Genomic DNA, 243,793 nt, shown 5'->3' with positions numbered 1-243,793 from the left:
TTTAAGAAAATGCGTTTGTGTGAAGAGATTTGCAAAGTGCCTGGCAAATAGTGCTAAAATGTTATGTTGTTATTAATTACACAACCTCATAAATACAGATAATCATTTTGCGGATGGAGAAGTTGAAAATTACAGAAATTAACTACAATTTCCAAGATCCATTAGTGAAGGAACAGGGAAAATAGGCTGGGAACTGGGAATTTTGACATTACTATTTCTTTAATATGTTAATGTTAAGTACCTTAACATTCTTTCAGTTATTGAGGTTATTATTTTACAGGAATTTGGACTTGCTGTGAACCTAGAAAGACTGGGTAGAAACAGAAGAGGAAAGTATTTTATGCAGAAGTAAGCCATGTGGGTGAAGGAACAAATAAATTAATTTTATCTGCTGTCTTTGCCAGGAGGCCGCTTTTCTGATAGGAAGTAGGATGAGGAGGTAGGGAGAAAGAGTGGAAATCCTTGAATGCCAAGCTATGGAGTCTGAGAGCCTTAGCAAGGTACTTGATCAGAGTGGTGGCCTAATATTATCAGTATTTTATTTCGTATCTGGTTGTGGACTACTGAATCGATTGGGGAAGTGGGGCTGGAGTTCAGGAAACCAGATAGATGCTGTTGCTAGAGTCTAGTACGAGATGAGGGCATCTAGTGTGTCAAGGAAACGAGACTTGGTGGAAAAGTGTTCGTTTCTTACTCAACAGACAACATTCAGGGACTATGTAAACTCGTTATCGAAAAAAGAAAAGGGCTTATGAGTTGTTTTGTTTTAAGCGGCTACTGTTGAGTCCTGGGAGGCCAAAAGAGTGCATTCGGAATTAAAACCAGCGTTAAATTCCTCCTGGCTTTGTCATCCTCTAATTATATAATACAGAGGAAGTCACCTACCCTCTCTTGAGCTTCGGTTTCGTTTCCCCTAAATTAAGGGCGACAGTACCTACTTGGTAGAGATTTGCGTACAGAAAATTAGTATTTTAAGGCACCTAGCAATGGCGCTCAATATTGGTTCCCGCCTTCCCCCAGGTGTCTCTCGAGCTGATCCTGAGCAGTCAAGGACGGTCGAGGCCGGGAAAGCGGTTCTACCTGGAGACCGCGGCCGGGCACTGCTCCCGAAACAGGCTGACCTCCCAACGCCGGCTCCACCCGGGAGCACACGTCCCGCGGGATGACTGAGCATCCCCCTGTCAGAGGGGCCCTGCAGCGCGTGGCAGCCACCGCCAGCCAAGGATGCGGAAGGGAGGCGCGGAGAGCCGAGCGGAGAGGCGGCGGCGCCCGAGGCTGCGGCGACCACCCCCACGCCGCCCGCCCGCGAACTCGCCGCGGGTGCTGGGCCGCGCTGGCCGCGTTTGAAGTCTCCGGCGCCGCTGCTGGTTGGCCGGCTCGGGTCACGTGCACCCAGGCAGGAGTTTCCCCGACAGCTGGAGGCTGCGTGGGATCCGGCGGCGGCTCCGGAGCTCGGCGGTGCGGCCTTCCCCGCCCCCTCCTCCCTCCTCCCCCGCCCGCTTCCGCCCGGCTTATTATCCTCCTTATTGACAAACAGAGCGGCCGCGGCGGCGACTCTCCGCGTGCATCTGTAGCCAAACCATGGGAGACAAGAAGAGCCCCACCAGGTAACAGCGCCCGGGCCCCCGGGCCCGGACTGTGCAGGCGGCGGGGCCCTCGCGCCGGGCTTCGGGCGGCCGTCTCGCTCGCCGCCCGGGCAGCGGGGCCAGAACGGGGGCGGCGCTGGCGCCGCTGCTGCGCGAGCACTGCCGCGTGAGGGGCCGGCGCCGGCCGCCCCACAATGGAGCCGCGATGGCGGCGGCCGGAGCGGCAGCCCGGGGTGTCAGAGAGGCGGCGGCGACGACGACTGCGGCCGCGCCCGCGCCCTCCCCCTTCCTGACTCCCCTCCCACTCCTAGCTGGAGCGCGGCGCGCCGGGGGCCCGCGGGGCGGGGGTCGCGGAATTGGGGCGGGGGGCGGGGCGGGGGCGGCCGCGGGGCCCGGGCGCCGGGCGCGGCCTGCTGGTGACCCCGCGCCGCGTCGTGTCCGGGTTGTGTCCTGCAGGCCGAAGCGGCAGCCGAAGCCGTCCTCGGATGAGGGTTACTGGGACTGTAGCGTCTGCACCTTCCGGAACAGCGCCGAGGCCTTCAAGTGCATGATGTGCGATGTGCGGAAGGGCACCTCCACCCGGTGAGTCCCGGGCCTGCCCCGCGCGCCGTGGGGCGCCCGGGTTGCGGCGCAGAGGACGCCCCTGCGGCTGCCGCCCCCTCCCGTGACACTCGCAGACCCCGCGGGAGGAGGCGAGACTGAGGTGGTGGCCGCTATAGGAATTGGGTCAGATTGATTGCGACCCTTGCTATGGTTTGCGGTGAGGGGTAATTGAAGAGGCTGTAACGTTATATGCTGCCAAGAGAGAATAAATTATTTAAGGGAGGCATTAGCAACTGCGATTTAATTCGTATCGCTGGGTGTAATGCCCCCACCCCCCCCCACCCCCACCCCCCGCCTAGTCTGGGTATATTAATGTTGGCTGCATTGTTGTGTTAGTGTGTTGGAATCAAAGAAAAGCCATGAAATCCTCTGTAGGAGCAAAAGATGGAATTTAATTTCATTCCTCAAAAAAAAAAAAAAAAGTATCTGATTATAGAATACACAATAGGTTAAACTTCCTTTTTTATTTAGAGTCTGGAAAGGTTAGATCAAGGTTTTGTTTAGTATGTTTATTCTAATTCTCTAATATTTTATAAATAGTTGGAGGTGAGCCCAGTTACAGGGACACATTTTTACTGAAAGTATCTGAATATTTTTAGTTTGATTAAATGGCAATCTATTAGACTCTACAAATGAGATAAAATGATCTCTGCCTATTTTCAGTCTTTATTTTATTGTAGTCTTACAGTATAATAACTCAGTCTTTCAAAAAACCACTTAAGTGAATTAAGTGGATAAAGAAAGTCATACAGGAAATTCAAAGTCTGACATTGTTGATCTGCCAACACTTAGAGTTCCTTTGCCTTTGTAGCAAGATAGTCTTTGAATTATTATAATCATGTGAGTTATAGCCTAATATTTAGATACCATGTATTTTGATATTACAAAGTCTGTTAGAAACTAAATTATCACAAGAGTATAAGTATACTAATGTGATATACTGTTGTTTTAAAGAAGACCTCTATAGTGACATTAGATTTATGTATTCTGTAGAAGTTAAATTTCTGAAAATTAGATACTAGATTTTTGAATGCCATTTATAACAACTTACTAAAATTTTAAAATGTAGAGACAGAGATAGTTGGCAATAACTTAAAAGTTTATGATTTGGTTTGTGAAGCTAGCTGCTTCTGACATGTCTTTCTGTGAATCATAATACGCGTTTTGTATATTGTCATTTACATTGGATAAAATGTATTGAGCATTTTTCATGATATCCTTTAAAAAGCAAACTTTCAAACATCTAAATTCAAGGGGATATAACAGACCATTCTGAAAAGTAAAAAAGCACTTACTTGCTAAAGTAAATGTGGCAACAATTTTTGGACCCGTGATTTTAGTATTTGAAAAGCAGAGTATCTTTATGTCTTTGTATCAGGTTGGATTTGGTTTAGAATATATATTTGTATATCTGTGTTAATGCTTTGTACTTCTTAAAACACTCAAGCAGTTTTTAGAAAACGTGGTTTTTGGAGGCAGGAACTTTAAAGTGGAGACATTTACTATAATCTTAATCTCTGGTACGATATTGTTGCTTTTTGTTGTTCCCTCTCTATTTTCTTGTAGCCATTAGAAAAAATACTGAAACTAGAAGAGCCTATATGTTTATTTGCAGGGACAGCAAGGAAGGGGGGAAGCTGTTGTCCTACTCCACAGCCAGTCTTGGGGTTAGAGGAACCCTGAGAAATAGAGTAGGTGGTGGCAGCTCAGAAGAGAAGAAACAGGCTGAATACCTGGCACCTGGAAGAAGAAGGAATATAGTGCACAGGGGAGTTGGCCCAGGACAGAGAAGTGGGCCTAGTTTAAAAGAGGCTTGAGGCCCACAAGGGGGCCCCTGATATTTTTTACCAGTACATCTGAGCTCTTGTAGATCCAATTTTTAGTGGTGGAAACATTACTTGAGGAGGACTCAGAGAAGCATTGTCATTTGGATTGAAACTGAAGAGGCTCTGGGCAACTCACCAGAAGTCTAAGGGACACTCTGTTCCTAAAAGTAAGTGTTCTACACTACGACCCTCTCAGCTTCTTCCTTCCTCTCTCTGAATTGTATCTTCTCTTTTGATTTTGGCCCTAAATTAAATCTAAGAGCTCTAATTTCTCTGTTACCTGTTATTTTCCAACCACTTTCTGAAATTCAGAGTGGAATCCCTGTTTGGATAGAACAGTGGAACAGGGAATTGTTAATAGGGCAGATATTGATTGCACCACAAAATACTTCCCTCTCTGGTAATGTTAGAAAAACAGGATTAAAGGGTTGCAGAACACTAGAGAGAAGCAGAAGTTTCAGGAGTTGGAAGAAATAATTCTCTACAACTGACATGTTAATTAGCACTTAGGGTAATTTCAGGGGTAAGGTTGGCGATTATCAAAGCAGGGACTGGATAGCAGCAGAGCTGAAGATGCAGTTTGCTAATGACTTGTCTGCGTGACTGACCTACGGGACTTGAATTGCTTGGGTCAGACTGACCTTTGAACTGATTCTGTCTCGAAGTCGCCAAATGTGAGGCCAAGTCTAAGGCATTCCAGACATTTGAAAAGTCTTTTTTTTTTTAAACCTCCAGAGAAGGCGGAGCCCATGGTCTCCCTCCAGAGTCTTTACTGACAATTTTATCTTTTAAGATTCTGAGTTCAAATCTTTTATATTTCAACAGAAGACCCAATGTCTTTGGCTATATCCTTGGTAGGTCACGTTTTTCTGCAGAATAACTATGCAGTGAAATGAGGTTATAATCATAGTAGTATTTTAAAATGAAACATGATATGAAGTAGCTTTAGTTCCTAAATTTTGATCAGTTATAGTCTTTAAATTTATGCCATTTCTGTGTTTGGATTTCGGTTTTGTGCTTGCTGACCTTAATTAGTTTAAATTTGATAAATCTCTTTTTTTTATCCAGAATCTAAATAACTAGATAGTTCAAGCACTTGAAGTTTTCTGCATTGTACTTTTGTGAGAGAAGCAGTGATAAATGTCAAACTGACAGGAAACATTTAAAAAAGAAAAAGTTGTGGTGACAAATTACTATGAAAGGCACTAAACAGTCTCCTTCATCTTTATATCTTCATCATCAAGTACTTATAAGGCAATAAGTGTCTCACATATAAACCTAAGAAACTTTAAGAAATTGAGAACCAATCTAAAGCATCAGAGAAAGTGAAATATTTAGTATAGTGTGTTAAGGGTAGTGCAGTCAGTGTATGATGATTGAGTTAGAGTAGTATCTTCTTGCCACTTCATATAGGAATGGAAATCACTGCCTACCTCAGGTGGCACATACTAAAAAATGAGAATGATAGAGCTATTTGTTTTGATTTTGAAGCGTGACCTAAATGAAAGCATATAAAACACCCAAGTCCATAGCAAACTTTTAGGTAGAATTTAAAGTATAACAGGTAATGTTATATTTTCTCAGGATAAGTTGTAATAGCTCTCAACGTTTGTGAGAGATGTTATCTTATGGAACAATGAAAAAGATTTTAGAAAGAAGAAAGAGTTGTACTAGGTTTCTGGTGACCTGTGTTCTTAACTCATTTCAACTACTTTGATGTTCAGCAGTGTTTACTGAGCGTCTCATTTTATACAAGGGCTGCGCTAGGTATTTCTGAACGCAGTAATATGGTCAGGATCTGACTGTTAAAAAGATTAATTATTTCAGCTTCTATAAAATGGAAGTAAATTGCTATGATTTATATTCTGAAGAAATCTAAAATAAACCCCAATTATCTGATAAAAATCTTTTCAGTATTATTGTTGTCATATTTGCTTTCTGTCTTCTAATTTGAAATTTGTCACAGATTCTACTACTCTTGGTGTAGGAATGGGAGAAAAAAATTGGGGACCATAAAAGTCAGTTCATTTTTCAGAAATTCAGAGTTCCCAAGCCTCCCTACCTGTCTGAGGAGCCTTTCCAGCTACCACTGAGTTCTTGTTCAGAGAGACTCCTTATTCTAGGAGGTTGGTTGGTTGGTTTTCCTCCTTATATCTTGGGTTAGAGTACTCAAGGGGCTTCATTGTTTACAAGGAAATTCTTAAAGTGATTAGTGTTTGGATAATTTAGAGTAGTGGTTTTCAGAGTGTGATCTGAATAACCCTGGGGGGGGGGGGTCCCTGAGACCCTTTAAGGGACTCTGTGAGGTCCAAACTATTTTCACAGTCATATTAAGATGTTATTTGTCTTTTTTGCTGTATTAACCCTTGCGGTGGTGGTACAGAGGCAAGGATGGGTAAAACTGCTGGACTCTTAGCATGAATCAAAGCAGTGGCACCAAGTTGCTATCTGTATTCATCGTAATCTTCACTACCATGCGTGTGAAGTAAAAACAATGCCAGTTTCACTTAAGCATATATTCCCTTGATGAAGCAGTAAAAGTTACGAATTTTAGGAAGTCTCATGTCTTTTTTAACGTATTTGATGAACTGGGAAGTAAAGTAAAGCCCTTCTGGTGCATACTTAGAGTACATTGGTTGATTCAAGGGAAAGCATTTGTGTAGTTATTTAATTTGCAAGCAGAACTAGCTGCTTTTTTCATGGAGGATCGTTTTTACTTGAAAGAATGCTTGGCAAACTGTGGTTATTCAGACTTGGATATGTAGCATCTATTTTCTCGAAAATGAACACAGTGAGTTTGTCACTTCAAGGAAGACAATTGATAGTGTTTGTTGCCAATGATAAAAATTGAGCTTTCAAGTGAAAATTAGAATTTTTGAAAACATGTAACCACTGTTGATCCCAGTACTTTAAGGATGAAATCAGGTGGTGATACTAACGAATGTAACTTCTGATAATTTATCATGAAATTTGTTGATGTTTGGAAGATCTGTGGAAGTCAGTGAACTAGTATATTCAGATAACCAATGTGTGGTGTTACAAAACCATGCATAGATAATCCATTTAAAGTACAAAAGAAACCAATGGATTTTAAAGGACTACTCTGAAAACTTTGTTGATATAGTTTTAGATATCACATGCAACTAACCTTTGAGAAATAACTACTTGTGTTTTTATGTAGTATCAAAGAAGAATATAATTATCTGAAAAGGCTATTAATATTAAACTACTCCTCCCTTTTCAACTATATATTTGTGGAAGTCCACATTTCCTTCATATTCTTGAACTAAACCAACATACTGCAACAAATTGAATGCAGAAGTAGATATGACGATCCAGATGTCTTCTGTTAAGCCAGATATTAGAGGTTTTGCAAAAATATGCAAGTGCTACTCTTCACACAAAATTACTTTTGATTTGAAAAATACAGGTTTTAAAAGTATTTATATGAAAATGTGATCTTTATTTTTTAAATAAACTAACATACATTTAAATTTTAGCTGTTTTTATTTCTAATATAGCAATTTATTTCTTGCTAGGTAAGACTTACATAAACAAAAGCTCTTTTAACTTTGAGAGGATAAGAGAGCCAGAGACCAAAAAGTTTATGAACTGCTGGTGTAAGGTTTTACTAGCATGGGTTTCCACATCCTACAGATTTACTTCAGCAGGCATTCTTTTCCTTTCATTTATCCTTTGTTGAGTAAGATCTCTCTGATAACCTAGTGACCTACTTGTTAAACTCAGTGGCCTAATCTTTTCTTTCCATGTCACCTCCATAGTATTTGATGTTGGTAGCCTTTTTTTTTTTTTTTAATTGAAATTCTCCCTTTTTGATGTCTCTAACACATTTTTTCTCTGGTTTTTCTTGTACATCTTTGAAATCAATTTCTGCCTACTGAAACCTGGCTTCTTCTCTATATATTTTACTTTGTATGTGGCATGCCCTTTCTGGAATCTAAGCCAGAAACTATCATTGTCTCAACTTTGATCTAACTCCTCGTTGTTCTTCATGTCCAGTCTTTGAATTGTCTCTAAAATCTGTCCTTTTTCCAGTTTATGTCACTATAGTTTAGAAGCCCATGTCTTTTCTCTCATGAATTATGACAAATTGGTCTGTTCTCCCTAATGCTGCTAACATTATTTCAGTATGTTTTTTAAAACATAAAAATTAAGACCTCTCCAGTGAATAAAGTCCTGTTTATTGAATAAAGGTTGAGCTCCCGAGCATGGTATACAAGGTTGTAATATCTGTCATTGATGCGCTTTTCTAGCTTCATTTCCTGCTGCGTATCCCAACCAATCTTATGCTGCATCAGCACTTAAGTATTTTCATCAGATGGTGCTTCTTAAAAGAAACCCTCTGGGAGAAATCCTCTGGGATTGTAACCTCCTCATCCCAACTATTTTATTGTTCAGTCTATCTATGTAAATGCATATGTAATTATCTCTAGAAAATCATCATATTGTGGTAGTATTGTCTACGTGTTTATCTACCCTTCTGGGCAGTCATACCCTTTGTTGTATCCTCCAAAGCCAGTAAAGTATTTGGAACATTTTAGGCATTTAAACTTTTTCAGCTAACATTCCTTTAAATTTTACTATTGCTGTTTAACAACTGGCATCACTTTTCCAATAATTTTTTAAAAAATTTAAGTTTTTTTATTTTGGAGGGGGGGAGAGAGACAGAGAGAGAGAGAGAAAGAGAGAAAGAGAAAGAGAAAGAGAGAAAGAGAGAAAGAGAAAGAGAATGAATCCCAAGCAGACTCCTCAGTACAGGCCTGTTGCAGGGCTCAATCTCATGACCATAAGATCAGGGCCTGAGCCGATATCAAGAGTTGGATGCTTAATTGACTGAGCCACCCAGGTGCCCTTAATAACTCTTTTTAAGTTTCTTTTTTTATTTTAAGTAACTTCTACACCCAAACATGGGGCTTGAACTTATGACCCAGAGATCAAGAGTCGTATGTAGAACAAGTGTGCATTCAGGGGAGGGGCAGAGAGAGAGGGAGAGAGAAAGAATCCCAAGCAGGCTTGGCACTGTCAGCACAGAGTCTGATGTGGGGGGTTCAAACTCATGAACCGTGAGATCATGACCTGAGCTAAAGTCAGACGCTTAACTGACTGAGCCACCCAGGCATCCCATCCCCCAAAACTTTTAAGCCTATGCTTGTAAAAATATTATCAGACTATTTTGTCCATAATTTGTAGGTACATATTTTAGCATTAATTTTTAAAAATTTTTTCACAGTTTTGTATTTTGAAGCTCTTACTTGATTAAAAGCACAGTTATTACAGTTAGATTAGTAACTGAGATAAGTGACCCCTGAGTCTTCGTACCTTTCTTTGTCTTTAAACACGGAAATAATATTTTTATAATATAGTAATGTTATAACAAAATATGTAGTTATTTTGAAAATTAAGAACATAAAGAATTTTGTGCATCTCATATTTTTTATTATGTTTTTTCTTGTCTTATACTTAAAAACATGTATGTGTGCAAGTAAAATTATAATTTGCCCCTCAATTTTGAAGCATTTTTAGCTTTGTCATTTTTAATTGACATGTAACAATATATTAGTTTCATATTTCAAGAATGATAATGTACCTTACATTATATTATACCTTGGCATTTTTACAGTACAACTTTGGAGGGTTGTTTGTTATCTCACTACCACTTATTTAGGTCTTGTTATTCAGATTATTGAAATTTGCATGGTATAACTAAAAATGAGAATTACTTCTTTTAAAAAAAATTTTTTTTTGTTTAACATTTGTTTTTGAAAGACAGAGAGAGACAGAGCATGAGCAGGAGAGGGGCAGAGAGAGAGTGAGACACAGAATCCAAAGCAGGCTCCAGGCTCTGAGCTGTCAGCACAGAGCCTGACGCTGGGCTCGAACTCACAGACTCAGAGATTATGACTTGAGCTGAAGTTGGACACCTAACTGACTGAGCCACCCAGGTGCCCCAAATGAGAATTATTTCTTGACTAAAGTAAACTAAAATCAAGAAAAAGTACAGCATATAATGAAATATATTTAAGTTCTCTTTTGAGTGGTTTTTAAAGTTAGTTGACATTGAGGGTCTATCAAAAACTAGAATATACTAAACATAGATTTGTGGTATTTGAGATTGTTTAATTGAAAAATAGTTTAGAATTCAGATTTTGCATTCATTTGAATTTACTGGTACAATTAATGGAACAAATTAAATTTAATTATAATTAATATGGAGCTAATTTTTACTTTATGGTTGAGATAGTATTGTTTTGTCTATGAACTTGTTACTTTATTTTTAAAAAAAAATTTTTTTTTCAACATTTTTTATTTATTTTGGGACAGAGAGAGACAGAGCATGAACGGGGGAGGGGCAGAGAGAGAGGGAGACACAGAATCGGAAACAGGATCCAGGCTCCGAGCCATCAGCCCCAAGCCCGAGGCGGGGCTCGAACTCACGGAGCGCAAGATCGTGACCTGGCTGAAGTCGGACGCTTAACCGACTGCGCCACCCAGGTGCCCCTGAACTTGTTACTTTAAAGATAGATCAATTATATGCATTATTAGACACCTATACAACTATAGAAATTAGGCAGACATTAAAGAAATAATGGAATTTTCCCTCATCTTGTGCTTCCAGTTGTCTATTTCCAGTTGTTCGGAGTCAGACTAACAGGGGTAGTTGCTGATATTTTTCTACAATTCTGTTATCATTTCGCCTACCTGGTTAACTGCTTATTCTTCCAAACCTAGTTTGTGTATCTGTTGGCTGTGACATTCTCCTTGACCAATCTCAAACATGCCTTCCTTCGTGTGTCTTTTGTGCACACCTCTGATTGTGATCTTCATCTAGCTTCAGCATTTCCTCATAAAACCGGGGTTGATTTGTGTCTTTTTCATGAAGCTGAGTATTCTTTCTCAGAGGATGAATATTCCAGAGGATGAATAACTGGTTAAAATCGTGAGAGTAGCTGTTTTCTGGTTTTAGAATCTAAATGGTGCCTCAGTTTGTGATGCTTACCTGTTATATCATTTAGCATATGGTAATTCTGCGACCTGTATGCATTTACTCTCTTGTTATCAAGAAACTCCCTTGAGTTTCTTAAGGGAAATGGGAGCTTTTCATTACCTTTTTCAAAGATGCTTGACAAAGTGCCTGGGAAGTAATGGGTGTCCAATGAAAGTTTGTTGAAAGAGGAATATACATATTAGAAAGGAAAAGTTATTGGTTTGTTTTTTTTAAACTCTATAAGCTTTGAAGAAGTTGGAATTTTGATACAGGTTGTAGAAGTCATTATTTGGAGAAGAACCCACATGTGTACATGTTTGAAGTATCAGAAATAAATGGTAGTGAACAAAATTCTAGAATTCGGTATATGCTTAATGAACACATACCATATGCCAGGAATTATGCTAGGACTGTAGAATTATAGATGAGACCCAATTCCAGCTTGTGAGGGTTTGAATTCTAGCAAAAATAGATAAATGATATTTGCTAATGAGTAAACAGAAGAAGGAATGTACAATTAATTTTCCAGTATAGTCCTACTTTTTGGAGAAGTCCTATGCTTACATCAAGAATGAAATCAGTTATTGGTGTAGTCATTACTAGTCAAGCACTTTTGGTAAAGTGTGGTCTAACATCATGGCCAATTTCCAGTTTGGTTAGTTTTCTCAAGAAATTTCAGCCAAATGAAACTGCCATGTCACTGCTAAGTAAAACCCTCCCCTTTTCTCTGTGTATATGTCTATGTGTATGCGTGTATAAATAATGTATATTTTTAAAAGAAACTGCTGTTTTTCAGACGATAGTTGTTATATAATTGAAGTAAGGTTTCAGAGGACTAAAATTATTTGCCTTTGAGAAGTTTACATAGGATGGTACAGATTATTAAATTTATATATATGTAATAATACCAGAAACAATTTTTTTGAGAATAAAACAATTTTATAATGGGACTGCATTACTGAATTTAACATCTGTTTATTCAACTATATTACTGATTATATTGGCAGTGATCTTCAGTATGCTACTTGGGTATTTTTTTTTTTAAAGCATTGTTGAGAAGATTAAATGAGTTAATTTTTGTAAAGCCTTATCACAGTGGCTTACACATAGTAAATGATCATTGCATGGTGGCCATTACTGTTAAAGTGTATGTTTGAAAGAATATTTATAACATATTGCTACAAAATTAATTTTGTTATTATTGGTGGTTTCAGTAAAAGCAGTATCTTTGAATTATTTATCATTCATATACTAATTTTCTGTGTTCAGAATGCTTTCCTATATATCTTTACATTTGTTCATCAAACCACCCTACATGCGGAGGCCAAGATGGTCATCCAATCACAGATTTAGTGTTAGAGCCTAGATGGAAATCCAGGTTGACTGCTGGTTGATCTTTTCATTCTTTTGTCTCTGATAAAGAAGTTTATAAAACTGTACTATTTGAGTGAAAGATTTCTTATTCTTCTTTTCTTCTGAGGTGTTAGAGAGCCAATATATTTTGGTAGAAAGATTAGCATTTTGTGGGATATCAAGTTTTCATTCAAGGATTTAATGAAACAGGTGTTGGAGATTTTTTTAAGACACATTTTCCTTTATCTTTGATAGTTTGTAATTTTAGGGTATTGCAAGTATGTAAAATACATTGTGATTTGATTTAACGAATATTTACTAAATATCTACAATGCTTTGTTTATTGGCTTTCATGCATGTTAACATCTCTACCGTTTGTTATATGATCTGTGATTGATAATCTGTTTCAGAAGATTGAGTAGGCACTCCATTTTGCAGTATTGTTTATTATGGGAAATTACAGAATTACCTGGAATTTTAGAGTTGGAAGGAACCTTTCAAGAGCTTCCATGAGGTTTAGTAATTTCCTGAGACTGGTGAGTTTTTATTACTTGAAACCTTGATAATAGAGGGATAAGATTGTCTTCATAGGAAAGGTCTTAAGAGGTTTGGGGTAGAAATATTGGTATTAAAACTTTCGAAATAGGTTGAGGGCACCATTGTTTGCAAATCCTTCTTGTTTGGGATTTTCAGCTCAGTTCTTGTTGCTATACTGAGAACTGCCAGGTAAAACAGAGCAATCTGCTAGGTGAGATCTTTTCTATTTGTTGGAACTCATGGCTCTAGCCTAGTATCCTCCTGACAGGTAAGAAAACAGGCCTGGAAAGATTGTGACTTGTTTAAAGTCAGTAGCTGGTTCATTTAATGTCAGATTCAGATACTTGGATTTCCAGTCCCTTTTATTACCTTGCTGTGGTAACATTTAAATTTGCTACCGAGTATGGAAACCAATTTGACAATAAATTTCATATATTAAAAAAAAAATAAATTTGCTACCACGTAACTTCTTAAGGATTTCTTCTTGTAAATTTGGTATACATAGATCTAGCGCTGTACATCTTGATAATTTCTAACGTTAAACCTACTACTTATAACTAATATAAGAATTTTTTTAATTAAGTAATTTTTTTGATGTTTGTTTTTGAAGGAGAGAGAGACAGAGCGTGAGGGGATAGGGGCAGAGAGAGAGAGGGAGACACAGGATCTAAAGCCGACTCCAGGCTCTGAGCTGTCAGCACAGAGCCTGATGCGGGGCTTGAACCTGTAAACCACGAGATCATGACCTGAGCCGAAGCTGGAGGCCTAACCAACTGAGCCACCGAGGCACCCCACTAATATAAGAATTTTATGTTAAAACTGGGCTAGAAGTGTAATGCATGAAGAACAAAATGACAGTCAATTATTTCCCCCATGTTAACTCTGTTATTTTTGACACGTAATTGTTAACAAACTTCATATTGATATATTTTTTAATATTTGTTTATTTTGACAAAGAGAGAGTGTAAGCAAGGGAGGGACGGGGGGGGGGGGGGGGGGAGAATCCCAAGCAGGCCCTCCACTGTCAGTGCAGCGCCAGAAGCGTGGCTTGAACTCCAAACCTTGAGATCATGACCTGAGCTGAAATTAAGTTTGGACACTTAACCAATTGAGCCACCTAGCTGCCCCTTGATATCTCTTATAGTAACATTTTTTTGTGCTTTATATTCTGACTTTGATATCATAATATTTCTTAGAGGAAAAATCCCAGTAAATATTATTTCCCTTTTTGGGGGGGACACAAATATTAAGAATTATTAATAGTATAATTAATAACCAATTTGTATGTGTGTATATTACTATATGTGTATGATAAAAAGTTAATGCAGCTCACTGGTAATTTTTAGACGTGAGTTAAACCACTTCATTTTTACATGTTTTGTGGTCCAGTCAGGGTTCGTTTGCACACTATCATACTTTATAGGATGATCTGGGACGATCAACTTAACAAAAGCAGCAGGTAGGTAATATTAGATGCCAAAGAAGTATTTGTTTAAGAAGTAGAACTCTAAGGGGATGCCTGGGTGGCTCAGTTAGGTAAGTGGTCGACTCTTGATTTCAGCTCAGGTCATGATCTCAGTTTGTGAGATCTAGCCCCAAGTGGGACTCAGCACTGTCAAGGCAGAGCCTACTTGGGATTTGCTCTCTGCCCCTCTCTTGCTCATGCTGTCTCTCCGTCTCCCTCTCCCTCTCCCTCTCCCTCTCCCTCTCCCTCTCCCTCTCCCTCTCCCTCTCCCTCTCCCTCTCCCTCTCCCTCTCCCTCTCCCTCTCCCTCTCCCTCTCCCTCTCCCTCTCCCTCTCCCTCTCCCTCTCCCTCTCCCTCTCCCTCTCCCTCTCCCTCTCCCTCTCCCTCTCCCTCTCCCTCTCCCTCTCCCTCTCCCTCTCCCTCTCCCTCTCCCTCTCCCCCCTCTCCCTCTCCCTCTCCCCCCTCCCCCTCCCCCTCCCCCTCCCCCTCTCCCTCTCCCTCTCCCTCTCCCTCTCCCTCTCCCTCTCCCTCTCCCTCTCCCTCTCCCTCTCCCAAGATAGATAAATATACTTAAAAAAAAAAAAAAGAAGTAGAGCTCTAGGTATATTGACAGAGAAGGCAAAATTGTTTTGGTCTTCTTTGATCTTTTTCCATCCTTTTTTGTTGTTTATCTTTGATCTCCCCAGGGCCCAACGTCTCTTAATACTCATTTCTAGCTTGCCTTTTTTCCTTTTCCCCTAGCTTGCCTTCTTTCTCATCCTTTATTTTCTTCACTCCACCAGCAGTTCTTCCTCTACTAGAAAATCTTTATTGTTTTCTCTGTTCTGTAAATCTAAATAAAGTAATTGTTTCAAGTGTTAATAAATATGGTGGGGGCGGGGGTGGGTGGGTAGAGTTAGTTTTTTCTTAAGGAAGTAATTGGTGATAAAAATATTACATGTTCATGGAAGATACTGAAGAAATGAAAAGAGGAAAATAGGAATGCTCATCACAACATCTCTCCAGCCAGAGATCGCTGTTTCTAACGTGTGTTTCCTTTCTGTTTTTTACAAGTGGATATTAGCATTAAAAGGGGGAAGTTGAGGTGTCTCTCTCTGGAAGAATGGGAGAAAGGAGGAGACTTCTAAATCAGGAGTGTTTCTCTGACTTCCCAAGACAGCTCTCATCTTGCCTTCTGTCTGTACTCCAGTAGGCCTCACAAACACTGGTGGTAGGGAATGCTTTTGAAAACAAGCCAAGAAAGTTGGTAAAATACTGTGTATCATTATCTTCTTAGAGTTTAATAAATTGAAAGTCCTGAGAATCCTCCAAAAGAATTTGTTTTAGCTTATATAGTTGTGCAGTTCTCAGTTTTACCTGAGTGGATTTTGTTTTTTCTCTATTATAATACAGAACTCATTGGGACATTCTGTAGGCCCTTGCTATTGAAATGTGGTCCAAAGACCAGTGGCAGAGACACCTCCTGGGAACTTGTTAGAAATGCAGAATCTGTAGGCTTCTGGCTGGCTCAGTTGGAGGAACCTGGGACTCTTGATCTCGCTTGTGAGGTCAAGCCCCATGCTGGGTGTAGGGATGACTTAATCAATAAAACTTAAAAAAAAAATGCAGAATCTCTAGTCCCACCAAGGATTTACTGAGTCAGAATCTGCATTTTATAGATTATTCATGTGCACATTAAAATTCAAGAAGCACTGCTCTGGTTTTTTTCAAGATAAGACAGTGAGGTGGGCAAGGCTCTGAGGTATTCATTCTACTTGAACTGCTTATTCCAAAGGGCTTTCCCCTTTCTTTTGGGGGTGCACGTGTGTGTGAGGCAGCATTGCATGTACGAGTGTGTATATGAGCATGCATTTGTGTACAACATGTGAGCGTGGGTATGTCTCTGTTAATGGTGCCCCCTCTGGCCAACACTTCCCTCATGAATTCTTATGTCAAAAAATGCCGCCTCTGTTAACACATCCTCCCTCTTATTCCTGTTTCTGATATCCATACACAGCCATACATTCCTTCACCCATACAGCTCACTCAGAGCTGGCTTTGGGAAACCTGTGAGAGAGCAAGTTGCAGGGAGTAAGGGAGTAAGAAAATGTTTTTGCTGGTTAGAATCAAGTAACAGGTTTCTTGGGGTAGAAATGAGCTAGCCTTCCCTCAGAAGAACACAGGGGTTTTGAATTGTGTTGGTTGGAGCCCTGAAATCTCATGAAATTATCTCAGTGACTGCCAGCAGGAACAACCAAGTGGGGCTCCATGCTCCCACACTCCACTTCAGCTACGATATCTATGCTCTTATATACTTTATTCACTAGGGTTTCTTTTAATTTATTTCCTAAAGGTGCTTTGCTATTGGAACAGTTTTTTTTTGAAACCACTGCCCTGTTCCTTCCATTTAGCTTTCCACCACTTAAATTTGTCTGTTCAGCGTAGGCTGGGTTAATTGTGACTGGACTTCTTAGCCACACGTTTCAAAAGCAAGAGCTAATAATGAATTTTGTGTAGTGATGCGTAGATTAAAAAGTTTGTCCCTTGAAAAGCCTTTTCTTCCTCCCTCCTTCCCTTTATCTTTCCTTTGTTCTCACCCATCTTGTTAGACACTTTGCTCTTTTTAAAAAATTTTAAGATTTTTAAAAAAGTTTTTTTATGTTTATCCCTTTATTTTTGAAAGAGACAGAGAGAGAGGCAGAGAGAGATGAAGAGAGGGAATCCTAAGTAGGCTCTGCACTGTCAGTGCAGAGCCTGACATGGGGCTCAATGTGGGGCTCGAACCCATGAACCATGAGATCATGACCTGAGCCGAAGTCGGATGTTTAACTGACTGAGCCACCCAGGTGCCCCCTTTCCTCTGTTTTCAAAGACCAAGGCTGGTAAAACCTAGAGCTATATAATCATTAATTAGTTGAGTGATGACCAGTATAATTTATAACAAGAAATATATTAAATTCATTATGTCATCAAATTATACTTTTTGGTGACATGGATAAGGCTATTCCATTATCTATATGAATGTGGTTATCACATTTGGGTAGTATTCCCTCGCCAATTTTCCATAAACTTAATGCCTCTGATCACATGGCATTTTCCTGTAATATTCCTTGGTAATTGACAGTTTAATTGTGATCTTTCCATCTTCCACTTGTGTAGGACTTCATTATACATATTTTTGGTGCAGGAAAATTTATCTAGTTTTATTTTTTTTGCCTATATGTTTTTTTTATTTTATTCTAAAAAATACTTATTTTGAGAAAGAGCGTGTACGCATGTGGGAGGGATGGAGAGAGAGACGGAGAATCCCAGGCAGGTTCCATGCTGTAGCACAGAGTCCAATGTGGAGCTCCATCCCACAACGATGGTGAGATCATGACCTGAGCCGAACCTAGAGTTGGATGCTTAAGTGACTGAGCCGCCCAGGCGCTCCTACATGTTTGTTTTAAATTTTTAGGTGTATTCAGTATAATGGAAAGAAAAAAAAATTTTTTTTTTTTTTCAGTATTTCAGAGTCCCCTACAGTAGTTCCCTGTCGTATAGTGATGAAGGGTTTGGACTCTGGAGCTTGATTGTTTCGGCTTAAATATTGACCTCACCACTTACTAGCTGTGTGACCTTGTGAAAGTTAATCAACTTTTGAGTCTCAGTTTTTACATTTATAAAATGGACTTGATAATAACACCTACCTCACAGAGTTGTTGTGAGGATTAAATGAGATAAGTCTTGCAAAATACTTGACAGTACCTGGCATATAGTAAGTCCTCAGAAAATGTTAGCTAAAACCATCAAATACATGAGTGGTGATATAATACTTGATATCCGTTAGGGGTGTAACAGTCCCTGTCGTCAAGCATGTGGGTTCAAATGTGGTAGCTGACAAAACCAGAACATAAGAATAAGGGTCTTCTATTAAAGGATAACATTTCCACAAATTATTTCAGGGATAATTTTACAATTTCATGTACCCGCCCTTTCCCCCTCCCTCCCTCTTCTCTTTCCTCTCTTCCCCTCCTTGCGTGCTGTTGGGGGTGGGGTGTGTCCCCTAGTAACCAGATGTGACTTGTCACATAAACATTTGGGGATTACCAGTGAAAGTTTTAACTTCTAAAAAGCACTTTGGTAGTGTAATAGTGGTAAGCAGTATTTATAGACTTAAGAGTTGAACAGTTAAAAACATTTTTTACTGTTTGCCATAGTTAAAAAGTAAGTCTGTTTCCAGGGTTGGATTGTCAGAAAGCATGGTCATGATCTTTTTTAGGCCACTCTGTCATCTTGTATATTATGTTGTTTTTTCTGCCTCATACTGTTCCATCCTCCAAAATTTTCTTTTTTGGTCTTTATGATTACTCAAGCATCATCTCTCAAGAAGCATATCTTTATCTCTAGGCCAGAATGAATGTCCTTTGAATTATTCTTGAAGCATTCTATCCAAAAATCTGGTGGTTGTAATTACATAGTGTATTGAAATCATTTTGTTTCTGTTTCTTTCTCCTTCTTAGGAGAAACCACTGTAATCGCCTTACCATTTGTCCTGGAATCCTATTTCAGCTTAAATCCCCACCTTGCCATTTACAGCCATATAACCATACAACTTTATGGTGATGATTCAATGTGATAAATGATGTAAGGAACTTAGCATAGTTCTTAGTTAATTAATTATGATAATTATAAATAGTAATAAAAATTCCTAGTGCCTGTCACTGTGTCTTGCATAGGTATTGGTAATCCTTAACTGCAAAGACTCTTTATCATGTATCTGATTGCCGCTTTAAGCTGTTTTCCATTTCTTGTTTTTTTAAGCAATGTTTATATAATACTTCATTTTATCAGTCTGTGAGTTGGATGTATTATGTTTAATTATGCCCGTTTAACCAAAGTTACCTTCATGTGCAGCTTTTTCAGCAGTTTAAAAATGTTTTCTTTTGCCATCAGTATAATGTAGACTTTAAACCACAACTAATAGCATTTTATTTTGTCATAATGTCATGCTTGTTTGTTAAATCTGAACTAGAGGCAGGGAAACCATTTAGTGGAAGCCATTACAATAGGTCTAGGCAAGATACAGTAGTGGCCAGAACAAGGATAATGTCAGTGGGAGACAGAAATGAATGGATTCTAGATACATTTAGGAGCAAATTGATAGGACTTGATGGATGGCCGGAGGTGGTTATGGGAGATAGGAAGTTGGGTTATAGAGAGGGAAGAATCAAGGATGAATCCCAGGATTCTGGCTCAGGTAAGCAGCTGGGTAAATGTGCTTTACACTGACAAAGGGAACAGGAAGAGGGACAGTTTTGGGGAAAGGTAGTAGTTCACTTTTAGATTTGTTGAATTTCAGGTATCTGAGGGAAATCTGAGAGGGGAGATCTGTGAGGCAGTTGGATATGTGGGGCGTGAGCTTACAAAGGAGGACAGGGCTATGAATATATACTTGATAGTCATCAAGCATACATGATTGAGTTGAAGTTATGGAAGTAGGTAAGACAGATCAGGGAGGGAATAGACTGCATAGCATGAGAAAAGAGAACCCAGGACAGAAACTTGAGAAACATTACGACCTTTTTGTGTCCACCAAGATGAAGAAATGGAGGAGAAAGAGAAATAGGCAGTAAGAAACTGGCAGAATGTAATGTTACAGAAACTGGGAAGAGATTGTTTTCAAAACGAGGGGATGTAGTGAGCCATGTTAAATGGCCGTTCTTCAGATAGAATCTTAATTTTCTCTTGCATTCTGTGTAATGTTTATTTTAACGACTGTAAAAATTTATATTTTAGGTTATAACAAGATAATCCTGCAAAGTGCTTGTACTGAGCTTTTCATGGTAGTTACAGTAGTTCTAAATTGTATCTACAGGTTAAATAAAGGAAGTTAATATTTGTAGGTCAGGAGATGAGTAAAATTATGTTAGTAACTGACTTTCTCAAGAATGCTCTAATTATCCAGTAAAATCTATCATTAAGCCTGTGCTTTTACAGGTAGCTCCTGATTGTAGCTATAACAGTTAGTAGAATTAATATAAAAAATTGGGTCCACCTTGGTATCAAGAATTTTTTTAAGTGGTAAGTAAATGTAATAGTATAATTGTGGGGGAGCATGTATGGTTTGAATAATCCTTTATGTTCTGTTTTTAGAAGGAATGAATCATAGCAATCTTTATTGATCATCTAACCAGGCAAATCACAGCACTTTTCATAAAACTGTTTGGTTCATAAAGTAATAGTCATCTGTGGAGTAAATTGGATTTGATGTGATTCATGATTCAGGTTTTATGACTGCTGAATAACAAAGTTATTATTTAGAATATAGGCAGTAGTTTGAAAACTGTCAGTGTTAACTTCAGACTATATTGGAATTTGTTAGAAAAATTTGCCATTGTTTTATAAAATCAGACTATACAGAAAATATGCACTTACACATTTTAGAGATGGTTATTAAGAATTGATTTGGAAACTAATGCAGGGCTTAGAGTCTGGTCAGGTTAATTTTAATATAAAAGTTGAGAAAAAGGACATAATTACAGTAAAATAAAAGTTAGACTTCATTTTCATGCTGGCATAATTGTTAGCATTGAGAGTACCATTAGCTGTTATTTTTGTATGTTAACTTGGATACTAACTATAGTTGGTGAATAAAGGATTACATATAATGCACCTGACGTTTTGGACTAGGATCAGGAAAATGTTTCCTTGTGCTAGAAGCTATAAAGAGTAGATGATACTGACTGTCTATGGAAGTATCCCATTTTAAGACATGGTTTATAAAATGTGGTGCATAATTAAGGGACCTGGGGTATCTGTTAAATTAGGAAGATCACAATATTGTTGAAGATTAATTAATATGATTAAGGTATTCTTAGGAAGAATGAGTAGATATAAAATGTTGTGAAAGAAAAAGTACACAGCATTATGTCATTGGACAATTGGTTAATATTTAGCATAGTAGAAGAGGTGGTAGGAAGTGAGGGATGCTATTTGACAGCCAGTAGAGTAATATTTTATTCTGGGGGTTGTGGTAATGTAGACTTCTTTATATATAAATTAATTAGTTCTTAACATCATTCAGTTAAAAAAAAAAAAAAGCTTGCAGACACAGCAACCAGTTTCAGGGCTGCTGCGCACTTAGACAAATTGTAATTTTGTATAACAAATTACCTCAAAATTTACTGTCTGAAAATAATAAACATTTATTACCTTATCCTCCTTTCTGAGTCAAGAATTTAGAAGCAGCTTATCAGATGATTCGGGCTGCTCAGGGTCTCAGGCTCAAATGAGGGAGGATCCATTTTCAGGTTCACTCATGTGGTTGTCAGCAGGCCTTAGAATACCTGCTACCAAGTACTCACGTGGCTGTCGACAGGCCTCAGGACTCTGGCTGTTGGCCAGAGACATCAGTTTCTTGGCCACATGGGCCCCTCCATGGGGCTGCTCACAATATGGCACCTTGTTTACTCCAAAACAAGGTATCAGAGAGAGCCCCCAAAAGAAGCCAGTCTTTTTATAACCTAATATTGGGAGTGATATCCCATTACTCTGCCACATTCTCTTCCTGAGAAACCAGTCACTAAATCCAGCCTATATTCTGGGGGAGGAGATTACAGAAGGGCTTGCATACCAGGAGGTTGGTTGGATCATTGTGGGCAGTCTTAGAGGTTACCCACCACGCTATCCTTTAAAGTTTAAACTTTCTGTTGTTGTTGCAGAATTCTTTCTTGGAAGGAAAAGATAGGGGGGAAATTCAAAATATAAGATAAATAAATGAGAAATTATTTTGTCCAAAGCAGGGGTTCTAGGGAGATAGATCTTACCTGCTACCATCCTTCCCCTTTAGCTTCCAAACAATTTGAATATTAGTATTTTCACCATCAAATGTCAGTCAATAACATGAATATATGCTGTTTTTCTCATGTTTTCATTTTAGAATTTGTCAACAGTTGTAAAATTCTAGCTTATAAAAATCAGGTATTGGGACATGGAAAACAATTTGTGTAAATGTTTCTGGCAACTTGTAAAGTTGAGGAACTTCCTTTACTAAAATAAATCTAATGTAAAGCCTGGTTTTATAGTATTAGCAGATATAGTTTTTAAGTTAATCTGATAGTGATAGTGATTTATTTACTAATTGCTGCCTGGAATGTTTTATTAACTATTTCCAAATTATATGCATTTTTAAAAAATCGCAAGTGTATAGTGGTATTTGGAATTGAGTTTTGATATTAACATGTTCTTACGGCTTTTATGTTGTAATTGGTGATTCCTAATCAGTAACATAAATTACTTATTTTCTTTATCTTGCAGTATAAACAATCTAGTTCAGGGGCGCCTGCGTGGCTCAGTCAGTTAACTGTCCGACTTTGGCTCAGATCATGATCTCATGGTTTGTGAGTTTGAGCCCCGCGTTGGGCTCTCTGCTGATAGCTCAGAGCCTGGAGCCTGCTTCGGATTCTGTGGCTTCTTCTCTTTCTCTCTCTTATTCTCTATCTCTCAAAAATAAACATTAAAAAATATATATAGTTTCAAAATAATAGTACTGAAATTATTATAAACAAATCTCTAAGTTTAGAATTTATGTAGTTCTTTTATGTAGTTTTCTTATGTAGACTATATCCCTCTAAAGGTGTATAAAATCACTTGAAAACCATTTCTGGATGATTATGTCAACAGTTTGATGTATAGAGTTAGATTCTGGGCATTGGGTCTAAATGCTTTATTTACATTAACTTAATTCCCAATACTGCCTTGTGAACTAGGTTTTGTTGTTATCCTTACTTTGCAGGTGACTAGAGTTCTTGCCATTTTGATTTTAAATTAATTACATTAATGAGAAAATAGTATTGTTTTTGTTTCTCTGTGGATTAGTGGGAAATGGTGGATTAAATGAGGGAAAGGACACTATATGTTTACTAACTTGGATATAAACTAAAAAAAATAAAAACGAAAGTTAAGAACTGAGGAAAAGGAAATTTTGATTAGGAAATGGGTGGTATTTATAATTTGGGGACCCTGAGGAGAGTGTATCATGGACTGAAAAGGGAGAAAAGTCATAATGGACTCAATTCAAATATAAACACATATGACCCAATGTTTGTTTACATATGAAACATCAGTAGTGTCACTTAAATATGCATGAATATGTGTATAATGTTAAATTTCATTATGCTATTATAGGATTCCAAGTCCAGGATTTATGGTAAATAACTTCCCACAACCATAATAATTTCCGTAAGAATTTTAAATCTTAATTGAAAATTAGAAAATAAGGTACATGGAATCATCAAAACCAGTTGTAATTTAAATTGCTTCTAGCTAAAATATAATGTCCGAACCAGGGGGTAGTAGTGGAACTGAAAGTTAGCTACCATATTTTTTTCTAAGCAGTTTTTTCACAAGTTTAGATTGATTTTATGGAGTAGATTTTTCATTACTGAAATACTTGATTTGATTCTTAATTACTAAGGAGTACCTTTTTGTGAATGAGTGTTGTAATTATTAGGGCTTACACAAGATAGTTTTGAATAGAGCATCCTAATTTCTGGAAGTACTTTTCTAAGCTATTCTGATAAAATCTGTCTTAGTTGAGGTAATGGCATGATAACAACAAATAGCTTTCAGTGCTGGTCTCTAAGTGACCCTTTTGGTTACTTTAAAATATTTTCAAGATATTTTAATTCTCTTAAATTAGTTTAAAAATGCAGTTGGTTCTATTTTAAATTCATGAGTCTAAATTTGTTATAAATAAAAACTGGGAATTATTATTTAGTTCTTAGTGATACTTTTTATCCTAGATGATGCCAAAAGTTTGAAATATTTGGATTATTGCACCTGTATCTACTTTATTAATCCAAACATGTAGGACCTTTATGCCAGGCACTCTTCAGGTACTAGAAGTTAACTAGGAATCTGGAAAACTTAAGTAGAGGGCCCTTTTGGTATTCATCTCTGTATTACAGTTAGAAATGGAGGTCTGTGTAGTGCCCTGTTTGTATGAATGGGTCATTTAAAAACAAATGCATTAAACTATTTTTTAAAACTCAGATTTATTTTAAAAAGTATATAATTTATATACAAGACAATTTGTATCTTCAAATTAAGTAACAATCTAGCAAAAATCTTGACGTGTGCTGTTGACTTATACCAAATGCAAACATTCCATCATAACAAGAGTGAGATGTAAGATTTTCATCAGAATTACGTGTTCAACTTATTTTTGTTGAATGATGAGCTTATACACCATTTTATCCTATTTTATTTTGTTATGGGGGGGGGGGGCAAAGGGAGAGGGGGATAGAGAATCCCAAGCAGGCTCCATGCCCAGCCCAGAGCCTGATATGGGGCTCCATCTCACGACCATGAGATCATGACCTGAGCCGAAATCAAGAGTTGGATGCTTAACCACTGAGCCACCCAGGCGCCTCTTAATCCTATTCACTTTTAAAACAGAGAAAAACTATACATTATCTTTGTTTCTATAGAATTAAGAAACATAAAAACTTTTTCTTGAGGGCAGAAGACAATTATTTAGCAGCATAATGGTAAGAGGGAGGAGTATTACTAAAATATATCTCTATCTTCAACAGAAACTAGTGTTTACCTGATTAATATGTATTGAATTAAAGGTAATAGAATATTTTCATGTGAACTTCAAAATAAAGTTCTGTTGAGAAGACCTTTTTTTAGAAGTCAGTTTTTTGTTGGTTTTTGTTTTTAATGACAGGACCATTTTTAGACAATTATTTTAAAAGTATAACAGTTAAAACTATGATTTCTACTTTGTGCACATATTTAAATGAAAATCAGCATTCTTATCAGTGGTCTGGCATACTTCTATATGTGTGTGTGGCTGGTTTCTTATTGGTGGTAAGTGGCTATTTTAAAGACTTAGTGAGAAAAGGGAATTTTATTGATGCTTTTTATCTGAAGTCTTACAGATTGTAGTTCACTGTGGCTGCTACACCAAAATTTGGTGAAGGCTAATGACAATGACTAGTTAAGAAATGGCAGATTTTGATCAACTAATTATACTTTTACTAATATTAAAGAGTGATGGTGTTGTTTCAGTGAAATGGAATAGTCTGATAGCTGATATTTTTGTATATTAAGATATAGCTGCCGTTATAATGGGAATTTAAAAATGAAACCATTCAAATCGTATTTTCTTTTCTTTCTCTTTCTGATAATGCCAGGAATGCATTTTGTTTCTGTGTTTATTTTGGTGCATTCATATACAGTTACTTGGTAAATTTACACTCCTTTCCCCTATAGTTCTATGGGTATTAATAATCTCAAATAAAATTAATCTTCTTATTCTGATAGAGAAGAAAAAGCTGGATCACTTACCAGTAACTGGAGTTCTCCTATTGGGTAATCTCCACAGATCCACATTCTTTGAAGTTATTGTGAATGCCTCGAGGACCAAGGAACCGTTGAAATTTCCAATTTCAGGAAGGTAAGCAAGTGCACTGAAGCATGTCTCTAGCATCTCCCAAATCCCCTCCCCCCAACTTTCTTACATATACGTCTGTACTGCATGCCCCCTCAGTTCCAGTGGATGCCCATCAGGAAGATTCTCATGCTGGACAGAAGGGCAAGAGAGGTGGATCTGTGAGGGAAAAGACCCAATAGGATAACTCAAGTTACTGGTGAGTAATCTAGTTTTTGCAAATTTGAGATTTTTTTTCTCACATTTCTTCTCTTTAGAAGGAATTTAATTACCAAGAGGAAAGTTGTTTGAGATAGCTTCTTTTTGTAAATTTGATGTAGATTTGTGGAATTTATTATATGAGTGATAAATACCTAGTTCTTGATGGGTGTATGAATAAGTGTGACGTTAAATTTAAAGAGTATCATTTACATAATAGTTGTTTTTTTATAAAAATTATGTGTCTATTATCTTTTGGTAAATAGTGTAATACTTCTAAAGCAATTTAAGGAAGCTGTGTGTTGAATTATTTTATAAATTCCTTTATTTGTGATGTTGCATTTATATGAAGTAAATACTTATACTGTAAAAGTTATGCTTATGCCAAATTTGGCCAAATTCTTTTGGCATAGTACTGAGCAGCAAAAGTAATTTTATGTTAATTATGTAGCATTTCTAACTGACATAGTTTTCAGTGTACCTTTTAACTTCACTGTAGGTATATTTGGAAAATAATTCAGGGTGTGTTCAGCTCTGTTTACTACTTCCTTGTTCATAATAGATGGCCTTATTTTTTTTTTTTTTTAATTTTTTTTCAACGTTTTTTATTTATTTTTGGGACAGAGAGAGACAGAGCATGAACGGGGGAGGGGCAGAGAGAGAGGGAGACACAGAATCGGAAACAGGCTCCAGGCTCCGAGCCATCAGCCCAGAGCCCGATGCGGGGCTCGAACTCACGGAGCGCGAGATCGTGACCTGGCTGAAGTCGGACGTTTAACCGACTGCGCCACCCAGGCGCCCCATAGATGGCCTTATTGATGTGATGGGTGGCCCAGTTGGTTCACTGTGGACTCTCAGGTTCCATAGGTATCAGACAATTTATTGCACTGGCATGTAAATGTTAGAATTGGACAGAATACCTTGCTTCTCATTTCTCTCATTCTGTATTGTACCAGGTTGTCTTTTTTAAAAGGGCACTTTTAACACATAAAGAGCCTGTAGTGGTGCTCTATTCAAGCTGTTTTATAAAATTTTCATCCATTTGCTAGGTATGTAAGACCTTTTATAATCCCATCCTATTTATCCAGCCTTAATTTCTCCACTTTGAAACTTTTCTTTTGGTCTTACTTGGATACTTGTTATATTTATGCTTTAGGGCTTGTGCTTTTCCAATTTTTTGAAATGACCTCATTCTACTTTTCTGTACTCTAAGGTTGAAGTCAAGTCCTATCCCTTACATAATTCCTTTTGTGCTAGCATCTCTCTGTGACCTATGTTTCCTCAGTGGAGAAATGCGATTGCTATGAGGATTGAATTAATTGAATCGTGGGATATACTTAGTGCCTAGCAGCACATAGTAAACACTCCTGTTAACTATTATTTGATTGTAGATTGATCCTAAACATCTTTTTATCTTAAACATTTCTGTGATTATGGATATAATTTTCATCTGTATGACAGTTTCACCTTTAAACATTATTAGCTTTAGGTTGTATTGCTGTTCCTTCCAGTGTGAAACACTTAAGCTGATTTGTATGGTCATTGAAAACAAGGATAGGATTTTATTGTTTTTAGTCTTATTTAGTTCCTAACGTCAGAGATTGAGTTTAAGTTGTACCCATTAAATAACTAGTTTTTCATGTAGTTGATAGAAGAAAATGAGTTGTTCATGAATATATTCATTAGTTTTCTTATTTGTAGAGCAGGTTCATTTGGCTTATCAGTCCTGTTTGTAAGTTCTTAAGAACACAGTTTTTTTCCTTTTAAAACTGGAAGAGTGAAATTATGATTGTTTAGCACACTATAAACTTCTGTGGGACATTAAAATAGTGTATAGTTTTAAGAGAGTTAACTAGTTTGTCTCAATTTAAGACTCATTTACTGTTAGTAAACAAACCGGAAATTCAGTGTACTTGATTTTTGAGGTTTGAATAACTTTGAAGATTATTGCTTGATTTTCAGAAATGCTTGGATTTAAGAATACCTATCTGAAGAAGCAGTAAATGAAATTTAATTCAGGGTTACTGAAGGAAGGAAATGACAGATTGAGTGTGAATCTCACCAGAGAACCAGTTCTGCTCCATTTAGACAAAACAAGATAAAGAACATGAAGTGAGATAACTTAAATGCTTGTTTTGAATTTGCTTCTGCACATCCATGTAAGAAGCTATTCAATTTTAATCATTTCTTTGGTATGATAGTAGTATGGGATATTAAGACTATCCTTGTTCTTTATTCTTTAGAGATAACATGCTGAAAAATTTTGAAGTGAAATATTGCGATGGGTTCACAAATGGATTCAGAAAAAAATGTGTGGTATATTTGTATGTAGAGAGGGAGAAAAGGAGAAATAAAGCAAATGTGACATATGTTAACAATTTTGAATCTAGGTGAAAGGTATGCAGGACATTGTACTTTTCAACTTTTTTTGTGGTTTTGATATTTTTCAAAAAAAAAGTTGAGAAAGTATTTTAAAAAGAACCATATTGTGCTTCAATTTCTCTCATTCTAAAATGGGAATAATAGAGCTTGTTTTTTCCATGCCTTGATACAGGTAGGCACAGTGGGGTACATTTGGTAGAATAGCAGTCAAGAGAACTTTTAAGAAGTGAATTTTTTTTTTTCTTTAAAGAAGAGTTTTGTAGTGGATAACATTCAAAGAACATTTCACATAAAAGTGTATTAGCTTAAAATATATCCCCTTTTCTCATTCAGAGCATATTGCATTATATTTGAATAAGAAGAACAGTCAAGAAGCAATAAATATGTTGAGATATATGGAGTAACTAATTGAAATAAAAAAATATAGCTAGTTATAAAAATAACTCAATAAATGGGCAAAAAAAATGATTAGACTCAGCTGAAGAGAGAAGTTACTAATTTCAGGCTAAAACTGATAAATCTTCCAGGAACCAACCAGGAAAATAAAAAGATGAAAAATATGAAAGAAAAGCTAAGCCACTGTAGAGGTGGATTGAAAAGCTCTAGTATAGATCTGATTGGAGTTTTGGAATGGAAGATACAGGGAATAAAGGAGAAGCGGTATTGAAGAAAAAATGACCAAGCATTTTCAAGAATTAAAAAAAAAAATTAAACTGTCAAATAATTAAAGCTGAATTGTGACAAAAGCATTGTATCAGAACTTGAAGGATACAAGAAAAGTGGTCCTCAGGAGTAAATTTGCAACTTTAAATGCATGTATCAGGTTGAAAGAAAATAAATGAGCCAGATACTCAACTCAAAAACTAAAAAAAAAACAAAACAAAAAACAAAAGCTAAGAAAGAAGGAGGGAAGGAAATAAAAACACAAGTAGAATTTGGTGAAATAGAAGATAATCAACAATAAAAATGAGAGCAATGTTTACTCAAATCAACACTGGTTCTTTTTAGTTGATTAAGTTCTGGATGTACTCATCAAAAACCATGATGGAAATAATAAAATTTAAAATGAGATATAAAAAAAAATAAAATGAGATGTAATGACAACTGCAATTATAATTTTGGAATCACAAGACATCACTTATATATATATGTATGTGTATGTATATGTATGTATATAAACTTTTAAAAACCAGGTGAAATGGATTATTTTCCAGGAAAAAAATCATTCCAAACTTGTAAAGAAAATCATTAAAGAAATTAAAGTTGCAGTAAATTTCCCTGAGAGGAATAGGTTTTTAAAAATAGCAAATTTATTGAGCTATAATCCACAAATTCTGTCAGTTATCCATTTTAAACGTGTAATTCAGTGGTTTTTAGCATTTTTAGTGTTCTGTAGACATTAACACAATGTTTTAAAATATTTTCATCACCCCAAAAAGAACTGTACCTATTAGCAGTCATTCCCATTTTTCCCCAAACCCTCCATCCTTGTGCAACCACTGATTTACTCTCCTTCTATAAATTTGCCTACTCTGACATTTCGCATAAATGAAATTGTTCAATATGTGTGTGGCCATTTGTGATTCACGTCTTTTGCTTAGCATAATATTTTTAAGGTCCAACTATGTTGTAGCATGTATCGGTGCACTTTATTCTTTTTATAGCCAAATAATATCTCATTGTATGGATATACCACATTTTGGTTATCCTTTAATCAGGTGATAGATATTTGGACTGGTTTGCATTTTTTGGCTATTATGAAAGCCCTGCTGTCAACATTTGTGTACAAATTTTTGTGTGGACATACATTTTCATTTCTCTTGGATTATGTACCTAGGAGCAGAATTGCTAGATTATATGATAACTATGTTTCACCTTTTGAAGAACTGCCAGACTGTTTCCCCAAAGTGGCTGTGCCTTTTTACTTTCCCACCAGCAGCAAATGAGGGTTCCAATTTTTCCATACCTTCACCGCCAACACTTTCATTGTCTGTCTTTTTTGTTCTAGCCATTCTCATTGGTGGGAAGGCGTATCAGAGAAATAGTTTTAATTGTGATATTTATAATCATATTTCACGTATACTTTGGGGAACAGATAATTCAGTTTTTTGCAAAATGGCCCAAATAGTAGCAATCTTATGAATAGATAAATAAAAATTTTAATTAGGATATGGTAGGGGTAATTCTTTATTTGAAAATTATATCAGTGTAACTTACAAGATTTAGGGGAACCGTCTTGAAAGATGTAGTAAAAGTTTATGATAAAAGTCAGCACTCATTAATGTTTTTTTAAAAACCCCTCACACCATGACAAGTGAACTTTTTCTTTCAGTAAAGATTGTCTTTCAAACTTTCTTTCAAGCAGCAACATTCCCATTAAAGTCAAGAATAAGCAAATATGTCTTTACTAATAAGAAAAAAGAGAAAGAAATCCAAAAAATTGAAAAAGGAAAAATGAGATGAACATATCCTTAGAACATTTTTTAAAAATCAACACTATTTTTAAAATTTTAGAGAGAAAGCATGCAAGCAAGGGAGAGGGGCAGAGGGAGAGAATATTAAGAGAATGTTAAGCAGGCTTCATGTTCAGCACAGAGCCTGATGTGGGGCTGGATCCCACAACCTTGGGAAGCATGACCTGAGCTGAAATCAAGAGTTGGATTGCTCAGCCAACTGAGCCATCCAGGAGCCCCCGAAGCTAACACTATTAATAGAATTTAATTTTACTGGATATAAAATCAACATTCAAATTGGCACTAGCCAGTTATATAATAAAAACTTTCTCCTTTACAGCCAATTCTGTAAAGTGCCCAAAGTTTATTTAAGGACATAAAATTAGACATGAGTAAAAGGCAGGATATACTATATGGGAAGTATATTACTAAAAAAGTTACTCCTCTGTGATTGATTGTGTATAGTTTCAGACAAAAATCCCAATAGGATTTTTTTTTTTTTTTTGTAGAAAATGACCTTCATATACAAAAGTAAAGCCACAAGAATAACCAAGACAGGTCCGAAAGAAGAAAAAGAACAATGAGGAGGGGATTGCGCCATTGGATAGCAAGACTGATTTTAAACTTGGCAGTGTTTAGAATGGATGGCAATGACAATAAATTGCTACACACAACATGGGATGAATCTCCCATGCTTAACGTTGAGCAAAAGAAATGAGAAAATATTACGTATTGTATGATTTCATTCACAGGAAGTTCAAAAACAAGTAGAAGGAAGGCTGCATGGCCGGCTCAGTCAGTGGTGTAGCATGCAGCTCTTGATCTTGTGGGCTCAGGCTCCACATTGGGCGTGGAGCCTACTTAATTACAAAAAAAGCACAACTAATCTATGGTGATAGAGGTCAGCGTAGTGATTTTCTTGGAAATATGGTACTGATTGGGAGGGAGCATTCTAGAGCATGAGAAATGTTAATATTTTGATCTGGGTTGGGTCACATTGAGGGTGTATAATACTTAAAAAATCAAACTGTATACTTTATGTAAATTATACCTCAAAAAAGTAAAATATATATTTATGATATTTAAAGTAGTATAGTCTTGGGGCGCCTGGGCAGCTCTGTCAGTTAAGCATCTGACTTCAGCTCAGGTCATGATCTCACGGTTCGAAGAGTTTGAGCCCCGTGTCCGGCTCTGTGCTGATAGTTCAGAGCCTGGAGCCTGCCTTGGATTCTGTGTCTCCCTCTCTCTGCCCCTCCCCTGCTCATGCTTTGTCTCTGTCTTGCAAAAATAAATAAAATGTTAAAAAAAAAATTTAAAGTAGTATAGTCTTAATACAGGAAAAGGCAGATTAATAGAATAGAGAGTTCAGAAATCGATTCATACATATTTGAAAAGTTGGTAAGTGCTAGAGATGGCATTTTCTATCAGGGAAACAGAGTGAACTCTTTAATTGGTTTTCCATATGGGAGGGAAGACAGGTCTCTACTTCAAACCATATGCAGAAAACAGTTCTGTTTCAACTTTACACTAAGAACGAACAACTGTTTAATAAGGAAGAAAATACAGAAGAATGTAGGTCTTTACAGGGCGCCTCAGTGGCTCAGGTGGTTAAGTATCTGACCCTTGATTTTGGCTTGGGTCATGATCTCATGGTCATGTCAAGTCCCACATTGGGCCCCGCCTGGAGCATGGAGCCTGCTTGGAATTCTTTCCCTCTCTCTCCCCCTTCCATACTTGTGTGCATATTCTCTCTCTCTCTCTCTCTCTCTCTCTCTCTCTCTCTCTCTCTGTCTCTCCCCCTCCCTCCCTCCCTTTCCCTCTCTCTCTCTCTGTCTCTCCCCCTCCCTCCCTCCCTTTCCCCCTCCCTCCCTCCCTTTCCCTCTCCCTCCCTCTCCCTCCCTCTCCCTCCCTCTCCCTCCCTCTCCCTCCCTCTCCCTCCCTCTCCCTCCCTCTCCCTCTCTCCCTCTCTCTCCCTCTCTCTCCCTCCCTCTCCCTCTCTGTCTCTCTCTCTCTCCCTCCCTCTCTCTCTCTCCCTCCCTCTGTCTCTCTCTCTCTCTCTCTTTCTTTCTCTCTCTCTATCAAAAAAATAAAAAGAATATGTGTCTTTACGATGTGTGAGGCTTTAACAAGTCAAGAAAAGAATGAACCTTTGAAGATAAAGACATCAGGGATAAAGGATCCAACTACCTCAGAAAGAAAACCTTAAGTTTAATAAAATACATCACAAATTAACTCATATATAAGTGGCATGACTGGGAGTTAGGTGCAATGTGTACAATATTCAGTGGATTCGTGCCCAGAATATATGAAGATGAAAATAATAGGACAGATGATACAAATGCAAATAAAGTGAACAATGGATATTAAGGCAATTCACAACAGAGGAAAGGAAATTGGAATGGCTAATGAACTGGAAAGATGCTTAGTCTCATTTGCAGTGAAATGCAATTAAAAACTTATGAGCCATCAATTTTCACCCATTAGCTCAGGATCGGGTAAGTGTTACACAGTTGAAAATGTGCATATCCTCGTATCCAGAAGGTATTCAAGATATTACTAGTTTAGAGAAAGTGGCACATTTGCCCAGGGAGATTTCTACAGGGATGTTCATTTGGAAAAAAATCTAAATGTCTGTCTATAGGAGGCATGGATAAATAAGAAATAAAATAGTTATATTAACAGAGAATTACCAAATCTGCTTAGATTATCATCATTTGTGACTTTTTTATATTTCAAGAAAAAAAGTTACACTGTCTATGCCCAGGAATTCTTTTAAGCATGTATAAACATGAATTATTTTAGTCCTCATAAGAACTCAGAAATTGGTACAATCATTATATCCATTTTACATATGGGAATACTGAAGCATAGAGAAGTAAATAACTTACCACTTTCAAAGGTGGTAAATAGCAGAGCTGTGATTGAAAGCTAGGATTTGAATCTCACTTGACTGGATCCATAGTCCACTATGCCATGCTGCCTTCTGATATAGTTAAATAAGGAGACCTCAGAAATGTAATGTGAGGTCAAAGCAGAACGTTGTGTACAGTGTGATCTCATTTACATCAAATTCATGATGGTAGTCACTTCTGGATAGGGTTGGTAGGAGAGGAAGATCTTAGTGATAGTGGTAAAAGGAAGCTGTATGGAACTACATGTTTTTCCTTAAAGGATATGTATATTTATAGCTTTTAAACACCTAGATTTAATGTATGTATATTTTTACAAAAGTAAAAACTGGAAGGATTGACCTAATTGTTTTAATCTGCATTTATTCTTGATATTGGTTTGTAGTAGAAAAAGAAAGCAGTGGCCCTAGCACAAGAACCGTGATTTAGTTTAGTTCTGAGATAGCAGATGAGTGCCGGACACTGGGTTAGGTCCCAACAATAGGGAGGTGGTGAATAGGTTTCATCTTCTCTCTTTAAGGAAATTAAAGTTTTACAGGGAAAGAGATAAATAATTATAATTTACTGTGTTACGTACAGATCTGTTTTCTTTTTGTTTTCCCTATTCCCACCTTCCCTCTAAATACAAATAGGAGAAAGGGGAAACATTCTGATTTGGGGCATGGGAAACAGGCAGTGAAATGTCAGTGGTGATCCTGTTCCCTGTTCTTTTACAAAACTCCGGAGAGTAAACTCTAATGGTCAGAGATCGTAGCTTGTTCATGAATTTAGGATAATCTGGGTGCTTAACTGGTGAATAACTGGTATATTTCACTCTCAAATTAACTAGCACCTGAACCCAAATTTCTCCTTAGCCATCTGGATGTCTTCCATTGGTTCTGTTTCTGCAGTTGGTTACCAGAAGTCTATGGTAGTTTGACTAAGAACACTGTATGAAGCCTTAAATTGTTTTGTGCTAAAGAACTTTGACTTGAGAAATATTTTAATTTGTAGGAAATTTTGGATCTCTAAAATCCAATTTTCTTTTCATTTTTAATAATTTTAAGTCTTTTTTTTTTTTTAAGTTTATTTTGAGAGAGAGAGCACCCATGAGCATGTAAGAGCAAGGGAAGGGCAGAGAGTGGGAGAGAATCCTAAGCAGGCTCCACACTGCCAGTGCAGAGACTGACCCAGGGCTCCATCTCATGAACCGTGAGATCATGACCTGAGCCAAAATCAAGAGTTGGACTCCTTTTTTCTTTCCCCCCACTTTTTAAAAATGTTTGTTTAGTTTTGAGAGAGACACAGAGAGAGCGTGAGCAGGGAAGGGGCAGAGAAAGAGAGGGAGGCAGAATCTGAAGCAGGCTCCAGGCTCTGAGCTGTCAGCACAGTTCAGACGTGGGGCTCAAACCCATGGACCGCGAGATTGTGACCTGAGCCAAAGTAAGTTGCTTAATCGACTGAGCCATCCAGGTACCCCAAGACTCTGACTTTAACTAACTGAGCCACCCAGGCACCCCCAATTTTATTTTCATTGTGCGGAGTCCAATACATTTTTTAAAAACTAGTAGTCTTCTAATACTGGGATAGTACAATTGTTTTTCTGTATTCTCTTTGAGTCAGTGCTGTCTTGTACAAGTGTTTATGTTCTTATTTATGAAATTCTTAATTTCCTAAAACCATATTGTCTTCAAATTTCTAGATGGACCATGGACTGTGAAATGGTATTAGTGTTTATAGTATGACAATCCCAGTGTCTTCTAAAGTCTGTCATAGTATCTCATAAAAAATAGTTACTGTTATTTGCTTTCACCCTAGTGAGAGAGGTGTATTTTCCTTGATAGCAAATTAGAATCTGTGTTAGGTGAGAATCTTTTCCAAAAGGGCAAATGTGAATATCTTTTTTTTCTTAAGGTTATTTATTTATTTTGAGAGAGAGCAGGGGAGGGGGAGAGAGAGAGAGGGAGAGAAAGAGAGGATCCCAAGCAGGCTCCACGCTGTCAGTGCAGAGCCTGACATGGGGCTCGAACTCATAAAACCATGAGATCATCACAGAAGGTGAAACCAGTAGTCAGATGCTTAACCAACTGAGCCACCCAGGTGCCCTGCAAAGGTGAATATCTTAAAAATTGCTGAGAATGGGTAAATTTGAATAAATCATAATGAAAAGTGTTTATTTTACTTTGTAAATTTAACACTTGGATTGTAATTGAGAATATTCCTAAAAACAAAGCATGTTGTGGTGGATGGAGTTAGTTAAACTATTGGTCAAATCTTGTTCTATGTGTACATAGGGCTGCTTTCTTTCTATTTAACCCTCTTGCCAGAGATAACGTGAAGAGCCTGGTTACCATTTGGTGGAACAATCCTGCTGGCTCAAGCCTCTGCCCAGAAATTTGATTCAGTCTCTTTTCTGGACAGTCTGGTAAGCTGTCATTGTTCTTTATGTTAAAATCATCTTATTTAGAATGTACCCAAGAGGAATTTAATACTAGAGGAACAAACAATATTAAGTTCAGTGAAAATGTTAAAAGTTACATTAATTTAAGGCTTCACATTAAGCATGACTAAATTTTAATAGCACTTTCCGATAGAAATATAATGCAAGCCACAAAAGGGAGCCATATATGTAATAAAAATTTCTCATGGCTAAACTGAAAAAGTGTAACAGGTGAAATTACTTTTAATGTTGTATCTTATTTAACCTAACACATCTAAAAATTACCCTTTCAAATTATTATTGAGATATTCTACAATTTTTTCATAGGAGTCTTTGAACTGTGGTTTATATTTTATTTTCATACCACATCGCGATTTGGACCAGTGCAATTTTTTTTTAACGTTTATCTATTTTTGAAGGAGAGAGACACAGAATGTGAGTGGGGGGAGGGACAAAGAGAGGGAGACATACAATCTGAAGCAGGCTTCAGGCTCTGAGCTGTCAGCACAGAGCCTGATGTGGGGCTCGAACTCATGAACCGCAAGATCATGACCTGAGCCAAAGTCTGATGCTCAACTGACTGAGCCACCCGGGCGCCCCCCCAGTGCAATTTTAACAAGTGCATAGTACTCACATGTGGCTTCTATATTATATAGCACAGACTTAGAGCATCTGAAAAAACATTTGGTTTTATATAATTCTCCTTCTGTTACTTTTCATTAAAGATGCTTTAAGTTTCTTTTCTTCTTTTATTACTTCACCTGTTTGTGGGTGTTCAGCTTTACTGTTGATCATTGGTAACCTGAAACCCTACTATCCATTCCTACATTTGACAATTTCTGTAGTTCTGTACTGTTCTGTGATACCTGGGTCTACTTAATTTCTTTATATAAAGTGTAAAGTTTCCTTCCTGTAAACGTTTCATCAGAATATTGGTTCCTGCTTTTTATTGGAATATCAGACTTAGACCTTCTGCATGGGCTACTGTAGGTAGGATTATACATTATTGTCATTGTCATCTCTCCCACCCCATTAGGGTAACAGACCTCTCCTTTCTGGTTTAAAGTCATTCCTCTGAGCCACAAGGATTTCTTACATGATGACTTTTTTATATGGGGAAGTCTCACATCTTACTTTATGGGGATTGGGTGTCCATTCTCTAAGATGCCTATTTGCATAAAGATTTCCAAATCCATCAATTTTTCTCTACTTTTCCCCAGTAGATACTATTTGAGAATGAACATATTGCAAAATAAAGCCATATCTAAGGTACAACACATAAAACTTGACATCCTGACTTCATATCCTGTTGGTTTCACCTTTCCTAGATAAGGGACATTTATGAAGATTATTCTGAGTAAATAAATTTATAACCTTTAATACTGGTTATGTCTATGTCCCAATACCTGCAGAAGAATCTTCTACATTTTATTTTAAACACTGCTAGACTTTGCTCTTGTAATGAGATTATTTGAACTCTGAATATATAAATGCTCAGGGTGTCTGGGTGGTTCATCTTTTTAAGCATCTGACTCCTGATCTAGGCTTAGGTCATGATCTAATGGTTCATGAGATCGAGCCCCATGTTGGTCTGTGTGCTGACAGTGTGGAGCCTACTTGGGATCCTCTCCCTTTCTCTGCCCTTTCCCCCACTTTGTTCGCGTGCCTCGTGCACCCGCCCTGTCTCTCTCTTTCTCTCTCTCTCTCTCTCTCTCTCTCTCTCTCTCTCTAATAAATATTTTTTTGTAAAAGTGCTCAGATTCAGGGGTTTCCTGGGCTACCTGTTTTCTTGTCTTAATTATTTAACTTTCATACCTGTTTTGAATTTCCAGTCTTTCTTAGCCTACCTCTTTGTTATTTCATCTCCCTTCTAGCAGAATCTCAATCCCATTCTGTTTTCTTCCCAGCTCTACTATCTAGGCATACCCATTGTTGTTAGTAGGCATTGCCCAGCACATTGAACACAGCATTTGTTTAGGTAGTAGTTTTAGCACCAGTCGACAGCCTTAGGATAGGGCGTGGAATTAGCATTGGAGGGCCTGGTAGGGTGTTTAAGTGAAGCAGAGAATATTCTCATTCTCACATACACTGTGACCATTCATCCTGTTTAAGTTCATTGCCTGTACCCAGGTGGGAGTCGATAGTTGCTTATTGTGGTCACTGGTGTTTGGCCAGATCTCTGAGTTAGAGGCAGTTATAGCCAATGAACACTAGGCAGCATGTGGTAGCAGATGACTGTGAACGAAACTAAACACTGGTACAAGAGTGTTTTAAGATTAGAGCCAAGGAACACTGGATTCGTTTTTTCTTTTATTTTCCTTCCTATGATTAGATAGTTCTGTTAACTGCCTTGACACTGATGTTCAAAAATGTTTAACTTCATCTTTAAGTATTTACTGAGACCAGCAAAGTGCCAGGTACTTTCTCCACAGTGACCAACAGACACTGTGCCTTTTCAAGCAGTGGTTACTTGTCATTCCTCTTTATGTATTTTTTTAAAATTTTTATTTATTTTTTTAATGTTTATTTTTGAGGGAGAGAGAGAGTGATAGCGAGCAAGCAGGGGAGGGACAGAGAGAGAGAGGGGAGACAGAATCTGAAGCAGGCTCCAGGCTCTGAGCTGTCAGCACAGAGCCTGATAAGGGGCTCGAACCCATGAACTATGAGATCATGACCTGAGCTGAAGTCGGACGCTCAACCGACTGAGCCACTCAGGCACCCCTTGTTATTCCTCTTTAAATGTCCAGGAGCTTACTGCTGCCTTCAGGTCCAGTCAGAGACCTCAGCTTAGTAGTTTTTGAGGTTCTGCAGTAGAGACTGGAAACTGATGACTAGTGGTACCAGTTTGACTTGTTTTGTTTGGTCCCTTCAGTGTTAGTCTGTAGCATGTTTCAAAGAAATGGAATTGCCATTAATCGTTCAGAAGATTTTACTTGAAATTTTAAATGTAAGCTTTTTTTTTTTTTTTTTCAAATTAGAAGATCTATCAACTGTGAGCCACATTGTTCATTGCCACAGTTCGACCCATGTAGAGGGGACTTTGGCTCTTACAGTTCTCACCACTCCCTGTTGTCTCCTGGGATTTTGTTATAACAGGTCCTCCTTACTCATTTTTATTAACTATCCAGTCTCTAGATAATTGAACTTGCAACCACTCTTCTAGGTAGTCTGGTATCTCACTACTCCAAACTTTATTTCTTTTCTATGATATGAACCTTTTAGTACAGCCAAGAAGACATCCTTAGGTAAAGTCTGTACTTATTAACATGGCTTACAAATCATTTCATGGCTTGGTTCATGTTTATTTCTTCAGCCTTAGCTCTTGCCATTCATTCACTCCAGTAATGTTACACCCCAGTCTTATCCACCACCACCCCTACCAGTGTTGTGCTCTGTTGTTTCTGGTCTTTGCACACGCTCTAATCTCTGGATGCTGTTTTGATTTTCCTCTCATTCTCTGTCCCCACTGCTTCTCACCTCTCACCCCTTGTTTGGTTAATTCCTGTTAATTTCATGTTTTAGTTTAGATGTCACATCCTTCAGAAAGCCTTCCCTGTTCCCATAGGCTCTGCCTAGGTAATCGTCCTGTGTATTTCTGTAACTGCCTGAATTTAACCTAGTCTTAGCACTTGCAACTGCTTTTGGTAGTCTGCTTTCCAAACCTTCTATAGGCTTTTTAAGAGGGTGTCTTCTTCACCTTTGATTCCTAGGGCCTGTCATAAAATAGGTGTGTAGTAAATATTTCTTGAATGGATGACTTCTTTTTCTAAGTTCTTTAAAACATTTTTTTTATGTTTATTTTTGAGAGAGAGTGCGAGCAGGGGAGAAGCAGAGAGTGACTGCTTAGATCTAAAGCAGGCTCTGTGCTGACAGCAGAGAGCCCAAAACAGGGCTCAAACTCACAAGATTATGACCTGAGCCAAAGTCCAACGTTCAGCCGACAGAGCCACCCAGGCACCCCTTTCTCTAAGTTCTTTTAATAATTTTTTTTTCACAGACATAGTTTTTTTTTTAGTGTATTTTTTTTGAGAGAGAGCGCGCGAGTGAACACGAGTGGGGGAGGGGCATAGAGAGGGAGAGAGAGAATCCCAGGCAGGTTCCACACTATCAGTTCAGAGCCCAATGTGGAGCTCAAACTCATGAGATCATGAGTTCATGAGATCATGACCTAAGCCAAAGTCAGACACTTAGCTGACTGAGCCACCCAGGTGCCCCTCTTTTAATAATTACTAATTCTGAGTCTTTGCTTATGTGATTTCTGTGGTATAGAATATTCTTTTTACTCTTCCAATTCTGTTCATCCACCAGTTTCAACTTGGGTGGACTCTCCTGAGAGATTTTTTTTTTTTGGTCGAATTTCAGTATCTACTTACTTTTTACTTCTCTAGGTTCTGTTAAAACTTTTTACTTTTGATTTTATTTTTTTAAAGTTTATTTATTTATTTTGAGAGAGAGAGAGAGTGAGTGGGGGAGGGACAGAGAGAGACAGGGAGAGACAGAATCCCAAGCAGGCTCCACTGTCAGCGCGGAGCCTGATGTGAGACTTGAACTCATGAACCATGATACCCTGACCTGAGCTGAAACCAAGAATCAGATGCGTAACCAGTTGAGCCACCCAGGTTCCCCCTGGTAACACTTTTTAGAAACCTCTCATTTTAGGGCAACGTGGTTTCACATGTATTACTTTATATCGAAGTTATATTTAATGTATAATACCATTCTTAAAGTGTTACTTGCTAGTAAGTTGTGCATATAAATAACTAGTTAAAATAATTTATCTAGTGATTATATTAATTTATGAGTCAAGCCTGTACTGCTTTCCTGAATATTCTCCCTTATTTACTGAGAACTCTGACATCTAGCCAGAAGTTTTTGTCTCTACCTAAATTTCTTATGTTTTGGACTTTTCCCATACTAACAATGCGTATATTTTAAGTGCTTGGTTATCTTTCTGTTTCTTGCACTAAACTGTAAACTAGGGGTTGAAACCATGTTTGTCTTGATGTAAACACCTGTTGGTATAATATCTTAACTAATGTTGGAGTTTAGAAGATATTGATATTCCCCATATGCATGTTTAAGGTCTGACTGCAAAACAGTGAGTGTTTTCAATAAGTTGGGCGTGAACATCACATTTTTTTACGTGATAATTATTAGGCAATTATTTAGATAACTTCATTTTGTCTTCTAGGAATTTCAAACTTAATATGTGCAAAATTGAACTTACAGTTCTCTCCCCAGATTCCCCCTCTCTTGATGACACACACACGTTCTCTCCTCACTCTCTCTCTTACCCTCTACATCCTCCTATTCATTTATAAATCCTATATGCTGTACCTCCAAAAATACATTTAGAATTCCACCTCTTTCACCCTCTACTGTTGCCATCCTGTTACAGGCCACCACTGTCTCCTGCTTGCCTATCACAGTAAATTCCTAATTGGTTTCTGTGAGTACAGTCTGCTCTCCTACCATCTGTTCTCTAAATAGCAGCCAGGTAGTTTTTGTTTGTTTTAAATTTCCAAAGCTATTTAAATTTGAACCTCACAAACCCCTTTGTAGAATGACTATTATCATTGTAATTATTTTACCAAGAAAGTAGAGTCCAGACAGGTTAAATGACTTACATGAGAACAGAAGCTATTCAGTAGTAGAGCCAAAATTTAATTATGGATTTTCTTGTCTCAAAGCTTTGTCTTGTGGACCACAAATTCTAAATGTGATGGCTTAAGAACTCATAACAGGAACATTACTTTAAAATCTCCCCTAGGCAGTTTTCCAAAGGGATATGTCATTCATACTATTTATAGTCACTTTTTAAGAGCAGTTTTAAATTCACAGTTAAATTGAGCAGAAGGTGCAGAGATTTTGCATACACCTCTTGCCCCCCACACTTGGCAGGCACAGTGCACCCCCCCCCCATTATCATCATCCTTACTAGAGTGGTATATTTGTTACAACTGATAAACCTCTGTTGATACCTCATTATCCCCCAAAGTCCTTTGTTTATATTCGGGTTCATTCTTGGTGTTGTGCATTCTGTGAGTTCAGATAAATAGGTAATGATGTGTATCCACCATTATAGTGTCGTATAGAATAATTTCGCTGTCCTAAACATCTTTGATGCTCTGCTTTTTTATCTCTCCCTCCCCCCAGCCCTTGGCAGCCACTGATCTTTTTACTGTCTATACTTTTGTCTTTTCTAGAATGTCATATAGTTGGAATGATACAGTATGTAACCTTTTCAGATTGGCTTCTTTCACTTAGTAATATCCATTTAAGGTTTATCCGTGTCTTTTGATGGCTTGATAGCCCATTTCTTTTTAGACTGAGTAATCTTGTGTTCTGGATGTTCAACGTTTTATGTATCCATTCACCTTTTAAAAACCATCTTGGGGGGCGCCTCGGTGGCTCAGTCAGTTGAGCGTCAGACTTCGGCTCTGGTCATGATCTCACGGTCTGTGAGTTCGAGCCCCGCGTCAGGCTCTGTGCTACCAGCTCAGAGCCTGGAGCCTGCTTCAGATTCTGTGTCTCTCTGTCTCTCTGACCCTCCCCTGTTCATGCTCTGTCTCTCTCTGTCTCAAAAATAAACAAACATTAAAAAAAATTGAAAAAAACCATCTTGGTTGCTTCCAAGTTTTGACATTTATGGATAAACCTGCTATATAAACATCCATGTACACGTTTTTATGTGGACATAAGTTTTCAGCTCCTTTGGGTAAATACCAACGAGAATAATTGCTGGATTATATGGTTAAGTATGTTTAGTTTTGTAAGAAACTGCCAAACTGTCTTCCAGAGTTGCTCTTCCTTTGCACATTCCCACCAGTAGTGAGGGAGACTTCCTGTTGCTCCACCTCCTCTCCAGGATTTGTTGTTGACAGTGTTTTGGAATTTGACTATTCGAAAAGGGCAACCAGGCAATTTTTATTTTAGTCAGATCATATTATTCTCTTTTTCAGAACATTTGCATTCTACTTAGTTTCCCATTCTACTTGGAATAATATTCCAAGTTCTTTTCATTGTATGAAAGGAAGGCCTTACATGACCTGGTGCTTGGGACCTCTTCATACCTATTTTATCATTTCCTCTCTCGCTCATTGCAATTGAGACATTTTGGTCACCTTCATGTTCTTCGAACCTGCCAGCCTTCTACCACAGGGCCTTTGCAAGTTGGTCTTGTCTTTGCTGGAATTTTTCACATCTGGGTATCTCCATGGTTTACTCCTTCATTTCGTTCAGGACTCTGCTTAAGTATAACCTTACTAGAGGTGCTTTTCTGATTTTCCCTGTAGAAAAATAGCACTGCTGTGTAGCTCTCTTCTTCTATACCCTGCTTAAGTTTTCTTCTGCTACTACCTAATAATATTCGTAATACAATAATATAAAAATAATATGTGTGTGTGTATATGCACGTATGTGTATATGTATATGTATATACACACACATGTATATAAATAAAATGTATATGTTTGTCTGCCTTTACTAGAATGTAGGTATGCTCCATGAGGGGTATTTCTGTATACCTGTAGAATAGGACCTGGTATATAGATGTTATTTCGTAAATGTTGAGTGAATGAATGAATTACACCAAAAAAATGTTTTAACGTTACTGATTTTGAATATAATGGTAGGACACAATCATATACATAAGGAAGGCTTAGTTTTATTTTTTTTTTTTTTCCACAACTTGTAAGCTTTGTGAGGATAAGAATTTTCTTCTTTGCTGTAGTCTCATGTCTAGAATGTTGCCTGGTGGCAATATATATTTAATAAATAATTACTGAACAGGGATGTCTTTATTATGAAAACAACCAAATTATACTATATGTGAAAGTAATGTTGAATAGAACTAAAAGTAGACTGTAAAACTCCGAAGTTGGGGGAAAGGAGAAGAGGAAGAGTGATAGTACTACCTTGATTAAAATTTCTGGGTGTCATTACTTCTATTTATCTCCACCATTTGCCAACTACTCCAAGCCACCATCATCACTTGTCTGGACCACTCTAATAGTGTACCACTCCATCTCTCTAATTCCAAATATATTATGCTTTAGTTCATTCTCTACAGTTTAAATTTTTTTTTAATGTTTATTTATTTTTGAGAGAAAAAGAGAGCACAAGCAGGGCAGGGACAGAGGGAGAGGAAGGAGCAGAATCCGAAGCCGGCTCCAGGCTTTGAGCTGTCAGCAGAGTCCAGTGTGGGGCTCACCCTCGAGAACTGCAAGACTGTGACCTGACCTGAAGTCGGACGCTCAACCCACTGGGCCACCCAGGCGCCCCATCATTCTCTAGTTTTAAAATGGAAATATGATGGAAATCACTTCTCTCCTTAAACGTATTTCAAGATACCTATTGAATCGTAGAATAAAATTCAGATTCTTTCACTTGGCCTATTTATAAACTGCGTCCGGCCTGCCTACCTGTTGATCTCAGGCAGTTCTTCAGTATTTTCCAAGTGTTACAAACTTTCAGTTTTTATAAGGCAACAAGTTCTTTGCTGCCTTTGTACACTCAGTGTTTACTTTCTACCACATACCGTCTTTCTCCCAGTCTTTTACTGGGGCGACTCCTTTGCATTATTTAAATAAGAGCATGTTGGATCGTGTGAGCAGTCATCTTTGAAGGCCTTACCTACCCTCACTCCTGTTGCAGTTGCTCATGGTGTTCAAGTGGGACAGGCAAGAACAAAACCCCAGTTTGTAATTGTATATGTAGCTAACTTTTTTGTTTGCCATTACACTTTTTTGTTTGCCATAACACCAAGCATGGCACTTGGTGCCTAGTAGGTGCTTGGTAAACATTAGTTTAATGTGTGAAATAACTGTATAACAAAAAATGGAAAACAAAAAAATAAACATGGAAAGAAAAAAACCCCAGAAAACAAAAAGAAGACCACATGTGCTTATTAAAGCAATAAATGCCCACAACATAAGCTCAGTTATTAAGCAAGACTCAGATTAGGTGGAATACAACACTCAACTATACAATGAATATTATTAGAAACACATCTGGAACAAAATTACTAAGAAGGTTGGGAGCAAATGGATATAGTGAAAACAAGATATTAGGCAAATATAAACAAATTAATCAGTGGATGGTATTGCTAGACAAAGCTAATTAAAAGTAGTAAACACCAGGTGAGAAAGAGAAGCACTTTGTAATAGTCAAAGATATAGTTACTAATATAAAGACAGCTACAAATCTTTATTTTTTAAAAATGAAGCATTGGAATATGCAAAGTGAAAATTAAATCCAAGGAGGGAGAGAAATACAGCAGTAATGGGAGACTTTAAAATGTGTTTTAGGGGCGCCTGGGTGACTCAGTCGGATAAGCATCTGACTTCGGCTTAGGTCATGATTTCGCGGTTTGTGAGTTTGAGCCCTGCGTTGGGCTCTGTGCTGACAGCTCAGAGCCTGGAGCCTGGAGCCTGTAGCCTGCTTCGGATTCCGTGTCTCCCTCTCTCTCTGCCCCTCCCCTGCTTATGTTCTGTCTCTCTCTGTCTCAAAAATAAATAAAGCATTAAAAAAAATTTTTTAATGTCTTTTAGTCCTTGTCATGTCAGAGATAAATAAGTAGACAATATGAATCATATAATCAATAAATCTGAAATAATAAATATACTCTTATTGTAAAAAGAAAAAGCACCGTTTCAATTTCCCATGGAACATTTAAAAAAATAAGTACTAGAGGTGTGTCTGGGGCACTCGGTTATGCATCTGACTTTGGGTCAGGTCATGATCTCACAGCTCATGAGTTTGAGCCCTGCGTTGGGCTCTGTGCTGACAGCTCAGAGTGCTTTGGATTCTGTGCCTCCCTCTCTGCCCCTCCCCTGCTCCTGCTCTGTCTCTCTTTTTCTCTCAAAAATAAACATTGAAAAAATTTTTTTTAATTTATTTAAAAAAATAAGTACTAGAAAGAAAACTGGAAAAAAATAAGTAGAAACATTATCAACCACATACTCTACAATGAAATTGTAAGTTAATAACAAAAGCAGGACCCAGAAACCAAATCACAAAACCTTCTCAAACCTCAAAACAAAAACCTCAGGGTGCCTGGGTGGTTGAGTTGGTTGAATGTCTGACCTTTGGTTTTGGCTCAGGTTGTGATCTCCCAGTTGTGGGATCGAGCTCCATGTCAGGCCCTTTGCTGAGCATGGAACCTGTTTGGGATTCTCTCTCTCCCTCTCTCTCTGCCCCTTCCCCACTTGCTCATATGCACTTTCTCTCTCTCAGAATAAATAAACTGTAAAAAAAAAATAAAAAGATAAATAAAAATTACAACTTTATTCTGTTTTATGCAGTTTTCTATGTTGTCCTTTACAGTGATACAAAACAATTATTTTATAAAATACAACCACTGGGGCGCCTGGGTGGCTCAGTCAGTTAAACATCCGACATTGGCTCAGGACTTTGGCTCAGATCATGATCTCACGGTTCATGAGTTGAGACCTGCATCGTGCTCTGTGCTGACAGCTCAGAGCCTGGACCCTGCTTTGGATTCTGTGTCTCCCTCTCTCTTTGCCCCTTCCCTGCTTGCTTTGTCTCTCTCTCTCTCTCTCTCTCTCTCTCTCTCTCAAAAATAAATGTTAAAAAAAATAAAGTAAAATAAAACATGACCACAAATTTGAGAGGATCTTCTTGGCAACTTTTGATTCTTCTTTGGTTGTGGTAAATATTAAATTAGAAGCAGCTTGGGATTGGGAGTTGTGAATGTGATCATTTAAGGTTGCCAAAAGCAGATATACCAAGCAGTGGTAACTGATAACAAGATAGGAGACAAAAGAGTTACCAGTTAGAATGGCACAGCATCCTGGAACTGCCCTTTCATGTAAGAGGAGATGACCAAAACATCTTAATGGCCCCCCGTTGGTGAGACATGTTGTATGAAGTTCTGAATGGTGGCTCATGATTTATCACAACTGCACAGCATTGTGACATGTAGAAAGCATGGCTGTAAAAAGACAAATACTGCATAATCTCATGTACGTGTGGAATCTAAAAAAGATGAACTCAGAGTGCCTGGGTGGCTCAGTCACTTAAGCATCTGACTTCAGCTCAGGTCATGACCTCACGGCTAGTTAGTTCGAGCCCCGTCAGGTTCTGTGCTGACAACTCAGAGCCTGGAGCCTGTTTAGGATTCTGTGTCTGCCTGTCTCTACCGTTCCTCCACTCATGCTCTTTCTCTGGCTCTCTCAAATAAAAATAAACATTAAAAAAAAAACAAAACCTCAAAAGAAGCAGAACAGAGTGGTGGCTCCTGAGGAGTGGGAGAAACTGGGAAATGTTGGTCAAAAGGTACAGAGTTTGTTATGCAGGATGAGTAAGTTCTAGAGAATCTAATGTGCAACATGGTGATTATAGTTAACAATATTGATTGTATACTTAAAATCTGCTAAAAGAATAAATCTTCAGTGGTCTCACCACCACAACAAAAAAAGCTGATGGATATGTTAATTAGCTTGGGTATGGTAGCCATTTTACAGTATACTCATGTATCAAAACAACGTTGTACACTTTAACTGTATACAATTTTTGTTTGTCAAATGCATCTTAATAAGGCTGAAAAAAAAAATAAAAGTATGGACTTTAGAATCAGGCAGACGAGGGTTGAATGTGACTTGGAATATGATCATGGCAGGTTTCTTGAGCATTTTGAGCTTTAGTTTCCTCATCATGTGAAAAGGAATTTGTAATGAAATAGTGGATGTAGAGCTTAGATTGATCTTTGGCACACGTAAGACACCTTTCATAACTTTTATACATTATACTATTTACTAAGACAGTGAAGCATGTAACAAATTATAGGAACAGAATTTAAACATTTGGAATTTTTAAATGTATTCTTTAGTCAGCTGGAATATAAATTTTATATAAGCCCTTCATTCTCAGTTACTCATAACTAAGATCTTGCTACATTTCATTTTTTTAATAAAGTATAATCAACATACAATAAAATGCACAGGTCTTATATTTTCCGTTTGACTGCATATAACTTTGAATATTAAAGTGGTGGTATCTTTTCATTTGCATTGAATTACATACCAGTAATTGCTAGATATATTTGATAACTCTGATAATTTAGTAAATTCTATGTTAAGAAAATCCTTTTTTTAGGAATTTCAAGTTATTCAAAGAACTGTGCTAATTTGTGGTCATTGTTGGTCTGTATTAACTCAGTAGTACTGTTTTTTTAGTAAATTATATTTGTGACCTGTCAAACAAAAATTTCTGCACATAGCTTCCATTTAGCACATATTTTATATGAGATTAAAAAGGTAGTCTTGTCAAGTTTCTTTTTATTTACCCCCTTTGGGGAGCCTAATACACTTCTGTTCTTTTTTTCATTTTATTGGTTAACACAAAGTGTTACATTAGTTTCAGGTATACATCATAGTGCTTCCACAAGTCTATGCTATCCACAAGTCTGTATTTATGCTGTGCTCACCACAAATACAGCTACTATTCTGTCACCATACAAGGCTGTATTCCCTATGCTGTACCTTCTATCCCTGTGATTTACTCACTCCGTTAGTGGAAACCTGTATCTCCCACTCCCCTTCACCTACTTTGCCCAACCCCCTATCCTCATTCCCTAAGAGAAGCTGGGAGTTCACTTGTGTTTGGCTGAGATATAATGAGAATAGATGATATTTGTCCTTCCTAAATTAGGACATTCTGTTCAGAAGCAGAAATCTCTTCTGGAGTTTTTTCCTCTCTTCTTTAGGTGAGCCTCTTTTTGTTGCATGTTTCTTTATATTTCCTGTTAAACCTTAACTTCCCCTTTTCAGTTATTTTGGAATATGTCATTATGACCTATTCTAAAGTAATTCAGCTCACTTGTGTACAAACCAAGTTGTTTACTTACTGGTTTGTGATATAATTTAACTGATTAGAGCTAAGTCTGTCTTAGCAAACATGAATGTTTATTCAGAATGTGGTTTTTCTAAGAAATATGGTATTATGTCATAAATTTCAGTAGTCATCGATCCAAATTTTGGAGAACTTAACGCAGGCTGAATTAAATCATCTACTAGCAGATAAAAGATAGTCATTTGTTGATTATGACTCTTAATTGTGAAAATGTAATAGTAATATGTAATATACATATACATACATAGAAAATATAATATATAATATGATCATAAAGAAGTAGGCTAGCAGTGATTGGTGTTATTAGGTTTAAATTTTAAAATATTTCAAACTATAAGAATAGCTATCTTTAAAAGGACATTTTTAGGGGGACATGGATGGCTCAGCCGGTTAAGTGTCCGACTTCAGCTCAGGTCATGATCTCATGGTTTGTGAGTTCGAGCCCTGCATTGGGCTCTGTGCTCACAGCTCAAAGCCTAGAGCCTGCTTCAGATTCTGTGTCTCCATCTCCCTCTGCCTCTCCCCTGCTTGTGCTCACGTGTGCTCTCTCACTCTCCAAAAAAAAAAAAAAAAAATTTTTTTTAAATTAGAATGAAATTTGTGATTACAGGCATCTTAAGTAGAAAAAATCTAAAGAAAATGACAAAAGTAAATTAAAACAGGCAGTTTTGCTCAAGATTTGTGTTCTAACACTTTCAAAGTTAAATGTAACTAATTTTATTTTGAAAGAATGTGCTACTGTTATATATTCATTATTGATCCTGTTGTTTGTTTTGGACTGATTATTGGTATATGAATTATCGACAAAAGGTGTTTATACTAGGTTAATTTTCCTCTGATACTTAGTGTGGGTTTGCTTACCTTCCCTATCTGTAGCATATATGCTCAGTTAATATTCATGACATTCCATTTGATATTAATAGTAGCCTGAGAAACATAACCAGGAAAGTAAAATTTTTAAGGACTTTATATCTGCTACAAATACATTATATATAATGTTTATAGTATATAATGTGTATAACATTTAACAGATTACAGATAATATGTATATATGTATATGTGTACATATGTGCACATATACACGCACTCAAATATATACATACACGAGGCTAAATAGCAGACTTTAAATATGTTTCTGCTATTGTGGCATCATCATGCCTCTAAATCATCCAGCCTTAAACCTTGATGTCTCAAAGCCTCCTCCTCTGTGTCTCAAGAGCCCCAGATCCAATTAGACTCCTGAGTGGTTTTCTTCACATTCTCTCACATAGCCCATTTAAACCCCAGAGCCCTACTTTAGACACTTATCGTCTCTCTCTCTCTCAAATATGGTAATAATATCATATTGGTTTCCTTATTTCAAGTCTGACCACCTTTCATTATCAGCAGCGAGGATTCAAAAATGGATTCTGTTTTTTAAACTTTTTATTTATTAAATAACATTTCAAACACATGCAAAAACAGAATACCTTATGGATTGAACTTGTGATAGCTCCCTATTCCTTCAAAAGAAATCCAGACTTCAGGCAACTTAATATATAAGTCACACCTTTCCATATCCTGGTTCCAGCTTGCCTTTCCAGCTTTGTTCCCATTATAATATCCGTATTCTAGCAATGCTAGCTTATTTACTAATTATGGGTTTCTGAAAATGCCCTGGAAATTCCACGCATCCTCTTGACATTGTGGCTGCTCATAGTGCTCCCTCTTTTTTATTTTTTTTTAATGTTTTATTTTTGAGACAGGCAGAGTGTGAGCAAGGGAGGGGCGAAGAAGGAGGGAGACACAGACTCTGAAACAGGCTCTGAGCTGTCAGCACAGAACCTGATGTGGGGCTCGAACCCATGAATTGTGAGATCGTGACCTCAGCTGAAGTCAGACGCTCAACCGACTGAGCTATCCAGGTGCCCCTTTGCGCCCTCTGTCTTAATTGCCCTTCTTTTCAGTCCCATGTATTGAAATTCTGCAACTTAATGTGCAATTTAAGTATAAGCTCTTCAGGAAGGCTTCTCTAACATTTTTCTTTTCCACTCTGACTTTCCCAGTTGTAGGTGTGCTCTTTTAGTGTGTCCTACCTTTCATATTTATTCAACAAATATTTACTGAGAGTATACTATGTTCTAGGCCATTATTGGATCCCTCACGTCTGTTTCTCCCACTAAAACAGAGAGGCTCCCTGATGTTAGGAACCATATTGTCTTCATTTTTTTAGCCCCTTCTTGGATTTAGCACAGTATCTTGCATATAGGTGAAGCTTTGAAGTGAATAGTGATCTTAACAATTGACCTTCAGTTATTTTCAAGTAAAGTATTATGTAATAAAATTATACATATGAATACTTTGAAAGTTTCTGTTTTTATTTCAAAAAGTAAAACATTTTTTAAAGGTGTAGAAAATAGAGATAGGACAAAGAAGAAAATTAAAATCATCTTAGAAACTGGGGCGCCTGGGTGGCTCAGTCAGTTAAGTGTCTGACTCTTGATCTCAGCTCAGGTCATGATCTGAAGGTTCATGAGTTCAAGCCCGCATGAGGCTCTGTGCTTACATCGCGGAGCCTGCTTGGGATTCTGTCTCTCCTTCTCTCTGCCTCTCCCCTGCTGTGCTCTCTGTCTCTCTCAAAATAAATAAACTAAAAAAAAGTTAAAATAATCTTAGAAACCTAGAAATAGAGGCACCTGGGTGGCTCAGTTGGTTAAGCGGCTGACTCTGGATTTCAGCTCAGGTCATGATCTCATGGTTCGTGAGTTTCAGCCCCACGTCAGGCTCTGTGCTGACAGTGCAGAGCCTGTTTGGGATTCTCTCTCTCTTCTCTCCCTCTCTCTGACCTCCCCTGCTGTCTCACTCTCTCAAAATACAAAACAAAAAGAAACCTAGAAATGATAGCCAAAAACACTTTGAACACTTTGCATTGATATATTACTTTTTTTTTTTTTCTTTTTAATGTTTATTTGAGAGAGAGACAGAGCACAAGCAGGGCAGGGTTAGAGAGAGAGAAGACATAGAGTCTGAAGCAAGGTCCAGGCTCTGAGCTGTCAGCACAAGAACCTGATGCAGAGCTTGAACTCAAGAACTGCAAGATCATGACCTGAGCTGAAGTTCGAGGCTTAACTGACAGAGCCACCCAGGTGTCCCTATTCTATTCACTTTTTAATTACCTGTACTCCTATTCTGCTCCCTCTTTGTCTCATCTGTGCTCCTCCTTCCCATACCAGAAACCACTCTTTTCACATGGATTTTTGGCAAACAGATTTATTATATATTTCTGTTTAACAAACCATCCCAAAAGATTTGCTCACAGTTTCTGTGAGTCAAGAATTTGGAGCAGCTTAGCTTAATAGTTCTGGCTCAGGATTTATCATGAGGTTGCAATTAAGATGTCAAATGAGGCTGCTGCATCTGAAGGCTTGACTCAGCTGCAGCATCTGCTTCCAAGATGGCGTAGTCACACTGGCTGTTGTTGGCAGAAAGCCTTAGTTCCTTGCTATTTGCACTTCCCCGTAGGCCTGCTTTAGTGTCCTGATGACATAACAGTTGGCTTCTCCCACACTGAGTGATCCAAGAGTGAACAAGATGGAAGTCACTGTGAATTTTATGACCTACCCTCAAAAATCCCAGTTAGTGATTTCTGCAGTATTCTTCTGGATACACACATCAGCACTGTTGAGTGTGGGAGGAGACTCTACAAGGGGTGAATGCCAAGAGATAACGAGGCTCATCAGGGCCATCTTCAAGGCTAGTGCTAGTTGTCTATCTCTACTCTAGAATTGAGCAAAACAAAGGTGAAATAAGCCAAGTAGCTTTTAGTTTTTAACAAATTGGGACTTCAGAGTCCCATTTTATTTCAAAATGACAATATGGGGCACCTTGGTGGCTCAGTTGGTTAAGCATCTGACGTTGGCCCAGGTCATGATCTTGTGGTTTGTGAGATCAAGCCCAGCATCACACAGCTGACAGCTGCTGACAGCTCAGAGCCTGGAGCCTGCTTCAGATTCTGTGTCTCCCTCTCTTTCTGCCCCTCCCCCCCCCCACACTCTTGTCGCTCTCTTTCTCTCTCTCTCTCTCTCTCTCTCTCTCTCTCAAAAATAAACATTAAAAAAATAGATGCTACATGGGAGTGCAAGCTGGAAAACAGTATGATGCAGCCACTCTGGAAGACAGTATGGAGACTCCTCAAAAAACTAAAAATAGAATTACCCTACGACCCAGCAATTGTGCTATTAGGTATTTATCCAAGGGATATAGGTGTGCTGTTTCAAAGGCACACATGCACCCCCATGTTTATAGCAGCACTATCAACAATAGCCAAAGTATGGAAAGAGCCCAAATGTCCATCGATACAGGAATGGATAAAGATGTGGTGTGCGTATATGTATATATATACACATACACACACAATGGAGTATTACTTGGCAATCAAAAAGAATGAAATCTTGCCATTTGCAACTATATGGATGGAACTGGAGGGTATTTTGCTAAGTGAAATTAGAGAAAAATACCATATGACTTCACTCATATGAGGACTTTAAGAGACAAAACAGATGAACATAAGGGAAGGGAAACAAAAATAATATAAAAACAGGGAAGGGGACAAAACATAGGAGACTCATAAATATAGAGAACAAACTGAGGGTTACTGGAGGGGGTTTGGGGGGGATGGGCTAAATGGGTAAGGGGCACTAAGGAATCTACTCCTACAATCATTGTTGGACTATATGCTGACTAATTTGGGTGTCAATTTAAAAAAATAAAATTGTGAAAAAAAATAGCAAAAGTAAGGATGGGACTATCATAATACTTGGTGAATCCTAGCTGAAATAGTTTACATACATCAGAATCCCTTTGTAAGGGGTTTATGTATAATTTCAATAATACAAGAAAATACCATCCTCTTTAATCATGACTGGCTAAGCTAGACTCTGTCAATTAAATGACATTGATTTCCCTTAGTAAATTTGCTGCTTTCTTTATAAAATGCAGATTGTGAAGAGGAATGAACAACCACAGGAAGCTCAATTCAAGTTTGTTGTGTCAATTCATTTCAATTCAACAAATGTTTATTGAACACCCACTGGGTATCAAACTTGGTGCTGGAGTAATTGATTCATAATGGTTTGGGTGCTTATTAATTAACAGCATTTGCAATGCTTTCATTATTATATATGTGATTGGGTGGGGTTCTGAGATAATTAACATTAAAATCCTGTGAATTTCTAAAGGAAGTATACAGAAAGATAAACAAATGTTATTCTCTTTACTCATAACTCTCATTTCTTTTATAACAATTTTTTGTAACAATTTCTTTTGTAACGAATTTTCTATTCATTAGAAAACTGTGCCTTAAAACTAAAGGTGGCACATTCATACTTGATAATAAATGTATATGAAAATCAAGTTTGCAAATTATTTTGAGATTTTACAAAAATCTTGACAAATCAACATCTTCTAGAAAGTTTCTCAGACATGCTAATAAAAAAAAAAGATAAAGTTATATGTAAAACCATGAGGCTAAAAAAAATAGATATTACAGAATGACAGAGACAGACTTATAAGAATGCCTTTCTAAATCAAATTTTAGTGTTATCTTCACAAATTAGTAGCTTTCAGCTTTTTCATATATTAAATTATCTGAAAAACTTCAAAAATAAATAATAGTTTATTATTAATCTTTAATGCTTATTATGTATAACACAATGTGTTAAGATCTTTTCGTGTTCACAACTTTCACTCCTCACAATATTGCTTCTCACTGACAAATGAGATTTTAAGTATCAGAGCAGGATTGCACTCCAGGCAGACTTATTTCAGAACCAGGCTCTTAAACATTATGCCATTGAATCTCAATTTTAAAGTATCCTTGGAACACAGAGGATATATAAGCATACCACAACTTCATGTAAATTAAAAAAAACTTAAGGGTACTGGGTGTCATCTGGTTGAGCATTCGATTCTTGATTTCGGCTCGGGTCATGATCCCAGGGTCATGGGATCGAGCCCCATGTTAGACTCTGTGCTGAGCATGGAGCCTGCTTAAGATTCTCTGTCTCTGTCTCTCTCTCTCTCTCTTTGCCCCTCTCCCCTGCTCCTGCTCTCTCTGAAAATAAGACATAAAAATAAGGTGTGCTGGGTGGCTCAGTTGGTTAAGGGTCCTTCCTTTGATTTTGGCTGAGGTCATGATCTTGGGGTTCATGAGACTGAGCCCCTGTAGGGCTCTGCAGAGCCTGCTTGGGACTCTCTTTTTCCCTCTCTCTTTGCCACTCCGTCTCATAACAAATGAGTAAAACATTAAAAAAAATAAAGTGATTAAAAGTAGTATTTTAAAAAATATTTATAATAAGTCACATCTATGAAAGATATTGTTTACTAAGTTTTTATAGAGCTCATGGACTTGAGCTATAAATCAGGTTCTCCAAATTTTATGGTTATTTTCCTGCCCTTAAGTTCTGCTAACTTAAAATTATAATTTGCTGAAATGGTAACAAGTAATGGCTTATTCAGATAATTCTAGATATTCAGATTGAATATGACCCTAAATTATAGATAATTTCTTAGGCTGTTTCTTTTACTCTCAGATTCTTGATGAACGTTGACTCCCTACAATGTTGAGAGTTTGAATATTTCAGATTGAGGCAGTGACAAATGTAATATTAATTAGTTTTCTGGTTAATCTTAGTGGGAAAGTCAATCTCTTGGCTATCTGGCTTTTTCTTAAACTAAAATTAACTTTTTTTATATTGCACCCTAAGTCAGCATACTCATGCTATTCAAGATGCTAAACGTACTGCTCAGATATGCATACTACTTGAGCAAGTGTTAGAAATCGCAGAAATGATCATTTCAGATGTTATTAGTGTCTTGAAGAAATGTAAAAACTTTTTCCTGCAACAGCTTATATTAAGGTAGAAAATATATTCAGTATTTTCTTTGTGTAGAAAAGATATTATGACCATTCTGATAATAATCAAAGTTGGGAGGTGTATTTTTGATTGCTAGCTATATACATTGAGGTCTAAAGCAATATATGGATTAGGCAAGTAATTCTAACCTCTTTTATAAAAACTGCATACCTACACAAATAGCTGGTATTCTGTCAGTACTGATCCCAGCCCACCTTGTGCATAGTTCACAGTTTTTAATATAGTTTCACTCTACTGGCGGTACCTTTTCTGTAGGTTGGGATATCAGTGATAAATCATTGATCACTTCTCTATCAGATAGATTGTCTGTGATATAACAAGAACTGATATTTTTTCATATTTGTGGTTCTAACTGTAAAGCAAAAAATCTAGTGTGAACATGTAATAGTATTAACTCTTCTACATTATACGTTATTAATACTATACATTGCCCAGCTCTACCATTTATTAAAAGGATTTTGTGCCTTATGCTTTCTCTTCAAACATGTCATCAACTTTGTGAATGTGTTTTTTAAAGCTTCTCTTTATAATGTTTTTGCTATTATAAGTACAACTATGAATGATGCCTTTGTGGTTTTAGACTTCTCTGTTTTTAGTGACAGAATGAATCAGTTTTACACTGAAGACTGTATTTTGTTTTTGTTTTGTAAAAACTTATTTGGTTTGCCAATAATTCTGAAAATTATTCAAAAGCTTTGGTACTTCGTGGCACTTTTTGACAAAGGATTATATTGTCACTAGAGGCAAAAGAATGCTGGTTTATTAAAACCAGTTTTTAGATATTTATCAGTACACTTTAATTTTCCAGGTACTAGTGCACACATTAACACTTGCAGATTCACCTGCCCTAATCACTGATTGACATTCTGTGTTCTGTTGAAATCTCTCGCTCAGTGTTTACATCATTATTCTGAATTTTGGCATTTCTGGAATTATTTTCATCTCTACTTTTATGAGTTTGGATTTTTACAAAATAACAGAATTTCTGTGAAAAATCATAATTGATGTTTTTAAATTTGTGATTATACCAGAGTGATTTTACTTGATTGACTGATAGGGCCCACTAGTGGTACACAGACCATACTTTGGGAATGTTGTGCTAAGCTGTTCTAAGAACACAGGAAGTAACAGGTCTGGGTGGTAAAAGTAAAGGAGAGGTAAAATGAAAGGAACAATACTACCATCTGATGATGACTTTGAAAATCAGTGTCTTAACCCACACTGGACCAAGAAGCAGAGGAAAGGCAGTAGGGCAAAGGAATAAGGAGAGACAAGACACAGTAAACTGCAACAGGAGTAAGTGACAGCACAAAATAAAGGTGAACACTACAGAGGAGCAAAGAAATACCAACTAGAACAGCTGTATGAGGACATTAAGTGAAGGACATATCAAGCATTTACTTCAGTAACTTGAAGCCTGGGACAGCTTGTCCCACACTAAAGGCAGTGGTGAGCTAAGTCAGTACCATAACTTCTTTGTAATATGTAAAGTTTCAGTGGTGTATCAAAGAAACCTTCCTCCAGGATAGACACTAGATTTTCTGTAACATATGGCATCTTGTTACTTGGAATGTTAGTAGGTGTCAATACATATATTAGTTATCTGTTGGAACATAACAAATTCCCTCAAAACTTAGCTGCTTAAAACAACAAGTATTAATTACCTCACAGTTTCTGCCGTTCAGGAATCTGGGTGTAACTCATGTGGGTCCTCTGATTCAGGGTCCCTCACAGGCTGCAGGCATCTCAAAGCATGCTTGGGGGAGGAATTACTTCCAGCCTGTTGGCAGGCCTCATTTCCTCTGTTGACCAGAGGCTTCCACTGTTCTTTGTCATGTGAGCCACTCTGTAGAGAGTCCACAACATGGCAAGAGAGTGTGAGCAAGATGGAAGCTAGAGTCTTCTAGTAACCTGATTTTGGAAGTAGCATCAATTAATTTTGCTATCTCTGTTTGTTAGAAGCGCTTTATTAGATCCAGCCTACTGACAGCGAGGGGATTAGACAAGAGCATGAATACCAGGAGGTAGGGTTTATTGGGAACCAACTCAGAAGACTGCCTGACACAATAATTGCCTGCCATTTTCATGAATGAGCAAATGAATGAAGGAAAAGAGAGAAACTTAGGAAAAATAGCTTGTACCAATAAGTGCTCCATAAATATAGGTTGCAAGAATGGAAAGTCAACCATAAATAAAAGAAAATTAATTTCCAGGTAAGATTTGTTTTAGCTAAAAATAGACCTATTTTGATCAATAAGTGTGCTATCCATATCATATCATATATGGACATATAAGTTCATATCATAAAAGAAAGGCTTGGAAAATATGAGTGATGTTTTCTACAGACTTTAAAATCAAATAACATCTTTTAATATTGCCAGTGTCTTTATTTAGAAAAAGAAGAGCATCTAGATTTGATGTTTTTTAGTCATTGGTTTTCAACCTTTCCTACACGTTGGCATCACCTTGGAAACTGGAAAAATGAGCCAAAAAAGGATACCTGGGCTCTTACCCAGGCGAAATAAATCAGAGCCCCTAAAAGTCAGGCCCCAACAGGGATATATTGCTTTAAGAGCTCATCAGGAGATTACAATGTGTGGTCAGGGTTAAGAACCCTGCTGATTGTTTTAAAAAATTGTTTTTAATTGATAAATAGTTGACATTAGTGTCTGGTTTACAACATAGTGATTCAGCAATTATGTACATTAGGAAATGCTAACCACCCTAAGTGTAGTTACCATCTGTCACGTAGTTATTAGGATATTATTGACTATATTCCCTATGCTATGCTTTTCATCCCTGTGACTTACTTATTTTATAACTGGTAATTTAAGTGGTTTTTTTTTTTTTTTTAAACATTTATTCATTTTTGAGAGAGAAAGAGACAGACCATGAACGGGGGAGGAGCAGAGAGAGAGGGAGACACAGAATCCAAAGCAAGCCCTAGGCTCTGAGCTGTCAAGCACAGAAGTCATGAAGCCATGACTTAGAAACCGTGAAGTCATGATCTAAGCTGAAGTCAGACACTTAACCGACCAAGCCACCCAGGAGCCCCTAAGTGGTTCTTAACAGGAGGGTTTGAGTATGTACCCTTTCTCTGGTTTCATATAAATTGAAAAGGAGATAATTTTATGAAGAAACTGTCTTCATTCAGCATCTGTTCAGTATGTCCATGGCACTTGTGGGGGCTAAAAAAATGTAAGAGGTTTAAAAATGGGAATAAATTATATTTCATTATATAGTTATATGTGTATTTAATATGATAATCTGACATAGTCTACATGTGCTATCGGGTTTCAGAGAGGGGAGAGATGTATATAGACCAGAGTAGTTAAGGCTATTTGGAAAAGATGGGATCCAAGATGCATTAGGAAAGTACAATTCGAAATGTAGTAACTTGCTTTACTGGACAGATCCAAATCCTGGAGTCTGATTTGGAGAGATCTGACAACGTAGCCAGCCAGCACTTTGATCTTATTCTGTAGGCCAGTGACAGTATGAGCAACTCAGAAGCTTTGAAAAATACCAGGTTTAACTCCTGAGGGTGTTAATTCCATTGGTCTGGGTGGGGCCCAAGTATTGTAATTTTTATTAGACTCCTTGTGATGCTAATGTATAGCCAGGCTTGTAAAAACTGCCTTAGGATCACTTAGGGTCCCTGGAAATTTTTTAGTAGGAGGATTTAACATTCACCTATCCATTAAAAACACATTGGATTTTTCTTTCTTTTCTTTTCTTTTCTTTTCTTTTCTTTTCTTTTCTTTTCTTTTCTTTTCTTTTCTTTTCTTTTCTTTTCTTTCTTTCTTTTTTAATTCTGCAGGCACAGGGCAAACAGCAGTGAACCAGATGAAACAGGAAAATGTCCCCGTTTATAATTATGGGGGTGATAGCGAGCTTATATTCCTTTCTGGTAGAGGAAGACAGGCAATAAGCTAATAATATATAACATGGTAAGTAGAAACAAGTGCTTTGAAGAAAAGAAAGCATACGGAGAGAGACAGAGTAATGGGCAGAGTGGGGAGCAGAGTTGGAGGGGAGAGTGTTATTTTATTTCAGGTTAGGAAAGACTTAACTGACAGCTGGCATTTGAGTAGAGACCTGGAAGAACTGAGGGAGTGAATAGGCAGAGGGGAATAATAAGTAGGGGAAATCCTCAGGCAGGAGTAGAAGGCCATTGAGGTTGGATATTATGGACTAAATTGTGTCCCCTCCCCCTAAATTTATATGTTGAAGTCTTAATCCCCAGTATGCTATATTTGGAGATAGGGCTTTTAGGAGGTAAATCAGGTTAAATGAGGTCATAAAGATTGGTGAAAGGTGTGATAGAATTAGTGGCTTTTTATAAGAAGAGGAAAAGGGTGATCTCTGTCTTTCTCTACTATGTGAGGATACAGTGAGAAAGAGGCTCTCTGGGAACCAGAAGGAAAGCACTCACCAGAAGCCATACCCTGCTGGACCTTGATTTTGGACTTTGTAGCCTCCAGAACTGTGAGAAGATAAATTTCTGTTGTTTAAGCCACATGGTCTACAATATTTGTTGTGGCACCCCAAGCCAACTGAGACACAGGAATAGAGGTTTCCGGAGGGGAGATTAAAGAAGATGAGGTGGACAGAAAGACTGAATCATGTAGGGTTTCAGACTAGAGCAAGAATTTTGGATTTTATTTTCAATTGCCATATACTCTGGTTGCCAGAGTGTAACAAGGGGGAAGGGGTTTAGATGGGGAAGAGGAACCCAATGAATGGTTTTAAGCAGAGGAGTGATATAATTTGAGTGATATAATTTGATTTATATCTGGAATGATCACCTGGCTGCTTTGTGAGAGAATAGTCTATAGCAAAGCAGTTGAAGAATCAGGGGCAAGTGGCAATACAAGGGTGGCATCAGTGGGGTTGGTGAGAAATCCAATTCTCGATCTATTTTGAAGGTAGAGTGGAAAGCATTTGCTGGTAAATTAGATGTGAGTGTGAGAGAAAGTGGAGAATGAAGACTGCTACCATGTGTTTGGTCTGAGCAACTGGAAAAATGGAGTTTATTTACCAAGATAGGAAGAGTGGAAGAGTGGAAGAAGGAACGAATCAGAAGTAGTTTTGAATAAGCTAAGTTATTTTGAGTTGCTACTAGACATTGAAGTGAAGATGTTAAATAGGCAGTTGGTTATGTAAGTCTAGGGTTTAGGGGAGACATTGGGGTTGGTGATACAAATTTTGGAGTTGTATAGATCAGTTCTCAACCTTGGATGCATTGATTTATCTCAGGATTGGGGCATTTTTTAATTTGATTACCAGTTAGGTTAAACATTTTTAAAAACCGCTTTTATTGAGGTATAACTGACATACAGTATACTGCACACAATTAAAGTGTACGATATGATAAGTTTTGACATACGAATATACTTGTGAAACCATCACCACAGTTAAGATAGTGAACATATCCATCATCACCAGAAATTTCTTTGTACCCCTTTTTAATTCTTCCCTCCTGTGCCTACCTCTTTCCCATCCTCAGTTGCTAGGCAACTATTGATTTGCTTTCTCTATAGATTAGTTTGCATATTCTAGAATTTCATAGATGGAATCATAACAGTGTATATAGTCTTCTATGGCCTCTTTAAGCATAATTGTTTTGATATTCAGCTGTGTTGTTGAGTGTGTCAGTTCATTCCTTTCTGTTGTTGAGCAGTATTTCATTATATGAATGTACCGTAATTTCTTTATTCATCTCTTGGTGGACATTTGGTTTGTTTTCAGTTTTTGGCCATTACAAATAAAGCTGCTGTGAACATTCATAAAGAAGTCTTTGTATGGATATATATTTCCTTCTCTGGTTAAATATCTTAGGGTGGAATGGATCACAATTTTTTCATGTTTCAACATGAGGGGTTTTGTGTGTGTGTGCACGTGTGTGTGTGTGTGTGTGTGTGTGTGTGTCCTTGGGGAAAGCTCTTATGCCCAGAAAAGATTATTCAGGGACTACTTTGATTATTAAAATTAATGTTCAATGTAGTAGTTTCAGTTAAAAAAAATTAGTTTTTTCTTAAGTTATCTGTTCATTTTTACAAATCTTATTCTACTTATAAAATTTAACAATATTTAACTTCCCCCCCCCCCAGGCATAGTTATTTTTAAAAAGTATTGTAAATTAATTCTAATGTGGAGGCTGGGCTGAGAACTATTGTACGGATGATATTTAAGGCAAGGACTGAATGAGGTCACCCTGAATAGCACTTCTTGAGTTTTGTGTGCATAAAAAATATCTGTAGTTCTTGGGCAAGGTCTGCAAATCTGCATCTGTACTAGTCTCCTCAGTGCTGATACCTTGGTTTGGTTAGTGGACCACACCATGAGTAGCACTGTCATTGAGGGTTAACGTAAATAGAAGAGATACCTGAAGACTGAGTCCTGATGCACTCCAAATTTTAGAAATTGTAAAAGAAGGAAAAGAACCAATAATTGAGACTGGGAAGCAGTAGCCAGTGATGCAGGAGAAAAATTGTGTGGCATTCTGGACGCTTGTGAAGAAAGTTTTACCCGAAATAAAGGAGTGATAAACTCAGTCAAATGCAGCTTTTGAAAAGACTGATCAAGGAATGAACTACAGTTGACCAGTGGATATGGTAAAGTGATTGTTGGTGATCTTGAAAGTAATGGTGTTAGTAAAATGGTAGGGACAAGAACCTGATGGAGGTGAGCACGTTCAGAGAATGGAGGAAAGAGGTGTTGAAAGTGACTATAGACAAACCATTTGATGCTTATAGTAGAAAGGAGAACAGAGAAATGGGGCAGTAGCTAAAAAGGTATGTGGACTTAGGGGAAGAGTTGTTTTTCCTTTCTTTTTTTTAAGGTAAGAGCTACTGTTTTGTGTTTGTATGTTGACAGGGATAATCTATTTACAGAAGGAAGTATCACTGAAGCAGGAAAGAAAGGAGGTCAGTAGCAGGAATGGTGTCCTGGAGAAGGGATAAGGGATAGAGGCATGGCTGTGATTGGTAATACGGATAGGGAAGTTAGAGGATATGGGCACAGATAGGAGATTGTGGAGATTTCATCAAATAGCTTCTGTTCTCTCTGAAATAAGAATCAAGGTCACCCCGTGATAACATGGCACACAGTAAAAGTAAATTCAGTGCTCGGAACAGTGATTTGAACAGTTTAATAAAAATTTGTTAAATAAATGAATGTAAGGAAGAGTAATCTTGGATTGCAGGGGAGAAGACAAAAGTCCATCAAGTAGATAATATAGAAGGCTGCGGTTGGGTTGGGTGAGAGTGGTAGTCATGAGAATGGTAAGGGGAAGCCATTCCAATAATGTGAAAGAAAAATGGAAAAGACTTGATATTTGTTTGCCTGAGGAGAAGGAAAAGTGAGGAGGACCTGTTTGAACTCTAGAGAGTGTCTTTAGTCTTTCAGATTAAGGGAACTGTGGTGGTGGTTATTGATTTGAGGGGTTTGTCAGATTTAATTGTTTGAACACTCTAACCTAGTTTTTCTAAAAGCTGATGTAGTCATTTATTTTGTCTCTCCTTACCAAGACCTTCTTAGTAGCTGCCAAAGAATCAAGTCTCCCCTGCTGCTACTTCCCAGGAGTTTAGTAGGGAAAAATGTGTTCAGGGTTTTTGCAGAAGTGTTTGATGTTGAAAATTAAATACAGACCTTAAAGTAAAAACTCTTCAGAATACTCAGATTCTTGAAATGATGAAGACTATTGTTCCTTGCATTTTGTAAGCACACTGAGGCAAGTGACAAGAAGAAAGAGTATGTAGAACCTGAGGTGTAAATTTAAGTGGTATAGTGTGAATACCTTGTACCAGTGGTTTTTGACTAGTATTTCTCACAGCCATACTTCAGGGATAACTGGGAGGTTGGAGGATGAGCACTCAGCAGATGTGGGTTCAGGAGTCTCCACAGAAATTTCAAATAGAAGTTAGGTTTGTTTTTGTTTTAGTTTAATATATTGACATTCCTTGTAAAATTTTGTTAGCATAATGATTCTTCTGGAAAAACAATAACAAAGAATTTGAGTATCATTACTATCAGTAATATTTGAATTTTGCTGGTAAGTCAAATAGTGCTAGTATTAGCAGAGTAGATTATTTCATATTTTGAAGGTGGAGAAAACCACTTAGTAAGAACTTTTATTTTTTGATTTAGTAATAAATTTTTATAGAAAGCAGACATGCACATTAAACCCTTCATTCCATTTTCATGAAAAAGAAGTAAATTGCTCAGAAGATGACAACAGCAAATTTTTCAAGAAAGTGAATTCTCAAAAGTTGGCACCTCATCAAATCAGTGTCCATATGATTGTTTAATAGTTGTATTTATTATGCATCATGTTTAACTGGTATTTTTAATGATCATTAATATCGAGATACAAGATCTGTACTAGTGCTGGGGATACAAAAATAAGTGAGATTACTGATCTCTTCTCGTGTAGGGATAAGAATCCAGTTGCTGGGGAGATAGAACACAGCCATGGAAGGATCAACAGCATTACAGAGGAGTGTAGAAGACCAGGATTCTGCAGAAGTGCTGCAGGGGCTCCACAAATACTTGATGCACATTTCTTTTAAAAATATTTTATCATTAAAAAAATCTAAAATAACATGTTACATAAATGGGTTCTGTGCAACAAATAGACCATGCATGGAAGGAAAACCACTAAAGCTAATTATTTTGCAGATTAGCTCATTCTTTTTTTTGTTTGTTTGTTTTTTTACAATTGTAAAATAAAGTAGCAAATCCTTTATTTGTGTTTCTTGAAACTGTGAAAAGAGAGCCCTAGCAACATTTTTTTAGTTATCGTTTTCCCTCTTCCACCTCTGTCCTCACATAATAGTTTTGCTCCCAACCTACAGTTCTCAAAACCTCTTCAACCCCCACAACCCAACAAAACAAAACCTCTCTCATTAGTGTCTTTCTAATTTCCTTCTTATTCTCCATCACAAAATCTCAAAAACGGATTTATTTAAAAAAAAAAGACAAAAAAAGATCTACTTCAGAAAGCCTGGGAGAGAAAGAGTCTTTGAGCAGGCTGCAGAATGCTCCCCTAGACTACAGGAGAAATCTGAGAAATCCAGGGAGTTCACACTGAGTGATTTATATCCTTTTGTGCTTGTTAACCCTTTATAGGCTACATGGTGCTAGAGCTCTCTGATAAGTCTTCAAATGATAATATACTAGATTAATTTTTCCACAAACCCAAGAAACAGTACAGAACGTTATATTTTTAAGGACAAAAAGGAAACAGGGTTTCTCACGTGAGTAGTTATTCAACAGAAAGGATTTTATAATGCAGTATTTTGCAACAATGAACCTGAGCCATCTTGTTTTGCTGTAAGACATGTGATTGTATTCTTTCATCTTCTCTGATATTTGGCATCAAAATTTACGTGATATGATTCATAAGTAGATTCTGAAGGATAGGCACGTATACCTAGTCTAAAAATGAAACCATAATTTTGGAGCAAAGAAAATGGTTGTCCTCTCTTCAAAAAATTACGAGCCATCACGGTTTTCAAAGTAAAATGTTCTGATAATGCCAGTGCAAGAAGTGGAAGCAAAGATAAGCCAAAATCTAGTAGAGGTGTGTTTGAAATCATGAAATCAGTATTACAAGGTAACTATAGTCCTAAGATTAGGCCTAGTAGCTGATGAGGAGTTAGTCAAATTAAAAAAAAACTTTATCTATGGATATGAGGGAGATCTGGCTGTGACATCTGTCACCCCATTGATCGCTAGGGTTGATTTGGCTGATCTGGCTGGCTAGGTGGGTGTCCCCTTCCTCCCTCACCGCTCCATATGCGTCCCTCCCGAAGCTGCGCGCTTCTTTGAAGAGGACGACCTTCCGGATAGAGGAGGACCGTTTGGTCAAGGGTATACAAGTAGCTGCACTCCCCTGCTAGAACCTCCAAACAAGCTTTCAAGGTCCATTTGTAGGAGAACGTAGGGTAGTCAAGCTTCCAAAACTCCAGAAACATCCAAATGAGGCACTGCACATGGCAGTCTGCTTTTCTTTAATAAATAATAAATAAATAAATAAATAAATAAATAAATAAATAAATAAATCTTTACCTATTTCATGTCTATATACCTTTAAAACCACATTATTACAGAATAGAAATTTGGGTTTAGTATGTTTTTCAAGTCTTAGTAAAATTTTTAACATTGAATTTTATTACTTTTTCTTCTGTACATTATTCATGAAATGACTTAAAGTATTTTTTATTTTTATTTTTTTAACTATTTATTTATTTTGAGAGAGAGACAGAGCAAGTGCTCATGAATGGGGCAAGGCAGAAAGGGAGGGAGTGGAGAGAGAATCCTAGCCAGGCTCCACACTGTCAGCCCAGAGCCAACTGCGGGAATCGATCTCACGAACTGTAAGATCATGGCCTGAGCCAAAATCAAGAGTCAGACACTCGATCACCTTTAAGGTGCCCCTTAAAGGATGTTTTTTAAAAAGACCCATGTTGGGGCTCCTGGGTAGCTCAGTCGGTTAAAGCGTCCAACTTGGGTTCAGGTCATGGTCTCTCAATTGGTGAGTTTGAGCCTCGAGTAGGGAACTGTGCTGACAGCTCAGAGGATACTAAAGCAGCCTGGAGCTGCTTCGGATTCTGTGTCTCCCTCTTTCTCTGCCCCTTCCCCACTCGCGTGCTCTCTCTCTCTCTCTCTCTCTCTCTCTCTCTCTCTCTCAAAAATAAACATTAAAAAAATTAGGGGTGCCTGGGTGGCTTAGTAGGTTAAGTGTCGGGGTCATGATCTCATGGTTTGTGAGTTCAAGCCCCAAATGGAGCTCTGCGCTGACAGGGCAGACTGCTTGGGATTCTCTCTCTTGCCTTCTCTCTGCCCCTCCTCCTTCCCTTCGTATCCCTCTCTCTCTCTCTCTCTGTCTCTCAAAAAATAAAATAAAAACTTAAAAAAAGAACATTAAAAAAAAAAGGCCCATGCTGATGGCTCTTTTTCCCGGTGTACTGACAGTTTAAACATAAACTAAAGTTCTTTTCACCCTGTTTATAATAAATTCACTTTCTGTTTTCTCTATTACAACACTTTTTTTTTCTTCTTGGTACTTTTGACAAAACTTACCTTTTTTTTAGTTTACTTTTTTATATGGTTTCTATCTGATCGGCTAAGTAAACTCTGTGAGCGCACAGACTATGTTTGTCTTACCCATTGTGAACCTCCAGCATCTTACCTATACCTGACTCATGTAAGTGTGCAATACATTTAAAAAAAATTTTTTTTTCAACGTTTATTTATTTTTGGGACAGAGAGAGACAGAGCATGAACGGGGGAGGGGCAGAGAGAGAGGGAGACACAGAATCAGAAACAGGCTCCAGGCTCCGAGCCATCAGCCCAGAGCCTGACGCGGGGCTCGAACTCACGGACCGTGAGATCGTGACCTGGCTGAAGTCGGACGCTTAACCGACTGCGCCACCCAGGCGCCCCAACATTTTTTAAACAAAACAAGGTAGCTGCTTATAAAATCTACTTTGGTTAGTTTTTTTGGTTTTTGTTAGCAGTGTATTGACAGACTTACAAGTTTCAGCTGTTTTTACTCATTGAAATTGATTATATTGCTTCACTTTATCATATATTTTAGTGTCCTGAAGACTGTTTCTTTTGGATCTATGAGTTACGCTGCTTCTCTTAGAAAATAACCAGTAAATGTTTTATATCTTAATTTGTTTTGCTTGTCCAACTTGACAAAGTAAATTGTGATGAGGTTGATCAAACTTGAAACATTTTTTTCTTAAAGTATTTAGCACATAGAATTTTTGTTATGGAGTAGTGGGGATAGAAAGCAGACACATAGTTAGAAATGGCGTATACCAAGCAACAGGTACCGGTCTTCTACACACATGGAAGATCAAGAAGCTCCGAAAAATACTTCATTCTCATGGTAGATTATTATTGTTGTTGAAATTTCACCTTTTTCTATGTTACAGGAAATCAACATACCTGTAAAATATTACACAGTGTATTTGGGCTATTTATGAAGGATACGTAGAGACATGTGGAGATCCCCCAATTTTTGAATATCATATTTCACAAGTTACAGCATAGTCATGGCATTATGTAAATAAGATGACAATAGAATGCAGTTGAGATATGGTAATTTACTAACGAGGACTTTGTCCCCCTTTTTACAGAATCTTTGGCATTATAGGTGTATTGTCAAAACCATGAATGAATGATAAATCCCTGTATATAAAAAGGCATATCTAAAAAATGTCACCCTGCTCCTTATTTTCTGAGTTACCAATCTGCTACCTCTAAAATTTCCTAGTATCCTCTAGATTTTTCTCATTAAGTAGAAAATGGATCATAGTTTAAACCTACTTATTTATTGAAAAATTTTTTAATGTTTATTTTTGAGGGAGAGAGAGAGAGAGCAGAGGAGGGGCAGAGAGTGATGGAGACACAGAATCCAAAGCAGGCTCCAGGCTCCAAGCTGGCAGCACAGAACTTGACATGGGCCTCGAACTCACGAACTGAGAGATCATGACCTGAGCTGAAGTCAGATGCTTAACCAACTCAGCCACCCAGGTGTGGGCCCCCAGCTTTCTTAATATCCCTGGAGATATGAGGGCTTTCTTTTCATTAGGGCATGGTGAGGGTGAACTTTATGATATGTTGAAAAGGTAAGCTGTGTTCCCCCTACCTTCAGGGAAAGATCTTTAAAGCACATTCAGCCTCTAGAGAGCAGCAGAGAATTTCATTTCAGTAATTAACCTATATGTATACTTGTGTATTTATATTTTGTGCTGCTTTTCTCCCGAAGTTGAACCAGATCAAATAACCCTAGAACAATGGAGTTTTAGGTAAATCATAATCTTTAAGTAACAATCAGCCATCATTAAAATAAGAATAAAGGAATGGAGCATTACACATTTAGGAAAGTCTAAGATGAAAAGAGAGAGAAACAGGTATAACTACTCAAGAACAGAAATAACATTTTTCTTAAGGGAAAAGGGAACCACTATAGATTTGTTGGTGATTGAAAGATAACAAAATCAATAACAACATTAGTTACAGAGATTACATGGTGGTTTATTACACCACTAGTCTTGCATTCACACTTGCCCAAAGGACTGCCTTGCTTATATTTTATTAAATCTTTTATAAATTTTTATTTAAATTCTAGTTAGTTAACATAGAATACAATATTGGTTTCAGGAGTAGAATTCAATGATTCATCACTAACATATATTTTATTAAATCTATAAATCCAACATAATTAACACCAAGCATGTCAGTACCCGCTATTTAGAGTAGACCTGTTCTTGGCTTTCCTGCAACTGTCTTAGCCCATTTGAGCTGCTATATCAAAATACCATAAATGAGGTGGCTTATGAGCAACGAACATTAATTTCTCACAGTTCTGGAGGCTGCAAGTTTAGGATCATGGCCCTGGCAGATTAGCTGCCTGATAAGGAGCCACTTCCTCATTGACAGCCATTTTCTTACATGGCAGAAGAGGCAAGGGATCTCTCTGGGGTCTCTTATAAGAGCACTAATCATGAGGGCTATACCCACATGACCCAGTCACCTCTCAAAGACCCCCCCCCTCCCCCAACCTAATACTATCACCTTGGAGAGGTGGGATTTTAATAAATGAATTTTGCAAGGGACACGAACATTCAGTACACAGCACCGCCCTTAGAAATTCCCCCCATTTCTTTCAGTTTTATTCCCATTTGGGGGAGAGTTCATTATCCCTCTTACTCAGGTATGCATCCGATTGGGTTATCCTTATGAAATGTCGTCGAGTTCACTGCTTCAATGCCGTTCTCCTGACTATCCACAGAATAGACCCTTATTACTATTACTTCACTTCCAGTTTGATGTAGTCTTGTAGCTTGTTTTTCGGTCCAGCCCCTCACCTGACCAGTTTAACTAATTGTTCTTTCTGTGTGCATTTATTAAGTAGTTTGTTCTTAACACTGAGAGTATAACACGAATTTTAAATTCATAACTCATTTAAAAATAAATTATAAATTAACTCAACCATGAGGTTATGAAGCAAATCATGCTCTAATATTTTCAGATTGATGGTCCATATAAAAAAGGGAAATGATTCTAGAAAGATTCTGGAGAGATAACACTTCTTAAATATGAAAAAGACTTGGCAACAGTTACAAGAGACCAGAGTTGGGAAATTAGGATTGTTCCTTTCTCACATAAAAGCAGGAGGGAGGGGGCGCCTGGGTGGCTCAGTTGGTTAACCGTCGGACTCTTGATTTTGGCTCAGGTCATGATCTCACAGTTTGTAAGATCAAGCCCTGAAAGAGGCTCTGCACAGCTCCAGACCCTGCTTGGGATACTCTCTCTCTCCCCCTCTCTGTCCCTCCCCCAATGGTGCATGTGCTGTCTCTCTCTCACACACACAGAAAATAAATAAACTTAAAAAAAATGGGAGTGAGATGTTGAGGAACAGTGTCACATAGTAGATGGATACTCACTTGGGAGACAAATGCTGGAGGTTTGAGGGAGTGATTGATCATGTCATAAAAATATTCTGTACTTAATCACAGCACAAGAATCATGTTCCTGAAAATCTTGATCAGAGAATCCATGATTGAGATATTCAGATCTTACGGGAAAACAGCATTGGGGTTCGCTCATTAACGAATACAGGAAAACCTAGAAAAATATGCTATTTTACTTATAGGCAGTACTAAATAAAGATAATATAAATAAAATGTATATATCTTGTTAGTAATAATGGCCACTACTCAATAACTAACATCAGTTTATTGATAGAAATGTCGGGATTTCTCCTCTGGTTCAAAAAGCATGTAAATTTATTTCAGCGTTTGTAATTTTATTTTAGTTCAATTTAATCACTAAAATTTTTGTTAACTTATTTTGCACTAAATTTTAAGATGGAGGGAGTGACAGTACAATATATATACCATATAATAATATATACTATATACATGTAATAATGTGTGGTGTGTGTGTGTATATATATATGTACATATATGTGTATATATATATGTATATATATGTATATATATACATATATATACATATATATATATATACACACACACACAATATATAATGAAGGAAGTTGTTAAACCTTCATTTATTATGGAAGGAAGAGATTCAGAGATCCATATTACCTTGGGAGACCAAATGATGACTATACCTCCATTGCATTTTATATCTTGGAATGACTCAATTTTAGGTGATTCACTATTCACTAGGTACTAGTTTAAACAAATATTTTCTCAAAGCTGCCACACCTTTGAGTTTTTTTTCTTAAAAAAAATTTTTTTTTAATGTTTTATTTATTTTTGGGACAGAGAGAGACAGAGCATGAGCAGGGGAGGGGCAGAGAGAGGGAGAGACACAGAATCCGAAGCAGGCTCCAGGCTCTGAGCTGTCAGCACAGAGCCCGACCCGGGGCCCAAACCCACGAACTGTGAGATCGTGACCTGAGCTGAAGTCGGATGCCCAACCCACTGAGCCACCCATGCGCCCCTGAGCTTTTTTTTCTTTTTCCACTTTACAACATAATTAAAAGATAAATTATTTCTTCCTGCTCTTACTTTACTACTTGTTTACCTCTGAGTAGTGAGTGGTTGATCCTGTCTAGTGAGTAACCTTAGAGACAGTACTCTTGTTTCTTTTTAATTTGAGAGTATATGTATGTATGCAAGAGAGAGAGACCATGAATCCCAAGCACGCTTCACGCTCCACATGGAGCCCAATACAGGGCTTGATCCCACCACCGTGGAATCATGACCTGAGCCAAAACCAAGAGTCGGATGCTCAACTGAATGAGCCACCCAGGTGCCTGTACAGTACTCCTTTTCTTAAAAAACAAAAACCAAAAAACAAAAAAACATCTTTCTTCCTTGTTAAACTTGATTTTATCGTTCAACAACAAATACTAAGTATCTAGTATTTTTTCAGAACTGTGCTAGGTACTAAGTTATACAGTGGTGCATAAAGCTGATATCATCCCTTTCCTTGTGGAGATTTACATGCTAGAAAAGGAAACATAGTAAAAAACTGCAACTCTTCCAATAATCTCTATGTTCCTCATTTTTTTCCCATAGCATTTAAATGAACGTTTAAGACTGTTTATTTTTTGATTCCACCCACATATTGGCTGCATGAGGACAAGGATTTCTGTGTTTTTCTAGAGGAATATTTGTTGGTTAAGAAAGGTATACATAATTAGTTACCAGGTCTTTGATTCTACTTCTTCAGCCTGTCTTAAATAACCCCTCTGCTGCTTCCTTAGTTCAAGCCCTTTTTATTTTTGCCTCATCTATTAAAGTAGCTTTCCTAACAGTTTCCCTGCCACTCTGAGGTACCTTTCCCCTTTGTACTGCTGCCAGTAATTTTTGTAAAATTAAATTCTGAATTTCTTCAGTGATTTCCCATCTTTTAAGGGTAAGTCAGACTCCTTAGCTTTTTACTATTGGATTCCTTCCTATCTGTTTAGCCTTGTTTTTTTTCTTCATTGCCTTGCCATTCCCTGCTCTCCATCTCAATCTTTATTCGGCACTAGTAACAATATATTGCAGCTCTTCAAGCTTCTTTTTGGCCTAGATCAGAGGCATCAACTAACTCAGAAACCAGTTAGAAATGCAGATTATTAGGCCTACTGAATTGGAAACTCTGGGAGTAGGGCCAAGCAAGCCATAAACAGGCCTTCCTGGTGATCCTGATGTACCTTAAATTTAAGAACCATTGTGTGTGTTTTTAAATGTTTATTTTGAGAGAGAGAGTGTATGCGCAGGAGAGAGGCAGAGAGAGAGAGGGAGAGAGAATCCCAAGCAGGCCCCAAGCTGTCAGTGCAGAGCCTGATGCAGAGATGACCGGAGCTGCAAGCTTAACCAGCTAAACCACCCAGGTGCTCCAAAAAACATTGTTTTAATCCATTTTTTAAAAATTTTACTTCCTTACAAGCTCAGCCATTAATCACCATGCTTTCTATATCACTTTCATTTGTATAACTCTTAATCTACATAATTAACCCTGATATCTGTGTCAACCCTACTTCTTAAATTGTGTTGTACATCTTTCCTGGATATGCTTTCTGTACTTCAGACTCTGTAGGCTCTGAACAAAATTCATTATCCATCTACTGATACCTGTTTACATACTGCGTTTCCTATTTACTCCTTAAAAGGATTCCTCCTTAAAGTTTTGAATTGTAGATAGTGCAGTATTTTCTCATTGGTTTCTATTTTGTCATGGCTTTAGAGGAACAACAACAAAAGATTCTTTAATAACTCTACTGACCAAAATGGGTTCAGGATTTTCCATGCAATAAAATTACTATTGTTTTGTAGACCAGCTGCTAAAATTTATGTTTATCTTATTCTCCCTTCTCTCACTTTTTCACTCCTCCCATTTTCATTCCCCTCCTCACTCTTCTGTCTCTCATTTTAAGAACTTAGAGATTGTTTACTTCGAATCTTGACCACAGTTGCCCAAGTTCTACCATAAAGCTGGAGGGATCCTTGACAAGTGACAGTTAGTACTGTCACTAAAGCGTGAAGTGAAGCAACATTTCAGATATCATGGTGCAATTTTTGCAATAGTTTCTCAATTAATGTTTTTTAAGTGAATAAATGAGTGAATAGGCAAGTCTCAAAGGACTAGACAGATTGCCAAGGTCAAAAAAGCACACTGAGATTGTGGCTAGAGATAAAAGGAACCTTAAAGATTTTAGCAATAAAGAGTGAGAAAATTTGACACTCAAATACTTATTAAATTAAGTGAAAGATTTTAGAGGAAAGAACAAATAGCCATTGTCACAGATGGTTAGGTTAGCTATTTCCTTCTATGAAGGAGAAGGGATATATTTAAATGTTATTTCAGTATAAATTTTCAAGTTTAAATTTTTGAAATTCATGTTTATTTATATGTGTGCTTCCCTATGAGCATTCAGTTTGATATACTTTTTTAAATAATTTTCACATTGACTTATGTAACAGTTATATTCTCATGGTTTGACCATATATCTTGGGCTATAACTTTTAACTGTTATTATAGTTTTGTTTTTGTTGGATAGGAAAGACAGTAATTTGTTTGTGTGTGTGTATGTGTGTAAAATCTGTTAAATTGCACATTAAATTATCTCACATACAAGGATTTTTTGTACTTGAAAATAATGTCGTGTACCTGTATTCTTATAATCAGAGCTAGTCTCATAAAGAATGTATTTTCTTAAGTTATAATAAAAAAACTTTCTTTTTAACATGCACACAGGAAACCTCGACCTGTCTCCCAGTTGGTTGCACAGCAGGTTACCCAGCAGTTTGTGCCCCCTACACAGTCAAAGAAAGAGAAAAAAGATAAAGTAGAAAAAGAAAAGAGTGAAAAGGAAACAACTAGCAAAAAGAACAGTCATAAGAAAACCAGGTAAATTTGAAGAGTGTTTTATGGCACTTTTGAAATAATAAAACAAACCATTAATTTAATATTCTTTTGAAATTAATCTATTCATATACAGAGTAGAAGAGATTTTATCTCCTTTATTATAAAATATCATGAAAGTGTTTTTCTGAGTTTAAGAAGTATATTAGAAATTAAACACAGAAGCCACCAATATAAGCTTAAATGTAAGGTTTCCTTTCTCTTTCCTTTTCCCTCCCTCCCTTCCTTCCTTCCTTCCTTCCTTCCTTCCTTCCTTCCTTCCTCCCTCCCTCCCTCCCTCCCTCCCTCCCTCCCTCCCTCCCTCCCTTCCTTCCTTCCTTCCTTCCTTCCTTCCTTCCTTCCTTCCTTTTTTAGATTAAAAGACATTTGTGCTTGAGCTATTTCTTTTTTAGTCATAAAGCCAGGAGTGATATTCACAATACTGAACAGATACTTGCATGGGCTTTGACCAGTTAAAATCTTCTTGGGTACAGGCAGAATAGATAATCATGATGCCTTATCAGGGCACATCTGTGGAATAACAGCCTTACGTATAACTGAGCCTTAATAGTTATCAGCTTACTCTGTGATACAACTATGTCATTACTGTCTTAAAACATTTATTTTAGTAAAACTTATAAGCTATCTGCAAAATTATGATAAAGCTATAAAAGCACAATTAGGAGACCATTGCTTCCAGAGTATCAGTTTGTCATGTTGAAGAAGATTCATCAATGATTGGTTTGATTAATGTTAATGATTTAAAACATTTAATTATACCTTTTTTTTTTGGCTAGTTAAACATGAATCTAGAGCCTTAAATATAGATGCATTCATTTGATTATTTTTACCTGATTTATTCAGTATATGTTCAGAAAGTTGGTAGAAAGAGAAGCTAGTTTAAAATATAATCATTTTTTGTGTTTAGGCCAAGATTGAAAAATGTGGATCGGAGTAGTGCTCAGCATTTGGAAGTTACCGTTGGAGATCTGACAGTCATTATTACAGACTTTAAGGAGAAAACGAAGTCACCGCCTGCATCTAGTGCTGCTTCTGCAGATCAACACAGTCAGAGTGGGTCTAGCTCTGATAACACAGAGAGGGGAATGTCCAGGTCATCTTCACCCAGAGGAGAAGCCTCATCACTGAATGGAGAATCTCATTAAAGTTTATTTTCTCCAGTTTCTTAGTCACTTCTGTCATAACATGCAAATACACAGATTATGCCAAGAGGTACCACATTTTCATGACAAACATATTCATGCACAATCCATAATTTGCGTTTTACATAAGATAGAAATTTGTTAGAATTTATTGCAATCTATGCTTACCAAAAATTTCCAAACTTAACATTTTGGTCTCCACAGTTAAAGGTGCCATGAAAATGTGGTTGAATTATTCATTATGCAGTGTTATTGGTAAGTCTATTTTCACTTTTAGTTTAGTGAATTCTAACACATAATTCTCTACTATTGGCATGTATGAATTTCAATTTTTATAACATAGTGCAAGCTGCCTAAATATGTATTATTTGAGAATTGTGAAACAAATAGTTATATGTATACAAGTCAAAGATCAACTTAATCAACTATTGCTGCAACAGGATTTTCTTAATGGTTATCCTCTTAAATACACCTGCTGGTACTTGGTGTGGTTAAATAGGAAAATTGTTATTAAATAAAGAATTTGTATGAACCGTTGCCAATGTTTTTGACACATTTTACTAAATTATTGTTTCTGAATTATGTTTCTGGTTTTATCTTTGTTTTTGTTTGTTTATCTTTTAAAACATTCATTATTGTAATGTTTTACTAGCAGAGTAGTAAACAATAAAACATTGATTATTTAGCTTTATAATTCAGGTTTAGTCCTCTTGTCATTGAACACTGGTATGTTTTCTGTATGAAATAAAACATTACAGTTCAAATAATTATAAACATTTGGCAAAAACAGAAAAGAAACCTGACATATTTTAAAAGCTGCAATTTTGGAAAAGCTTTAACTTAATAATAGTTTTAACTATCACTGTTGTCTTGCCCCAAACTTGTGCAGGGTCATAGAAGTATGAATCTAATTAATACAGAAATGGGAACTGTTGCACAGACCTGGGAAATAACTAATCTTAAATCAGTTTAATTGGCCTCTTATTAAATATAATGATTTTTATGAAAATCATAGTATCCTATTTTCAGACACAACTGCCAGTTTATGCATTTATCAATATCCTGAAATTTAAAAAATATTTACAGCCCCACTTACTATTATGTAAAATTACCAATAAAATATTTTTATGACTACAGATTTTGCATTTTTGTTTACAAGAAATAATGTGTTTCATGTTGTATTTAAACTCCAGCCTAGAAACCACACAGTACTTCTTAAATTCTCATAGGGTCTCCTGCTTCTTTTAGCCATTTGCTTAATATGTATCCACCTCTAGGAGACTTCTGGAATATAAATTAACTTAAAAACATAACCTGGATACAAAATACCACTTAAAAACACTATGATTGCATTTGAAGAACAGAAAAAAAACAAAAAACAAACAAACAAAAAACTTGTAGACCCTGACAGTTGTGTATTTGGTGGTTTCTTGTGGTAATGTAATTTTCCGTTTAATTGCAGTACTTTTTCCAGGCACAATGGGACTGTCTTTTTTGTAAGATGCTAGTTGTGAAGTACAGTTAATTGCATACAGTAAAAGTCTGTGATTAAAACATTTATATACCTCATTCTTTAGTGTTGTTAAATGAAAAATTAAAATTTGTTTTTATTATAAGATACTTTCAATGGAGCCCCAGCTAACTGGTTATGTTCTTTTAAAACATGAAAATTTTTTGTCATATATTATTGTTTTTCAACATGTTTCAAATGTTTCAAATTTTAGACACAGTAAAAATTACAAGTAATAAATTGTAATAGGGAAAATCTTCTAATTTTTAAATCAAAACTATGCTCTGGAGGCACTGGGTCTTATGATGATCAAAAACTTTGAGGATGTATTTTAAATGGACTGTAAGACAGAAAAATCTGACAGAAATGGGATTTTACCAGAATGGAGTATAGGCATCTCTTTATATAAGTGGGGAGTATATAGTATGGAAATTTAGAGTGCTAACTGGTGTCTGATGCTTTGAATCTCTGTTATACAGCCTAAGTGAGCTTGAGTAAATTACTCAAGGTCTCTTCCCATCTATTAAACAGGGATAATGGTAATCAATTCTAACTCATCAAGTTGTTGTGACGATTAAATATCAATCCATATAAAATTCTTATTAATTACATGACACACACTGGTTGCTCAGTAAATGAGCCTTTACTATCTTTATAGGTAAAATCCCATTACGAAAATGCAAAAATACTCTTTGTAACAAAAATTATTTGCACACCCTCTTGGGTGACCAAAAGGATTGTGTTCTGTGGGTTACACTGAATTTTCCACATCAGATGTTTGCTCTGATCCCAGATCAGCCAACTTTCTGTTGGTATGCACTTGGAGCTAGGACAAATGAACTGAGTTGGCTAGTTTGAAATTTTGTTTTCCTCTCATTAATCACAATTATCTTCACTTGCTTTAATTTCACCCTACCTCAAATACACTTCCAAACCAGGAAACAGACCCAAATTCCACAAATATACCTAATGTTAAAATATGCAAAAAGATTCAGAGCCTGGGCTTAGTGTACATTTTAAACTCTTTCATTGGTTTACCCTGTAGTTTTAGCAGTGGGTTCTTTTAACCAAGTTCCATACAAAAAGAATTTGAATGTTTTTCAGAGTTTATTGCCTTATTTTAATATAATTAAGAGTGAAGATATAATTTGAGGCATACCAGAAATACATATTCTTAAAACCTTTTGTATTACACAGTAGAAATAGTTGACTTAAAGGTTTTATTTTTGTTACATGCTTTCCTAAAATTATAGTGATAGTAGACAAAGTGAAAACATTAAAAAGGAAGAGAACTTCAGCTTGTCTAAGTTGATAGCATATTTATTATCTTTCTTATAGGCAAAAATCCTTATTGCCTAAAAATGTAGTTTCTGCATGTTCTATGCATTGATGCTAAATGGTCTAGAAGTTTTCGTTTCCACTGAGGCACTTATTTTACTTATATGCTTGGTCTGCAAATTACCTCTTCTGGAATCTTTTAAAGACCTGATACAGGAATTGGGCAATTGATAGGAACATCTGTACTGTACTTTGAAAATTAACTGAAAACAGAAAAGTGAATGTATAAGGAAAAGGGTAAACATAAAATGATACTTTGACTTATTGGCACTGCCCTCCCCTGCCTTCAACCACAGGCACCTTCCGTTGTCTGGAACAATGAATGTAGAAAAAATTGAAGTGTAGAAAAGTCATCAGTGACAAAAATAGCTGAGCAGAATCAAAAGACACTGAAGGTTACAAAATACAGGATGTGACCGATCATTTTGTGAAAGCAGAAGGAGAAGAATGCCCTCACTGGCTATTGAGGGTAATATAAAATACGCCTCAGCAATATCAAAGGCAAGGAAGGATAGGAACGGGAAAAAAATGAGGGAAGGGGTAGGAGAAAAACAAACAGCAAAAATAGGAATTAGGCCATGGGGTGCTGGGATACAATCTGGGTGGTCATAGAGAAGAATCTCTAGGAAGGCAGAACAAATAGTAGCATGTCTGTCTCTGAGAACGTTTAAAAAACATGCTGTGATCTTCATAATGAATCTGTAAAGTTTCAGCTATGTTTACTCGGGTAGCAATATATGTGTAGTAACTTTAAAACCATTTTCTTCAAAACCAGTTGATTTTAAGAAGCTGTCATAGAGAAGTTTTACCTTGAATTATATGAACACTTTACTTTCCTGAGTGTACATTCCCACTAGCCCAGATAATTTAAAGGTTTTTAATGTGGCCTTTATATTTAGCCAGTGCAGATATTCCTGTCTTTATGGAATGGGCCAGTTCTGAAGTGCATGAAATGCCCTTAAAAGACCAGGTACTTTTATGGAAAAGTCAAGCAGAGCTCTGAAATGTTTCAGTGCTCTGGGACATGTTTCATGTTCTGAATCATTTTTCATTTTTGTTTTTTTTTTCTTCCACATTAGTTGTTGCAGAGTGTAGTAACTATTTTACTATTGTAATACTTTAAGTATTTTCCTGATCTAGGTTGTCTTTATATCCGTATTCAGTGAACATTTATAGGGTATATTTTGTGTGCCCAGCACTGGGCCAGGGGGTGGTTATGAAGAGGACACAGATGTGGAGCTCACATCTTAGGATCTGTAAATAAGTAATTACAAAGCCATTACTGCAACAATAAAAATATGTAAGATACAGAAGTAGCAGAGGGAGTGCTTGCCAGTTTTTTGGTTTTTGTTTGTTGTTTTTTTTTTCCCTGGAAACTCAGTTTGGCCTAAGTATCCACTGCGAGTCCACACTAAGATGTTTGGATCTCCTCTTGACAGTTGCAGCTGATAATGTTGGGTGTCAATAGTATTTTTCAAGCTCCCATTTCATTACTCCAACTTGGATTTTCAAAGTTTAAGACTTTAAACCATGTTAAGATTATCATTTTTTTCTATACTCATTTTTATTTTTTATTTTTTTTTTAATTTTTTTTTAACGTTTATTTATTTTTGGGACAGAGAGAGACAGAGCATGAACGGGGGAGGGGCAGAGAGAGAGGGAGACACAGAATCGGAAACAGGCTCCAGGCTCCGAGCCATCAGCCCAGAGCCCCACGTGGGGCTCGAACTCACGGACCGCGAGATCGTGACCTGGCTGAAGTCAGACGCTTAACCGACTGCGCCACCCAGGCGCCCCTATACTCATTTTTAAAAATCAGTAATCAGCTGAATGAGGTCTGCTGTTCCTTTTTGCGAAGATGATGAAACATAACCCAGAATCTGAATGAAAAATTTTATTCGGACCTATTTCGGGAAAAGCTTTAATTTACGTGAGGAAATTTGCCTTTTTCTTATGGATAATGCGGATAATTTATTGATTGCCTTCCATTTCTGAGAAAAATCTCAAATTAGGCTTACTTTTAATCGAATGTAGGACTAATCGCCTGCCATGTCACTCTTGATCCAGATTTTCTAGATTCTGACCTTAGTGTTTTTCCTTGTGTTCGTATAAAGTTCCTCACATCTCTTCTGTATATAAGGCTAAACAGTAATACTTTTTTTTTAAAGTTAAAGAATTGCTTCATTTCAATATGTGAAGATAAGCCCCAATGAGAACTTTTTGGGGTGAGGTCCCAGTGAAATGGATGCTTCTGCGATTGGAATTCCTGAGGAGTGGCAGGTCTTGAGCTTACATCTGGGTTTAGATCTGCTGGTCTACCTGGAAGTTTGGAGTTTGAGTGAAAGCTACCATCTCATCCTCATGTTTCCATAACTCTTTTAGCAAGAGAATTCAGAAACTAAGGTGAGTTCCAAGATTTACTAATTTAGACTTTTTAATGTATATTGTTTTCCCTATCCTCTTAATTTATAATAATAGCAACAATGAAATGAGACTGTGTTTACTTTCGGAGTCAGCAAGATTGAGAAGAGTTGGGATACTGTGTAAAACCAATTTGGGAGAAGACTCCTACAGGACAAAATGGCAATGAAAGCATTTTTTTAAAAAAAGGAAAGTAGGCTGAGTTCTCAGAAGAACAAAATGATCTTGCCTTAGGACCAAGAGGTAGTTCTTTCGTAAAAGATTAAAAAGCGTAGGTTTCCAGTACAGGATAAGATAAATAAGGGACAGTTTAACTTAATTAGAGCAAAAAAGAATCTTTTTTTTTTTTTACTTTATTAAGAATACATAAAAGTAAAAAAGAAACCAAATGTAACAGGGCTGTCTAGTGATGCAATTACTTTATAGAAAGGAATATGGGTAACAAGAATTCTGATTTTATTTTTCAACTAAGCACTGGACTTCTGAATTGTGATGGTATCAGAATTCTTAATTATTTTCAGCCTTCAACTTTTGATGACCTGGGTCAGGAAAAAGATGTTGCTATTGTTGTAATTATAACCTTGATTGATGGCAGCTTCTCAGTGAACTTGTGCATGTGTGTTTTAATTCCAATTTTCCTCATGACTAAATTTCCCTACAAATCTAGCTTTTAATTTTGCTGATACCATTTTAAAAAGTAGTAGATTATAATCTATTGTATTAATGGGAATGGAAGGTTCCTGAAGACTGAATGAGGGAGAATTACAGGGATGGTCCATAGGATATTCCTTACTCCCCTCCCTACTCTAGCCCCTCCATATTCTCCCTTCCTTGTGGATGGAAATGCCAGCCAATTCAGGGATCATATAGGAGCTAAGGTGTCCCCATTTATTGGTCTTCCACTGCCATGTTTTTGAATCATGCGGCCTATGAGTTTTTTGAGAATGAAGAGAAATGCTTGACACTTGCATCCTACTCAGTTCTACCTTTTCCTTACATTTACTGGTCTGAATGGATACCTAAACTGAAATACTTTCTGTTCAAACTGACAGTACTGTTTTCCAACTTCTTCCTCCAGTCCAACAAGGTTTCTAGGAAATGGACTGTGGAAAATGAGATTTCACTAGGGGCCTACCGGAAGAGAGAGTAGTTTTCACTTTTAGTTTGAGTTTCTGATTCTTTGTGCCCTGCACCTAATCTGACTTGAGTTTCACAGATTGTAAATTTTGTTTTAATCTCAATGAAGACCAGTCTAAGGGGTTTTCATATAACATGGATTTTTTTTTCTTTTTCCTTTTACTTCTAATTTGCATCACTCAGATTAGCATTTATTTGTTCATAGTGAGACAGCATGGTATAATGGAAAAAACAAACGTGTGTTGGATCCTTAAAGATTTCCATTTGAATTATGGATCTTCATTATTAGTGATGGGGTCAACAAACTTCTCTAAGTTTCAGGTTCCTTGTTTCTTAAAAGAAAATAACATCTAATTCATATAAGTGTTATAAGGATTAAATCAGATTTTGCATAGATCATTATAAAGTAAAGTTATATAGAAAAGTTTTTGAAGTTTACTCTGAAAGGATATAGAGTTTACCTTTTCCCCAGGAAAATGATTTAAAAAAAAATACTAAAAGGTAGACAGAAATGGGACGGGAATGCTGAACAGAACCCTACATTTGCTATAGAGTGACTTTGAGAATATTTATGAAAAAAATAAAAACATTAAATATCAGTTATATATTCAAAATATACTAGGAGCTGTAGGAATAATCAAGATTGATCTTTTGAATATAAAATTCTTGAAATTTGTATTATCCTGTATCTGAGAGTTTTCTAGATCATGGAAGAGGTCTCTATCTCCATAATTTAAACAACAAATATTGCTACTTTTAAATTTCTTTTTGCCCACCTAAATTAAATTTTTGATAGAATGAAGGGAAGATGAATATCGATTAAAAATTTGTATATAGTCAGCCTTTCACTAGAGAATTAAGAGTGTGGTCTAGAGATGAAAAAGTAGACTCGGAAGTACATACATACAGTAAATGAAAAATACGTAACTGTTATGACCTCAAAAATATTTAAGTCATTTTCAATATTTAAAATTAATTTAAGAATATAAAAATATGCAGGTGTGCCTGGGTGGCTCAGTCAGTTAAGTGTCTGCCTTCCTTTGGCTCAAGTCATGATCTCTTGGTTTGTTGAGTTTGAGCCCCGCATCTGTGCTGACAGCTCAGAGCCTGGAGCCTGCTTCAGATTCTTTGTCTCCCTCTCTGTCTCTGCCCCTCCCCTGCTTACATTCTGTCTGTCTCTCTTTCTCAAAAATAAACATACATTTAAAAATATATACAAAAATGTGTGAATCCTGGAAATGATCAGAAGGGCATGCACACAGCTCCTTATACTCCAAGACAGCCAGTTAAGACCGTGGGTAATACAAAAATATTTACTAATTTTGGAATGCGTTATATATTTTTTCAACAGAATTTCCTTTTTAGTTACAGAATTAAAAGGAACCTAAGGGGTGTGATATGGTCCAGAACCCTGATGTCAAGTAAACGGATGATTATTCTTCCAGATATGCTCTTCCCATAAATTGTTGAAGAATGAAAATTGCCATTTCAGTATTTTAACAATCTGTGGGTCATTAAATTATTCTTTATTTTTACTACATTTAGTTTCTTTGTTGAAATAGAGAACAGTTGTGGTAGGCATCTCTTTAAACATCCTTGATCTATTTGAGTACTAGCTCTTACTCTAGTTTCTTGGTAATATAACCTTTAGTTTTCTCTCTCAAAATCTATTTTCCATTCTTACAAATGCTTTTGCGATCCATCTTTGTACTTTGTTGAGTTTATCTTTATTTCTCTAAGAATTGTAAGGTGTAGTAGAAGGATTAATTTATTATTGTCATCATTTTTACTTGCCTGTCATCCCTTCGAGGGCAGTACATTTTAGCCCCTTGTCTGGCATGTAGAATATATTCAATAAATGTTTACTGAATGAATAAGTGTATGTTTTAATTCTACTTACACATCTTGATAGCATGCTAGTTTTCATTTTTTTGTCAGGTAAGGCAAGAAATTTCATCTTTATAGAGGAAACTGAGGCTTAAATTTCTTTAGTGCCTTTCCATGGTCACAGAGCCAGCAGTGTTTTGTGTAGGGATTCCAAATGGAGAACTAGTGTTAAATTACACAGCATTTCCCCACTTTGATTCTCATGGCCAAACTCTTCAAAGCTCCAAATGCAATTTGAACAGTTTAACAGCATGATTTTTCTCCACGAGGTGTGTAAGTGTGTGTGTGTGTGTGTGTGTGTGTGTGTGTGTGTGTGTGTGTGTGTTTAAAGCCAGCTTCCTTTCCCTCACTTTTTGGCACTGCTTTCTGGCTCCAATCTCAATTTCTGTCCCAGCCTCCACACTGAGGCCAGAACCTGCTCTCTAAAAGGCAAATGTGATCATGTTACTTCCTAATTTAAAAACCCTTCTGTGGTTCACCCACTCTGCTAGATTAAGTTCAAACTTCTTGGCATACTAAACAAGGCACTCAAATATCCGGTCCCTTCAACAGTCTTATCACTCATCATAGCCTCCTTTGCATTCACTTAGCTGGTGGTATCGAACTTCTCAGCTTCCCAGACACAAGAACCTGTTTCATTGATACCTCAGCCTGCAATTCCTTCCCTTACCCCATCCAAGACTCTGGGTCCATTTTTACTATGAAGTGTCTTTTGAGCATGCCCTCAGTAGAACTGATGGCTTCTTTCTGTGTTTGCCCACACCTTTACAGGCTTACATCCTAATGTCTGTATTCTAGTAGTACACATATTTATAAGTCCCACATATTTACTCATTGTCCCTTATTGACACTTAAGTCCCACTTACTTACGAACTTATTTACTGTCCCACCCTATGCCCAGCTAGGTGTCTTTATACCTTTATACCCCAAGGCATAGCGCTTGGCACATAGTGATGCTTTATAAATGTTCAACAAATGAATGGAGTGTTTATATGGCTGAAGAAGAGGGAGAAGAAATGGAAAGCTAAAGAGAAAGCCCTTTAGGGAGAATATTAATTGCTTCGAACATGCAAATGATGAGTTGTAAAGAAGGTGAAAAAAAGATGCAATAGAGAGCACCTCAGCCGAACATGCCCGTAACAAGTTCACTGGGAGGCAGGATATGCATTCTCAACAGCATTACGACGTAATTAAATATCTGGATGAAAATGGCTCGTACAGTATTAAACTTAGAGGCTGGGGAAGTCCCTGCTGAGGAAGATGGAACTGAAAAATGGCTTAATCAAATAAATGCCTTCCAGGTGCAAGGCGTTTTTCGTGCGTTAAGCAGTTTAATCTTTGCCACCACCCTATCATGAGGATATGATCTCCGTTTTAGAGATGAAGAAACATGCTCAAGAGACTTTAAGTTGCTCAACGTCACAAACTACTATGTGTTAGAACCATAATCTGAATTTGGGTCAGCTGTCTCCAGCGCCTCGTTTATTTTGCCACACCTCTCCTCTTCGGTTTGGAGCCACCAGGGGCAGGATTTACCTGCTCTGCATTTCTTGTGTTCCCCTCGGACTCCAGAGCGCCAAGGTCTCGCCCACTCATTGCGCCTGCGCGTCCCGCAGCTACCAGCTCCCCACCACCCCCTGGGAGGGGCCCACGGCGGCGGAGGCGGGGTCAGGCTAGCGGCGGGTTGTCAGCCCGCCGACGAAGGTGGTTGGGCGGGGCGAGAGGGGGGAAAAGAAGGAAGGAGGGGCGGGCGCGAGGCCGCGGCGGAGGAGGAACTTGTGGCCGCGGCTGCGCCGTGCTGTTCCCTTCGCTCCAGTTCGCCGGGCGGGCGCGGTGCGGCGCGGCGGCTGCGGCGGCTGCGGCGGCTGAGGCGGCTGAGGCGCGGGTCCGGAGCGATGCGGCGCTACCTGCGCATCGTGGTGCTGTGCCTGGCCTGCGGCTTCTGCTCGCTCCTCTACGCCTTCAGCCAGCTCGCCGTGTCCCTGGAGGAAGGAGCGGGCGGCGGTGGCGGGAAGCCGCAGGCCGCAGCGGCTTCCTGGCTCGCGGGCGGCGGACGCGGCGGCGCGAGAGGGGTGGGCAGCGCGGGCCCCGCAGCGCATCCCGGCCGGTCAGACAGGTACGGGCTGTTCCCGGTCTGGGGGCCGAGGCCGGGAAGGGAGGAGCGGCGGGAGCGGGGACGCGGGGCTTGGCCTGGCCCGGACAGCTCCCCGGTCAGTCCCGCGCCACCCGTCCCCGGGCCCGCGCCTCCCGCTTTGCCGCCGTCCGTGACCCCGTCTCTCATTTCCCTCCTTCCCCTCCATCCGGGGGTAGCTCCGCCGGAGAGCACCCCATGCTCTTTGTGTTTGCCCTCTGACCCATTCCTTATGCGCCTTTAAAGCAGATAGAAATTAATTTTCAACTTTTAATTGACAGTTGCTTTTTTTTTTTTCCTTAAAGAATTCTTTGAAAGTAAAAGGTGCCCCACAAAAGCCTTCTTGCTGTTTGGCTAGTGGGAATTCCCTCTTGTTTCCATGGAGTTCAAGTTGAGATATTTAAACATCAGGCTGGCGCCCTAGTTCAATTTTTTCCCCTTCTCTTGAATGGGGCGTCCAATTTTTGTGTGTTAACGCCTACATTTTCATTATTAGTTAGTGAAATCTGGACAGAGCTTTTATGCGTAGCTTGAATTTTTCTTTAGGAAGCAATCGGTCTGTTCTGAAACTTACAGCCAGTTAAGAAAAATCAGCGATGCTTAACATGCTCACGTGTTTTGTGGGATGGGATATCTTTCTCTAAAAATCGGTGTTTAAAAAGAAGCATAGTGACTTACGTGGATTTGCACAAATCACTGCCAGAGTTGGAATCACCGTGAGATTTAAAGGAAGAAAGAATGCGACGCACTATGAATGCTTAACAAAATCTGAGCGTTTGCACTTCCTTGAAAAATAGGCTTCTTTATTTGTGAGCACCTCTCTGGGAATCTGGGAAGGACTCAGTGCTCCCTTAATAAGAGGCAAAGGCTGCTTTGATACGGGAAAGCACAGGGTTGGTGAGACGAAGGAGTGCAGGTCTGCTGCAGGCTGTTTAACATTCTTCTGAGAGTTGATGGCCCCTTTCAAAATGAAAGGACGTTTGGGCAGAGGAGCCGCATGGGAAAGCAGGATTGTCATGTTTTGTACCCAATGATTTGATTACAGTCTGGCTAATTCCTGACTATTCATAAAAGCAGAACTGCTTCCAGTCAGGTGTGGGAGAGGCAGTGAGTGACGACCTGAGTGAGCTCATGAAAAATGAGGCTCATGAAAAGCTGTTCATGGTCTATTATGTGATTGTGAAGCACTTAAAATTATTTCTGTATTGGGTAGAATTGTAAAGAAGCAACATTTTAATCAAAACACTGTATGAAATTGGACAGTCTCTACACCCAACGTGAGGCTGGAGAATTCTTAGATCCGGGTTCTTCATTTTAGATATTACTTATCTAAAAAAATATTTTTTTTCAACGTTTATTTATTTTTGGGACAGAGAGAGACAGAGCATGAATGGGGGAGGGGTAGAGAGAGAGGGAGACACAGAATCAGAAGCAGGCTCCAGGCTCCGAGCCATCAGCCCAGAGCCCGACGCGGGCTTGAACTCACGGACCGTGAGATCGCGACCTGGCTGAAGTCGGGCGCTTAACCGACTGCGCCACCCAGGCGCCCCTAAAAAAATTTTTTTTTAATGTTTATTTATTTTTGAGAGAGACACTGCACAGAGCAAAAGTGGGAGAGGGGCAGAGAGAGAGAGAGAGAGAGAGAGGGAGACACAGAATCGGAAGCAGGCTCCAGGTTCTGAGCCGTCGGCACAGAGCTGGATGCGGGGCTTGAACCCATGAAGCACGAGATCAGGACCTGAGCCACCCAGGCCCTCCTACATTTTTAAGATTTCTCATAGAGTTTGGCCAACTTTTTGACTACCACAGGATAAAGAGTAAGTGTCTATCTTTAACCTCTTTTCTTGTGTATAAATCATTTGACCAAGGTCCAGAAGGCATCAGTAATTGGACCAGAATTGTATTCTTTGATCCTTCAGTGCTCTTTCTGTAAAGTTTCTGTCTGTGGTAAGAATCTAGTCTGAATAGTCTTTCATCAGTGGAAAATGGGGTGTGAGGCAAGCAACATTTGTATTTGGTAGGACTCGATTGTCATTGCAGTCTTACTGTTTTGAAGCAGTCTTACCTGCAAGACTGAAACTATTAATTTCCCTCATTCATTTAAAATACGGGATTTAGGGGCGCCTGGATGGCTTAGTAGGTTGAGCGTCTGACTTAGGCTCAGGTCCTGATCTCATGGTTCGTGAGTTCCAGCCCTGAATCGTGCTCTCTGCTGTCAGTACAGAGCCTGCTTTGGATCCTCTGTCCCCCTGTCTCTCTGCCCCTCCACTGCTTGCGTTCTCTTTCAAAAATAAACAAACATTAAAACAACAAACATGGGGTCTAGGTTATATCCAGTAGGTTTTACTGCTCAGATCTTATGGAGAGTATTCATTGCACAAATTCCATGACAATAAAGTACTTGGAAGGGTCCTTCCAAGTTCTCCAAGTAAAATTTCTGAAATGATAAGAACAGGTTTTCAGTGAAATCTATTAATTAATGTATCTGGTTTGAATCCATTATTTTGGTATTTAGAAAATGTGCAGGTCTTAGAGTCAGACAAACCTGTGTTCATACTCTGCTGTGAAACCTTGACCACCTCTCTATTTCAGTTTTCTCACCTGTAAAATGTAGGTAATAACTTACCTTAATTTGTAATAGAATCCTTAGTTGTCAGTGATTAAAATCCAGTACAACCAACTTAAGCAAAACAGTTATTTATTGGCTTACGTGGGTTGCTGGCAGGAGGAAAAATGAAAGGAAATGCCCGGGCAGCTCCAGGGACCTTAAGGACTAGGACTCTTATTTTCTTCACTGTAGAAAGGCTTTATTCATGAGCTCTTTCTTTGGGGTGTTTCTTCTCAAATCTCAAAAATTTCTAGGAAAAGGCTCCGGATTTTCTAGGAAATTTCAAAATTCTAGGAATTTCAAACATTTCCAGGAAGAGGCTTTAGATTTTCTGGCGATTTCTAGGAAAAGGCTCTGGATTTGTTTGTATCACATGTCCATCCAGGGACAAGTCAGTGTTGTCTAGGATGGGGATCTCGGATTCTCAGGGTCTGTGTCATTTGCACATCCTTGTGGTGGACAGGATAACGTGAGTGGTGTTGGAGATGAGTGGTGTCTTACAAGAGGGGAATGCTGGCTAGGCAGAGGCTCTGCCACATAGAGAAACTCTCTCAAGCTGTTTGATACTGACGGACTCTTGCTAAGGTATTCAATGTAAAGCCGTTATTATTATCAGACATCAGGACTTCCGTAGAGGGGATTAGTCTATTTTGTGACTTTACTCAGAGTGATTAAATTCTCACATTTCACTGATAAGTCTTGAGGGTGATCATCAAGATCTCATCTTATTATGGCTGTGTGGTGGTGTGAAGGGGGGGGGGGAAATCAAAAAACTAGTAAACATTTGAGTGAGAATCATTTCTGGACCCGTCATTCTGTTGGTATATAGTCCCCTCACTCTTTCAGATCTGGTTAGGCCATCGAGTTCTCATTTTTGCTGGGTCTTGTGAATACTAGTAGGATATACTAAGCATCTTTAGGGCTTTGGAGCCAGACTCCAGCATTGCCACATGCTTAGCTGTATGAACCTTGAATACATTTCCTCATCAGTTAGATTAGAGATAAGAGAATCTGTGATACTGGATGGCTTGTGAGAATTGAAATGAAGTAGTTGGAATAGGTTACTGAGTATGGTACCTGGCACAGTAAAACCGTACCTAATATGCTGATGGTTTCAGTCATTTAAAATTTTTTTTAAGAATAGAATCCATTTTCCTTTTTAATGTTTATTAATTTATTTTGAGAGAGAAGGGACAGGGAAGGGACAGAGAGAGGAAGAGAGAGAATCCAGGCAAGCTCCATGCTCAGCTCAGAGCCTGACACAGGGCTCGATTGCAGCGACATCATGACCTGAGCCAAAACCAAGTCAGATGCTTAACTGACTGAGCCACCCAGGTGCCCCTCAATCATTTAAATTTTAATCATTAAAAAATTTTTTTTTTCTGACTTCTGGGAAAAATCCTGTCCTCAGGCCCCAGTCCAGACCTGTTTAAACCAGAATACCCGTTAGTGGGGTCTGGGAATCTGTATTTTAGATATGTGCCCCAGGTTATTGTTACAAAACCAAATATTAAGAACCACTAATTTAGCTGAGAATGGTTTGACCCTCTATTTTTAGTACAGAATTTTTTTCCTTCTTTTCTGCAGTCATTTTTGAAGAGAGGAGTCCAGACAGTGAATAGTGAAACAAATTACTTACTAAAGCCACCTTCATCTTCTATAAAAGCAGTACGTTGCACTTGTGTTTTAGTTCATTGGCGATCGTACTTCACATGGCTGTGAAGTGCTTAGCACAAACCTGACTAGTAATTAATTAAAATAATGGTCTGTGCTTTTGGAGGGGACACTGATTAGGCTAACAACAAAAAATGTGTACTTTTTGATTTAGGAATCCTGTTTTAACACATTAAGGTTATTATCTGTGTTGTTCCTGTTGGAAATACTTCCCCCCACATATTGACTTAACCTGTTTTTCAGTGTATTGGCATTTCTGTGTATTCAAATTGGCAGTTCTTTATCATTTTCATTTTTGTCATGCATAGAAAAACTTTCTACTAGGGAGTTTCCCCCCCTTTTTTTAACATTTAAATTTGTTAAAATGTTTATTTTTGAGAGAGAGGGAGGGAGCATGAGCAGGGGAGGGGCAGAGAGAGAAGGAGAGGGAGAATCCGAAGCAGGCTCTGTGCTGTCAGTGCAAAGCCAGACATGGGTCTCGAACCCATGAACTGTGAGATCATGACCTCAGCTGAAGTCTGATGCTCAACCGACTAAGCCACCCAGTGCCCTATAACAATTAAATCTTTTAATCCAGGGGTGGATTAAAATGCTCAGTTGATCGTCTAACTCTTCATTTCAGTTTAGATCATGATCCCAGCACTGTGGGACTGAGCCCTGCGTGGGGCTCCACACTAAGCGTGGAGCCTGTTTAAAATTCTCTTTCTCTCTCTCTCTCTCTCTCTCTCTCTCTCTCTCTCTCTCTTCCCCCCACCCCACCCCTCTGAGAGCTCATGTGCTCTCGTGCACTCTCTCTCTCTCAAATAAATTAAAAAAAATTTTAAATCCTTAACCCATTCCCCCCCCCCCCCGCCCCAGGAGGGGGTTGGGTACAATGGGAAGCTAACCTACTTTTGAAATGGATAAGTAATTGTTCATTGCCATTTGTATATAAGCAGTCCTTTTCACATTGAGTGTTCATGAAGTTAGAGATTTGAGATAAAGACCTGACGTAGCTAGACATTGTTGTCTGGAGGCAATTTTTAGTTGAAAATGAGTGACCCAGGCACTGATCTTCAAGTAATGTTGATTTGTCAGTATCATGGGAATGGTCTCCTCTAATATGGTCACGAGCATCTCTGTTTCTCTTGCCACAGTCCCAGAGCAGGTATCTGTACCTTGAAATTTCATGGGTGGCTCACAGCATTTCATTCAGACTTCCACATTCTTTTGCTGGATATGCCCAAACTTATCCCTGACTGTAAGGTGTACATGGTTTTCACTAAAGCCTCAAGACTATCATGGACATTTTGAAATGAAAAATACCTTTTCCAGTTTAAAATTATAGAAGACCTTCTCTTACTAGATTTAAGGAAACTTCAAGTTTGAGAACTGTTACTGTGGAGAGTATTATATAATTAATTAAATGCTCTGCTTTATCCCAAGCATGAAATGTCTCAGCTCTTCAAGTACTGAAATTTTGGGGAATTTTGTTTTTGATCTTTTTTATTAAAAAAAATTTTTTTTAATGTTTTTATTTATTTTTGAAGGAGAGAGAGAGACAGAGCATGAGCAGGGGAGGAGCAGAGAGAGACACAGAATTTGAAACAGGCTTCAGGCTCTAAGCTGTCAGCACAGAGCCTGATGCGGGGCTTGAACCCACAAATTGTGAGATCATGACCTGAGCTGAAGCCAGACACTCAACCGACTGATCCACCCAGGCGCCTCTATTTTTTAACTTTTAAAATAAATATTATTTCATAGGAAATTGCAGAGATACCCTTGTATCAGTCACTCCATTTCCCCTAATAGTGGGATCTTAATCTCTGTGAGCATAGTACAATACTAATACAACTGGAATATATGTGTTTCAATATAGTACAATATTGTAACCCCAGAAATTGACATTGTACAGCCCATAGACTATATTCAGATATCACCAGTTTTACAGGTGTTCGTGTATGTATGTGTAGTTTCATGCAGTTTTATCACATATGTAAATTCGTGTAACCACCCACACAGTCAGGATACTGGACTGTGTTATTACCACAAAGATCCCTTGTGCTACCCTTTCATCACTTTGGAGACAAGCCACCTGGAACTAGAAACATTACACTGTATGAAATTTGAGGAGGAGTCATAGTAAAGTTTATTTCAACTTATTCTACAATGAAGGAGATTTGCTTTTATGGACTTTATTGATTTTGGATGTCACTGTTTACTGAAGACATACCCACTTAATTCAACTTACAGTTTTGCCCCATTAAAATTATTCAGTTGAATTACCTCTTTGAAAATTGAACTGTATTTCTGATATTTCATTTTCGATAATTTTAAGGAATAAAAGCAAAAGCAGCTAATAATTAGAACATGGATAACTACCTTTTCTTTCCCAGTATTTTTTAATATTATTTCTTTGTGGCCTAAAGTACAGTTGCTATCTGTCTCCATATTAGTTGTTTTTTTTTCTAATTTTTGCTTGTAATAACAGTTGCTGGTACGTAATGAGTTTCTACTCTATATTTTAATCTTTGACTATTTTTTCATAAGTGAGAGAATGTAAGTTTGAGAAATAAGAAACATTAAATTATGCTACCTCTTGCCAGTAGCACATTAGTGTTTTATGATTTTTTTTAAATAGTAAGAGGCATGTATACTCTCTAGTGCATATTTTTATATTTCCATTAAAGAAAGACAGGAAGATATCCCTAAACTGTGTTTTCAGACATTGAGTTATGGTCAAGAAACTTACCTAAAACTTGATTTTTTTTCCCTGCAGTTTCATCTGCATTAATTACTTTAGAGTGATTACATGATCTAGCAATTCCCCTTGTAGGTATATATGCAAGAGAATTGAAAACGTATGTTCAGAGAAAAATTGTAAATGAATGTTTATAGCAGCATTATTTGTAATAGCCAAAAGATGGAAAACAACCCAAATGTCTATAAACTGATGAATGACTAAACAAAATGTGGCATATCCATCCATTATTAGGGCATAAAAAGTATTGAAGTGTACTGATAAATGCTATAGTAGATGAGCCTTGAAAATATTCGAGTCAGACTGAAAGAAGTCAAACTTGAGAGACCACATATTGTATGATTTCATGTACATTAAATATTCATAACAGGCAAATCTATAGAGACCAAAGATAGATATTGTGGTTGCCTAGGTCTCAGAGGTTGAAGAGTGCAACTGGAGGCAGAAAATGGTATTATTACATAATTTCAATGGATCATTTTTATGGAAGAATTTAATTGGGGAGTTATTTTTCTTGAGACTTAATTTCCCATTTCCATTTTTCATTTCGATTTTCTACTCTTGTAAGGTTTAACAGGAGGACATGGAATAGCCAGATTAGTTATGTCCTTCCTGAAACAAAGGTGCACTGTAGGTGTTGAGTCTAAGTAAATTGTGGATTTGTTTAAAGATAGCAGTGATAATGCCTGTTTCTGAAAGATGGAGATATCTGTTTGAACAAGTTTGTTGTGAGGCTTAAGTGGATGTGAAAGCACTTGACTCTGAAAAGAACTCTGTTGTTAACACCACCACTGAGCCTGTGTCTCATATAGAAAGGCAAGACTTAAAAAATACATAACTGTTCCTGGGAGGGGACAGACGTTCGTGGGTTTTATTGGTCTGCATATATTTTCTTTTTTCTTTTATTTCCTGCTTTTGCAGCCTTTTAAATTAAGATATGTTGGGCTTGAAAATGGTGTCTCTGTAAAGGTAAACCAGATTACAATGTAATTTTTTTCCATTGATTTTAAAATTCCAACTGGAGGTTTTTATGCAGGAGTATACAGAATTATTGAGGCGGCATTTTAAAAACTATCTGTGCCCCACCCTGTTCTCAGATATTCTGATTTAATGGGTCTGGTATGGGGCTCTCTGGGTGGTTTCCCTGTGCAGCCTGGGTTTGAGATCCCCTGCCCTAGACTGTTGGCATTTGTGAGAGGTGTGATCAGAGATCTTTGCAAACTGAAATTTCATCTTTTACTGTAAAGACAGTAACCTATAATTGAATTTATAGCAATAGAAAACAAAGTTACGTGGTGAGGCGGCATGAAATGACCTGGTGTAGAGACTCACCCTGATTTCATACTTGCTTTAGTATGCAGGCCTCACATTGCAGTGAATTTGAAATGAAACTATTGTTTTGGAAAAGAGTAACAATAAAAAAAACCATACTTTTTGTAATGTGCGGTGTTGTAGCTGTTGTTTAGCTCTGACCTGCAGTCTAAGCAGAAAGACTGTACTTATAACTTCAGTTTAGCTTGTGTAATATAGCAAAACGAAGATGATATAGATAATGAAACTGAGCCATGGATGTCAGCTTGATTTTTTTTTAATGTTTATTTATTTATTTTGAGAGGGAGAGAGGGGGAGGGGCAGAGAGAGAAGGAGAGACAGAATCCCTAGCAGGCTCCGTGCTGTCAGTGCAGAGCCTGATGCAGGGCTTGATCCCATGAATCATGACATCATGACCTGAACTGAAATCAAGAGTCGGACGATTAACCGACTGAGCCACCCAGGTGCCACTTCCATCCTGATTTCTTATTTTTTCAGTTTAAAACACCATATAACTAACTTGAATTGAAGATTAATTTAAAAGCCTTCAAAGATCCTCTCTTCCCTTTCTGTCTCTGTGGCATTTTAATTTGGCTTCAGGTTAAGCAAATATTTTGTTTAGTTGAAAAGGATTTTATTCTGGGGGGATCTTGTGTAGTACACAAATGAAAATTTTAGGAGTATTCCCATATTTTCTGTTATCTGAGGAGGGGATTTTAATATGTTAGGAGTGTTCCTGATAAGGAATGGTTTTTCAGTCTGCAATGTATTCTACCTAAAAGTTTTAAAGTCCTTTTTAAAATAATGGTACCTGAGTAAGGGAGAAATTTCCAAACTCCTCAAGTTACTTTAGCCATAATGAATTTGCAAAATTGGATTTGCAGTTTTGTTGCTGTAAAATAGAACAGTAAGTTATTGTGTTTTTAAGTAAATTCCTTGTTAGTTTTAAATCGAAATACTCACATAGGACTTTATTTCTGTCTTACTCTGTTAGGTGTAAAGATTTCTCTCTGTGTTACTGGAATCCCTATTGGATGCTGCCCTCTGATGTTTGTGGAATGAACTGCTTTTGGGAAGCGGCTTTTAGGTAGGCATCTAATATTTAATTGGTAGATCAGTGTAGGTAAGATTAGATAGTACATAGTAAATTTTTTACTGTAATAGGACATAAAAATGTTTCTTTTCCTGTAATCTAATATTGTCATATAAGCAAATAATTCATATTCTGTTTTTCTGTTTGGGTTTTCTATTTTCCCTACTTTGTAGTTGTTATCACTCATTTTTAGTACATACTGTGTATAAAATGCTCTAACTTTTTTTTAGGTGTTCTTAGGAGCACTTGTGATCTAATTTTAGGTAACTGGGTGACAAAAGTATTAAACAGGTGATAAAGATAGACTTCCATTGACATTTACAGCCATATATATGACATTTTTCTACTTTAAAGATGGTATGCTGAAAAAACCTTTTGTAGGTGGATGGGGACAACTAGGGAAGGATTACATTGGTTATTAGCAAAGAGATTGAATATTGACGAATGAGAGGATAAAAATAAATGTTTAATGAAGGAGTAAGTTTTGATATGACATTGTTTATTGACCTTGCATGTTTGTCAATGTAGTTTGTCAGAGTAGTTTAGCTTTGTGCATGTCTCTGGATGATGAAGGCCTTAGATTCTGCTCTGTTAGTGAAAGAAGTGTTGATAGGAATGGGCTGTCTCCCCAGGAGACACTGAGGCAGGAGCCTGAGATGCCCTTACTAACAGTAAAATTTCTTTGTGATCCACCTGTTTTTATTGTCTTTTTGATTCATTTAAATTTTAATTCTACTCATACTATTTGCTAGGCACGGTGCCAGGTAGTAAGAACCAGACTCTGAATTTAATTAATGTGGCTCCATCCTCCTGGAGCCTGCATTCTGACAGGAGCTTCATGCTAGTAAACCTGAGATTAAGATAAAGGGTTGACATGTTATAGCTGTGATAAAGGGAGAAATGGGTGACTCATCAGGTGGGATCATCTTAATGCATCAGGGAAAGCTTCCTGTTGGGAGCGATTGCATGAGGAACATGGAAGTTAGCCAGGCTCAGGACAGGAGGTAAAGTATTCTAGGTGGGAAGAACTGCATTCTTAGTATATATTAGTAATATATATTTTTATATTCTTGTATTCCTAATACATTATACATTCCATGAACAACCAGGAAGGAATCACTGAAATCCATTATTTTAATTATATCTCCTTGCTATGGAAAAGAGTGGGTGATTGAAATTCTAATATGAGTCAGTCAAATCAGATTATTAAAACTTTTAAAAACTAACTTTTGAAAGATGGTATTGGAGTGCCTGGGTGGCTCAGTTGGTTAAGCATCTGACTCTTGCTTTTGGCTCAGGTCATGACCTCACCATCGTGAGTTCAAGCCCCGCATCAGGCTCTGTGCCTGCTTCGGATTTTCTGTCTCCCTCTCTCTCTGCCTCTCTCTCTCAAAAATAAATAAATAAACATTAAAAAACTAAAGATAATATCACCCTTCATCTTGTTCATAATTTTGAGAATTGGAGCTCCATATTTTTCAATCTTATAAAAATTTGCTAATGAATGGAGTACTGACAGCCATGACTTTGCTATCTTGACTTACGACATAAATCTGCTCACTCTGGAAGCTGGGTGAGCTAGAAAACTTCTGTATACCCTGATTTACACAACCCAGGTCCTTTTGTAAGTTACAACATGAGTAATAATCTTCCCTCCTGCTCCACTGACAGCAAGAGTACACCAGGGAAGTTGATCTAGTCTGAATCCTGGAGCCTTATTACTCCTCTTTTGGCTTCTTCAACTCATTTTCCTAAGGCTCTTATATCTTTACCCATTTTATTTTATATATCAAATCATTGGGTAAAATTTCTCAAACTTAGTTTCTTTTTAAAAAATTTTTATTTGAGAAAGAAAGAGAGTGCATGAGGTGGGAAGGGGCAGACAGAGATGGAGAATCGCAAGCAGGCTTCATGCTCTGCGTAGAGCCTGATGCAGGGCTCAATCTCATGACCCTGGGATTATGACCTGAGCTTTACTTTTTTTTTTTTTTTTTTTAATGTTTATTCATCTTTGAGAGACACAGCAGGAGCGGGTAGGGGCAGAGAAAGGGGGACACAGAATCCGAAGCAGGCTCCAGGCTCTTAGCTATCAGCACAGAGCCCGACGTGGGGCTTGAACTCACGAACTGTGAGATCATGACCTGAGCCGAGGTCGGCCACTTAACCGACTGAGCCACCCAGGCGCCCCTGAAATTTAGTTTCTTACTTAGAACTTAGGATCCCTCACATTTACTCCATTTGAACATGCAGGACAAGCCAAGCTGCCATATAATTTCCATACTGTTCTCACCGTACATTTCAGTATTTACTCTAAGTAACACTTTGTTTTTGCCTGACTCTCAGAGCTTGTCTGCCCATTTGGTAAAACTTCTTTGAAATTCCCCATTACTACCAACCTTAGGTCCACATGTAAATTTTCCAGGCACCAGTGGGCCCTTAGCTGACACTGTTTTCTTCACAGGCCTGTCCCAACTTTCCCCTTTGGAATTCTTTATATTTTTATTTTGGTCAAAGCTTATCTGGGGGATTATTTCCTCCCAATTCATTTACACAGTGAACATAAAATAACATAAAAAAGAAAAATCGGTTTTGATGTGCACTGGCTTTTAGTAATTCATATCTACTAAGTTATTTCCTGACCAACTGAATGTGACACAGCAGCTCGTCAGCATGCTCATGCCTCTCCTGTCTCTTCTGTTCTTGAAACAAAACCAAACACAACATTTCTGCAACAGCTTGAGCTCAGTCCTTTTTTCCTTAAAGCATTCTTTGTTTACTCTGTTTCTCTTCACCAGCAAGACTTCTTTGAAGAGTATGTAGTGACTTTGTGTCCTTAAACAACAACATAAAACTTCACCCCTCAATCTGCCTGAGCAGCACTGGCTACCTGATGATCCCCCCAACACTGACCATGAAGTCTCCCTGACATCTGAATTGTTCTTCTGGGGCCCAGTCTTACATTTTTTTGTCCCTTGGATACTGGTTGCCACTTCCTGTTGCTTTCAACTCTCAGTCTCTGTCAAGACCAGGGTCTCTGTTTCTGGACTCCTCTCCCTGTCCTGACTCCTCCACATTGATGTTCCTTAAGATTCTGCTCTTTTCCTTCCTCACTCCGTGGATAGTCACAGGATAATCTTTTCTGAGCAGCAGAATTGTTTCCAGCTGCAGTTTGGTCATTTTTGCCTTGCTGATTTGGATGCCTCAGACTCTCTTGTTCAAACCTGAGTTCATGATCTGGCTTCTCACACCTTCCCTCATCTGTGTCTTGTATCCTGGTTTATGACTGACTTTCTTCATGTCAGTCCACACAGTCCACAGACTCTTCTACAGGTCTCCTTTCACCCTGTTGCTCCTGACAGCCTCTTGCTTCCTATTCCCTTAATTATTGTGCTCATCACTTCTTGTACAACAGTTTCCCTTCCCACCTACTGCTTCTCCCTTCTCGGTATCCTCTTTGTTACTGTACTTTCGCATCTGTTGTGGTTGTGAATCTTCACTTCCAGACTGTTGACTCTGCAGATAGATACCACGTGGTGTTCATCATTTAAGCCCCAACTGGGCAAGGTGCTTGGCAACCAGTAAATAACTGGTGATTTTCCCTAGCACTTCCACACTAACTTTGATGTTGATATAGTGAGCTTCCTTAGCAATCTTGATTTTTTTTTTCTATTTAAACAGTTACCATGCTTTCTGATTAACTCTTTTAAAGTTCTCATTTTGCGATAGGCTATAAATTGTGTGAGGGCAGGATTGTGGCTTTCTTGCTTATCCCCAGTATCTAGCACATGAAAGAAGTTCAAATATTCATTAAAGAGAATGAATTATATTACTTAATTGTGTTCTAGAAATTATGGATTTAAGCCTGCACCAGCATTTTGTGAATATACTGGTGTCACCATGACACCATTGGGAGTTATAATTTTACTATTTTTAAAAAATGTTTATTTATTTTTGAGGGAGAGAGAGTGCATGCACAGGAGGGGCAGAAGGAGAGGAGAGAACAGAGGATCCAAAGCGGGTTCTGTGCTGACAGCAGAGATCCTGATGCGGGGCTCAAACTCCCAAACCATGAGATCATGACCTGAGCTCAAGATGGAAGCTTAACCAACTGAGCCACCTAGGCGCCCCATAATTTTACCATTTATTAGAATAAAATGATAGATTGTTACTGACTTATGTTTTGTTATTTGTTGAACATATTTCCATATTTGTTTAGCTTTCTAATCTTTTGTTGTATGTACTTCCTGTATTGATATTTACCTCTTACATTTTTAATGCTTATTTTATGATCTCTTAGGCTGCTTTTGCCACTGATTACAAATATCTTCCTAGTTTCATTTTTTATTTTAGTTATTTCCTTAAGTGATCTCCCCCTCCCTTTTTTTTTTAAATACCTCTAGGCCAAACGTGGGTCTTGAACTTACAACCCCAAGATCAAGAGTTGCATGTTCTACCTACTGAGCCAGCCAGACATCCCTAAGCAATCTCTTAATTTTTGTATTATTAAATTACTAATTTAATATTTAGTATTTAAATTTAGTATTAAATTTAAATATTTAAATTTAGTATTATTAAATTACTAATTTTTTTGTGTCTTGAGCTTTTAAAATACTAAATTTTTATGGTGGAAATTGATTTTCAACTTATGGAATCCATGGTTACAAATGAATTTTGTTATGTGTATTACTTTGAGTGGGCCATGCTAGTTTTAGGAGCCATATTTGTACAGATTATTTAAAATTATATTTTAGCAATTAATACTTAAATTTCATGTTAAATTTTTAGATTTTCTTTTTTATGCTATATGTAAAACCCTGAAGATTTTTTTGAAGTATTATATTTTGTTTCAAAAGTGATTATATATAATTCTTTTTTTACTTTTTTATTTTTTTAAATTTTTTTTTTCAACGTTTTTTATTTATTTTTGGGACAGAGAGAAACAGAGCATGAACAGGGTAGGGGCAGAGAGAGAGGGAGACACAGCATCGGAAACAGGCTCCAGGCTCCGAGCCATCAGCCCAGAGCCTGACGCGGGGCTCGAACTCACGGACTGCGAGATCGTGACCTGGCTGAAGTCGGACGCTTAACCGACTGTGCCACCCAGGCGCCCCTCAACACTTTTTTTAATAGAAGAGAAACTTTTAAGCTATACATTAAGGAAATTGACATTAGTCTTTCTAAACAGTTTTCCATTTTGTTCAACTGCAAGTTTTTGTTTTTGTTTTTAATATTATTTTGAGAGAGAGAGAGAGAGAGAGAGAGAGAGCGCGCGCGCAGAGGAGGGGGAGAGAGAGAATCCCATGCAGGCTCCATGCTGTCAGTGTGGAGCCTGATGCGGGGCTTGATCTCAACGAACCAGGAGATCATGTCCTGAACTGAAATCAAGAGTTGGATGCTTAACTGACTGAGCCACCCAGGCACCCCTCAAGAGCAAGTTTTTAAAGATGCTTCATAGCAGTTACTTTTTACTTTGAGAAAATAGTTATCAGAAATTTAATTTATTTGACTTTACATACTTCATTGTAATGTTAATTCTTGGCATAAATATTATTATACATTGTTCCCTTTATAGGTTGGAAGAATAACCTGGAAAGCTTTTTGTGCTGTCCAAATTTAAAAAAAGAAAAAAAAATTATTATGGTTCTTTTCATAGCAGAAATGTTACTTAAAATAAGTCTACTCCCACGGTTTAGAAATCTGTTAACAGTGTTTGTATTAGAATTTATCATCTAAGATAGTGGTTTTTAAAAAATGTTTATTTATTTTTGAGAGAACGAGTTGGGGAGGGGCAGAGAGAGAGAAGGGGATAGAGGATCCTAAGTGGGCTCTATGCTGACAGTTTAATGCAGAATTCAAACTCACAAACCATGAGATCATGACCTCTGCTGAGGTCTGATGCTCAACCTACTGAGCCACCCAGATGCCCCACATGTTCTTTAAGTATTAACTTTTTTTTTCTGATTTCCCCTCTGCACTTTTTACTTTGATTAGTTTCAGTTTTTTTTAATGTTTATTCATTTTTTGATAGAGACAGAGTGAGATCATGAGTGAGATAGAGACAGAGTGATAGGACCCTGAGATCATGACCTGAGCTGAAGTCAGATGCCCAACCCACTGAGCCACCCAGGTGCCCCGTACTTGGATTAGTTTCAAATCTACAGAGGTTACAAGAATAGTATAGTGAACACACATATACTATTCACTAGGTATTTATCTATTAGTGACATTTTGCCACTTTCTTTTTTTGGCTGAATCATCTGAAAGATAGGTATCGTCATTAGGGTATACACCTAAATATTCAGCATGTATCACCTCATGATAGAGACATTCTCCAATATAACCATAATAAAACTATCACTACCAGTTATTTAACTCTGGCAGAATATATATTCATTTATATTCATATTGCCTTATTTTTCTATCAGTGAACTTTATATCTCCCCCACTCCTAATTCAGGACCTAGTCAAGGATCATACACTACATTCAGCTGTGAGATCTGTTTAGTCTCCTTCCCTGTAGAAAAGTTCCTCAAGCTTTTTTTAGGGACCAGTAGGGGGGATGGTCATGGTATCTTTGACATAATATTCTTTGGTTTTGCAAAATGTTCCTTTATTTGGATTTTCCTGTCTTCCCATTGTTAGATTCAAGATTTGGGTCAGGAATGCTACATAGGAGATACTGTGTTTTTCTTTGGGCATGATCTCAGAAAGCATCTGTAGTAAGTTTAATATTGGTTCAGTTTGATTAATTGGTTAAGGTGGTGGTGTCAGACTTCTACATGTATCTTTATCCCCTTTATAATGTTTGGGGATAATACCTTGATACTTTGTGGTTGTAGCATTCATTAATTCTTGTTCAAATCATCTCTTACAGTGGTGATTGTAAAATAGTGATTTATGTAATTCTGTTTTTCCTTCTACATTTATTGGCTAGTATTTTTTAATAATTTTTTAAATGTTTATTTTGGGGGGGGGGGGATTGGAAGGGGCAGAGAGAGAGGTAAACACAGAATCCAAAGCAGGCTCCAGGGTCTGAGCTGTCAGCACAGAGTCTGACATGGGGCTCGAACTCACCTACTACAAGATCATGACCTGAGCCAAAGTTGGACCCTTAACTGACTGAGCCACCCATGCGCCCCTTAAAAATAATTTTTTTATGTTTATTTTGGCTAGTATTTGTTTTTAAAGAAAGGTTTCCCCCTCCCCCCTGACCCTTTTATTTAGTATCTTTTTAGACTCAGATTTATTTTTTAATGTGTTATTATTCGTTATTGTTATAATTCCTCTTGATGATCAGGTTATGCCAGAGTTGGCCTTGAGAGCACTCAGATACTATCTTTGAATTATCTGTAGAATTTCTTCTAATTATATATCTGTAGAAAAATAGGTTTGTCTTAAAAATGACCTTTTGGATAATACTTCTTTAAATCCACAGGGACTTTTCTCTTATTCACAGTGTGATTAAAATGTAGCATATTTTTACAGACAGGATTATATCAATTCAAGAAACAAGTCATTTTGGGACCCAAATTATTTGAATGGCAGTTTCCCTATAACCTATTAGAGGGTTTTAGTTTTAGTTATCCCTTCCTCTAGTGTGGAAGTTTACTTTAGATTTTTTTGAGTTGCAATTATTTCCTGTTATTGGGGTCTAGGGACAGGGCGGTAGACAATGACATCTTTAAAGTATGCTCTGTTTTGTTATTTTAGGTGTTAGAGTCTGTACTATATATAATGCTTTTGCTAAAAAGGGACATGTAAGAAAAAGTAAATGCAATGTAATGGACAATACTCCTTCCATAGAAATTGGTGGAAGAAGTGCTGGCAGTATGTCTGAAATAAGCTTTGCTTAAATGCCTGGGAGGAGTCATCCCTGGTACTGATTTTAGAGGTGTTTTTTTTTTTTCTTGAAGAACATTTGACTTATTTTTCTTAAGAAGGTTTTATTATAGGGGTGCCTGGGTAGCTCAGTTGGTTGAGTGACTTGATTTCAGCTCAGGTCATGATCTCACAGTTCAGGAGTTCGAGCCCTGCATCGGGCTCTGTGCTGACAGTGGGAAGCCTGCCTAGGATTCTCTGTCTCCCCTCTCTATCTGCCCCTACTCTGCTCACTGTCTCTCTCCCTCTCAAAATAAATAAATAAAGTTAAAAAAAAATTAGAACAAAAAAGGTTTTATTATACTTGTCTTTGTGTGTAGAGAATTCTCTACAAAGCAACACGTGAATATTATGGCTTATTTTTAAAAATCTCTTGCCTTTTAGCTTTGAGGCAGGATCTGGTTATGAGCAGTTAAGCAATCCAAGCCTGTTGGCAATTCTAAAATCTTGGTGTGGAGGCATTTATCTGGAAGATAAGATAATTTAGAGCTCTGTGAAATTGTTTTGTGTCTGTCTTGATTGCCTTGTCATTTACTTTTGTCCTTGTGGCTTCAACTGCTTTGAGATGAATGGGGTGCACATCACCTTTGCTATAGATAGACAAGGCATAGGGTTTCAGGGTTATAAACTGAGGGGCTTAACAGAGAAGAGGGAAACAGACACAGGCTGCTGCCAAGGGAGGAGGTACTACTTCTTTCCAATTGCTATCAACGGAAAAGAACAGAGCTTTAAAAAGACTCAAGCTATTGCTAACACCATATATGTGAAGGAAGTGGCATAGCACGTGGGTGGGGAAAGGATAAATTGTGGAAACTCTGCAACAAATGATGTTTGCACAGTTGGAGAGCCATGTGCAAAATTATGCAATTGTTCCCTACTTTAAACTGTGCATAAAACTTAATTCCTGGTAGATTAATACAAATTTTAAAGACAAAGTATATACCTAATATTATATCTTAATTTGATGATAATGTTAACCTTGATGAAGAATGAAATATCACCATTGTTTCTGATATAGTAAAAATAATGCTTCTTATGTGACTTCTTTATTTAATACCATTAACAAAGTGGTGTAAAAATATTTAACTTTATGAGTTTTCTGGGGGAGGTTTCTTTTTCTTAAAAACAGTTTTTTTAGGGGTGCAGGTGGCTCAGTCAGTCGAGTATCCAACTCTTGATTTCGACTCAGGTGTTCTTGTGGTTTGTGGGTTCAAGCCGTGCACCTCCACACTAACTGCGCAGGGCCTGCTTGGGATTGTCTCTCTCCCTTTCTGCCCCTTCCCTGCTCACGTGTGCACATACCCACATGCTCTCTCTCTCAAATAAGAAAACCACCAAAACACAGTTATATTTATTTTAATTTATTATTGTCTTTATTAAAGATTTTATTTTTAAATAATCTCTACACCCAATGTGGGGCTTGAACTCACAACCCTTGAGATCAAGAGTTGTATGCTCTACCTACTAAACCAGCCAGGTGGCCCAACAGTTTGTTTTAAAGAATCTCGTTTATGGAATCATTGGCCCATTAGCTTGAACAAAGGGTGAATTACTAAGGTATTGAGGAGTTTATGTTTGGACCTTCCAGTAAAGGGATCAGGGAAGGAAATGATCCCTGTATTTTCTAGAAGATATTTGGGCTCAAAAGCTTTTCAGCTCCTCTGCTGAAGGCTGCAAGTTGCCAGTTCTGACATATGTGGGAAATGTCCCATACAAGAGAAATGAACCCATTTTCAGGCCTTGGGAATCTGGTCAGTCCAGAAAAACATCATTTTCAACTGTTATCTTAATTATTTCCAGGCTCTTAGCAAACAGCCTTGTTAATAAGAAGGGGTAGATCCACAATAAAAGCAGGAGTACATTATATATATTCAGACTTAATTTTTTATCCTATTAATATAATTCCAAATGTTTAATGTTAAAACATTAAGATGTATGAATTTGATCTTGCCGTTTGTCATTTCGAGCCCCACATCAGACTCTGTGCTGACAGCTCAGAGCCTGGAGCCTGCTTCGGATTCTGTGTCTCCCTCTCTCTCTGCTCATGCTCTGTCTCTCAAAAATAAGTAAATGTTAAAAAAAAATTTAAAAAAAGATGTATGAATTTGACACTCAGATATGTTTTACATAGTCAGTTGTTTGCATTTCATGTTATTCCTTAGTATGATTTTCTGATTTCTGATATCCTGCTCAGTTGAAAGATTACCATGAACAAGAACAAGATTTTCCTCAGAAAACACTTCTTATTCACTTTTAGCACATGGACATGTGAACACTCAAGATTCCAAAGTCCTATGTTAAGGAATATCACTACAATTAATTTTGCTTGCAAATTTAAGAAAGATGATTAGTCACTCATTTTTGCTACTGCAGATCTCAGTAATGTATACATACAACTATTAACATTAAACAATACAATTGCTAATCCTTATACCTTTTACAGAAAGGATCTCAGCAAGAACTGAATTAAAGCCAGTTTTATGTTTTTAGTTCTAAATGTTTGCACTTTATGTTCCTTAATGTGTTATTAGTTTTGTTTTATGCTGTCTTTCATTCTTCCTTTATCAGTTCCAAAATTATTATTTCATGCCATTATTACAGATGAGATCTGTATTTATTATTATAAATAAGTTATTTACTTAATGACAGTGCAGCCACACATAACTAATTCTGTCCGTTATATGCTCGTGGATTAATATTAGTTCATTGTTTAGGTGCAAGAGTTTTGAAAGTTTCCTTAGGCCCAGTGTGGTTCAGTGCTGCTCTGTATTTGAAGTAGGGTCTGACACAGCCTAGGCCAATAACTTAGGTTTAGGGAATCTTTCCTTTCAAAATCACATACTGATGTTTGGCTAGTATGTTTTAGGCCATCTCAGAAATTTTTACCTGGTACTGAGTATTTGGAGAATGGGACTGAATGCCTATCAGTGAAAAAAGTTATATGAAGGAAATGTAATTAACATGGTTGAAGATTGAATATAATAGTTAAATATATATGGATGAATTTATGTTTGGGTTTGCTTCAGAATGATCTGTTGGTTAGTGGAAGGGGATGTGGGGGGTATTTTAGATGACAATAATATTTGAATGGGTAATTGTTGGAGTTAGGAGATGGTTGCATGAGGATATATTCCCTCTATTGCAATATGTTTTTGAGATTTTTTTTAAGTTTTTTTTTTTTTTTTTTTTTTAATTTTAGAGAGAGAATGCAAGTTGGGGAGAGGGGTAAAGGTGGGGAGGGAGAGAATCCCAAGCAGGCTCCACACTCAGCACGGTGTGGAATGTCAGGCTTAATCCCACGACCCTGAGATCATGACCTGAGCTGAAATTAACAGTCTGATGCTTTAACTGACTGAGCCAGCCAGGTGTCCTGAGATTTTTTTTTAATTAAAAAGCTAAAAAATAATTGAATGGAAGACCTTCAATCAATGATGCTCCTTTTGTCAATTGGCAGGTTCCTTGAGAGAATTAAGCCCTTAATGCAGCCAGTCTCAGTAACGAATTAACTTCTCTCCTGTGTATTTAGAATGGGGCTAGTTATGTACCAATCTTGGGAGAATTGAAAAGAGTGGTAATTTTTTGTATTTTGTGGTTCCTAGTGAGGAATATTTGCTGAGAAAGTCTGGTTGAGGATATAGAAATACATAATCGATTCAACATTGTACTGTTTTGTAATTTGACATTTCTTTGCTATTCAGTTATTTTCGTTTGTGTTTGTTTTTAAAGATTTATTTTTAAGTAATATCTACACCCAACGTGGGGCCTGAACTCACAGCCTTGAGACCAAGAGTCGCATGCTCTTCTGACTGAGCCAGCCAAGCACCCCATTTCTTTGCTTTTTAAATAGAAATTTTAAACTTCAGTTTTTGAACATGGTCAGAATACCATGTTGTTACCATGTTACCCAGTACTAAAACAGTTGGAAAATGTGGTTTTCTTTTCTATTAGGTATAGTCTAAAAGTGCAGCCTGCTCAAAGAATGCACCTCGCTGTGGTTGCCTGTGGTGAAAGACTGGAAGAAACTATAACCATGTTGAAGTCAGCTATCATTTTCAGCATCAGACCGCTGCAGTTCCATATTTTTGCTGAAGATCAACTACATGATAGTTTTAAAGGCATAGTAAGTATTTGAGACTTTGTCAAGACTGTAGAGGTGAATATTCAATGTCACATTATAATAGAATGTTGTTGTATTCCTTCATTGAACAAAAATATTTATTCAGTAACTAACTGCCCTCCTAGAGTGGGGCGGCCACTCCATCTAAGAATCCAGATGTAGGTGTAAGAGGAAGGTTTGTTTTTGAAAAGGAGGTTACTTCAAGTCCTTTGCAAAGCATGGAGGTTTTATTTCACCGGCTTTAGCTCCAAGATGATTTGACTGAAAAGTTCTGTGATTTAATTCTATTCCCATGTTTGGCTTGGGAGTATCTCAAACAGTGTGCACAAGGATTTTATTTCTGTTTTGAAGGGAGGGAGCTCTTGATTGACAATATAGAGGGAAGCGGCTTTTTGTTCTGATAAGAAAGTTCTTTATTTTGGTTTTATATTAGTTACAATCAGTGGCTATATTGGCAGAAAAACTAACAGTGGCTTAAACAAGACAGAAGTTTTTTTCTTTCTCACATATAAGTCGACAGTCTGTGGTATATGGTAACTCCATGTCTTCCGGGACTTGCTTCTGTCTTGTGGCTGAGCCATTTTGACATAAGGCTTCTACCTTATGGTCCCAGATGGCTACTCCAGCTTTGGCCCTCACACTCATATTTTAACCAACACAAGGGAGAAAGGAGTGAAGAAGGCCAATCCCTTCGTACCCTCTTAGAATACTTTTCAGAAGTTGCATATGACATTCTTGCCAGTGTCTCATTGGTCTGAACTTAGTCTTGTAACTATATTGTTACAGTTGTTTGAGAGGGTTAAAAGTATACTCTTTAGTCAGGGCAACCATATAACCTTAACAAAAAAATTATAACTGTACAAGAAGAGTAGAACAGATAGATATGGGTAAAGAACATATAGGAGAAAGAAAAGTCACCTGAAATGTCACCACCTTGTGTTCTGAGACAATGGTAAAGATGATGATAATCATCTGAACCACCGAGGCACCTCAGACAGATATTTTGTAACCAGTTCATATTGGTCTGACTTTGAGTGTAAATATTTCCTATTATACATACTTGGGTATAAAATTAGTGCTTAATTTTTTTGAGTTTAATTTGTTTAGTGATTGATGGGATTTATATGTCAGATGAAGTAGATGAACAACTTGCAAGGCTTTCAGCTTTCTGATTTTGTGGTTATAACTTTCATTGTGCCTCTGATCTAGAATGTTGCTAGGATTTTAATACAGTGAATAAAACAAATGGTGGAAAAGAAGAATCTGACTTTCTCTGAACTGTGTACAGGATTAACATAGAATATCTTAATTTTTAGCTTTTCAAAATAATCTGTTGGTTTATGATTTTGCAGAGAAAATTGAAAGTGAAACAATCTAACCTGAGTTCTTACTTTTTTATATATTTCTTAGCTTGAGAGCTGGTCATTTCTGCAGACATTTAATTATTCATTATACCCAATAACTTTTCCAAGTGAGAATGCAGCAGAATGGAAAAAGCTGTTTAAACCGTGTGCTTCCCAGAGATTGTTCTTGCCAGTAAGTTTTTTCTCCGGTGTTTTGTTTTTCCTTCTAATTTTGCCTTTACAAACATGAGTTAATGAAGAGTTACATAGAAGTCAGTTAAAAAAACACAAACACATGTAGATTTTCCCTTTTTACATTAGGGAAAAAAACTTCCTGTAGAACAAATAAAAGCTACAAAGAAAACATCTGTTAAAAATGAAAAATGTAAGTAATTTCTGTTGAAATACTGTTTCTTACATTTTAATTTATTCAGGGGCTGTAGACTGTTTTTTTTTAAGAAGGAAGGGAGGTCATCAGATCTTAATGGAGCCAGGCCTGTTGCAGACATGCACGGACAATCTCCCCTTCTAGTTGCCCACTGCATTTATAATTTGGGAAGTGAAGTAGATTGCATCATTAAATAGCCATTTCTTTCTTATACCAAGCCACATTACTCTTTCCTGATTATATTTTAATGCAGTTGGCAAGGTGTGTGTTTTTTTTTTAATTATTTACAGTTTATTTATTTTGAGAGAGAGCAAGTGTGCATGAGGGAGAGTGGGGAAGGGGCAGAGAGAGGATCCCAAGCAGGCTGCATTGACTGGGTGGAACCCATCAACCATGAGATCATGACCTGAGCCAATACCAAGAGTCAGACGCTTAACCAGCTGAGCTACCCAGGCACCCCGACACAGACACAAATTTAAGGCATGTGAACTCAAGGGAAATGGGAACCATTTATTCAGTGGAGCGATTCTTTGGTGTTATTCTCTGGTGATAAACCCTGATCATTTTTTTAAATGTAAAAATATTCAGAAGCAAGATTACCTCTTTCTTTTGAGTTGATTTCATCCACAGTTTTAAAATTCACAGTAGCTGTTAGGACCGTTATAATGTTTAAAATAGTTATGGTAGTAGAATATTGAATTTAAGAAGCTGACAAGATCCTGGAAAGTGATTGAATTATGGGGGAGGAAACTTTAGTTATTTGTTATTCTTAAGTGGAGTAAGGCAATTCTTAGTATACTAGGAATATAATTTACCAAATCCAAGTCATCAGTAAGATTTAAAGTTATAATTTTGAGCAGAGTCTGCCTAACCAGTAACTTTGTTGCCGTGCATAAAAAATTCAGATCCTAGGATCTTCCTCAGTCTCTGCTTCCATTATAAGAAGCACACAAATAAGGGATTAGATAGGGAAAAAGCCCGAGAAGTTTTAGATATTTCTTGTAGACTTTAGAAGTTTGTGGGGTACCTGGGTGATATAGTCAGGTAAGTGTCCGACTCTTGGTTTTGGTTCAGGTTGTGATCTCATAGTTAGTGAGTTCGAGCTCCACATCCGGCTCTGTGCTGACAGTGTGGAGCCTGCCTAGGATTCTCTCTCTGTTCTCTCTCTGTCCTCCCCCTCCCCCCACCAATAAATAAAGTATAAAAATAAAAAAAATTAAGACAGAATTTTAATGTGGAATCATTTTAGTATCACATTCATTTAGTTAATAAATTGAGTGCTTGTTTTCTGCCAAGAGTCTGTACAGAAGTGTTGGGTATATAGGAATGAATGGAACAGACTTGTTTTCCTAGAGCTTATTGTCCAATATGGGAGGCAGGGGTCAAACAAATACAATATGGCATTAAATAAATATGTTACTGAAAAAATAGTATGTGATGATAGAAGCCTAATATTATAACCATTTCTCTTCCATTTTGTTCTGCATTATTAACAAGTTAAATTGTTAATGTTGTGATAAGAAATTTGCCAGATCGTTTAGTGTTGTAATCTGGTTAAATTCCTAAATGGAATTTGAAACAGTAAATATATTTGAAACCTGTCAAATTGTCCTCATATTTCACTGTTACTTCTGCATCTTTTTAACTAGATTTAAGTAAATTGATGCTTTATTTTTCTAAGTTATAATTTTTTTCATGGAGTTTCTCTTCGTTTGATATAGATTGATGAAAACAACTAATGTAAGCTCTTCCAACTCCTGCCTCCTCCAAAAGGAACTAGAGAAAAAATGCTGACATGTTTATTATTTAACCTTACGTCTGATCTCCAGTTAACAGTGGCTCTCAACAGTGATCAGTGTCTTCCAAGTCTGCTAACAATATAATAATTTGTAAACACACTTTGTTTCATGGTACAGAAGCAACATGTTGATATAAAAACAATTTCCTTCACTTTTCTGCATCCCAAAGAGAGACAGACATACAGACATATACATACATACCCTGTAATTGGGATCTGTGAACAAGTGAATCTTCCCTACTCAGGCTCTGTAGTCAAACCATCAGATTTTTTACCACCTTGATATTAAATCAAGGAGAGAATGGGCTGATTGCAGCCTGGTAAGCTGCTCATTAAGGTGATGACTCAACCTTAGCAGCAGGAGGAGATAACAACTTTGAAAAGGAGCAGAACGAGGATCAAACTCTTACTCTCTTTATATTCTTTTCTTTTTTTTTAATTTTTAAAGTTTATTTATTTTGAGAGAGAAGAGAGAGAGTGCAAGTGGGGGAGAGGCAGAGAGAGAGAGAGAGAGAGAGAGAGAGAGAGAGAGAGAGAGAGAGAGAGAAAGAAAGAGAAAGAATACCAAGCAGGCTCCATGGTGTCAGCATACAGCCTGGTAAGAGACTCAAACCCACAAACTGCAAAATCCTGACCTGAGCTGAAATCCAGAATCAGATAATGGCTTAACCAACTGAGCCACCAAAAGATTTAGGTTAATGTAATAATTGAGTTGTACTAATATGCTGATGCATGCAATAAATTTAAATTTGTGAGAGTTGGATTCTAAACTTCTTGGGTAAGGCAGAAATAAAGTATTTTCCTTGAAAAATCCCTGTTTAAAACATATTTAACATCTCTCAGAAAATAACAACGTAGCTAGTCTTTCTTTCAGGGCAAGTTTTGTCTTCACCCTTGCTAAGTACATGCACATTTACTTTGATTTGTTGGAGATAGTTTGTAGCAGGATTCTCGCACAGAGAAGTTTGTAGCAGGATTCTTGCACAGAGAGTCGTGCACAGAGGCTTTTCTTTCCAGGAAGCAACTTTATGCATGCCAGCACTGCTCAGTTGGGTTCGTGCCCAAAGAACTGAGCCGGAATGCCACGTGGAGTAGTTTTTAAATGTATTTTCTACTTCTTTGTCTCCCATATATGGTAACACAGACAACCATGCAGTCCGATTAAGTGATCTCATGTTACAAGGTCATGAAGGATGTTGTCATGTACACATATAGTCAGGTTACCTTGAGTTTTTTTTTTTTTTCTTCTTTCTTTCTTTCCTTAGATAGGTAGGGGACCCTACCACAAGTTAAGCACAAAAACAAAACAGTGTGGACTCCAGAACTAGGTGGTTTGGGTTCATCATTTTCTAGTTGAGACCAAAATGATATATACATACCAGCCATTAGTGTTATAGACCGAGAGAACATGTTGAGAAGATCTTTGTTTGTATTGATTTATTTCTGTATTTATCTCAGGAAATTAAGATTCAAGATGTAAGTTAGCTAAGTTAGTATTATTTTCCATCATGAAAAGAATTTCCTCCCAAATCTTTATTTTTCCAATTGTTAGTACAGTATTTATTTTTTTGTTCTGATTTGTTTTTGTAGCTTTTTTTCTCTAAAAGTTAATATAGAGATTAGCACAGTGCAAATATATATATATATATATATGCTATTGTAAAAATGGCACAGGAAAAATGTCTTAAAAATTAATGTAAATTAGTTTATCTCATAGGTATTTTTTTTACAGTTAAAGCTTCTCTTATTTTATATTAAATAAATAGAAATATAATTATTGTTTCATATTCTCTTCTTATAGTTAATCCTGAAAGAAGTTGATTCACTCTTGTACGTGGACACGGATATCCTTTTTTTACGACCAGTTGATGATATTTGGTCTTTACTAAAGAAATTTAATTCCACACAAATTGCTGCAATGGCACCAGAACATGAAGAGCCTCGAATAGGATGGTATAATCGCTTTGCCAGACACCCATACTATGGAAAAACTGGAGTAAACTCTGGAGTTATGTTGATGAATATGACTAGAATGAGAAGGAAGTATTTCAAGGTAAGTCACTGATACAGGTACTTGGTTGAAATTTCTTTGTTTTCCCCCCACACATTTTTTGGTTTCCAATTTAATTTTGTTTTATTAAAAAGTAGATTAAACTATTCAGAAATTTTCCATGTATTTAGAATAATCGAAGAAGAGTGTTCATACTATTCTGTCTGTTGGAGGATTGTGGTAGATCAAGCCAGGTGTCATTACAATGAAGTAAAATAACATTACACTAAGTAGTGAATTTCATCTTCCTACATTGTTATTCCAGGTAGTAGTTGTCATTTCATAGTTGTGCAGCTGTAGAACATCTTGGGGGAACACAGAGATGTGGTTAAGAGCTTAAGACTCTGTAGCTTGTTTGCTTGGTTCAAACCTCTGGGACCTTGAGTAAATTTTTAATGTCTCTGGGCTTTAGTTTTCTCGTCTGTGAAATAAAGACGGCAGATAACATTACCTATATCATAGGGTTTTGTAAGGATTGAGTTAGAATGGTGGCTAACACATAGTAAATGTGAGCTATTTGGGAGCTATTGGAAGTTAACTTTAAAAAAAATTCTTGCATGTTTCTTACCTCTCAGATTGTGGGTCAGTGGAAGAATCAGGCTATTTAGTTTCTCTGTGCATTGTGAATACATGAGTATGTTGTATTTACCAATTTTATGTTGATGAGTTTTATGTCATTGTAGTTTGTGGGCTCTGGAGTCAAACTCTGTATTTTTAACTTTGCCACCTGTGCACTTGTTTAACCATTAGCCGGTTAATTTTCAAATGTTAATTCTCTCAACTGAAAAGTAGATAATAATTGGACTTGTGTAGGTTGTCAGTTTAAAGGAGATCCATTTAAAATGCTTAGTGCATCTCTTCAACACATGGTGTTGGGAAGACTGGACAACTACATGCAAAAGAATGAAACTGGACTACTTTCTCACACCATACACAAAATAAACTAAAAAAGGATTAACGACCTAAATGTGAGACCTGAAGTCATAAAAATCCTAGAAGAGAGCATAGGCAGTGATTTCTCTAACATCAGCTGTAGCAACATTTTTCTAGATATGTCTCCTGGGGCAAGGGAGACAAAAGCAAAAGTAAATTATTGGTACTACATCAGAATAAAAACCTGCATAGCAAAGGAAACCATCAACAAAACAAAAGACAACCTACTGAATGGGAGAACATATTTGCAAGTGACCAATGTGATAAAGGGTTAGTATGTAAAATATATAAAGAACTTCTATAATTCAACACCCAAAAAATAAATAATCCAGTTAAAAAATGGGCAGAAGAACAGACATTTCTCCAAAGAAGACATCCAGATGGCCAACAGACATGAATGGATAGTCGACATCCTTCATTAATAGGGAAATGCATATCAAAACTACAATGAAATACCACCTCAAACCTGTCAGAATGGCTACAGTAAAAAACACAAGAAACAGCAGATGTTGGCAAGGATCTGGAGAAAAGGAACCCTTGGCCACTGTTGGTAGGAATGCAAACTGGTATAGCCATTACAGAAATCAGTATGGAGGTTCCTCAAAAAATTTAAAATAAAAATGCCATATGATCCAGTAATTCCCCTACTGGGTATTTTCCCGAAGAATAAAAAAACACTAATTCAAAAAGATATACGCATCCCTACATTTATACAGCATTATTTAGAATAGCCATAAAATTATGGAAGCAAGCAACCCAAGTGTCCCATCGATCAATAAATGGATAAAGAAGAGGTGGTATATACATACAATGGAATATTAGTCACAAAAAGGAATGGAAGCTTGCCATTTGCAGCAACATGGGTGGATCTAGAGAGTTTAGTGCTGAATGAAATCAGAGAAGGACAAACACCGTATGATCTCTCATGGAATTTAAGAAACAAAACAAATGAACAAAAAGAGAGAGAAAAACCAAGAAATAGACTCTTGACTATAGAGAACAAACTGATGGTTACCAAAGGGGAGGAAGTTGGACGGATGGATGAAATAGGTGATGGTGATTAAAAGAATATGCGTATTATGATGAGCTCTGAGTAATGTATAGAATTGTTGAGTCACTATGTTGTATATACCTGAAACGAACCTAACATTGTATGTTAATTATACTGGAATTAAAATAAAAAATAAAAAGAAAATGCTTAGTGCAGAGCATGGCACATAGTAAGCACCTAAATGTTAGCTACAAGCAGTGACTTCTGAAACACCCATATAGACTTACTGTTTATCCCTTTATATCTAGTTAGGGCTATGTTAAACATTAAAGTCTATTATGTCTTTTATGATATGAGGATATATGTGTGTATATTTGTCAGATATTTTTCTTATGCCTCCTGGTGAACTGGAATTAATACCATTATTTATTACTGCATTTGTGTGTCTCATTTAAATCTTGGCCCCATTTAGAGTTGTTTCCTCGATTTATCTTTGATATAGGCAACATTGCTGCTTGCAGCATCGCCCATGCCTTGACATTTGAGTCTTAGGACCATTTGTACCCATCATCCTTATTTTCTGTAGATGTAGTAAACCTGGTTTTGTTTGTTTGTTTTGTTTTTTAGCTTCCCTGTTTTCTGAACCTTTCTGAAATCTTGATTCTTTTCAGTTTTGTCTCCTACAATTGAATGCATTAATGAGGCTAGTGTAACCTATGCTCTTGCTTAACAGTGAACATTTCTTCAAGTACCCAATTTGTTAATATAGCTTGAGTTTTAAAATCTCATGAACCATAGGTTTTACTAAATAAAACAGGCATAATACCATGAGGTCTTCCTTTTTGGATTGTTAGCCTATGCACAGTAATATTATACCAGAAGATGGTGCTGTAAGATTACCTGCTAAGGAATAATATGACTTCTCAGTAACTCTTCATTCAAAATTCATAGAATTATGAGAAGTTTACTGTTGCAAAGAACCGTAGAGATAATTTAGTATAACACCATTATTTATTGTCTCAAACGTTTCAAAGTTACAACTATCTAGTTCAAATCTATGATTATCTTTTACTTACTTAAATGTCACTCTTAAATACTTTAGCAGTTTCTCCCCTTCTTTTTGTCGTGGCATGTTCTAAAACCAACTAGAGATGTAGATATGGGAGTTGAAATCATTTCAAGACTTTTAAACTTGTGTTTTCATCTGTGCATTATAGACTTACTAATGAAGGCTATGAGAGGCATGCTTAATACATTAATTCAGCAGGTGCAATTTACTTCACATCTACTGTCCTTGTTTTCCAAACCTGTTCTTGCCCTGTGGGAACAATGGAGATTTGCTTTGTTTTCAGATGTTACTATATTTATGATTGCTGAGAGGTTTCTATAAAATTTATTAATTTTTTATTCCTTTTTTCATATGTCTGTCTTTGTTTTTCCTGATTGTTTTCCAGACTATATCTGTAGCAAACATTGCCTTGTTTTTTCCTACTGATTCTACAGTTTCTGGCTCTAGTGATATAACTGATTACTTGTAGTAACTTTCTAAACTGTTTTGTACACATCTGTGAATGTTGCCCTATGGTTCTTATTGGATGAAAAGCTGTAAGACTACCCATTTAAGATAATGACCATACTTTAAATTCTTAATTTGCTTTGCTGTCACACAGTTCCTACAATTCATGACTGTTCATTTCCAACCTGATGCATTATAGTTATGTATTAAAAATTCAAATAAAACTTCTACTTTTTTGTTGTTTCTCATTATGCATGGTACACAATGATACAGTCGTGGTTAAGCTGTTGCTTTGTATTTTGTTATGATTATATTTGCAGTCTTGAATCCCTGTTAGGATACTTCTTAACCTTTCTCTATTGGGAAAAAACAAAGAATATAAATAAGGCCTCTTTAAAAATTTTTTTTTTAATGTTTATTTTTAGAGAGAGAGAGAAAGCACAAGTAGGGGAGGGACAGAGAGAAGGGGAGACACAGAATCTGAAATAGGCTCCAGGCTCTGAGCTGTCAGCACAGAGCCTGACACGAGGCTTGAACTCACGAACTGCGAGATCATGACCTGAGCCGAAGTTGGACACAACTGACTGAGCCACCCAGGTGCCCCTAAAAAATTTATGTTTTTAATTTTATTTAATTGTATGTAGAATAAAAAGAAAAGTCCCACCCTTTACATACCTCTATTCCCAGTTTCATTTCTTTGCCCAAATGACGTCATAAACTTTGTTTTGTATTTTTCAGACCCATTAAAAATGTGTTTTGAAACAGATAAACGTGTACATGAGCACTTACCTGTAAAATCCTCTTACAGGGGCACCTAGGTGGCTCAAGTCTGTTAAGCATCCAACTCTTGATTTTGGTTCAGGTCATGATATCATGGTTCGTGGGATAGAGCCCCACATCAAGCTGTGCGCTGACAACTTGGAGCTTGCTTGGAATTCTGTCTCCTTCTCTCTCTCTCTCTGCCCCTGCCCTGCTCTCTCATACTCTCTCTCTCAAAATAAATAAATAAGCTAAATAAAATAAATTCCTCTTATATATCTTCAGTTTGCCATTTTCACTCAATAAATATATAATTGATTTTTATATCAGTACATATGTGTTTGAGATTGCAGAGAATGGATGATTTGGTTTTATTTTTTTGTGTACTAGTATGAGCATGTAGTTATATGACTGAAAAGTACTTCCTATTTTAACTTACACTTTACTAGTCAACTATACTACCAGTGTGGAAAATTACGTGTTCATTTAATTTTTGGCCATTTCTGTTTCCTCCTTTGGGAATGGCTCTTTGTCCATACCCCTTGACCATTTCTCTATTTTTAAAACAGTTTCTATTAACTTGAACTTCTCTTATATGTAATTCCTCTTTTCTAAACTAATTTTGTATAGTTTTTCATTAGTTGTTTTGGATATTCTAGGTTATATAATTAGCATATAATAATGTTATTTTTAACAAGGTTTTTATATATTTTTATCAAATATTTTTATAGAACTTTTCCTTAAAGTTATTTTCCTTTTTTTTTCTGAAGACTTCACTAGACCTTTTAATTTTATCTTTCATTGATTTTTTTCTTTGAATAGGCATATTTCTTTTTTTTAAAAAATATTTTTAAAATTTATTTTTGAGAGAGAGAGGCAGAGAGAGACAGTGCGAGTGGGGGAGGGGCAGAGAGAGAGAGAGACAGAATCCAAAGCAGGCTCCAGACTCTGAGCTGTCAGCACAGAGCCCAATGCGGGGCTCAAACTCACGAATCGTGAGATCATGACCTGAGCCGAAGTCAGATTCTCAACTGACTGAGCCACCCAGGTGCCCCTGAATAGGTGTATTTCTTTATGTATTTATATTTATGTATTTGAATGCACAGAATGCAATGAAGATTTGAAAATGGCATGGTACAAGGGGTTCACCAGCCCTGTGTGTTGAATGTGTTGCTAGTCATTGTCCTTTTATAATTCAGATTTCCCTTTTCTTACCCTAAGAACATTTAGTTAACATGCTAAGTGACTTATTTCAGAGTCGTCCTTTCAACAAAGTATTTTCTTATTATTTCCTTAAATAAAACTTCTTTCAGTCATTGTTTTGGGGAATTCCTGATTATTTTATAATTACTGTGTTGAGAGACTTGGCACGAGGGTAATATGACTATAGCAGATAATATTTAGTTTAAATATGTAGCTTTTCCCCCAGAAACTCTGGCTTTTCTTTCTCTTTCTTAAGGAATAGATTGTTACACCCCCATTGTGTTTATTATATATCCTAGAATAGCTTTTAACAATGCCATTCAAACTGTGTATGGAGGATCAATTTTGTATTTTAAATTTAGTTTTTCATGAGCCAATATGTTTGTAAAAATGATGTATATAAGTTACTAGAAAAATGTTTTTTACATTTTTGTGTGTGTGACTAGAAACATATTAGATTAAATATAAAATTATTCTCTTGAATTGCTATAAATGTTTCTAAATGTTACTCTTAATTTCTGTACTTAATGTTGTGAAGGACATCAAAAATTCACTGTTCTGCACACTGTAAATTGCACTTTGAGGAATACTGGTTTAAGTCTAGAGAGTTTAAAAGAAGGAAATGAGTTCAAAAGGCTTAGTATTCAGCTCCACTGCTTGTCACCCACATTCACAAGATCCAGAGCCCTCTTTGAACTCTTTTGTTTCCTTGGGTATTTGACTTTCTGCTTTAAAATAATGAGCTTATGAGCAACTTTATAGAGACTGAAAAGGCAAATGATAAAATTCACTACCTGTTTTTGGTTTATCAGTTTCAAGTGGATTTCTTTGAAATGTCAATTATAAAAGATAAGCAAATCAGTCTAAGAATGATAGTGATCACGGTAACAGTAATAGCTAACATTAAGTATGTACTATGTGCTAGGTACTTTTTATTTATACATTAGATAAAAAGTTCCAAGTACCTTATACATTAACAGGTTGAACCCCCAAAAGCTCTGTGACATAGGTGATATCTAGACATATGATACAAGTACTAAAACTACCTGCATTTTAAGATAAGGTCATAGTCATAGTACTTTACACTGTCACCTACTTTCTCTTTCCTATTCTTTCCTGACTTTTATTAGTTTTGTCACTTCTACATGCACCTTCAGATGTCTTCTTTTATCTTCCCTGCTCCCAAATGGACAGCCCTACTCACATTTAGGTTTACATTTGAGTCACTTGGTTTTATAAGAAAAGAAGTTTGCATTTCTCCTTGCTGCTCTGTAATGCTAAGGGAAGAATGGGGAACTGTCCTTGTGTTGCCATTTGAAACATGGAAGCCTGAGCATTTCTTGATGTATTTCCCCACAGAATGACATGACAGCTGTACGGCTGCGATGGGGAGATATACTTATGCCACTGCTTAAAAAATACAAACTGAATATCACATGGGGGGATCAAGATCTGTTGAATATCATCTTTTTTCATAATCCAGGTAATCATTTAAATTTCTTTCATTCTTTGCATTTGTAAAACATCAGGTAATATGTCGTCAAAAATGAAGAAATGCATTTATTTGACTTTGGCTTACATTAATGAATATCACTAATTATGTTTAGGAAAGAGTAAAACGTTTATTTTTAAACTTTTCTTCATCTTGTTTTCGTAGGAAGGGATCTAAATGCCAAACGTATTTTGCACTCTTTTAAATTTCCTGTAAGAGCAGTATTTTTAAACTAAAATTTTTGCAGAATGTTCATTCGTGGAATTAGAGTTATTTGCTTTATTGTTTTATTTTTCTTCACATAGAAAGCCTTTTTGTTTTTCCATGTCAATGGAATTATCGACCAGATCATTGTATATATGGAAGCAATTGCCAGGAAGCAGAAGAAGAAGGAATCTTTATTCTTCATGGGAACAGAGGTGTTTACCATGATGATAAACAACCAGCATTTAGAGCTATTTATGAAGCACTGAGAAATGTAAGAATGTGTTCTTTTATTTTTTGAACTTTCTATGTTGAAATTCTTACAAACTTAGAGAATATGCAAGAATATACAAAAAATGTCCATATCCTTTACTAATGTTAATTACTAACATTTTACATCATTTGCTTTATCATTGGTTCTCTTTCTATATAGACATGTTTTTTTCTGAACCATTTGAATATAAGTTGCACACATAATGCTCTTCTATTCCTTAAAGACTTGAGTGTGTTTTCACTAAGAACAGGGAAGTTCTCTTATTAACCACAGTGTAGGTACCAAACTCAGGAAATTTAATATTGATATATTATTTTCATGTGTCTTTACTTTCTTGATGCAGAACAGTTTCTCAGTTTTTCTTGGTCTTTTATGACATTGACATTTTTGGAGAGTAGCGCCTCTTTACCTCCTTCCATATTAGACTGTTCTTTATATTGGCTTGTCTGATGTTTCCTTATGATGAGGTTTAGGGTATGTCCTCCAGGGCAAAACACTATGTAAATGATGTGTCCTTCTCAGGGTATCACATTCACAGTCACCTTTGTGTGCCTGCCCTTCATTGGTGATGCTGGTTTTAATCACTCACTCAAAATGTCGTTCAGTTTCTCCATTGTGTAGGTTTTTTTCCCTCTTATGGAAATACCCTGCTTCTCATCAAAATTTCTAAACTGTATATAGCATCCATTGTTGGTTCTTGTTCAAACCAGTCTTTACTGTGGTAGTCGCAAATTGATGATTATCCAGCCCTAGCTGTCCTTCTGCATACAACTTTGGCACTCTAGCATTCTCCTGTAAAGTAGAGCCATCCCCTTTTATCAATTTATTGATCTGTACATTAACAGTAAGAAGTCATTGATAGGTTTTTTTTTTTTTAATGATTTATAATGCAGTATTTCCTTTTATTATGTTGATGCCTAAGTTGTTTCCAGTTTGGTCATTGGGAGTCCCTTTTGGTAAACTCGTGTGCTCATCTGACATATTCCCATCATTGTTTTGAGTACCACTTCATTATTATTTTTTTTAATGCTTATTTTTGATATAGAGAGAAAGAGAGCATGAATGGGGGATGGAAAGAGAGAGAGGGAGACACAGAATCTGAAGCAGGCTCCAGGTTCTGAGCTGTCAGCACGGAGCCCAACAGAGGACTCAAACCCACGAATCATGAGATCATGACCTGAGCCAAAGTCAGATGCTTAACCGACTGGGCATCCAGGCACCCCTCTTTATTATTTTTTCAACAAAATATGCTAGGCTCAATTTGTTTTACCTTCCCTGTCTTAACCCTGAAAATAGCTATCTGTCAAAGGAGCTCTGGTTTCTTTCAGAGGGCTCTGGGTGCTAGGCATGCTTATTGCCACAAGGGTGTCTTTGCTTCTGAGCCACTGTCTCTGCCACTGAGCTCTTTCAGTGACAGAGCTAGGAAAATTAAATACACACATATATGCATTCAGTGTATATGATATACAATCATGTACCCACACTGATGCCTCCACTGTTGCCCCAAGGCTCTTCCTGCTTTCTACTCTGTTTTCATGTTTTAGCTCCTTCCACAGTTAGAATCCTGCCTTTTGACATAAAGCACTTCCTAGCTGCTTAATCTTACAATACATTTAAAATAATTTTAGAAATGCTGTATTCTTTGGTAAAAACCAACCTACTAAGAAGAGTTAAGGATTTGTTCCCATTATCTACCACTTTCCCCCCATACCCCCATGAGGGCATGTACTCAGTACTGTGTTCAGCAGCTACTTGGATTAGTTCTTTTTCCTACCTTTCAGTGTGGTTATTTTATTCATTTGAAATACAGTTGGGTTTATTTGCTTCGATATGCTTTCATTTTTAAGTTTTTTTCCTCCTTTATTGATTCAACTTTATTTTTATTTTTTTTAAAGATTTTATTTTTAAGTAATCTCCACACCCAGTGTGGGGAGTTAATCACAACCCCATAGATCAAGAGTTGCATGTCTACTGACTGACACAGCCAGATGCTCCTACTGATTCAACTTTAATTTGATATGCTAAATGTTAATAAAAGTCAAAACTATATAAAGGTTTACTCAGAAGTATCACTTTTCCCCCTCCCCTTCCATCCCAAGCCCCCAAACCCATAAATTACCCGTTTCATTGTTTTCTGATTTGTCCTTCCTGTATATATGAGCAGATACATGTATATTTTATAATACCCCTTTTCTTTTTTTTTGTAATCCCCCTTTTCTTACACAAAATATAAGCATACTGTTTATATTATTTGCTCTTTGTTTTTTTCACTTAAAAGTCTAAAAATTCATGCATTAATAAATCTCTTCCTCTTTTTAAAAAATTTTATCTTAATTCCAGTATAGTTAACATTCAGTGTTATGTTAGTTTCAGGTGTACAATATAGTGACTAGACAATTCTATATATCCACCACTCAGTGATCATCACAAGTGCACTCCTTAATGCCCATCACCTGTTTCACCCATCCCCCCCACCCATTTATCTTTTTTTTTTAAAGACTGTATCCTATTTCAGAGTTTTGTGTATATACCAGCGTTTATTCAAGCAATCTCTTACATTTGAATATTTTCGTAGTTTCCAACATATTGAATTCTGAATAATGCAGCAGTGCATAACCTTGCCGTATATATGTTTATATTGATGGGAGATGTATCTTCAGGGTAAGTTCCTGCAAGTGGCATTAAGGATTGAAGATACTGCCTATTTCCCCTACAGAAGGATTATTTGAATTCCTGCCCACATTTTATGAGGAGGCCTATTTCCCAACAGCATCATCAGTAGAGTGTGTTTTCAAGCCTTCAAAATTTTGCCATTTTGATGAGTGAGAAATGGAATCTTAGTTTAGTTTTAATTTCTTTTATGAGTGAGGTCAGCATCGTTTTATATATGTAAGGGCCATTTTCATATCTTTTCTTTGGTGAATTTTCTTTCAGGTCTCTTTTACCTATTCTATAGGTTTTTAAAAATAATTTTATTGCGGGGCACCTGGATGGCTCTGTTGGTTAAGTGTCCGACTCTCAGGTCATGATCTCATGGTTCGTGGGTTTGAGCCCTGTGTCGGGCTCTGTGCTGACAGCTCAGAGTCTAGAGCTGCTTTGGATTCTGTGTCTCCCTCTCTCTGCCCCTCCCCAACTTGTGCTCTCTTTCTCTCTCAGAAATAAATAAACATTAAAAAAATAAATAATTTTCTAGACACATAATTTATATATACAAAGTTCACTCATTTAAAGTGCATAATTCACGGCTCCTGGGTGGCTCAGTCCCTTAAGCTTACGACTTTGGCTCAGGTCATGATCTTGCAGTTCATGACTTCAAGACATACGTTGGACTCTGGGCTGACAGCTCAGAGCCTGGAGCCTGCTTCGGACTCTGTGTCTTCCTCTCCCTCTGCCCTGCCACCCACCACCTCCCTGCTTGCACTCTGTCTTTTTCTCTCTCTCTCTCAAAATTAAATAAACATTAAAAATTAAAAAATAAAGTGCATAATTCAGTAATTTTTAGCATATTTACAGAGTTGTGCAACCATCACCATGAGGGAATTTTGGTGTTTGCTTCCCCCCTCCTTTCCTGCCAATTGTTGTAAGTTCTTTGTATTTTAGGGACATTAGTCCTTTTTCTGTGATATCTCCTAGAAATATTTTCTGCCAGTTCTACTTTGTTTATAGCATTTTTGCAAAAATTTTTTTTTTAATTTTATGTAATCAAGTTTTTAAAAGTTTTAAGAAAAATTCATAATTAGAAAGCCTTTTAATTCTTACACTCAGGTTGTAGAAAAATTCACCTGCATACAGTATCATTTATTACATTTAGTCTTCTGCTCAATTTGGAACTTAATCTTTTGTATTCGGTGAGGTATGGACCTTTTCCCAAATGGCTATCTTCTCTCAATACCCGTTTATTTAAGTCCGGCTTTAACCCAAAGATTTGAGATACTGACTTTATTATATACTAAAGTTCTGTTGTAATATCTGGATTTTCTGTTTTGTTACATTGGCCTATTTTTGTACTAATGCAATACTATTTTAATTATAAAGGTGTTGTGTTATGTTTTAATATTTGGTAGGGTTACTTCTTCAGAGCCTGTTCTTACTGTTTTCCTAGCTATTGTAGATATCTTTTTCTACAAATATTAACTCACTTTGTATTTTTATTGGTAGTGAGTCCGCTTCTTAGGAGCTGCAGACATTTTGATGGTGTTGAAACGTTTGGTTGTTGAGACATCTTAATCAAGAACAAGGACTATCTTTCCATTTGTGTCTTTCATGAATGTTTAATAGATTTGTTCATATTTTGAACAGATCGTAAGTTTATGCTTCAGTATTGTAATTTCTTTGTTGCCTTTGTAAACAGGATTTCCTCTTTTTTTTTTTTTTTTTTTTTAAACCTCCCCCCCCCCCCATGCTGGTGTCTGGGTTTTTTTAATATAATTTATTGTCAAATTAGCTTACATAAACACCTAGTGCTCATCCCAACAAGTGCCCTCCTCAGTGCCCATCACTCATTTTCCTCTTTTAAGCATCTGCTTTATATTGACAATGAAAAAAATTATACTGCCCCTCCCCCACCCTTGTCTTAGATATCTGTTCTTTTTTTCCCCGGGTCTTAACAATCCTTTTATGTAATTAAGGTGAGTTGACAGGGAGCGATTATACTTTATTTTTTTTATTTTTTTATTTTTTATTTTTTAATTTTTCTTTTCAATATATGAAGTTTATTGTCAAATTGGTTTCCATACCACACCCAGTGCTCATCCCAAAAGGTGCCCTCCTCAATAACCATCACCCACCCTCCCCTGCCTCCCACCCCCCATCAACCCTCAGTTTGTTCTCAGTTTTTAAGAGTCTCTTATGCTTTGGCTCTCTTCCACTCTAACCTCTTTTTTTTTTCCTTCCCCTCCCCAATGGGTTTCTGTTAAGTTTCTCAGGATCCACGTAAGAGTGAAACCATGTGGTATCTGTCTTTCTCTGTATGGCTTATTTCACTTAGCATCACACTCTCCAGTTCCATCCACGTTGCTACAAAGGGCCATATTTCATTCTTTCTCATTGCCACATAGTACTCCATTGTGTATATAAACCACAATTTCTTTATCCATTCATCAGTTGATGGACATTTAGGCTCTTTCCATAATTTGACTATTGTTGAGAGTGCTGCTGTAAACATTGGGGTACAAGTGCCCCTATGCATCAGTACTCCTATATCCCTTAGGTAAATTCCTAGCAGTGCTACTGCTGGGTCATAGGGTAGGTCTATTTTTAATTTTTTGAGGAACCTCCACACTGTTTTCCAGAGTGGCTGCACCAATTAGCATTCCCACCAACAGTGCAAGAGGGTTCCCGTTTCTCCAGCATCTGTAGTCTCCTGATTTGTTCATTTTGGCCACTCTGACTGGCGTGAGGTGATACCTGAGTGTGGTTTTGATTTGTATTTCCCTGATAAGGAGTGACGTTGAGCATCTTTTCATGTGCCTGTTGGCCATCCGGATGTCTTCTTTAGAGAAGTGTCTATTCACGTTTTCTGTCCATTTCTTCATTGGGTTATTTGTTTTTTGGGTGTGGAGTTTGGTGAGCTCTTTATAGATTTTGGATACTAGCCCTTTGTCTGATATGTCATTTGCAAATATCTTTTCCCATTCCGTTGGTTGCCTTTTAGTTTTGTTGGTTGTTTCCTTTGCTGTGCAGAAGCTTTTTATCTTCATAAGGTCCCAGTAGTTCAGTTTTGCTTTTAATTCCCTTGCCTTTGGGGATGTGCCAAGTAAGAAATTGCTACAGCTGAGGTCAGAGGTCTTTTCCTGCTTTCTCCTCTAGGGTTTTGATGGTTTCCTGTCTCACATTCAGGTTCTTTATCCATTTTGAGTTTATTTTTGTGAATGGTGTGAGAAAGTGGTCTAGTTTCAGTCTTCTGCATGTTGCTGTCCAGTTCTCCCAGCACCATTTGTTAAAGAGACTGTCTTTTTTCCATTGGATGTTCTTTCCTGCTTTGTCAAAGATGAGTTGGCCATACGTTTGTGGGTCTAGTTCTGGGGTTTCTATTCTATTCCATTGGTCTATGTGTCTGTTTTTGTGCCAAGGGAGTGATTATACTTTACATACCCTTAGATGGATGCATGAACCAGGTCTCCGTGAATATGTTGGGGACCAAGACTTGGGGCAAATCCAAATGGATTTATGATTTTGCTTAATGGGCTATGTCTTCACTGTCTATGCAGCTAATTCACTGATACTTTGGGAGAAATACATGTTACCACTTATCCCTCATGCAGATGTACTCTGTTCGACTAGACTGTGCCTAATCTTATGTGGATGTGAAGACAGAACATAAATAGATAATAGTGCTAGTTTGGCTTAAGTGTGGGGGTCAGGAGAAGAGCTGATTGACCCTATTTTCTAGATACTTGTTTTTTTTTATTGCTAATAACTGGCCTAGTACATCCTCATTAATAGGAATGAGAATGAAAATACTTAACTATAATCCGTTGTGACAGAGATGGTACTGAAACTGTTAAGAGCTTTTTGCCTTGAAGGGCCAGGGAAGGCCTCACAAGGAGGCATTTGAAGTGGGCCTTGAATGAGTAAGAGTTTTCCAGGAGGATGGTCTTTCTGGGCAGAGTACTGCTTGAGAAAAAGGTTCAGGGGTTTTCTACACAAAAAATGCTTTTTTCTCAAAAAGTCCACAGAGAGGTCAGGTGTGGAGCTGTTCAGTTGGATGGAGTGCTGGGTTCGCAGTGGCTGGGATGGGGTCAGTGTGCTGGTGCAGGGCCAGGTTAAGTGATGATCTGCAGTGATAAGGAACTGAAGTTTTTTCCTGGAAATTGGTGTTTCTCAAACGTGGCGGTAGGTGCAGTGCTGAGAGCATTGTAGGCTACCATTTTGTGTATTTGCTAAGTTTCTTCTATAAACTTGACAGATAAAGTTTCTGGGTAATCAGTTTATCATGATACAGTGACACTCACCAAAGAATTATAAAATTTAGTGTTGATGTTCATTTTAATGTAGCAGACCTTGTATGCCCTCAGAAATCAATTTTGTATATTAATAATGCTTTATCGTGGGTTGTCAAAAGGTGATAAAAATGAAGAAAAGTACTTTTGGGATTCTGAGACTGCACGATTGAAAAGAAATGCATTCCTATAAAAATAGGATTTCTTTGTTTCCTTTGAGCATTAAGAAAATCTGTTATTGAGGAATTAAATCTCACGAGTTTTATATGATCTATTCTTTTATCTTTGGTAAATATATACCTTTAAAAAGATGAGTAATGGTTTTAAGGTGATTAATTATGCTTGATTTTTAAAAAATAAATCTTTTAAAATATTTTTAAATACTGAATTAATGATTATTTGTGTTCGTTTTGGATCTGTATTAACTATTGCTATATGTTTCCATTTTTCAATTTAATGAAGTTAATCAGTCTTTTATGGTGCTCTTGCTTAGTGTTTTTATCTTCCCTTATCTATAATTCAGCGAGAAGTGTAATTTTTAAAAGCATTGCATTGAGACAAGGGTATTTATGTGAGTTTCAGACAGAAACTTAGTCATAGCCATTGAATGCAGATGAACAATTTGAATTATAAAGGATATGAACCATCTTTAAAATGTAAATGCATGGCTGTGTCTTCCAGCAAGTCAGGTTTTACAGTCCATACGTATTTGTTAAATATTAGTTGTTGAGTGAATAAAAATATTAAGATTAGAAATTGCGAATGCAAAATGGGAACAAAACATTTTATTGCTCTATAAGGTATTTTCTGCTTCATGTATTTCATTCTGAATTACATTTCTTGGTGGTTCTGTGTTAACTTTGATTTACTCCACATCCTGCTTATATTTGCATAACTATCTCTGCAAGGGAGTCCTGAGTGTTTCCCTCCTATGCAATGGTAGTCCCCACCCCTAATCCATGGGTCATGTTTCAAGACCCCCAGTGGATGTCTGAAACTGTAGATAGTACTGAACCCTATACCTACTTGTTTTTTCCTATACATACATATCTGTGATAGAATTTACTCTATAAATTAGGCACATAAGAGATTAACGATAACCAATAATGAAATAGAACAGTTATAACAATATAGTGTAATAAAAGTCATGTGAATGTAGTCTCTCTCAAAATATCTTATTGTCCTGTGCTCACCCTTCTTCCTGTGATGATGTGGGATGATGAAATGCCTATGTGATGGGATGAAGTGAGGCATTGTAGCAGCGTTAGGCTATTGTTGACCTTCTCACAGTGTGTCAGAAGGAGGACCATCTGCTTCCAGACTGCAGTTGGCTGCAGGGAACAGAAACCATGGAAGGTGAAATCGTGGTTTAGGGTTACTATTGGACCTTCTTGTGTGTACTTGGCTCTCAGCATTTTGTTGGATTGAATTGCCATTTTGTCATCTTTTAAAAACCTGTTCTATTCTTTGAAAATGCCTCAGATTATCTAATTGTGGTCATCTTAGCCTCAATACTTATTCACTGCCTTTCAACTGACAGTCTTATGTATAAAAGCATGATCTTAAAAGTTTGTGTACTGGGTACTGTGCCAGTGAAGAAGGAGTGATTAACTGTATGAGGAAAGGCTTCTCAGAAGTGCAGACATTTGAACTGAGCTTCAAGGATGAGTACTAGGCAGAGAAGGAAAGGTGAATGAGTCAGGCACAGCATCCAGTGTGGAAAGAGGCCTGTAGTCAGGTAAGGCCACATGTGGCCTCTGGGAAGGGGAACACCTAGATGCAAGTTATGTCCTGCACAACTTTTTGGTGCTACAGATTATATGAATGGCAGAAGGTGCTGGGGCTTCAGGCTGTATTTATATAGTTGGAAATTTTGGTAATTTATCATCTTCTCTCTTAAGGGTAAAATTAGTTGTGTTATGGGGACTAAAATTAGAGCTCTAATTCATGAGGCACTGTTATTATTTCATAAAAATCTTCATCAAAATAGTTTCTCAGGGAAGAAAAAATTTTTTAACCACAAGCACTTGGATTTAAATAACATGAAAATGAATGAACTGAATCTCAAGTACTTCATATTTGTGGGAATTAACTCTTTTTTTTAGTTTATTTTTATTTTGAGACAGATATAAAGAGCAAACGGGGGAGGGGCGGAGAGAGAGGGAGACAGAATAGCAAGTAGGCTCTGCACTGACAGAACCATAGGATCATGACCTGAGTCTAAATCAGGAATCAGACACCTAACTGCTTGAGCCACCAGGTGCCCCTGTGGGAATTAACTTTTAAGTGGCGTTGTAATATTTTTATTTTATTGTCATTGCTGAGTAAGAAAAAGATCGTAGTTTGGTCTTCGCAGTATTATCTGCCTCTCAAACACAGTTGTCCAAGCATGTTTTTTGTGTACGTTGAGATGTTACTTGACAGTGTCACTTGATAAAGGTTGCCTCGTTCAACATGGCTGCTGCTTTTAACCCCAAACAAATTTTAGGCACACCTTTACAGAGCATAGCTGTTTTCCCAGTTTCCCACTGTTAATTGAGCTTTACCTTTCAACAGGACTTTTGAAACTGATTTGACACAGTTTCATATATTTATTTGGATAAGCAGTGCTGTGTGGTGGTCGGCAGCTTGTAGTTTTGGAGCTGGGGTTGAATTCTGGCTTGGCTACTTACTACCTTTGTAACTAGGAGAATTCTCTCTCCTTGCCTCAGTTGTTTGTAACTTAGTTGCTTGATTGTAAGTGGGGTAATTATATTACTGTTCCTAAAGTTGGTATGAGGCTTAAATGCTTAATACATTTAAAGCTCTTAAGTGCTTTGCATGTAGGAGGTCCTTTAAACCAAACCAAACCAAACCAAAACAAAACAAAACAAAACAAAACTAGTCCAGCTTTTAATTTCTCCCAGATACCTATGTGTCAGTTATTTTCTTTCTTTCTTTTTTTTAATTATTATTTTCATTACATTCTTCCTAGTGAAGCTCCCCTTCCCCCCTTTTTTTGATCTTCAAAACAATGTTTATCTTCAGTGTATGTGATTGGGTTTTGAAAATCACCCCAAGAGTGATGGTTTCATGCAGTTAATGCTCATAGTTTTCTTTCTGAAGAGATACTGAGGTTTAGCATCTGTTTACATCTATACAGTGATAAAAGCCATGTTACAAATTATCATCCAAGTTCATCCTGTTTCCAAAGGTTGGCTGCGGCTTCCTGTAGACTCACTAATTGTGATTCTATTGGTCCTTTCCTTTCCTTTCCTTTCCTTTCCTTTTTCCTTTCCTTTTTCCTTTCCTTTTTCCTTTCCTTTTTCCTTTCCTTTTTCCTTTCCTTTTTCCTTTCCTTTCCTTTCCTTTCCTTTCCTTTCCTTTCCTTTCCTTTCCTTTTTCCTTTCCTTTTTCCTTTCCTTTTTCCTTTCCTTTTTCCTTTCCTTTTTCCTTTCCTTTTTCCTTTCCTTTTTCTTTCCTTTTTCTTTCCTTTTTCCTTTCCTTTTTCCTTTCCTTTTTCCTTTCCTTTTTCCTTTCCTTTTTCCTTTCCTTTTTCCTTTCCTTTTTCCTTTCCTTTTTCCTTTCCTTTTTCCTTTCCTTTTTCCTTTCCTTTTTCTTTCCTTTTTCCTTTCCTTTTTCCTTTCCTTTTTCCTTTCCTTTCCTTTTCCCTTCCCTTCCCTTCCCTTCCCTTCCTTTTCCTTTTCCTTTTCCTTTCCTTTTCCTTTTCCTTTTCCTTTTCCTTTTCCTTTCCTTTTCCTTTCCTTTTCCTTTCCTTTTCCTTCCCTTCCCTTCCCTTCCCTTCCCTTCCCTTCCCTTCCCTTCCCTTCCCTTCCCTTCCCTTCCCTTCCCTTTTCCTTCCCTTTTCCTTTCCTTTTCCCGTCCCGTCCCGTCCCGTCATGGTGTCATGGTTCCCTGTCATGGTGGTGAACCTTGGGAATGACCTCAGGTCATTTGATCCTTCTGTGATTTCAGGCTCTGGATTTCCTTCAAGATCTTGCATATTTCACTGATACCAAACTTTCACATAAAATGTTCCATTTTCAAGCCCCATCTATCATTCTAATTGAAAAAATGCCTAGTTGCAAAGGCCAAATAAAACAATATAGCTGGTTAGGGATGCCTGGGTGGCTCAGTAGGTTAAGCGTCCTGTTCTTGGTTTCGGCTCAGGTCATGATCTCGCGTTCTTGGGATCGAGCCCTGCAATGGGCTCTGCGCAGACAGCATGGAGTCTGCTTGGGATTCTTCTGTCCCCTTCTCTCTCTGCCCCTCCCCTACTTGTGCTCTCCCACTCTCTCTCAAAATAAATAAACTTGAAAAAATTATTTTAAAAAAACAGAGCTGGTTGAAAACACTAAAATCACAAGTTATTTCCACTTAGCTGCTACTACAGTATTTTCAAAATATATTCCTTGGGATATTAATGTATTTTACAGGGAAAAAGGACTGGTCAAAAATATATTTTGGAAATAGTGGGCCAAACAATGTTCAATGTGCATATTTTTCATTTTACTGTTTACGGCTTTGCTTTGCTTTTTCTTTCTTTTTTTAAAATGTTTATTCATATTGGAGAGAGAGAGAGACAGAGTGTAAGTGGTGGGGGAGGGGGGTGGAGACACAGAGAGAGGGAGACAGAACCTGAAGCAGGCTTCAGGCTCTGACCTGTCAGCACAGAGCCTGACGCAGGGCTTGAACTCCCAAGCCGTGAGATCATGACATGAGCTGAAGTCAGATGCTTAACCGACTGAGCCCCCCAGGCGCCCCTGGGCTTTTCATGTGCCAGTGTGAGTTCCCACGAAGAATGCATGATGTGCAGCAGCTCCCAAATGCATTTACCCATGGGACCCCTTTGTGCAGTTAGGGGCTCTTTGGGAAACCCTGAACTGTGCTGGCGTTTTACATTCCTCCCACTCCATGGCTTTCTCTCAGTCGTTTGTAGTACAGCCTCAACACTGTTATCAGAGTGACTTTCGTCCTTCCTTAGTGTCTCTCAGACACCTTCAGAACTTTTGATCATCATCTTATACCAGTACATGTCTCTGGGCCTTCTCTGCCCCTTGTACATGTTCTTTCTTGCCTTGGCTTGGGATGCCCTGCCTCCATTACATCTTCTCTGAAAAACTTTCCCTGATGCCCCCCAGTGATTTACTCTGACTTTCTCCACTAATGTGAGATCATACAGCCATTTAATTCATTGAACATATTTGTTGAGCATATATACTTTTTGTGAGACTGGAAGTTACCAATATTAAATTGATTGAAGAAGTTGTTTGGGGTTTAATTAAATTTTTATATATATCTTTGTCTTTTTATTTTCTTTCTCTAGTGTTCTTTTAAAGATGACAACATCCGTTCCTTATTAAAACCTTTAGAACTGGAACTACAAAAGACAGTCCATACCTACTGTGGAAAAATTTACAAAATATTTATCAAACAGCTAACAAAAAGCATACAAGATCGTTATGATAGACCACCAAAGGAAAGGTGATTCTTGGTGACTGCCAACTCAAATGAATTAAAACAACAAAATATCAGGGGATATGTGTGAAGGAATAGTCTTGAATGAAGTGTTCAGGAAGGAATTATTCATCTTCAGAATAATTGTTTTTCCTGAAGAAGTTAAATAAGCAAATATTCATGTAATGAAGAATAAGTTAAAGTATTGGATCCCAACAAGAAGACACTTTTGATCTCTGATGTTTTGTAATGTTATTTGCTGTCATTCCAGTATTGATGAAAACATTGAATGGTTGTAGCCTACAGAATTTGGTTGACTCTTCTCAAGTAAGTAAGAACAGTAGGGGTGTATGGATGGAGAAAATGTACCTCATACACAGTGAAAACACTCAAACTGTGAGTATAGCAGTAGTTTTATGTCAGCACTAACCTCACTTTAAATGTGTGACACAAAGTTTACAGGAACAGAACGTGTTCTGTTTCTAAAGCAATGTGATGTAACCGATGTAACTATTGACAATCGATGTGTGCCTTTATACATTTCATCTCTGTTTTAAACTATTTCTGTGACAATCATGTTTAAGATTAGATTATAAGTAAGCTGCACGTTTAAAACTGAGCTGTATAAGAAAGTGAAAAAAACGGTAAACATGTTGGGAGTTTTTGTCTCTTTGTGTGTTTGTGAAATGTAGTATTTTCATTTGTATATGCTAACCTGACTTGCCAAAACTCAGATCTGAGATTGTTAAACAGATATTTTTGGAAATTTTCATCACTTTAAATGAAAATTTTCAGCTTTACTGGGCATTCTGGAAGCAAAAGATCTGCTGATCATAAATGAGAACCTAACTAGTATACTTCCGTGATTGTGGAAAATGTGATGGACCAAAATGCATAAGCTGTATACTTCCTGTGAACAGTAATATTGGTTACAATGAAGCAGGAAAAAAGGTGGTCCATTTAAACTTTTTTTTTCTTCTACCTCAGAATGGCTTTGCAGGATACTTTTGAAGAAGCAAATGTAGAGAGCCTTACTTTAAGTCAGTCAGACAACGTTCATGAATGATTTGGATTAAGAAGATTGTTATGAGTATTAAAAAAGTAGTTTTGATTGGTTTAATGTACATGTCTTCCTTTTTTGAGCATCACTTAAGACTTTCTTTTAATCTTGAAACATTATTTCTCTTAGTGTTCTTGACTATTCTCTAACGTAACTGTAGATTCTGAGTACTTAGCATGTACTGTCCTGCAGTGTATGTCTCACTTTAGTAAGTACTACATGGTTATTCTTTTCCCTTTTGATATCTTAATACTTAGAGAAGGGAAAATCATGAAGGAAGAATACCACTTGCGTGAAAATAGTGGTGATTAGCTTTATAAAGCTAGAGTGCCCTCTGTGGAAACATGACATATGCAGATAGACATGGTCAGTGTGGTTGTCCCCTGTCTTTTTCACTTTAGTCAGGGTCAAATTGAGAGAGGAAGGTGTAAAAAAGGCAAATTGGAAGTTAATAACCAGCCCAGCATTCTTCAAATAGATGGGTTTAGAGAACACAGCCTCTATGTCCTTGGCAGAATGCCATGGTGAATATGAGATCTTGTGAACTGTGCTGAAATTGAGTTTATTGAGTAGAAAATGAGAATCCTAGAATTTTGAAGTTTGGAGGGTACATATAAGATCATTTCTAGTGGCCCCCAAGAGAGAACTTTGCCTGTCTATATTAGACTCTCGTGGGGAGCTTGTTGAGTGTGGATCCCTGGGCTTCACTTAGGAGACTCTTGTACACTGTGTCTAGGATGGAGTCTGCAAACATTTTTTTTTTTTTTTAGTGAAGAGATTTAAAAACTACGCAAAAGTAGAACAGTACAGTGGTACTTCTTGCCCAGGTCAAACCCTTAAAATATCTTAACGATGTTTGCATTATCTATTCCCCTTTTCTTTGCTGAAGAGTCTCTTAAAGAAAATCCCAGAGAGCCTATTATTTCATCGCTATAAGTACTTTGGTAACTATGATGACATCATACCTCCTTTGACGTCATTTACTATCCATTCCTAAGCAAATTTCCTTAATTGTCTCCGATGTTAGAATTAGGGTACAAAAATAAGTCATATGATTCTGTTTTTAATAAGCACCTCAGGTGATTCTGATGTCAGCTAGTTTAGAACTATTAGGAATCATTTTGCCAACTTGAAGATTGAAGTTAGAATACCATAATTCTTGGCACAGCTGGATTATAAATGTGATTCTGAAATATTAGAGTAATTGGGGTTATTGAAAAAATAGGAATTTATATTATTAGTAACTTTCTTAGTTTTAATTTCCTCAGTGAACAGAGAGCCTCTAATAGAGTGGGTTGGGACTGTGTAGAGTATGGTCATGATTTAATCCAACTGACCTGTATACTGTGGTCTCATGTTGTGACTTATTTACACTGTCACATGCTCCATACTGTAGATCAGTTAGAAGGTTCTTCATCTGGTTTATTCAGACCTGACTTAATTGGGCATTTTACCATAAATTGGGGTATGGTGAAAACTTCCTACTTTAGGGGCTATATTTACCTAAAATTTAGGTTATTACAGAAAGTTCATAACAATAGTAAAATGAGTTTTCTGAATTTATCTTTAGATAGGGTAACTTTTTCTTTGAGAATTCTTCAGAAAGGCAGTTCTCAGCATTAATGAAATAAAATTGTAGAACAACTTAGAGAACATATTATATTTCTTTTCATAAAACAGTATATCTATGCAGTTTATATAAATTACATTATATAATGTTCTTTGAGTCTTTGTGTTAGAACAATTCTGACCTCAGAACGATCTCTGGGCTACGGTATTACCAAAGTGGAATGACTTCAAACTGTAGTCAAACTTTATTTGTATGAAGTAGCCATCTTAAAAGAACTTGGAAACCTTTAGAAAATATATATTGTGATTTACATTTTAAAGCAATACATAAAATTTTTTTCCTCGTGAGGAATAGTTCATAATATATAAGGTAACCCAGTTATCTTTTGGACACTTTAGAACCTGAAATAATAGTACCGCTTATCTGTTGCTGTTTCGTCTTGCCTCCCATGAGATGTTACTGGTATAGTGGAAAGAAAACTAGTCTGTGTGTTACATCTGGATTATTTTCTTGGTCTGGGATCCCAGGCATTTCATTTCACCTTCCATGTGCCTTGGTTTGTAAACAATCAATATGCTCTTCCCACCTCATGAGACTCAGAAGTCATAAGTCAGGAAGTTATGTGACTCAACAGAAATGACGGATTTGAATGCATTCTCTATGGTTTGTACATGCCACACGAGCATTACTGTTGAGGTTCTGTTTTGTTATGTTGCCTCCTATACATATCATTTTGTTTCCTTAGGGTGAGTGGATCAGTGTTTTCTGACATGTATTATATCTCCAGTATGAATTTGCTTATATTATGTAAGGAGGAGTTTTTAAGAAAGAGAAAGCAGAGCAGAAAGGGGTGATTATAAATGAATAATCAAATAAAGAGAAGGAAAAAAGAGAAAGTGAGAAAAGTGAGGAAAGAGAAGGGAGTAAAAGTGAGAATGGCAAACGGCAGAGTAAGAGAAAAGATGGAATGAGAGTGGGAAAATCGAGAAGTGGAGATGGAGAGAAATGCTATGGAAACAGTCACTTTTTAGTTTAGCACCCCCTCCCCATGCAACTGTCTTCCTGGCTTGTGTTTCAGTTCATGAGACCCTCCAGGGTCAGGAGGGGTGTTGGCTTCCATAGAGGTGGGCAGCACAGCTACCTTGGTTTGATTTATCAATACTAGAGTCTTTTTCCGGTCACTCTACTCACTGACGTAAATTTAGTGGTGATGATCAACATTGTATTTTTTTTTTTACCTGGATCCCAGTTTGTGAGCTAAGACCTGTGGAAACATGATGACAGATACCCTCCTTTATAATATTGTTCTAAAGTCATCCCAGGTGTTGGGTTATGCAAGACTAACCACATGGATTCACAGGGGAGGCTGGGGTGGAGGGGATGGCTTGGTTAGGTCCGAAGGGCCCCAGGAATCTTAGCAGCAGTTTTTTACATGAAACTGATAGGAAGCCAGGTTTGGGAATCATTGCCCTGCTTTGAATGGCAGTTTACACAATAAATCACATCTATTGATTCCTCAGTAGGCATATTTGCAGTCACACCATTAAGAATGGATTCAAGAGAATAGGAGAAACACACTGAAGGGAAAAGCCTGAAGAGATACTATTCAGTGTCTCTCAGAAGTTTGTATTGTAAGTAATAAATACTTTAATGGTAATCAGAACCTCTTTGAAGTGTTTTAGAAAGATCATGGATCTGTTTTTTGTTTTGAAATAACTCTTTTGGTTCCTTAGAGTAAATAGAGAAGGATAGGAGGGGTGCAATATTTCAGGTGTGGGGCCAGTTATCCATTCATTAAATGTCTTTCAAGTGTCTTAAAACAACAATTGCCTTATGCATTTTAATATTTAATTAAAGTAGATTAAATAGTGATTTGTACTGTAACAGTTATCCTTTTATACATTGCCAAAGCAACCCTTTTTTGCCTCTTAAAGTCTGGCTAAGCTGTTTCCTAATTAACTGAACATTAAACCAGATTTCTAAAACCAAGTTATATAAACTTAAGACAAGTCTAAGAGGTGGCACAGGAATGTTTTTTTTTTTTTTTAAACAAAAAATGACTATAATGTTAATTCAGATATCTAGGAATTACTCAACCATGAGAAGAATGTGGAATAGCTGTTGGACTAGGTAGTTCAAAATTGATTATATGTCAGATTTACTTTTAAATGGAAAACAGTGTGTCGTCACCATATCTCTTATCTCTACCAATAATTCCAAGTGTCTAATGGTACTGTTTGTTTAGAATTTTCTATAAAATCAATTTGTAAACAAAAGAGTGCCTTTGAAAAGATAGGGAAAAAAAATCTCTTGAAAATTTCTCTTATTACCAATACTGTGAATGCTTTTTGAAGGGTCTGTGGTCAGGCATTTTAATATCAAACTTAAGAACTGATGCGGAACCTTTGCTTATGTTTAGTTTATATATACAATCTGAATTTGTGAGCGTATTCACACACGTATTACCATGCAACTCCTTGTAAAACATGAAGAGAACGCAACAGTGTTATTCCATTTAAAAAGTAAGTTAACTTTGTGATGGAAAATAGCTCTTTTTAACTTTGTATAAAATCTCTTCAGGGAATATTGGAATGTTGTGCAAAAATAATTCAGGGTTTGTAGTATACCTGTAGAATAGGTCATCCATTCAAGACTTAGCAAAACCCACATACATCGTATGCATTGTCATCAGTGTTTGAGAGCTGGACCAATGGTTTTTTATGGATGCTGTAATAGAAGATCTATGAAGGGGATGATGTTTTGCACCTGTCCTTGAAATCAGAAACTGGAAAAATTTGCAAGTGTTTCAATTTTTCATAAACATTTTGCATAAATACGTTAATATTTTGAGTTAGTTTGGTCCTAAAGCTACAGGAAGGACTGTTGGTGTACTGTGATATATAGAAATTACTATCCTTAAACTGCCTTTTACCTTAAAATATTATGGTTTTAGGATAATTTGGTTATCTTCCTCCCAGTATTTGGTGTATCTTGAAATTTATTAAGGGGGTATAAGATGATAGATTTGGATGTAACCTGAGAATAATGGAAAGTTGCTTTGTTCTGTTGTGGGGGAATTCAGTTCCTCTTTTTCTTGAGAAACTGTATTGCTGTTGCTAAATAAACATGTACTTGATAAATGTTTAATTTCTTCAAATGATGTGTCTGAATTATTCTAGCAATCAAAAACAATTTTGGAATCTTTAGGGTTGAGATCCCTGATAACTAGGAGCCTAGGCTGTAAGCACTTTCAAGATTGGCTATTTCTACAGCTGAACAGTGTCATCAGAAGCTAGGTACTGTCTGTTTTTCAGCATTTTCAGCATGTGAGCTTGGTCTCAACCACATGGCCACAGAGTGACAGCTAATATCCAGGTGCACATGACAACCAGAGGCAGAAATATATGTCTTTTTTTGCAAGAAGAAGGTTCTACTAGCTCTTATAGCCATAATAATGTCTGTCTAAAACAGCCACTTTGCAAAGGGAATGCAATTCGTTAACAGTTGGCTCAGACCATGGAGATTTGCCCCAAACTTCAAAATGGCCTTCCCTTGAAAAATGGCTGCTCAGAGGAAAGGGAACAACGTTGGTGTTCTGTTAAAAGTTGGTTGGGTAGAAGGGTTAGGAGCTTGGGAGACAGCAACAGACCACACATTGGTTTACTGGCCCAAGTATTTCTTATAATTTCCAGGGGGATTACTTTTCAGATTAGAGACCAGTACATTTTCTGTGCTAAGGGGTAATTTTGATTTAAAAGTTGTCTGTATTGTTATGATCTCACAGTTCTCAGTTTTATATATTTTATTATTTATACAGTGTGTTTTCTAGTCATGATATACAGGGTTTTAAAAGATTATTGAGATGATGACTACTTCCAAGAAGTCTTTAAAAGTTATTTTAAATTCATGATGAAAAATTTATTAATACTTATTAGCAGTCTTTATCATGTTTTCCATTAAATCTTTTATAAGTTACAGAATGTCTCTAGTGAAACAAAAATTCAAATAATATGGAAGACTTAAAAGTATGTGAAGTAATGCAACCCCTATCAAAATACCAACAGCATTTTTCACAGAACTAGAACAAATAATTCTAAAATTTGTATGGAACCACAAAAGACCCCAAATAGTTAAAGCAATCTTGAGAAAGAAGAACAAAGCTAGAGGTACCACAATCCCAGATTTCAAGATAGACAACAAAGCTATAGTAATCAAACAGTTGTGGTCCTGGCATAGAAATGCACACACAGATCTATGGAACAGAATAGAGAGCTGAGAAATAAGCCCACATTTAATATGGTCAGTTAAGGTATGACAGAGGGGTCAAGAATATGTAATGGGGAAAAGATGGTCTCGTAAACAAATGATGCTGCGAAAAATGGAGAACTACATGGAAAAGAATGAAACTGGACCACTTTTTATATACCATACACAAAAATAAACTCAAAATGGATTATAAAGACCTAAATGTGAGTCATGAAATCATAAAACTAGAAGAAAATATAAGCAGTACTCTCTGACATCAGCAGTAGAAACATTTTTCTAGATGGGTCTCCTCAGGCAAGGGAAACAAAAGGCAAGGAAAAAAAAACTATTGGGACTACACCAAATTAAAAAGCTTTTGCACAGCAAGGGAAACCATCACAAAACAAAAAGTCAACCTGACTGGGAGAAGGTATTTGCAAGTGACATATATGTGATAAGGGGTTAATATTCCAAAATATATAAAGAACTTGTATAACTCAACACCAAAGAACCAAATAATTCAGTTGAATAATAGGCAGACACCAGAATAGATGCACCAGAGAAGACATACAGATGGCCAATAGACACATGAAAAGATGCTCAACATCACTAGTCATCATGGAAATGAAAGTTAAAACCGTAATGAGATGTCCCCTAAAATCAAAAACACAAGAAATAAGTGTTGGTGAGGATGTGGAGAAAAAGGACGCATCTGTGCACTGTTGGTGAGAATGTAAATTGGTACAGCCACTGTAGAACACGTTATAGAGGTTCCTCAAAAAATTAAAAATAAAATTACCATATGATTTGGTAATCCCATTCTTGGGTATTTACCAAAAGAAAATAAAAACACTAATTTGAAAAGAAATACACACCCCTATATTTATTGCAGCATTATTTACAATAGCCAAGATATGGAAACAACCCAGTGTATCCATCTGTAGATGAATTGGTAAAGAAGATGTGGTGTATAGAGATGTATAGATTATAAATACATAGAAAAAATATACATACATACACACCATGAAATATTGCCCAGCCACAAAAAAGGGTGAGAACTTGCCATTTGCAACGACATGGATAGAGCCAGAGGGTATGAGTGAAATAAATCAGAGAAAGGCAAGTAGCATATGATTTCACTCATATGTGGAATTGAAGAAATAATGAACAAAAAAGAAAAACCCAGACTCTTAAATACAGAGAACTAGTGGTTGCCAGAGGGGAGGTGGGTGGGGGAAATGGGTAAAATAAAGGGGATTAAAAGTACAATTACTGTGATGAGCACTGAGTAATGTATTGTTGAATTGTTGAATCACTGTATTGTATAACTGAAACTGATATAACACTGTTAATTATACTGCAATTTAAAAAAGGTATATGAAGTAAAAAATAAAAGGCCCTCCTATCCATGGAGCGCTAAAACGTTTGGTGTGTATTCTTCCAGTCTTTTGTTAAGCACATATATATATGGCACACACACAGGTCTGGTCGGCTCCTACGTTATACACTTCTAGCACTTGTCTTTTTTTCGCATAATATTTTTCCTTGTCAACACATTAAATTTTTTAAAAATGTTTTCTATTTATTTTTAAGACAGAGACAGAGCATGAGTGGGGTGAGGCAGAGAGGGAGACACAGAATCTGAAACAGGCTCCAGGCTCTGAGCTGTCAGCACAGAGCCTAATGCAGGTCTCGAACTCATGAACTTTGAGATCATGACCTGAGCCGAAGTTGGATGCTCAACCAACTGAGCCACCCAGGCACCCCTCCTTGTCAACACATTAGATCCACCTCATTCTTTATAGCTGCGTATGTCATAGTAAATGTACTTGTGTAGAGATTAACATACAGACATCTGAAACATAAATGTGTAAGTAATGAGTTTTTAACTTTATAATAAATAACCACTCTGCCCATTTTGCTACTTAAGTGTAATTTAATTTAAGGGGCATTAAACTGTGGACAAACAAAACTAGTACACCTCAGGCATCAAAGTAAATGTCAGATTGTTATATTTTTTTTATTAGGATCTTTGAATTTTATTTGGATTATGAAATCATCAATATAACCTCTATATAATTTTATAGACAATAGTCTTGAAAAAACAATAAGCTACTTTATTTTTTTATTTTTTTATTTTTTTCCCCTCTGTCCCCATCCCCTATTTCCCCCAGCCTCCTACCCACCTCCCCTCTGGTAACCATCAGTTTGTCCTCGGTGGTTAAGAGTATTTCTTGGTTTGTCTCTCTCTCTCCCCCCTCCTTTCTTTGCTTTGCTCATTTGTTTTGTTTCTACATTTGTTTATACTTTCTAGCTCTATTCATGTCGTTGCCAAATATAATTTTATTTTTAATAAAGGATGAAAATTTTTGTACAGTTTAATACATACTAATAAAATAAGTAATGACAGTATTTTTGTGACAATGGTGTGTCTGAATATTGTTACTTTATAATACTGTAGTATTGTATTTAATACAGTACCTTTACATTTTTTTTAAATTTTGAGTAGTTAAGTTTAAAAAATTTAGTTGTTAAAATTAAGAAAAAAATGACCACTTAATTTGCCTGTGCTTTTGCCTGTACTTTAGTATTTAAAATCTATTAATAGGGCCACTTGCTTGGTTAAACGGTTTTTAATCTTTTAGAACAATGTGAACAATATAATGCAATCACATGCATAATTTTATGTTTTCTAGTAACCACAAAAGCAGTAAAAAGCCCTTGAAAGTAGTTTTAATAATATGTTTTACTTAGCCTGATATATCTAAAATATCATCTGGACATGTAATTGATATGAAAATGTTAGTGAGATAACACATTTCTTCCTTTTCTTTCTTCCTTCCTTTCTTCCTTTCTCTCTCTCTTCCTTTTCTTTTTTTTTTTAAATGTTTATATTTGAGAGAAAGAGAGAGACAGCATGAGTGGGGAGGGACAGAGAGAGAATGAGGCACAGAATCCAAAGTAGGCTCCAGGTTCTGAGCTGTCAGCACAGAGCCCAATGTGGGGCTTGAACTCAAGAACCGCGAGGTCATGACCTGAGCCCAAGTCGGTTGCTTAGTTGAATGAGCCACCTAGGCACCCCAACACATTTGTTTTCATACAGTAGCATGTATTTTTCACACACAGCACACCTCCATTTGAACTTACTAAGTCTCAAATATTCAGTGCCCATTAGTGCATAGTGGCTACCATATTAGGTGGTACAATTCTACAATGTAAACTATGAAGGCAAAAACCATTTCTGTTTTTACTGTAGTATCTCTGTCACCTAGTACTGTGACTGATCATGGTAGACACTCAAATTTGGTGAATGAATTTTAATTGAGAGATGTTTTATAAAATTGTGTTTTGTTTTGCTTTTTGTAAATTTGGACAAGAGTTTGAACTCTGACCATTTTATTTAAAAGACATTAAATGAAATTGTATTACAAAAAAAAGTACACCCTCACTGATAGTGAAAGAAAAACCAAAAGAGGTGCATTTTTTTTAATGTAATGAAAATTTTTGTGGTAGTTTGTTTTGTTTTTAAATGAGACGAAACTATGCTGGCAAGGTTATAGAGAATCTACTACACAGAACTACAGATGATAGTGTAAGGTCATAAGATTCACATACCCTCTTAGTTCACATTTTGGCATAATTGATGGATCACATACAAACATTAATCTCAAATCTGTACTAAACCTGAGTCTGCTACTGTAGAGTCGGACTTCACCATGTTACTATAGCTTCCTTCTAAAGCCACATCCTTCATTTTGCACTAAATCCTATACCCTCTTGCGTAAACCCAAGAACATTATTGCATCAATTCTTACGTCTTTACAATTTTTTTTTTCACTCTACTGGATCATTTCCATTTCCAGCAAACTTCCTTGAAAGACTTGTCCATATTCTGTTTCCAATTCCTCTCTCGTCAAGGTTATCAGTGACTTGTGTGTTCTTAGTTCCAATGTCCAGTTGCTAGTTATCATCTTATTTGACCTATCAGCAGCATTTGACAGACTTTCAAGGATTTTCATTGAAACACTTTCTTCAGTTGGCCTCCGGTTCATCATACTCTGTGTTCCTCTTTCCTCACCCAGCACTTCTTTGCGGTTTCCTTCCTGGCACTCCATTTCCTTCTCACTCTCTTAATGCTAGAATATATCAGACCTTCAGTGATCTCATCCAATTGATGTCTTTAAAAACATTGACTCTCCCCCCACCCCACAATTTCTGTCATCAATCAAGAGATATGTCAAATTCCAGACTCTTTTCTACTGCACATTCCTACTTGTTCTCTCTGCTAGAATACCTAGTATCCATCCCAAACTTAACATATCCAAAACAGAATAGAATCCTTGATTTTTTCTCTTAAATCTGTTCTATTTAGAATCTTATTTATTTAGATGATGATAAATCTATCCTTTCAGTTGCTCAGGCTAAAATCCTTGAAGCCATTCTTTACTTCTCTCTTATTCATCCACATTCCACGCACAAGACATTAAAAATCAAACTATTGGGGTGCCTGGGTGGCTCAGTCGGCCCTTGATTTTGCTCAGGTCATGATCTCATGGCCGTGAGATCAACTCCCATGTTGAGATCCATGCTGAGAGTGGAGCCTGCTTAAGATTCTTTCCTTCTCCCTCTGTTCCTCCCTTCCTTAAATAAATAAATAAATAAGTAAATCTATTGCATCAACCTTCAAATAAAATCCAGAATCCAACCACTGTTTACTACTTTGCTTTCTACTCTGCTTGTGTGAGGTATCATTTTCTGTTGTTTAAATCATTGCAACAGACTCTTAAATGGAGACCCTGATCCCAACAGTTTATTTTCAACACAGCAGCTAGACTGCTCTTTTAAAAGGTAAAATCATATGCCCTGTCTCTGCTAAACCTCAGTGACCCACCATTCACTCATAGAAAAGCCAAAATCCATAAACGTCTACCAGACCTGACTCGTTCTGCCAGCAACCTGTATGTTCTGTCCCATTATTTCTCTAGTTTCATGTAATACTCTTTCCTTGCTCATTCTTCTTCAGCCACATTGGCATGCCTGACACGCTCTCAAGGAGGAGATTTTGCATTGTATTTACCTTTCTGTGCAAATCTACCAAATATCTCCCTGCACAACTAACTCTGTCATCTTCTTCAAGCCTTTGGCTAAATGCCAATTCCCAATGAAGTCTACTGGCTGAGTAAGATGGCTGAAAATTTTTTGACTCTCCTCCTACTGGGGAGAGTGTCTATTTCCCATCCACTTGAATTAAGGATGGTCTATGACTGTTTAAACCAGGAGAGTATGGCAAGCCTAGCTTTGGGACTACCAACTTCTTGAACTCTTAGAATCCTGAGTTCTCTTGTAAGAAGTTTGACTACCCTGCTGTAGAAACCACCTGGAGACATCATGAGACTCCATGGGGAAGGAGAGGGTCCCAGCCATGACCAAGCTTCCAGCCATCCGTGCCAAGTACAGACTTGTGAGTGATATCTTAAACCCTCGTTGACCGGCGAAGCCATATTGGATTCTTCAGCCCAACCCTGCCAACAGTTGAAAACCACTGAGTGACTCCAGTTGACAGCTGGTAGAACAGAAGCCCTACCCAAATTTCTGATCCACAAAATGACGTGATACAACAAAATAGTTGTCACTTAAAGCCACTTAAAGTCACCTACACTATTATCTAAAGTTGCAATTTGTACCTGTCTCTGGCTTGACACTTTCAACTCTCTTTACTTTGCTCTATTTGTTTCTCCATAGTTCTTATCATCTAACATGTAATATATTTGTTTACTGTGTTTATTATTTCTTATCATTTTTTAATCAACAATCCTTCCCCCTATTCACCAGAATATAAGCGGGGATTTTTTTTTTTTTCTGTTTTATTCACTGGTATCAACCTGGAATGTAGAAGTGCTCAATAAATTCTTGTTGAGTGAATAAGAAGTAATCCACACTTTATCACAAAATATAAAAAAATATATATATAAACGATCTCAACCGAGCTGTCCAAGAATGAGCATGATATTTAACAAATGGTTTGGTCAGACTACACACACAAAAAAAATTCAGCCTGGAAGAAACTGTATCCTAAGGAACAAATTTCACTCAAGTGTTTCATACTATCAAACAACTTATTAAGGGTATGAGTTCATTAAGGCAAACCTCGAAAATGAAATGATAAAGCAATCTAATGAGATTTAAAAAGAGGCTTTAGAAACAAGTTGAAAATCAAAAGGATGCCATTAAAAATCTAATAAACAAGAAAGGAACAGAAGACAGTTAAGAATGAATTTGCTGACATAGGGGAAAGTTTTAGCACAGTGAGTCAAATGTCACTGGAAAAAAATCATAACAATTAGAAAAAAGCCGATAGCACCACAGACTAGAAATGGCGCATGAACACATAGAAGAGAAAAAAAAGAAAGTATTTAAAAATACAAGAAAATTTCCTTGGAATGAAAACTATAGTAAAATAATCAGCAGATTCAAAGCACACATCTACTCCAGAAAATTTTGTTTCTGAATACTAACACCTAGATATATTCTGGTTAAATTGTTAAATTTAAAAAATAAAGGCAGATTTCTTTATTGGATGTTAGGAAGTGGATCACGTTCACGGGGGGAAAAAAGGCTATATTTTTAGACTTTTGTACAGCAGCATTCAATAGACTGAGAAAATGTCTAGAGTCTTGAATGAAAAAAAAAATGACGCATTTTATACCAGACAAAATCTCATTCAAATATAAAGGCAAGCATGCATGAACTCAAAAAATCACAAGCCCTTGAGCTGTTCTTGAAAAACCTACTTATAAATGAAAGCAGTCAATTAACTAATGAATCAACATAAAGACCTCAGCAGTGGAGACACCATGATTAAAAGGATTTATGATGAACAGTGAATCCATTCAATATGAAACTAATTGGAAATAGTGGGGGTATTATGATTATATGCCAGAACCCAATATAATACACTTTGACAATCATAATGTAATCCACAAAAATTGGGAGGTGGAAGGCAAGGAGGTTGTAGGAAATGTTAGCAGTCTTTACTATTAAAGCAGTTTAAAATGTATCATGATACCAATCTCATTTTAAATTATCTAAAGTTTTAGTCACAGGATTAGGTTATTTCTAATCCTTAATGCAAGGTGTGCTCTAAATTTTTGTCTATCTGTAGTCTTTCATTCCTTCATAACATGCATAGTATAACCCTATTTTATAAAAATATTTCTACCTATCCTTCTACCTGCATGTATGTAGAGAAAAATCTGGGCAATGATGTTCACCTGATATCAATCATAGTTATTTCTGAGGGGTGGGATTTGAGATGAGGATAACTTGGTTAATTTATTTTTGCTGAGAAGCGTAAGAGAAGGTAGCAGTGGGGGGATTGAAATAGCAACTCTGTCTCTCAATAATAACTAATTTTGAGCAAGCTACTTAATAACTATTCTTTCCTCCTCTATAAAATGGGTGCAGTAGTAGTCCTACTTTATGAAGCCATTGTGAGAAGTGAGTTAATGTCCACAAAATACTTAAAATAATGTTTAACATATAGTGAAATCTCAATAAATGTTAACTTCGTCTTCTATGTTTTACTCCTACTAGTCTTTTTCATGCTAGACATTGTTTAAAATATACTTGTATCATTCTCATACAAAGTGATTTAAAAAACAGAACAAAATCCTCACGTTTGGTTTAAAAAACTAGTTGGCTTCCAGTTCTCTTCAAGAAACATATCTGGTGACTTTAACAACAAAATGATGATGTTGTCAGTAGAAAAAAATGCCCATGTCAGTAGAGGATATAATGTTTCTTTATGGAAAAGGATATGGAGACTTATGGACTTGATTGCACCAAGCACAGGATAGCACAGTAAGCTGCCTGGTGGTGGTGTGGACTTTTCAGTCCCCAGTGATTTCAATGTGGACGCAGAGTTTGGATATGACTAGCTGCACTAAGGATTCTACAGACCTTACCTTGCCATTCTTACAGGATTTTCACCTCCTTCTTTTCCTCACCTCTTTCTATGCCCTCCCATCTTGACAATTCTATAGGCTCAGACTATGTGCCTGCCCACTCATGAGCCACAAAATAATTCCAACATACTTCTGAATGCTTATCATGAGAATGGGTGAAGCTAAGGGCAATTTCCCAGGCAGTCCTAGCATCCCTCAAAATAGCCTTCAGAACTCTCTGAGTTTAAACCTACAACACCTAAGCAAAGTGACAAAGGAAGAAGGAAAATAAAGGAATGGGGAAAGACAGAAGAAAAAAATGAAATCAAATGTAATATTATCAGACATAGTAAAATCAAGACTCAAAACTTATTTATTTTTTTATAAATTTATAAATTTATTTATTTATTTAATTTATTTTTGAGAAAGAGAGAGTGAGGGGGGCACAGAGAGAGAGAGGGAGACAGAATCCCAAGCAGACTCTGCACTGTCAGTGCAGAGCCTGATGTGGGGCTTGAACTCAAACTGAGATCATGACCTGAGCTGAAATCAAAAGTCGGATGCTTAACTGACTGAGTTACCCAGGCGCCCAAGACTGAAAGTTTAAAATGGGATAAAGGAATTTTTAAAAATAATTTTGTATAGTAATCTACCAAAATATATAATAATTATTAGTAGTAAACATCATAGAAGATGTTTACACAGAGCAAAATCTCCCAGAAATCTATCAAATTGATAAAGCCACTATCATAGGGTTGATCTTTAATAGACTTCTTTCAGAATTTGCACATCAAGAATACCAAAATTAAACAGATGTATTCAGAGGATTTTAATAATGTAGTAAATAAACAACATGTTCTATATCCATGTTCTATCCAAAATATCCATGTTAGATCTTAATAACCTGCCAAGAAAACCTTTATAATATGCATTAGGTAAGATTACCTGAGATGATATTTGGCTACAAGTGACAGAAACCCAAAATAGTGGTGACTTAAAGAAGATAGAAGTTTATTTCTATCTCACATAAATATGGGTTGTCAAGGCTGATTTGGGGTATTCACTGTCAATCTCCTTCTTGCCTGGTCCTTTGTCATGACCTATAAATGGCTTCTACCAGTGGTACAAGAATGTCATTCTGATTCCATCTAGCATGTCTGCTTTCCAGCTAGCAGGGGGGAAGCAATGGAAGGGAAAGAGCCTTCTCCCAGCTTTTAATACAATTTTGGGGGAGTATCACAAATTACTTCAACTTGCATTCCTTTGGCCCAGAACCTAGTCATATGGAAATACCTAGATGCAATGGAAGTTGGGATATTTTTACATATTCTTCACATGGACCAGATAAAAATTGTCATATCTACTGTAGAAGAAGGAGGAGGAGGATAATAAGGATGTGGAGGAGGAGGAGAGGGTAAAGAGGGGGAAAGGGAAGGGGGAGGAAAAGGAGAAGGGGATGAGGGGGAGGGGGAGAAGGAAGAAGAAGAGGAGGAAGAAGAAGGAGGAGGGGAAGGGAAAGAAGAAAAAGGAAGAGGAAGAGAAGGGGAGAGTAGATACTGAGGGAAAACAATCACTGAGACACCTTACACATCTGAAAATGTGTTTTTTTCTATGCTTCCTTCATTGGATAATTTGGCTGGGAATAGAATTCTTTTTTTTTTTATTAAAAAATTTTTTTTAAATGTTTATTTTTGAGAAACAGAGTGAGAGTGGGGGAGGGTCAGAGAGGGATGGAGACACAATCTGAAGCAGACTTCAGGCTCTGAACTGACAGCACAGAGGTTTGGAATAGAATTCTAATTTGGACAACCATTAACCTTTCAGGTTTGCATGACAGTGTCTCTGGAGAGACACAGAACATATAGATATTTCTTATTATTTCATTATATATGTGTGTGTGTGTGTGTGTGTGTGTGTGTCTGTGTGTCTGTGCCTGTGTCTGTATATAAATTAGGAATTGGCTTATACAATATGGAGGCTGAGAAGCCCCACAATCAACTGCCAGCTGCCTGCAAGCTGAAACCCAGGAAAGCTGGTATAATTCAGTCCAAGTCCAAAGGCCTGAGAACTATGGGAACTGATGGTGTAAATCCTAGTTTGAAATGAAATCAGCATCTCAAAGGGATACTTGCGTTCCCATATTCACTGCAGTATTATTCACAATAGCCAAACTATGGAAACAACATAAATGTTCATGGATGGATGAATAAAGAAAGTGCTATGTTGTGTGTATGTATGTGTGTGTGTGTGTGTGTGTGTGTGTGTGTGTGTGTGTGTTACATTATATATAATGTATATTATTCCATATTATTATTCAGCCTTATAAAAAGAAGGATATCCTGGCATTTGTTACTATATGGATGAATCTGGAGGACTTTATGCTAAATGAAATGAGCCAGACACAGAAAGGGAAATACTGCATGATCTCACTTATATGTAGAATTTGAAAAAGTTGAACTAATAATAGAAACAATAGAATGGTTACCAGAGGCTGGAGGGTGGAGGAAATGGAGAATGTTGATCAGAGTACAAAGTTTCAGTTATAAGATGAATAAGTTTTGGGGTCTATTGTACAGCATAGCGACTATAGTGAATAATATTGTATTGTATACTTTAAATATGCTGAGAATAAATCTGAAGTGCTTTCATCACATACACATACTAATTGGTAACTATGTGAGGTGATGAATATATTAATTAGCTTGATTATGGCAATCATTTCACAATGTAAACATATATCAAAAAATCCTATTGTACACCCTAAATAGAGTATTTGTGTTTATCAGCTATCCCTCCATAAATTTTGGGAAAAGAATCCCAGTCTATGAGCAGAAGATAAGATGAGATGTAGTGAGGCAGGAAAAAAGCGAGCAGGTCCCTTCTTCTTCCACCTTTTGTTCCATTCACCTCCGTGGATTGGGTGATATTCACTGACAATGTGGAGGACAAACTGCTTTACTGAGCCCACCAATTCAAATGCTAATCTCATCCATAGGGTCCCTCACAGCCACCCCTAGAAACAATGTGTAATCTGGGCACCCCTTGGCTCAGTCAAGTTGACACACAAACTTACCTATCACATTATTGTTGAGATGTGTGATGGAACTCTGATTCTTGAGCTCTTGGATGTGGCTGAGTTTCTTTCCTGAAACTGTTAGGACCTCTTTTATGAAGATCTTTTTTCTTTCACTCTGATAGGTAATTTTCTTTCGAGTTCTGAAATTTCATGATGATGTACTTTAGGGTGAACATTTCCCCTTCAGTGTGCTGGTTACTTAGTAATATTTTGATTTGGACATTTGGTCCTTCATTTCTTGAAGGAAATTGTCTTCAATATTTTCCTTGTGCCTTTTATTTCTCATACTTTTAATTTCCAAGAATAGTTTTTTGCTTTCTGGATGTTCCTTTTAATAGCACCTTGTTCTTGTTGCAAAGAACATTAATGAGTTTGCATTATCTAAGTCACAAAGTTTCTTTTTATTCTTTGGTTTTCCTTTCACATTAGATCAAATCTAATGTCTGCTGACTTTTGACCATCTTCACATATTTGATATTGAGGTACCTAAAAGTTCAGTGGAAGCTGTGTGCATGGGTGGGATTTATCACCTGATGGGCTTTACTATAGGTAATCTGTGCTGTTTTGAGAACTCAGTATCTATAGGTCTTTTTTCTGAGGCTGGTCAGATTCCTGTGAAAAGATTCTTCATTTATATGGTTGGAGCCTAACTGTAATATTGTGGCATCTAAGTCTGAGAAGGGAGCTATTTTTCACTTAATTCACACCTTGATTTTAAGTTTATTTTTTAAGTTCACTTATTTATTTTTGAGAGAGAGAGAGAGAGCACACATGTGGAAGGGGCAGAGAGAGAGAAGATCCCAAGCAGGCTCTGCATCATCAGTGTGCAGCCCTACACGGGGCTGGAACTCACAAACTGTGAGATCATGATCTGAACCAAAACCAGGAGTCAGAAGCTCAACCGACTGAGCCACCCAGGTGCCCCATGCTCCTCCCCCCTTTAAAGTATCCCTTATCGACAGTTGAGGCTGATGTACCCAAATTCAGTATTTTTGCATAAACTCTCTACAAGGTAAACTCCAGGCTTCTGCCATCATGGAGGAATGACATTGTGCAGAGGCACAGGGTTCAGGATAGGGGTGGCGAGTTGTGGTCTAAGGGCTTCACCTGATTCTCTTTTGTTGAATCAGTTCCCTACTTTCAGTTGCACCTTGTACTCCAATTCCTGGTATTTCTCCGGGATTCTTTGATTCGAGTTGCTTATTTCTATGTTTTCCCCATGGTCAATGACTCCTTGCTCATTTGCTTTCCATCTCCTTTCCTGTTTTCTTTGTTGTGCGGGTTTATGTCTCTCTTGTTTAACTATCATTTTAGTGGAGTTTAGTGAAGAAGCAAAGGTAAATATGTGAGTCACTATGTTTAATTCAGCAATTTGTGGTTTTTAACATCGGAGTTTAATTCTCTTTTCTATCAATGCTTCTCACTTTCTTCTGTAAATTTTTAGTGGTCCTATCTACATGCAGAAGACTCATTCAGCTAAACTCTGGCTGTTTTAAGCTCTCTCTGCTTCCAAAAAGCTCCTTACTCTACCCCGCACATCTGGGTTTATTAAAGGAGCTAAACTGTACTTATTGAACACTGAGTATGATGTTTTACTTTATATTTATTATCTTATAAAATCTTTACTATACACACACACACACACACACACACACACATACGAATTCATACTCTACAAGGTATTTTGTAATGTTTCCCTCTGTTTCCTTAATTTTTTTTTAATGTTTATTCACTTTTGAGAGAGAGAGAGACAGTGTGAACAGGGTAGGGACAGAGAGAGAGGGAGACACAGAATCCAAAGCAGGCTCCAGCTCTGAGCTGTCAGGACAGAGCCTGATGCGGGGCTTGTACCCACGAACCGTGAAATCATGACCTGAGCTGAAGTTGGGTGCCTAACTGACCAAGCCACCCAGGCACCCCACTTCTGTTTCCTTAAAGAATTATGAACATTATCAGTATTTATATAAATTTTTAGCATAATTTTAATGGCTGCATCATCTCCCATCATTTAGAGGATTTATTTGATCTATTTGTTAATCTTCCTGATTGCTTAACACTGGTTAAGTTTGGGGTGCTTCTGGTGATGGACTGAAGCAGTGAGTTAGTCAGGTGAAGGACACCAGCGCAGAGCAGAGTGGTAGTTGTTAAATTATAATCTTCCATTATTCCAGGACTTCTGGTAAATTCTCATTAATTCTCATTATATTCAGCTACATTTTCTCTGATGTACTATTATGAAATTAAGAGCGAAGCCCATTCCTCTGTGGAAGGACTAATGGCCACAGTGACTCGGCTCAGTGGCATGGTGATCTTACAAATGTCATTGTCAGTCAGAGACAGTGGCACATGGACATAAGGAGGTCAAAGCATAAGGGACCAAGACCCTGCTCCATGACCCATGAGGTGGCCCTGGACTGTTTAGATATAGCTAGAGGATACTTGGAGGGAGGTGGTAATTTCCACAGTATGAGACCAGGTGAGAAAGGTCTGAGAAGATGCTCTAGTAATTCAGGTGTTGACTAAGGGTATCATGGTCTATTTTATTTAACAGTATTCATTTACATTTTTGTTGTGGATAGTGAGCACTTAGAAAGCATGGTCCATGCCTCAGTCATCCTTGTATTACTCATGTCTAGAATACTGAACTAAAGTATGGTAGCACTGACATTAGATGAAGTACAAGGGCATGCCCAACAGCGCACAGAGGACAGGAGAAATAATGGAAGCCAAGCCCCTGGCCAGTAGCAGAGCCAGCCCCTTTGCAGAAGGAGCAGTAGAGTGAAGCAGCAATTAATTGATACCAGCATCTGGAGAACAGACATTGACCTGTATGCAGAAAGGAGAGGAATTTAGGAGTTAGGGAAGCAGAAAAATTATTCATCTTGTATATTTAAAATTCACATTTGTCTAGAAATTATAACTGAAGTTGGCTTTCGACAGGTTGCTTGATAAGAACATTTTAAAGAAGGGGAATGTGTCCCTCAGCATCGCAGGAGCATAATGAGAGCACATTCAAATTGGGTAACTGAGGAGAGTTTAATGAAGAAACAGTCTGTAAATGTGCAGTCAAGACTTAGGGAAAACAACTGCTGGATGGTGGAATACTCCAGGATGCATAACAGCAGGGAGCCATGATCATGATCACTTCTAAGCCTACAGGGGCAGAGGACAGAGGTTATTAGAACCCCTGAGAGCATCTCCCGCTGGGCAAGTCCAGTTGAAGACCAGGTATTGTGAAGCCTGTTGATAGAGTCCTTAGAGGTTAGCCTCCCAGAGATGAGACCTGGGTGAGGGAGGCGGTGTAGAGTGGTCTGCAGGGGCTGGTGAGAGATACTCTGTACAAGGTGTCGTTAGACACATGTGTTTTTGAAGAGATAAGCCTGGAGCTAGCCAGTACATGTGTTTATATCTGTTATCATGAATTTAAGGTAACTTTTCATTCTGATATGATTTCAAACTGGAAAAGTTACAAAATAGTAACAGGAACTCCTGTGTATGCTTTACCCTGCATTTAGCCTCTTTTGCTTTATTATTCTCTCCCCCCACCTTCTCCTGTCTCCCCATGGCTCTCTCTCTCTCTTATTCTAGGTTTTCCCCTCAACCATGTGAGAATAAGTTGGACACATTGTTCCTCCTTTACCGTAAACACTTCATTGTGTATTTCCTAGGCATAAGGATATTCTCTGACATAACCATGGTACAATAATCAAAATCAAGAAGTTTAGAAATGACACAATTCTATTTTATACACAGCTCATATTCAAATTTTATCAATTGTCTCAATAATGTTCTTTGTAGCTTTTTTTTTTTATGGTGCTAGATGTAATCTATGCTCATACATTGCATTGAGTAATCATGTCTGTTTTGTCTCCTTTAGGTGGGAACATTTCCTCCCTTCTCTTCATTTTTCTTGATCTTGACCTTTTTTTTTCCTATTATTAGAATATTTAGGCTAAATCTATACTTTTGTATCCAGGTCATCTTAGAATTGATTCCCCTTCCTTCTTTCCACTTTCCTTCCCTCCTTCCTACTTTCCTTTTTTTTGTTTTTGCTAAAGGTAAAAGCTTTCTTATAATAATGAAAATTTTATTTTAATAGTTTCAAAGATTGTTGACTTGTTTCCTTGAGACTGGAGTATGCTATAGGGAATTTCATCTATATAAATATTTATTGTAGGAGGCTGAGTCAATTAACCTACAGTTTAAGCTGTGTTAGAGGCAGTCATGGGATTTTTGTCCTAAACCTCAGTGGTAATTAATTCCCAAAGACATCATTGATCTAGACAGAAGGAACTTACCTAGTATAAATAGTGTAAACACCCTTAAAATTAGAAACATAAAGAGAATTTCTTTTTGTGGATTATATTTATAAAAACTAAAGTGAGAGATTAATTATAAAATTTTTAAAGTTTATTTATTTTTGAGAGAGACAGACTGCAAGCAGGGGAGGGGCAGAGAGAGGGGGAGACACAGAATCCGAAACAGGCTCCAGGCTCTGAGCTGTCCGCACAGAGCCCGAAGTGGGGCTTGAAGTCATGAGCCATGAGATCATGACCTGAGCCAAAGTCGGAAGCTCACCCAGGTGCCCTGAGAGATTAATTTTAAACACAGTGAAGAATTTCAGTTTATTTGACAGGTGGTTGGAGATCGTAAGAATCCCTGTAACAGTACTGGCTACTGGGGGCTGGGAACCAAATCATTTTAGGATTTACGTGGGAGTCAGAATTGCTCTCGTGTGGTCCAGGAACACAGAAAATATTAGTTACATATACATCAAGTGACGTATGATTTCTTCTTTTTGCTGATCTAGTGCCTATTACTAGAGCACAACTGACTACTGTTAACTAAACATCTGCTGTATGCCAATACTTCATAATTCTCTACCTTAATCCTCACAATAATCCTGTTAGTTAACCTCTTGCATAGATGTAGAAACCAAGGCCCAGAGAAGATAAGTAACTGGATGTACTCTACTGGATGTAGCAAAGCTGATCCTAGAATCTAGAGTTTGGTGAATCCAAAAACGTGTGTTCTTAACCATTATGTTAAGAGGTCCGTAGTAAAATAATTTGCAAGAGCTGTTTAAGACAAAATTACATTGATTTCTTCATTGTAAGACTTGTCAGAATTTTTATCATGCAAATGAACATTGGAAATTTCCAAGAAGGGCAAAGAGTATGCAGCAGTTCCGGAACTCGTACAGTAGTGCCGTCTTATCTGTGGGGGATACGTTCCAAGTCCTCCATGGGTGCCTGACACCGCAGGTAATACCAAACCCTATATGTACTCTGCTTTCTCCTTTACATACTTTCCTATGGTAAAGTTTAATTCATAAATTAGGCACAGTAAGAGATTAGCAACAACGATAAAATAGAACAATTGTAACTATATATTGTAGTCAAGTTCTGTGAACATGGTCTCTCTCTCTCTCAAAACACCTTGCACTGTACTCACCCTTCTTCTAGTGATGATGTGAGATGACAAAATGCCTCCGTGATGCGATGAGAGGAGGTGAGTGGCATAGGCAGTATGATGCAGCATTAGGATACCAGTGAGTTTCTGACCATCCATCAGAAGGAGGTTCATCTCTAGGCCTTGGCTAATAGGCTGGAGCTGACAGCAGGTCACTGAAACAATGGGATGGGAGACCTTAGATCAGGGGGACTACTGTATAGTCAGTCACAGAAGCCTTCCCCCCACCTCTTACCTCTCATAATATTTCCTCTCTGCTGTGTTCCTCTCTGCTCTGTTGTAAACATTGGGCTAGAAGGTGGCCAGAAGAGGGTGGGACTACAGAGCTACCATTGAAGAGGAAAGCTGAGAACTACAGAGGAGCCAGGGGTGGAGGAGGGAAAAGAAGGGGATTTGTTGTCTGATGGGTACAGAGTTTCCGTGTCTTAAGATGCAAAGAGTTCTGAAGATTAGTTGCACAAAAGTGTGAATGGACCAAACACTACAATTTGTTAAGATGATAACTGAATGTACAGTTCAGTAGTGTTTAGTCCATTCACACTTTTGTGCAACTAATCTTCAGAACAGGGTTGACGGCGGGGACTGGGGGAGGGGAAAATTGGTGGTGGGCATTGAGGAGGGCACTTGTTGGGATGAGCACTGGGTGTTGTATGTCAGTGATGAATCTACCCCCAAAACCAAGAGCACACTCTATAAACTATATGTTAGCCAACTTGACAATAATGTTAAAAAAATTAAAAAATGATAAATTTTGTATTTTACTATAAATTTTTAAAAAGTCCAGGGTTGCCTGGGTAGCTCAGTTGGTTGAGTGTCCGACTCTTGATTTTGGCTCAGGTGAGATCCCAGGTTCGTGGGATCCAGCCCCGCATCAGGCTCAATGCTGAGTATGGAGCCTGCTTAGGATTTTGTCTCTCTCCCTCTGCCCCTCTCCCCAGCTGGTATGCGCATGTGAGCTCTCTCTCTCTCTCTCTCTCAAAAAACAAACAAACAAAAATAAAAAAACAAAATAAATACACAGGGATCAACACATCTTCAGCTTCTCATTCCAGACTCTAGTTTGAGTAGAGAGTTTCTCCTGTCTCAGTATTACCACCTTATTAGCATGATGCTTCTCAATAAAATGCCATAAAACCAGCTTAGGGGAAAATTGCCATCAGTGGAGAAAAGACAAAAATTCCAAGGCCAGGCTTTGCTTTCAAAAGTTACTTTTATTTTTATTTTTTTTAATTGAGTTTGTTTATTTATTTTGAGAGAGAGAGAAAGTCCAAGTGGGGCAGGGACAGAGAAAGAGGGAGAGAGAATCCCAAACAGGCTCCTCACTGACAGTGTGGATCCCAAGGTGGGGCTTGAACTCATGAACCATGAGATCATGATCTGAGCTGAGACCAAGAGCTAGACACTTAACCAACTGAGCCACGCAGGTGCCCCTCAAAATTTACTTTTAAAGGGAAAGTGTTATTCTTATTTTTATTTACATTATATCAATTTACAATTTAGTTTAGGTCAGCGGATGAGCAAAACATCTTAGACATGTTTTCAATTCTATTCAGATATTACTGGTCCTTTTTTTGAGAGAGAGAGAGCAAGAGTGAGCACAAGCGGGAGAGAGGAACGGAGGGACAGTCTCAAGCAGGCTCCACGGTCAGTGTGGAGTCTGACACAGAGCTTAAACCCATGACTCTGGGATCATGGCCTGAGCCGAAATCAAGAGTCAGATGCTCAGTTAACTGAGCCACCCAGGTGTCCCCAGATATTACTTGTGATGTAACTATGTTTACTGTAATTTTGAAAAATAGAAGAAACTTGCTTTACATGAAGAAAAAGAAAACAAGAAATATAATTTTATTTGGAACACTAAAGTTCAAAACATCCACAATTTGTCCTCTCTTGTCCTCCCTCCACCACCAGCTCTCACTGCCCAGTGCAGTTTTATATCTGTACTCACAGGGACAACACTAATGGCGAAGCTGGAGCTATGTGTGTATTTTGGCAGATGGCCCTGTGTATGTTAGAGCAGCACAAAGAGTCACTAAATCGATAGCAATATCAGGAGAACAGAAAAATTCCCAGCGAACATTGTGTGTCACAAGTGAAGACCTGAGAAGGTCTGAATTTTTCATCTTGAATAACATATATGGAAATAATTCTGTTTTATCCGTCATGTCACAGAGAAGTATCATACATTTTTATGCTTAACATAAAGTTTCTGAGTAACAGAAAGGCCATTGGGTAGTAAAGACCAAAAAAACACAGTCAGGATTTTAGAAAGTATTTCCTTCCATCGACCTGGAAGCCGATGGAGCAGAAATAATAGGAATCAGGGTGATACAACTGAGGCATGTTTGTAAGTTCACATTGCTCCGTCTGTGGCCAGTTTGAAAAGGTAATAACAGAACACCATTGCTCGTTCCAGGTTCAAGGCGGGGGGGACCCCACCATGTAATAAAATGAGAGGTAAGTGATATGTTCTGGAGTTAGCAATAAAAGGAGGCAGATGCTCTGACAGTAATGTTGGTATACCCAGGGAGGCATCAAGGATCTCGCAGGATGATTCTTCCTTAGATTAGCGCTGCGTAATTAAGAATAATTGAATTATGGGTGCTGCTTGTGAGGCTTGTATCATTTGTCTTGTTGATAGTAACTCCAAAATACACCCACATGTGAATTAATTCGCTGATAGTTATTGAAGGAGGAGTAAAATGGTACAGCAGGCTAATCAGAAGGGCTGGACAAGGGGGGCTGAAAGCTCTACTTCATTTGCATGTGATGACCCACTACACTGTGTAGTATGGTATTGAGCAGCTCATTTGACCTCTCTGCCTCAGTTTCTTAGTTGGTGAAGTTGGAAAACACATGCAGTTCAGACCTACATAGCCTTCTGCTCATCTCAAAAACGCATACTGAACACCAGTGTCAAATTTATGGGCCCCAAATTCCACTTTGATCACGTAGAAATAAAAAGGGACACTTCGCCCTGCTTCCAGTATGATTAAGCACTTCATATACAACAGCCAGATCAAACATATAACTCTGACATAAGCCAAAAATAACAAGGTCACCCTGACTGAGTTTGATCCCTGCATAGCAAAACCTTGACTATTTCCTGCAAACTGTTTTCTACTTGATATTTTCCAGGCTGGTGTCTGAAGATACATCATGTCTGCTTGGATATAATAATCGTGTAAGAAAGTTACTGTTTTTTTCCTCATGAATAGACTAATGTAAAGCTGGTAACCTGGGTAATTTTGCAGTTTGAAATTTAATAATTTGGCCAGCCAGTTCTTCTGAAGTCTGACTCTCTGCCCTTTTGGAAAATATTTATTTTCCTTTCTAAATGCTTCTTTCTGTCTCTTCCTTTGACAATCATCTCAAAAGCCTTTGTACAAAGCTGCTAATCGTTTCTTGTTATTTATCAATCAAATGCAAATTCCTTTGGCTGATATGTCACAGCTGCTGAAATCGAACCTTGAATTCTTTCTCCATATTTTTGTCCCATCATTCCCTCACATGAATCCTGTAGCAGCCAGGTAGACCATGATGCCTGGATTTTTGTCTCTGCACCTTTACTCATACTGCATTTTCCAGCTGTAAGATCTCCCACACATCTCTTTATCAATGCAAATCATATCCATCTCTCCAGGCACAGCTTAGTCTCTATACTATCCACAAAACCTCCCTGGGTAGCTCACAGTACTTTTCCTTCTCTCAATTCATTGTCTGGGCCACTCAGCACTCAACCATTTGTTGTTGTGTGAAGTATTTTGCACTAACATTTTATGCCTGCATGCCCCATCCCTCCAGATAGATGTTAACCTTCAGTCCTTAAGTAAAATAGGCTTTTCTAAAGCAGTTCTGATATTCAAGCCGGGGCTTGAAAACAGTACTATATTGTTTTCTCTGCGTTTTACGTAATTGTAATTGCATTTTTTAAATGTTTATTTATTTTTCAGAGAGAGAGACAGAGTGCAAGTGGGGGAGGGGCAGAGAGAGAGGGGGACACAGAATCGGAAGCAGCCTCCAGGCCCTGAGCTGTCACCACAGAGCCCAGCATGGGGCTCCAACTCACGAACCATGAGGTCATGATCTGAGCCCAAGTCGAATGCATAACTGACTGAGCCACCCAGGCATCTCTGTAATTGCATTATTGAGATGTGGAATAAATTGGGGATATAAACCACTTTTAATAATTCTATGCCAAACTCCACTTTACAACTTCTACCAACACCTTGGGCGGAGTCCATATTTTTATAGTCACTTTCTGTTTTAAAACACTCTAGTCTAAAAACTTCAATTGCACATCTGATTCAAAACTCTCTCCTGGTGCCAGTCACACTTGTTATCTTCTGTCTTCTATCTGGAACATGGGGAAAGGGATAGGGGGGAATGTCACACACTTCTCTTTGGGTGATTGCAATCTTCTCCTTCTTGCTTTTCTGGGATGCTGATGGGAGATGACACCCTCTTAGTAGAGTCTAAATGCTGACTTCCTGGTGGGTCTCCCCACTGCTGAGTTCCCTGGTGGGATCTCTAGTTTCAAGTCAGCCTCTTCCCTTGACCTCTTCTTGCTACTGGACGCCTCTCCTGGCAGATGGCTCCCTTGGGTGCTATCTGGTCTGATGACCAGCCCAGGTACTTTCTGTGGTTCCACCAGACGCATAGAGAAGTCCTGCTATTCATACCAGACGGTGCAACTGCTGACCCCATTCTTGCCCTTCTGTCGGTCCTGTTTCTTTTCTCACCTGGTCACATTCCCCTGCTCAGGCTGCTGGGGAGCATGGGGAGCAGATCTGTAAGACCTCTTTCTTTCTTTCTTTCTTTCTTTCTTTCTTTCTTTCTTTCTTTCTTTCTTTCTTTCTTTCTTTTCTTAAAAATTTCTTAATGTTTATTTATTTTTGAGAGAGAGACAAAGCATGAGCAGTGGGGGAGGGGCAGAGAGAGAGAGGGAGACAGAATCCGAAGCAGGCTCCAGGCTTCGAGCTGTCAGCACAGAGCCCAATGCAGGACTCAAACCCATGAACCACAAGATCATGACCTGAGCCAAAGTCCAACGCTTAACCAACTGAGTCACCCTGCAAGACCACTTTCTAAGCAGATGTTAAGTGGAGAAGGAAATGGCAGTGCCCTTATTTATACACACCTGCATTTTTTTAAAAACTTGGGGCACCCTCCCATCAATCCTTGACCTATATATCTGTTGAACAACAAGATACCAATTTTGTGACGCTATTTTTCTGAGAGAGGCTCTTTGTAGAAATTATTCCTGATCAAAGTTGTAAAATGAATAGCTGTTTCATTTCCAAATAAGGTAATTCTAATGAAAACCTAAGGTCTCCTCAGGCATTTTACTATGTTATTAAAAGCATGGGATTCTTCATTTTACTGCAGGACAGACTATTCCAACAGTTTATTTTCAGTCCTGAACCTTTCTAAACTTTATGGTGTATAAATACCATTCTATTAGAGACAGTTTGGGACATCTGCCTAAATTCCAGACATCCTTCAGACAATCTTATTATATTTTATAGTCACCCATTCCCCCCATAAACTTTTCAGTTTAATTTTATTTCCAATTAGTTTTTTGTATGTGTGTTCTACTCCATAATCAGTGTAAATTTTCCCCCCCCGGATTTTTACTTTGGAGTCACTATATGCTTCTTCTGTGCATTGTAATTTTGTATTCTCTATCTGGTATTTCCAAATGCTGAAGTCCTTGAGGCCTAATTGAGGGCAGTTATGCATTAGAAAGAATGACTATTACATTTGATCTGGGTTTTCTAGGTATCTTGTAGGAGAATTTTTGATGATTGCTAGCCTGTTATTCTTTGAAATTTCAAATCCTACCTACTTGTATTACGGAATTTTCTTCATATCTTGTTCTGAAGCAGTATAATAATAAAACCTACTGTTTATCAAATGCCTTTTATGTGCCAAGTACTTTATGTCTGTGGTCCCCATTTTGTGGTCATCTTTGTGGTCTAGCATGATCACTGTATATAAATAGAAACCTGTTCCCCTCTGTGTCTACCTCTTGTGTGTGTTCTGTACAGTGATGTGATATTGTGATGTGCAGTAAAGAAATGTGTATTTAGTCCTCATCTTGTTGAGCTTCTAAAATCCTTGGAATTTCCTAAATGATGAGAACATTAAAGGTGTCTCTTGTTATGTTATCGAGGTGGTTTTGAATCCCCCCACTAAGGATGAGTGAGGGCTGATTTTCAGGAGAACAAACCATATAATTAGAGGGCTGGAAATTGTAGTCTTAACATCCTTACCTCTGAGGAGGAGAGAAGTTCTGGAGGGTGAATCAGTCATTAATGGCCAGTGATTTAATTAGTCATGACTATGAAATGAAGCTACTATAAAAACCTGAAAGCATGTGGTTTGAAGATCTCCTGGGTTGGTGAACATGTGGAGATTCAGGAAGAGCAGCACATCTAGAGTGCTTGGTGCCATTTCCCCATACTCTGCCCTATGCACCTCTTCTAACTGGCTGTCCCTGAGTTATATCTATTTATAAATATCCATTTATATCCATTTATAATTGCTTCCAAGCAATAATCTAGGAAGTGAAAAGTCTCTCTGAGTTCTGTGAGCCATTTTGGGAAGTTAATCAAGCTCAAGGAGCGGGGTGTGGGGGATTTGGAAACCCCATAGTAGGTGACAGCGCAGGTGACAACCTCGACTTGTGATTGGTGTTTGATGGGAGGTGGGGAGGCTTGTACGACTGAGACTTAACCTATGGGATCTGATGCTATCTCTGGGCAAATTGTGTCAGAATAGAGTTGATTTAGCAGGTATTGGAATTCACCTCCCCACCCATTGGAATTGGGCACAGAATCTTTTTTTTTTTTAATTTTTAAATGTTTATTTTTGAGAGAGAGACAGAGTGCAAGTGGGGAAGGGGCAGAGAGAGGGGGAGATACAGAGTCTGAAGCAGGCTCTAGCTCTGAGCTGTCAGCACAGAGCCAATGCGGGGCACGAGCCCATGAACTGTGAGATCATGACCTGAGCCGAAGTCAGACGCTTAGCTGATTGAGTCACCCAGGTACCCCATGGGTGCAGAATCCTACCTGGTGATGAGAAGTGGGATTACACTCAGAATATTAGAAGTGGTCATAATGGTATGTAATTATTTTACTTTTCTGCTTTCTTATTTTCCTGTTCCACTATAATGTAAATTGCAGAAAGATAGGGACCATGCCTATCTTGTTCTTAATTGAATTTCTAGTGTCTATGTGACTAGTGAGCACTTGTTAAATATTTGCATATAGATAAACATAGTGTATGCTGTAGGTATATTGTGCCTATTTTCAGATGAGGACCTAGGTCCATTGAAGTGAAGTGACTTGTACAAGGTTATAAAGGTAGTCAGTGATGTGTGATAAAAGATCAGATGCCAAAGTCCATTCCCCCCTGCCATTTGGGAAGCTATTTCTTTCATTAGTTTCTGGGAAGTCAAGGTGAATAGCTAAATTATGAAAGTGGTTTGATTAACTGATAACTGAAATAAATTCTTCACATCATTAATTTCAAATTATACTTAATTTTAATACTGTTCAGTGATTTATATTGTAAAGAATTAAGGCAATTTTATAGAGTCAGCATGTCAGAGTAAAATTTCCAAGCCCTGTTGATTGTACTTTGTGCCGATTTTTGTCGTATTTCTGAAAAGTAGATAGCATTTATTTTGGAAAGTATGTTTTGAGTTATCATCCCATTCAAGAGAAATATTAAAAATGGTTGTGCTTTTTTTCTTCCCTCTTCTACTTTTCTTATTCCCTGATATAAATGAGAAGTTTGGCAAACTATTGTTTTTACTGGATCCATTATAAAAATCAGTTTATTACTATTTTTAAAATACCACAAAAATTAGCAAGTTCAAAATGCTCTATTCTTAAAAATCTCTAAAGACTCTAAAATAGACAAAAATTGCCTTGCTTTACTAATCTATTACAGTTTTCATTTTAAGACTATTTTTAAACTGGAGGATATTTCCTGCAATAGCGGCTAAACTATTAAATTGGTGATCAAAGTCAAGTGAATATCACAAATAATTTCCATAACCTGGAGAAAGTATGTATCAAAGATGAGCTTCTTACAACAGAAGAGTAGATATTGTTATGCTGAGTAGAAAGGCCATTCTGAATCCTTTCAGGTTAAATCTATCTGTGAGAAAATGTAGGTCATCACTGCTGTGTTTCATTCACAGCAGTGAACATCTGAGTATAAAGACTTTGACCTATAGTGCCTTTTGCAGTTTAGTGCTACGAAGAAAACAATGTCTAGAAAATGTTCTTATACTTTTAAAGGTAAATTTAAAAATGTTGTCTACAGGGTTCTATATTGTACAGCTGGAGGCAAAATCTGAGTCCATTTCCCAGAAAGCTTGGAGCCTTGATTACTAGATGAGCTCCCATGGTGGCATGCACAGAGAACAGCTTTCCAATCTTTAGAGTAGGAGTGTGGGTTTGCTTATGTTAGACTGTAAATTAATGCTATTTTTTTATCTGAAAAACTGGAGTAAAAATATTTTGGTGATATAGGTTTTTTTTAATACATAATGAATTTTAAAAGCTAGTATTTAAGAGAAATAACCTTTAAAAAATAGGACAATTTTGAGTGAAAGTATTAATTCAAATAAGCCTTTTTAATTTCAACACATCGATGAATATAGACCGTGATACTATTATGAGTGCCTAGAAGGCAGGGACTGCTCTTATTCATTTTTATCCTCCCCTCCTACCACACCTAGTCACTGCTGGGTGGTCTTTGAGACACCCATACACATGATCACAGACAAGCCTCTGCCTGAACATATTTCAGTATAGTAACTTCCCACCACACCAATCAGCCCATTCTGATTTTGATGACTTAGGCAGAAACTTGTACTTCTCTCGAGTGAACATGAGCTCTCCTCTGACTTTCCCCGTGCCAAGTCTGTCCTCTGAGGCTTCATTGAACAAGTCTGATCCTTTTTCCCTATCAAAAGCCCTTTAGGCCTCCCAAGGCAAAGATAATGGCACAAAATTTGAATTATAGTGTGGCAAGCACCATAGCATGAAGTCAGATTCTGGCTTCTCCCTTTTAGGACCTGGATTTTGAAAAGGTTTGTTTTATGGGTTACCCCTTCACTCACTTGAATCATATTAATCTTGTAATCGGTAAGATCTCTACATTTTTATCAAATGCTCTTGAACATCTCCACCACATCCTTGAGTAGTTAGATTTTGAAATTTGCATTTATCCCTCTTAAATATCTTGTTGCATTTGGTTTATCATTTTGGTTTGTATCTTCCTGGATTCTTATTATGTTCTCTAATGTCACTGCTGGTCCTCCAAAGCTCTTTTATGTCACCTCCAGCCTCATTTCTCATTGCTCCCACTGGTATACACTCTTCTCCGTACTTCTAATTCTCCAGAATTGTAATTCTTGGAACAGACCATGCTTTATTTCATTTTAAGTCATTGCACATACTGTTTTGTAATAATTTTCCTCTTTTTCCATCAGCTAACTTTTATTCTTCCAGGCTCAACTAAGATGTCACTTTTTCTAGGACTTCTATTACAGGGTGGGATGGCTCTCCTCTGAGTTCCATAGTAGTCTGTTAAATCCTGGCACTTATTAGACTACATTATGATAGTCTATATTCTTGACTTCTTTTCCTCACTCACCTATAAGATTCCTGAATGCAGGAACATTTTCTCCCCCAACATTTCATCTCCAGTACCTAACACAATGCATGGCATATAGTAGGTTTTTACTATATATTTCTTTTTTCTTTTTAACATTTATTTATTTTTGAGAGAGATAGAGACAGAACATGAGCTGGAGAAGGGCAGAGAGAGGCGGATACACAGAATCTGAAGTAGGCTCCAAGTTCCACAGAGCCTGATGTGGGGCTCGAACTCATGAACCATGAGATCATGGCCTGAGCTGAAGTTGGATGCTTAATTGGCTGAATCACCCAGGTGTCTCTATATTTCTTGAAAAAACAAATAAGTCAAGTGGCCTCACCAAAGTAATAATAAGCATATGTAGAGAACCAAGGAAGTTACCCTCTGATGTGCCTCATTAAGCCCTGCTCCCTCAATCCATAATCTATTTTTTAGGCTATGGGTCATTCAACTAGTATTTGACCCATCACAGTGAATGACTTCCAGCATATATCTCTTATCTCTTGATGTCTACAAGGACATTATAAAATATCATGAAACCCTGTCAAATGCCATCCTAAAAGGCAGAAATGTTATGCATGTGGCTTCCACCTGAACTACCAGTCCCAGAAATGGAACATTTGTGTTGATCTTTAACTATAATGGGATTTAATTATTATATCCACATTTTTTTCTTATCTTTCCCTGCATTGTTTATAGAATGCTTTAGTCTCATCTCAGTTTTTGGTAGATTTTTTTTTCAATATATGAAATTTATTGTCAAATTGGTTTCCATACAACACCCAGTGCTCATCCCAAAAGGTGCCCTCCTCAATACCCATCACCCACCCTCCCCTCCCTCCCAGCCCACATCAATCCTCAGTTTGTTCTCAGTTTTTAAGAGTCTCTAATGCTTTGGATCTCTCCCACTCTAACCTCTCTTTTTTTTTTTTTTCCTTCCCCTCCCCCATGGGTTTCTGTTAAGTTTCTCAGGATCCACATAAGAGTGAAAACATATGGTATCTGTCTTTCTCTGTATGGCTTATTTCACTTAGCATCACACTCTCCAGTTCCATCCACGTTGCTACAAAGGGCCATATTTCGTTCTTTCTCATTGCCATGTAGTACTCCATGGTGTATATAAACCACAATTTCTTTATCCATTCATCGGTTGATGGACATTTAGGCTCTTTCCATAATTTGGCTATTGTTGAGAGTGCTGCTATAAACATTGGGGTACAAGTGCCCCTATGCATCAGTACTCCTGTATCCCTTGGGTAAATTCCTAGCAGTGCTATTGCTGGGTCATAGGGTAGGTCTATTTTTAATTTTCTGAGGAACCTCCACACTGCTTTCCAGAGCGGCTGCACCAATTTGCATTGCCACCAACAGTGCAAGAGGGTTCCCGTTTCTCCACATCCTCTCCAGCATCTATAGTCTCCTGATTTGTTCATTTTGGCCACTCTGACTGGCGTGAGGTGATACCTGAGTGTGGTTTTGATTTGTATTTCCCTGATAAGGAGCGACGCTGAACATCTTTTCATGTGCCTGTTGGCCATCCGGATGTCTTCTTTAGAGAAGTGTCTATTCATGTTTTCTGCCCATTTCTTCACTGGGTTATTTGTTTTTCGGGTGTGGAGTTTGGTGAGCTCTTTATAGATTTTGGATACTAGCCCTTTGTCCGATATGTCATTTGCGAATATCTTTTCCCATTCCGTTGGTTGCCTTTTAGTTTTGTTGGTTGTTTCCTTTGCTGTGCAGAAGCTTTTTATCTTCATAAGGTCCCAGTAATTCACTTTTGCTTTTAATTCCCTTGCCTTTGGGGATGTGTCGAGTAAGAGATTGCTACGGCTGAGGTCAGAGAGGTCTTTTCCTGTTTTCTCCTCTAAGGTTTTGATGGTTTCCTGTCTCACATTCAGGTCCTTTATCCATTTTGAGTTTATTTTTGTGAATGGTGTGAGAAAGTGGTCTAGTTTCAATCTTCTGCATGTTGCTGTCCAGTTCTACCAGCACCATTTGTTAAAGAGACTGTCTTTTTTCCATTGGATGTTCTTTCCTGCTTTGTCAAAGATGAGTTGGCCATACGTTTGTGGGTCTAGTTCTGGGGTTTCTATTCTATTCCATTGGTCTATGTGTCTGTTTTTGTGCCAATACCATGCTGTCTTGATGATTACAGCTTTGTAGCAGAGACTAAAGTCTGGGATTTTGATGCCTCCTGCTTTGGTCTTCTTCAAAATTACTTTGGCTATTCGGGGCCTTTTGTGGTTCCATATGAATTTTAGGATTGCTTGTTCTAGTTTTGAGAAGAATTCTGGTTCAATTTTGATTGGGATTGCATTGAATGTGTAGATAGCTTTGGGTAGTATTGACATTTTGACAATATTTATTCTTCCAATCCATGAGCAGGGAATGTCTTTCCATTTCTTTATATCTTCTTCAATTTCCTTCATAAGCTTTCTATAGTTTTCAGCATACAGATCTTTTACATCTTTGGTTAGATTTATTCCTAGGTATTTTATGCTTCTTGGTGCAATTGTGAATGGGATCAGTTTCTTTATTTGTCTTTCTGTTGCTTCATTGTTAGTGTATAAGAATGCAACTGATTTCTGTACATTGATTTTGTATCCTGCAGCTTTGCTAAATTCCTGTATCAGTTCTAGCAGACTTTTGGTGGAGTCTATCGGATTTTCCATGTATAGTATCATGTCATCTGCAAAAAGTGAAAGCTTGACTTCATCTTTGCCAATTTTGATGCCTTTGATTTCCTTTTGTTGTCTGATTGCTGATGCTAGAACTTCCAACACTATGTTAAACAACAGCGGTGAGAGTGGGCATCCCTGTCGTGTTCCTGATCTCAGGGAGAAAGCTCTCAGTTTTTCCCCATTGAGGATCATGTTAGCTGTGGGCTTTTCATAAATGGCTTTTATGATCTTTAAGTATGTTCCTTCTATCCCGACTTTCTCAAGGGTTTTTATTAAGAAAGGGTGCTGGATTTTGTCAAAGGCCTTTTCTGCATTGATTGACAGGATCATATGGTTCTTCTCTTTTTTTTGGTTAATGTGATGTATCACATTGATTGATTTGCGAATGATGAACCAGCCCTGCATCACAGGAATGAATCCCACTTGATCATGGTGAATAATTCTTTTTATATGCTGTTGAATTTGATTTGCTAGTATCTTGCATCCATATTCATCAGGGATATTGGCCTGTAGTTCTCTTTTTTTACTGGGTCTCTGTCTGGTTTGGGAATCAAAGTAATACTGGCTTCATAGAATGAGTCTGGAAGTTTCCCTTCCCTTTCTATTTCTTGGAATAGCTTGAGAAGGATAGGTATTATCTCTGCTTTAAACGTCTGGTAGAACTCCCCTGGGAAGCCATCTGGTCCTGGACTCTTATTTGTTGGGAGATTTTTGATAACCGATTCAATTTCTTCACTGGTTATGGGTCTGTTCAAGCTTTCTATTTCCTCCTGATTGAGTTTTGGAAGCGTGTGGATGTTTAGGAATTTGTCCATTTCTTCCAGGTTGTCCAGTTTGTTGGCATGTAATTTTTCATAGTATTCCCTGATAATTGTTTGTGTCTCTGAGGGATTGGTTGTAATCATTCCATTTTCATTCATGATTTTATCTATTTGGGTCATCTCCCTTTTCTTTTTGAGAAGCCTGGCTAGAGGTTTATCCATTTTGTTTATTTTTTCAAAAAACCAACTCTTGGTTTCATTGATCTGCTCTACAGTTTTTTTTAGATTCTATATTGTTTATTTCTGCTCTGATCTTTATTATTTCTCTTCTTCTGCTGGGTTTAGGCTGTCTTTGCTGTTCTGCTTCTATTTCCTTTAGGTGTGCTGTTAGATTTTGTATTTGGGATTTTTCTTGTTTCTTCAGATAGGCCTGGATTGCAAGGTATTTTCCTCTCAGGACTGCCTTCGCTGCATCCCAAAGTGTTTGGATTGTTGTATTTTCATTTTCGTTTGTTTCCATATATTTTTTAATTTCTTCTCTAATTGCCTGGTTGACCCTTTCATTCTTTAGTAGGGTGTTCTTTAACTTCCATGCTTTTGGAGGTTTTCCAGACTTTTTCTTGTGGTTGATTTCAAGCTTCATAGCATTGTGGTCTGAAAGTATGCATGGTATAATTTCAATTCTTGTATACTTATGAAGGGCTGTTTTGTGACCCAGTATATGATCTATCTTGGAGAATGTTCCATGTGCACTTGAGAAGAAAGTATATTCTATTGCTTTGGGATGCAGAGTTCTAAATATATCTGTCAAGTCCATCTGATCCAATGTATCCTTCAGGGCCCTTGTTTCTTTATTGACCGTGTGTCTAGATGATCTATCCATTTCTGTAAGTGGAGTGTTAAAGTCCCCTGCAATTACCACATTCTTATCAATAAGGTTGCTTATGTTTATGAGTAATTGTTTTATATATTTGGGGGCTCCGGTATTCGGCACATAGACATTTATAATTGTTAGCTCTTCCTGATGGATAGACCCTGTAACTATTATATAATGTCCTTCTTCATCTCTTGTTACAGCCTTTAATTTAAAGTCTAGTTTGTCTGATATAAGTATGGCTACTCCAGCTTTCTTTTGGCTTCCAGTCGCATGATAAATAGTTCTCCATCCCCTCACTCTCAATCTAAAGGTGTCCTCAGGTCTAAAATGAGTCTCTTGTAGACAGCAAATAGATGGGTCTTGTTTTTTTATCCATTCTGATACCCTATGTCTTTTAGTTGGCACATTTAATCCATTTACATTCAGTGTTATTATAGAAAGATACGGGTTTAGAGTCATTGTGATCTGTATGTTTTATGCTTGTAGTGATGTCTCTGGTACTTTGTCTCACAGGGTCCCCCTTAGGATCTCTTGTAGGGCTGGTTTAGTGGTGACAAATTCCTTCAGTGTTTGTTTGTTTGGGAAGACCTTTATCTCTCCTTCTATTCTAAATGACCGACTTGCTGGATAAAGGATTCTCGGCTGCATATTTTTTCTGTCTAGCACCCTGAAAATCTCGTGCCAATTCTTTCTGGCCTGCCAAGTTTCAAAAGAGAGATCAGTCACGAGTCTTATAGGTCTCCCTTTATATGTGAGGGCACGTTTACCCCTTGCTGCTTTCAGAATTTTCTCTTTATCCTTGTATTTTGCCAGTTTCACTATGACATGTCGTGCAGAAGATCGATTCAAGTTACGTCTGAAGAGAGTTCTCTGTGCCTCTTGGATTTCAATGCCTTTTTCCTTCCCCAGTTCAGGGAAGTTCTCAGCTATTATTTCTTCAAGTACCCCTTCAGCACCTTTCCCTCTCTCTTCCTCCTCTGGGATACCAATTATGCGTATATTATTTCTTTTTAGTGTATCACTTAGTTCTCTAATTTTCCCCTCATACTCCTGGATTTTTTTATCTCTCTTTTTCTCAGCTTCCTCTTTTTCCATAACTTTATCTTCTAGTTCACCTATTCTCTCCTCTGCCTCTTCAATCCGAGCCGTGGACGTTTCCATTTTATTTTGCATCTCGTTTAAAGCGTTTTTCAGCTCCCTCTGACTATTCCTTAGTCCCTTGATCTCTGTAGCAAGAGATTCTCTGCTGTCCTCTATACTGTTTTCAAGCCCAGCGATTAATTTTATGACTATTATTCTAAATTCACTTTCTGTTATATTATTTAAATCCTTTTTGATCAGCTCATTAGCTGTTGTTATTTCCTGGAGATTCTTCTGAGGGGAATTCTTCCGTTTGGTCATTTTGGATAGTCCCTGGTGTGGTGAGGACCTGCAGGGCACTTCCCCTGTGCTGTGGTGTATAACTGGAGTTGGTGGGCGGGACCACAGTCAGACCTGATGTCTGCCCCCAGCCCACCGCTGGGGCCACAGTCAGACTGGTATGTGCCTTCTCTTCCCCTCTCCTAGGGGCGGGATTCACTGTGGGGTGGCGTGGCCCGTCTGGGCTACTTGCACACTGCCAGGCTTGTGGTGCTGGGGATGTGGCGTATTAGCTGAGGTGGGTAGGCAAGGTGCACGGGGGGCAGGAGGGACAGGCTTAGCTTGCTTCTCCTTAGGTGGTCTACTTCAGGAGGGGCCCTGTGGCCGCGGGAGGGAATCAGACTGCTGCCGCTGCCGGAGGGGTGGCTCCGCAGAAGCACAGCGTTGGGTGTTTGTTCCATGCAAGCAAGTTCCCTGACAGGAACTGGTTCCCTTTGGGATTTTGGCTGGGGGATGGGTGAGGGTGATGGTGCTGGCGAGCGCCTTTGTTCCCCACCAAGCTGAGCTCTGTCGTCCGGGGCCCAACAACTCTCCCTCCCGTTGTCCTCCAGCCCTCCCGTTTTCCGAGCAGAGCTTTTAGCTTATAACCTTCCAGATGTCAAGTCCCACTTGCTGTCGGAACACACTCCGTCCGGCCCCTCCGCTTTTGCCAGCCAGACTCGGGGGCTCTGCTTGGCCGGTGGGCCACCCCTCCGCCCCGGCTGCCTCCCGCCAGTCAGTGCAGCGCACACCGCCTCGCCGCCCTTCCTACCCTCTTCTGTGGACCTCTCGTCTGCGCTTGGCTCCGGAGACTCCATTCTGCTAGTCTTCTGGTGGTTTTCTGGGTTATTTAGGCAGGTGTAGGTGGAATCTAAGTGATCAGCAGGACCTGCGGTGAGCCCAGCATCCTCCTACGCCGCCATCTTCTGCCCAAGCCTGGTAGTTTTTATACATATTTTCAAAACATCTTTAGTAAATATAGAATAATTCAATTTTTTTTTACCAATATTAAATGCAGTAAATGTTTAAGGATCACTGATCCTTGTTTTTTACTCCACATTACAAACCCATTTTTTCAAGTAAAATTTAAGTTTCATCTATAGTTTAAGGGAGTTTAGAGAAAGGGAATGAAACCTGATTAAGTTCATGTATGTCAAGCAGTTCCCCTGCATTATTGCTTATTTTTCTCAACAATACTGCAAAGTAGATATTATTAATCCTCCTTTATAAGAGGAAAGAAAGTCAGGAAGCAAAGAATGTCTAGAATTGGGTTGGAATTCAGTTAGGCTTGGTTTAAAGCAGAGAACTCCTGTGAGAATCTGATAAAAGCAACAGCCCCTTTCTAGCAAATACACACAAGCCACCAATCCGTTGAGGTTCTTGTTATAAGCTATAGAAGTGAATCTGATTTTGAAATAGGAAGGCTTCATGGTTTTTAAGATATTGACAACTCATAGAATCACTGGGATGGCTGAAGAATCAGAAATGAGGTTAGACAGCCAGGAAGGAAATCTATCCTAGCGAAGTGTCTGAGGAGGAATCCACTGTTACCACTCCTACTAACTGCTAGATGCTACAGTTTGCACTGCTATTTCTGGAAATGAGTACTGTTGGAACCACTGCTGCCACCACATTTTTTTTTTCCTTTTTGGACTGCATAAGATGTGTTTATTTCCTTCTACATACGGAAAAGGAGAAAAAGCCTGCTCCCTTCCAGCACCCAATGTCCACTGGGCTTAAAGGGGGTGGAGCCAGGGCCACCGCTGAAGAGAAGGTATAGCAGTAGAAGGCAAGGGCATTGGTGGTGTAGTCTGTGTGGAGAAGGTGCTCCAGGTGCCCAAGGTCCCTTGCCCCTACATTGGCCCTGCCCAGGGTGGATCATTGCCGCCCCTTCATCAAGGTGAAAATACAGAAGAAGTTCTGAGCCCGGATCTCTGTGTGCTGGTCACTGCTAGAAGGAAACCATCCTTTGACAGCTCCCAGCTCTTCCACCCAGAGCTCACACATGGGTCAGGGAGGACAATCTCCTCTGGGAACAACACAAGGTCAGTCCCAAGCAACATGCCACGATGCTTTTGCCCACCATCTCCCAAGCTTCTAGAACAACTGGAAAGGACAACTCCCTACTGAGAACTTTGTGCAATTTTACAGCAAACCCCAACAACCTACATTTATCAATACAGGTGGGTGAGGATCCCTAGTCTGTCTGGCACTGGGAAATAGTTGATCATGGCCGGTTTGATGTAGTCAATATCATGAGAAGTTGCTTGGAGGTTGTCAGTGGAGTCAATGCCTCATTGGCCTGTATCCTGTGCAGGTTCACATAGCTCCATGATCAGAAGGGCTCACACCTTGGTTTAATGCTCTGTGGTCATTATCTTGGAATTCTTAATAATTTTTGAGCAAAGAACTTCATAAGTTCATTTTGCATCAGGCTCTGCAAATTATATAGCCAGTCCCGACTGGACCACTTGGACCCTACATGGACACCACCAGCATGAACTCAGAGCTACCACTGCTGCCATCGTACTGCCACCACAAACACATTTTGCTTCAGCTGGGATTGCCAGTGTGTCAGCACCATAGCCGTGGTCCTACAGCAGCCCTCTCCTACTCTGGCATGGAAAGAGAAAACCCATGCAGCACAAATTTGTGTGCATTTGAGGCAGCTCCTGGATTTCCAAAGGCCCCTCTGTGGTCCCAGGTGAAACTCTGCTCTAAAGCCCGTTTTGCACCATCACACTACCTCCAGTACTGGAGGAGAAAGATTTTCCTCATGAGTGGACAATGAATACTGTAAATTCTTCATCTTGGTGTGAGTGACTGTAAGCTTAGAAAATAATGTAATGCTCATTGTATTAGAACATATTCTGTCTGTAGCATGGTAAAATAATGAAAGATATTTTGTGAGTGAGTGGTTGGGACTAGAGGGTGGGGTCATCCACGTAGATGAAGAAGTTGAATTAGTTGAAGAGATATGTTTTGAGCACCTACACATGCTGGGTGTTTTGCTTGGCATAGGGATAAAATTCTGAGCATTAGCATGTGTTACTACTTTTAGAGTTTATACCTAGTCATTGGAGTGCCAACGAGAGCATATAGACCAAGTAGAGGAGATACTCTGATACTTACTAGTAATTAAAAGTATGTACGTATTCATGTAAATGCAACTTTTTAATTTTATAGGATTGTACTTCTGTCATTGACAATTGAAGCCTGTAACTGAAATTCAAAAATAGCAATGTCACATCTAAAAATTTTGTAGGATATTTAAAAATGTGGCATTTGAATTTATACACGAACTGCAAAATGAAGCAAGTCCTGTCATAACTTGACAGGCATAATCACTCATCCTGTAATGCAAATAGTAACCTAATAGGGAGATGCTAATAGTGCCTTGGTGCAGGTGTTGCTAATTAACTATTGGATTAGGCTGAATCGTATTCTCTTCTTTTACCTATGTATGATGTTTGTGTAAAATGCAAATGTGAGCGGGAAGCTGAAATGTTTAAGTGTCAACCATAGCTCATGGATTGACCTTGGAACAATGAGAATTTTGAATTGGGCAATGATCACAGTTTAATTGTAGCTTAGAAATCAGTCAGATTCCTGTTTGTCTGCTGATGGTCAAGGTTTGCCCTCAAACAGGAAGTCAATTTGGGCTCTGGCCAAATGACTCGGTGAGAGAACAGAAACCATTTCTTATTTGCTCTTCTTGTCCATTTCTAGCAGTTGGACTGTTCTGGGAGAAATGGTAGCAATTACTAGTATAATTAGGGATCATTCATTTGTTTATTCAGCAAATATTTATTGAATGCCTACCATGTACCTGCACTCAGCATGTGGTAGGAATGGCATAAATATTTGTTGGATGAAAAATTATCCTTTGAAAGTTTGGAAAGCCTTCCATAAATAATTTGCCAACTTTGGACTTATTCGTAGTGAGGAAATTATTTCTATTTGTGTGATTAAAGTATGGAAGAGATAGATGGTTTATTTTACTCTCATACATTTTTCAGCCTGTTTTCAATTGAGAAGGAGAAAATACTAGTTCTGCTCAGTGAGATATGAGTCTACCTCCAGGGTGAGACCGTGGAAAGCCCAGGAATCAAGGATGGAGGCTGTATCTTCTGGATGATGGAGAAGATGGAGAACTGTGTAGAGCAGAAGCTTTTTCTGATTCCTGCAAGACATGTCACATGAGTGAGAAAGAAACTCTTGTGTTGAGAGAATTGGAGAGTTTTTCTTACTTTAGTGAAAGGTTTGGGGGTTGTATTTTAACACCGTATTGTCTAGTCCGTCCTAACTAACATAAGCACTATTGTGTATTTTTTTTTTTTTGTGGTACTTTCTGTTCTAGAGGATTTTGCTCTAGTGGCATTGGCTATTGTAACAACAGACTGTAGATAATTAACAGATCATAGCTAACAGATAGCTTAGGTAAATTATACTATCCCATACCATAGAATGTCAAGCAGCTTTTAAAAAAATGTGCTAATAGGGAATTAACTCTAAGATATATTGTTATGAGAAGAGATCAAGGTACAGAGGGTGTTCACAGCTACAATTCGTATGGAAAAGAAAAGCCCTATCTATCTATATACGTATATCTACAAATTAACATATGTGGTCTTTTTATTGTGGTAAAATATAAAATTTAACCATTTTAATTGTATAGTTCAGTGGCATTACATATATTCACATTATTGTGCAACTGTTACCACTGTCCATCTCCAGACTTTTTCATCTTCTCAAATGGAAACTATTGGTCCGTTGGACAATAACTCCCTATTTTCCCATTGCCCTAGCCCCTGGCAATCACCATTCTGCTTTCTGTCTCTATGAGTTTGACTACTCTAGGGTACCTCATATATATGTGGAGTCACATAGTATTTGTTCTTTTGCAATAGACTTATTTCACTTAGCATAATGTCTTCAAGGTTCACCCATGTCGTAGCATGTATCAGAAGTTTCTTCCATATATATATATATATATATATATATATATATATATATATTAAATTTTTTAAATTTGAATTTTTTGTTAGTTAACATATAGTGCAATATTGGTTTTAGGAGTAGAATTCAGTGATTCATCACTTACATACAACACTCAGTGCTCATCCCAACAAGTGCCTTCCTTAGTACCCATCACCCATGTAGCCCATCCCCCCCCCCCACCTCCCTCCATCAATCCTCAGTTGTTCTCTATTGCCAAGAGTCTCTTGGAGTTTGTTTCCCTCTCTTTGCTTCCTCTCACCCTTCCCCTATTTTCATCTGTTTTGTTTCTTAAATTCTACATATGAGTGAAATAATATGGTATTTGTCTTTCACTGACTGACTCATTTCACTTAGCAGAATACATTCTGTTTCCATCCATGTTGTTGCAAATGGCCAGATTTCATTCTTTTTGATAGCTGAGTAATATTCCATTGTGTGTGTGTGTGTGTGTGTGTGTGTGCACGCATGTGTATGTGTGTGTGTGTGTGTATGCACACACCACATCTTCTTTATCCATTCATCAGTCAGTTGACATTTGGGCTCTCTCCATAGTTTGGCTATTGTTGATAATGCTGCTATAAACATTGGGGTGCATGTACCCCTTCAAAATCTGTATTTTTGTATCCTCTGTATCCAATACATAATAGTGCAATTGCTGGATCATAGGGTAGATCTATTTTTAGTTTCTTGAGGAACCTCCATACTGTGCATTAGAGTGGCAGCACCAGTTTGCATTCCCACCAACAGTGTAAGAGGGTTCCCTGTTCTCTGCATCCTCGCCAACACCTATTGTTTCTTGTGTTGTTAGTTTTAGCCATTCTGATAGGTGAGAGGTGGTATCTTATTGTAGTTTTGATTTGTATTTCCCCGATGATGAATGATGTTCAGCATCTTTTCATGTATCCGTTAGCCATCTGGATGTCTTCTTTGGAAAAGTGTCTATTCGTATCTTCTGTCCATTTCTTAACTGGGTTATTTGTTATTTTGGATGTTGAGTTTGATAAGTTCTTTATAGATTTTGGATTCTAACCCTTTATGTGATATATTGTTTGCAAATATCTTCTCCCATTCCACAGGCTGCCTTTTACTTTTGTTGATTGCTTCCTTCACTGTTCAGAAGCCTTTTATCTGGTGAAGTCCGCTCATTCATTTTTGCTTTTGTTTCCCTTGTCTTCGGTGACATATCTAGTAAGTTGTTCTGGCCAAGGTCACAGAGGTTGCTGCCTGTGTTCTCCTCTAGGATTTTGATGGTTTCCTGTCTCACATTTAGGTCTTTCATCCATTTTGAGTTTACTTTTGTGTATGGCGTAAGAAAGTGGTCCAGTTTCATTCTTCTGCATGTCACCGTGCAGTTTTCCTAATACTATTTGTTGAAGAGACTATCTTTTTTCCACTGAATATTCTTTCCTGCTTTGTCAAAGATTAGTTGGCCATACAACTGTGGGTCCATTTCTGGGTTTTCTATTCTGTTCCATTGATCCATGTGTCTGTTTTTTTTTTTTTTTTTTTGTGCCCATGTCATATACTACTGTCTTGATGACTACAGCTTGAAATATAGTTTGAAATCTGGAATCATGATGCCTCCAGTTTTATTTTTCTTTTTCAAGATTGCTTAAGCTATTCAGGGTCTTTTGTGATTCCATGCAAATTTTAGGATTATTTGTTCTACCTCTGTGAAAAATGCTAGTGGGTATTTTGACAGGGATTGCATTAAATGCATAGATTGTTTTGGGTAGTATGGGCATTTTAACAATGTTTTTTCTTCCAATCCATGAACATGGAATGCTTTTCCATTTTTTTTGTCTCCTCTTCAATTTCTTTCATAAGTGTTCTATAGTTTTCATAGTACAGAGTTTTACCTCTTTGGTTAGGTTTATCTCTAGGTATTTTATTGGTTTTGGTACAGTTGCAAATAGGATTGATTCCTTGATTTCTTTTTCTACTGCTTCATTATTGGTGTGTAGAAATTCAACAGATTTCTGCATGTTCATATTATATCCTGTGACTGCTAAATTCATGTATTAGTTCTAGCACTTTTTTAGTGGAATCTTTCAGGCTTCTACATAGAGTATCATGGCATCTGCAAATAGTGAAAATTTGGCTTCTTCCTTGACAATTTAGATGCTTTTATTTCTTTTTGTTGTCTAATTGCTGAGGTTAAGTATGTTAAATAGTAATGGTGAGAGTGGAGGTCCTTGTCCATGAAAGTTTCTTCTCCATGAATAATGTTTTCACTGTATGTATATGTGACATTTTGTTTATCCATTCATCTATTGATGAATACTTAGGTTGCTTCCAGCTTTTGGCTATTGTGAATAATATTACAAATGTTAGGCAGTTAGTTAGGCATGAGCAAGGAGAAATAAAGCAGATGCTAGCCCCACCCTCAGAGCCACCCCAGAGGGTTAATAGTCACACCTTCAGAGCCACCTTGAAGGACTAACAGAATTGGAGACACCTAGCCACAGAGCTGGCTCAAAAGCCACAAGGAGACATCTAAGAGTTGAGCATGCACGCAAAGGGTGCAACTTGTCCTTAACTACCTTTAAGGTCACAACAAAAGCTCATTAGATACCCAGAAATAGACAATACAGAAATAAATACAATTATAACAGAATACATCATGGGTAGGTGCATGTGCAGAGGCCAAAATGTTCTATAACCACCAGCTCTCAGTAAAAAATGTCAACCAAAGCCAAATTTACAAATGCAGAAAGCAGGCTGAAAAGGAAGAAACTTGAGTTTTTCCATGCCAATGCCACTCTTGTTCTGGCAAGTGGTCCATTTTCACGCTTGAAGGTGTACTATACTTACCTACTCGGTAAACTCTTTCTCCCCATTTTGGTCTTGAGTCTCCAATTCTTTGGTTCATCTGGGGCAAGAACCAAGCTACTGGTAATGCTATGAGCATGGGTGTACAAATATCTGTTCAAGTCCCTGCTTTCAATTTTTTTGGGATATGTACTCAGAAGTGGAATTGCTGGGTCATGTGGTAATTCTATGTTTAATTTCTTATTCTTAAAGTTTATTTATTTATTTTGAGAGAGAGAAAGAGTGCATGCGAGTGGGGGGAGGGGCAGAAAGAGAGGAGAGAGAGAATCCCAAGCTGACAGTGCAGAGCCGGATGTGGATCTTGATCTGATCTCACCAACCATGAGATCCTGATGAGATGAAATCAAGAATTGGGCACTTAACTGACTGAGCTACCTAGGCACCCCCTATGTTTAATTTCTAAAAAAACCCTCCATACTGTTTTCCATAGCAGTGGCACCATTCTACATTCTCACCAACAGTGCGCAAGGATTCCAATTTTCCTACATCCTCATGAACACTTTTTATTTTTATTTATTTATTTTTTATGATAGCCATCCTAACGGGTGTAATGTAGTATCTTATTTTGGTTTTGATTTGTGTTTCTCTAATGATTTCCCTAGATTATAAGTCTAGAAGATTTAAAAGTTATAAATGATGATAGGAAATCTTCCTTGAATATTTTATTAAGTTGAGATACTTTTTGTTATTGTCTAAGTTATTTTTTTGAAGATAAACCAGACTAAGTACTTACAGTTTAAAAAGTTACCTTTCCTTTTTCACCTTCTTCAGATGCAGAGTAAATGGTTAATATTTGAATAATTTTCATTTGCAGTTTTGAACAACTAGCTTCACACATTTTTCTTAGCATTTGAGTGGTACCCTCGTGTAGTGGTTAAAAGTATAATTTCTAGAGCCAGGTTATTTGAGTTCAGAGACTGGGTCTGCCACTTACTAGCTGTGTGACTTTGACAAAGTTACTTAAACCTTTTTGTGCTTCAGTTTCTGCTTCTGTAAAATGGGGATGATGTTGGTACCTAACTCAGAGGGGTGTTGTGAATATTAAACAAACAAGCGAACAAATAAATGTAAAGCACTTAGAACAATATCTGGGACATAGTAAGGACTAAGTGTATTAGTCATTATTATAGTTAAATTAAAATACCATGAATCATTTGGTAATAGTACAGCATGTGTTTGTATGTATTTGGAGAATACATTGACAGTTACTTAGATCTCAAGCAAGGGATTCATTATGGCTTCTGGAGAAGAGTCTATGGCTTTGAATAGAAGAGTTTATCTGGTCTGTGTTAGTCAATAAAAAGTAGTTGAAAGTCACCTTTAGTACTCTCTTAAAAGTAACTAATCTTTTGACACCATGGGGCCTTGAATCAATGGTTGCAGATCAATATTTTCTATATACAGTTATTGTTTCCTTTCACCTTACACACTATGGGCTGAAAATCAACACAGTGTAGACTGGGAAAATCAATGGGGTACATTTGTGGTTTAAAGAACACTGGATAGGAGACATATGTCCTTTTGGAAAACACATACAAAGGAAATTATGTAAGCACTTTCTCAGAGGAATCCTAAAGTAATTACTGGGTGAATTTGTGATCCAACAGGTTTCTCCTCAATTACTGGGAGAGCACACCAATTCATTCACCTTGAAGTAAACAGGCTATCCCGATTGTCCAAATAAAGACACCGAGATTGTCCTTGTTAAAGTAATTGGCTCTAGTGGGCCCAAACTCAGAATTTACAAACTGCCTCTCATTTCTGGCCCATTTGGCCTTGATTTGCAGAGAGTATTACTACTTAACTGCTTTGAAAGAAATCTTATTTTCAGCAGTCTGAAGGAAATGTGTCTGAATGGTTTTGAGCTTTCTGTGTTAGTGGAAGATGAGTTACTATCAAAGCTAATTCATATTGTAAATTATATCTTGTTACCAACATGTACTCCCTCTCAGGGAATTAAGAAAGCACTTCCTTGGTTTTAGAGTCAGGACCTGGGAAGTGTTGGTTGGTCTTTGTACTGGGAGTTAGCTCTGCAATAGCTTTCAAGAAATAAACACATTTGTGTGGTTTGGATGGGGAGTAGAATTTAATGCTGTGCTTTCTGAATCCCCAAATGCTGTTTACTGGATGAAGTCTGTGGCAAGATAGACACACTGTGAGGTTTTCTCAAATGCATGACCACTTCTTTCAAATACAAATGTATTTGCATTTTTTTGAATGTACCAGAATATTCAAGATGGGTTGCTTATATTGTTATTGCAAATTAGATTCACACAGTTAGATAGAAACTCATCTCCATTGTGCAATTATCTCAAGTTTTGTCACATTCTAGCTAAGACACTGGGCAATTCATTCATTCAATCATTCATTCATTGTGCAAATATACTGTGTATTTAGAGGCAACTAGGTGCTGGAGTGAATGAAACAAAATCTGATCCCTTATGGATCTTATAATTTAGTTGGGGAGAGGGATTGTTCTAATCTACTCAGGCTGCCATTATAAAATGGGTGGCTTAAAAACAAATTCTGGAGGCTGGGAAGTTCAAGATCAGTGTATGAGCAGATTTGGTTCCTAGTGAGGGCCCTATTTCTGGCTTGCTGATATGGCCACCTTCCAGTTGAGTCCTCACATGGTGGAGAGAGAAAGAGAAGAAGCAAGCTCTCTGGTGTCTCTTCTTATAAGAGCATTAATCCCATCATGAGGCCCCACTATCATAATCTCATCTAACCCTGATTACCTCCCAAAGATCCTGTATCCTGTATCATCATATAAGATTTAGAGCCTCAATGTATAAACTTTGGAGAGACATAATTAAGTCCATAGCAGGTATACAGAATACTAGATAAAAACATGCTAGGTCAGATAATGATATACACTAAGGAGAGTGATGAGGGTGTTGCTGTTTCATATAAGGTGGTCAGGATAGGTCTTCATGATAATATGACTTTGTAAACTCTTGACTTCATTCTGAGCAAAATGGAATCATTGTAGAATTCTGAGCAGAGGAGAGATGTTATCTAATGTATGTTTTATGTGGTTCTCTCTGTCGCTGTTGTATTGGGAATAGGCTTGCAGTAGGGTGGGTTAGGAGACCACTGCAGAAATCCAGATGAGAGCATGCACAGAGTTACACAGGTAGAGATGATGACATGTAGACAGGTTCTTGATCTATTTTGAGCATAGAGCTGGTAGGATTTGCTGATGCACTGGATTTGACATGAGAGGAAGAGAAAACTCAAGGGTGACTTTGTTGATAGAGAAAACTCAAGGGTGACTTCAGTTGCTGAACTGAAGAAAACAGAGTTGTTACGGAGATAGGGGAAGCTGGGAGAAAATTTTTCTTTTCTTGGGGAAAAGGGAAATCCAAGGAAAGAAAGTATTTGGAAAAGAAGGAAATAGCCAACTGTGTCAAATGCTAAAGGTTTTAGTGGAGAAGAAATAGTGCCGTTATGTGTACTTCTGTCCATTGCCAGTCTGAAACCATGTAAAGCTGGAACACATTTCTCAGAATCTCCTTCCCTGTATAGTGAGGGCTGGGCAAAAGAGAGACTTGCAGTGAGATTTGGAAGGCAGAAGCAAAAGCCATTATTCACAGGAAGTCATGGTGGTACAAATGGTGGCTTTGCAGGTTTCTTTAGAGTGCCTCCTGGCAGTTTTGATGAACAGGTGCAACAGTGTCTCAGGCTTCTCTGGGTGCTCTAGCTGCTTTTCCTCCTCCACTGCTTTAGTTTAAACCAAGGTTGTTAGTGACTGTTTTCCTTCTCCTCTAGCTGCAGACTTTAATTCCTATGTTAAACTCCTGATTTCTTAATATTTATAGTGACTGTGTTCTCTGACCAAATCCAGACTGGTATATTCTACTTGTATCTTTATGGAGTCCCTTCAAAAATCTTAGATACTTCTTGGGAGTAATTAAACAGGCAGTGAAGTCCCTGAACGGTTTTTGTAAATTCCTCTTTTATGTTGCTCACCAAATTCTGAAATGGGTCAAGGAAGAGCATTGATTAATTAAGCCCGAAGGCTACATCTATAACAAATTCTGGTAGAAGTAGAGTTCTCTCTACCCTGGAAAATTCACTCATTTCCCTGGCCTCTAGTACACTGGACATAAAAATGTCAGAACACGCTATGCTCCAAATTTGATTGTGAGTGTCCCCTCACTGTCAAGTAAACCCCTTGATTTCATAGAAGCGTTTAAATTTCTTTTCTCATTAACATTGTATTTTTTCCACATCAAAAAGTTAAAGCATACCCGACTTAGGAAACCTTCCTTCTATTGTTCTAACAAAGTACAAAATGTGAATTTTCCTCTTGTCTCCATAACAAAATTAAAGTCCCACAGTATCTCCTTTCATTTCGTATTATTTTGTTCAGTCACAGCCAGAGAATTTTACTCATAGACCTGGAAGAAGGGTTGTTACTTTTAGATACTATAGGGTGCTCAGTCTTACCCTACATCTCTACTCCAGAACTTCTAAAAAGGAATCTTTCTTTAGGCTAGAGTTTTCTAAAGACTCAAAGATCGTGAACACATAAAAACTTTGCATCATCCCCACATCAACAGAATTAAAAAAAAACACAAACAAATTCTCAGACTAAACAAACCCAAGGTAGCAGCTTATAATTTGAACATCTAGTTTCTTATTGGACCCCAAACAAAAGAAATGATCCAAGAATCTAATCATATTATATTCTAGACGTACATAATCTTGTCAACCACAGACCATGATAGAAACAATATTTTATGGGGAAGGAGGTACACAGAGAAAATAGTAAAGAAACAATGAGGAAAGTATTTTGACCTCAGCATGGCCATGGGGCCAGTTAAACTGTGCCCACTGGCCAAGATACAGAGCCTATGAACTTAAAATTCAACTGGAAGAAGAGATCCACACAGATGGTCATGATGCTGTATGTGGTATTCTGTAGCTTGCTTTTTTTAAGCTACAACTTGGAGATTATTCATATTTGGTACATACAGAGATACATTATTCATTTGACAGCTGTGTAATATTCCATTACTTATATGTGCCATAATTTGTTTAACCAATCCCTTACAGAGTGACCCTTAGATTATTTTAAAATCTTTTTCTGTGAAATACAGTGCATGACCTATGTATCATCTAGGTTCATTTTGGAAAAAAAAACCAACAGAATTTATTGTGTATTTCAAACAAAGGGAATTCAATATAGGAAACTGGTTAGAAATATCTTAGAAGGGTTGGAATAGCAAAAAGAAGACTTAGGGGGACGTGGAAACGAAGGAAGATAGCACGATGATCTGAGATCAGCAGTTGTGACCCCTGGAGTAGGAATCTGCCTGGGCTGCTGCTCTATTGGAGATACTGTTGCCGCTAATTGGTTCTGGACCTGCTAAAGCTGCGCGCCTAGACCAGCAGTGAAATAGCTGAAAAGATGCTGTCGAGGGTACTGAGTTCAGAATTCTGTTGCGACTACAATATCTGCCAGCCATCAGCAGCAACCACCACCCTGCCAGAGCCAGAAGCAGAATGTTTGTCTTTTGTTTCCAACCTTTTAAGTACCTCCCAGGATCTCTTACTGGTGGAACCAGGTGGGAAGCCAGCTAACAAGGGAGACTAGAGAATGTAGTTTGCATGTTCCCAGTCTCAGGAGTACAGAGGCAGAGCAGAGAAGGGCGGGTGTGTTAAAGAAGATAACTAGCAGAGTGCGTGCCTTGAGAATATTCAGTACCCATAAAGGTTCCTCGGTCATTTTTTTTTTTTTTTGCCTTTTATGAAGGTATTTATAGGACAAGTTTGTCAAGTGGAATTGCCCAGCCAATGGATACCCATCTTTGAAAATTTGAAACATATAACCAAATTGCTGTCTCTGGAGTAATATTTGAGAGTGCCTATTTCTCCATACTCTTGCCAAACCTGTGTATCTGTTCATTTGGTAGAATTAGTCCACCTCTAAGTCCATATCAGGCTCAAAGCCTTTGTTCTCAGCAAACAGCATGCTTATCACCCCTAAAAATCATTCTTAAAGACACTTGAAATTTCCTTAATTAGAGACTCATGGTGTTATAATATTAAAATAAATACATACCTGGAAGGGTTAAGGATTTATATTATTCATTCACACAGTCCTGTGACTTAGTTTAGCAGCTTGCTGTCATATAGGGAGGTGGGAAGATTTAAAAGGTATTCATAAACATTGCTAAAACGTTCTGGGATTAATTCCCCATGTGCAAGTGTGTATGGGGCTGTAGTTCTCACACTAATAAGCAATTTTCTGACATTGCTGAGTGTCCTAAATTCAATTTTGACACTCTCTACTCTCCCCCAACTCTTTTAGAGCTGGATGGAGGCTGGATATCAGTCATCTAGTAAAAATCCTTTATTGTGTTGATGAAGAGAGAGGCCTGGAGAGGTGGTCACTGACAAAGCAGAAGTGGGAGCCAGAACAGGCTGGAGAGGACTGGAGTCCCTGTAGGTAGACGGAGCATGTGCTATGCTTAGGGAACCAACACATTGTTATTTTTTTCGTGGAGGGAATGAAATACATAACAAAAGGGGCGCCTGGATGGCTCAGTCAGTTGAGCCTCCCACTTCAGCTCAGGTCATGATCTCACTGTCCATGAGTTTGAGCCCCGCATTGGGCTCTGTGCTGACAGCTCAGAGCCTGGAGCCTGCTGCAGATTCTGTGTCTCCCTCTCTGAATCCTCTTGCTTGTGCTCTGTCTCTCTCAAAAATAAATAAAACATAAAAAAAATAAATATATAACAAAAAATATTTATTACTTATAAAATAAGGACTCTTCTGTTGGACTTTGGTTATGACTTAGTATTGGTTTGATTTTTAATTACATACTGGTAAGGGGGAACCTACCAATCACTGTTTACAGCCTCTGTAGGTCCTGTTTTGGCCTGAAATATAGGTCTCTTGAGGCCTAGTTTCTTGTTCCTCTCTTCCTCAACATGTGGCCTCTGTTTGAGCACTACCAAAACCCCAGAAACAATGGCATTTCTTGCACTTCAGTGTTTATTTTGATTATAAGTGAAATTCAACTGAAATACATGGATCATCTATAAATTAATTAAAAGAAAATTTCAGAATTCTTTAAAAAATTCAGCAGGATGAAACACTTCATACAATCAAAATATAAAAATTATTAACCTAGAAAAACTCAAGTAAAAAATATAAGAGTGAAAATAAATAAGCATACATTATAATCTGTTATTAACAGGTAAAACATAAAATAATGCTTTACTAAAATGGTCTCTTTATAAGACAGAGAAAATTAAATTAGTTACAACATGTAAAATCAAATAGCTGATATAATGTATATTTCTTTCAAGTACCAACTTAAAAAACGTGAGGCCAATGGTATCATCATTCAGTTGCAAGCTTATTTTCATAAGATTTGTCCAGCTGCTGACAAAACTCATTCTATACATGTCAGGAAGTAGAGGAGCAAGCTATGTGACAACTCCAGATGTTAACTTTTGACTCATCTTCAAATAACCTCATCCCTTTAAGGAATACTTTTTGAAAATTTTTGTACCTTTTTTTTTTTTTTTACAGTGACAATTTTCTTATTATGGTAAGCTTTGCTTTGAAGAAAACATTTCAGGGGGCACCTGGGTAGCTCAGTCGGTTAAGCAGCCAACTAACTCTTGATTTCGGCTCAGGTCATGATCTCATGGTCGTGTGTTCAAGCCTGGTGTTGGGTGCTCAGCATGGAGCCTGCTTGGGATTCACTCTCCATCTGCCCCTTTCTCCTGCGAGCGCATGCTGTCCCTCTCTTAAAATAAATAAACAAACATTAAAAAAATTGCTGAAGAAAACATTTCAGGTGTGTCTTTGACTTTTTTGGTTGCATCATGGAGACAGTGATAATGAGGGATCTTTACCAATTTCAGTACTGACACGTTCATATTTCACTTGTTCAAAAAGTCTTTGAATTATAGTAAGATAACCTGTCAGTGGAAGATTTGCCATTGCTTCTGTTACCTTTATGAGTGTGGCCTTGCCCAGATGTTAAAAAAAAAGGAACACAAATTTGTTTTGTGGTATAAGTTGGACAATGCAGTCACTGATATTTGAATACATCAAGAATTCAGTGTTCATATTCTTTCAAATACTAAGACAACAGTATCATCCAGAACTAAATATGTATTTCTGTACTTAAAAAAAACATAGTACACCAGAATACCGGAAATGGTGTCACAGCCACTAAGTATCAATGCCACTTTGGATCCTTTTCTTTTTCCTTTTTGCCTTTCTGCTCCCTGGGCTCACAGTTCAGGTTTGTAAAACACTGTGGTGTAGCTGGCATGGTGAGTTATGCGGACTCTCATGTTGGCTTGAGAACTTAACCACTGTTTATTTCTTTGAGGAAGTGCTTTCTTACTTTCAAGCAACTGCCTTAAAATGGACGTTTGCAATGGAGCATGTTTGTTAGCTGATGCGTGACAATGTTAATTTTATATGTAGTTCTTATCTATACTACAACAAGAAAAGTTTGACAGAGACTTAATTAGTAAACAAGGATGAGAAACTATGTCTTAACACCCAAATTGATAGCCCTGTTGGAAGCTTATTTGAGTGGATGCATTCTGCTAAGTGATGGTGCTATTTTATAAAACTCATACAGCAAGCTAAAACATTTGTCCAACTTAATGTTGCATAAACGTGACCTCAGTCATAAATAAACTTCTGCTCAGTTAAAAATTGCACTTACAAGGGATGCTATTCCCTAGTCACATCTAGGTCAGTCTATCTTTCCTAAAGTTTTCTAAGTGTTAATGTGAATTGTATGAAATTGCTTTATTTTAGGTAAAAATAGTCAAGTAGCAGCAGTCTCTTATGGCTCAATCTATAATTTGTTTCATGAATATTGCTATTTCTAACATCTTGTTTTCTCCCAATATTTTTGAGAATAATTGTAATAAAAAAAAGCATAATTTATCTCTTGCCATCACTCCTACTGCAAGTTATAGAAATAGAAGCTTCTAATTAATAACAGTTAACTGTAATCAGATGTTTGGAGGAGGGGCCAAAGGAAGCTGCCTCTGAGCATTTCTGTCAAGGTCTCTACAGTGGTACCAATCCAGAATTTTAGGGATGACTATATGGTAGGAAGTGTTCTGATACATTTGTGGCTGCCTTTGACATCTTGTTCACCAATTTTTTCTAGTCATAACACAAAACCCCAAATCATCCAAGTTGGAAAGCCAACATCTATCTAGTCCTGAATGGGCTATTCATTCACAGTTCAAAGATTCTCAGTGCCCCACTGTTGGCTCTGAAAATAGACTTCATTAAAATAGAATTACCTATGGAGACCAGTTTGGAAAGATGAGTAAATTCAGTGAAAAGTTTAAATATTTTTAGGAAAGCAAGACTATTTTTGAATCAATTTCTTTAAGTTCCAATATGTTACTTTAAAGATATTTATTTTCATGACTCAAAAAGTGCTGTTTCTTTTATGACATTGTTTGAATACATTTCCCTCTTTAATAGTTTCCTTTATATCTGTATAAGCATCAGCTGTGTATATGACATTCATCTTATGGTACTTAAAGTGAATACAAAGGAAAGCATTGTAATTAAGGTGGGATGCTTGATTAAAAACTGCGTGTTGTGGTTCTATGAAAGGCATCAATTAAAATATAAACTAGGTTTTAAACTTCAACTTTCATTTTTGTCTGAGACCCACACCTAGAATGACAGACAAAAGTAAAAAAAAAATAAAACTCATACGACAACAAACACATTTCCTGTATTCCTTTATATTAAAGAAAATTGCATTTAAAAAATGTAGTTTCACCCCCTTGGAACCTCTTCAAGACACAATTCCTCCGCAGCTTTGACTCTTCCCTGGAAGGACAGCAGATGGCGCTGCGCTTCCCCTTTTGTCTGCCTGTAGAGGTGGGACGGGAAGCCAACTTTGGCAGAACTGAGCTGAAGATTGTAAACACTGTATTCACAATGGGGTGAGCGATTGAAGCATCATAATTTACCTCACTTCATACCGATCTGTGCTCTGGAGGACATAGTTTTTGTTGTCCTTGATCTGGGGTGCCTGGTGTTTTGGATTAACGGTGCTCGTTACCGCTAAGGGAAGGGGCTGCTTGTCCGCAGAAAGGACCCGATTGCTGCTGTGGCAGGTTGAAAGACTGTTCTCAGCAGCACCTAACAAACACCACGAAAAGGACCTTCTTTTCTTCCTCATAACGCATCCGTACTTATTAAGGATCCCTTGGTGCTCACTGGTGGACTGCAATGAAAATCTGTGACTTGTAACTTTGGGAAATTTGTGATTAAGAAAGTGAAGCACAGATAGGCAGTCAAAATGACTCTCTGCCCATTGATACTAAGCAACCACAGTTTCGTTTTGCTGTGTTCCTACACAGTTGTGCTAATTGCATCCAATGCTCTCCAGGAATCTCTCCTTAGCCTTTTGGTCTCTGTTTTCTTCTTCCTGGTCTGTTACTTCAGCCAAATTTGTACTTGCTGACCTTGGCAAACACATATATTTAGCTTTATTGCCTTAAATAATTTAATAAATTTTTTGTGTGTGTGTGTGAGAAAATGATGACACTTCAGTATAATCATGTGATTTTCAGCTAGATGAGCTCTTAGGGTTTTTTTTTTTTTTTTTTAAACCCACTGGTTAAATAACAGTGAGGAAGTGACAGGTACAAGTATGGGATGATGGGATGACTCTTCCAGGTTCGCATAGATGCAGAGTAAGAATTCTGACCCCACTTTCTTGAGAAATAGTCTAATAACCCACTTTATGTTATGCTCTGTTGCATTTTATTTATTTATTTATTTATTTATTTATTTATTTATTTATTTATTTATATTTTAGTTTTGAAGGGGAGAGAGAGAGAGAACATGAGTGGGGGAAAGGGGCAGAAGGAGACAGAGAGAATCTTAAGCAGGCTCCACACTCAGTGTGGAGCCAGATGTGGGACTCTATCCCACAATCCCTCAGGTCAGGGATTAAGACCTGCACCAAATCAACAGTCAGATGCTCAACCAACTGAGCCGTCCAGATGTCCCTGCTCTATTGCATTTTAAAGCAGGTTCAGATCAGAAGTGTTGAGCCTAATTTATGTCACTGACATGCTGATCTTGATGAATTTTGGCTGGTCTCATTCATCATATACTGCCACACATGCAATGCCTTCCCCCACTTTCCTGCCAGAATCAATGGCTCAGTAATCCTTGCTCCTATTCCCTTTTGTTCACACCTTTGCCGGGCACTTGGTCTGTTGTACTGGAGTTTGTCTGTTGTCTTCTCTAGACTACAAGGATGTTGAGAAAAGGCATTTCATCTCACTCATGTTTGTATCCCCTGTGCCTTGCATAGTGCCTAACGTCATAAGCATTCAAAAATGTCAATTGAATAATGACAAATAAATGAACTTTTTTCTGGAGATTACCCTGAACATGGCAAACTGAGGTGCCATGGGAAGCCCTCTTCGGGCTCTGAACATACAGACATGCTGGATTAAGTATAAGAGAAACGCTTACACATATAGTTGAGCTTGAAAGCAAGAAAAGAATACGTCGAATGCTAAAAAGCCAGCAAAAGCCAAAATTCAGAGTGCTGCCCAGTGGGAACAGAACAGGACATGTGTAGATGGCTGGAAAAGAGACATTTTCAACTAGGTGAATAGCAAGTGTTTATTTTCATGGACTTTTTCCAGAACAAGCAAACATTATCACAGCTACCTTTTATATTGTAATGAAAGGCCTGGCACCAGGGTGCAAAAACTTGTTTAATGATTATGTGTCCTGGTGGCCCCTTCTTTTGTGTGTCTCCAAGGAGCCGCACCAGCTGCTTTGGCATCACATACTTTAGCATGGAAACTGGTGTTAGAGACAATCAATCAAGTAAGTCAGTAAAGGATGAGAGCACCCCAGTCACTTTATTTTTTTTAATTAAAAAAATTTTTTTTAACATTTATTCATTTTCAAGAGCCAGAGAGAGACAGAGTGCAAGCAGGGGAGGGGCACAGAGAAAAGGACACACAGAATCTGAAGCAGGCTCTAGATTCTGAGCTGTCAGCACAGAGCCGGACCCGGGGCTCGAACCCATGAACTGTGAGATCATGACCCGAGCCAAAGTTGGATGCTTAACCGACAGCCACCCAGGAGCTCCCCAAAGTCACTTTAAACAATTGAAGTCTGTATAGGAAACGATGGAGAACCACAAGTTAGCCTAAAGTTTACTTAATAAACCCAATGTCTCATTCTAAACAAGAATCGGTCTTATATCTCAAATATGTATTTTAATGGATGTTGGGCATCTTGTTTTTTTCCTCATTCATGTACTGAGCAGAAATTTGTAGTCACAAAATAAGTCACAAAGTCACAAAACAAGAAATTTCATATTTATTCAGTTAAAAAAAAAGCCAACACAAAACTTAGAAGCAACCAAGATGCCTTTCAATAAGTGAATGGATAAATCTACGGTGGTACATCCAGACAATGGAATGTTATCCAGAACTAAAAAGAAATGAGCTATCAAGCTATGAAAATACATGGAAGAAACTTAAACGCCTATACTAAGTGAAAGAACACAACCTGAGAAGGATGGAAACTGTATGATTCCAAATATATGACATTCTGGAAAAGGCAAAACTATGGTGGCCATAAAAAGATCAATGCTTGCCAGGGGTGGGGGGAGGTATGAGCAGGTGAAGCAAAGAGGATTTTTAGGGTAGTGAAAATACCCTGTATGATACCATAATGATACATGTCCTTATACACTTGTCCAAACCCATAGAATGTACAACACTGAGATTGAACCCTAATGTGAACTATGTGTCACTGTAGATTCATTATGATGTGTCAATGTAGATTCATTAGTTGTAACAAATGCAGCACTCTGGTGTGGGATGTTGATAATGGGGGAGACTATGAGTGTGTAGGGGCAGGGGGCATATGAGAAATCTCTGTATCTTTCTCATAAATTCTGTGAACTTTAAGCTACTCCAAATATTGTCTTAATTAAAAAAAAGCAAAAAAAAATTGACATAAGCATGACTGTGAATGTTCATCTCCCAGGGGGAGCAAGAAACTTCTTTACAGTCATGGTGGGGGCTCCTTCCAACTCCCTTGGATTGCATAAGAATCTAGGGAGCTCAGTCATGCCTTGTTTTATGGGGAGGACCATCCAACCTCAGTCCCATATGGTTACAGCTGGCATCTGCACTGCCTAAGCCTTGTGCCTTGGAGGTAGGCAGCTCTGTGGCTTCTGGGCAAAGACTGATCACAAAAACCTTGCCCAGTCCTGAAAGCCTAACTCTCAGGGGACTGATCTTCATGAATCTGATACCATCCCCTCCTTCCCTGTAGCATAAATGCAGAGATAAAAAACATAATGTAGTATTCAAAATATCCTGCCCCATCTGTAGGATGGGGACAACCACATCTCTCCTGTCTCCCCCCTTCTCAAGGATGGTGACATGATTGGGTGAGGTGGGGTCTGTGGAAGCACTTTCTCAACTACATGATACCAGGTGGTGGAGGAGCCACAACTTCTAAGGAAGGTAGCGTGTGGGGGCCTGACATTGTCCCTCACTCAAATTTTTTCTCCATCATTTAATATATGGTTGTTTCCTTGAGTTGAGTACCAAATGAACTATTTGTGTTCATCTGTATTTAGGGGTTGTGTTGTCCAAAATGCAAGCCTTTACATCTTAGAATCACATTCAGTGAGTGAGATGCTCTCATTATTCAAACATCTGATAACAGTCAAACTAAATAGTCTGGTCCTTTTTCAGATCATTTGCTCATTACATGGTACGCTGGCCTTAAAAGGTTGTTGGGTCAGGGATGTTGCCTGCACTACTTAAATGGTTCTTCCCTGACTTTTCCTTCTGTCTGTACTTTTTCCCTTTTATTCTGCATAATTGAATTCAAATTTAATCTGAATATGATGTGACTGACTGTATTGGAGAGAATCACCAGATTTGAAATCAGAAGCCTTGGATTCAGGTTGCAGGTCTCCCACTTACATGCTGTGTAATCTTGGCAAATCATGGCAGTTTCTGTGGTGTCCTTTTTCTCACTTGTAAACTTAGGACTAATATTGCTGATCTCATGGGGCTGTTGAAAGACAGAAGTGAGGTCATATGCCTGGAAGCACATTTTGGATGTAAATTGCTGTCAGGAATTAGTAATTATGGCTGATTGTGCGTTTTGTCATTTTTTTTATTTTGGACTTGTATCTTTGATATCCTGTGACCACTGTACAACCAACAGTTTGTTAGATATTCTTGTCCCTTACCCAAGAATGTTATGATCATCAAAAACATATTAGCTTTTCTGTCTATGAAAAGCAAGAGTTCATATTTTCAGTTTCCTGTGTTGGTGGGAAACCTTGTTAGAAGCAGGGTTTAGAGACTTTTTTTTCTAAGTTTATTTATTTTGAGAGAGAGACAGAGAGGGTACACAAGGGGCAGAGAGAGAGAGAGAGAGAGAGAGAGAGAGAGAATCCCAAGCAGGCTCCACACCATCAGTGTTGAGCCCGATGTGGGGCTCAAGCCCACGAACTGGGAGATCATGACCTGAGCTGAAACCAAGGTTGGACACCCAACCGACTAAGCCACCCAGGTGCCCTGGGTTTAGAGACTTTTTCAAAGAGGCCTCGGCTCCCCTGCCTGAGAAGAGCGGTTTTGATGGAGGTCCAGGAAAAGGGCTTTCCAGGGACACACCTGGGCTGCAAGGCTCAAGGGCAGGGCTTTATAAATGGAGGGGCCCAGCAGTTTACATCTTGGGAAGGCTCTCCAACCCCCTGATTCCTTTTTTTCCCTGTGAACCCATGAGGCTGTGTCATATGACAGCCTTGAGCTGCTTCCAGCCAGGTGCTAGTGATTTGGAGGGCCTCCTGCCCTCCACTGCCTGGGGTTTGGGTAACCACAGAATTTATCGCCCACATCTAGATGTGCATGAGAAGGGTGTCTTATTAATGATTATGCCAGGATTATCCCCAGCAAAGTGAGGCTGGGGATCACCATCCCTAGGAGTGTGGTTTAGGGAAGGTGTTCTCTTCTCTGATATTCTTTTTGTATACATCTTCTTTCCAGGGAATGGAAAAATTTTAAGATCTAAGAACAGAGGGTGGACCCAGGGGAAGAGACCACAGAAGTCTCTCCTCCTGGGATTTTGGTCCAGAGGTACCAGGATTAGGTAGCTCCATATAAGGCTTGTGGCAAATACATAGATCAATCAATTAATCAATTAATTAAGCAATGAACATTTAACTGGCATTGACTTCTGTCTTCCTCAGGGGCCCAGCTGGAGGCTGGCTAGTAGAATGGGTATTAGAGGTGCTCATTTCCATTTCATTTATCACAAGTTGTACTAAGGACCCAAAATGAGTAATTATTTCTATTAGCTACATTTATTGACCACTCACAACCCAATTTTGCTAAGCCTTTTACATGTATTATCTCACTTAATTCAGATGGCTGTTCCTCCAGGGAAGTTATTGTTGTGTCCATTTTGCAGATGAGGAAGCTGAGGTTTAGATGGTAAGTTGCCAATCTCACACAGCCAGTAAGTGGCAGATCTGGATTTGAATTGGGGTCTGCCTTTAGAACAAGCTCTTACCCACAATCTTAGACCCCACCCTGAAGAAGTTTACAGTTCTATAGAGACAGTGAGCCATTAAGTACACTCTGCTGTGAAAAGCTCTGTAATATAGACACATCCATGTCAGAATAGGAGGCAGAACAGGGGGCAAGTCCCCTTGCTAAGAGGAGCCGAGAAACCTACAGAGATGGGCGTGACATTTGTAACCTCCTCACCTTCTCTATATTGTTTGACTTCTACCTTGCTTCCCAAGGAACTGGCTTTCTCTCATTTTATACTTTAGCCTGACATTGTAATTAGGCTTCTCTGTGACTCCTCTCACCTCCCCTTAAAGGTGGGCACTGCTCTGGACGTGGTGTGTCTTCTTCTGCTGCTAGGTGTCTAGAAATGCTGAGGCTGAGGTAACCAAAAAGCCAAGTGAAGGCAGGGGCGCCTGGGTAGCTCAGTCAGTTAAGCCTCCAACTTTGGCTCAGGTCATGATCTTGCAGTTTGTGAGTTCCACCCCCGTGTTGAGCTCTGTGCTGATGGCTCAGAGCCTGGAGCTGCTTTGGATTCTGTGTCTCTCTGACTCCCCCACTTGTGCTCTATCTCTGTATCTCTCAAAAATAAATAAACATTAAAAAAAATTTAAAAAGCCAAGTGAAGGGAGACATTTATTAAGACTTTGAGGGATTCTTTGAGAAGATGCCTTTCCACTTTTCACTAGGGTTACCTCCCCAACTAATTTCCACTTAAACTCATGACTGGAAATATGTTTTAAATGCTTGACCATCCCCCTAGTCTTATATTAAAAAAATAGACACTTGGTGTAGAAATGGGTCAACTTACAAAAAGTTTCTTATAGAAAACATTTACATAGGTTTTTTTGGTTTTCTTTTTTAAAGTAAGAGATTGGTCAGATCATTGGAAGACAACTGGTACTTTAAATCAAAGGGTATCACCTAGGGTACTTGTTGAAAATGTAGATACCTCGGGCACCTGTGTGACTCAGTTGGTTAAGAGTCCAACTCTTGATTTTGGCTCAGGTCATGATCTCATGGCCGTGGGATCACTGGGCTCTGCACTCGGCACGGAGCCTTGGGATTCTCTCTGCCTCTCCCCAGCTCTCTCTCTCTCTCTCTCTCTCTCTCTCTCTCTCTCTCTCAAAAAAAAAACACACCACAAAAATCTGTGTCTGCCATTCACTGCATGAGTTATAAAGACATGGCCCTTTTGTTTTAAAGACTGACATTTCCTCTAGTGACATGTAGGGAGGGAGGGTGCATGGAGAAGTCAAGCTGTTTAACTCGTCTAGAGTTCTGGAATCTCATGGCTGACCCTGGAGGTAGTAGGCATTACAATGAGGACTTAGTAAATAAGCTTCCTGGAAGAAAGGCTGGAGAGGAGTTGGTGTGACCGTCAGCTTGTGAAATGTTGGGAGTGTACCTTCACGGTGGGGTCAAAAGCGAATCTTGAGTGAATGAGCAGGGTAGCCAGGAAATTCAACAAGGAGCCTGGACTGCTCTCCAGGGCCCTGGGCTGTGGTTGGCTGGGAGATGTATTTGGTGCTGCCTAGCAAGTGTGTCCCATTTCGATGCCAGATGCCAGGGGAACTTCAAAATACCTGAAAGAGCCAGAGTCCCCTTTTGTGGAAATTCTGGCTGGGTGAGACCCTTCCTTACCTCACTGTGGCGGGAGAGAAGCAGCTACCATAGCAGCAACAGGAAATCACGGAAGGCCTTTGATTTGCATGTGTCCACAGGCATCAGTTCAGTTCAATGAGCTGATAAAATTGATTTTCTCACTGCATTGACTGGTTGTCATACTGAATCGCTGAGGTGATTGACTGGTTCAGCATCTTGCAGATAGAGCCACGAACTCCAATGACTCGATCACATTCTAAAAAATGAATTTTAGAAATGCCATGTTTTCCCTTTACCAGTTTCAACCAATTTAAGAAAGTTGTGAGGTTGCTAAGAAACAGGTAGGGGTGCCTGGCTGGCTCAGTCAGTAGAGGTTGTGACTCTTGATCTCAGGATTGTGAGTTCAAGCCCCACATTGAGCATGGGGCCTACTTAAAAAAAATAAAATAGAATAGAATAGAATAAAATAAAATAAAATAAAATAAAATAAAATGTTACTAAAAAGAAACAGGTAAAAATCTCTTATTTGGTGGCATTGGCAAGTGCTCAGTATTGGGTAACAGTTCACTCAGCTAAAATTTACCCCAGTTTCACTTTGAGAATAGTATTTCTTTATAAGTAAAGAAATTAGATATATTCTACATTGCATTCAGTAGGTTAGTGGATTGCTATTTTTTTCTATAGGATGTAACTACGGTCAACTTTTCTGAGTCGTCAGGCTATTAATTGAAGGTTAGCACCAGGTTATGAAGGGCCCTCAATGCTAATCAAGAGGATAGCTTTTCCACAAAGCATCATTTTTACCTCAATTTCTAGCCACCATTTGAAGTTTTCAAAGTGTGTGTAGAAAACAAATATACTCTACTTTCAAGTAGGATATGCATGGTGAGAACTCTCAAATGATATTAGTACCACTCATATAGCATTAGTGAAATTCCTGTCATTAGGAAATGTTATTTTATATAAAAAAGTTGATAATAGGATACAAAGATGCTAATATGATTAGGTGATGAGCTGATAATGGGAATTTTTTCATATCAGTGATTTTCATTCGTCACCAGCAAAGCTGATCTCCCTAATATGATATGATATTATAATAAAACCCAGGCAGAGAGTCAGCAGTGGAATTTATGATGCAAAAGAAAAGTCAATAGCATTATAAATCTTAGAAACTGATTATATTTCAGCTGTCAATGTTCTTGGCTGGAAAATCTCCTTTAATTCCCGTGTCTTAGTCCTATTTACTTTGGTGATACCAAGCTAGGAAATGAAATAGATTTAAATCTTTATCTTAAGGATAACTTTAATGAGTGACAGTCAATTCCACATGGCCTAGTGGCCACAGATTTGCCACCTTTGCCTGGCTAAACTCCCATCCAATTAAGTTTACATTTAAATGCAAGTAGTTGGCAGGGAGCAGTCAGTAGAATTTAATTCTATGAGATATAAACCTAGTTTTCTCTGATATAATGGTTTTAAGTAACAAATGGCTGCCTGAAGGTGTGGGACAATCATTTGAGTGTTATCAAAGGATTACTGGCAGGCTTGGATCACTGATTACAGAAGGTAGGCCCTTCTATTCAATGAAAATATATAGTCTGACCAATGAGAAGTTTTGGAAAAGGAGCTCTCTTAGTGGAGAGAGGGTGCAAAAATCAATGACATTCATTTGAGCCACCCAATCATTCCACTACAATCTCTTGAGTCTAAACAAAAATATATAAACAATTCACATCAAAGTTGAGACGAGATACTGCCATGGCTTTTGGTGTATTGGAGAAATTCTCTGAGGGACTTGACAGTCCCAGAAAGCGGCTTCATGTTTGGTGGCACTAATAAGAATGTGAAATGCACTGCCAGGAGTGTTCAATGATGGTGCTCCCTTCTAGCTTATAAATTAAGAAAGGGTAAGCATATAACAATTGCTCTTGACGGTATAACAAATACTGTAACGTGTTATGAAAGTCTTAGTGTGAGTCTAAGGGGTCCTAATATAGAACACCATCTATTACAGTGTGGAACGCAGAGGTAGGAAGATCTTTTTATCAGCCTTTTATAAGTGTTATATTGGGGACACCAGGAGAGCTTTGTTAGAGACTTATTTTACCCATGACATGTCAGAGCTGTGCCACCTAGAGAAGGGTCCCCATTGAACTTTCAGAAACATTTTCACCCTCAGAGTTTCTTAAACATTTTATAAAGCAGATTCCATGGCTCCCCTCATGTACATAACTCTTGTTGGCTTCAGGTTATGGGAGAGAAACCTCATGCATTATGCTGACTGGACCAGTTCGCTTCTTCATGAGGTAGTCACTTGCATAGTTTAGGGACAGAGCTCACTTTCTTTCTTCCAATAAAATATTGGCATGTAAGAAAATGTCCACTTTAAAATCTGTGTTGAGCTCTCATTTACCATGAACTTGCTGGGCTACACTTGGATTTTACTGGACTAAGCTTGGGTCAGAAGCCCTGTAGTGCAGTTTTCGACTCTAGGTGGGAAAGAGTGGCTCAGAACAGGCATAAGAAAAACAGGCCCGAGGAAGCCAGCAGAATTTTTTCTGTGAACTTCCAATACTTCTGTGATTTGACCTTTGGCTTCCACCCAGTTTGCTTCCTGCCTTCCTTTTATGTAATCCACCCTTATTACCATAACTGCACAGGCTGGATTCAGAAGTTCATAATTATGATTCCAGGTTATCTGCTCAGTGTTGGCCTGCAGCCTCTCCTGCTTCTACTTTCTTTGGCTTGGGAATGGATCTGTCCACTATCCACTTGGATACTGCTTTTAACTCATTATGCACTAGAGCCTCTTCTGCCTCTTGGTCAGTTTTGTCCCAAGACATGTGGCAGAACTAGACATGTGGACCAGAACTAACCCACCATGTATGATTAATATGTAGGAGTTGGTTCTTGGTTGAAAATTAAAAAAACAAACAACATATTTGATTATAATAAGGGTACTTTTTCAGTTTCTCATTTTCTTCCATCAACATCTTGCCCCTCAATTATTTATTCAATTATAATAGTTGACATTAATATATTTTTTGCATAAATCAATATTAAAGTCATCTTTCCAGTGAGTTTCTAGCTATAGACACTTCCAGCCATGGCACATGTGTCAGGCATTGTAGCAATCACCCATTCAAATATAATATAACATGAAGTGAGGGAAGGGATGGAGGCTGGAGGACAGAGCCAGTGAAGGAGACAGAGTTAGCTAGAGCAGCATTTCCTGTCGTTACAGTAACTACAAGAGCTAACTGTTCTGGGCACTAAACATCTGCTATGCATTTTCTTGTGCAATCCTTGGAACCACTCTGTGAAGTCCACTTCTATCGCCAATTTAGAGGTAGAGAAATCGAGGCGTGGTGTTTTTCTCAAGGCCATGCAACCAATAGACATAAGCATTTGAATTCAAACCTGTCTGACTGCAGAGCTTGAATTTCTGTATAGTAATTCCTTTTTTAAATATTTATTTATTTATTTTTGAGAGAGAGGGAGAGAAAGAAAGAGAGAGAGGGAAAGTGATATGAGCAGTGAAGGGGTAGAGAGAGAGAGAGAGAGAGAGAGAGAGAGAGAGAGAGAACCCCAAGCAGGCTCCACTCTATCTGTGTCCCGACACAGGGCTTGATCTTAAAACAGTGAGATCATGACTTGAGCTGAAATCAAAATCAAAATCAACTGAGCCACCCAGATGCCCCAAGAGCTTGAATTTTTAATAGTCTTGTTAGAGTATACATTTTTGTGAGTTTATTGAAAAGGTAATTAATGACTAAACTTGGCCAATAATTCAATATGCCTTCAATTAATTTGTATTTTATCAATTACAACTTGAAAAACACTTGAAAATTACCAGTATTCCCATCAAGAAGTAAAGTCTAATTGCCTTGCCCTTGAATCAGGCCAGCTCTGTGTGTTGTTTGGCCAATAGAATGAGATGGAGATGAAACCATGTGGTTTCCAAGACAGAGCCGTAAGAAGCCTTGTTGCTTCCATCTGGTTCTTTGTATTGCTCCCCTTTTTGGGTGATACCATTTGCAGCCCAACCACCAAACTGTAAGCAGCTCAGTCTACATGTGGAGTCCACATGTGGGTGTTTTAGTTGATAACCTCAGCTGAACCCCTAGCCAAGGCCCGTTAACAGACAATCATATAAGTGATCTGGGACATTCCAGCCCAATCAAGTCCCCAGATGACTGCAGCCATCTGGCACTCCAGCTCACACCACACAGAGCAATGGGACCACCAGTCATCCCATAGAGTTATGAGAGAGAATAAATTTTGTTTTAAGCTCCTATGTTTTGAGGTAGTTTGTTACACAGTGATAACACACATTCTTGTGATAGTATGATTTATGGATTCTGCAGGCAGTGGATGGTAGTGCTCATACTGATTCCAGGATCCCTGGCAACAACTCTGTAGCTCCATGAGGACTTAGGCCCACTATTTGGAACCATAGAAAAGGTCTGTGGAAAGATTCCTACAGTGACATATCCCATGCCTATTGGCTACCTCCATATCCATCCTGGTCCTGGACAGTATTCTTAACTATCTCATAGGGGAAGAAAAATACCTATGAGGTGCTGTGGAAAGTTGAGTTAAAATGCACGCAGGTGTGTGTGCGTGCACATACACAAACACACTATTTAAATGACCTCAGAAGAACACTATGTATCTGGGTGATATTTGAAAGAAGCAGCCATTTGTGTTTCTCTCTTCCAAAGACAAGCTGCAGGCTAAATGATGCATCAGTAAGTGCCTTCTGCAGGCATTCTTAATAGCCCCGGTTTATATGCCTGTAATTCTAACATGGGATTTCAGAATGCAATAAACAAAGAATAAAGTACAACCATTTTATGATATTATTAAAATAGTGCATATAATTGTTGTCTAGTAATCAGAATATTTTAAAAGATACTTGATTATAATGAGTGCTATGTTTTAAATGTTTTTCTTCTGTCCGCATTGGTTCACGTATATAGAGAGTTTTAAAATTATTCTTTTAAAAGCATGACCTAAACCTTTAGACTTTGGTTATAGTATTATGGTTGTAATGATAGCTCCTATTTTCTGAGCACCTGTGTGCCCTACATCATGGTGAATCCTTATACAACCCAACCTTGTGGGGGTAATTATTACCTCCCTTTATAGATGGGAAAACTGAGGCTTGGAGCATGTAAGTCACTTGCCCAAGGTTACTCAGTTAATATATGCAGAGCTGGGATTTGAACCACATCTATCTGATTCCAAAGCCATATACTCATGCTGTCTTTTGATGACTGCATCTCCTATTGCCCTTCTAAAAAGCTTATGATTCAAAAGGCAATTTGTAATAAAGAGCCAGACTGGAATTGAGGTTTTAAAAGCACTGCGTGCCCTTTCAGGTATAAAACATTTTGTTAGAAGCAATAACAGCATAATTATAGCAAATGTCTCCACCTTCCCTGTCGCCACTGCACATGGGTCTAGGTTACAAGTTCGAAATTTCACCGATTATTGGCGCATAATTGGCTTCATGTAGATGATAAATGTATTACTGATTGATTATCATGACTTGGTCATATTTGAAATGTCAAAGTAGAAAATTGAATTGTCATATTATCGCATGTTCTCATTCAAGCACCAGATAAATATTACAAATGATGATTTTCCACTGAGTACTATATAAAGAATTTATGGAATATTAATAATACTGTTATCCACAACCTTCATGCTTGGTGGATGACCCCAAACTGAAATCATATTTGACTTTTGAGAAATAAACCTTAAGGATGATCTGCTTTACCCACTTCTCTGCTGCCTACAGTTTTATAGTGTAACTATTTCTAAGGACAATTCTTGCCTCCCTTATAGGGAATTGGACATTTATGACCTGCTTGACAATGCTTTTTTTTTTTTTTTTTTTTTTTTTTTGCTTTGTCCTTTTACCACCCATCATGCTGTATGCCAGTCAGGATATGCTCTGAGTTGAATCAGATCTTCAGAGAGAATGAAAGAGTTGTTATGGGACAATTTAGGTTCAGCCCCCAATTCTAAACACTGCAAAGACCCTGAAAGCTTCCAAAAATGCTGCTGTAAATGATCTGCAGAAACCAGTGTTCACTGTAAGCCCTCCCATTTCCTAACAGGTGTGACCTCCCCGCTTTCACTGAGGCACTAGGGATCCCTTCCCAAAGACCAGTTAAGGAGAGAAGTCTGGGAGGAAATCCTGTGAGATAATAGACCAGGGCAACAGATCTCAGCCTATGGGACTCAAACCTTGAGATTATTACAGGGATCTTCAAATTTGTCAGTGCACCAAGTATTGCCTGTAGACTGAATAAACCATTTGATTTAACCATTATTTATTTATTTATTTATTTATTTATTTATTTATTATTTTTTTTGCATGTGTCTCTTCTTTTTTTTTTATATGAAATTTATTGTCAAATTGGTTTCCATACAACACCTAACCATTTTTTAGATACATGAATACAGATACTGTTGTTCTTTATAAAATAGAAGTTATATCAAGATAATACTGAATTTATGGCACCTTTTAACAATATGCACTTCATTAACAGATACTAAAAAAAATAATGTAATAGAGGATGCATGGATTTTTTCCCCCTCAAATTATCTGGAGTCATTGACTGGGCCAAGGAATCATTTGTTCAACTATAGTTGCTCTGGAGAGATAGAAGGGCAGCTGTGAGAAGGCAATTGCTGCTCACTGAACCCTGCTAGTTGATGAGGCAGTTAGGAAAACTTATGTTCTCGTGCTTTTACTATGCCTTTGGTCAGACTGAATGTAGAGGCTCCTTAAATGCTCTAGGTCTGCCCAGGATTCAGCTTAATAACTCTTTCAGATGCCGAAATCTTTAGGTCTCCATGGCACAGAGCTTCAGTATTTTTCATATCTGTAGTTCATTTTAGGCCATACATATTTAGGTCATTTTAGGCACCATATATATAGTAGTTGCTCAGTAAATGTTCATTAATATTGATGAAGAAGTTGCTTTACTCTATGTCTGTCACCAAATCATCATTGTTAATCATGTTCGTATTCAAGGTGGTATCTCTGAAGTGAATGGAATATGTCTAGGTTAGGAAGAAAGAGAAATCAGTGCTTCGTAAATGTCGTTGAAAATGTGTGTGTGTGTGTGTGTGTGTGTGTGTGTGTGTGTGTGTGTGTGTGTGTGTTTGGTTCCTCCTTCTAATTCAGGAAAGAAACAAAATGTACTCTAATTTGAATTAGCCACCTGGCTTTTATTTTATTATTATTTTTAACGTTTATTTATTTTTGAGACAGAGAGAGACAGATCATGAGCAGGGGCGGGTCAGAGAGAGGGAGACACAGAATCTGAAACAGGTTCCAGGCTCTGAGCTGTCAGCACAGAGCCCGACTCAGGGCTCAAACTCACAGACCGTGAAATCATGACCTGAGCTGAAGTTGGCCGCTTAACCGACTGAGCCGCCCAGGCACCCCCACCTGGCTTTTAGAAGTGGCTCCTTACAGACCTTGATTTAAATCTCTGGTACCCATTTTCCTTTCTTATACATCTGTGTGTTTGGAGTAGAGATGCCAAAAGGGTATGGATACTCTTTGACTCAGAAATACACAGTAAACATGAACCCCAGGAAATAAGTGTTTCGTAAACCACCATGTTCTCTCTTTCTGTTCTATACTTAATGTTTCTTCGGTTATTAGTACCAAAGTTCACCTAGTTCCATAGTTAAGCCACACTGTAAATAATCCAGCATTGGTTAGGTAATGTAAGAGCCCAATAAACATTATTAGTCTTGCTTTATGAGAAATGTCAGACATCTGTCTTTGTGACCAAATCTACTTGGAGCTAGTGCAACTCTTGCCTGACTCCAAATGTCTGCTGCCTCAACCTGTAGTCATTGCACACACTTCTTGCAGGGGAGTGCAAACCCATGTCCTGAAATATCCCCCCACTGCAGAGTCAAACCCCAGTTTCCTCAATTATAATTCGTTCAATTAAAGGTGGGGCACAGGAACCTCCATGTTAATCAGCCACCTGGGTGATTTTGATGCCTGTGTTCTGGTGTAAAGAGCTGCAGGTGTGGCAGGGAGGTTGGAACTGATGCTCTGCAGCATGATTAGGATTCAGAGGGAAGGTAAGGCATTCCAGAGGGGGGATCTCGCGTGAGCAGAAGTACAGAGAGGAGCGTGCATTGGAGGTAGTAGAGCATGGAGTTAGGAGTGTGGGCACTGAGGTCTGTGAGCTCTGGTTTGAGCCCCCTGCTCCACCACGGGCAGCTTCTTAGACTTGGATGAGTTACTTCACTTGGCGCATCCAGCTTCTTCATCTCTAAAATGGGACAATAATGGTAAGTATCTCTAAGGGTTGGTGTGAGAATTAAATGAGAAAATGATGTTGATGTGCTTGGCATATATTAGGGCCTTAATTGATATTAGCTTTAATTCTTTTTTTTTTAATTTTAGAGAGAGAGTGTGTGAGTTAGGGAGGGGGCAGAGGGAGAGAGAGAAAGAAAGTCTCAAGCAGGTTCATATTCAGCACGGAGCCTTCCACAGAGCTGAATCCCATGACCCTGGGATCATGACCTGAGCTGAAATCAAGAGTTGGACTCTCAACTGACTGAGCCACCCAGGTGCCCTGATAGCTTTCATTATGCATACATAAAAGTATTGTATTTAAATTTTCTTTTTTTCCCTATAGTCATAGCATTTATATTTTGAGAATTTCTTTTCGTTTTGTCAGTCACCAAGTCTGATAGGTTTTTTTGTTCATGATAGTCACGTGGAGAAGTAAGAAGTACCCAAAATCTGGGTAACTGATGAAAGTTAACAGAATTCTTTGGGAAGGTCATAAAGAATGTATTCTACTGAAAAAAATAGGACAAAACTCCTGAAAGTTTTCAGTTTTACATATTTTGAAAAGAGCCAGGGCTGAGCTGGACAAGAACCTGGGGCCAGGAGCAGGAAGGACTGACTCCAAGTTCCAACTTTGCCACTTGCCTGCTGTGTGTGTGTGTGTGTATATATATATATATATATATATATATATATATATATATATATATACACATATATATGTGTATATATATATACACACACACATATATATATGTATGTGTATATATATGTATGTATACAGTTTCCTCATTAATATGTTGAGAGGATTCTAAGACCTTGTTCCTTGGGAACACTGTGTGTGCTTTTGAGTAGAGTGTGTGTACGCACGCCTATATAATGTAGCGGCTCTGGGCCAGAATTGTCTGCTCGTGAATCCCTCCTCTGTGACTAACTGCAGCTGTGGGCTACTTAGACCACAGTTATACCTTCCCCTACCTCAGTTTCTTCATCTCCAAAGTAGACATAGTTAATATCAGGCCTACCTCAATGGATTATTATGAGCATATAAACAATTAATACTTGCGAACTGTTTAAAATAGCCCCTGGCACACTTGAGTGCTCAGCAAATGTTAGCTTTTATTTTGTTGATATGTTGCCAGTTTGCACGCAAAACATTCCTTTTAGGGAAAATCTTTTCTTATTGGGAGGATTTCAGTTAGTTTCTAGTCCTCACTGAAGACATCCCTTATCTTTCATTATTTCTTAGCCTGAATTTTTTTCTTTTTTTTCTGAGTGAGGCTTTCCTCCCATATTCCTATTGCACTTATTGAGAGATTAATTCATGCCAGCAAATTGCTCTTTTAAAGCACTGTCACCACAGCCCCACAACATGTGAATCTTCACCACAACCTCACAACATGTGTGTTAACATCTCTTCTTGAAGGTAACTTGCTGAAGGTCACATATCTAGTAAGTGGCAATGACTGCTCCAAAGCACATTGTCTTCACTTCTGTGTTTTATTGTCTTATAAACCTTTAGTCTGTATTATTGTTCATCCCTCTCCCATTCTACCCAACCTCAATGCCTCCCCTTCTTTTCAAAACTCTATTCTTTCTGCGATCTGTGATGATCTAGCTTGGCTTTGATCCCCTCAGGGTAGCACTTACGTTCTGTTTTACACCTCCTGTTATTCCCTAATTGTCTCCTCCATGTGTGTGCATAAGATATTGTAAGTTCTTTGACAAAAGGGTCTATGACATCCCCAACAGTATAGTTTTATGTCAGACATAGAGTGGTAGTTATTGGTTAAATTGGATGTAATATGCATGTGCATTAATTTTAGTTTGCTACAGCTGCCATAACAGAATACTACAGAGTGGCTGGCTTAAACAACAGACATTTGTTTTCTCAAAGTTTGGGGGCTAAAAGTCCAAGATCAAGGTATCGACAAGTTTGATTTCGTCTGAGGCCTCTCTCCTGGGCTTGCAGTTGGCTACCTTCTCTCTCTGTCCTCACACGGTCTTTCCTCTGTGTGTGTACGCATCCCTGGTATTTCCATGTATGTCCACATTTTCTCTTCTTATAATGAACCCCAGTTATATTGGATGTCTTAATATATGGCCTACATTGGATGGCCTCATTTTAACTCATTTACCTCTTTCAAGGCCCTATCTTCAAATACAGTCACATTCAGAGGTACTGGGGGACAGGGCTTGAATATTTGAATCTGGGGAACACAATTCAGTCCATAATAGCACGGATCTTTAAAGTAACTCACAATCTGGGGCGCCTGGGTGGCGCAGTCGGTTAAGCGTCCGACTTCAGCCAGGTCACGATCTCGCGGTCCGTGAGTTCGAGCCCCGCGTCAGGTTCTGGGCTGATGGCTCAGAGCCTGGAGCCTGTTTCCGATTCTGTGTCTCCCTCTCTCTCTGCCCCTCCCCCGTTCATGCTCTGTCTCTCTCTGTCCCAAAAATAAATAAATGTTGAAAAAAAAATTAAAAAAACATAAAAAAATAAAGTAACTCACAATTGTACTGAATGTGAAATGCTGATAAAAATTTAGAATTTGTATAAATACATCATATTATGTATGATATCTCATTTCATATGAGATACATATCTCAGTGTATGAGAGATACCTTGAGAATATCTCATATGATACACTGGGAGATTTAATGAAAATTAATTTCAGAATTTACTAGGCTGATTACAATAATTTCCAGGTGTCCAGCAGGTAAGATGATGATAGCAATGTGGCCTGCCTAACCACAGCCCACTGGAGATTTTTAAATAACATTTATTTTATGCAATTAGCACATATATTGTAGACCAATCAGGCCTAACCACCCACCCACATTGACTCCCTTCCTCCAGGTGTCACATCAGCAGATGTGAATCAAATTAGTAATTTGTGGTGGAAACTGAATGTAATCAATTACACAATTTTGAGCTGTTCAAATTTAATGCCATTAAATTATGTCACAAAACTAGTCCATCATGAAATAGTGAAAATAAGATGGAAAGAAGTATGAATAAAGGTCTTTCACTGGTAAATGCTGTGAGAGAGGTTTTAAGAATATGAGCTTTTGACTCCTCCAGACCCAGGTATAAGTCCTAGGTCTGTCATGTAATAACTGTATGACTTTGGGCAAGTTTCTTAACTTTTTTTTTAAAGTTTGTTTATTTGTTTGTTTGTTTGTTTGTTTGTTTAGAGAGTGAGCCCAGAGGAGGGGCAGACAGAGAGGGAGAGAGACAGAATCCCAAGCAGGCTTCGTGCTGTCAGTGTGGAGTTCTATGCAGGGCTCAAACATTTGGTGTTTAACCTGCTGTGCCACCCAGGTGCCCTGCCCCACGAGTTTCTTAGCTTGATGAAGGCTCAGTTCTCTCAACTGTGTAGTGAGGATAATAATGCTCACTGTATACATATGTTGTGAGAATTAAATGAAAGGAGGAAAGGAAAAAGCATGAGAGGAGCAGCATGAGAACAAAAACATGTCTCTTTTCTTCATTATTGTATCCCTGGTGTTTACAATAAGGCTGGAAAATGGAGGCACGATGGTTTAATAAATATTTAAATGAATAAATATGTAAATACATACATATTTAAATAAATAAACAAAAACCTTTTTGTTGAATGAATTAATGAATAAATGAATTAATAAGAAAAAAGAAAGCACCTCCACAGAGCAATAGTGATAATTTCCATAGAACAAGGAAGTGGTTCTCAAGTCTGACTGCATATTAGAATCACTTGACGGGCTTTTAGAAATACCAATGGGCCCTACATGCACAGAACCTGATTTATTGGCTTGCATTCAGCCTCTAGCCCTGGGGTTAGTTTTCCATAGCCTTTATCATCTTGTAATATTCTTTTATGCAATCTATAACATATGTAATGTACTAAATATAATAATACAAAAAGTTTTACAATTATTGCTTATAGTCTCTCTCCTCCTTTGCTCAAGGGAGTGCAGAGATTTTTTTTAATGTTTTGTTTCTTGATATATCCTAAGTGCTTAGGCCAATCTACTATTGATGCAATAGTAGATATTAATTATAAACACATAAATTAATGAATAGAAGGTATATTTTCCAAATAATTTGAAGGTAGCTGAAATTTTCTTTTTTTATGTATACAGTAACCACTTTATCTGCTCAAAAAGAGACATAAGTTCAATCAGTTACTGGTAGGAGTTTGATTGGACAGAGCCCTGGTGGGTGCAAGAGAAAGGATCCCTTAGCTCCTGGCTTGAGTTCTTGGCAGGAGTTAGACAACGAAAATCCCAAATAAGTCTGGAGGAATCTCCAGAGCAGGGGTACTTGTGTTGTGCTTCTTGGGTGAAGCCTGAGAAAACAGAAAGATTCTTAGACTCACGACCCTCTGCACCAACTGAGTTACAGTAGATTAAAAATGGCAGAGTGGTTACTAAAAGAACGAAGAGTTGACAACCCACAATTACCAAGTTTCCTCATCTCTGAAGTAGTGTGGAAGGGTAGAGAAAGTTTTCTGTGTCCTTAAGATGGGTGCAGAAGTGGCTGAGAGTGGCCAGTAGACCTGAGAGGCCTAACATCTAAGCAAGGATGCATGTGAACCAGCCTGGCCCTGATGTTCAGAGGGCAGGGTAGGCCTGCATGGTTTAGAACAGCTACAATGTGGTTGCTGCCTGAAGAGTAAAGACATCTGGACAGATATAGGAGTAGTGAACACAACATATGACCAGGGAAGAAGGAGATGGGGACAAGATGCTGTCTATCAATGGCACACAGTGGCTACACAAGTGCCTATGATTGAAATAACCTCTGGGTATCAAAAATTAAAAGGAGGGGTGAGAACTCTGAATTGATTGAGTTTTCCTAGAAGTTACTGGACAAAGTTTTCTGCTCCAGGTGCAATGGAGGTTTGAGAGCTATCAGCTAGGTTGAATTATCAGAAAACAATTAAAAAAAATTTTTTTTTCAACGTTTATTTATTTTTGGGACAGAGAGAGACAGAGCATGAACGGGGGAGGGGCAGAGAGAGAGGGAGACACAGAATCGGAAACAGGCTCCAGGCTCTGAGCCATCAGCCCAGAGCCTGACGCGGGGCTCGAACTCACGGACCACGAGATCGTGACCTGGCTGAAGTCGGATGCTTAACCGACTGTGCCACCCAGGCGCCCCAGAAAACAATTTTTAAAAAGCCTTAGTTTTGTATATCTGAATTCTTGACTGCAAAATTCATGCTCATAAAGTAGCTATCCTATTGCCTTTTATCATTATTGTGTACTTGACTCATGTCTGCGTTGGGTTCAATTACTGTGCATCAAGCAGTCTGTATGGCCTCATCATTACCAGTAGAATACTCACATGGCTAACATGCATTGATGGCTGATCATGTGGCCCAACTCTGAAAATTCCTGCCAATATCTGGCCATGTGAGCTTGTTGGGTCTTAGGCAGATCTTACCCTTATATGTAGTAGTCTCCAGATAGCAGCTTGTTGGGTGGTCTCTGTGCTGTGTCTCAGTTTCTCAATTTATTGACTCCAGTTTGATTTCTGTGGCCAACCCTTCCTTAAAGTCCAGGATGGCTTTGGAGGCTCTGGAGGCTTTAGGGAATGGGACTGGAGTCCAAAAATAATTCCAGAAAGATGGTGAGCTGGTCTCTCATGCAAACACAGATCTGACCTGAAAATATTCTGGTTGTTACAAGGTTCCATTCCTTAGACTGACATTTAGAGATCTACAGATGGTCCTTCCTAAACACATGAAATTCTTTTATTTTCTATATCAGGCTCTTTCAGCTGTCTCAGCTGTCTTTCATATCTGCTCCTTCGAAAGCCTGAAACTCCCTACCTCACCTTTCTACTCCTATTCACTCTTCAAGTCCTGGGTCCACCTCCTTTTTGAAAACTCTCCAAACTTCCCTGGGTGGTTAATTGCTTACTGTTTTGGAATCCAACAGAATTTGATACACACTTTCTCTACAACACTTTTCACATTGTTCTTTATTTGTGTATCTTCTCCACTAGTCTGTGAATTATTCAAGGGGAAGAATTGATCATGTGCCTAATGTGTCTAATTTATTTTGAATTATTTCCAGTGTGCCCTGCATCTTCCTACACAACCCTGTGTATGTGTAGAGAATCTCCTGGGAATCACATAGCTCTGGAGTCTTTCTATGGAATATGATGTTATCAAGTCTGGTGCATTTTGAATTATCTTGAGCACAAACCCTTTCTCACCTGAGTCCCATCAAGGAAGGCTTAGTTCTTGAGAACCTAGATGAGTTTTTCCCAAAGTGTAGTTTCTAGTCCAACTACACTAGCATCACCTGGGAACTTGTTAGAAATGCAGATTCTAACCAATTTGGTATCAAAGAAATGTGACTCAACATAATAAAAGCTATATATGACAAGCTCATAGCTAACATCCTACTCAATGGTGAGATATTAAAAGGTTTTCCACTAAGATTAGGAACAAGACAAGGATGCCCACTCTCCCCACTCCTATTCATCGCAGTACTAGAAGTCCTAGCCAGAGCAATCAGGCAAGAAAAGAAATAAAAGGCATCTAAATGATAAAGGAAAAAGTAAAATTGTTTCTTCAGATTACAAGAATTTATATCTAGAAAACCCTAAAGATGCCATCAAATAACTGTTAGAACTAATAACTAAGTTCAGTGAAATTGCAGGATTGTAAAATCAATATACAAAAATCAGTTAAGTTTCTGTAACTAACAACAAAGTTATCAAAAGAAATAAAGAGGGGCATCTGGCTGGCTCAGTTGGTAGAACATGTGACTCTTGATCTCAGGGTCATGAGTTCAAGCCCCACATTGGGGGTGAGCCTGCTTAAAAATAAAAAGAAGAAATAAATACAATTATCATATTAACAATAGAGAGTAGATTGGTAGTTGCCAGGGGTGAGGGATGGGAGAGGTTGGGAGAGATGGGTGAAGGTGGCCAAAGAGTATAAACTTCCAGTTATAAGATTAATAAATTCTGAAAAAGTAATATACAGCATGATGGCTGCAGTTAATGATGTTGTGTTGCATACTTGAAAGTTGCAGAGAGTAGATCTAAAAGTTCTCATCACACACACACACACACACACACACACACACACACACACACAAATGGGCAGCTATGTGAGGTAATGGGTGTGTTAGCTAACTTTATTGTGGTAATTTTGCAATATATATGTATATTAAATCATCACAACTAACACTATGTTGTATGTCAGTTATATCTTAATAAAGCTGGGGAGGGGTGGCTGGGTGGCTTAGTTGGTTAAGGTCTGACTCTTGGTTTTGTCTCAGGTCATGATCTCGCCGTTTGTGGGTTTGACCTCTGCTCTGGGCTCTCTGTGTTGGCAGCACAGAGCCTGCTTGAGCTTCTCTGTCTCCCTCTTTCTGCATCTCCCCTGCTTGAGCTCTCTCTCTCTCACAAAATAAATAAATAAACATTAAAAAATAATACAGCTGGGGGAAAAGGAAATGCTGATTCTCAAGCCCCACCACAGACCAGTTACTGACTCAGGAGCTCTGGAGTGGGCCCCAGCAATCTGTGTTCTCATATACCCTTCAGGGGACTCTGTGCATGTCAACCCCTACCTTCCACTCTCTCTAGGTATCTCTGTGGTTACCAAGACAGGGAATTGGGGATTGGTAAGGGAACGGGGGAAGGCTGAATTGGGAGGAGTGAACCTCACCCCATAGTGCCTTTCATTAAGATTGGGGCTAGAGTAAAATCCATGTGGGATAAGGTGAGTCACTCCTCTGCCCCCTACCTGTTGCTGTCCTGACAGATTTTCACATCCGAGCAGTTTTGCTACAATTAGAGCCCTCTGAGGAGGAAATAAAGAGCTATAGCATCTTGCCACGGATAAAATCATCCTGCTGCTTTGATGGATAAAGTGAGATCCACATGCCATGAGAACTGGCAGGCTTCTGGGTGTTCTCTGTTGTCAAGGTAGCGCCCGTGGAAGACTCTGCTGGAGAAGCAGAGCAGCTTGCCACCCCAAGGATATATGCTGTGGCACTCTTGACAGGCAGAGAGACAGGGAAGTGAATGTTTTAGTATTTTATAAATCATTTGGAGGAAATTATGTTTTATTTATGTTCATTTCTGAATGTATTTGAATTTTTATTACAGATATTTTTCAAAGATGCAAGCATTGGAGGGAGTCCTGGGGGAACATGCACCTCAAAAGAATGTGGCAGGGGCCGACCTGATTGGCTGAGGGGGTGAAAATTATTCATATTTTAAAGAGCAGTCTGAAGTTGGCTTTCCCAGGGACCAAATCTGAATGAAACTCAAAAGTTTTAAATCGTGACTATGAAGTACCTGGTTTTGAAAGGAAGATTTAGTATAAGTGAATCATGGTGCCACCTAAGTGGGGTGGAGAGGAATTCAGACTGTGAAAAGACAGAAGGAAAAATTAGGGATGAATCCCAGTTAAATGGGTCACCGTGTGGACCACACGACTGGCTACATTTTAGAATTCATCTCTGGAGTAATTGAACCTGCATTGGTATCCATTTATCGTCTCTGCAACTCAGCTCAGTGGGGCTCTTTCAGCTGCCTTCATTACCAGTTATGAGCATCAGGGCTACCTCCTCTGTGTGTGTGGCTAGCTCAGGGCTATCTCCCCAGTGGATCAATTGTGTGGTTCTTGGAAACAATGAATGAAATGGGCCAGAGTGACCATATTGCATGTGTTATAAGGAAGTGCATTTCGTGTGGAGGTATGACTGGGGTCCCTCTCCTACTTGATTAGCAAAGGACGTGAGGCTGTTGGAACTGAGATGAAAATGGGCATTCTAATTTAAAACTGTTCAGTTTGTGATTTTGTCTTTATATACATAAATATATCCTCAGATTTTGTGAGTGTTTAACTGAAGAACATAGTTTTTCTTTTCCATGATGCTATGAAGTCAGTCATGGGAAAAAACATATTCTCAGTAGTGAAGAATGGTAAATGGAGACAAGGAGCAGTTCTTCTTAAATGTACCACAGCAACAGGACATATGACAATATTTTAGGGAAAAAAGATGCATGCCAGTGCTGGATGATGGTACTTGTCTTCTGATTTTGTAGTTCTTCCTGTTATGTGATAATGCAACAAAAATGTTGGTCCTGGGAGGAAGAAACAATGCCTTTAGAATGGGAAAGCAAGAGTCAAATAACATTTTTGTTGATGAAAACTGGAAATTCAGAGGTTTTAAGAAGGCATTTTGAGTAACAATATCAGCTGTCATATATTGATGATTACCATGTCCAGAACTTGGCGTTTATTCACTGGTTAATTCAACACGTATTTTCTGAGTTACTCAGGCCTGAGTGTGAGCTACAGTGGAGCCAGACCTGTGAATATGATTCACACAGTTTGTCACAGTGCCTACTAACTGTGGGTCACGACTGAGGAAACTACAGCTCAGGGACTTGTAGCAGAAGTTTTCAACTCTGCTACTTTGGAATGATTGAGTTCTATGATTGAAAAATACCCATGTCTGGTCCCTACCCTAGTTCAAGTGAACTAGAATTACTAATGTGGGGAGAGACCCATATTTTCTTTTTTTTTTTTTAAAGTTTATTTACTTATTTTGAGAGAGAGAGAGAGAGAGAGAGAGAGAGAGAGAGAGAGAAAGAATCCCAAGCAGGCTCCCACACTGTTCGCTCATACCCCAATTCAGGACTCAATCTCACGAACCATGAGATCATGACCTGAACCGAAATCAAGGGTCAGACACTTAACTGACTGAACCACCCAGGTGCCCGTAGACCCATATTATCCATTAAGTTTTCCCTGGGGGCTCTGATATGCAGCCAGAGCTTAGGAATGCTTCCTCAAGGTCACCCTGGACTGGCCAGGGACAGGAGTCTAAGCCATGAAGTCAGGTGAACGTAGAACATTCAGAACAAAATTCAGCATCCGGGCCTTAGTGTCAAATTTTTGAAAGCCAGTTGTTATCAGCAAGAGTAGGCTCTGAGGGGTTCATTGTTTCTCAGCACAATCTCTGCTTTAGGCCTCTCCGTTTCTTGCAAAGTCCTGTCAAGTTTTCCAGTTTGAAGACAAATATGTGATCCTCTGAAGGCTCTTCACTTAATAGACTACTACCCACCATGTAGCATGTGTGCTTTGTAATTTCACTTAAGAGGTTTGTTATATATAGTCTAGTAATAGGAGTGGCAGAGATAGTGGAGAGAGAGATGAGCTTGCTGCGGAAGGCTCCTTCGGTCCTCTCAGAGGATAGCAAGTTATCGCTTTGTTTTCAAATAATGCAGTTGGTAATAAGTTTTTGGATGTGTGTGAGCTGTAAATCGTTCTGAAAATTGAACCGAAGATACAATATCGTAAATCTCTTCCTTGGTGGTGGAATATTTATGGGGAGAGCAATATAATCAGTTATGTGGGTATGCTATGTCTGACATCTGACTGAACGGGACTCTGTCTCAAGGATCTATCGCCCATTAGACAATTCCTCTAGGTGAGCACGTGTGTGTGTAAGTTGGAGGACGATTTTAAATGGAAATAATCAGATGATCCCTTAATGAAATCAATCTGGAATGCATTAGTGGAGGAAGTAGAGATGTTTGGGCCAGCACAGTGCTGGGAAGAGCAAGGAGATGCGGGGCTGTGCTTTACCTTCCTGGGGCAGCCTCCTCTCCTGGTTGCTGTGTAATTTGGTTCCCTAAATCAATGCTTGTTTGCTCTAGGAACTCACAATCCTATGAAAATGCACATTTCATTAGGTTTGTTTTGAAACTCATTATCATCACTATAAATACCTCTGTGTGGAAAGTAATGAAATAAAGCCAAAAGAAATCGTGAAATCACGGCAGGCAGTGAGAAGTGAAGAATCAAAGCAGCAGTATGCAATGTTGCCATGATTTTTCTTTTGAATTAATTATCACAATTATTCAAAAGAAAAAAACTCTATAACCACTAATGGTTTTCAGACTTTTTTTTCTGTTTGTTTGTAGTGAAACACTTTTTCAAGCAAAATATGATTTGCAGCCCCATTGTATAACATAGATCAAAAGTGGAAGTTGGGGAAGTGGTTCAAATCTTTGCCGTCTCGACCTCTCTTATCATCTCTCTGCCAGACCCCCCCCCAGTGTACCTCCACCACCTTAGGGTTAAGCCAATCACAGCTCTATAACTGTTGATGTAGTCAAATGGAGAGTGACTTGTCCAACATTCTCCACTCACAGATGAGGAAATCAAGCCCAGGAAAAGTCAACTGGTAGAGAGAAGACAAGGACCTCCATTCTTGTGTTGCTGCCACCAAACCATACTCCCTCTGGCTCTCTCTACTCTTTCTAGTGTTCTCTATATATTTTTCATAACCTATTGCCTACCTACCTATGATATCATTTATATTATTTATCTGTGTTTATTGCTTGACTCTGCTACTACTCCCAACCATGCACCCAACCACCATCTACTAGAATCTAAACTTAAGGAGGGCAGGGATTTTTTTGGTTTATTTTGTTCAGTGATGTATCCCCAATATCTAGAACAGTGCCTGGCATGTAGTAGATACTCAATACATATTTTCTGAGTAAATACATTTTATGAAGACTGATTATAAATTAATGAGATGGTCTCCATAAGCTATCCATGACCATCTCACTCATGACTATGTATAATCAATCAAGTTTTACTGGAGAAAAGAAAAGTTTCAACAGGGGCACCTGGGTGGCTCAGTCAGTTAAGAATCTGACTCTTGATTTTGGCTCAGGTCATGGTATCATGGTTCATGAGTTTAAGCCCCATGTTGGACTCTGTGCTAACAGTGCAGAGCCTTCTTGAGATTCTCTCTCCCTGTCTCTCTGGCCCTACCTTACTCACACACACACTCTTCCAAAATAAACATAGAAAACTTAAAAACAAATAAAAAAAAAAAAGAAAAGCCTCAACACATCTAATTAACTCAGCCATACTCTCCCTCCAAGTGAAAGGTAATGACCCTCAGAATTAATACCCCTCTATGGAAGCTGTGTAAGTTTTGCTTTCAGTAGCATCTGCCTGCTGGGGAGATGAAAATAGGAAAGGACCAAGCAAGGAGGACACCACTTCAGGTGTCCATGAACTTGGATGGGGGAAAGACTCCATCTTTATTTTAATTAACGTCTAGCTGAAGTTTAGCATGTTTTCAATTATGTAGATAGACAACAATCCCAAGAGACTTTGTCAACAAAGAAATCACAGGTTTATTTTTCATATCACATTATTGTTGTTGCAGATATACTGAAATAATATTTTCACATATTACCATTTCAAAATTATGGTAGTTATGACACCTATCTCTAGATTTTATTGTTTAATGCATGAATAAGGAATGACATATATTACTATGTCACAAATTTATTAAAAATATTTTATAACAATTATTTCAATATGTTTTGCTCCCTTTGTAATACAATGTATTTTATATCATGACTTCAAAAACATTCTCAAAAGGAATTCAGACTCTACCATATTGCTAAGGATGTCTGCTGAATTGTCTGTGCTAAGAGAGGGCGCAGTGGGAAGGCCTTGCTGCCCAAACAATCAGTCAAGAGCAGACTCAAAACAAAAGGAGCCAGAATCCTGCTCCCCTCTAGGCAGTGTTCTGTAGGTACCAAGTTTGGTCTCTGCAAACTCAGCCCCACAAGGACTTGGGCAAATCCAATACAATTCTGTAGTAATTGGCTTTCCAGCCCGTAAGAGATGGATCTTGAATCTATCAGTTAAGTGAAGCCCTCCATGACTACTCTATCTGAAATTTTAAGTCTCCTTCCATACATACTTCCTAGCCCCCTGTCCTGCATAATTTTCACCACTATTTATTATATTTGATTATTATCTCTCTCCCCCATTAGAAGGTAGGCTCCACAAGGGCAGGGGATTTTGTGCTTTATTCATGATGTGTCTTCTGTGCTCAGAATGATGTTTGGTACACAGATAGTAAGTACACACTGATGGAGTCAATGGCTGTGTCTTGCCACTCTTATCTTGGAATATGTTGTATGTATCTATGGGGGACTTCAGGTACCACCCTGCCTTCTAATTGGCCTTTCTTCTTAATATTGCCCTGCTGTATCTAACACACTGAATAATAAGGTGAGTGCTTTTGTGTTTTCAGTGATCTCTATTCCTTCATTGGACTGGACACTTTGTCTGAATCACAGGCCACTGGGCTGGAGCCTTAATTCTTTTTTTTTTTTTTTAATTTTTTTTTCAACGTTTATTTATTTTTGGGACAGAGAGAGACAGAGCATGAACGGGGGAGGGGCAGAGAGAGAGGGAGACACAGAATCGGAAACAGGCTCCAGGCTCCGAGCCATCAGCCCAGAGCCTGACGCGGGGCTCGAACTCACGGACCGCGAGATCGTGACCTGGCTGAAGTCGGACGCCTAACCGACTGCGCCACCCAGGCGCCCCAGGAGCCTTAATTCTTAATTACACTAGTTAAGACTGAAAAATATGGGACATCTTGTCTACTCCTTCTACACTCATGGCAGGCATAACTAATTGAGTAAACATTCTTTTGCTGTGCTCAGGGTTGGTTTAACATGTGTTGCTAACCTAGTGGTCAGGGAGCTATTATTCTTTTGGAGCTGCATGTAGGTTTCACCCTTTGGTGTAGTCCTGAACCAAATGCTACATCTTGTACCCTCCAGCTACTGTCTGGGATCCTGTTCCAATTTAAACTCCACTCCTAAGATCTTGACGCCTCCAGGAACCACTTGCCACACTCTCTGTCTTCCTTACCAGGTCCAATTCATTCATTCCACAGGCTCTGCTCTAGGTCATTTGGTATATCAGTGAATACTATCAACAAAGCTTCCTGCCCTTGTGGTGCTAAAATTTTTGTGTGAGGAGAGGAGCATTAAATAATACAAATAAATAAATCATGTAGAGTTTTTGAACGTGAGAGATGCTATGGAAAAAACCTAGAGTAGAATTTAGAGTGAGATTTAGGACTTTCATTCTCCTGAAGGCAGACAGTTTTATTCAATTGACCCTGACCCTGCTTGATCCTGCCTTCCTCTCCTTGTTTTACTTGTTTAGTTCTTAATCTCCGCCTGGTGTGGGGACAAGTTGGGGAGCACTATGATACATACTATAGACATTCCAAGGAGAGGCAGGGCAAAGCAGGTCAGGTCTGTGGGGAGCTCAGAAAGTGGCTTCTAGTATGATATGTATGTATGGGGAAAAGAAGTAGAAGTTGAAAACATGTTAAAGGCAAACTTTTTTCTTTAAAACATTTTTTTTACCATTTCTTCATTTTTGAGAGACAGAGACAGACAGAGTGTGAGAAGGGGAGGGGCAGAGAGAGAGGGAGACACAAAATCCAAAGCATGCTCCAGGCTCTGAGCTGTCAGCATAGAGCCCAACATGGGGCTCAAACCCACAAACTGTGAGATCATGACTTAAGCCGAAATCAAGAGTCAGATGTTCAATCAACTGAGCCACCCGGGCACCCCAAGACAAACTTTATTCTTGCCAGTTTCTCCTATGGCTAGTTCCAGCAAAATCTGTTTAAGAATTGAAAGTCTAACAAACCTTCATTCTTTCCCATCTTCTCTACTGCAATGATCTTCCTACCTTGAGGTGGTCAAAATTAGAATTAAAATTATATAATATTAAAAGTTCATTTCCTCCATCTCACTAGCCACATTTCAAGTGCTCAATAGCCACATGTGCTAGCAGTGACCACATTAGACAGTGCAGATATAGAACACGTCCATCATCACAGAAAGTTCTGCTGGACAGCCTTGCTCTGGACTGTGATATGCACCGGTCTGGGGCTGAGTAACAATACAAGTAGCTCAAAGCCCGAGGTTAACGACAGTTGGGCTTAGAACCAGTATTGTGCTTCCGGATGATATGGAGGCAGGGTCCTAGAAATGAGTCAGGTTTCAAAGAACCAAGAAACCAAATCAGGTTAACCAGGTGGGCTATAGGAGTAACAAGAATGAGCACAAGTAGAAATGAGCCGATTAGAATCCATATGGTTGGAATCTAGGGGTCTGTGGAGAGGACCAAAGTGGACAGACACTTAGTAACTTCCTTGTTAGTCCTCTTCTGCCTCCAAGAGCTAAAGCTTCTCGCACCTCCTGTATCCCCGCCTTCCACCTTCTAGGCATCCAGCCATCCAGGCCAGACATCTTGGAATGATCTTCGCCTCTCTCTGAGCTCTTGGTTCTGCCCCTGATTTCCCACCTAATCTCTGTGCTACCTTAGCCCCACTACTGTTGCTTCTCCCTGAGTTTATGATTTATTTTTCTCTCCCTTGGACTGGTATGAAAACTGCTCAGATCATCTTACTAGCACTAATCTCTTCCCAGTCTTTCTGATGCACCACTATAAAATAAAACTTCTTAAACACAGCTTTGGTCTTTATCTGCTGTTGCCTCAACTTCAGTGCCTCTCCTGCCTCCAAAATCAAGTCCCCAGTCTTTCCCCTGTCATTTGAGACATTCTGTGACATGCCCCAATCTATCTTTTCAATGTTATCTCTTCTTACAAACTTGTGTCCTATTTTCCAGCCAAATTGCACTAATTATGTCTCCTAAACTGTCTTGCCATTCCCTGTCTTGATCTACCCATGCTGTTCTTTCCACCTTGGATGCCTTCCTCTACCCTTTCAACTTCACCTTGTGTATAACCGAACTTTGCTTAAAGGCTCATGTTACAGTCCACTCCTACCCAATACTTTCCTAGTTTCCCCTTTGTTAAATGCTCTCCATTTCCTTTTCCCACTCTGCTCTGTGCCTAGGAAGCTGGTTTGTATGAATTATCTCATTTGCCTTCTGGCTTCCAATCAGGTTTGGCCAACAGTACAAGGTCAGAGGGCAAGAAAGAGAGGTCAGGGTATTTATTCCCCTGGCTCCCTTCCTGTGTGACTGCAGGTGACAGACACTGTGCTCCTGACTGAAGGCTGCAGCTCCAGTCAGAGGTCCCTCTCTATAGCTTCTACCTTTTCAGGTCCTTTCAGGTCCAGGAGTGGTAGTGATGCTCTGCTATTGCTAACCCCATGGAGCTGCATCATTTTGTTTGCTTCTCTTAACTTACCCCATACCTTGGTGAGTAGTTATTTCATGAAATGCTCCCTAAATATTCCTTTTGAGTGTTTCAACTGTTTCATACCAACGTATTGACTGGTGTGCCCTGAACTAGACACTCCTTTAAATCCCTTCTCTGCTAGGCACTCCCTGGAGTCTTGGATTTTCTTGTTAGACTAAAAGCACCTATTGAGCACTTATCATCTATCAGTAACTATTCTGGATGCTTGAAATACAGTGACGAGCAATATAGACAGAGTCCTTGCCAAATGAACTAGAATAATAGAATTGGCATTTAATAAGTGTTAACCAAGTGGTGCATGCTTTTTAAAGTTCTTTACATGTAGTAAGTCATTTGTTTATTTATTTATTTATTTATTTATTTATTTATTTATTTATTTATTTATTTATTTTAAAAAATGATATCCTTTTTAAAAAAATTTTTTCTTAACATTTATTCATTTCTGAGAGAGAGAGAGAGAGAGAGAGAGAGAGAGCACATTAGTGGGGGAAGGGCAGAGAGACAGGGAGACACAGAATCCAGAGCAGGTTCCAGGCTCTGAGCTGTCAGTATAGAGCCTGATGTGGGGCTCGAATTCACAAACCATGAGATCATGATCTGAGCAGAAGTCAGATGATTAACCGACTGAGCCACCCAGGTGCCCCAGTCATTTAATCCACAGAAACTTTGTGGTATATTTTACAACTGAGGAAATAGAAAGTCAGAGAGATTAAGTAGTTTGCATGAGGTCACACAACCAGGAAGTTGCAGAGCTGGGATTCTAACCCAGGTGGTCTGACTCCAAACCTCATAAGTTAATCCACATCACTGTACTATTTCTCCCTACCTTAGTGTCCTTTGGAATAACTAGAACACAGCTGGCATGCAGCACATGTTTGTTGGGCTGATTTGAGTAGACAGCCTCCATAAGAAAGAAAGACATCAATGGGATTATGCTTTCTGTAGGCTCAAGAAAATTTTGATTTCAATAGCTTTCAAGAATAATTTGGTTTTCTTTTATTTTGTGTTCTTTTCTTTTTTTCTAGAATTTATTTATTTTTTATAATTTATATCCATGTTAATTAGCACATGGTACAACAATGATTTCAGGAGTAGATTACTTAAGCCCCTTACACATTTAGCCCATCCCCCCCCCACAAGCCCTCCAGCAACTCTCTGTTTGTTCTCTATATTTAAGAGTCTCTTATGTTTTGTCCCCTCCCTGTTTTTATATTATTTTTGCTTCCCTTTCCTTATGTTCATCTGTTTTGTATCTTAAAGTTCTCATATGAGTGAGGTTATATGATATTTGTCTTTCTCTGATTGACTAATTTCACTTAGCATAATACCCTCTAGTTCCATCCACGTTGTTGCAAATGGCAAGATTTCATTCTTTTTTTGACTGCCGAGTAATATTACACTGTGTATATATATACCACATCTTTATCCATTCATCCATTGACGGACATTTGGGCTCTTTTCATACTTTGGCTATTGTTGATAGTGCTGCTATAAACATTGGGGTGCATGTGCGCCTTCGAAACACAATACCTGTATCCTTTGGATAAATTCCTAATAGTGCAATTGCTGGGTCATAGGTAGTTCTATTTTTAATTTTTTGAGGAACGTCCATACTGTTTTCCAGAGTGGCTGCACCAGCTTGCATTCCCACCAACAATGCAAAAGAGATCCTCTTTCTCCACATCCTCACCAACATCTGTTGTTGCCTGAGTTGTTCATGTTAGCCATTCTGACAGGTGTGAGGTGGTATCACATTGTGGTTTTGATTTGTGTTTCCCTGATGATGAGTGATGTTGAGCATTTTTTCATGTGTCGATTGGCCACTTGGATGTCTTCTTTGGGAAGTGTCTATTCATGTCTTTTGCCCATTTCTTCACTGGATTATTTGTTTTTTGAGTGTTGAGTTGGATAAGTTTTTTTATAGATTTTGGATACTAACCCTTTATCTGATATGTCATTTGCAAATATCTTCTCCCATTCCGTTGGTTGCCTTTTAGTTTTGTTGATTGTTTCCTTTGCTATACAGAGGATTTTCATTTTGATGAGGTCCCAATAATTCATTTTTGCTTTTGTTTCCCTTGCCTCCAGAGATGTATTGAGTAAGAAGTTGCTGCAGTTGAGGTCAAAGGTTTTGCCTGATTTTCCTCTAGGATTTTGATGGCTTCCTGTCTTACATTTAAGTCTTTCATCCGTTTTGAGTTTAGTTTTGTGTATTGTGTAAGAGAGATGGTCCAGGTTCATTCTTCCGCATGTTGCTGTCCAGTTTCCCAACACCATTTGCTGAAGAGACTGTCTTTTTTTTTTTTCCATTGGATATTCTTTCCTGCTTTGTCAAAGATTAGTTGGCCATACGTTTGTGGGTTCATTTCTGGGTTTTCTATTCTGTTCTATTGATTTGAGTGTCTGTTTTTGTGCCAGTACCATACTGTCTTGGTGATTACAGCTTTGTAATACATCTTGAAGTCTGGGATTGTGATGCCTCCAGCTTTGTTTTTTGTTTTTTGTTTTTTTTTTTTTTGTTTTTTTTTTTTTTAAGATTGCTTTGGCTCTTTGGGGTCTTTTCTGGTTCCATACAAATTTTAGGATTGCTTGTTCTAGCTCTGTGAAGAATGCTGGTGTTATTTTGGTAGGTATTGCATTGAATATGTAGATTGTTTTAGGTAGTATTGACATTTTAACAATATTTGTTCTTTCTATCCAGGAGCATGGAATATTTTTCCATTTTTTGTGCCTTCTTCAATTTTTTTCAAAAGCCTTCTATAGTTTTCAGTGTATAGCTTTTTCACCTCTTTGGTTAGATTTATTCCTAGGTATTTTATGGCTTTTGGTGCAATTGTAAGTAGGATTGATTCCTTGATTTCTCTTTCTGTTGCTTCATTGTTGGTGTACAGGAATGGAACTGATTCTGTGCATTGATTATATTTTCTGTGACTTTGCTGAATTCATGCATGGATCAGTTCTAGCAGTTTTTTGGTGGAATCTTTAGGGTTTTCCATATAGAGTATCACGTCATCTGTGAAGAGTGAATGTTTGACCTCCTCCTGGCCAATTTGGATGCCTTTTATTTCTTTGTGTTGTCTGATTGCTGAGACTAAGACTTCCAATACTATGTTTTCCTTCCATTTCTAGTTTTTGGAAAAGCTTCAAGAGAATAGATGTTAACTCTTCTTTAAATGTTTGGTAGAATTCTCCTGGAAAGCCATCTGGCCCTGAACTCTTGTTTTTTGGGAGATGTTTAGCTACTAATTCAATTCCTTTACTGGTTATGGTTCTGTTCAAATTTTCTATTTCTTCCTGTTTCAGTTTTGGTAGTGTATATGTTTCTAGGAATTTGTCCATTTCTTCCAGATTACCCATTTTATTGGTATATAATTGCTCATGTCCTCCTAGCAGGGAAACTGCCTCTCCCCATGTGTGGCCTATGGGCCCCAAGGACCTCGCTCACTGCTCCTGGGGATTTGCCCTTCCCACCAGAGCACCACCAGGTATCGAGCTGTGGAGTTTCAGAATCTACACTCCCCCTGTTTATAAACCCCCTGTTTAATGGAATTTAAACATTTTCCTTTCTCCTTTTTACCTTTTTTTGTTCAGTCTCTTGCATACTCTTTCTTTTCTCTCCAGCTGCTTTCAGGCATGGGGGATGCTTTCTGTACTCTCCCCCTGTCTCTGTCCTCCCCCTACAAGCAAAAACAGCTCCCTACCCTCCGCGGCTTGCTCCCCCAGTTTACTTCTTCAGGCTGTGTACCTGCTGAGTTCTCTGGTTCAGGTTGTGCAGATTGTTGTGTTAATCCTCAGATCAGTTTTTTAGGTGTGCAGGATAGTTTAGTGTTGATCTGGCTGTATTTCAGGGATGAGAGCTGCCAAAAAAACTTCCATGCTGTTCCACCATCTTCTGTGTTATTTTCAAGTAGTTATCTGCAGTAGCAGGTGGTAACAAACAGAGTTTCTTCCCCATTTTAACCAAGCTTAATATCTGGTTGCATGGCAGGAACTTCATCACAAACAGAATTGCGTACTCTCACCCTGGGCAGGAGACAACCTCCCTTGTGACACAGCAATGCTCAATGGATAGTATTTGCAGCAAATGTTTAGTTACAACTGAAGAGCACCCAACTTGTAATCATTAATAGGAACCCATGTAAGAGATCACTGCAGCTGTGACTTCTTCTACTGGTGAATCATTCTGTTTGAAATATAATGTACTCAAAAAAGCAGCAAAAACTGTAGTTAGAAATCACTGTAATGGCTTTCATGAAAGCTATCGCTAATTTAGGGCCCAATTAAAACTAGAAATCCAATTATTGCTGAATAACATAATTGCAAGAAAGTAACTTGAATTGCACGTATGTCAGTAATTAAGGAGGAAGCATTAATAACAGAATCTGTCTGAGCCATTACAAGGAGGGGCCAAAGAGTTTGAAGATCTGCTTCGTTTCTTCTCCAGAGCGGGTCAGAGCAATAAATGCCCCAACAGTTGGGTGCTGACAGTCAGCTCTGAAACTTGTAAACATGATGTGCTTTTTGTAGCCTAGCTCAGGAGGTCCCAGTAAGATAAGTGCAGAATTCATGAGCAGGGTAAGGTTGGTATCTGAGTCCATGTCCTATGAATATCAAATACATTGTTAGTCCTGAAAAATTAAATAGTGGGAGCTGCTCTTTGTTAAATACTTCAGACTCTATAGAAAAAGCTGGCAGTATAAACATCAAATGGTATACCTTTACATTTCAAACACAGGTTTTCACTTTGTGATTAATTTCATTGAAATAATTCTGTTGCTTGCTTTGGAGTGGCCAGACTGTGGGGGGTGTGGGCTTGGAGACCCACAGACTGGGCATACCCAGTGTGTCAGCTATTAAGAGTGCTGCCCTGGGTGAGGAAGGGTGTAGTTCTGGTGAATTTCTCTTTATATCTTTGGTTTGCAGAAGGTGCTAGCAACATTTTTGACAGAACCCCAGGCAGGTTATTTCATTTTATTGCAGAGGCTAATAGGTGGTATGAACTTTCATTTAAATATATTGGGCCACAATTTTCAAGAAGTGTGCATTAGAATTACCCACAGGGTTTGTAAAAATGCAGCTGCTGGGCCCCATCCAGGTTTTGGACTCAGTAGGTATGGGGAGGGTGGGGCTTGGGAATCTGTATTTCTAATAGGTTCCTAGGAGATGCTGATGTTGGTCTGGGGACCATACTTTAAGAACGACTGCCAGTAAGGAAGGGAGGGAGCAAGGACCTGGCAGGACCAGGATGAGGAGGGCTGAGCAAAAAAGGAAGAGCCTCCATCCCCTGTCATGGGTTTTCAACTCTGCCTGCACAGTAGAACCATGTGGTGCACTTTGAAAAATACTGATGCCTAAGCTCCTGGGATTCTGATTTAATTCAGAGGGACAGTGAATAACCTGTAGTAATGTCATTGAAATAACATCATAGGTTGAATCTATTGAGTGGGGTCTGATGACAGTGGTGCAGCAGTGGAGTAATAATTAACAATATGAAGGACAACTAATTTGGGAGGGGAGCATGGCTGGCAAGGACCAGGAAGGGGAACAGAGACCATCAGTTTTGGGTGTAGGGTATGCTCCAGTCTCCTGGGCATCAGGCAGACAAACAAGACAGAGCATAAGAATAGCAGCAATAATAAGGCATCGTTTCTTGAGGTCCTACTATGTGTCAGGTGCTTTACTTGCTTTATTTATTTTTGGGAATAGCTCAATGAGAAGGTGAGGAATGTGATATGATCTCATTGTACTGAGAAAAAAATCCGAGCTCTAAGATTTTACATAAATGATCCAAGGTCAAAGGTGGTGAAGCTACAATTTGAACTCTGTCTGATCCTGGAACATGAACCCTCCCCATGGATGGTCAAAGTGGTTCAAGGGTTAGTATTCTTCCAAGATCACATGAGGGTGGTGAGGAGAAGGGAGGATTAGCAAGTATTCAAACCCAGGCAAGTAAATGCAAGTTTGTGCTTTTTCTACTCTGCCACACTGATGGGCTTCCTTCTCTCCTTTTGTTTTGAGGCAGGTATCAGCCCAACCATTGGAGCAGGTCCTAGTGGGTGTTCACCATCCAGTGAGGCACATGGGCAGGTTCACGAGCATCTGTACAACCAGCACAGAATTTACTCTTACTTTACAGCTTGTCAATACACAGCTTTCTCTTCTACGTGACTTTCTCCTTAGCATCGTTGCTATGCCTCAGTCTCTCTCCGTGCAGTCAGCAGCTCTCTGCTAGTGATTTTTATTCTTTGTTGTGTCTCTAATATTTATCACCTCCTCCTTCTTTCTGCCTTTATTGTGCTTTGGTCTGGCACCATCTTTTGTAAAAAGGACCTTATCTGCTGCACCTTCAGTGTCTCCATCAGCTTGTTCATCCTTCACACGGCCACCAGAGTTCTCTTTGTACATGCAACTTTGGGAATGTCATCTGTGTGTTCAGAAAACCTTTGTGGCTATTTTTCCCCTTATACAATCAAGAATGAAAAAAAAAATGGGGCGCCTGGGTGGCGCAGTCGGTTAAGTGTCTGACTTCAGCCAGGTCACGATCTTGCGGTCCGTGAGTTCGAGCCCCGCATCAGGCTCTGGGCTGATGGCTCGGAGCCTGGAGCCTGTTTCCGATTCTGTGTCTCCCTCTCTCTCTGCCCCTCCCCCGTTCATGCTCTGTCTCTCTCTGTCCCCCCCCCCCCAAAAAAAAAGAATGAAAAAAAAATGTAGGAAAGGGGCTTAGTTGGTTAAGTGTCCAACTCTTGATCTCAGCTAAGGTCTTGATTACAGGGTTGTGAGTGCACGCCTTGTCAAGGTTGGGCTCCATGCTGGGTGTGAAGGCACTTAAAAAAATAAAAGGTAAAAAAAAAATTAGGATGTAAATAACAGGTAGTTATGCTAAGGGTAGCTCTATTCATTAACTAAAAAAAAAAAAAAAAAGAAAAGAAAAGACAGCATTCAAACTTTTCTATTCTGTTTGGTCCTGCAACATCTGAAGCTACATGTATTGGAGGCTCTCCATCTGGGATGAAGGAGAGTAGTCCTGCCACATGGGGTAGCCAAGGCCAGTCATGAGTGTTTGCTTTTGTTAGTTTACATCCTTCAAATCCAGCTGGTGGAGATTTCTATGAAACATTTCATTTTGTGGGAGGAAAGAAAAGTATTAATGAAACACTTGTTTTATTCATTATTATTATTATTATTATTATTATAACTCTTGACAATGAGAGTGTATAAGAAACTGTTTCTCTTTTATCTTCAATATTGAGGGAATGGCCCATCCCTTTGACTTTGATATACACATTTAAACCATTCGACTGGGTTTGAACTAGGATTTGCTTCTAATAAATGATGGAAGTCATTTTTTAAAGAGCATGTTCAGGAAATTTCATTAGCCTCGTCCTTTCTGGAACATCTCAATAGAGCGGCACCAGATTAATCAGAGCTATCCTTGTTCAAACATTCCTGGGGGCAGGAAAGGCCATGTGGATTTCAATGGGATTTCACCCTGGACCAGAGCCCCTCCAGAGAGGACACAAACAATTAATATCCAAAAAACGAAATCTCGTTGCTTGATATCACCAAGCAAATATCAACAATGCAAGTCATTTTGATTCTTCAGCCTACAAAGAGAACCTGCTTGGGAGCCTTGTCCCTCAGGTGTGTTCAGTTCTGGGTCACAGGTGGGAGTGACTGGGAGAAGGAAAGACTTCTGGATAAGGATGAGAAAACAGTAACACAAAGTCCTGGATTGCTTTGCATTCAAAAACAATAGCTGCTAAAGAACAGAATTTTGTGATGTTTCAAAGTCTGTTTTAGGTTTTCCCCAGACTTTTCAATACCAGGGAGTTTTTTGTTTGTTTATTTTTGTTTTGTTTTGTTTTGTTTTCTTTTTGTTTTTAAAGCAATTGATACTTCCTTCATGCACCCAGTTTTTAAAATATTTTGTGTGTAAAATAATTTTATTAAGTAATAACTAGTATATGAATACATTTTAAAATAAAACAGCAACAACTGGTTGTGAATCAGAATGTGCGATGTACATGAGCATTGATATAAACTTTTTGTTGTTGTTGGCTTGTGCAGATGTATTATTTAACTTTTGCTGGAACTTCAGAAACATAAAATACATGAGGACCCCCCTTTTGCACCTTCCCAAATAGTAGGGAATCTAGAAAACCCTAGAATTTATACTAAGTTACTTTATTTTCTTAAGTTTAATTAATTAATTAATTAATTTATTTATTTATTTATTTATTTGGGGGGGTGGTGGAGAAGCAAAGAGTGAGGGGGAGAGAGAGAATCCCAAGCAGGCTCTGCACTGTCAGAACAGAGCCCCATGTGGGGCTCGAACTCACAAACCATGAGATCATGACCTGAGCCAAAGTTGGACACCTAACTGACTGAGCCACCCAGGCACCCCATACTGAGTTATTTTATAATCTTTCTAGATAGGAAGTAACAATCTCAAGATATTAAGAAAGGTTAAGTGTACAACTCTGGGTATTACAAAGTTATGTGATGGACTTCTGCTGAACACTGGTCAGAGACGCACCAAAGATAACTGAATTATGAGCACTTAAAACTGATCTGTGCTGATCTGTCAGGAGAAATTTATGATTTCATTTCTGGAAATAGGATAAAGAAATGAAATAAAGCCTAATTCCAGTCTGTAAATTAGGGAAATCAACCTCTTTCAGTGCAGTCCTGAATAAACTGCCTTCTATTTGATATGCTGAAGAGCATGGTCTTCCCTTTAATTCACATTGTGAAATAATTGCCCTGGTGGAAATCAGAAACATGCAATGTAATATATTAGTTTTACTCAATGATTCTTGAGAGGTGATACCTCAATTAACAAATCCTCAGGGAAAGAGGCAGCATCGGAAAAAAATATGCTCCAATCTCATCTTCATAAACCCAGCCAGGCAGGACTGCCTGTAGGTACTGGCAAGACAAAAACACCTCTGAGCAGAGTGGCTCTCAGCCTTGCCTGGGTGCAGACAGACAGGGCCACTCTTTAAGGCAAATTTATAAAATATTTCAAAGTTCTGTTTCTCCCCGTTCCATTTTCTGTTACCTCTTAACAGATTGCCCCTCTCCTAACTGAAAGGAATCCCACATCCTCTTTTTTTTTTTCCCTTCACCTCCATCAGAAACTGGCTTTGCAATTATGTTTATCAGTTAATACACGGAATGTTAATTTAATGCGGATGAATTTTAATGAATGTGGCAAATCAACCAGACCTTTGAATTCAAGCCTTTTACCAGCTGTGAGAATCCTGGGACTCAGACCTTCTCACCATGGTACCCCTCCCTCCCAGCATCTAGCTCAGTATCTGGCAGACAAATAACAATCTGCTGTTGAATGGATAATGAAAGACTTGGTCCTCTCTCACTTCAAGGAAGTCAAGCTGAAGGGGTAAGAGAGGGGGAGGCTTGAGTGGGCTACGCTAATTAGGAGGCTTAGGGGAGTGGGTCCAGTCTGAGGATGAACAGCCAGTTTTGTCACTGTGCCTGACAGGTACATCAGAAACAGGTGGGTTTCTTTTTTTTTCCTCCCACACGCCAGTCTTTTGTCTCTGGGGAAAACAAGGAAGGTCTGTGGCTCCTGATTGCTGGTACCTCCTTCTATCATTATTTTGCACCAGGTGGGACCAGCTATATAATTTGCTGAGCCCAAGGTAAAATGAAAAGGGGACTTTTGTTCAAAATTTATTAAGAATTTCATGCTGCTCAAAACAAGAATGAAATACCACTTAACACTCACTAGGATGGCTATAATAAAAAAAGATGGACAATAATAAGAGTTAGCAAGGATGTGGAGAAATTGATTGGAACCCTTGTACATTTCTGGTGGAAATGTAAAATTTGCTAACACAGCAAAACAGTCTGGCAGCTCCTCAGAAAGTTAGAGTTGTCATTTGATCCAGTAATTCTACTCCTAGGTATATACTGGAGAGAATTGAAAACATATGTCCACATAACAACTTGTACATGAATGTTCATTCATTGTACAAAATTACAACATTCTTTATAGTAGTCAAAAGGTATCAACAACCCAAATGTCCATCAACTGATAAACAGATGTACAAAATGTGATATAACCATATGATGGATATATTATATCCATTCAATGGAATATTATTCAGCAATAAAAAGTAATGATGTTCTGATACATGCTATATAGCATGGATGAACCTTGAAGAAAAGCTAAGTGAAAGAAAAAAACAGACACAAAGGCCACATACTGCATGATTCCCTTTTTATGAAAGGTCCAGAATATGCAAATCCATTGAGGCAAAAAGTAAATTACGTGATTGTCAGGATCTAAGGGAAGGGAGAATGGGGAGTGGCTGCTAATGGGTATAGGGTTTCTATTTGGGGTGATGAAAAAGTTCTGACACTGGATAGTGTTGATGATTATACAATCTTGTGAATATACTAAAAACACTGAATTTTATATGTTAAAAAGGTTATCTTATGGTATGTGAATTATATCTCAAAAAAAATCTATTAAGAATTTCAAGATGGCAAGAGCAGAACAAGAAACCGAACAAGTGCAGAGCCTGGGCAGTTGTCCAGGTGCATGCCCAGGAAGCTGACCGCCCCCCTCCCCCCGTGCCTCGTCTCTTCCAAACCCATATTGCATACTTTCTCCCACATTTAATGCTGTGTTAGGTGTGGTAAATAAACCAGTTGAGGACAGAGTGAACAACCATCCCAGTTTTCTGGGCACTGAGGGGTTTCCCAGGATGTGGAACGTTCAGTGCTAAAACTGGGCAAATCCTGGACGTATTGAGATGAGCTGGTCACCTTAGCGGTCAGTGAGCAGTGTCACGCAGTCATTTTTCCTAACTGAAATCCTGCAGCACATCTCCAGGCCTTGATGGCAGTGTGATGTGGAGCTCTGGTTCAGGGCCCCGTAATCAACCAGGTGGTTGGTAGAAATGCAGAATCACAGGCCCCTCCCAGGCCTCCTGAAGCAGAACCTGCAATCTGCAATTGTGGGGGAACACAATCCCCAAGAGACTTAAATGCACGTTAAAGATGTGGAAGCCAGAAGATGGCTGAGCAGATGGAAGATTTGGGCCCTGGTTCTGAATTTGCCATGAGCTGGCTGCATAACCTTGGGCAGGCTGCTTAACCTCTTCGAGCCTCCATGTCTTCACTTGTGAGATGTGAGGGTTGGATTCCTAAAGCTAGTGGTCAATGGACGTACAAATATTTGTGAAATTTGCAGTGTCTAGATTTGAGTAAACAATGTCTATGTGAATCTAAAACCAGACAACTTTGCTTTGTCGATCTACTAGCTTGTTAACTTTGGTAATGTGTCTGTCAGTTTTCTCATGCGGAGCTATTGTAGCGAGCATGTGCGATAAATAGCATTTACAAAGTTCAGAGTAGACCCTCATTAAATGGTAGCTATTAGTTTTTGTGTTATTAGAATCTAAGGTTCTGATGAGAGTCTGCCATTAGAATACATCATCATTAATGGTTGGATCTGGATGCCTTTTAGTAAGTGCAAGAATCCTTATGTCTGGTATTGAAGAACATGTAGAATCTTTGTGCCAGGTGGGGGTATGTATTTAAGTCCGGATTTTTTATTTAGACAGTTTTAGCGCAGAGGTTTCCTAAAAATCCAGTCTACATCTACCTAACACACAGCTCCTGTGTCTTAGGATGGAGCCATCAGTTACAGAGATTAAAAAGTCAGGAAAAATATCTGCAAGCAGGATGCATCAATATGGTTTCCATGGTTAAGCAAACTAAGCTTTGATCTTTGAGAAAGAATGGTGACAGTAGTTCAGAGCTTGAGGTTTGCTCTGTTGGCTGGATTTTACCAGTTGACAGTGCTCAGTTTCCAAGGTCTTTGTTGGATATTTTTTGTTGTTCTTGGGTCCCAGCACTCCATCAGATTTACATGTTGGAGATATAATTAGCCATAGACTGATTGCAAAGAATCAGCCATAATTTAAAAATATGAATTAACATAAAATGGCAAGCATTAAAAGTTAATGTTAACTTGATGCTCATTTATTTTTGCATCCAAATGAGCCTTATTAAGTTACTTAGTCCATCTAAACATGAGGTTTTTTTTCTCATATGTTAAGTTGTGATAACAATTTCTTCTATGCTAAACTCTGATAACGATTTTGAAAAAAAGAAGGCTCAGTCTGTTGCTAATATTCAATTTTCGGTTTCTTCTGTGACCAGGTTTAAACCGGCACCATGGCATATTAAAGTTCAGAATCTCAGTATGGACTTTATGTTTTCTAAAGGGCTTTCTAATGGAAATTATATTTTGACTGTCAATGCCCTGTGGTTTTGTCCACTCTCAGCACAGTCAATAACTTTGGGCAGGTGGATGGAGTGCAGAGGGGGATGGAATGTATGGAAATGTAGCAAGCCTGTGAGATGTGGGCTTAAATAAGCAAATCAAGCCAATTGGCTTAGAATTATGATGGTTGGCTTTCTAATGCATATTCAGAGAGGGCTGAAAAAAATGTATGAAATTTAATTGTACCATAAAGCTGTCACAAGAAAATATATACTGAATATCAAGTAGGGTAACACTTCTTCTAGAGAGTTAATCTATGAAAGTTAAAAAAAAATTGAAAGAATATTATAGTTGAATAAATAATGGGAAGAAATAGGTGGGACTAGGAAACAGTTTTTGGAGCAAGAAAAGGACTGCACAAATTTAATATGTAAAATATCTTTGATATTTCACAGGTATTAGCAATTCCTCCAGTGAATATGTAAAACAAATTTGGGGAAGAGTTTAAAAAGTGAGATTATTTTAGCTTTCCCTAACCCAGGGGTTTAAGATGTAAGAGGTTTTTATGTATCAACAATATTTAGATAACTATTATTATTGTGATACTATGTGCTAATGCAATGAATGTTTTGCTCCTTTTAACTGAAAACTCAATGTTTCTATAAATGAGATTGAAAATATACCTGATATGTGGTCTATCAGAGTTTTCTCCTCAAATTTTAATGTGCAAAGGAATCAATGGGAAGCGGGGGATTCTTCTTAAAATACAGATTTTTATTTTTCATTTTCTTTTGAGGTAAAATTCACAAACACAAAATTAGTCCTTAACCATTTTTTAAAGTGTACAATTCACTAGCATTTAGTACATTGACAATGTGGTGCAATCATCACCTCCATCTAGTTCCAAGACATTTTCATCAAGGGATCCCCATACTCATCAAGCAATCACTCCCCATACCTCCCTCTCCTCTAGACCTTGGCAACTAATTACCAAACTGTTCCCTATGGATTACCTGGATTCTTTATGTTTCAAATAAATAGAGACACATAACATGTGACTTTTGTGTCTGATTTCTTTCACTAAATGCAAATCTTGATGCAGAAGCTTTGGTAACAGCCTGAGATTCTGCATTGCCAACATGCTTCCAGATAATGCTGATACTACTGGGGGTAAGATGGGACTGGGCTCCTATGTGGAAGGGCTTCAGCCCAGTGAGGAGCAGGGCAGGGCAGAGCTCTTACTGGCTGAATTCAGCAGATAATCAGCTTATTGAACCACCGATGGAATCAAACGGACTTGCTGGTTTATATATGCTCAGAGATATTGAGGATCTCTGACAGATCTCTTCCACAGAGTGTGTAAGACTTCAGAACGTGTCTACTGCCATTTATACTTTATTTTGTTAAATTACTTTTGCTGTCTCCATCAGGGGATGGCAAACTATGGCGGAGGGGCCAGATCTAGGCCACTGCCTGTTTTTGTATAGTTTGTGAGCTCAGAATGGCTTTTATTTATTTTTTTAAATGGTTGAAGAATAATTTTTTTGTGGCATGTGAATGTTAAGTGGAATTTAAATTTCGGTGCCCATAAATAAAGTCTTATTGAAACACGGACACACTCAAATGTTTACATATTGTTGATGCCTGTGATGATAGTTGTCGTGTGATTCACAAAGGCAAACATATTGCTGTTTGGCTCTTTACAGACAAAGTTTGCAAACTCCTGATCTATATGATCACTTCAGACTGCAGGTATGGAATACAGCAGTTAAACATTAGGAAAAATCAGCTTGTAGACATGAGTTTTGCAAAGTGCAGCTTTTAAAGAAGTTCTAATTTTCTAGTCCACAGAAAGAGCTAAAAAGCAGACTTCTGCTCCTGACCAAGCATTAGACTCTTTTTTTCTTTCTTCCCCCTTCCCCCCGCCCTTTTTTAAAGCCATTCTTGGCCATTGCTTTTAAGCCTCTCACATTTCCATGGCTGTAAAGCTGTATGTGAAAATGTCAAGTGCTTTTTAAGAATGGATTTTACACTTGCCATTTTCAAGTGCAGTGGATTTACACTTCAAAAAGTCAGATGTGACTTCATAATTGAATTGCACCTGATCTTTTCAAGTGCTAGGCACTGGAACCTGGAGTCAAGGACAAGCTCAGAACTAGACTGAATTTTTAGAGGTTGAATCTATCCTGAATTCAAGTCCTCAAAACCAATAACAAATGACCTCTGCAGCTGAAGTGCAAAGAGGAAACACTTCTGAGCTCTAGCCCAAGTTGTTGATAGAGGTTCACAGTGTTAATTTCCCTGGGTTATTTGCTGATATTTAAAAAACAATGGGCCGGATGACCTAGGATGTATGATATACCCACACTTAACGGGTGGACCTACTAAGACAATCTCTAAGGAAGTGATAGACTAAGCTTTAGGGATTTTTTTCAAGTTTCCACATCTTAAAGATAAATGGACTAAGAAGCTGCCATTACCAATGGCCCAAGTTTGCCCCTAAGAAAGATTGAATTTGTTGACTACCCACATATTCAACCACTCAGACATAGGACACCACACACACATCTAAACTTTCACAAAGACATAATCTTTGTGGCTCTTTTGGAAAACAAATGGAATGTATCTAAACCCTGGTGTTCTAGGAAGAATTTTCTTTAGTGGAATAAATCAGAAAATCAAGAGAAGGATGTTCTTATGTGGCTCAGTGGAAAGCAGTCAGGCAAATATTTTGGCAAAACTTGTGCTTGCTCTTTGCATCAAGGAAATGCACTGATTTTGGTCTTTGAGTCCTTTTATGCTTCTCGTATATTAGAGGAGAAAAAGATTGTACTTAAATCTTTCTAGGACAAACTTACAAGTAAAGTATGAAAATAATAAATATAAATGTACCCTAAAGACATACCTTCTGTCAGGACAGTTATGCATCTTTGTAAAATCTGAACATATCATGAAGTTAAATCTGGTGAATGATGTTTGAGATTTGGGAGAAACAGAGGGAGAAGGAGGCCCAGAGCATGTGGTCTCACCACACATGGAGAGGTGAAGTTCCACTAACATATTGTCTTCTCTTCTTCTTTCTTTGAATGCTCCCCACATGGAGTTGGCCAAGCTGCAAGGTCTGAGCACACAGGAGCACTCCATAGGACCAACTTCACTTCACCAACTGCAAGTTTGAGGGTTCCCAAAATCACTCACTAGTTCCATAATTCACTAGAAAGACAAGAATTCACTGAAACCAACTATTCTCATGGTTATGGCTATTACAGGGAAGGGACACAGGAAATCAGCCAGAGAAAGAGATGCACAGGGCAGCGTCTGGGAGCCATCCGCACATGAAGCTTCTGTTGTCCTGAGGACACACTGCCCTCTTGGTATCATGGTGCATGACCATACATGGAGTACTGCCAGGCAGGGAAGTTCACCTGAGTTTAGGTGTCCAAAGTTTTTACTGGAGCTGCATTCATAGCAATGATTGATTAATTGCCTATGCAGTTGACCTCAATTACTAGGTCAACTGATACCAGGAGACCTCAAGCTTCCATATCAAGTCATGTGGTTGATCTTTATGGTGTGGCCAGCCCCCAACTTGGGTCTGTCAGGTGTGGCCAGCCCCCACCCTAAACAAAGATACTCCCATCAGGTATGACAGAGATGACCTCCTAGGAGCTAAGGACAAAGGCCAGAACTCTCTTTGGGTAAAGCACATTTTTTACTATACACTTTCCTTTCAAAATAAAAATAAAATGAACTGGTTTTTCAGTCTTCTGAAAAGATTGCTGGTCTTTGAGTTGTTCTTCTCCCATACTTCCTTAAGCTCTCTGAGATTAATGAGATACACTTGAGATTAGTGAGTGACTGGAGAAGAATTAAGGTTCTTCTGTCTGTTGCTAAGCCCCTCATCCATATCCCAAAGACAAGGGTTTTTATTTGTTTATTTATTTGCACAACAGTAAGGCCTTTTTTTCTAGGTAGACAGTTTCAAAGACAAAACAAATCAACTTTAAAAAATGAACAGATCTTCCATTGTTCTAAATCCATTAGGATTTTGTGCTCGGTAGAAAATATGAATTAAACTTTTATCCTTTTCATTACTTAGAACTTTTGGAGACTAACTTTATTGTTTTTGAAATGCTAAAACATGCTTATTGTAATAACTTCAAACAATAGAGGAAAGTAAAAAAGAATAAGGGAACACCCATTAGACATTTTACTACCTAGAGATAATGTTAATCATTTTATTTGCTTCTTATCAATTTTAAGAAACTGCAGTTATTCTTTTCACTTGCTTTCTTGTCTGTCTTCTCCACTAGACCATGAGCTTTATGATGGCAGGGACCGAGTCTCCTTTGTTTACCATCGAATCACTAGCTAATAACAGCATGATATCTGGCATCATCCCTTAATATTTTCTTGATGAATGGTTGATGGACATCCCTCTAACCATATTATTCATATGTATGAACAATTTATGTGTACACATATAAACAGATAGCTACAGAATGTAAGATCCATGGAGTCAGAGCTTTTTGCATGTTTTGCTTCACTTATGTATTCCAGTTGTCCAAAACTAACAGCCAGGAGCCAATCAGTCCAGCAGCCTACCTTTTGTAAATAAAGTTTTATTGGAACACAGCCACACCTATTTGTTTGACATATTGCCTGTGGCTGCTTTTATTCTACAATGGCAGACTTGAGCAGGGGCAGCAGGGACCATATGACCTGCAAAGCCTAAAATATTTACTGTGTGAACCTGCACACAAAGAGTTTGCCAACCTCTGCTATAGAATTATGTCTGTTACTTAGTAGGTGTTTGACAAATATTTACTGCATGAATAAATTTTATATGCGTTCTATGTACTGTATAAGATGTTTCTCATTAAACAGTATTTCAAATGTCCTATTTTGGACAGTTGTATTAAATTTTATTTGCATACTATATTTGACTAGCTGCCTTTAGTGGACATTCAAGGTGTTTCCTTATTTATTTATTTATTTTTTGCTGTGTAAACAGCAGCACAGAGAACATGCATCTTCTCTGTGGGCAACGATATGAGGGTAAATTTATCAAAGTGGGATTTCTGGGTCAAAAGATAGTCATACTTTGACATTTTGGATGTATTTTGGCGGGTTGTTGTCAGAAAGGTGGTAGCAATTTACACTCTTAACAGTAGTACATTTTTCCATACTGCACCAACACTTGATATTAGGACCAGAATTTTTATTCAGGCAAGACATAAACATGAACAAAAAACCCCCAGTCAAATGAGAACCAGATTATCACCAAGCTTCTTTTGGTAATGAAACTGACTTGTCCTGCCACAATGATGGGAAATATAAATGGTTTTTACTTGCCAAATTAAAAGCATGGTGGTGCCCTTGATTACATTTACATTTACCACTAATTCCCTTAGCTCCTGAACACAGGAGGAAAAATCATTATGATAATGAAGGCAGCTATTTTTAAACAAATGTATGCATGTACATCTTAGAAATAGAAATGTTATGTTCTTCTTTAGAGAGGGAAAAATGCTTACATATCATTCATTTTTCAAGGCAAAACTTAACATCCACAATAAATATAATTATTTTTTTTCTCTTTAAAAATAAAGTCTCCTTTCACCTTTAGAAAAGAAGATTGAGATAATAGTCTGATTTGGGGGCTCTTTGATGACAGGCTATAGGTGTGTCCTGACAGTGATATATTTGGAAATTACTCTGATTCAACAGTTCACAAAGATGGGAGCTGGGATGCCCAGGGCTGTCCTGCCTGTCACCACAGAGGGCATGCTCCTAGATGTGTTTGGAGGTGGCGGGATGTGAGGGGGAGGGGAGCAGAGCCATTCTGTTCTCATTAGGTTTTTTGAAAAGCCAGCTGGAAACTGGAATCGAGCTCCATTAGCAGTGCACTGAGAGGCCACGGCGGTTAAGTTCCCAGACCCGAATGCTAAGCTTCTTATGTTCTAAATCTTCTGTCAAGAAGATTACTGACCTTCCCTTTGATGCAATGCAACAGTTAGCAGGTTGAGTAGTAAAATTTCAGACCTCTTAGTCACAGATGAAACTAGTTATTTAGAAGGAAGAAAAGCCTGCCCACGTGCTTAACTGAGGAAATGGATAACTTCATTGTGCAGCAAAGGAGCTCTTTCCCTCCTGTTTAATGACTAAAGCTGAGGATGCAAATAGCAGAATGGCATGTAATGGAATTTAGCTAGCTGTGAAGCAGGTGTGTTACTATGAAGAAGTCAAAGAAATGGAAGCTTAATGCCTCTCTGCGTGGCCTCAGGACATGCTCCTGGGCACCATGCTATTCTGTCCTCCACTGGATTGACTTAGCACAAAATGAAATGGAGGGTTGAAAATTAACCGTTGAATAAGGTGAGGAAGAAATACAAATAAGGCTCTACGGAGCCAGACATCTTTTTGGGCCATTGTCACAGCTCAGAAGCCCCCGTAGATGCCAGTGCTCCCGTTTTTGTGAGGTGAATACCTGAAATACTTTGTAAGAGAGTTGATGTCTGCCTGGCAGACTGCAAATAATGCACAGGAAAGACCATCTTCCTTGTTTGAACTTTCTGGTTGACTTTTCTTAGTCTCGCTATGCAAATATTTCAGCCGACTCATTTATTAAGGGAAGATAAAAAATAATGATTTAAAAAAAGTAAAACTGACTATGCCTCTATTGATAACCTCTCTTGATAACTCAGGAGACAATTGTCATTATCCCTGAACAGTATGCTTTGCAGATTGGGCATCTCGGAATGTCTTCATTTTATTTTAGTTTTACTTGTGGCTGCCTATGCAATAGAACACAAGGAAGAATGTCAGCAATCATCTGGAAATGTTGTCAATGGAAATAGAAAATATTCTCAAACATATTTGACTTGTGTGCAGCCGTACACAAACCCCAAATTAGCTGGATAATTGCCATCTTTGTTTCCAACTTCCTCCCAATTTCTCTTACAAATTACCATTGACAACTAGAACTTAACCAGAAAAGAAAATCCATATGATTGCTGATGAGATCACTCAGGAATAGGGAATATTTATTTCTTAAGTGACTTCCAAAGGTTATTTGTGGAGAGACAGCTGCTAAACTGGAACTCCTAAATCAGGACTATTGACTATAATTCTAGGTTTCAGTTCATTAAAAACAAGGTAGCACAGAAACTAGTGGATTATTATTTTAGTTGTTGAGCAGATGGTAGATACACGAGAATATTTCATTTTAATGAGATACAGGTAATCATTTAGTTACTTTGTTGTTAATTCCTCAAATAGTTGATCATGGCACTATACCTGAAGGTGACAGTCAAGTTAATTATTCTAGAGGTGTTTCATTCGTGATTGATTTTTTTTGGTAACGTCTGCCTTTTTCAGTGTCTGGTTCTCCCAGGCTAGAATTGTGGTGACCCAATTCTTTGAGTAGAAGATTTTTACCTCAGTGCATGCATTTATGTAGTGGAGAAGATTTCAAATTACCTTCAAAGAAGAATCTTGTTCCTGCTCCTAATGCTCCCTTAGCTTACCACCAAGTGGAGATGAAATTACCTTTCTGTGCTTGTCAGGCTTTTCAATTTTCACCTAAGAATGTTAACTCTATCCCTAGCTCAACTGTCTGTTCAAGTATAAGGATCAGTACTAGATTGACAGCATAAAATAGAGGTACTCTGGCTATTTTTTGAGTGCAACATTGAACTCACTGCTGCATGCCTCACCTCTCCAGAGCTCAGCAGTGATCAACAATATTCACCAGGGGTTGTGTGAAGTCTATGCGGTGTAAACATTCTTCCAGATGACCTACACATACCCCTTACTTGAGTCAGGGCAGTGTAAACCCATGTAGCTGGACTGGTTTATATTGCCCCTTGCAGATTTGCTTTTTATTGACTTGCTGTGGGAGTTGTATTATCACGAGGGTGACCAACTGTTCCAGTTTTCCCCAGACAGTCTTGGTTTCAGAACTGAAAATCCCATATCCCAGCAAATGTTTTAGCTCCAGACAGACCTGGACAGTTGGTCACCCTACCAGTCAATCAAACACATCTCCATGAAATTCACCTATGTGTCAAATGTAAGGATGTGAACATCTTTATATGAATGCTCTGGAGGTATTTCTCTTTGGTCTTGGTTTTTCCTGAGCAACTGTGTATTTAACCAAACATCTTGAGGTGACTGTGAATTATAGAATCAATGAGTTTACTTTTTTTGCACTGGCAAAATGCGAGCCAAATTTATAGCCCAGCTAAGGGGTTCATTTTTGTATTAGCCACATGCCTGACTCCATTTTATGTCCTTTCCCTTGGCTTCTTTATTTTTTATTTCTTTATTCTTTCTCTGCCACCTCTAATATGTTAACTTGTATTTACATATTCATGAAACTGCCTTTGATACTTTTTTGTTAAAGAGGAGTCATGAATAAAAATTGCTGTGTTTCATCACAAAACTAATGTTGTAGGTCAAGTCTTCCAAGAAGCAGACCCTGATAAAGAAATTAGTATGCAGGAAGTTTAGTAGGGAGTGCTCTCAGGATCCCTACATTTCAGGGGAGGGGAGGAAGCAGGACAGACAGACAGAGAAGCTGGGTTGCCTTGCAGCTCCCAGGAGAGCTCTTGAACTGGGATGGCTCTTCAGAGTTGTCCCGGGTTTGGGCAGGAAGGCTGACCTTCCACTCCCGCCCCCTTAAAGGAGTTGTGGAATGTGTACTGCCCTGGGAAGAGGTATGACCTTGGGTGAGGGGCTCTCTTCAGCTGAGGGAAGATCTCAGAGAGATCCCAAGGTGAAGCCTGTCAGGCAGTAGTAATCCCAGCAGCTAAGACAAGGAGTCCTCCAGCATCACTGTCCTCTACTGGTAGCATTTTTAGCTCTCCATAGCGATCTCCTCTTGACTGTGTGGAGTAGCAGAAGGAGCAGGGCGGTTTCAGCTCTTTATCTGTAAAATAAGGACAATAATATCTTCATTATGGAATTTTTGTGAAGCTCCATTGGATCACATGCCTACATAAAGAACTTATCACAGAGTGCACCATGTAGTAGATACTCAATGCATGGCAATTACTGTCATTTCTCTCTCTCTCTCTCTCTCTCTCTCTCTCTCTCTCTCTCTCTCTCTCATGTAGGCCTAATATATCAATAAGTGCCAATAGATCATTTTATTCTATGACTTGACTGCCCATGAGGTAGTTACAGCAAAGTTTAGGTCAAGAAAAACAAAACAAAACAAAACAAAACAAAACAAAACAAAACAAAACAGGACCAATTTGGAACATGCACATCCTCATACTAGTACCTGTTATAACATAACAGGCTTTCTCCAAAATTAGGAGCAAATGAAAAATGACTTACAATGTTCTAGGTAGACTATTTGAAAGTCTATATTACAGGATTATTTGTGAATCTCTTCAGTCTTTAGAATGAAGAATCAGGAGAAGCCAGAGGAACAGATACAAAGGTGTCTGGGCAGCTTTGATACTTTCCTGGTTGTAACTGGATTCTTTTCATTCTGAGAATTCCTATGACCCACTTTTTTTTTTTTGTCAGGCACTGTGAAAGCAAGAGACTAAAAAGTTAGAAAAGGAGGGGTGCCTGGCTGGCTCTGTCAGTAGAGCATGTGACTTTTGATCTTGGGGTCATGAGTTTGAACCTCACTTTGGGCGTAGGACCTACTTAAAAAAAATAAAATAGGAGCACCTGGGTGGCTCAGTTGTTTAAGCATTCGACTTCAGGTCAAGTCATGATCTGGTGGTTCATGAGTTTGGGCCCTGCGTTGGACTCTGTGCTGACAGCTCAGAGCCTGGAGTCTGCTTTGGATTCTGTGTCTCCCTCTCTCCCTGTCCCTGTCCTGTTCATGCTGTCTTTCTCTCTCTCTCAAAAATAAATAAACATTAAAAAAAAAATTAAAAAAATAGAAAAGCAGAGCTGAGAGCAGTGATGGTTAAACAAAATGAAAGAACTTAGAGAAGGTGAGATAGTCTTAAAGTTAAAAAATTAAAAAAAATTAAGATATGGTAACTATCACTAGTGATGCATCTTTTTAAAAAAGCACTTTTAAAGAACTAAATGTAAAAAGCCTAAATGGCAATTAAACTCATGAGTTTAAAAACAAATAAAATAATACTGAGTAAAAAATAAATAAGAGGGGTGCCTGGGTGGCCCGTTGGGTTGAGCGTCTGACTTCAGCTCAGGTCATGATCTCATGGTTCACGGGTTTGAGCCCCCAGTCGGGCTCTGTGCTTACAGCTCAGAGACTGGAGCCTGCTTCAGATTCTGTGTCTCCCTCTTTCTCTGCCCTCCCCTGTTCGAGTTTTGTCTCTCTCTCAAAAATAAGTAAACATTAAAAAAAATTAAAAAAATAAGAAATGAAACTTAAAATAAGAAAAGTTAAAAATAAAGCACAGAAATATTTGAAATTCATTTTAACAACAATTATAGAAATAACATTGCATAAATATGTGATTGGAAGGGTTATTTTATAGATCTCAGGCCAACAACATATACATTAAGAGCAAAAATAATCTATTTAAATCTATGACCATAAAGAAGCTATTTAAATATATTTATTAAGTAATTTCAAATTGAATGTTTGGTCCTTTAGTGAGTTATTAGGTACCTAAATGTGAATTTACCTAGAAAATGTGAATAAAGTAACTGAATGTTGGCAGAATAACCTTATGTTCAATT

The 243,793-nt window shown here is 38.2% G+C and overlaps 2 protein-coding genes and 1 long non-coding RNA gene across 26 annotated transcripts; all 3 read left to right on the top strand.

The window, feature by feature from the left end:
- The first annotated feature begins 900 nt into the window (after nt 1-900).
- Nucleotides 901-77,065, top strand: YAF2 (YY1 associated factor 2). Of its 20 annotated transcripts, none has more exons than XR_006600654.1 (6): nt 906-1,607; nt 2,043-2,168; nt 25,669-25,801; nt 25,895-25,994; nt 36,044-36,141; nt 74,187-74,280. XR_006600654.1 is itself a non-coding variant. In XM_023256952.2 (5 exons), the coding sequence occupies exons 1-5, from the start codon at nt 1,582-1,584 to the stop codon at nt 75,497-75,499; spliced, it is 615 nt and encodes a 204-aa protein (XP_023112720.1). In that variant the 5' UTR covers nt 1,453-1,581; the 3' UTR covers nt 75,500-77,065. The 20 variants fall into 20 exon arrangements, 6 of the variants coding, with proteins under 6 accessions (XP_044917591.1, XP_023112725.1, XP_023112720.1 ...); XR_006600656.1 differs by having other exon boundaries at nt 36,011-36,141; XR_006600655.1 differs by lacking the exon at nt 74,187-74,280 and adding an exon at nt 64,381-64,692.
- Nucleotides 77,066-80,052: 2,987 nt separating this feature from the next.
- LOC111561350 lies at nt 80,053-83,776 on the top strand. Its single transcript, XR_002743853.2, has 2 exons — nt 80,053-80,747; nt 83,268-83,776. It is a non-coding gene; the product is annotated as an uncharacterized LOC111561350 (long non-coding RNA).
- Nucleotides 83,777-85,559: 1,783 nt separating this feature from the next.
- On the top strand, nt 85,560-138,456 carry GXYLT1 (glucoside xylosyltransferase 1). 5 transcript variants are annotated; one of them, XM_045061650.1, is made up of 9 exons: nt 85,560-85,905; nt 95,248-95,340; nt 107,173-107,344; nt 108,752-108,877; nt 112,672-112,923; nt 119,682-119,805; nt 120,120-120,292; nt 132,539-132,696; nt 132,941-138,456. In XM_045061650.1, exons 1-9 carry the CDS (start codon nt 85,685-85,687, stop codon nt 132,966-132,968), a joined length of 1,347 nt encoding a protein of 448 aa, XP_044917585.1. In that variant the 5' UTR covers nt 85,560-85,684; the 3' UTR covers nt 132,969-138,456. The 5 variants fall into 5 exon arrangements, with proteins under 5 accessions (XP_044917585.1, XP_023112719.2, XP_044917586.1 ...); XM_023256951.2 differs by lacking the exon at nt 132,539-132,696; XM_045061651.1 differs by lacking the exon at nt 95,248-95,340 and having other exon boundaries at nt 85,561-85,905.
- Nucleotides 138,457-243,793: the final 105,337 nt, after the last annotated feature.

This window comes from Felis catus, chromosome B4 (assembly GCF_018350175.1).
Source record: "Felis catus isolate Fca126 chromosome B4, F.catus_Fca126_mat1.0, whole genome shotgun sequence".
NCBI classification, from domain to species: domain Eukaryota; kingdom Metazoa; phylum Chordata; class Mammalia; order Carnivora; family Felidae; genus Felis; species Felis catus.
The sequence above is the reverse complement of the archived record's forward strand: the minus strand, read 5'-3'. Positions and strand labels throughout refer to the sequence as shown.

Excerpts from the sequence above, each read along its gene's own strand:
- YAF2 (XM_045061653.1), top strand. The coding sequence starts at position 19,339 with ATGTCATGCTTGTTTGTTAAATCTGAACTAGAGGCAGGGAAACCATTT. Across the intron at positions 25,802-74,186 it reads AAATTTCCAATTTCAGGAAG|GAAACCTCGACCTGTCTCCC; the intron begins GTAAGCAAGTGC and ends ACATGCACACAG. Across the intron at positions 74,340-75,261 it reads AACAGTCATAAGAAAACCAG|GCCAAGATTGAAAAATGTGG; the intron begins GTAAATTTGAAG and ends TTTTGTGTTTAG.
- GXYLT1 (XM_045061650.1), top strand. The coding sequence starts at position 85,685 with ATGCGGCGCTACCTGCGCATCGTGGTGCTGTGCCTGGCCTGCGGCTTC. Across the intron at positions 108,878-112,671 it reads CCCAGAGATTGTTCTTGCCA|TTAATCCTGAAAGAAGTTGA; the intron begins GTAAGTTTTTTC and ends CTCTTCTTATAG. Across the intron at positions 112,924-119,681 it reads TGAGAAGGAAGTATTTCAAG|AATGACATGACAGCTGTACG; the intron begins GTAAGTCACTGA and ends ATTTCCCCACAG.